General features: G+C 37.5%; 2 protein-coding genes and 2 pseudogenes across 5 annotated transcripts; 2 read left to right on the plus strand and 2 right to left on the minus strand.

Moving 5' to 3' along the window:
- The first annotated feature begins 19,268 nt into the window (after positions 1–19,268).
- On the plus strand, positions 19,269–206,934 carry BCKDHB (branched chain keto acid dehydrogenase E1 subunit beta). 4 transcript variants are annotated; one of them, XM_028509091.2, is made up of 11 exons: positions 19,270–19,509; positions 29,318–29,395; positions 30,828–30,896; positions 62,748–62,881; positions 63,119–63,274; positions 65,658–65,766; positions 93,160–93,257; positions 95,190–95,300; positions 155,654–155,740; positions 204,956–205,104; positions 206,644–206,934. In XM_028509091.2, exons 1-10 carry the CDS (start codon positions 19,317–19,319, stop codon positions 205,094–205,096), a joined length of 1,176 nt encoding a protein of 391 aa, XP_028364892.1. In that variant the 5' UTR covers positions 19,270–19,316; the 3' UTR covers positions 205,097–205,104; positions 206,644–206,934. The 4 variants fall into 4 exon arrangements, with proteins under 4 accessions (XP_035880283.1, XP_035880282.1, XP_028364892.1 ...); XM_036024388.1 differs by lacking the exon at positions 155,654–155,740; XM_036024390.1 differs by lacking the exons at positions 155,654–155,740; positions 204,956–205,104; positions 206,644–206,934 and adding an exon at positions 111,532–111,552 and having other exon boundaries at positions 19,269–19,509.
- LOC114494182 lies at positions 54,947–56,003 on the minus strand (annotated as a pseudogene).
- Positions 198,468–200,038, minus strand: LOC118500256 (annotated as a pseudogene).
- Positions 206,935–215,593: 8,659 nt separating the features above from the next.
- Positions 215,594–230,364, plus strand: LOC114494619. The gene is made up of 3 exons (XM_036022598.1): positions 215,594–215,659; positions 218,688–218,857; positions 229,475–230,364. The coding sequence occupies exons 1-3, from the start codon at positions 215,594–215,596 to the stop codon at positions 229,851–229,853; spliced, it is 615 nt and encodes a 204-aa protein (XP_035878491.1). The 3' UTR covers positions 229,854–230,364.
- The last annotated feature ends 57,994 nt before the right edge of the window (positions 230,365–288,358 follow it).

Raw genomic sequence — 288,358 nt, forward strand, 5'->3', positions numbered from 1 at the left:
CCTCAAGTGCACCCCATTCCCTATGGACTCTATAATCAATTACTGTGCTCCTTTTTCACCTCTCTCTACAGATGGCAAAAAAGTATTTATTCTCATTCCCTTTCTCTACTACTCCAAGCCTTATTAAGCCATCATAGATTTTTTCCCATGGGAAAAAAAATTGTTCTGTGATCTAACCATTTTAAGCAAATAGCTTCAGCAATTTCTAATCCCACACAAGTTTAAAAATAACACGCACACACATATTATTTATTTATTTTTAGAGAGAGAGGAAGGGAGGGAGAAAGAGAGGGAGAGAAACACCAATGCGTGGTTGCCTCTCACATGCCCGCAACTGGGGACCTGGCCCACAACCCAGGCATGTGCCCTGACGAGGAATCAAACTAGTGACCCTTCAGTTCGCAGTTCGCAGGCCTGCTCTCAATTCACAGGCCTGCTCTCAATTCACTCAGCCACACCAGCCAAGTCTTTCAAGTAACATATTTTCTAAAGAAACAGGGCAATCCACATTTTTTCCCCTCTGTGTGGTTTTTCACTTTTACTCTGCGCTTGAAATCTCACCGTGGTGTTTCAGGCCTGGTATTGCAATACCAGGGCCTGTCTGAAGCTCAATGGAAAGCTCTGCTGAGTGAAAATGAAGCTCTTACCACACTGCCACTTATTTCTTTCTCATGAAAACGCTTTCTGGGTGACCTGGGACTAAGTTTCATCCCTCCTGAAGTTTTATGATCAGGAGTAGACAAGAAGTGAGCAGAACTCACACCTATTCCAAAATTGGATCATAGGGATAATTTGGGCACCCAGGTGAAGTCCTTAGAAGCATAATCTACCCATGAAAACCATGTTCCTCTAGGATGATTTCTACCGTGCGAATTGCCCTAGCCCTCACTGTGCTAACACTGGTGAGAGGTAAGCTTCAGCACCCCCTCCACTCAGGTGAGGGAACCAATGCTTCGGGATAAATGACTTGCCCAGGCTACACAGCCAGAAAGCCACGGCTGTGGCTTACATTTAGTTCATTTTTAAAAAATCAAAGATTATAGTTAGTATGCTAGGAGCCCTGTTGTAAATACCAACCCAGGCCCCAGATCTTCACAATTTCAATTGAATGATCAAGTCTTTTCAATCATCCCCCCCTATTTTCTAATTTTCTTTTCACACAAATCAACACACACACACACACACACACACACACACGTGCACACACACACACACACACACACACTTCAAGCATTTGGGAAATGTTTGGTTTCTTGAGTCTCTTCTTACACATTTCATAACTCCCATTCTAGTCTCACTCATCTAAAGGTATCTTTGGGACAAAAATGTCCTGCCATATGGCTGAGGGTTGAGGCTTTGCTGGAGAGGAGCAGAGATACCCTTTTCACCCAGGAGTAGGCATTTTTGTTTGGAGAACTGGCAGCTGATGGCCTCACATCCTGTGCCAGCTGATCCCACTTATAAGCCCTGGAAGCTGCCAGGGACACTGAACCGTCAGGACCTCTGCTTTGCCGGATTTGAGGGCATCTTCAGGATTTGCCAGGGTTACTATGTGGCATTTCAAACATTTCCTTGGCAAGGTTTATTTTTTCTGTTAATTTAAGTGTTTTAAAAATCAGGGAAGGAATTGCCAGTGTGATAATGGCAATACATTTATGTAAGAAAATATGAATGTTTTCAAAATGTACAAAATGAATGAAGCAAATGGGTCGAATCTAGATAATTGTTGAATCTGGGTCATGGATAAATGAGTGTTCATTGGATCATTAGCTCCAGTACTTTTGTGTGTATTCTTAAAATTTTTCATAATAAAAATTTGTAAGATAACAAAAAGGGGTCTCTCTCTCTTTATTTCTTTCAAGAATCAAAAGACACTTTTAGTGAAGAAGGGCAAACAGGGGTTTTCAGTGGAGGGACTGCCAGAGAGACCTCATAGGAGCCCAAAGGCATCCATTGGCTTTAACAAGAGTGTGGTCACTAGGACCCTGGGGGAGCAATGGAGGGGTGGTAGGCAACAGGTGTGGTTGGCTGGGGTGCAGCAGTTGGTGGGGGCATATCTGGGTACAGCGGGTAGGTGAGGGCATCTGCGCAAAGGGAGATATTCTCTGATGGCTGGTCCCTGGACTGAGCAGAGGCAATAAATGAGTAGAAGTGCTTGAGATTACACAGCAAGGAACCAGAAATGGAATCCTCAGAGATTTACAAAAATATGTGGTTGCCCCATACAGGGTCCGAATTTGTCCCTCATTCAAACTGATATTTACTCTACATGTTTTAAGGCGAGGTCCAGGGCTGTGTGGGGAAAGAGCTAAGGAAGGAGCTTTAGGGGGCATGGCCCGGCCTCTCCTCTAGGTCCTAAGCAGTTTAGCTCTGGCCCCAAATGTGCACTCCACACACATAGGGAAGGCAGAGGCCAGCAGCAAACTGCGCAACCACCGCAAAAGGCGATTGAGGAACTAATCAGCTCTTGTCCTCAAACATGCCCCTTGGAGTTTCACTCTAGAACGCAAGCAGATTAGCAGTGCATTCCTCCCAGACACACACCTTCACTCCCTAAAAGGAGCACAGCAGAAAGGGGTGATTCTTGAAGAAGGTGTGTAGAGAAGACAAAATATGATCTCCTGGGCTCCCCAGGTTTACCTGCTGAGCAGGGTTGTTTTATGCTGAAGACAATGGAACACATTGTTCACCCGTGTGAACTGGGTAGGTTATCTAAATTCTCTGAGCCTCAGGTTTAATTCATTTAATGGAAGTGACTTGTTATTAAGTCACTTCTATTTTTATGAAGTGGCCAAAATCTCATGAAATCCAACAGACAATGAGAAGGAATACAATTCCCAAAAGAAAGGAACTCCCAGGTCTCTATTCTATTGCTTAGAACAGAAATTTCATTATATCTTAAGCATTAGATAAAAGCTGATTTTTAGGTAAAAAATAAAAAATATAACACTTTGGTATTTATTATAACCAATGTGATAAATAATGACATCATATGTAATATAATATATAAGATAGCATAATAATAAACTATAGTATTATAAATAATAAGTGTTATTTTCATAGATTATTATAATTATTAATTATAAATAAACAGATATAATAAATATTGGTACCCCACTACCATGATACTATTGCTATCTCTGTGTATAATTAAAGAAACAGCAGTAGGCCACATGACCATCGACCTTCTATCAGCAGTTGTATTAGAACAGGCTGGGCCATGCTGTGGTGACAAAGCTTATTTGCTTAATCAAGCTGTCCTCCATGTCTTTTGTGTCACAAGGTCTTGTGAAATGGACATCTAAACACATAGATGTCAGCTTGTCGCACAAGGAGAAGAGAAACCCAAAGGGTCATTTGGCCCAGAGATAGGATGTATCCCTTCTGCACATGACTCCATTCTCTGCAACTAGTTACAAGGCTTCAGTTAGCTGCAAGAAGAGTGGGACTCAGGCATCAGCGAGCAGAACATTTCTCTGACACAGGTGGATATGTGACAAATATAGATCTAACTTACATCTGAATGGGAGGTCACTTCTGGCTGGGAAGATTTAAAAAGGCTTGGAAAAGACGTGTTGTTTTTGCTGGCTCTTCTGAGTGGAAGGTCTCTGGAGAAGCGGTGTTGGGAGTGGGGAGGTCTCCTGTAGACAGAGGAACAGCATGGAAATAAAGTAGTAGATGTTTTAGAGATCTATTTTTCTAGAAAGAACAGGCCCTCTAGGAAGTTCTGGGACCAAAATCTGGAAATCATTAGTCAATTGAGTAGAGCCAAATACACATACCATGCCAAGGGGTTTATTGTACAGATACATTTACTGAAAGTGTTTGGAGCTAGAATTGATATTATGGAGTAGGAAAGGACAGCCAAACCACACCATGCTATACAGATAAGGGTTCCCCAGAGCCAGGAAAGTGACCTGCTCAGGGTCATATCTCTAATTAGTAAATGAACTGGGATTAAAATCCATGTTTCCTGATTTCAAATTCAGATTTTGTGTAGTTACCCCATGGTTATGACATGATTTTCAAAAATTAATCTGGAAGAGGTACACAGAATGAATAAGATGGGGGGAAGGCCAGAAATGGGAAGACCAATTTAAAGAATAATACAATTTTTTCTGAATAAGGGAGAAAGGACTCTGAACTAGGCCAGTTATCAAGAGGTGTGGAGGAACATGTGATTGGAGTTAGTGAGAGGAGTAACTTCCCACTGGAGTCGGAGAAGACTTTCTCATTCCTTTATGACTTCATACAGTGGGACTTCAGCTCAGTCCCTACCTCTGGTGAGGCTGTGAAGAGGAAATGAGCACATATGGCTCGATCCTACATGCTCTCCCCTTATTTACCATCTCTGCCACACATTGGGGCTGGGAGGGAATGAGGTATCAAGCTCAGCCTTTGACTGGTGGGTAGGTTTAATTCTGTGTTGGGTGGGACAGTGTTAGCATGCTTACATGACCATGGATTCCAGTCACATGTTCAAACTCAGTGTTATCTGTAAGAAAGCTGTTCCTTTAGTGACCATTGTCTGTTTAGTGTATTTTATTTCTTAATTGGTTCTAAATTCAGGAAAACAAAGGATAGTTAGCTATTATCCCTCTTAAACTGACACCGAAAGAAGAGAGAATCATAATTTTGGAATGGAAAAGACCTCAGAAGTTTTCCAGGTCAATAGTTTCTATTTATAAGAAAAGGAACTGACTTCTAGAAAGGCTGGCATACCCAGTGTCACAGCTGCAGTGCAGTGTTCAGAGAGCTTTCTCCTACTTGACTGTGGAAGGATGGAGACGGGAGCATAGCAAACTAGAAACACACAAGAGGCCAGCAGCACGGAGGGGAAGGTGAAGATATAGGCCAGAGTTACAGATTTGTTTAAGACATTTTTTTTCCTGTGGAAACTATGTTTTTGGTAAGCAAGTCTCTCACTACTTTAGTTATGCCTTACACCTTCAGTGAATGTGGAAATGTTCCTCTCCTCTACATTGTGTAAACATGTGCCTAGAATATATGAATAAATACAGAAGACATAAGAACACATATGGTATGTATAGAAAATATGAGGGAATATTTACAGTTTGGTGTTCTACATTAAAATCTTAATCCAATTGGAATTTTGATATATTTAAATTTTCAACTTAAGTTTAATTAAATTAAAATGTTAACCTAAATTTTCACGTCAAAATATCTTTTGTGCCCTGGCTGGCGTAGCTCAGTGGATTGAGCATGGGCTGCGAACCAGGCATCGCAGGTTTGATTCCCAGCCAGGGCACATGCCTGGGTTGCAGGCCACGGCCCCCAGCAACCGCACATTGATGTTTCTGTCTGTTTCTCTCTCTTTCTCCCTCCCTTCCCTCTCTAAAAATAAATAAATAAAATCTTTAAAAAAAATCTTTTGTTAGAAAGCCTATCTTTTCCTGACTGATTTGAAATACGGTATGTATCAAGCATCACCCTTTATATATGCCTGGGGCTATTTCCAAATTTTCCCTTCTGTCCATTGATCTGTCCTGACTCTGCCTTTGCCAGCCCCACCCTGTTGCATGTAGTGTCAAGCTTCACATGACAGTCATCACGGACAGCATGGGAAAGGGTCAGGCACTGGGTTTGAGCTTAGGGTTTGAATCCAGGCTATCTCCCTTGAGGATGCATGTCCATAAGGAAGTGAATTAACCCTCTGAGCCTCAGTTTATTTATTAGAGTGATGAGAATCATCCCTAACTAACAGAACTGCTCTGCAGACTAGGAAAAACACCACAAAGTATGTAGCACTTTGGTGCATGGTAGAGCCTCGGGGAGGAGGGTTGCAATGACCATCAAGTGATAGTACAAGGAGTGAGATCTGTGAGAAGCAGAAGGAGAAGCCAAAGGACAGGGCTTTGGAAGATATGTCCATTTAGAAGTGTGGAGGGAGGAAGAGGAACCTCTGAAGGTAATAACAAAGTGGTAGGGGACAGGGAAGTGTCAGACTAAAGGAGGAGACCATGGTTAGTCAATAATGTCAAATGTTTTGCATCAGTACGGAAAGGTGAGTGCTGAGAAGCTAGGGGTTAGCAAGTCTCTTTTGCTGTACTTCTTTTAGGATGACAGTTTTAGGGATATGTTTGGGCAGAAACTACATATATTTGAGGAAGAGTGTCATCATGGTTAGTTCTCTGTGCTTGTTATTCCTGTTTCTTTTCATGGAAACTGCGTGACATCTTCATTTGCTGTGACTGCTTGTGAAAAGCCAAGGTCAATTCAAGGTCAGAAGTTTTCAATTTGAGAGTCTTCCTGTCTTCTTTAACTGGAGTAGGCTGGTGTGCTTCAATTTAAATAAACTGCTTTATGACATCTGTTTTAAAAAGTGATATCATTGCAAATATCCATATGAAAGCGTAAAATTATTTTAAAAGTTAATCCTACTGATCTAGCTCAAGCACTTCTTAAGAGCTAGATTTTCTGCCACCTCACAACTTTTACCAGAATGAGTTTCTTTGTTTACTTACCTCTGTTGAGCACTATGTTGAACACTGAAGAAAAAGAGACCCTTTCTACAACAACTCCACCAGCCAACCTTCTAAAGGCAGCTGACACTGCAGAGTCTTTGGAAAGTAACTGACCAGCCCCTGGCACATTCTCATCATTGCACGTGCAGTTTTACTTGTAAGTTAACTGCACTGAGGGGGCAATGAGGCTGGAGAATGTTTTGCCATGGCCAAGAATGTCCTTTGTGGAATAAGAGTTTAGACAAAGCCAAAAATCTGTTGAGATGTACAGTTGAGACACAGTCTTCAAGAGTGTCTTTGGGATCACATGTGAAGAATTTTTCCAAGACAAAGAGACCCTATAAAGGGTCATCTACTAAAGAAACAGTTAAGGATCCCATGTCTTTCACTCAGGACCTGTGTGCCCATTTTCCCTTGACAGTCGAGCATATTTAAAGTGGTTTCTTCAAACTCGAGGTTTAACTAGTTAAACAGGGTGGCAAGACCCAGGTTCTCATTTGACTGGCTTCCTGAATGCCACCAGAGTTTACAGAACATAGTCTGAAGATCACTACACTTGATAATGTCTTTTTTCTCTATTATTTATGGTTCTCTTAAGCAAAAGAGTTCCCTCCTTTGAGTTTTTTAGAGCTTGAGAGAATTGTGAAAATGGAAATTAAACCAATGGAAAGTTCTCGCTCTCTATTCAAGGCCCTGTTTCAGTGCCACTATCTCCATATAGCTTCCTTGACCATTGGCTAAAATAAATGTCCAATATTTAATTTTCAACCTTTACGCCACAGTCACTTAGTGAGCCTGTTAAAAGGCAATGTGAATTCTCAGGTCCTATCTCAGGAGGAACTCCTAACATGGTAGGTCTGGAGGAGAACCTGTTCACTTGCATTCTAGCTAATAATTATACAGTAAGTAGTCAGGGACCACACTAAGAAACACTGCTGTATTTTTTGAGTACTGTTTCTTTCTAGTTTTATTACATACTACGTGGGTTGCATAATAGTCTCTGGAATGGCTTGTCTGTATCTGTCCTAGCTTACACATGTTTCCAGCGTAGGGACATTTCTGTGCACCAAGGGTTCTTAAATTGCAAAGGAGGACTCTATTGATTGGTGAACCAAATATGAAGAAGGAAGTAGCAGTGGTTATCCTTCTCCCTGTTCTCCCATGTCAGGGACCCAGGACAGGACCTTCTCAAGGTCCAGGAATGCTTCTCCCTCAGGCTGACAGACACCGGTGATGACTTTGGAGCCACACAGCTGGGTCATGCCATCATCTGAACAAGACCCAGCCACAGTGCCAGGGGAATGGTGCACGGTCTTGAGGTTGGGTGAGCCATTCCAGACATTATTCTGCAACATGATTTATTTACTTCAGAGATTAAGACTTTTGACGGGATGAATTGTGTCTGGATTATATATTAGTCCCCACACAGTATTCAATAAATATTTGTTAAATGAAAGAGAAACTAAATAAACATTACTTTGGTCTGAAACCAATTCCAAAATGAATGTGGAGGGAATGACTTTGATGAAATGACTTATGTGCTGTGCCCTTTTATTTGTAAGTAGAATATTGTGATGCCTGTCTAGTATATATTAATATTTTAAGCCATAAAGTATGTTAAGACTCTTGGATATGAGCATTATGCAAACATTTTGCATTAATGCACTGTCACTTAAAAATTCTTTACAGTATGCCTATTAAATTAAATACTGTATATTCACATGCAAGCTTATAAAGCATTATAGGCTTGCAGGTTGCTTCTTACTTTTTTAAAAAGTTACTTTAGCTATTGCTCAATTCATACTTCTATAGAGGAATTAAGGTCTATAGCAGGCCACATAACAGCATTTTTAAAGGTATTTCTGCTGAGCCTTGGTTTGAAACCCACTTTCACCCTAATCTTTTGTTTTCTCATCTGGAAACTACAGTTAATGCTGACTTCCTAAGAGAGATGAGGATAAAAATAAAAGGATAAAATAAAGTAAGGCCAGCAATGTTTGCGGTTTGGTCTATTATTACTTTAAGGAGCAAAAGCGGATACACTGAAATGCTGAAATAAAACTGCAACCAAAAGATGAACTAATAAAGTCATTTTGAAGTTTGCTGCTTGCTTCCAAAATTTGAATCTCAGCCTTTCATGAACATATGCAGTATGCAAGTCATTGTACAGTTGTATTCTGAAGGGCATTACAAAGTGGCAATAATTTTTATTGTCTCATGCCACCTGGTGTCCTGATCAAGTTACTACAATCCATAATTGTAAATTGTTAAAAAAAAATCAGATCTTATATTTATCATTTTTTCTGCACCAGACACTGTATTAAACCTCTCATATATGCTAATTAGATAATTAGTTAATTAATTAAATATTTATTGAGCAACTCTTGTATACCAGTAACTTTTATGTATTATGTGATTTTATCATTGTGACATCCCTCCAGGTAAGTTTTCGTGTTCTCCCCAGGAGACTCAGGGACATTGAGTGATACACCGAAGGTCATACATACAGCCAGAGGTGGGAGATCTGGTATTTGAATCAATATCTCCCACTGCTTCCATTGTGTATAATAGCTAATCTACTCTAATTTTTTTATGTAGCCATTTTTCTTTTACAGAATGATGATGAAGGTGCTTCCAACATAACTGTGTCAATAAACCTTTCTCACTATCTCCTTAGACTTACTATCACATGCTTTATCAGAGCAGTGAGGTTCTTGGGCGGCGGGATCCACTTTCACCCTGATCCTTCGTACTCCTGCTGTCCATACACTTTACATCTAAATGTGTCATATACCCCATAACACAATGCTATAACTTTTACTTTAAACAATGATTTGCCTTTTGATAAAATTAAGAAATGAAAAGGATAATGGCTTTTGTATTTACTCACCTACTTACCATTTTTTGATCCTCTTCATTGCTTTTATCTGCATTTTTTCTTTTATTTATGATTCTAGTAATTTGACTTTTTTCTCTTTTTCTCTTAGTCAATGTAGCTAAAGCTTCATCAATTTTCTGGATCTTTAAAAAGAATCAGCTTAGGTTTATTAATATTTTCTATTGTTTCTTATATTCTCTTTTCCATTAATTTTCATTCCATCTTTATTATCCTTCTTTCTGCTTGCATTAGGTTCAGTTCACTCTCTTTTCTCCACTGTTTTAAAGTGGGAAATTGGGTAGTTAATTAGTCCTTTCTTGCTTTTTTTTCAATTGAAGCATTTAGAGATATAAATTTTGTTATAAGCACTGCTATAGCTATATCCCATACATTTTGATATATATTTTCATTTTCATTCATCTCAAAGTATTTCCTAATTTCTCTTTTAATTTTTTTGACCCATGATTATTTGGGGCATGTTACATTTAATTTCACATACTTTCGAGTGTCCCAGTTTGGGGGGGTATTGATTTCTATTCCTATTCCATTGTAGTCAGAGGACATACTTTGTATTATTTCTGTTCTTTTGTATGTATTGAGGTACATGTTATGGCCTAACACATGGCATATCCTAGAGAACATTCCAGGTGATCCCGAGAAGAATATATCACCTGTTGTGTTGGTGGGTAGAGAGGTCATAGATGTCTGTTAGGTTAGTTGGTTTATGGTATGTTCAAGTTGTGTTTCCTTGCTAATCTTCTGGCTAGTTGTTCCATCCATTATTGAAAGTGGAGTATTGAAGTCTTCAATTGTTACTGCTGAATTGTTTATTTCTCTCCTCTCTTCTGTCAGATTTTGCTTTGTATGTTTTAGTGTTCTGTTGTTAGGTTACATCTATCTCCCTGATGGACTGACCCTTTAATCATTATAAAATGTCCCTATTTATCAACTATTTTTATTTTAAAGTCTATTTTATGTGGCATTAATATAGCCACTTCACCTTTCTTATGGTGGCTGTTTGCATGTTATATCTTTTTGTATCCTTTTACTTTTATATCTTTGAGTCTAATGTGTGTCCCCTGTAGATAACATTTATTTGGGCCCTGTTTTTCCCCCAGTCTGAGAGTCTCTGCCTTTTTCTGCCTCTGTTGAAATGATTACAGTTTTTATTGTTCCATCTGTTGATATAGTGAATTGCACTGATTCATTGTTAAATGTTAAACCAAACTTGCATTTCTATGTGTAAATTCATATGGTCATGATGTACTATCTTTGAAATATATCATTTTATTATCTTTTCTAGAATTTTATTGAGTATTTTTACATCTGTGTTCATGAAGAATATTTGTTTATAATTTTCCTTTCTTATAAGGCCTTTATCTGATTTTAATATGAGGGTAATGTTGTCATCATAGAATGAATTGCAAAGTATTACCTTCTCTCTCTATATATTTTTAATAGAATTGGCAATATTTATTCCTTATATATTTGGCAGAGTTCACCAGCAAAGCTATCTGAGCTTGGAATTTTCTCTATGGGAACATTTTAAAGTATCAATTTAATTTCTTTAATAGATATAGGATTATTCAGATTAACACTTATTGGAAAGTGTTTTCCAAGCTCCCTCACCTCTGTGCACCTAATGCCAAGTTTGCTTATCCTGCACTTACACATAAGTTTGTACTTTGTAGACTTTTGTGTGTCATAAGTATTCTGTACATATAACTTATATTTAAATTAATTGTATTTGATTTAATTAATTGTATTTAATTTGCTTTCCCTTTTGCTCTACTTTTTAAAAGATTTTATTTATTTATTTTTAGAGAGAGTGGAAGGGAAGGAGAAAGAGTGAGAGAAACATCGATGTGTGGTGGCCTCTCGCTCGCTCCCTACTGGGGCCTGGCCCACAACTCAGGCGTGTACCCTAACTGGGAATCAAATCAGTGACCCTTTGATTCACAGGCTGACACTCAATCCACTGAACCACACCAGCCAGGGCTTACTTTATTTTTTAAGGAAAGATGTAGGAGATTCAGATATATGAGGCCACTATCATCCTGCCAAAATGCAGGAACATATTAGTCTCCCAGTGACAATGTTTCAGTCTATATTGAAGAATCCAGAGGAAGGCCTTTCATGGTGAAATTTTCATGACTGGAGGGACCAGACATGTACCTCCCAGGCAGGGTGACACTATGGTCATTGGGTTTTCTTTTGGCTTCCAAGCACCAGTTCCCCCTTTGGTTGGCTGCTGCTTCGTGACTTATGTTTGGGTAATCTTCTCTTTCACTTTGTATATAGTTGCAGTTTATAAGACACCCCTTTGTTTCTCAGTCAAGGGATAACAATGAACTGACCTGGGCTAACAAGAGCCTCTCCCCCAGGAACTGAGTCATGAACAGAATCACTCAAAGACAGATAAAATTATTGGAGTCAACGTATTCCAGGGGTTTTACTATCCATGTAAGTCATGAAATTTCCTTCTCTACACTCTGGGGCTGTCCTGGTTTCTGTTGTTTCTGTGCTGTTTGTCCCTCATTTTTGTGGGCTTTCCCATGTCTTCTAAAGTAATTATAGATGTTCTTAAATTAGCCAGAGGCGATTTCGGTAGCTTGTACCAAATAGCCCTAACTGATAAAAATGTGAGTGTGGTAAGGTGGTGGCTGTCCTTCTCTAGGCAGAGAACACAGTGTGTAAAAAGACTGCAGGCTGTTTATAGGGTTTGTACATATGACATATAGACCCTTTTATCAAAGACACTAGTTGGGGGGAGCTAATTAAAAATGCAGATGCTCTACCCTGGGCCTAATGAATAAGAATTTCTCAGGAATCTGGGAATCTGAAATTTGAGCAAATTTCTCAGGGATTATTCTACAAAATGCATTTGAGAAACGCAGTATAAGGGCATAGGTTTTTAGATTTGAAAAATATGAATTGGAATAATTTAAGATGTTTAAACTGAGGTTAGTCATTTAATTTCTCTGAGCCTGTTTTCTCATCTATTCAATGATGATATTAAGACCTTGTTCATCAAGCTGTCTTGAAATATTGAAATATGTATATAAAGAATTTTCATGTTGCTTTAATACAGAACAGTTTAATCATGTGTGCATATCTAGACTTCAGAATCTAATATGTCTAAGGTAAAATGTCTGAGTAGTCAAAACTGTGATTGAAAATAATTTAATACACAATAATAACATGTGACCACATTAATGTTGTGGATAAACACACTGTCTTTCAGTAAGCATACAAATGGGAATTTTCCCAAGTTAGAAAAGTTGAACATCATGCAACATAGTCGGCTTGCGCTTAGAAGTCATGTCTTATGAAAAATGAAAAATTTACATTTTCATTGTTTCTCACTTATGCTGTATATCAAACAAGGCCAGCTAGGGGGTAGTGTCACTCCAGGAATGGGCTGATGACTGCTCACAACTAAAATGTTGCTAGCTGATGAAGCAGAGGAAGAATACATAAAGAACTGGCCATCAGTTCTTAAATTCTACCACCCAGTAGTAGCTGTCTACACTTGGGCTACAATTCATTGGCGAAGCAAGTCACATTGCCATACTTAATCGCAGATGGCTGGGGATAAGCAGTCTGCCTGAGTTCTGAGAAAAAGAGGGAATGGAAATACTTGTGAGTATTGCTAATATTTACCACATGGGGCCTGGGCATCAGTATATATTGAAAACTCCCTAGGTGATTCTAATGTGAGGTCAAGGCTGGATACCACTGGTCTAGGGCTTGTATTTTTTTCACAAAAGGGAGGGAAGCATCACCTGCTCTCCTGTAAGTTTCATTTTAATTTGTGTGGGTTAAATGTGTACATGGTGTGACGTGCGTGGACATTCATCTTATCTAAGCCTCAGGGTGGTTTACAGGGTGCAGAGAACAAATTTTCATGGATCACTGGTGATGACCACTGCTCACCTGCCCCTGCTTTCTTACCTCCTTTTCCACACTGCTCACCATCAAGCATTCCCAGTAGTCTCACAAAGTCTCTGATGCCATCAGGAGTGCCAGTTGTTCAAGGATTTGAGATGAGATTAATGGATAAAAGAGAAAAGAAGTGGAGATAAGTTAATACGTAAATCTCAAAAATTTCTCTTAATCTCAATACTCATGATTAGGTAAGCCATAACTTTAATTAGGCTGTTAGAAACCTGGCAATATTCACAAACTATCTTGGGAATTAAGAAAAAAATTTCTACTGACAGGCTGGCATGTATTTTTGTTTACAGATAAATGGATCTTTTTGAAACATATATACAAGGAGATATTAATATTTGGAGCAGTGTTCTGAGCCATCATTTTTGTCTAAATCCACCAGGCTATACACAAATGCCAGAAAATGTCACTTCGAAGTATGCTCTTTTTGTGGTGACTGCTCACAGGGTTTCTGTCCACCCGGATGGTTCAGGTTCCTAAAAGGCTATCATAGTATATCTCAAGCACATGAAAAAGATGACAAGCTACAGAGAAGTTGTCTGGATGCTTGGGAAACAGAGAAAGAGGGATAATTCACATGCTGAATGGTACAGGTGACTGATGTATGGGTTGGCTTAAAATAATATTCATTAAGACACAGTGTCTTGCTCATTCAAGGCTCTCAATACAAGGGTCAGATTCTTAAAGTTAGGGAGATCCTCAACAATTCCTAAATGAAGCATCAATCCTTTCAAGAAGCTTCTCCAATAGTGTTCATCCCTGTACTTGACTATCTCCAATAACAGAGAATTCATTATTTACCAAGACAATCCACTCAATAAGAAGTTCTTTCAATTGCATTGCAATTTGCTTCATCTGTTTCTTGTTCTTCCCTCTGGAATCAAAGAGCAATTTAATCATTTTATCACAAGAGAGCCTACCAAAATTTAATATATTACTTTAATATTACTTTAAATTGCCCTGGCTGGCGTAGCTCAGTGGATTGAGCGCAGGCTGTGAACCAAAGTGTCGCAGGTTCGATTCCCAGTCAGTGTACATGCCTGGGTTGCAGGCCATGACCCCCAGCAACTGCACATTAATGTCTCTCTCTCTCTCTCTTTCTCTCTCTCTCTCTCTCCCCCCTCCCTTCCCTCTCTAGAAATAAATAAATAAAATCTTAAAAAAATATTACTTTAAATTAATATATTATTTTAAATTAATATATTACTTAAAAAATCTTATATGGACCAAGAATCTTGTTTAACTCCTCCCAAAATCAAAGAATATCATATTGAACAAAACCTATGAAACAATATACAGAAACTCCTGAATAATGCAAGCATCTCTAGAAAGTTCATCAAAAGCATCCAGCTTCTGTTGTTTCACCAAGACTCTGGCTGTTATGGGTTAAATCATATTCATCCTTCAAAAGATATGGTAAATCTAACCCTCAGTAACTAACACCTGGTACCTCAAAATGTTACTTTATTTGGAAATAGAGTGGTACATGTAATTCAGTAAGTTAGGATGAGATCATACAGGAGCAGGGTGGGCTCCTAATTCAACAAGACTGGTGTCCTTATAAGAAGATAGCCATGTGAACATACCAGAAACAAGAAAGGAAGAAGAGTGAGGACATCATGTATGACAAAGCGAGAGACTGAGTTGAGGCTGCTGCAAGCCAAAGGTTGCCAACGAAACTCCAGAAGGTAGGAAGAGGCAGGGAAGGATTCCTCTACGGGTTTCAGAAGGAGCATGATTCTGCCAACACTTCCATCTTGGACTTCCAACCTCCACAGCTATGGGACAATGCACTTCTGTACCCAGTGGTACTTTGTTACAGCAACTCTAGGAAACTAATATACTGGCTTTGATTGTATTTTCAATATTTTGCATTGAATTTTTTTTGTCAGAGTTCCATGCAACTTGATTTTCAGGCATTTCTGGTTGTTTACTGACTTTAGATTGGTTGTTATCCACCTTTTGGTTGTAAGAGGAAGTGAAGGGTTTCTACCTATGTCTCTATCTTGGCCAAAACTCTCCCTGTCCTTGCATTTAATTTTGATTGGACTTTCTTTTGGGAAGATCCCCGCAGGATCATTCCATGTAGTAATTGGCAAAGCAAGGAAAATCATTAAATTTTCCCATTTAAATAATCCCCAGACCCAAAATGAAACCAATTTCAGAGTTCATAAATAATACACATGTTGTCAAACCTATGTTGTAGGGGATACATCTCCTAATCCACATATTTAAGTGTACAAATTTAACTTCCTTATTTTTCTATAACATGATTTTTAAATAGCAGTTTTACTGAGATATAATTTTTATGGCATTAAATTCACCCTTTTAGTGTTTTATAAGTGCTTTCACAAAATTGTGCAACCATCACCATTATTTAATTTTAAAACATTGTCTTCAATTCCTCAAAAATCTTCATACCTAATAACAGTCACTCCCCATTACGTCTTTACCCCAGCCCCTGGCAACCACTAATCAACTTTATGTTCCCATCAATTTGACTATTCTCTACATTTTGTATGAATGGAATTGTATAGTAAGTGACCTTTTGTGACTGGCTTCTTTCACTTGCCATAGTGCTTTCAAGTTTCATCCATGTAACATTACCCCATTTATTTTTATTGCTAAATAATATTTCATTGTGAGGTTGTACTATTTTTTTTTTAAGATTTTATTTATTTATTTTAGAGACAAGAGAAGAAAGGGAGAGACAGAGGGAGACAAACATGGATGTGAGAGAGAATATCAATTGTTGCCTCTTGCGTGCCCCCCAGCTGGGGAGGGGACCCACAACCCAGGTTATGTACCCTGATCAGGAATTGAACTGGAGACCTTTCACTTTGCAGGGGACAATGCCCAGCCAATTGAGCCACACCTGTCAGGATAGATATACTATATTTTGTTCACCCACATCAGTTGATGGACATTTGGATTGTTTCCACTTTTTGGCTACTGTGAGCAATGCTGCTATGAATATTTGTGTACAGGTTTTAGTGTGTACATAGCTTTTAACAGATATTTGTTTTGGGTGTATACTTAGGAGTGGAATTTCTGTGTCACATAATAAATCTGTTTAACATCTTAAAGGGTGATAAGCTATTTTCCACAGTAACTGCATCATTTTATATTCCTACCAGCAATGTGAAAGGGTTCCAACTGCTCCTTACCCTAACCAGCACTCACTATAGATGTCTTATTTTAGCCATCCTAGTGGATGTGAAAGTGGCATCTCACTGTGGTTTCGGTTTGCATTTCTCTGATGAATAATAATGTTGAACCCATGGGAATATTAACATGGAAACAAAAACATGGAAAGATTTCCATGCATTTATAGGCTATTTGTATATTTTCCTTGGAGAAATGTCTATTAAAAACAGATTTTATTTTTATGACAGTTTTAGGCTTACAGAAAAATTCAGCAGAAAGTCCAGAGAGTTCTTACATACCTCTTCTCCTCACACAAACACAGGCTGTCCCACTAACATCATTCTATCCCACAATGGTACTGTTGTAATGGCCAATGAACTCACACACATCATTAGCACCCAAAGTCCACAGTTCACTTTAGTTTACCTTGACGTTTTACAGACTATCGGTTTTGACAAATGTATAATCACATGTATGTCCCATTACTGTATCATGCAGAATAGCTTCCCTGCCCTTAAAATCCTTTGTGCTGTCTATTCATTCCCCCAAACTCCTGACAAATGCTCATATTTTTACATCTCCATAGTTTTTGCTTTTCCAGAATGTCATAGAGTTGGAATCATATAGTATACTCTTTTCAGGTTAGCTTCTTTTATTTAGTCATATGCATTTAAGATTCTCCATGTTTTTTCATGACTTGATAGCTTATTTATTTTTAGTGCTGAATAATATTCCATTGTCTGGATACACCACAATTTATTTATTCAATCACCTTCTGGTGGAGGATATCTTGGTTGCTTCCAAATTTTGGCAATTATGAATAGAGATGCAATAAACATTTGTGGGCAGGGTTTCTTTGTGAGCTTAGGTTTTCAACTCCTTTGGGTACATCATAAGGAACATGATTGTTGGATCATATAATAAGAGTTTGTTCAGTTTTGTAAGAAATTACCAAACTGTCTTCCAGAGCAGCTCTATGATTTTGCATTACCACCATCAGTGAATGGGAGCCTACATATTTTTAATTGGGTAATTTATGTTTTTATTAAGAGTTTTTAAAAAGTATATTTTGGATACAAGTCCCTTATCATTTTGACTGCTGGACCTCCTCAAGTTTCCTGGACCTTGATGCCATATCTGCACCTCTTCTGTTCCAAACATCATGCCATGGTCAAGAATTTGAGGACCCTGTAACACTCTTTTAGGTCTGCCTACAAAGAAAGACACCTGCAGTTCTTTGTGTTCTATGGCTCTACCTTTATGGAAAATGGGAAAAACTGGACCTTAAATTAGCATGCTCTTTGTAATCTTTTGTTCAAGTCATAAATTTTGTACCCTAAGTTATTCAGGTTCTTGAGGTTTAATAATCAGAAACCAGTCTTTAAAAGTTAGTCTTTTCTCCAATTATTGTCTCTGCCATTGGTTTTAAGGTCTATTTTAAAATTCAAAAGCAAGAATATGACTCCTTTGCTATTGCCTCCTTGATGCCTCTGGTTGAATTTGAATGGGAGCCGGTAACAGGATATGAGGATGAAACATTACAAGATATTATGTTGCTATATAAGAGAAGTGTTCAAAAGCTGACTCTGAACAGGTACAGAATGCACAGGCAGTGAAGCTCAGTGACAGGAAGTGAGCCAAGAGTCATTCTGAAAGATAATGTTTGCCTAGCTTTCTAAATTATACTTCCAAAATTACCACAAAAGTGACAGTAATTTCCCAACTAATCATCAATGAAATGCGGCCAGGGTGGGTCCCACTTTAATAGTACAGACATTTCCACAGTTACCAGATAGATGGCGTGGTGGGGACAGGGAATTTTTTTTAAAGCGATTTGCTGGGCAGACACTTCTATTGGTGCTTTCTTTTTTGTTCCTGACTGCATATAGTTGGCAGTTCAAACTTAACCAGCATATGAAGATCTTCAAAATTTTGGGCCTGTCCTTTCCCATCCTCCTGCTTTCATCTGATGAAGCTACTTTCACTCTTGTTTCTGTCATATTATACAATGACTTGTAAATTCATGGACAGAGAAAGTAACCTTTCAAATATTTGGATTTTTAAAAAAATTATAAAATTGATTATTTTAAATGCAAATTAATGACTCAAATTCTCCAGGTTTCTAGGCTAATTAGAATAAACCAGCCAGGTCATTTTCCCTACACCAGGGCAAAAATGCATCGACTATCTAATAAATGGATTTGTAAGATGAAATTTCAGTTTATCTGTTTCACTGTCATCTAGATAAAAAATTTAATACAAATATATACAGACTTATTAAACATTCAAGAAGGATTTAAATAAAGAGCTGGGGTTTCACGCAGTGACTGTTAGGTTTTCTGAAACTCAAAGCCAATAACCAGTGCCACTCAGTAATCTTTCCTCCCTTTACTTACAGGATATAGAGGTAAAGAATAGCAGAGGATACACAAGAGTAACATTTCAAAAGAAAGTATAAATGTTAAGATGAAAAAGCCAGCGAAACTGACAATGTAAATGATGCTGGGAAAGAACAAACCCAGGGATACTGAAGAACTTTGCAGAATTGCGACCGGGTCCCCGGACCGCTAAGCTGACTTGGGGAAGGATCCACCTCCATGGATGGATGTAAACTTCTGAGCACAATGCCTGCCCACCAGCACTGCCACCCCACCTCTTCCGCATGCGCAAGCCCAGCAAACGCTGCTAGGCTTTTCACCATGCCTGTCCCACCCCTGAATCCGGAGTTCCGAATGGTTCGATTCATGGATCCGCCCCTTAAGCCGAACCAATGTGGAAGCTGCCTTGGTGCTCCGCCCTTACTGCCGGCAGTGTGCAGCAGCGCAGCTAGCAAAACCTGGCGGCCAGTGGGGATGGCTGCTGAAGCTGCGGCTGCGGGCCGCCTGTGGCTCAGTGCGTGTAGAGCCGGGGGACACTGGCGTAGACTGTGTAGTGCGGGGCTGCTGCGAGGTTTCCTGCAGCCCGCCTCGGCCGTCGGGGATGCAGCCCGGAGGCGGCAGTTGGCTCATTTCACTTTCCAGCCGGACCCGGAGCACCAGGACTACGGTGAGCTAGGGGCTGCCCTGTGCGCTCCCGCTGCTACCCAGGCCCGTGGGCATCCTGCACAGTCCATGCCCGGCTCTCTAGAGCCTCTTCCTATTGTAGGGTCCGATTGTGGTTTCCTTCTGGCTCTGAATGGCCTCTCATTCGGGACTGTCCAGCTTTTGAGAGGCAGCCCTCTGCATCCTCGACCTGGAGGAGAGGACACACTGGAGGGCCCGAGGGTGGAGGTGTGGTGACGAGGAGACGCCTCCCTTTCTCCGGTGTCCATCCTTGATTCCCCAACTCTGGCCTTAGTTGTTGCCCCATTTTGCCTGGGACTAGGCCAATACCAATAGGCAGCGGTGTTTAAAAGAAAGATTTTTTTTTTCTTTTTACCTTTGGTAGATTAGAGAAAACGGAGGAAATAAGTAATTGAATTGATTTTCCCAAGGTCACAGAATAGGTTCTTCATGGACATGGGAGCGAATCCAGCCTTTCTACCTAAGCTTTCTGCTGGGCTAGGCTGCCACTCAGCCAAGAACGGGTAATCGACGTACCTGAAGGGAGGACGAAGTCATCTAGGGCTTCAATGGTAGCAAGGACACGGAGCACACCTCACAGTATGACAGTTGCATAACTTTTACGATTTTTTCTTCAAGTTTTATGTCATCTTTGAAAGTCCAGCGTCTGTCATTTGGCCATTGGAAACAAGAAAATGTTTTCCCTCGTCTAAAAACTTTTCTCCTGCTAGAGCTGAAGTGTGTTTTTATTTGTGAATAATTAATGAACTTTTATTGAGGGCTTGCCATGGGCAGGCACTGTGCTCAGTTGTTTACATCCATCATCTCATTTGATGCTTAGGACAGCCTTAAAGAGGTCAGTAGTGTTTTTATTCCCATTTTTCAGTTAGGTTAATTGAGGTCTTAAGCTAGTTTGTCCAAGGTTACACAGATAAGTTAGTGGTAGTGGTAGATAAGTTAGTGGTATTCTAAATAATGTGCTAAAATGCATGTAGAAATAATTTGCTATGAGGTCTCCCAGTTTTGTGGAACAGAGAATACCTTAAAGGTGAATAGCAGTGTTCTTACCAATAACATGAAGCTTGAATTTTGTCTTAAGAGCAAAGAAACTTTTGCGAAATACTTGGGAAATAGAGCATAGGTCTTCTTAATCCCCTTACATAATTGTGAAATTGTTAAAATTTGAGTAAAATGATAATCACTTTCTATAAATAGTCATAAAAATAATAAAAACATTATATAGGTAATTTGGATAATAGAAAAAATAAAAAAATCTTACCACTTATTACTGTAAATATTGCTAACATTTGGGGTGTATTTCTTCGAGTTTAGTGGAATTAAAGTATTCTAATAAAACTAGTGGAATTAAATTTTCCCATAATTGTATTTTGAATACAAATACAATCTACACTATTTAATCAAAAGCATATCCTTTATTGTTATATAGTTTATTTATTTATTTATTTGTTTTTAGAGAGGGAAGGGAAAGAGAGGGAGAGAGAAACATCAATGTGCAACTGGGGGCAGTGGCCTGCAACCCAGGCATGTGCCCTGACTGGGAATCGAACCTGCGACACTTTGGTTCGCAGCCTGCGCTCAATCCACTGAGCTACGCCAGCCAGGGCTATATAGGTTTTATAATCTCCTTTAGAAGATGCTTTCTGTGGAGTAGGAACACTATAATTCAATGATTAAAATCTTGACTCTAGAATCAGATTGTCCTAGGTTCTGTTTTAGCCCTGCTACCTCTAACTTTGGACTGATCACTTACCCTCTGTAAGCCTCAACTTTTTCATAAGTAAGGAGTTAATAATAATACCTACTTCAGAAGGTTGTTATAAGAACTAAATAAAGATAATAAGTATGGTATATACTTAACACAGCCTCTGACAACACCTACAATAAGTGGAAATTTTAAATAATTACGATTATGCTTTAGTTGTTACAGCTTTGTAGTGTTAAAAATAATGAAGATAGAAACACTTCATGTGTCTTTTATGTATCTAAGATTATTTGCTTAGGATAAAGTCCCAGGGATGATATTTCCAACTTGAAGAAATGAACACTTTAATGGATTTTAATACATAGTTTAGATTTCCATTTATACTCCCATCTGCATTTTTAAGAGTGTGAGTATTGGGTGTCATGCTAAAATCACAGGTGTACTCTATATCATGATTTATAATAAAAAATACATATTTAATCTTTGTTCCACTAATTGCACAGAGTTCGGAAAATCCTTGAAATTTCCTGTGACGGGAGCAATCAATGTGCCTTTTGTTATGTTAATATTGGCTTTTGGCAAGCTCCTAAGTCACTTAAAGATGGGGGCTGGCCTGGAGAAGAACAACCTTTGTGATTAGCCAGTTGGCACTTTCACTCCCACCCACCTGACCTCTGGGGAGGGAGTGGGGCTGAAGACGGAATGAATTGCCAGGGGCCCATGATTTAATCAGGCATGCCTGTGTAATGAAGTCTCCATAAAAACCCAAAGGACAGGGTTCAGACTGCCCCACTCACAAGTTAACATTGCCAAAGTTTGTCTTAATAAGCTTTCTTGTCCTCATCTGTACTACCCCAGATGTTGCTGGGGGGATTTCGTGAGATAACATGTAATTACTGGTGCCTGGTACCTGTTGTACTGGAGTCAATCTCCCTAATTAGGGGAATTGGAAGGTAACCAGCATAGGGTAGATGCTTCATAAATACTGGACATTTGATAGTAGTCACCTCACTGAATTCTCACAATAGCTCTGTACATTAGACATTTCTTTTATAGAGATGGTGAAGGAACTTTCCCCAAGTCATGCAGGATGTAATGGCTCACAGACTCAGGCCAGGCCTGCCTTGTGCCAGTGTGTTTACTCCCGCCATCGCCCTGTGTTGCCCCCCAGGAATAGCACATCTATCCACTCCTGTTGCCGCCCCTGATTTCAGACATTGTGTATATGTGTAGGTTTCTTTTACTTTTTCATTCTACACATTTTAATTTTCTCTGGGTACCAAACTCTGTGCTAGGTGCTTAGGGAGATGGAGATGGGCCTGTCTAGTGGAGGAGATAGACACAAAGTAGTAGGCAAATGCCTACTTAAATCAATCCCAGTTGCTATAAGTGAAATAAATGTTCAGGTGCTAGGAAAAAGAATAATACAGAGCTGGCTGGCTCCTAAGAAGAGGTAACATTTAACTAACCTCTAAGGGAAAGGAGTATTCAAGGAGTTGTGTGTGGGTTGCCAGACAGAGGGTCAATATGTGTAAAGGCCCTGAGGTGGCAAGGAACTTGGTTTAGTAGAATTGAGAAGAGACTCAAATGGTGGGCCTTGGGGACAGTAGTGCAAAATGGGACTATTGAGGTGGGCAGTGATGAGATCAGTCAGGGCCTTGTGAGTGTGGTGAGGAATGGAGTCTTTTTCAGGTACGGAGGCCTTGAAGGATTTTGAGCAGAGGGGTAATATGACATGCATTGCTTTTTAGGACTCTCACATAGCAAATTTTTGATGAATGATTTGGAAGGATGAAAAAGTGCAAGTTTAGAAGCAGTACTATGGACTGAATATCTGTGTCTTCCCAACCCCTGCACCCATTCTTATTTCGAAGCCTAATCCCTGATGTGATGGTATTTGGAGATCATGAGGGTGGAACCTGCATGAATGGGATTATAATGAGATTATAAGAATTCTCCCTTATAAGAAGAGAGGTTCTCTCTTTTTCTACCATGTGAGGAAATAGATCATGAGGGTGGAACCTGCATGAATGGGATTATAATGAGATTATAAGAATTCTCCCTTATAAGAAGAGAGGTTCTCTCTTTTTCTACCATGTGAGGAAATAGATCATGAGGGTGGAACCTGCATGAATGGGATTATAATGAGATTATAAGAATTCTCCCTTATAAGAAGAGAGGTTCTCTCTTTTTCTACCATGTGAGGAAATAGATCATGAGGGTGGAACCTGCATGAATGGGATTATAATGAGATTATAAGAATTCTCCCTTATAAGAAGAGAGGTTCTCTGTTTTTCTACCATGTGAGGAAATAGCAAGAAGATGGCCTTCTGCAAACCGGGAAGAGGACCTGCACCAGGAATTCACCTTGGTCTGGATTTCCCAACCTCCATAACTGAGAAATAAAATTCTGTTGTTTAAGCTACTCATTCTATGGTATTTTGTTATAACAGCTAGAGCTATCCAAGACATGCAGTTAGGAGGTAGGTTTCTGGAACAGGAAAGAGATGGTGGGTTCTGGAAATAGTGCCACATTTTAAGCTATGTTTTGGAAGTAGGATTGGTGGATTGGATGCCAGTAATGAATAAAAGGAAGACTTCAAGGATGCCTCCTTTGTTACTGGCTTGGGCAGCCAGATAGAGGATAGAGCTCTTTGCTAAAATGTGAAAGTAGCATCTTGGGCATAGACATCAAGAGTTCAGTTTCGTGCTTGTTGAGTAAAAGCCCAAGACAACCAAGTGCAGAACTGCTGACTGTTGGAGATGTTGATATAAGAACATCCAAACCTATAGATAATTTTTATAAAAATTGTTTTGATTCAAGCAGGATATAACTGGATGCAAGATCTCAGGAGACTGAGATAAATGCATTGGAGAATAACAGTTTGTATTTTCTGTTATGCATTTGGAATTAAAGAGGGAGCTGAAGAAGATTACATAAAGGTGGGAGAAAGCAGATTATGATGGGAATTATAGGATAGTTAAGATTAGGTGCTCTCTTGCATGCTTTAGAAGGAGGGGTCTAAAAGGGCCATTTCACAGGTGTGTGAACCTCTATGCACAGAAACAATGGAAAGGGCCTGCTTGAGGCAAAGATGAGCTTTTTCGGAAAGAATTTGTATGCTTGTGACTACCCACCATGACCTGCCCAGTTAGGAATTTATAATTAGATCATCCTGTGAGATTATGATAGGGGAACTCAAGAGTAAAAGATTTTAGCTTTAGCTGATAGGCATAAGTGATTAATGCATTTGGCAACCTATTATTCTAAGAAGTGGAATACAGGACTCACCTGTAACTTCAGGAGGTCCACAAGCAATTCAACCTTTGTGCCCCAGGGACCCTGCAAACAATGGAGATGGTAACTGAACCATTGTGTTCCAGTGAGGGAAGACTGAGACTCAGATAAAGAATTGTTGATCAGCAGATAAGGAAATACTAGGAAAATTGCTATAGGACTGCAACTCTTATCTGATGAACATTTTCCCAAACCCCTTACTTACCCTTTCTGTCTTCCTATAAAAAAGATTATCTTGAGATGAGATGTTAAGACAGTTTTTGAGGGTATATAACCTGCTATCATCTCAGATTTCGGGCATCTGAAAAAAGCACCCATAATGATGTAATCCTTGTCTCTGCTTATTGGTTTTGGTAGTGACAGGCAGCATGAATGCTGACTTTTCCAGTCTCCATTACTTTCCATAGAACCCATTTTATTTGTCCACAAATATAAAAGACAGGAGCTCAGATGAGAGGTCTGGATTATAGATACTCATTTGGGAGGCAGCAGCATGTGGGTAGGTTTAAAAGCCATTTTGAGATTGAGTGGAGAAGGAGCCAGAAAAAAGAAGGGAAGCATCATCTCTTGCCATATCATGACTAAGTTACCAGGTGCCCTGAGAGGGCGACCCTAGGGACCCTAGTTACAGTCCATTCAACTTTCAGAGTTTCTTAGGGCCTGTCTATTTGATTACTGCCCCCTTTCCCCAGTACCATTTACTTTCTCCCTTTCCCTGGATATGCAATAATACCAGCACCTTAAAAAGGCATTTGTGTTTACAGATCCTTCATTTATATTTTAATGTTAAATGTTCTGTCTCTGATGCTTGGATTTTCTCTGAAACTTGCTATAATGGAGTAGAGATTGCAGGACCACTTAATGGAGCTTAGAATGAGGTAGAGGTACATACCTGGCACATAGAAAGGAATTGCTGGAAAATAGGGCATCTGGAGAGGTGAAAGAAGTTTTCTTGTGGGAAAATAGGTAGTTTCCTAACCATCTTCTCATTTCACAATATAGTTACTGCCAGTTTAAGCCACTGAAATACTCATTCATTGTGCTTCCACAGGCATACACTGTATGTTTTAGGCACTGTGCTAAATGCTTTCTAAGGAATATGATGAGGCAATGCTATTATACGTAGGTCTACATCAAGGACTAGGCAGCTCAAAGGAGGTGCAGCGCTGAATGTGTTCGCAGAGCCTTTGTTTTTCTGAAAGTAGGCCCTAATTTTCAATATCATAGCTGTGTATTTTTATTTGTTTTGGGTGTAATTACAAATACACTTGCTGTTGACATGTCCTGCTATTGACCTTATTTATTTCTGTAGATTGCTCCTTGGGACCCATTTACCCCTTTTGTCTCAAGTGCTCTGGCTCTGTGGAAGGCTTCTCTCTCCCTTCAACACAACTGCCTACTGAAGAGTTATTCAAAATAACTGAATACTCCCTCAGACTGCTATTGCAATACTCCCCTCTCCCCCACCTCCCCTGCAGTGCAGTCTCTTTGAATTGTGACTTTGACAGATCATTTTTTTCTGTCCCATTCCTTTCTCTGTAAGTGATTGATTAGCAGTTTGCTTTGTGTATTTTTTATCTTTATTGAAATAGCCGCATGTATTTATTGGTTCAGTCATTCATTCAACAAATGTTTATTGAGTACCTACTATGTGCCAGACATTGTAAACACTGAGCATACAGCTGTTGTCAAAGACAGATGAGAATCCCTTCCCTCTCAGAGCTTATGTTCTGGTGTGTCCCTTCCATTCCATTCACATGCCACTTGCCTTTGCAGCAGTGATGACCTAGTAATTCGTGATGCTGTAAATAACTTTTTTAGTGGTGTTCATAGACCACCTTCCTTCTTTTTTCTTTTTACGGATCTTCGCAGTGGCGCAACTTTGGTTGGATATGCTATAGGTGTGCTTATCTTATGAGGGAACACAGGCAGATTTTACCAATGGTCTTTGGTATAAGCTACATAAGAGTAAGTACTTTAAGGAAATTAAATATTTATTTTATTTTTTAAATTTTAATTTTCCAGGAAATTAAATATTTAAAATGATCTTACCTGTGAATAACCTGTGGTTTCTTTCTGACCTGTCCATCAACATAGTACAACTTTAAAACAAATTGAAAGTAAATATTGCTCTACTAAAAGTGGTCATTTAAGACCATGTTGATGGTTGCCAGATGGGAGGGGGGCTGTAGGGGATGAGTGGAAAAGGTGAAGGAATTAAGAAATACAAATTGGTGGCTACAAAATAGTCACAGGAATGTAAACTACAGCATAGGGAATGTAGTTGATAATATTGTAGTAACTGTGCAGGGTATCAGGTGGATACTAGAACTGTTGGGGTGAGCACTTCTTATGTTATATAAATGTCTAATCACTGGGTTGTCCACATGAAACTAATATAATACTGTATGTCAACTGTAATTGAAAAATTAAAAATATTTAAAAATTTCAAAAAATTGTCATAAAACTTTTAAAAGCACCTGATAGAATAGCAGTTAATCCAAAACCCTAAAATTTTGAATTTATTTGAAAAAAAAGTACTCAGGAATGAAAGTTTATGTGCTTATATGGAAATAATACCTTTAAATACCCTTGTAAATTATTTTCATGCAAGATGAGTAAATTCTTTGTGGTTATCAAACAATACTTTCCAAACTTACTTTGCATGATTTTTTCATTATTAAAGTCTTTGCTTTCTTCTGACTGGAAATTTGCTGAGCAGCAATGTGATAAGATATCTTAGGAACATTCAATATTAATTCTAATGATCAGACTAAAATAAATACCAGCTTAGATGTTTAGGAATTTTTCATCTTCCTAGGTTCTTAGGTGTAAAAATCCTAATTGGTAAAAATCCTAATTGATAAAAATCTTACTTTGTGAAATGTGTGCAATAGGAGAGTGGGAATATCTTGGTGGTTGGTAAAAAAAAATTTACCCTAAACCATTATCATCTGATGCTGGGCACTAAAAAACACTCTAAAGAGTTTTTATAGGCTGGAGAAGGATTTAAGGAAGGTATCAATTAAATGATATAGCCTTAGCCTCAAGAAAAATAAATTATGACATGATCATGGACATGTGGTGTGATTGTGTTTCCTCTGACATAGTTGATGTAACAGTATTTTCTTGAGTGAATTCCTGTTATCGCTACCAGAAATAAGTCTAGAAACAGGCCTTTATTCTGGGCACACAGGGCAGCAGGCAGACCTGAAGGGCATTGCCAAGACTGGTAGTCTGGGTATTTAGCAGTGTTGAAGGGATTAGAGAAACATCTGAGGCCAGAGCAGACAGAGAAATAGTAGGCCATGTGTCAGTAGTTAATAAAGATTCAAGGTGTCACAGGTCAGAGACTGCTATGGAGTCTTGGGAAGAAGATGGGTTTCCAGGAAAAAAATGAGTGACTACTGTCTCATGGCCAGAGGGTTGAAGGCAATGAATGGCAGTAGCTGTTGTGTCCCACACTGGGAATTGGACCTTGGATTTTGGAATATACCAGGCTACCGAGGAACACAGAGGTTAGATGGGGTAGTGGTCAGGGTGAGTACAGGTGTTAGGTGATTTGATATTAGCATGTTTATGGGTTAAAGTGAGCACCAGTGCAGAGATTAGGCACTAAAACGAAGACTGGGCCTGTAGATCAGAGAGGATTCTGGCAGAAGCCTTTTTCTGCACTGAATATGGTTTTGGAGGAGTTGACCCAAAATTCTAGGATGACTGTGGGCACTGGGCAGCACCAAGACTTAAATCACACCTCTAAAGTCATAATGCTTCTGAATTTCAGCATTTGGAACTTAATCAACGAATGCTTTGTGCCCTTCAGAATAATGCCCAGGTGAAGATGAAGAACACAATGTCCAGATCTAATCATAAATAGTTAATATTTATTTTATTCAGCACTCACTATGTCCTGTATTGTTCCAAGTGCTTTACGTGTACTGATCCACGCAACCCATTTAGGGAGAAAGATATTGGCTTGCAGAGATTCTGACTTGAGCAATAAAATAATAGGGAGAAACAAGTCTGATGGGTTTAGGCATGAGATTGTAGTATTCTCCAAACATCAGCAATTCTGGGTACTTAAGTTCACTTGTTAGCTTTCCTCATTGTTTTATGGCCCGTGACCATTTGTTTCCACTGGCCTATGTAACACATGCCACTGGTCATATGCATTTCTTATGGCTAATGTTCCCAACCTCCCTCTAGGGCACCTTCCCACACCACTCTCGTTGGTTGGTAACCTTTCCTGACTTTGCGTAACTTTTGTTTATTTTCTACACATATTTGGTCACTTGATTATATGTCTTTTTTGTACTTCCTTTTTATACTTGTTTCTTAAATTGTTTAATGTTTGTAAATTTTGCCTCATCAACAACCCCCTTGAGGTTTGTGTTACTTTTGTGTCTTTTATAGAGCCATCAGCATTGTAAATAACCCAATAAATTCATGTAATGTGCTCTGTACCTTCCTTCCTACCTTGATTTTATTCAAGTTGTAAATAATGGTTAACAAATGCATTATTTATTTTTTAAAAATATTTTATTTATTTATTTTTTAGAGAGGGAAGGGAGGGAAACAGAGAAAGAGAGAGAAACATCAATGTGCGGTTGCTGGGGGTCATGGCCTGCAACCCAGGCATGTACCCTGACTGGGGATCGAACCTGCGACACTTTGGTTCGCAGCCCGCACTCAATCCACTGAGCTATGCCAGCCAGGGCCACAAATGCATTATTTTTATATGTTTTACTATGTATGAAATGTGGCTTAACAATTTTTTTTTTATTTTTACAGGGCAAACTCAGAAAATGAATCTTTTCCAGGCAGTAACAAGTGCCTTGGATAACTCATTGGCCAAAGATCCTACTGCAGGTAACTTCCCTTGGGCTTGATTGTGGAGGCTGTGGCTTCAGAATTAATGATTTGCTAGAAATATTTGTCTGGAGCTCAGTGGTTAATATTATAGCTACCTGAAATTTATAAAAGGCCTGACCAAATGATTATGGTTTAATAATCCAATTATGATCTTAATATACTTTTAATGTGCTCGTTACAAATTAGTTCTCAGGTGCATCTAACATCATCAAATTAACTTTCCCCATAGTATGTGAGGTACTGATATTATATTAATACCTTCTGGATTAAACCTATCATGTACTCTTGTTTCTCTAGCATATAAAAAACAAAATACCACTTCGTTCAGCTCTCTATAAAAATCAAGATTTGATTCTATGCTTTCCTATAGGATACATTGTCATTCAACTTGCAAGATTTTGGGGGCACTAACTTTATAAGTAATTTAACCTTTGTCTTATCAAGTTAAATGATTAATACAAGAAGAGTTGTCCTTCTGCTGTATTTTTAAAAATTTGATTGGGTGTACTTCATACCTTTGACTTCCTTCTACTTGAGAATCCCTAGTTTTAAGATCAAGTGAAAAACAGGTTGTTTTTTAGTAGGAAGTGAGAACTAGACTGTTGGACCTGCTTTGTTTTGAATGCTCTCTGAGAGTGATTGATCTGGATGAATAGAGAAGGGTAAGTTATTTTCCTGAGGTACACAAGGCTGGTTAGGTGCATTAACATGACTAGAATTTAGCACTGTGAATTCTCATTTTTTAATTTTATTTGCCTTTACTACAAGTTCCTCTCAATTTGCCCCTGTACTGTTCTTTTTCTTGCTTACTATGTCCTGCCATACTTGCCTCCTTTCTCTTTCACACAGTGCAAGTCACTTAACTATTTGCGACTGTTCTCTCCTTTTGGAATGCTTTGCTTTCAGCGCTTCTGAACACCGACTCTCACTGTATAATATACCATGTATGAAAAACCACTGGCCAGGGACTTGGGTGCCTGGAGTGTGAGTCATAGCTCTGCCTCCTGCTTTCTGACTTGACTTGTCAAGTTCCTTTACTACTTCTATGGCTTCAGTTTCTCCATGGTAAAACAACATGAGGTTTTAGATCAATGGTTCTTTCTTAACTGGAGCAATTTCAATCCCCCTTCCTCTTATGTGTAACAATGCCTAGAGACGCAACTGTGTGAGGGGCAACTGTCACCTGGCGAGTAGAGGTCAGAAATATGATGTGCTGCTGTATATCTACAGTGCACAGGACAGGCTGCTGCAACAAAGGAATCATCTAGTACAGAATGTCAATAATGTCAAAATTGAGAAACTTTGATTTGGCTATGGTCCATTTCTGTCTTATGTTTTAAAATGTAAACATTTACATTACTTATTTCTCATTGTTACTATGATTTAGGGATTATTAAATAAAATATGTTCTTTAAACATCATTTTTCAGTAATATTTGGTGAAGATGTTGCCTTTGGTGGAGTCTTTAGATGTACTGTTGGCTTGCGAGACAAGTATGGTAAGTTAATATCTTTATATATGAACAGTATTCCTGTATAATTTTTACTTAAAGATTTTGAGAATACAAAATATGCCTGTTAAATTGTTGCCATATCTGTATTGTATGAATGGGTTTCTTTTTATTGCCATAGCCACCCACGGAATCCTTTGGCCTAGATTTCTCCAAATGTGCTCTAACTGTGGCATCCCTTTGACCTAGTTCATATTATACACATTATAGATTCCAAAATAATGTTGATTAAATGTATTGTTTATAACGTCATGCATATGTCTAGGAATCTTTGATGTTATTGCTGCCTGCTCAATTTCAATTGCATTGCCTATAGTTTAAGATTTTGCCCCATTGGTCTTTCTTAAAAGATTTCATCTTTTTTTAATTTATTTTCTTTTTTATTTTTCTATAATTATGTATACATACAAGTTTTATACATCTTTTTATGTCTATATATTTTATTTATAGATGTGCTTATATACATGTGTTTTTTAAAAAATATTTGGCTCCTATTTTGTAACTCTTTTTTAAAAAATATATTTTATTGATTATGTTATTACAGTTGTCCCAAATATTCTCCCTTTGCCCCTCTTTGCATGGTACCCTCTTTCTCTCTAGCAATTTTCCCTACTTAGTTCATGTTCATGGTTCATGCATTTCAGTTCTTTGGCTACTCCACTTCTAACACTGTTTTTAACATCCCCCTGTCTATTTTGTACCTACCAATTTGTACTTCTTAATCCCTGCACCTACCCTCCTTCTTCCCTAACCCTCCAAATAATCTCCATTTCTTGATTCTGTTCCTGTTCTGCTTATTTGCTTTATTTAATTTTTAGATTCAGTTATTGATAGTTGTGTTAGTTGTCATTACACTGTTCATAGTTTTAATCTTTTTCTTATATAGTTCCCTTTAACATTTCATATAATAATGGCTTGGTGATAATGAACTCCTTTAGCTTGACCTTGTCTGGAAAGCACTTTATCTGCTCTTCCATTCTAAATGATAGCTTTGCTGGATAGAGTAATCTTGGTTTTAGGCTCTTGCTTTTTATCACTTTGAATACTTCTTGCCAATCCCTTCTTGCCTGCAAAGTTTCTTTTGAGAAATCAGCCAATAGTTTTATGGGAACTCCTTTGTAATTATCTGCTTTTCTCTTGCTGCTTTTAAGGTTCTCTTTTATTTTTAACCTTTGGCATTTTAATTATGGTGTGTCTTGGTGTGGTTCTATTTGTGTCCAATTTGTTTGGGACTCTCTGAGCTTCCTGAACTTGCATGTCTATTTTCTTCTGCAGATTGGGGAAGTTTTCCTTCATTATTTTTTCAGATAAGTTTTCAAATATTATTGCTTTTCCTCTCCTTTTTGCACCCCTATGATTTGGATGTTGGAACGTTTGCAGTTGTCCCAGAGGTTCCTAAACCTCTCCTCATTTTTTTGAATTCTTGTTTCTTCATTCTGTTCCAGTTGAATGTTTATTTCTTCTTTCTGTTCCAAATCGTTGATTTGAGTCCTGGTTTCTTTCCCTTTACTGTTGGTTCCCTATATCTTTTTTGTTTATTTCACTTTGTACAGCCTTCACTTCTTCCTTTATTTTGCGTCTTTACTCAATCATTTCTGTGAGCATCCTGTGTTTTGAATTCTGATTCAAAAGTGTTACCAGTGTTTTGAATTCTTCATCTGATAGGTTGGCTGTCTCCTCATCACTTAGTTCTTTTTCTGGAGTTTTGATCTGTTTTTTCATTTGGATTATATTTCTTTGTCTCAGAGCACCTGTTACTTTGTAAGGGGTGGAGCCTCAAGTATTCGCCAGGGCAGGGCAAGCTGGGTTGTAGTACTGTATGTGAGGGAGGGATCAGGGAGGGAACAATGCCATTTACTCAGCTCTCACTTTGTTGGGGGCCCTTTAAGAGAAGTCTCTTGAGAATCCTGCAGTTTCTTCTGCTGGCCCAATCTGCCCTGGTTTCTGCAGTGAGAAGTTATGGGAACTTATCTTCCTGGTGCTGGAAACCTGGGCAGGGTGGTCTGGTCTGTGGCTGGGATTGCTCCTTCCCGAGGCATCCCTCCCAGTTTTTATCCACCACAGGTGAGTGTGGGACCACCCGTTCTGTCACCTCTCCATGCCTCCACATCTCAGCCCCTCCTACCCATCTGGATGAATGTGACTTTTAATTCTTGGTTGTTGTACTTCCATACAGCTTGATTTTCTGATGAATCTGGGTGAAATTTGTAGTTTAGTTCTAATTTTTTTCTGTAGTTGTGCATGGAGGTGAGGTGTGTTTATCTATGCCTCCATCTTGGCAGGGAGTCTGATTTCATCTTTCATTACCTGCATTACTCAGGGTTCTTCAGAAAATAGAAGCATTATGATATATTTGTGTTTTTGTGTATATATGTACCTATATCTGTGTGTGTATATATATTTATATATCTGTATATCTATCTATATCTATGCCTATATATAGAGAAAGAATAATAGAGAGATTTATATTTTAAGGAATTGGCTCATACAGTTGTATGGGCTGACAAGGCCAAAACGTGTAGGGCAAGCCAGCAGCCTGGAAACACAGGTATGATTTTTATATTGCAGTCTTGAGGCTGAATTTCTTTTTATGTAGGACACCTTCATTTATCCTAAGGCCTTGAAGTGATTGTATTAGGCCCAGCCACATTATGTAGGGTAATCCTCTTTATTTAAGATGTACTGATTTAAATGTGATAAATCATATCTAAAAATACCTTCACAGCAATATTTAGACTGACATTTGATCATATAAGTGGGCACCATTGCCTAACAAAGTTGACACACAAAATGAACCATTACATTCTCTTTTTACATGTTTTATCCCAGCTAATGCATGTCCTTTGCCTGGTGTGTGATTGATTTCTCCTTTTTGCTTTCACTCATTTCATTTGACTCAAGACCATCAGAATGCATTGTGGCCCATCTCATTCTTCTCACTCCTGACTTTTTTATGTAAGGGATGTTGCCCCCCCTACTACTGTAAGGGATGCCTTAGGGAATTTTTACCCATTTTGTCTTCTCTCAGTTTTATCTAATCTGGCAATGCAGTTCAGTTTCTTGGGAGAACTTGATATCTATCTATCTTCTTATCTTTGACACTGCCCTGTAAAGCTCCTGTGTGCTACCAGAGTAAGGGGTGAGGGTCTTTAAGATATATTTTTCTAATTGTTGTTCCTTTTTTTTCCACTCTTTTCTGAATCTAAGGAACCATAGCATGTTCATTTCACTTACCAGAAACTCCCAGGTGGTTGTTCTCACTTCTTTTTAACGGCAGGCTGATTTCCAGGGTCCTGCCCCTCTGCTTTTGCCTAGTTTTCTATTTATAATAGCTGTTTAGAGTTTGAGACAGTTGGGTTAATCTCATCTACCTCAGGCTATCTCAATTAGTTCCAGCTAATGTAGACTCCTATAAACTTGAGATCTTAAAAAAATGTAAAAATGTTTATACATTTGATTTCAAAAGTAATGCATATGCATTGTAGAAAATTTGGAAAATACAGAATGGTATAATTATTCATACTCCAGAGATAATGAAACAGGGAAAAATGTCCCCATAGGCTCCACTGCCTGCCATAATGAAAGCCAAACTCATGAGACAGGTGCTGGTGAGAAGGAAAGTGGTTTATTTCAGATGCTGGCAACCTGAGCAGATGGCAGGTTCATACCTCAAAAACCATCTCGACATCTCTGGTTAAGCCAGCGATTCTTATTGGGAGTTGGTGGGAATTTTGGAGGGGAACTGCCGAGTAGGGGGCTGTGGATGTATGGTTTCTCTTGAGACAGGGAAGTGGGAGTGAGGGGAGGGGGCTGAAGTGGAGGTATAGAGTTCCCACTTAAGTCCATTCTTCTTGTTCTGATGTTATCTCGTGATGTGAGTTAGCCAGATGTCTCATTCATTGGGTCATTGTTGGTTTCAGTGCTCCTCTTTCCAGGAACAGGGGCAAATGGAAGCAAAATACAGAGTTGATTATATGTATACTTTGATTTGTTACAGAATGTATAACTTTGGTTATTAGATTAGTAATATTAAATCATGATTATAATAACCTAGAGAAAATCATTGTACATAGTTTGGTCTGTATATGTCTCAGCTGTATTTAAATATATTTGCATTTATTAACCAATATTTAAAACATAGAATTGCACTTTTTTTAAGGCTCTTCGTCTCTACTTACATTGCCCATCTATTCTTGCATGCTGTCTATTTTATGTATTAGAGCCTTTAGCATGTTAACCATAGTTGTCTTTAATTCTAACATCCTTACGTCTGGTTCTGATGGTTGCTCTGTCTCTTCAAATAGTGTTTTTTTGCCTTTTGGTATACCTTGTAATTTTTTCTTTATAGCAAGACATGAGGTGCTTGGTAAAAGGAACTGTTGTAAATAGGCCTTCAGGGATGTGGTGGCGAAGTGGGGCAGGGAGGGGAAACATTCTGTAGTCTTATGATTAGGTCTCAGTCTTTTGGTGAGCCTGTACGTCTGGATTGTGAACTTTGCAAGTGCTTCTTACTCCCCCGCCCCCCAGGTGAGATGGGATGGCGAGTGTGGGCTGGAGTTGGTTATTTCCCTTCCCCTAGGTCAGTTAGCTCTGATAATACTCAGCAGGGTAGGCTTTGGTTAACCAGGTTCACCTGATGGTGCACCTTAAGAAGGGACTGCTCTGGTATGTCTCAAAATAGTTACTTCTTGCTTCCCCTGCTGGAAGTGTGAGGAGATTTTTCTCTGATATATACTATGGGAACCTCGTTGATCTCCTGGAGGTAAACCTCACAAAGTTGAGGCCACCTCATTGACTGGGTCCCTTGGAGTTTTTAAATCTCAGACTTGCCCACACTGAGCCTCCAGCACTTCATCTGTTACACAGTTCAGGTTTTCCTACCCAGGCACTGGTTCCTGTGGTGGTTTCAACTCCTAATCTCTGCTCCTGTAAATTGAGATTCCCAATAGTTGTGTGTCTGCCTGTTTCTCCAGTCTTGGGGCAGAGGTTTGCTGTGTGTCCTCCCCTCTCATATGGGTCTAAGATGATTCTTAGTCTGTTTACCTTGTTGCTAGGATGAAGTGGCAACTTCTGAGCTTCTTACATGTGGAACTGAAAACCAGAAGTTGAATTATACTTTTGTAACTTGTGTGTGTTATGGGGCCTAGAATTGGCTCTGACTCTTGGCAGCCTTGTTATGAATGAGTGATGTCCACAATGCCCTGTTCTTAACAAGCCTGCTTAACTCTTGTCGATGCATGCCTATGGCTTCTTTTGTGGAGTCAGTCATCTTGTATTTGTCCTTCCTCTTTTCTTGTTGCCTCCTGCTTTTCCCAGCATTGTTGTCTTGTCTATATCTGGTGTAGCTATGTTGCTGAGCAACTTCTAGCCTTCATTATTCTGTCTTGCCTGGCCCAGTGTGTAGTAGCATGCCATATGCTTGTTTAAGCTGGAGAGTCTTCTGTTGGCTCTCTGCCCAGGTTCTCATCCTTGGTGCTCCTCTTCTTACTGTATCCATTCTGTCTGGGGTGTTTCATCCACATCACCTTCAGCTCATGTACTGGTAACTTCCAAATTTCTACCTCCAGTCTAGACCTGTGGCCTGAGCTTCAGATCTCTCTTTAATACTGTATATCACTGCACATCTTCACCTCAATGTTCCAGTCACTTCAAAGTCAGCATTTCCAAACTCATATTTTCAAATTCAGCAGAAGTCATTATATCCACCCAGCAAATCCATGCCTTCCATTACATTTTCTATGTTGGTGAATCTACCACCAACCTAAGCCAGAAACTGGGGAGATCCTAGTGTCTTCCTTTTGTTTCTCATTCCCAGTATTCAGTCAGTCCTACTTGTAATTTTATCTTCATAGTTTGTCTTTCATGTGGACTCTTTTTGCCATTCTCACTGCCATGGATTCTCACTTTAGATTCTTCACCTGTTGTGCTTGAACAGTTTCATCATTTTTTTTAGTAATTACCCTCCCTCCAGTTCATTCCTTATCTTCTTGCCAGTGTGAGCATTCGGAGGTACAGATTTCTTGGCAAGATGTGTGGAAGACTTTGAGATCTGCTTCCTACCTACCTACCCGACCTCATTCACTTTATTCTTCACTTATATTGACTTTCTGGACGTTTTCCTGAAGCCCTTGCTTTTTTCCCCACCTCTCGTCCTTTGTATATGCCATTTGAATCTCTCTCCCATCTGATTATTGGTAAACTCCTATTTCACCTTCACATGGTTCCTCTTCGTGAGGCTTCCTGATCCTCAAGAAGACCCAGGCACCACGTAATCACTGTTCAGAGTTTACATATTTTACATCTTGCAAAGTATATTTTAATTGTGCTTCCATCAAATCTGTACCAGACAACTTAAAGGCAACAGGTATTTACATCTTTGTATCCCTGAGTGTTAACATAGCATCAGTGAATAGCATGTGAATCAACCCTCCGCTCTCTCCCCAAGGCAGGGGCCTACGACCTTAGAAAGGGGATTTGCTTATCTCCCTTCAATAATTTTTGGTTGGTCTGATTTTCTTTCTTAAAAAGTAGGTAAAAAAGGGAGAAGCTAAATCTCTCTTGACAAAGTCTACTGTTTGTAGAGGGCTATTGCAGATCGATGTTTATATGACAGGGGGCTGAGAAACAACTCTTTGAGCTTTATTGTCAGCACTGCCATGAATTTTTACAAGAGCTTTAGGACTATGAATTCAAATTTTGAATAATTCTAGGTTGATCAGTAGGAACAATTAAATCACCACCACTGTCTTTAATGGGGAGAGGGTAAGATTGAGTTTTCAGAAGTGAAGAATGAAGAAAATGGTGATGAGAAATATATTATCAAAAAAGGACTTTTGCGCATTTAAAAAATAGCACTTGCCTTTTAAAAATCTCTGCCCTTTTGAATATAAGCTGGGACTTTTTAGGTGTATTTAGCTTAGCCTAGTGTTTTTTCAAAGTTAAAAATATTAATTAAAAGACTATGTTGATATAGTTGAATACATTGTATGAAATGACATAGTAAAGACAGCCTTTTGTGAGCGAGCTCTCTGGGCAAGGCTGTGTTGAGTGGGAAGGGTTCACAGTCGGTCAGTAGGTGGCAGCCTACCCTTTGAAATGAGACTGACCCTGTTGGCATTTCACCACTGTTCTGACTGCAGAGGAGCGTTTTCAACTCCATCAGAAGGATAATTTGAAGACTTGGAGGTTACTGGCATAAAACTGTAAAGCTGAATATTAATTTATGTAAAAAAGAGGGAGTTGTATAATTAGGGACAATGCTATTTAAAAAAGGGAGATAGAATTATATTGTATTCCAGGTAGTCCAGATGAATGTGGGTTTAGCACCACTAAACTGCTTTTTTCCTTTCTATATTTTTTTTTATCTTTTTTTTTAAAAAATATTTTCTATTTATTTATATTTAGAGGGGGAAAGGAGAGAGATAGAGAGAGAGAGAAACATCAATGTGCAGTTGCTGGGGGCCGTGGCCTGCAACCCAGGCATGTACCCTGGCTGGGAATCGAACCTGGGACACTTTGGTTCCCAGCCCGCACTCCGTCCACTGAGCTACGCCAGCCAGGGCTCCTTCCTGTATTTTGATAGAACAAAATAATAGGAGTGCTTTGAAAATTGAATAGTATAACTTCCCAACACATTGAATACCAGATTGTAGTTTTAAACTTTTTAAGCAAGGAGATTCCTTGATCAGGAGCAACAATTGGAATTTGGGAAATTCTAGGGAAGCAGTGGGTGGGAGAGGGTAATTAAAGGTAGTTGATTTTTACAGTGTGTGTGATTTTTATGTCGAATACCACAGATTCTGTCATTTACATTTTGAGACAGATTTCACTGTATACAAAATCTGCCCTCCTTATTGTCATCCTCAGTGTGATACACTGTGCCTGTGTTGTAATCAAATAAGACTTTGGCATTTCAGGTTCAGGGTCTGTTTTTATTTAACACTGTTGTGTATTCATATGAATATTGTTGGGCTGCGGTTCCTAAGGCTATATTTTGGTCTACTTTTTGGAGGAGACTTAGGTGAGAAAAGGAACAGCAGAGGACTTACTGATTTAGTTTACAGGCCTAAACATCCGCCTTTTCACAGGACTTGATGTTTTTCCATTACTGTATTCATTCCTCTACACCACAGCTGCGGCCTGTCGTAGCAACTTGGGAAAATGAATATAACTACTTCTTATGTAAACATCATAGAAATTGTATAACCAGATACTGTAATACACTGAATTCAGGAAGGGAAACTAGGACAGTTATGTGGCGATGGTGAGTCTTCATAGTATGCCAGTATTTGGGAGTCAACTCTGGGCCTTGGTGTCCTCATCAGTGAAGTGAAGGGAGAGGACCAGGTGGTCCTTGTAGATACATGTCTTGGTAATCTTTGTGGTTTTATTTCAAAAGTGAAACACATTTGCTTTATACTTTGATTTCCTTTACATTTAGAAGCTTTGTAATTATAACAGCTGTTGAATTATCTTAGAACCCTGGGGTTGCCCTGGCTGGGTAGCTCAGTTGGTTAGAGTGTCATCCTGATCCGGCAAGGTTGTGGGTTCAATCCCCCTGTCAAGGCACATACATGAAGAAACCAATGAATGTATAAATAAGTGCAACAACAAATTGATGTTTCGCCCTTTCTCTCAAATCAATAAAAATAAATAAAAAGAACCCTGGGCAAACTTAAGCACTTAATTTGCTCTTAAGACATCCCTTTTCCAGTATAATTTTGTAGTTGTGGAGACTGTGATCAAAATCGTTTGACAAGTCTCATGCTCTTATATGAATTACAAAATAACACAAACAGAAAGTGACCTTTTATTATACACTTCTGCTGCAAAGAATGGGTTGTTTGGGTGATAATCATACTCTTGGGTTTAGTGTGAGGGTTCTTTGAAGAGTGGCACTCTGTGAGATGGGGTTTGGCCTCTGAGCAATTGAAACTAATTTCCCTGAAGAAAGAAACTTAAATAATGATGGTTCTTCAGGGAAATAGAATATGTAGTTTATTCCCCCTATTGAAGTGTATGCATTTATGACCTCAGAGAATGTTGAAAACTAGTTACAGGTGGTAAGATGTCTGACTGTTCCCTAGGTTGGGAATGAAAACAAGTATCAATAAGATGGTGTTAACTGTTTTTTATAATATACCTATTAAAATATTTTTAAGTATATTTTATGGATTATATTATTACAGTTGCCCCAATATTTTCCCCTTTTCCCTCCTCTGCCTGGTACTCCCCTTACCTCCAGCAGTTACCCTTCCTTACTTCATGTCCATGGGTCATGCATATAAGTTCTTTGGCTTCTCTATTTTCTGTATTCGTAATATCCCCCTGTGTATTTTGTACCTACTAATTATGCTTTTTAATCCATGCACCTTTTCCTTATTCTCCCCCTTCCGCCTCCCAACTGATAACCCTTCAAATGATCTCCATACCTATGATTCTGTTCCTGTTCTGGTTGTTTGCTTAGGGTTTTTTTGTTGTTATTGTTATTGTTTTTAATTCAGTTGTTGATAGTTATGAGTTTGTTGCCTTTTTAATATTCATAGTTCTGGTTTTTTTCTTTTTTAAAAATTTTAATTGTTTAAGTACAGTTTTCTGCCTTTTACTCCCATCCCAGCCCACCCCCACCCCCCAGGCCTCTGATCTTTTTTTTTCTTAAATAGGTCCTTTTAACATTTCATGTAATAATGGCTTAGTGATGATGAGCTCCTTTAGCTTGACCTTGTCTGAGAAGCACTTTATCTGCCCTTCCATTCTAAATGATAGCTTTGTTGGATAGAGCAATCTAGGTTGAAGGTGCTTGCTTTTCATCACTTTGAATATTTCTTGTCAGACTCTTCTAGCCTGCAAAGTTTCTTTTGAGAAGTCAGCTGACAGTCTTATGGGAACTCCTTTGTAGGCAACTCTCTGCTTTTCTCTTCCTGCTTTTAAGGTTCTCTCTTTATCCTTAACCTTTGGCATTTTAATTATGATGTGTCCAGTTGTGATCTTCTTTGGGTCTAACTTGTATGGGACTCTTTGTGCTTCCTGGACTTATATGTCTGTTTTCCTTCATCAAATTAGGGAAGTTTTCTTTCATTATTTTTTCAGGTAAGTTTCCATTTCTTGCTCTTCCTTTTCTGCTTCCAGTATCCCTATGATTGGATGTTGGCACGTTTGGAGATGTCCTTGAGTCTTCTTATACTTACTCATTATTTTGAGTTCTTGTCTCTTCTTCTCCTCTTCTGGTTGAATGTTTATTTCTTCCTTATGTTCCAAATTACTAATTTGAATCTTGACTCCTTCCCTTCACTGTAGGGAAGGAGTAGATGTTTCTTTATTTCACTTAGTGTAGCCTTCATTTCTCCCTTTATGTTGTTGCCGTACTCAATGCGCTCTTTGAGCATCCTGATAACTAGTGTTTTGAACTCTGCGTCTGATAGGTTGGCTATCTCTGTTTTGTTTATTTCTTTTTCTGGGGTTTTGATCTGTTCTTTCATTTGGGTCATATTTCTTTATTTCCCTAATTTGGCAGCTTCCCTGTGTTTGTTTTTGTGTATTAGGTATAGCTGCTTTGATTCTCTGTAAAAGGCACCTGTAAATTCTGTGGGTTGGAGCCTTAGGTAATGACCAGGGTAGGGCAACCTGCTTCACTGGTTTGTAGATCTGTGTGGGGGAAGGTCTTGGAGAGGGGACTGTGCCACTGTCTGGCTTTTGGGGTTTTCTGTCACTTGCCCCATTTCTAGTCACTTTACCCGCTTCCCTTATGTGACTGGCACCCTTCCAGCTGTTGCCCTAGTGTTGAAGCCCAGAGTGGGTGGGTTTGCATATGTTTTAAGACCATGAGGGCCCTTTAGTGGAGCTTCCTGAAAATCCTGCAGTTCCTTCCACTGCCCCAACCCCCACTGATTTTTATAGCCAGAAATTATGGATATTTATCTTACTGGTGCTAGAACCCTGGGCTGTGCATAGTGGCCTGGGATCACTTGCTCCCAAAGTGTCTCTCCCAGTTTTTATCCACTACATGTGGGACTGCTCATGCTCAGTCCACCGCCACTGGCATTCCAAGCCACACGGCATCTCCTTGACTCTTTCCCCATCTCCGTGTCTCCCCAACTGCCACCCATCTGGATGAATGTGGCTTCTTTAAATCCTTAGTTGTCAGACTTTCATACGGTTCAGTTTTCTGACAGTTCTGGGTGTTATTTGCTTCAAGATTTAGTTGTAATTATTTTGTGATTGTGAAGGAGGCAAAGCATGTCTGCCTGCACCTCTATCTTGACAAGAAGTCCTCCTATTTTTAAAGGATTGCTAGTCACTTTAGGTGTTTTTCACTTTCCCAGAAGTCAGGCACTTTAATTTGCTCCTGATATTACAAGGCCCCTTTGTTTTCTAAAAGTACACATGTGGTTGAATTAGTTAAGGAACAGGTTTAATGTGTCCTTTTTTAAGCCCTTCTTTTTAATTCAGTTGAAGGAGTTACCTGAGAAAAAGCAATAGAAACATTGACATGTACTTCATTTACTGTAGTTTCCCTTATATATTACATTGATGTTCTTTTGTAAATTTTCATTAAAAAAAGATTTTAGGCTCTATTATAGTTAGAATTGGCACAAGTCATTACTATTTCAACTTCTCTAAACATTAAAATGACTGTCATCACAGTTGGTGGGTTGATCAGTAGCTTAACAAATAACATTTAAGAAAATAAGACATTTAATATATTTTGTAGAATATCAGAAATGGGGAGGAATTGAGGATATACTTGAATTTCTGGAGCACTGAAATCACCCCCAGCTCTCAACTGGGAGTCATTTTACTCTGCTGGGAACATGTGGCCATTTCTGGAGTCACTTTTGGTTGTCATAGCTGGGGGTTGCCCCTTCACATATAGTGGATGCAGGTCAGGGATACTTACCTATGATGCATTGGACAGCCCTCTCCCACCAAACAAATAATTAGTATCTGGCCCAAAATGTCAATAACATCAGCGTTGAAAAACCCTGCTCTAGTCTCTCTTCTGATGCAGAAACTGAAGTTTTGAGAGGTTGAATGTTAGCCTTTTGCCCACTGGCAAGTGGGTGAGCCAGATACGGAGCTCAAGCTTTCTGAAACACAGTTTTAAGCTTTTTGAACTACGTTATTTGCCTTCTCATATTTAAATGAACAACTCATTTATATAAAAACATGAGATATACAGTATAAGGAATATGTAAGGACTTTTAATAAACAAAGCTCAAGGGTTTTGAATATTCATGGATCAAGAGGCTAGTCATCAGTAACCCATATTAAAGTTGTAAAAAATTCTCTTTTTGTGACTCTTGTGAACAAATTTTTTGGTTAGTGCATTAGATTGTTTGGGGGTAGCAGCTGCTGCTTTAACAATATTTTTTTCCTTAGTTGATTAAACAATAAATGTTAGAGCTGTCAGCGGTTGTGTCTCTGACATTTTAAGCATCAGTATAATGCTCTTAAGCCAGTTTTTCTCAACCTTGTTTGACAATGGCAGGCTTGTTGAATTATTAAATGTGTACAGCAGGGCTTAGGAGAAAGGCAAGGACTACAATAGACCAGGAAAAATGGGAGTGTAGGTCATTATTGTCAGAAAGCGTAAAACTGACTTATTTATCTTTTTAAATATCACAAAGAATTAGAAAAATTATATTTTATTAAGAAAAATATAGAGAGAGTGAAAGATCTTTTGTTTTACATTTTCACTGTCAAATGTGACACGCATCATATGTCCATTTAATAGCAGGTATGGCATTGCTAAGTTAGCTTCCCAAATCTGGTTCTGAGTCTCACGAAAATTTTCTTCCCAACTGTTACTTTTAATAGAGAGAAGAACATACTTTTTTCTTCAGTATTTAGTATTTCTTGAATTAGAGTGCCTTAGATATATTTAATTGTTTTATTTTGGAGCTCATTTTATAATTTTTACACATGGAAGCCAGAAACCAATGACTTCTTTCTTTCTTTTTTTTCTTTTTTACTTTTTCTGTATTCAAAATTGCTTATTTAATTCAAATATAATTTTGAATTATGAGACTTTTCTTTTTAGATCCCAGAAATGATCAGGGCTGAAAGGGGATCAGTATAACAAGTTTTATATAGACAGTTCAGATTGCTCAGTATCTGAATCCCTGTATTTTCCCATCCTGTTTCGTTCATCTTTAAGGAACATCACAAAGGCCATTAAATTACAATATAGGATGCTCTTCTTTCAAGAAGTTGTGCCTGATGGCCATGCAGCTGTCTAGTAGCTTTATATTGACATTGTGCTCAGTATTGAGCTGATGTTGTCATTTACCTGAAGTGACATACCTGTCCCAGGAGGTTTGAGTCAAAATGTGTAGGTTATAATAAGCTAGACATTCTGCACTTTAATTCTAACTTGGAATTCCACCGCGTAGCACCTTCAATAGCAATAAAGTCACATAATAATTGAATTCACCAGGAAAAAATGACTTTTCAGTCAAACGGGGAGTAGCCAGTAGAGACAGCCCTGCATGGAAGACAGCATTAATGTCATTTGCCAGGTGTTTATTGAGCGAGACCTATGTAAAGTCTCAGAAGATTGGAGCACAGTGCTCTTATTTTCTGTTCCCGTTCAGCATAGATGAGATTTCTCACTTGCTTTGATTGGCAGAGGGGATGGGGGTTGAGTTAGGTAAAGGTTGGCAAATGTCATGTGCTAAGGAATCACTTGGGAAGCTTGTTGGACAAAAAGTTTTCAGTTTCCTAGTGAGTAGCTACACCCAAAGGCAGCTCTAGCAATGAAGTGCTGGACCTCTGGTGGCATCCTGCCATCCCTCTCCCCACTGAGGTCCTCTGGCCATCAGCTAGAAATGGTGACATCTGGCCAACCTTAAATTAGCCAAAACATTCTTTTTCTGTAGTTTTGGCTCCCGAACACTCAAGCATCACTGGTAATAAAGGATTTCTCTTCATCTCAGTTTCTGGGCAGGCAGTTCATTTAACCCTCATCTTTTTCCTCTGCTGGTGTCTGCCAGCTTGGAGTCCAGCACAAACAAAGACATTTACTTCTAAGCCAAAAGGAAACACACACAAACACAGTATTACAATCTTAATTCATAGATTCTATAGATGCCAAATTTGAGCATTTCATTCTTAAAAAAGTGGATGTTCCTCAAAACTCGAAAGGAAACTTATATCACTTTAGGAACATGTTCATTCTTAAAGGAAGAAAGGAACATACTAAATGGCTTACACCCATGATCTCTATTCAAACCTACATTAAACAGTGATAGGATAGACACTAAAAAGTTCCACAGTATTTTAATATTCCTCAATACAATAGGGCATTTGCCTGGAGAAGCCACCTTACCTTTTGTCAAGTAAAGATTCCGTGGAGTTTATGCCCAGGACCATTTAGCTTTCACTTACTCTAGTGTGTGTGTGTGTGTGTGTGTGTGTGTGTGTGGTTATAACTGTACTCATAATGTTTAACTCTAGATAAAAAGAGAAGTTAGATATCATATTAGATATGTCATACAATTATTGCACGAACTGTGTTTTTTTGAATGGCTTCATTCACCCCACAGTCTGCTGAAAATGAGTCAGGAGGGGAACCAGGATCTGTTGTGTGCCTCTAACCTACCCAGTCCCTCCTGCTTTCTCTGAGATACTTGTAAGTGGAATTTGAGCAAAATAGTCTTAATGAAGCATTACCCCCACCCCTGCCCCCAGTCAGTTCTTGCCAAATTACCTTTATTCACCCTCATATCTAGTGCACACAGTTTCCTCAGGCTTGGGGCAGAGACAGTTCATTGCTTGGCTTTAGCACCTGTTTCACCTAAAAATTTCAGTGAAGTAAAATTTCAATAAAATGGGTTTTATTTAGGCTAAGTGATCCTTGGCTGTCAATATTCATTTCACTCAGGGGGCAACTGACTCGTTCCTGCACTATTCTTCATTGTTTAGGTTTCCTTGTAGCTGTGCAGAGCTCCTGCTGTCGCTTACTGCTACCATGTATCCCATTTCCCTCAGAGTAACCTCTGCGTCCAAGGAGTTCCAGGACCAGAAGACACACATTGTTCTTCTTAAGGGTTTAGATAGGCTCAAGACTCTCATGGGAGAAGAGCCTAACATCAGGATTTCCTTGCCTAGTTTTATTTTCACAGGTACCCTTCTGGTACTATTTTCTATTTGTGGTCTCTAGTGGGGTCTTCATTCAACAGCTTCAGGCTTTCTTCCCTAATTTCTGGTTGACTGCTAAAAGATTAAGCCCAACTATTACCATATGATGTATTTCTCTCTTCCAGACCACATGGTGTCTGTTTTCCCCTTGTGGGTCCCTTTTGTGGAGGCTTTAGCAACTTGACACTGTTTCTCCTTGCCTGTCCTCTTCTTGCCATCACTGTGCATGCAGCCATAAGGGTTCATCCTGTAGAGAACAGATGCCCCCCACCCTCCAAAAAAAGAAAAAAAAAGAAGCCTCTGATGATAGTGTAGCAACATAATGATCTATGGACCCTGACCCTGCCTCTGCTAACTGACATTGTGGTACCTGGCACGCAAAAAGACTATTTTTCATCCATCCCCCCAAACCACCTCGTGCATACATAATATTTAAATAAAAGTGGGCTAGCTATGAAAATGTAAGATTAAGAGAAGCCATCTGGCTTTAGTTTCCAGCTAGAATGCTTCTCCTAAGCTCTTCCGACATAGATATTCTGGAGTTTCTGCTGCCTGGCAACTCCATCAGTTTCTCTTTGGGTCATTTTTATAGTTTCTGCGGAAATGGAGGGTTGCCACTCAAAATAGCATGTGATATGACTGTTAGGCCAACTGTTGCATGTAATGAAGGGGTATGAAGGCAGCAATGGGCTCAAGTGCACTCAGTAGAGAAAGGCTGGCATTGACCAGTGGACACAGGAAGTAGGTGATTAATACTGAAGTGTCATCTGACAGGCAGAAAAAAACATCCCTGAACTTTGTGTTGGGCTAAGGCACTTCTTTAGTATGTCCTGGGATTGCTCAGGTCATTTTGCAGGCTACAGAGACCAATTTATTAGGCCTGGGTGCTTGCTGGAGTTACTATTTGAGGAAGATACAGATGCTTTTGTGTGTGTGTACATATGTGGGATAAAATAGTGTTTGAAATAGGCCCCCAGACAGTGACACCAGGATTCGCTTTGTGGCACTGCTTTTCACCCTTGCCCATATGTTGCAATACTGATTTGTAGGTCACCCCTAAGAGGTTCTGAGTTACTGGTCTGGTGTGGGGCCAGGGTGTAGAAGCTTTAAAAGGTTCCCAGGTGATTTAAATATGCAGCCAAATTTGAAACCTGCTCTAGAAGGTACCAAAGCTTGTAAGGAAATCACAATACACTTGATAGGTCAAAGCATAATTACATGGGAAGTTAAATAACAATGTAAGAATGAAATAACAATATAAAACTATATAAGAAGTGCCCATAACTTTGCTTCTTTTATTTAGGCTAGAATTTAAATGGCAGAGAGTGAACTAAATTGTGCACTGTGAGTTTTGATATCTGAGACTTGCGGAAAAAGAGTTGAACATAGGCATCTACTTTTCTCCAAAGACTCCCCTGAAATGTAAAGGGATTTTCTTTTGTAAAGGCCTAAATCCACAAGGATGGGGAGAATGTGCCTGGAGACAACATGAACAAAATGATGGAAAGCTGGGAGGCAAAGGACTTTTAATAGGCCTGGAAAAAGAGAATCCAGAATGGGCAGTGGGGCAGCCAAGAACCTGCCTAGTTACGTCACAGAATTATCCAAAGGTTCAGGAGTTGGCAACACCACGTCTCTCTGGGAATAGGGGTGAAGAGTGTTGAGTCTCTAGAATGAGGAGAATTGGTTGAAAGTCTTTTTGCCCTCAGATCTACAACTTTTTTATATCATCTGGCTGAATCCTGGAGGTTAATTCTTCATGGAGAGAGCATATGTTAATTATCTAGAGGTTAGGGGGCTGAACATATAGCCTTTATTCTGTGAGGATATATGCTCAGCTAAATTTTGGGGTTCTGTTACTGTACAGGAGAGAATGAATAATGGGAGATAATTAGCAGTCAGTACTATGTTTACATATACAGGTATTTACTACCTGTGTTATTATAGTAATATGAGTAACAACAATGATGGTAATGATAATAGTAGCAGCGAACTTTATAGTGCTTTCTACACGCCTAACACTCTTCTAGGAACTTTACATATATTAACTCCCCTAATTTTATTCCATGTTGCAGAGGTAGAGAATGAGGTACAGAGGAGATAAGTAACATCCTCAAGGTTTTACACCAGAACCAGGCCTAAGATCTCATCTTTCTGTGATTAAACCTGACATTGTTTCAGAAGAAGCTGATTTCTAATTAAAGTTGTTTAATATGTTGGTTTTGTGTTCTCTTTGGGAAAAAATGATTATACTGATATATGTGCTTGATAAATGTAAGGAATTATTACTAGTTTTATAAAACTATTTTGTTGTACAAGTTCAAGTAACAGAATATAAATAATGTAACATTTAAAGTGTATTAATATCTTTTTTTAATGGATTCATATACTATTTTGAATACTGTTGTAGAAGGTGGTGAATGACAATTAAATTGGTCATTTAGAATATAACTGACCACAACATGTGAGAATGAAGACAGGGAGACCAGGATCTAGACGACTGTTGAGTCCAGAGGTTCTTAAACTTTAACACCCATCAGAATCACCTGGAAGGCTTGACCAATTAGAGATTACTGAGCTATACTCCCAGAGTTTCTGATTCAGTAGGTCTGAAGGGGGGCCCAAGAATTTTTACTTCTAACAACTTTTCAGGTGGGGTTGCTGCTGGTTGTGCAAGGACCAGAGTTTCAGAACCTCTGCACCTATCTGAAAGGTCATGAGAAGCCAAACTATGGCCATGGAGGAAAGATGGAGTTGGGAAGGGGTCAATAGAAGCCAGTCAGGGAGAACTGATAGGCCTTGTGATTCTTTGGAAGTTGAGGCAAATGGAGAGAAAAGGATCTAGGGCAATTGTCAGGAGTTAAATATTGAGTGAAAGACAAAAGTTTCTGCTAGGTATGCAATTAGGAGGCCACTGGTGACTTGTTGACAGAAATAAAAGCACTTTTAATACAAGGTGAGGTCAGAAGTAGATTAGATGACTAAAATTTTGAGGGAATGTGATTACCCTGTAATAACGTATAGAATATAGATGTCTTTAATTTTGAAACACTAGATTTTACTCTGTACCATTGCTTATTTTAGCTGGCTACCTGGGTTGGACCAGACTAAAGGGTTCCATCATATTATGCATCATGATACTTTCTGGCTTTCCCCTGACCAATTGTTAAAAAATGGATCTGGCATTTAAAAAAGTGTCTATATCCAGTTTATTTCAAGTGAAACTCATCCACATGCATGTAGAAATTGTTTCCTTGCATTTTATAATGCATGGTGGCTTTTAAGCTCTGTCTGCCTCTTGGGTCTTGCATATGGATGCTCGAGACTACTCAGATTTAAAACTTCAGAGTTGTCACGTTCTGTTGGAAGTACCTGGTGTTTTTTCTCACTGCTGTCACTGTCATAGTTCATGCTCTCAATACTTTTGACCTGAAAGATTATAATATTTGTGATAAGAGTGTTTTTTCTTACTTCCTACTCTAGCTAACATTGTATACATCTGTGAAATTAATGTTCCTGGAGTACAGCTCCAATCACAATACTTAACTTGGCTAAAACCTTACCTGTGTTTAATAGTAAACTCCAGTTTTCTTAACTTAGCATTTAAGATCTTATGTGAACTGACTTTCACTTTTCTCTGTTACTTTTTTACCCCATGTTCCTTGCTGCATCCATAATACTCACCAGTTGCACCAGAGCTTCCCTGGTCTTCTGATTTTCTTATAGCTTCTGCCCTTCGGAAAGTCCTCCCTCTTCTTCAGATCTGACTCATATTTCCACACCCAGCACATCTTCCTCACAGGCTTTGTTACGTAGAAGTAAACCTCTCAGTTGTTCCTGTTTGTGTCCATCCAGCACTGCACCTATAACTCATTATACTTATTTTGTTCCATATTTTATTTACATATAAAATTCACCTTTATATCTTCCAAGATGCCGATAATAATCCCACACACAGAGATTGGTTTAGTGAATGGAAGAATGGGAACTTGTCATGATTTAGTGCAAATAAAGTGATGGTTCATTTAACTGACACTGATAACTATTGCTTATCAGAGGATGACTTCTAATGGAATTTTCTACCACTGCTGTGAGTGAAGGTTTAAGTATAGTCTATCAACTTCATCATATCTCTTTTGATTGTTCAGAAATATTTTTATTTTAACTTCTTTGTATTTGATTGTGTCCTAGGTATTTCAGTGAGCTGAAGACTATGCTTATTATGAGATGTCACTGTTATGCTGTTTATGGCAAGCTTGTTAAGCATCGCTTGCATGACATGTGTGTGTATAAGTACCCATATACACACAGACATGAATTCATGCATATTTTACCTGAGATTAATATGGTGGACAACTGTGTTTTCCACACAGTGGTTATTAATATAGGTGGATGAATGGATTCATTAGTCAGAATAATGATCTACACCAGTTATTTTCTGCCTATTGATAAATTCCATTGATGTATTTTCTGATTCTGCTTTTAGTTACTCATTAGAGTGTGAACTGGAAAAGTAATTAGACTGTAGAAGTGATATGTCAGATTCGTTGGTTATAACTGATTTTAGAGGAACAAACATATAACTCTAGCATAAGAAATTATAATGCTATAAGTTATAAAAACTATAAAACATTTTAGATTTAGAATAGAATAATATAATTGAATTTTCAAAACTAACTTGTTTTCTTTTTGGCTGACCATCAGTCCTTTGGGGATTTTAGACTGTCACTTTTGGGACTATATTAAGGATCATAGTTATGGTATTTGTGTTTAGCTCTCCCTATAATGCACATTGAATTTGTTCATATATCAGTGATACAATTATTTAACTTTTAACCCTCACTCAAGGATATGTTTATTAATTTTAGAGAGAGAGGAAGGAGAGAGAATGAGAGAGAGAAAGAGAGAGACAGAGACAGAGACAAACATAAACATCTATTTTGTCTTTCATGATTGAACCTACAATCTAGGTATGTGCCCTGACTGGGAATTGAACCTGAAACCTTTTGGTTCATGGGATGATGCTCCAACCAACTGAGCTACTCAGCCGCAGCTTCTCAGAGTTATTTTAAAAAGAGCAGATATAGCCCTGGCTGGCGTAGCACAGTGGATTGAGCGCGGGCTGTGAACCAAAGCATTGCAGGTTCGATTCCCAGTCAGGGCACATGCCTGGGTTGCAGGCCACGGCCCCCAGCAACTGCACATTGATGTTTCTCTCTCTCTTTCTTTCTCCCACCCTTCCCTCTCTAAAGATAAATAAATGAAATCTTTAAAAAAAAAGAGCTGGTATAGTTAGTGAATGTTTATTTATTTTTTTTGGTTAAAACTGTGTTTTCATTCTTTTGAGTTTTATTAATAGATCTTCAATTTAGACTTAGAATTGGTTTAATGTCAACTTTCTCCTGTTTACAAAGGGGAAAGCTCATTTATTTTTCATGCTTCTTTGTCATGTTGTTCCCTTTGCTTCTGAGAAAAGGGCACTGACCCATTTAGATAGGGAAGTTCAGGCTATTTATAAAGCTAGGCAGGTTAATTTAAATTGACAGCTTGGTGATGTCGTCCTTGGTGAGTGACGCACACGGGTTTGGATGGTGCTGGCATGCTGTTTTCACTTACTGTCAGGAATCAGCTGGAGGAATCTGTGTGCTTCTGGCTTTGGTGTTGACGTAGGTACTGGCTACAGATATGTTTTAGGAAACGTCTCATTTCCATATAAATGAAGAAAGATTTTTTTTAAATTTATATGGCCTGCCCTTAAATTCCAGCTGGTATCATGAGGCTGATGAAAATGTTTCTTTTGACTTTCTGGAAAAACAGCTTTGATTGTGTTCAAGCAAAGTGAAATCATTACAGGTTTATTCAGAAATACTTTTTGTACTTTTTTAAAAATAGTTTTTAAATATCTATGTATACATTTATTTAAAAATTGTGTTTTTGCTTTAAACTCCAACTTTAATCTCTTAATAAGTTTAATAGATAGCTTCACTGAAGAAATTTGTGCAGTCACATCAGTAACCTTGTCAACTTGATTTTAATGAAAGAAGAGTCTAAGAATTCATCTTCCACGACAAACTGTGGTTCTCCTTTTAAAAGATATACTAAATATCAGTTTGATTAAAATGGGCTTTTGTGATTTTTTCAAATTTGTGAGTGTCACTAGACAAATAGCATGTGATCTCACTTATATGTGGAATCTAATGAATAAAACTGATGAGCAAAAATAGAAACAGGCATGGACACATGGAGCAGACTGACAGCTCTCAGAGGGGTGGGAAAGGGGGGCCCGAGGAAAGAAAGTGAAGGGATGAGCTGAAGAACACATATGTATAACCCATAGACAGATGGTGTGGGGACAGCCAGAGAAAAGGGGGCGTTGGGGGCTAGGTGGAGGCAGATGGGGGTAGGGGAGATGGGGACATCTGTAATAGTGTTGACAATAAAATAAAGGACAGAAAGGAAAAACAAAGAGTCTAACTTAAATGTAAATTGTTGTATGGTGTATATTACCTAGAAGCCAAACATTCAGATTATATTTGTTTAAATTCTATTTCTTTCCAGATAAAGTGATTTCATAAATGGGAATTTTATCTTCTTAAATCACATCGATCATGCTCAGAAATAAAATTTGACACAAGTGTCAAAACATCAGTGGTTGATTTATTACTAGCTTTTATATCATTTCTGGACCCATAACCTTCAACAAAGCCAGAGCTGGGTAATTCTTGAGGATGTGTGGGCTTGGGAATGCTGAATTGGTTCTGTACTGGCAGGGTCATGCAATTGCCTTTGTGGATCATCATGCCGTAAGGGCTTTACTCACGTGTATGGCAAACAGCACACTGCCATGGTTCAGGGACCAGGCATCGGTTTGCTCAGGTACCCTTGCAGTTGGGGGGAGTAGTGTAGAGCCACTGCTTCCAAGTGATGCCTGCTTGAATAGAACTGTGATCTATTAGGATCAGTTGGCCCTCCTTTCCAAGGAGTGTATTGGAAAGCTTTGGGCTCTCTCAGGTTCAGTTTTTGGCCTCTACAGTCTTCAGTAGATGCATAGCTGTTGCAGTGGCATTTATTACTTAGTCCAGGGGTTGTTTGGTGATTAACTCTTTCTTCTTCCTCCTGGGATATCTCCTGTGGGTTCAAAGTGGCTGGGCCTCCAGTTTATAGCTGCACCCGGCTCAGTGGTAAACCCCAGGAGGACCTTTGTGTAAAAGTGCATGCTAGCCTCCTGCTCTGCCTCTTCATAGTCTTGCTAACGGAACAAGATTTGGGTTCATAGTTTAGCACTGCTTGTTACAACTCCACTGCCATGACTGACTTGCTTTGTTTGCTACCCCACTTTTCATCCCAGATGGAGACAGAACTTATGGAGGAGTGTCAAAGTGGCATTGGCATTTTCTAGCTGGGGTAGATTGAGGGTGGGCAGGAGCAGTGCCGCATGGCTTCTCCAGCTGATGGGAGTCTTGAAGACCAGATGTGGGCCTCAGTACCCCTCAGTGCCAACCATTGGGGTTCTCTGCTTTCTGTGCCTTTCAGCTAACAACTGCTCAGTGTTATTGTGATAATTCTCTACATTCTATCATGCTTTATAGTTACAAATGGCTTATACATTCCTTACGTTATTTGACCCACTCAGATCAACCCTTGTTCGTAGGCAGGTTACTTATTTTTATCCTAATTTTATGAATGCAAAACTGAAGCATGATCCAAGACCACACAGCTGAAGTGGAGGAACTACATTTAAATGCAGGTGTTCTGACTCCAGAGCCCATACCTTTAGCCATAATGCTAACTTGCACACATACACCAGACTTCCTGCCTCTCCATCCCACAACTGTTTCTATTCCCTTTATGCTGCAGCTTCCGTGGTTTATTTCCCAGCTCTGAATTTGCACTTTATTACTTGCCTCTGTGCCGTTGGTCACAGTATTACCACTTCCACCTGTGCCTTTCAAAATTCTCATTCTTCTTTTCAAAATTAAGTTTTTGGGGTGACAGTTTATAAGATTATATAGGTTTCAAGTGCACAATTCTATGGTACATCATCTGTTTATTGTACTGTGTGCCCACCACCCAAAGTCAAATCTTCTGTCGCCATATATTTGACACCCTCACAGCCTTTACTACCTTTTATCCCCCTTCCCTCTAGTGACCACCATACTGTTGTCTGTGTCTATGAGTTTTTATTTTTCTTGTTCATTCATTTGTTCTCAGTTTTATAGCCCATTTGAGTGAAATCAAATGGTTCTTAATTTTTTCTGTCTTATTTCACTTAGCATGATATTCTTAAGATCCATCCAGTTGTCTTTCTGGGTATTTACCTGAGAAATTTGAAAACATTTATTTGCAAAGGTATATGCACTCCTATGTTCATTGCAGCATTATTCACAGTGGTCAAGACATGGAAACAACTGAAGTGTCAAAGTTCTGCCCATTTTTTAGTGCTCAATTCCAGGGCCTTCTCATCCATGAAACTTCGCTCCAAGTATGAAAGAATCTCCTCTTCTCTAATAGCCTTTTATTTTTACATCATTTCTTTTTTTTCTGTCCTTTTTTTATTGCAGTATTTTATGTGAAGTTACACTAAAACTAACCAGTTGCTTTTATTATGTGACTGTCAAGTATCAACTCTACTGCATCCAATAAAGAACCAATGATTACTTCTAAAACATTAAGATAGTCATTTGTAAAACAGTATCAGTTGAGACTTCCATGCATTTATGACTACTTAGAAACAAATACCAATCTTAAAAAACACAATTCCAGAATAAGTACAGTTACACTGAGTACAGATAAGAAAGCATAGGGAGTTCATTGGCTTTGTTGTACCAGATGGATGAAAAGTAAAATCGATTTTATAATGTCTCTCCCTGTGAATAAATAAATAAACCCCAATCTTTTTCCTATATGTATGCTTAGATTCCCTGTACAAATACCAGAATGTTCCATTCCATTCACTTCAATAGAATGAACTCTTTAGAGAAAGACTGATAATCAACCCCTAGATTTTATGATTATTTTTTACTTCTACTGATTTTCCGACCTATTTAACATAAGCAAGAATATCTTTTCAGTCAGCAGAGCAACTGAGGACTCAAGTGAAGTCTCAGAAAAAACCCGAGGTCTGGAAGAACCACAGCAGGTTACACGTATCCCATGTTGCTCTTGGTTTCCCATTTGTTCTTTGCTTCAAACCCCCCATGCAAGTTTCTTCTTTTTCTGAGCAACCTGTGAATTTTCAAGTTCCTTTTTGGCTTTTACAAAGTTATGGCGGACAATTGCTTTGGCAATTTTTACACCAAGCTTTTGGTGTAAAGCTTCTGGTGTAGCCAGCTGGTTGCTGAGTTCCTCGGCCTTCTCGATATTCTGCTCTTCCATAGCCTGGTCGATGCTCTTTTCAAGGCCTGACTTCTTCAATATTTTTCTTTTTCACAGGAGGTTCAAACCTGTCATTGATACCAAAATACTGAGTAAGTTCCTTCCACTGTGCTTGAGGACTGTTCATTATGAGATTCTTCTTCATTCTTCAATTTACTTTTTCTGGAGTATTTTCTCTTTTTCCTTCTGAACTTTGAAGTTGAAATTTTCTGTTCAGAGTGTTTTTATGCCATTCTTGAAATTTATTCCACACATGTAAAGGGAATTCCAGGAGGACACTCTTCATACGCATTTGCATTTGCCTCTGTGTCAGTTTTTGGTCCACCTATAGGGAAATCTGAGATCTCTGTTTCTGTAATGGTCCTATGTTCTTTATCTTCCTGTAAGTTAAATCCAGAGTTCTCTAAAGTGTCTTCATCTTCAGAACTCAACTCAACTTTCATTTAGGCCAGGAGGTAGCAGCCCACTCCACATCTTTTCTTGAGGGCCAAGACTGCAAGAGGGTGGCTCTGGAAAGGTACACCTTTTCCTGCTTGGTTGTGCAACCTGGAACTCTGCAGGCTGCCTTGCAGCAGCATCACACCCCAGTCCCCAAATGGGCGCAGCACTAGGTGGCCAGGGTTCTGGTACAGGAAATCTAGCTGGTCAGGAGCCAGCCACCCGGCAGCCATCTTAAGACCTATATCACTTTCTTATATCATAGTTATTTATATTTGACTCATCTCCTTTTTACATAAGTTGTTTGAATGTTAAAATGTTATAAGTAATTTAAATGGTATCTCACCTTTATATCATTTGTAGCATCCATCTACAGTGCCTTGTCCCATGGTCAAATACATGTTGTGTGACTGTTTATTCTATTGGTTTAAAACAATATCAAGTTATATTTTCATAGGTCAGAATTAAAGCCTCTGATGGTGTCAAAAGAATATGGGAAGGTTCAATGTCATCCTTTGCCACATCCATCTCATACATCCAATCTCAACCTGAAGCATCCCTAGCTCTGACCTCCATGTAGAACCTCTCCAGCTCACTGCTTCCAGTACTTCCATCCCAACAATCTTTTGAACCTTACTGATTCTTAAAATCCATGATTGCCACAGCCCTGTTACTGTCTCATACTCCCCTGATGGCTCTTCTTCCCTTTATACCCAGTTTTTACTTGCTTGGCAAAATCCAGTTCTAGTTAAATCTGTCCTCTGTCTAAATCAACAGCAACACTGTTAGAATAACACACGTCATGACCTTGCCAAGTGCTCTCACTTTACTCTAGGACTGGTGCTCACAGGGCCTGCTCATGCTGTCTGCCATGCCATCCTGCTACATGTTCCCGGGCCACTCACTCTTTCATTCTTTCTTTTCTTTCAACACTGCCTTCTCTGTTTACTCTTGCTGATAATCTAGTTTCATATTTATTAAGAAGATAGATACAACTAATAGAGAACTTTGACAAGCTTTTACCACCACACATACCCATGTTCCAGCATCCGTGCTCACGTTCTTCCCTCCTGTTTTGAATGAATGTAAGGTTCCTGTCAGCCTCTCCACATAGACTCCTTCCCTCTTTGTCACCTTTTTAAAGACATGGTTCTAGTTATTCTTTTCTCCCGATTTCATTAATTTTCTCAAAGTCATCAATTTCCCCTTCTCTACAGATCATTCCTATTGGCCTGCATAAATATTGTTATTTCTTTCATCATTTAAAAAAATTCATCTGTTGGCTCCATATTCAGCTAGTTATTGCTCCTTTTTTTTCTCTCCTTTATAGCAAAATTTCTATAGATAATTGTCATTACTCATGATCTTTGATTTCTCTTCTCTTATTCCTTTTTGAATTTTTTTGTTTTCTTCTTCCTACTTTGTAGACACTTATGTTAAGGTCACCAGTTGAAACATTTCAGCCCTCATCTCACTTCTGTTGATAGCATACAGCACAAGTTAATTACACTCTCTCTAAAAACACTTTCCTCATTTGGTTCTAGGCCAGCATATTCTCCTGGTTTTCTTGCAAACTCTTTTGTGGTTTTTTTTCTTCTTCTCAACTTTGCTGATATATTTCTCACCTCTTGTCATTGTAACATTGGATTTTTTTCCTCTATGTACTCATTTAAATTTACTTGGTAACTTCATTTAGTCCCATGTGTGGTTTTGTTTTTTTATTCTCACCTGAGGACATTTTTTTCATTGCTTTTTGAGAGAGGAAAGGGGTGTAGAGAGAGAGAGAAAGACATGGATGTTGCGTGGGACACCGGCCAGCAGTGACCACGGAATGCTGTGGATGGCTCGCCGAAAAACATGCAAGAAAAAAAAAACATGCACGGAGACAAACTAGTTTCTGTGGGGAAGTAGGGACGAAATGGCCACCCCCCCTAGTGGGGAGCATGCCGATTTACCATCCATACCTGCTTTTATTGGACTCATTTTGCATAATAATTCAGGTAAATATAGTACTCTTTAGGGGGAAGTAAGGAACTATAGAAAACAAGGAACTCTGCTGGTCTATTGAGTCGGGGTCAAAGAGCTGTAAGACTTTGAGGAACAAACTAACTTCCTCCTTGGACCCCTCTCATTCAACTGAGCATTCTAAACAAAGAAGGTTTCACAGTAATTTACATGTTCTTTCTTAGGCCTGATCACCCAGGGAATCTGCCCCTTTTCAGCACAGAGCTGCACCACCCTGTCATTGTTTCAGGCTTAGCACGGGAACTAAGGCAATAAGGAGATTTTCTCCCAGATGAGAACTCAGGCTATGTCAAAGCCGAGGAGCGAGGGTCCATCACCCCCTTTTGCTGCAGCCCCCCAAATCCTTCTTTTGGGGGGCCTTCCAAAGTGATCGTGCCTGTCTTAGGTCGTTCCCCCCTTGGGGAATCTTACCCATCTTTGGCTAACCGACCAAGCTTTTTGGGGTTCAGTTATGAATAAAGCAGCAGAAGCAGCATTCCTGCCAGGGAGATAAGCTTTTGTCTCCTTGCTGGCTTGCGGTTCCAAGGGCATTCCCTTAGCCTTAGCCTAGGTGGGGGTTTCAGCTTCTGATACCAGTCAGGGCGGTTTCCAACACATGGATTTGAGAGAGAAACATTGACCAGTTGCTCTCTCATATGCTCCCTGACCAGGGATCAAACCCACAATCCAGGTGTATGACCCAACTGGGAATCCAGCCTGCAACCTTTCAGAGCACGTGATGATGCGTTACCCAACTGAGCCACAGTGGCCAGGGCTCCAGTCCTGTGTTTTTTCATGTCATCTTTATGCTTAAGACTTTCCTATATCCAACAGTTAAATAATACCTTTATCTTAATGTCTGAATGCATCTCAAACTTACTATCTCTAAAACTGAACTCTTGGTATCTCAACATGCTTCTTGATGATTTTCCCTGTTTTAGTTAATGGCAACTCTCTCCTTCAAGTTGCTCAAGGAAAAAGCCTTTGAATCATCTTTAGCATTCTCTGACTCATACTGCACATTCATTTCATCAGCAAATCCTTTTGGTTCTATCTTTAGTCTGTATCGAAAGTCTTACACCTTTTTTGCAATTATGTTTTGTCATCTCTTACTGGGATCATCGTAATATCCTGTAATCAATCTTGCTGTGTCTGCCCTTGCCTATTTATAGGCTATTCATCAAGTACCAGCTAGAGGGATCCTGTTGAAATGCAGTTTTAGAGAATGGCATGATGTTGCTCATTGACTTCCTGTCAACTCACCTACTTTACTCATTTTCACAGTAAAAGTCAGAGCACTTACGGTGACCTGCAAGGTCCTATCTGATTTGTTCTGTCTTCCCATCCCATTCTCTTAATTCTTCAACTTCATATCCTTTCACTGTTTCTCTTTCTCTAAATCAAACATCCTGAACTTTTTGCCTTTCCCCTGCTTTGCTAACCATGTTCATACCCCCAGGATCTTTGTACTATCTGGTCCTTCTGCCTGGCACATATTTCCCTGGATGTATGCATGATAACTTCCTCAGTTCCTTTAACTCTTCCTTTAAATGTCACCCCTTAGTGGTGCTTTCCCCATCTTCCTGTTTAAGGTCACAGTAGTCCCACCTGCTTCCCACCTGCTCCCTCAGTTACCTACTCCATGCTTTACTATTCTCCATAGCACTTGTCATCACTTAGCATGCTATGTATCTTATTTTGTTTTTGTCTTTTTTTCTGACTGAAATGTAAGTTCCATAGGATAGAATTTTTTTTCTCCTGTATCCTCTGCATCTAGAATTAGTGTCTATACAATATTAAGTATGTAGCATCCAGCACACGCGAGAACCAATATCGGAGATTTTCAGGGATTCAAAGATGTTATTTTATTGGCCAAGTTTAACCTGCGCAGGGGTGAACTCTCAAAGTGTCCAGCGACACAGTGCCCACAAGGAGCTGCAAACGAGAGCCACCGCGAGCACGTACAACTACTTTCTTATATATGGCCGGGCAAGCAAGCGGTATACAGAAGCAGACGTGGCAGTTAGCAATTCGCTTACAGAGACCGCGCGCGGGAATTTCAAACCAAGCATTTTTGCATAAGGCGGGAAGGCAGGCTGTTTGTTCATTAACCTAGCAATCTCCTGGCTCTAGCTAGCTAGTTTTCTATTTTCTCATTAAAAACTACAAAGCACTGCTTATCTAGCCTACTCAGGGGAGAGTGCCTGCTAGACACAGGATGTTTGCTTAACTGCCCTGTGTCTCCCTTATCATTTCCTTTTAGCTACAATGTGGTTCTTCTCTATTAGAGGAAATTTAGTTCTTAATTTCCTTATTCCCAACAAAGTACTTTGTAAATTGTTTGAATAGGTATGAATTTTTAGCCTTTCCAGTATCATGATTCTTCTGTTACAGATAGAAATTGAGCCTTAAAGAGTTTAGTGATTTGTGGAGATGATGCCTAAACCCACAGGCAACTACTTTATGTATTATTAATTTATCCATTGGGATACTGTGTGTACAAACTTGACATCAGGTTAATTGCATTGTAACAGGAAGTCATCAGTATTGTAGATTTTATGTGTGCTCTTACCCTCAATCATTACCTGTTTGGGAAAAAATGGAAGCAGATTTTTAACATTTAATTCATGTTGAAGCAGTTACTTTGCTTGATCACAGAGACATGAAGAGAGTTAAACTATTTTCTCAAACGAAGCATGTTTTGGAGTAAGAATTCTGCCTTCTAGAAACAAAAAAGGCTGTATTTACTGAGATAAAAAATAACTGAATCCAGGGAACTAGAAGCAGCAAGGAATAAATAAGAACACTGTTTCTCTGGCTCAGGTGATTCAGGTATTCCATGTGGATCCCACAGGTGGCAGCTGGAATCTGTTTTCATTTTCTACCAGTGAATTGTTCTTAATTCAACAGAATCATACATTTTCAGAAATTATGAAGCAACTCACAGTCAAATAGGGAACTGATGAGGGATAGAGGTCACAATCAGAAGGTAGTCACAGATCGTGATGAGTATGAATCATGCTTTAAGTTTTTGCAGCTGCTTTTAGACTACAGACTGTAGGATGTGTCTAGCTGGCATTTCCTAGCACCTGCCCTATTTGTGGTTCATATTCAAAAGGACTGATTGAGCTGAAAGTAAATTCTACATATCAAATCCCTGGATCATAGAACTGAAATATGAATCCCACACCTGTCCCCAAATTCTGGTCAGCTGGCCAGACTATGGTCATTGCTTGTATCAGTCCATCCATGTGCCTGAAATGAGAACTTTTCATGAAATGCTGACATTGTTTGGGAGGTGGTAAAATTTCAGATGAGAATTTAGTTATGTGCTGATAACATCTTACCTTGTGGTTTCAATGGAAAGCCTAAGTTGTTTTTTTATCAAGCTCCTTTAACTGAAAGAACCTCAAACTCCAAATTCTGTCTCCCTTCTAGTGGGCAGAGCTAAAATCTATGCCCAGCTCTTTGCGCTTCTGGATGTTACCTGCTGGGCTTCTGGAGGCTCCTGCAGGCACAGGGGTCAACTGAGAATCTGAGCAGAGTTAATGCACAGATTTGGGGGCACTCCTGTGTAGTGCCTTCTTTTAGGAAGTTAGTTTCTCAATTTCCAGCCACTGATAGCTCCAGACTCCATTCTTTCTGACACTTCAGGCCAATAAGACCATGTCTGTGTATCTGAATTCTAGCTGTCTCGTGTCACGGAGACTGGGGACTCCCCTTAGGGAGTATGTCTTGTAAATGTTATACTCACCCATTGCCATTCATTTCTTCCAAGGGTCCAACCTCTTTCAGTTTAGGCCTATTTTGGCCTCTCCAAAGCCTTTAAGTAGTTTTTTTGTTATATTTTGTTCAGATTTATAATCATTAGATGTGGGAGGGTTACTCTGCCATTACTGAAATCTGAACCTCAATAAGTTGGGGTACATAGAGTTTTCATTATCATTCAGGTCAAAATACTTTCTAATTTTCATTGTAATTTCTTGGACTCATGAGTTATTTAGACATAGATTTAAATTTTTTTCAACATAAGGATCTTCTAATTATCTTTTTATTAATTTTTACCATGGTCAGAGAATATACTCTGTATGATTTTATTTCTTAGAAATTTGTTGAGATTAGGTTTATAACCCAGTCTGTTGTCAATTAATACCAGTGTTCTTTGTTTACCTATAAAAGATTTGTATTCCTAGCTGTTAGGTATAGTGCCCTGTATCTTTCAGTTAAATCATATTTGTTAATGGTGTTCAAATCTTACTTAGTTTTCACTTTTTTATTTTGGTAAGCTTTATCTGTCAGTTACTAATATTGGTACATTAAGATTTCCCACTGTATTGGGAATTTATCCAGTTCTTCTTTTAATTCTAATATTTCTTTCTATTTATTTGGAGCCCATGTTGTTACATGGGTTTAAACTTAGAATTTTGTCTTCCTTGTGAATTGAACCTTTAAAGAATGAATTTTCACTTTTTATCTCTGCTAATGCCTTTTCCTTTAAAGTCTTCTTTGTCTGCTACTAATTTAGTGACAGCTTTCTTCGCATTGGTTTTTCATTGTATTTTTTCCTTCTTTTTACTTATGACTTTCTGATTTCTTTATTGTTTATTTTCTTTGAAGTAGTTGGGTTTTGCCTTTTTTTTCATACCAGTGTGACAATCTGTCTTTTAATTGTAACATTTAGATTACTTACAGTTAATATAATTACTGTTTGCATTTAAACCAGCCATCATAGTAGTTATTTACCGTTTCCTTTGCCTATTTCATGCTTTCCCCCCTCCATCTCACCATTACTAACTCATTGACTTTTCAGGGGTATTGTGCATTACATTACTCTGATTTGTCATTGTAAGATGATTTTCTTTTCTTTTCTTTGTTCTTTTTTAGGAAAAGATAGAGTTTTTAATACCCCATTGTGCGAACAAGGAATTGTTGGATTTGGGATTGGAATTGCAGTCACCGGTGCTACTGCCATTGCAGAAATTCAGTTTGCAGATTATATTTTCCCTGCTTTTGATCAGGTAAGAAGATTGCAATTTACTATAACTGATCATTTCTAAGGTTAAGTCCATGGAGTACTGAAGTTTTGTCTCCAGTCTTCTACCCACTATCTTAGCAACTTTTTGTTATCTTTCAGCAGGTGCATTACAAGTTTTGTTGTTTTAGGCATGTATTTAAAGATCGAATAACATGTTTCAAGAAAATGGATGAGAATAAAGTTCTTATTGTGATATGCTCCTTCTCTTTTCCCTCCTCAGATTGTTAATGAAGCTGCCAAGTATCGATACCGCTCTGGGGATCTTTTTAATTGTGGAAGCCTCACCATCCGTTCCCCCTGGGGCTGTGTCGGCCATGGGGCTCTCTATCATTCTCAGAGTCCTGAAGCTTTTTTTGCCCACTGTCCAGGAATCAAGGTATCCGCATTTATGTACTTTATTTGATCTCCATTTGATGTTTCCATTTTGGTTCATTCTACAGTATTAATATTAACTAATAAGCTTATCTAGAGGAAAGCAAACAAGATTTTTGGAATTTATGTAAACAATTCTTTTTAAGAGAGCTTAGTATTTTTTTAGATACACTAATCCATTGCTCAGGTCTATAGAATATTGATTTTATTTATTTATTTTTATTTAATTTTTTTTAGATTTTTTATTTATTTATTTTTAGAGAAGGAAGGGAGGGAGGAAGACAGAGAGAGAGAAACATCAATGTGCGGTTGCTGGGGGCCCTGGCCTGCAACCCAGGCATGTGCCCTGACTGGGAATCGAACCTACGACACTTTGGTTCACAGCCCGCGCTCAATCCACTGAGCTACGCCAGCCAGGGCTTAGAATATTGATTTTAAAGTAGCACCTGGCTTGACCCTGATACTGATTTCAGGCTTCAAAGAATAAGACTGAGAACATAGTTGGTTTATCTTTCCCTTCTTTCAAAGCTCTAGGTTCACTTAATGGATTCTGGGATAAATTAATAAATCTACTGTTTAATTCATAGTCAGAGGAATAAGACTTTTGCTTTTAGTCTATTTCTTTTTAAGTAGACTAAAAGAAGCCTTTGTTAGCTAGGAGTGCTTTTCAATCCAGGTAAGGTAATATTTGCTCAACCAATTAATTTTGAAGTATCTTTCTTTCATAGCCTTGCACAATATTCTTAGGTTTCTATAACAGCTTAAATCTTTTAATAAAAAACATGTTGCATATTTTAAGTCTAAATTTTTTACATTATTTCCTTTTTCAGTTCTATTTACTGAAGAGCTTTCAAGGGAATCATTATAAAAACACATAAATATGTTCACCCAGGGCTGTGTGTCTGTTTTTTGATAACATAAACTGGTTGTGGATATGTTTATGTTTTATTTTTTATTTATTTATTTTTTCCTACTAAAGCAAAGTCATAAAGTTTTCTCAGTTGAATACAAATTGCATAATTTTTCAATGTAAGCTGGAAATTGTAAGTTGGAACAGAAGCCACATTTGAGGTGACAGTTTTATTTGTGCTTGAGTTGAACATCGATTCCCATTTATTGTTTATGATGTCGCCCAGTATTTTTAAGAACAGATCTTTTCTCCCAATCTCCTACCTTCTCTATTCCTCCCTTTTTTTTCTTTTTTTAATCCTAAATGAAAATATACATGTAATACGAAATGCTAAATACATGAGGGAAGCAGATGAAGAAAAGTAAGCAGTGTGTTCAACAGTCTATTTACAGAAAATGAAATAGTGAGATTTGAGCTGCTGTTTTATTTTTTAAATAAAAATCCTAGACATGGTATGAAAATGATTTTGAAAGCCAAATATAGCTTGATTCAAGCAACCTCATTTGAGCTTTTGTGACAAATTCAGTTTTATTTTAATGGTAATTCTCCTGTGTAATTCTTGTCTTTATGCAGTTATTTAACAATAACTAAAAATTAGACACAAGTTTGTACAATAATTCGAGGCAAAATGGTGTAGAAGTTAAGAGCTTGAGCTGTGGTGTCATTCAGAACTGGGCAAGAATCCCTGGTCTAGCAAGTGATATAACCTTGGACAAGTTATTTGATCTCTCTTTAAGCTTTAGTCTGCAGTTCTAAATTGGGAAAATAATAGTAGCTACCTTGTGGGGTTGCTATGAACAGTAGATGAATTAGTCCACATAGAGTTCTTGGTCCAGTTAACACATGTGCTACCTGCTGTCATTTTTTTCTTCCTCATTATCAACCTCATTCTCAGGAAGGTCCTGGAGTCCTTTCCTGTCAACACGAAGCATGCAGTACCTACACTTTTCTTTTAGATTTGTAATAACTAGACATTATAGTACCCAGGTGATAAAGTTCAGTGGATTACTTCTTCAAATAGGAAATCATGTTGTTCATGGAAAGGAGATTTTGATGTTTGAAATTGGAGAAAAGAGTTGTATGCCCTTTGAAATTAGCAGTAGAGTGTTAGTGGAAAATATTTCTTTATAGATAAATACAGAAAGATATTGACAACTTGTTTTGATGAATGCTCTTTGCAGAATCCTATATTTTACACACACACACACACACACACACACACACACACAACTTTAGCTCCTTAAGAGAAGAACAGTTTTAGTCATCACAGTGTGATAGGCATCTAATAAATGTTGAACAGTCGAATTTTTTGGGACAGAACGTAAATTTTTATAAAAAATGGTAATTGGGCTAAAAATGCCAGATTTCTATTTTTAATTAGTAAAAATTGGTTATTTAAATATCAGCCCTCCTTATAAGTGAGTTTACTGGGATACAGTTTTACTAAAATTGTCTTTAAAAAAATCTGTTTTTGCAGGTGGTTGTGCCCAGAAGCCCTTTCCAGGCCAAAGGACTTCTTTTGTCATGCATAGAGGATAAAAATCCTTGTATATTTTTTGAGCCTAAAATACTTTACAGGGCAGCAGGTAAAGGTTTTCTTTATTTTATATTTGTGAATATCTTCATATTTTTGTTTTTTACACTTCAAAAATTTATTTTTTTCCTGTAAGTTTGGTTTGACCTTGTAGAAAAAATTCTGATTTTTTTTCCATATTTAGTTTGTTCTAAGGTGTATACTTTATGTGTAGGGAAAACCTACCTAGCCATTTATATTTTGATTGTGGAAAAAACATGCATGTTTTGAGAACATGGGGACTATGGTCATCTACATAGAGCTTAGTAAATGTGGGTTGAATGAAAAAGTGAATGAGCTCTTTGTGCTAAATAGCATCGGATGCCCTTATAGCTAATGTGTCTGTTTAGGTCTTAATTTAAATTAACACACTTATGACAGTGAAGGAGGGACTATTAATGCTGTGGCATCAGGTCTACATTGGAATGATTGCGTATGGAAACTGTGGTGTTCAGTCATGCTCCTTTTAGCTTAAAAATCATGATTCTATCAATACTCATCTGTGACTGCTTATTTATCTGCTGTGATCAAAATTTTTAGATCAAATGATTTGTTCTGTTGAAAGTATATTTTGAATTCAGGAAACATTGCTTTGTCAAATGATTTTTTGAATACATAAGCTTAAAAACATTTTAAAAAATTCTTGTTTATTCCATTGCAGTTATCCCAGTTTTTTCCCCTTTTCCCTCTGCCCAGCCCCCTATTCCCCTCAACCCCTGCTCCCACAGTATACCCCACACCATTGTCCATGTGCATGGGTCATTCATGTGTGGTCTTTGACTAATCCCTATCCCTTCCTTCTTCTGTTCCTCCCCTCTCCCCTTTCCTCTGGCACTGTCAATCTGGTCCCTGTTTCCATGTCTCTGGTTCTGTTTTGCTTGTTTTTTTTTTTTATTTTGTATTAGATTCCTCTCATAGGTGAGATCATATGGTAGTTGTCTTTCACCACCTGGCTTATTTCACTTAGTGTAATACTCATCAGTTCCATCCATGATGTCACAGAAGGTAGGAATGCATTCTTTCTTTCTGCTGCGTGTAGTATTCCATTGTGTAAATGTACCACAGTTTTTTAATCTACTCATCTACTGATGGGCACTTAGGCTGTTTCCAGCACTTGGCTATTGTAAATTGTGCTGCTATGAACACAGAGGTACATACATTCATTTGAATTGGTGATTTGGGATTCTTAGGGTATATTCCCAGCAGCAGAATTGCTGGGTCAAAAGGCAGTTCCATTTTTAGTTTTTGAGGAAATTCCATACTGTTTTACACAGTGGCAGCACTAGTCTTCATTCCCACCAATAGCACTTGTTTGTTGATTTATTAATCATGGCCATTCTGACCTGTGTGGGGTGATATCTCATTATGGTAATAATTTGCATCTCTGATGGCTAGTGATGTTGAGCATTTTTTCATGTGTATGAGCCATCTGTATGTCCTCCTCAGATAAGTGTATATTCAGGTGCTTTGCCCATTTTTTATTAGATTGTTTGTTCTTCTGGTGTTGAATCAGATGAGTTCTTTATGTATTTTGCAGGTGAAACCCTTGTCTGATGTATCATTTGCAAATATGTTCTTCCATACAGTCAGTTTCCTTTTCATTTTAATGATGGTTCTTTAGCTGTGCAGAAGCTTTTTAGTTTGATGTAGTTGCATTTGTTTAATTTTTCCTTTATTTCCCTTGTCCTTGAACATATAAAAAATATTGCAACACAGGATATCTGAAATTGTACTGTTTCGGTTTCCCTCTAGGACTTTTATGGTGTCACAATTTATATTTGACTTTTATCCATTTTGAGTTTATTCTGGTGTATGGTGTTAGTTGGTGGTCTAGCTTTGTTTTTTTGGCATGTGCCAGTTCAGTTCTTCGAACACCATTTGTTGAAGAGGCTATTTTTACTCCATTGTATGCTCATGCCTCCTTTGTCAAATATTCATTAACCATGTGTTTATTTCCGGGTTCTCTATTCTGTTCCATTGATCTACGCTTCTGTTCTTTTGCCAGTACCAGACTGTTTTGATTATAGTGACTTTGTAGTATAGTTTGATATTAGTTACTGTGATCCCTCTAACTTTGTTCTTCTTTCTCAAGATTGCTGATGCTTATTGTGGTCTTTTTTGGTTCCATATAAATTTTTGAAATACTTGTTTTAGATCTGTGAAATATGCCATTGGTATTTTAATAGGAATTGTGTTGAATCTGTAGATTGCTTTGGGTAGTATGGACATTTTAGTAATGTTAATTCTTCCAATCCATGAACATGGTATATGCTTCCATTTATTTGTGTCTTCCTTGATTTCTTTCTTCAGTCTTCTATAGTTCTCTGAGTACAGGTCTTTAACTTCCTTGGTTAAGTTTATTTCTTAGGTACTTTATTTTTCTTGTTTCTACAATAACTGGGATTTTTTTCTCTAGTTTCTCTTTCTGATATTTCACTGTTGGTGTACAAAAATGCCCTTGATTTCTGAGTATTGACTTTGTATCCTGCTATTTTGTCAAATTCACTTATTAGGTCAGGTAGTGTTTGGTGGAGACTGTAGGGTTTTCTATGTACAGTATCATGCCGTGTGCAAATAATAACTGTTTTACTTTCTCCTTTCCAATCTGGATGCCTTTTGTTTCTTTTTCTTGTCTGATCACTGTGGCTAGTACTTGTAGCACTGTGTTGAGTAAGAGTGGTGAAAGCAGACACCCTTGTCTTGTCCCTGATCTTAAGGAGAAAGCGTTTAGTTTTAACCTGTTGAGTATGATGTTGGCATTCATTTCTCACATACGATCTTTATTATGTTGAGGTATGGTCACTCTGTTCCTACACTGCTGAATGTTTTTATCATATATGGGTGCTGGATTTTATCAGATGCTATCTCAGCATCTATTGATGTGATCATGTGATTTTTGTTTTTCATTTTGTTTATATGGAATATTATGTTTATTGATTTGTGAATATTAGTACCATCCTTGCATCCCTGGGATGAATCCCACTTGATCATGGTGTATGATCTCTTTAATGTATTGCTGGATCCAAATTGCCATTATTTTGTTGAGGATTTTAGCACCTATGTTCTTCAGAGATATTGGCCTGTAGTTTTCTTTCTTTGTTGTCTTTATATGGTTTTAGAATTAGGATAATATTGGCCTCATAAAAAGAGTGTGGGAGTCTTCCCTCTTCTTGAACTTTTTTGGAATATTTTGGGAAGGATAGGAGTCAGTTCTTTAAATGTTTGGTAAAACTCACCTGGGAAGCCATTGGTCCAGGGATTTTGTGTGATGGAGTTTTGTGATTATTGGTTCAGTTTCACTAGTTGTTATTGGTCTATTCAGGCTTTCTGCTGCTCTCTGACTCAGTTTTGGATGATTGTATTTCTAGAAATTTGTCCATTTTGTCCAGGTTGTCTAGTTTCTTGGCATATAGCTGTTTATAATAATTTCTTACAATCCTTTATATTTCTGTGGTATTGGTTGTAACTTCTCATTGTTTGTTCCTGATTTCATTTACTTGGATCCTCTCTGTTTATTTCTTGATCAGTCTGGTAAAAGGTTTGTCAATTTTGTTTATCTTTTCAAGAACTAACTCCTGGATTCATTGATCCTTTGAACTTTTTTTTTAGTTTCTGTGTTATTTATTTCGCTTTGATCTTGATTATTTCCTTCCTTCTACTCGCTTTAGGCTTTGTTTGTTGCTATTCCTCTAGTTCTTATAGATGTAGGGTTAGGTTGTGATTTTGAGATTTTTCTGTCTTCTTTAGGTAGGCCTATACTGCTATGAACTCCCTTCTCAGGACTGCCTTCGCTGTGTCCCAAGGGTTTTGGGCTGATGTGTGTTCATTTTTTGTTTGTTTGTGTCCAGATACTTTTTGATTTCTTCCTTGATCTCATTGTTTACCCATTCATTATTTAATATCCTGTTATACAGTCTCCATGTATTTGAATAGTTTTGAGTTTTTTCTTTGAGATTGGTTTCTAGTTTCAAACCTTTGTGATTAGAGAAGATGCTTGATATGAGTTGAATTTTCTTGAATTTGTGACGCTTATTTTGTGTCTTACTATGTGGTCTATCTTTGAAAATGGTCCATGTGCATTTGAGAAAAATGTGTCTTTTGCTTTTGTGGGGTGAAATGTTCTGTAAATGTCAAATAAATCCATTTGATATAGAGTTCCATTCAGTGCCACAGTATTCTTGTTGATTCTCTGTTTGGAAGATCTATCCATTGTTGATAGTGGGGTGTTAAAATCCTCTACAATGACTGTATTGTTGTCAATTTCAGTTTTAAAGTCCTCCAATATTTTCTTTATATATTTAGGTACATGTATATTGGGTGCATATATGTTTACAAAAGTTATATTCTCTTATTGGAATACTTCCTTAAGTATTATCTAGTGACTTTCTTTGTCTCTTCTCATGGCCTTTATTTTGAAGTCTATTTTGTCTGATGTAAGTATTGCTTCCCCAGCTTTTTTCCTATGGCCTTTTGCATGGAATATTATTTTCCATCCCTTCACTTTCAGCCTGTGTGAATCTTGTTCTGCAGTGGGTCTCTTGCAGACAGCATATATGTGGGTCATGTTTTCTTATCTATTCAGCTACCCTATGTCTTTTGATTAGAGCACTGAGTCCATTTACTTTAAGATAATTATTGATAGGTATTGTTGCCATTTTTTCCCTTTGTACCAGTGTTCTCTCTCTCTCTCTCTCTCTCCCTCTCCCTCTTTCTTTTTCTTCTTCTTCTTCTTCTCCTTCTTCTTCAGGCAGTCCCTTTACCAACTCTTGCATTGCTGGCTTGGTGGAGATGTATTCTTTTAGCCTCCTTTTGTTTGGGAAACTCTTTAGTTCTCCTTCCATTTTACATGAGAGCCATGCTGGAGGGAGTAGTCTTGGTTGCAGGTCCTTGCTTTTCATTACTTGGAATATTTTGTGCCAGTGCCTTTTTGACTTCTCTTGTTGCTGTTGAGAAATCAGCTGATAGCCTTATGTGAGCTCCCTTGTATGTTACTAGCTGTTTCTCCCTTGTTGCCTTTAAGATTCTCTCTTTATCTTTAATTTTTGCCATTTTGATTGTAACGTGTCTTGGAGTGGGCCTCTTTGGGTTTATCTTGATTGGGACCGTGTGTGATTCCTGAACTTGTGAGACATTTCCCCTCACCAAGTTAGGGAAGTTTTCTGTCATTATGTTTGCAACAGATATCCTAGCCCTTGCTCCTCCTCTTCTCTTGGTATTTCTGTGGTGAGAATATTGTTACATTTCATGTTGTCCCCAAGCTCCCTTCAACTATCCTCATTCTTTTTGAGTCTTTCCTCATTTTGCTCTCTGTGTTTTTTTCTACCTTGTCTTCCCACATGCTGCTTCAATCCTTTGCTTTGTCTAGCCTACTTTTAATTCTTTCTTGTGTGTTCTTCACTTCAGATAGTGCATTCTTCATTTCCAGCTGGCTCTTATTCAAGGTTTCTATGTCTTTTTTCATTCTGATATAGGTCCCACTAGGTTCCTTACAGTTCTAAGTTCCTTGAGCATTGGTATAACCATTTGTTTGAACTCTTGTGTCTGATAAATTGCTTGCCTTCATTTTACTTAGCTCTTTTTCTGGAAGATTCTTATGTTTCTTTTGTTTGGGGCTTGTTTCTTTGTCTCCTCATTTTAGTTGTCACTTTGTGTTTGTTTCTGTGTATTAGATTGATTTGCTTTGACTCTCTGTCTTGTAGAGTGTCCTTGCATATTAGGAATCCTGTGGGACCCAGTGGTGCAGACTCCTTTATCTCCTGATCTGGATGCTCTAGGAATGTCCTCTGTGTGGGTTATATGGACTCTCTTGTTGTATTTTAGTCCTGATAATTATTGTCCTGTTTGTTGATGGGAACTCCTTTTCTTCTGATTGGCTAAGAAGCTCAACCCCCACGATATATACTACATGTTGAATGCTGTTGTATAGGTGTTTGCAGAACAAAGCAAAACAGTAACCAACAACATCAAAACAAACCCATCTGACCACCACAGGAATATGAACCACAAAAAAGCAAAGAACAATAACAGTGGTAAGTGCAATGCAATAATAGAGAAAGAGGAAAAGGAAAAAGAACATGAGACAACCAAAGGAAAGAAAAGTGATTTGTGAGGAGAAAGGGGAAGAGAGGTACTACTTATAATGAATTGAAAGAGAGAAACAAGGCAAAGGAACACAGAGAAGGTAACAAAAATAATAAATGGAGAGAACAAAGGGAACAGTGGAGTATCAAATATAAAAATAGAGTAAGAGATATGGAAGAAATTGGAGCACCAAAAATAAAAGAAAAAATAGATAAAAAGATCAATTAAAAAGGCCATGAGAGAGAAAAAATAGCTAAGATAATGAATAAAGGACCAAGTGGATTTGTGTCAGCTCAGTTTAGATCTTGCTTTCTGGTTTCTCCCTTTGGATACTACTTGATGTCTGAGTCTGGTGAAAACCAGTGTCAGGTGCTGTCCACGTCTGGCCCTTGGCTGCCTTTTCAAAGCCAGAGGCGATCCACAGTTCATGGCAAATTCCTCCAGACTTGGCTGCTCCCAGAATGAGCCAAGATGCTCTGCACAGCTGGGCTTTTCAGCACTGGGTCCAGAGGTGTGTCGGTAAATGTCCCAAGTTACCACAGGATCTGCCTCTGCCTGTCTCTGCTGCTGGCCTGCTGCAATTTTAGACGAGTCTCAGATCCAACTGTTTCTGGAAGGGCTTCTGGCAGAAATGGGGCTGTGATTGATTCCTGGCTCTCCTGTGGCAGGAGCCTTTCAGACTTCATGGAAAATGGTGGGTGTGTTCCCCTTCCCCCAAGCCACTAGCCTGAGTCTATTTGGGGTTATTTCCCTATACTCAGCAGGGCAGGGCCCCTAGTTAGGCTTCCAGAGCCCAGATTTTGAGTTTGTTGGACACTGGGAGGATATTTCTGTGGCTCTCCTGTGAGTGGGATTCACTGATGTTTCCTGGGATAGTGTGTGGACTGGCTGTGCCCTACCTAAGCTCTGACAGCCCCTGAGTCTGTTTATGTTGCTATCTCCTCAGCAAGCATAAAGATGTAGGATGGGATAAAAGAAAGAAAGAAAAAAAGCCCCCAAAATGAACACTAAGGCAGAGCAAAACTGAAAAAAGAACAAAAAAGTTGTTGAGTGTAGCAAATGGGGTTTCAATGTTTGTGGCAAAGACAATTCCAGAGGGTGGGGAGGGTGATATCCCACTGGGTAAGGTGATTGATTTTACCCTGGGAGGGGTTAGCTCTTCTCTAAAAGATGGCTGCTGTGGAGCCCAGGTATATTCAGGCCCTGAAAATCCCACAGCTGCTCCTGCAAAACTCTCCTCATTGCCTCCCATTTGTGACTCTCCTTGTGTGACTCCATTGCCACTACTCTCCTCTTAAGAGGGCTTCTAGGTGTGAGTTGGGTCCCTAGTTGGGACACATGCAAGAGGTCACCTATGCACACTTATCTCTCATGCCTCCTCTCCCAAATCAATAGATTATATCTCGTATGCATCATCTTCTTTCAAGTCTCATGTCATCCTGATTGGGTAAGGGAGTGAAGTAAAGAGTCCAGCATCAAAACTATAACACAGGTCGGTGGCGAGGCCTTCTTGCCACTCCCTCCAGTGAGTCTCAGATTTGACCTTCTGACCCCGTCCTCCCACTGTGGTCCCTGTACCCAGTGCCACCCTGGACACCTCTCTAGCCCTAGCGTTCCTGGCTCCTCTGCCAGACCACATCCTTCTCAGTCAGACTCTGTCCCATTTACAGTTCCAGAGGTGCCAGGGGCCATGGAGGTGACAGCTCCCTCCCTGGCAAGTACCACAGTCCCCTGATCCTGGCTCCTGACAGTGGTGTGGTGTGCAGCCCTGCCCAGGGCAGAGGGCACAGAGACAAGTCCAGGCACTGAGGTGTAGCCACTTCAGTGGCTTCTTCCGAGGGAGGATATTGTAATTTTCTCAAATGGAGTCCTGTTCTAAATCTGTACAGCCAGATGCTCTGGGCTGGGTGATGGTAGTGGCTCCACCGGGAGCACCTGGGCCATCTGCCCCAGAGTGCCCTCCCAGGTGGGCAGGCACTTGTATACTTGCACACATATCCACACACTCATCTGCACACACACTCATACCCTCTCTCACACTTAGCTGAGTTTTCTAGTTGATTGCTCTGTGGTTTAGCTACAAGGCTGGTCAGGGGCTTGGAGCAAGTGGACGGAGCTTCTAGCTACTCTGCAGCCACTTGGGAGCCCAATAAGTAAAATCTGACTCTTCAAGGCTTTACATTGGGCCAAGTGGTGGTCCAGCTGTAGAACACAATTCACAGTTATGCGTTAGGCCTGCAGCAGCCTCCCTCCTGCCTGTGCCTGTATGTGCCAAAACATTGTTTTACTGCAATGTGATGTACATACAATAAAATGCATAGGTATTAAGAATTCAATTTGATAGGTTTTTAAAGTTCCATATATCCATGTAAGCACTGCAAAACAAGACATGGAACATTTTCGTCACTCCAGGAATGGTGAATCTATTCACCTTCCCTGCCAATTCATTCTCCCTATCCTTAACTAAGCCACTTTCAGATGCTATTACCATAGATTAGTTGCACATCTTGGGGCTTCATGTAAATGGAATCAAACAGTACTGTACGAGAGTGGACCCCCAAAACTGGAATTATCTTCTTGAGTGCTGGTCCTTATAGTACAGGCTTCCCTGCTCTTCCCTGCTAGGTGGGTGTCTGGGGGGCGCTTCACTCGCAGAGCTGCCTGCACGCCCCACCCCCAACGTGGATGAGAAGAAGTCTACTAAGACATGATCTGCTTGGGGAGGAAAGGTGGCCAGTCTCTCAAAGGAGAAGGACTAGGAGCCTTTTCCTCAGCGGGCTTTTATTGGGTTTAATTTGCATGGGAATACAGGGTGTATACCTAAAGTTCATCAATCATTGTCAGGCCAAAATGATCAAACAATAGATAACATTCAAAGAACTATGAGGGCTTGTTCTAAGTCAGGATCAGATAGCTAAAGGGCCATAAAGCTTTGGGGAAACAAACTCATTGTGTGCTTGGACACTCATCATTTAAATTGAGGGTATTCTTCAGCAAAGCAGGTTTCCCAGGATCTTATGCATTCTTTCTTAGGCCTGATTGCCCCAGGGAACCTGCCCTTTCCAGCACAGGGCCACACACATTTTCAGCATTGTTTCAGGCTTAAGTAGGGCAGGGGAAGTAAGGCAGCCAAGAAATTAGGACACTTCTTGCAGACTGAATGAGAACTCAGACTATGTCAAAGCCAAGGGATTTGGGTCCATCACCCCCTTTTTCTGTAGCCCCCCAAGTTCTTCCCTGAGGGCCTCTTTGCAAACACACCTGTCTTAGGTCATCCCTCCCTTGAGGAAACTTACCTGTCATTGACTAATCAGTCATCTGCCCAGGGCCAAGCAGGGTGAAGTAATAGGGGGCAGAGGCGGCACCCCTACAAGGAAGATAAGCTTTGTCTCCTTAATGGCTTATGGTCCCAAGGTCTTTTTACTCAGCCTTATCCACAGGGGATTACAGCTTCTAAACCAGGCAGGGCAGTTCCCAACAGGTGAGTGTTCTAGGAACCCATCTGTATCAGTGTACAAGCTAGTGTTACTGTGACAGGCTGTGTTCAGCTTCAGTGAATTTTTTTTTGAAGACTCAGTGTGTTTGCCTATTTCATGATGGGTGATTTACAAGTGTACCTGCCCATAGCACACTGAGTACTCAGGAGTTTTTTACCAAAATTGGCATGACCCAGTGCCCCACCATCCCCATTCACCTGATCTCACCGTGAGAGACTTTTTTTTTCTTTCCCCCAATGGAAAAAAATCCTCAAAGGGAAACATTTTGCTGATGTGGGAGAGGTGAAATGAAACACAGCAGAAGCACTAAAAGCCATCAAAATCAAGTTCAAAATTGTTTTGGGCAATGGAAAAAATGTCTCAATAGGTTTATTGTGTCAAATGGAGAGTATTTTAAAGGGTGAATAGTTTAAACATGTAAGAATAAACACACAATTCTTTATAAATGAATTCTGGTTTTGTTTGGGTCCCTACTCATGTATATTCTTTTGGCTTCTTTTGCTCAACCTAATGTTTTTGGGATTCATTCATATTGGTGCTTATACCAGTGATTTCTTCCTTTTTCATTGCAGAGTAGCATTCCATTGTATGAATAGATCACAGTTTGTGAGTTTTTGCCTGTTTTTGGAAGGTTGCTAGGGACATTCTTATACATGTTTTTATTTATTTTGGGTAATAAGCATCCAGGAATGTAATTGGTATGTCACAAAGAGATAGATTTAGCTTTAAAGAACTTGTTGAAGAGAGTTTTTCAAAATGATTGTGCCATTTTTATACTTCCATTAGACACTTATCGGACTTTTAGTTGCTCTTAAATTAAACATATTTTAAATTGAATCTCTGTGTTTTTTAGGAACTCTGTTGTGACCTATATCCTAATACAGGATAAATAATTAATGTAAGAATTTAAAATCTTAAGGTGAATAGGGTGGCATATAAGATCTGTCTGGAAAAAGTCTAACCATTGTTAATATAACAAGAACAGTTTGCGCTACATAGATGTAACCTGGCAGCCAAGGAGAGTGGACTGGAATGCACATGCATGAACAATGATGACTTCACTGTACTAGTCAGTGAGGGTGGTAGAGGCTGCTGAGTGAGCATGAGTACTGTGTGGCCATTGCATTCAAAATGACTGAGTGAGTAGAACAACAAATCTGTATCAAATTTTGTGTTCGAACATTCCTCTATGGAAACTATTTGGATATTCAGAGGGTCGTAGCTATGGAGAACTAGTGATTGGCAGCTTCATCATGACAATGTGCCTGCTCTTGTATCACATCTCATGCAGTTTTTTGATTTGACAACTTCTGGCTTTTCCCAAAACTAAAATCACCTTTGAAAGGGAAGAGATTTCAGACTGTTGATGAAGTTCAGGAAAATATGATGGAGCCGCTAATGGTGACTGGGAAAACTGTGTGAGATCTCAAGGTGCCTACTTTGAAGGGGACTGAGGTGTCACTGTCCAGTGTACAGTGTCTTTATTTTTTCATATTACGTGGCTGGGTACCTTCTGGACAGACCTCGTATCCTGAGTAGCTATTTAATTTCTAATAATTTGGATACCCTTATAGGTGTTATATTTATAAATTCAACCAGCTGTTATAGCTAATCAGTAAATGCAGTTTTTTCCCCAGTATTTAATAAATGGAGACTGCATAAGAAACATTTGGATAAGTAATGTTCACTATGTTGAAATTTTGAAATCAAGATTGGTAAGGGAAAGGTTTAATGTTACGGGATTCTAGCTAAGCAAATGAGCTTGAGAAATTTATTGTAGGCTTGGCCCTGCAGGAGGTTTTGAAGTCTCTAATGAGGATCATGGTTCAGAAATTTTTTAGAAGTTTCCTCATGATTGATTATGTGCTATTTCAAGGACTCTTAACTCTGAATGTTTGCTTGACTCCCAGTGGGTAAAAGACCACAAACACACTAGTTTTTTGACCGATAGAGAGCTTCTCTGCAGAGGACAGGGAAAAAAAGTTAGCCACCAAAGTCTTGATATGAATATTCTCTAGGTGGTTATCAAAATTGGTCCCAGGGACAGCAGTATAAAATTCCTGAGAGCTTATTAGAAATGCAAATTGTCTGTGTTCCTTCAAGACCTACTGAGTTAGAACCCCATGGGAGCAAGGCCCAGCTGTCTTTCTCAGTAGCCCTCCTGGTAATTCTGATTCATGCTAAAGTATGAGAACCACTGCTTAATAAGGTCAGTTCTGAAGCAATAACTGAAGTTGCTTATCTCTGTTTATTTTTATTGGCTCTGATATAGAATTCAGCATGCTTTTTTTTTAAGATTTTATTTATTTAGTTTTAGACAGAGGGGAAGGGAGGGAGAAAGAGAGGGAGAGAAACATCAATGTGTGGTTGCCTCTCACACACCCCCTACTGGGGACCTGGCCTGTAACCCAGGCATTGGGAATTGAACTGGCAACCCTTTTGTTCTCAGGCTGGTGTTTAATCCACTGAGCCACATCAGCCAGGGCAGAATTCAGTATGCTTTTAATCCATGGTTTTCTTTGACTTGGCTTCTTATTTGAATCAGTGTCTTGCAGCTGACCATATTCTGGCTCCTGCTCTTTTTTTGGAGGGGGATGGAGGGGAGCTCTGAATGTTTTGACACTGATTCTTCAGTAGTTGGCTGCATACAGCCCACTGTTCTCTGGCTCTGTCTGGTTAATCTCCCAGATCTGCTTCACACTGGTGACGTAAAGGCCCAACTTCCACTTTTTCAGAATGACATATTGAATTTAAAAAAATGAAGCATTTTGGTTCTGTTATCTGAGGTCCTTGTAGAAGACATATCTGTGTTGACAATCAGTGGAACAATAAAAGAAGGCACTTTAATTTCAAAGATCAGAGTAGCCTGATGATTTCCAAGTTGTGGCAATAAAAAGACTTTTGGTATCTATAAATAATTATTTAACTGACTTTTTTTCTTACATTATTCTTGAATTTCCAGTATACATTCAGGAATAGTTAAAACAGAGTGAACTAAAAATATGGACTCGTACATTTAGAGTTTTTAAAAAGAGTTCATATTGTGGAGGTTCATAGATATTGTGGAGGTTCATACATATAGATATATATTATATTATAAATACTAGGCTGACCATTCCTTGTAAAAATAATTGGAAGTTGTGTTCATTACATAGCTCACCAGTAATACTAACTAAATGGAAAATAGTCAAGTATAGGCACGAAAACTTCTGAGTAGTCTAAGGCCACGTTTATAAAATATGTGCATTAAAGCTCTTATATTTTATTTATAGAGTGATATTGTAAATATGCAGATATATTCATGAGTTAGATAATTGCAAACCAGTTAGATATATTTTTCAGGCTTACCTCATAATAAGACCGTAAATAAGATGTCAATTTATTTTTCTCACATAAATATCCAGACTGTTAGTCCAGGGCTGGTGTGGTGGCCCCTCAGTTGTGAGAGTGCCAGGGCTCTTCTGTCTGGTTTCTCTGTTTGGTTTAATGTGTGGCTTTCAGACCGTGGTCCCAGATGGCCTCTCTGCTTCCAACATCACATAAACATTTTAGCCACCAGTAACGGTAGAGGGGGAAAGGGCACAGGAACTCTTCTTCTCTTTAAAGAATTGCTTGGGAATTATACCTACTGGATCTACTCATATCCTATTGGTCAGAACTTAATCACAGGGCCACTGAGAAAAGTAGTTTTTAGCTTTGTGCCCAACTGAAAATTTCATTATTACACAATCATGTATAAATTTTATTATTACAGCTGCCTGCACGGTCTCCAAAAGTAATAAACTTTAAGAAGGGAATAGAATTGTTAGAAATATTATTTACTCTTGACCCATAATCCACTTCTAAGAATGTTTCAGAGACATACTGAAAAAGGGTCTTAAAAAATGTTACTGTTCATTGAAGCACCATTTTGTCCATCTCTAGGGTATGTTGGTTGGTTGCATAAACTAAGCTACATCCCTTTTATGGATTACACTGCAGTTCTTTAAACATGTGAGACAGATCCCTAGTTACTGCTTCATCATTCAGGGTGTGATCAAAGATGCAAGCCACTAGGAAATGTAATAAAGAATATATTATAGGCATTATGCCTATAATGTATACAATTAGAGAAGCTAAACAGTCTACAGAAAGTTTTTGTTCTGTGTTTGGTGCTGCATCCTGGAGTCTGTAGAGCAAGCAGACTGTCCGGAAGGGAAGATGGACATGAAATAGGAGAGACCAAGGACATACTAAAACCTGCTAGGGTGGATCTGAAAACAAAGGACAGTTTGGGACTTTTGTCTGTCTTCTCACTGCCTCCAAATTTTAGTGTGATGAAAAGATAAGTCCCTGAGACTCAGCTAGTAGGCTTTAACAGCCTAAGAAATGGCGAAGGCCCAAATTAGCAGAGGGGGATGGGTTAGAAATTTCTGAGATTATATGAAATATTATATTTGCTGTCTAAATGAATTTAAAGTAAGGAAAGAAGAGGGAGGTGTCAAGACTAAGTATAGAATAAGATTTTGTTGTCTGGTAGTAATGGAAGAATGATAGATGAGATACCCTAAAACAAATGGTGTGTGTGTATATATTTTAACTGTATAATGATCTGGCATGCAGGTTAGGGGTCTGGAGTCCTGAAATGTGAAGCTCAGAACCCTCAGAGGCAAGTGAATGTCAGAGTCTCTCGGTAGGTTTTTGCCAGATCTTGGGGACATTGAGATTCTGCTTTGATGACATCCTGGGATATTGGGGACAGGGGATAAAGTCCAGGGCTCACTTTAGGTAGAGAATCTACTTACTTAAAGCTGGGACTTCATGGATCACATTCACAGTTTGAGATGTAGAGGCAGCAGGAAGGAGAATTTCCTGTCTTGACTCTATGCTAGTGGAGAGAAAGGAAAAGTCTCCTCTGAGATTTTTATCACAGGATGACCCTTATGCAAGGTTATGATTTAAATATGTGCTAGTAGTGTGGTCTGAACATTTTTAGGTAGATAATTTAATTTCAAATGCTTCTGGGCTGGTGGCATGCTTAGAGGACTCTCAGAGGAAACAGATTCTCTCTGGAGTCACTTCTGCTCAGGTCTCAGAATAGTACCACGGATAGAAGTCCGAAAAAAGAGATAGTCTTTCTGCCCAGGAACAAGAAAAGGCAGATGTAGACCCATTAAGACTTCAGATTTTAGAACTATCATATACAGAATACAAAAAAGTAGGTTTATATTTAAAAAAAGATAAATTGAGAATTCAAGCAGGAGAACAGCAAAGTTGAAGAACAGAATGGAATGTCTGTAAAAGAAAACTATAGGTGAAAGGAAAAAAATCTGATAGTTAACCAGAAATTATAAACAGATAAAGGGAGAATTGGTAAGCTGGAAGAGAGGGCCAAAGAAATTACAACTGTAGTCTAGGAAAATAAACAGAAGGAAAATATGAAAGAGATGTTGAGTACGGAGGGGAAATGAATAAATATATTTAAGAAACAGAGGCGAGTTCATTAATAGAATCTTGCTGACAGAACAGTAATTCCCTGGCATATTTTTTCCACTCTGCTCTATTGAAACTAAATTGATGCAGTAGGAAATATTTTAGGGAGCATCATCTGTCACTCATTAACTATTACCTGATTTTCCCTCCTTCAGAATCGTTAAGGTAAGACGTAATTTTTCCCAAATCTAGAGTAGATTCTATATGTAATTCCTGAAACAAAGTGTTTAAAAGATACTAGGTAAAGAGTTCTTTAGGAAGCTGAAGTATAAGGCATCTGTAAAAGTTAACTTGCTAACTCAAAGAATTTCCCTTTAATGTATAATTTATATCTATATAACTTATATCACTAAATCCTATATAGTTATTTAAGGCTTTAGCCTTGTAGTTGTAGTGCACATCTCTTTCTTTCTCATTTGTTTATCTTTTAGCATCTATTAGTCCATTATTTTCCTTATAGAACATATTCTTCCCTTGGCCAGTGTTCTCCCTGACTCCATGTGTTTTTTAAGGGGCTGCCAGTCATCCTATCTGACCTCTGTGATCTCAGGTGAGGGGCATGTGACTTGAGCCCAGCTGTATGACTTATTTTCCAGGATTTTATATGTGGACATATTGCTATATTTTCTATGTGTGGCTTGCCTGGAGTCAAGTCCCCTGTTACTTAGTGAATGAGAGTTTCTAGTAGAAGATTGTGAGGCTAAGGAGCTATGTTCACTGGAGATGGGAGGGAAGAAGAGAAATAGAAATCAAAAGTGAAAATCCTCACCATTTTTGCCCTGACCAGTGTGGCTCAGTTGGTTGGGCGTTGTCCTGCAGGGCAAAGAGTTGCTGGTTGGATGGATTCCTGGGGCCAAGTGAGTGTGTGCCGGGCTGCTGGTTTGGTCAGGGCGCTTAGGAGAGGCGACCAGTCACTCTTACTCACATCGGTGTTTCTCTCTGCCTCTTTCTCTCTCCCTTCCCCTCTCTAAAAATAAATAAATTTTAAAAATCTTTAAAAAATTCCCACCATTTCATTAAGTTAGTTCTTAAAGTTCCTTGAGCTACTCATTCCTTGAATCCTTCCTTCGGTAAATGGAAGGATCTGTGAGAAAGAAACTTAATCACGTTTTAGGTTCAACTTCCTTTGAGTTCTATTCCCCTGTAGACTTTACTAATATAATGGGTAATCTTCACTGGTACAATACATCATTTTGGGTGGAGAAAAGAGGCTTCTCTTTCAAGATGAAAATGTCCTCAGTTTGATTAGCACAATAAACTGTAGCTTTTCATGTACATGCTATAAATGTGCTAATGGCTGCAGTAGGAACCCCTCCTGTGTATCCATGATTTGACTTATAATAGTAATCATATGGTTGTGGAGGGGTTGCAATAATCTATGTGAGTACCTGCCTCATCTTGAAGCACTTTCTGAACCCTTATGTGATAGACACAGTGATATGTTGTATAGACATATGGACTCTTTCATTTAGTCTTCATAACAAACTTATCAGAAAAATTCCGTCACTGTCGTCTGAGGAACTTAAGCAATAGGGAAGTTAAGCAACTTGCTTAAAGCCAGTTTTCAAACCCAGGTATTGGGCTTTATGGTGCAGATGGTTCCATTTTATCTTCACAAAACCCTATGAGCTGGCAGTATCCTGAAACTGAAGTTTAGAGGGTTTTAAAAAATTGCTTACAGAGGAATAGATGATAGAGTTAGGTTTGAAGGCTGCTCTCTCTAACATTACCTTAGTTTGTACCCCATTCAAATATTATGGGAGGGTGTATGAAACAAATTTTTCCAGTGTTTTAGTTTCATGCCAACACATATGCTGTCTATTTTATTCTCCCACAATTAAAATGATCTACTTTTTAATTGAATGGAAATATATGACATTAATAGCTCTTCACTACGGCACTATGTCCCTTATATTACAGTGTATAGTCCGGAGTTTGATTAGCCTGCATTAATTTCTCTATTTGCATAGGATTAATTCACTTCTTTTTTTTTTTACTTTGAGTTTCTTTTATTGCTTTTAAAATTATTTTTATTGTATTTTTTCCTTTACACTTTATCCCCCTTACACCCATTTCCACCTCCACCCCCTACTTCTCGCCCCCTCAGTCACCACACTGTTGTCCATGTCCATGAATCTTTTTTCTTATTTGCTCTATCCCTTCTTCCCTTTACCTGTCACAAGTCCAGTGTGGTCACTGATGGCGTTTGGGAACATCTGCTCCATGATGCTATAAGGGACCTACATAACCAGTCCCCAACTAGAGACAAAAGTAACTGAGAAATGTAGTCTTCCTACATCCTAGGGAGAGGGGGTGAAACTCTTTGGTGAATGCACATAATTATCCCTGTTACAGCTGTTCTCCATCTCTCTAATCACCTCAGTTTTTGGACCTGATCTCCATATATTGTTCTATATTGAAACATCTGTGCTGTGGTGGCTATCCACATGTCTGGTCTACAACACACAGAAAAAACTTATTTTAGTTCAGCCAATAAGTTTTTAAACTATAAACATGAAAGTAAAACTAGGTAATATATCCTTAATGCAGCAGTTTTCTTGAATCTCCTTTCTCCAAATAAGTAGAATACATTATATATGTGACTGTATAATAAATGTAAAATTTATCTTCTAAATTTAGAAGGAAGGTAATATTTTTGGAATTTATAATTATGACATTTAAATACAAGTAAACTTAAAGATGGCAGAAGGCTCTTTAGTAAAGTTAGATAAGGAAGAGAAAACCTAGGCAGTCTCAAAACGTACAAAATAGTTACGATTTAAAAAAATTGAGTTAGACATTATCAAATATAGGCATCTCGTGGGGAAGCTATTCTTATATGTCTTGAACTTTCCCATTTTATTTAATTGAATGATTGGTTTTCATCTGTGGTTATTGTAGTTAGAAAAACTGTAAGACTAAAAGCCTTGTGCTGCTTGTTTCCAGGATTCAAATGATCCTTTTGGGCAAAAATAGGTCATAATGGTACTGAGGACATTTTTTCAAAGCAAATACACTAATGTTGTATAAATTCATACATTAGGAGAAAAGAAAATTGTTTTAAGTAGCTTTTGAATGGTAGAAGGCTTTGAAGATATGTTCACAAATTTGTTATGCTGACTTCCCAAAGCAGGTTATTTTTATGCAGGCTAATACATTTAATATAAGCTACACTCACTGACAAGAATTCTTTGATCCAGTAATGAGAGATAATTTAATTCATTTGTTAGATTTTTTTAATTAGTTTTTAAATTTAAATGACATGTACAGATTTTAAACAGACAAATAATATACCCTGTAACAAAAACAGCAGCTCTTTACCTCAACTTTCAGCAAGCCTGTGCTTCTCTCCTCACTTCAACTCTTTCAGTAGTTTCTTCTGGTAACTTATTACCACATTTGTAGATAGTATGCTTAAACTGCTTTTTAACCATTTAAGCATTATTTCATTTTTTAATTTATTTTTTAAAAGTCAAGGTTTTTTTTTAAAGATTTTATTTATTTTTAGAGAGAGGGGAGGGGAGGAAGAAAGGGGGGAGTGAAACATCAATGTGTTGTTGCCTCTCATGTGCCCCCTACTGGGGACCTGGCCTGCAACCCCTGCATGTGCCCTGACTAGAAATCGAACTGGCAACACTTTGGTTTGCAGGCCTGTGCTTAATCCACTGAGCTATACCAGCCAGGGCTAAGCATTATTTTATCTTTCTAGAATTTATTTATTTTATCCTACCTTTTACCCAGCAGCTGCCATCCCTGCCTCACGTGACATATAGAAATTTTCTCTAATATCTTTGTAGAGTTAGAGTGTAATTTTTAGTCAAATCATTATTTAGTGTTTATGTTGCTATTGCAATATCAGTATGATTTACAACTAAGCCAAAAATAAGTAAGTAAATGAAGCATTCTTTCATTTCCTCTTTGGTATGCAAGTATTTTCTCTGAATACAATTTTTTTTCTGTTTTTATTTGCTTAATTTCTCATGTTTCTATTGCCAACATGGTTACTCATTTCCTTAATATGAACTATTTTCATTATGTTTGGACACAGTAGGTGGCCAGTCAGTGGTTTTCCCTGTAGGCATCCCTTCTGCCCTCAGTCTAATGAAGTGGTTAAGAGCGTGGATTCTAGAACTGGACTGCCTGAGCTTGAAGTACTGCTCTACAAGTTACTAGCTGGGAGACTTTGGCAAACAACGTGTTTCTGTGTTTCAGTTCTCTAGCCTATACAAGGAGGGCAATGACAATACCTAGCTCATCAAGTTGATTTAAAGATGAAATGGATGAATGAATAGATTTAAAGGAACTGAGTCTACAACCTGGCACAGAGAAATTTCTTAGTTCTGGTAGTTGACATGGTTGTTTTTTCCAGGAATAAGTTTGTTGTATCAGTAGTGTTTGATATGTAATTACAACAAATGTACTCACACATCAGTTATTTTATCCATGTATGTAAGGGCAATGACAGGGTTTGCTAAATATGAACTTGGATCCTTAACCAAAAAGTAGTTCCATTGCACTATTAACTTTTTTCAATTAAAAAGATATATGCCTGATAATAAGGTATTTTAATATTTTGGGGTAAACATTGTTATAATTAGAAGGTAACAACGCCTTACATTGTTTTCTTAAAAACACTTATTTTTTCTTATTATGAAAGTCATATTCTATCAGCAAGCTATTGCTGTTTAACAAGCTATCCATAAAACTTACTGATTTAAAACAGCAACTTTCTTACGTAGCTCATGTGCAGTTCAGCAGTTTAGACTTAGCTCAATGGGGCAGTTCAGGTTTCATCTCAGTTCCCTCATAGAGACATTGTCAATTGCAGGTAAGGTGTGGGTTGGATTTGTTGACTCACATATCTGGGGACTGTGACTGGTAAAGCTCTGGTTTACTTGTCTCTAATCCTCCAGCAGGCTAGCTTGGTCTTGTTCACATGGTAGAAGCAGAGGTTTCAAGGGGTCAAGTGGCAGCATGCAAGATTCCTGAAACATAGCCTAGAAACCAGCACACATCACTTCTGTTAATAGCATATTGGCCAAAGCAAGTCACAAGGTCAGCCCAAGTTCAAGGGGTGGGCAAATAGACTCTATTACTTCATGGAAACAGCTGAAAATTCACATTGCAAAGGGAGCATATACAAGGAGGGTTAAAGGAATGTGGCTATTTTTCAGTCTTTATAGATGTTTTTTGAAACTCTGAAAAGTGCAAAAGAGAAGATAAAAAGAGCTCATAAATCTGTCCCCCAACTACTGTTGATGTTTTTGTTGTATATACTGTCAGAACTTTCATCTATATTTTAATACCTATATTAATACTGTCAATTTATTCTCATTTATTTGATTACCTTTTACAAACCTTTTACAGTTCATGGTGTTTAATTTCATATATGTTCTTTATGAATTTTTTATGTAAACATCTATCTTAACATTATGGAGCAGCATTTATTCTAGATCTGAAACAAGTGGGGAATTCAGTTAGTAGCTTGTGATCCTATTTTGTGATGAGAAGGCCTGATCTAGTATGAGTATCAAGAAGAACCAAGAGGTTTTCCATCAACTTGACGTGCAGAATTACTTTTAAATTTATGTATCTTCTGCAATTGACCTGATAAACTGAAATATTTGTGGAATATGACACAGTGGAGTTCTTTTGTGCTGTGATATATTCTTTATAGTATTCACATGCACTTTCAGACTAATTTTGGCCATTAGATAGACGTTATTTTTGATCCTTGTCCTAATTTAACTGCATACTTTGTCAATGACTAAGCTTACAGTATATGAAAAAGTGATTTATTTTTGTTTTTAATAAAATTTAATATCATGGGTTATATGCACTTTGTAAAAAGTTCAAGTATCATAGAACTATAAGATGAAAAGTGGAAGTTTTTTTCTGTATTTAATTCCTTTCCTCAGACTGTTTTCTTTGTATTTGCATTGATAAACATATGCTTATAAACTGAGTTATATAAAATCATGCTTAAACATTGTTTTGTAACTTGCTTTTCTTACCAGTTTATTTTGGTCATATTTCAATGTCAGGTCACAAAGATTTAGTTGATTTTTAGCTCATAACATTTTGAGAGTGTGCCATAATTTATCCTTTTACCTATTACAGAATTTTGAGTTGCTTCTAAATTCTGCCTGTACTAAACTATGTTGAAGTAAACATCCCTGTTTTTTCTTTTATATTTATATATATATAAATCAATATTTGGGCATGAGGAAGGAAAAAGTTATAAGCCTCTTTATTACAGTAAAACTATAAAGCCTATATTTCTTAATTCCGTTCTTGTTTATTATTGTTTTGATTAAGCCCAGCACAATAAGTGATTGACGAAGCCAGACACTGCAAGTCTCTAAATGGCAGTTAGTGAAAAACTGGAGGGATAGGGTATTACCGATGCAGTTACTATAAAGAGACAAAACTCAGGTAACTTATTTATAGCCTGCAAGCTAAAAATGAAAGCTGGAAATATTTTTAAGATAGTTCACTTGAGAAAGCCTTGTATTTTATTCTATCAGAATTTTGCTTGTTCCTGTATTTTTCAAACTTCTTTTTTCTGTATTTGTTATAAAGTTCTTTGCTATTATGTTTAATAGAAGTCTATCTTGAAACAACCAGATCTCAACAATTTAATCTTACCTTCTGGGAAATGTCACCACTATATCTATGCCCATGCCCTGGTTATCACTGAGAGCAGCATTTTACCTGTTTGTTTAAACATAAATGTATATACACATACACACAAACATAGTTTTTAAAGTTGTTTTTCTATTTTTGCATCTTCACTATAATGATTCTCCATTTCCAAGATCATGGTTCTCTCCCTTTATTCAAACTTCTTTTATGTACATGAATAAGTTGTGTAGGTTTTTGCATTAGATTTGACACATTTGTTGTTAAGGTTGTTACTAGATGTTTCATGGTTCGTTTGCTTTTTTTGCTATATGGATAGGATTTTTTTATTACATTTTTAATTGGTTATTGTATAGAGAAAAACTTTTGATTTTGTATATTATTATTGCATTCAGAGACCTTATACAATTCTCTAATAATATTTCAGTTAATTATCTTAGCTGTTTTAAGGTAAAAAATCTTACCCTCTTAGGATAGTTATACCTCTTTTTATGTTTTTCCCAAGAATTGATGAGACATTTTGACTTTTTCCTTTGTTAGGATTGTTTCATCTTTTCTTAACTTGGATCCTGGTTGATAGTCTTTATCAGGTTAAGAAAATTACTCTTAATTTTTAACCTAGTCAGAGGCCCCTTCCTCCCACTTCTCCTAAGGTGTTGAGTTTTATCAAATTGTTTTTAGGTGTCTGGTAAAGATGATTGTATGATTTTTCTTCTTTGATCTCTTGATTAGGTGAAGTTCATGAACACATTTCATAGTATTGTGATGAATAATTCTTTTATTCCTGAGATAAATTCTACTTGAGCATGATGTATTATTCTTTCAGCATATTGTTGGATTCAATTAGAAGATTTTCAAAAAGACCTTTACATTCATAAATATAATTGAACTATAGTTATATCTTTTCATATGTATGAACATACACATATATATTTAAATATAAAATTGGTCTATAGTTTATCTTTCCTTCCCCATCCTGGTCTGGTTTCAGGAGTTATGCAGTCTTTTAGAATGAACTGGGCTCATTTCTTTTTCTATGCTCTAGACCTGATTAGGTAGCTAGGGATTATCTGTTGTATAACATTTAATATAATTTGCTTATAAAATTGCCTGGTTCTGGTGCCTTTTGGGAAACATCTTTGACTTTCTTTTTAATGATTTTTGGGCATTGATCTACTACCCATTCTTGAGTAGGTCTTGGTCACTTATGTCTTTGTATGAATATTTTCTTAGGATTTTCAAATTAGTAGTATAACATTTTCTCTATAGTACTGTATAATTATGTTTATGTATAGGAAATATTTAGTTAATGCTTCATAAATAGTAAGTGATGAATAACTGTAAGTAGTATATTAAAATATATTTCTGTTATTTAAGAATCTCCAGTGATTTGTTTTAATAGTCACACCCTTTCACATGAATCTTTATTCAGAATGTCAGGCCGTGAGCCCAACTCAGAAGCAGTGTCCTAATCTGGGGGAGAGGGAGGCGCTGGGGTTCTGTTGTACTCTAGCAGTGGAGGTCAGCCATCATCCAGCCAGTTCCAGGAGCAGCTGGCAAAAATGCTTGTCAGAAGAGGGAGGGATTTATTGTTCTTGCTATCTATTATTAATTGGTTGGGCAATTTAGATTTAGCAAGAAGAGGAGGAGGAAAAGTTGCTGGTTTATGGTAATTTGAGGGCTACTATGGGACATTTTTAGTTTATCAGGGAGTCTTACAAAGATTATTTAAGATTTACAACATATCCCAGCATTTTCAAATGTACATTGTATCTTGTTGAGTCAAGACAATGATTGTCTACTTTTTGATTACAGGCAATTCCTAATGTTTTTCTTAAAATGGGTACAAAGTTAGATGTCTGAAAGTCAAAGATTGACTTGTATTTAGTAAACAGAGTTCTATATCTACACATATAAGAAATAAAAATTCTAATTAAACCTCACCTTTAGACATAGCTGTCAATGACATAGTTATTGACTTTATATGTGCATGTATAGTTGATTAGATATAGATATAGATATATAGTAGTCCTTCCCTATCCATGTGGCATATGTTCCCAGACCCCCGTGGATACCTGAAACCACAGATAGTATGGAACCCTACATACAGTACTACATTTTTCCCATCTGTGCATAGAAGACTTTTCACTTAAAGGGAGTAAGTGGCTTACTCTTTGACATATCTGAATTACTGGCCTCACTAGTGTTGTTCTTTGGGGCCATTACTAATTTAAACAAAAGCTTAAAATAAAATTTCAGAGACATCAGAGAACTAGTCTCTTAACAATGAGGTTCCAAATGGTTGTGATGGATAGAAGGGTGGTGAAAGTGGAGAATCACAATAATTGTACAGTCTTTGGAAGGAGTCAGAAGTAGGCTATTTCTAAGTATGGTGCTAACTTGAGAGCTCAGCACCAGTATTTTAAAAGGTGGGGAATCACTGATATGCTTGGTGACAAAGAAAATAGTATTCTAAGAATTGTAAGTCAAAAGGTGAGGGAGAAGAATTAGATTCTGAATGTCAAAGAGTTTTAGGAATAGTTTAACTGCCTTTTTTGCTTATATTTCGGTCTTATGTATGTATAAGGGTGTCACAATAAAACCCATGTCTGACTATTCAAAAGATTTTTCTTTCAATAAGAATAATTCTAAACAACATGGCAGCATTTTCATTCTTTTTTTTTTAAAGATTTTATTTATTTATTTTTAGAGAGGGAAGGGAGGGAGAAAGAGAGAGAGAGAAACATCAATGTGCGGTTGCTGGGGGTCATGGCCTCCAACCCAGGCATGTACCCTGACTGGGAATCGAACCTGCAACACTTTGGTTCGCAGCCCGCACTCAATCCACTGAGCTACGCCAGCCAGGAGCATTTTCATTCTTAGTGGCTCACAAAATAATGGCATATCCTCCAACTGATAGTGAACGTTAATGTACTCCTTTTTCATTTCAACACAATTCTTTTTGTTAGGTGGTTTTTCCTTTAAAATTCTCCATGTGCTGATAGAGAATGGCTTTAAAATAGTGGCCTTTAATTCAGTATTGAATTATTTTCTTTCCTACTTTGCCAGTTTACCTTGTTAGAGTCTATTTATGTGAATGAAGTTCACCCATATATAGCTTCTTATTGTAGAAAATACACTGAAAAATAGTTACTAAATTCTAATATATTAAACATGAAAGATGGACAATTGGCTAGTAAGATTGTTGAGCAGAGGACTTTTGCCAGATTATTAAATTCTGTACACTACAGTGTACAAGAAAAAACTACTAAGGGTAATTACAAAGAGTGAACAAAATATATTATAAATATGGTTAAATTTTAGTATACATTTTAAGGATAGTGATGCATATTATGCAATAATATCAGTGTCAAGTCTTTTTTATTACATTAAATAACAGAAATATGTGAAGCTAATTTTGAAGTTGTGTAAGGAATACAACGGCTACTTTGTTGTGGATTTGCTTTTATGATACACACTTGCAAACTATTTTGAAAGGAAATCTAAGTTGTCTCATAATTCAAAGGAAGTAGAAATGTGGAGTTTTCAAATTAATGTACTAATTATCAAAGAAAAAGAATTCAAATGTGTGAATCAAAATGGGTCCAAGACTTTTCTGTTTTAAGTCAGCATTGCTGTTCAGTTGAGAATATTAGTGGGTTTTTTAAAAAAAAAACTTTCAGTGATATTTTTAGTGATAAGTTGACCTTCTGAAACTAATACCAATGATTTTGAGATTTCAAATGTTTTTATATTTTTTATTTAAAAGTATCTCAGTGTGAGAAATCTCGTGGTTACATGCAAGATATTTGCTGCTTTTGACTTGATGTATTTCTGTTTAGACAATTTGACTGGTTATTAGTTTTTATTTAGTGCTCAAGAATCTCTAACAAAAAGCTGATGGGCATGAACATATATTGAATTCATTTTCCTCACATCTTCATGTATTTGTATAATCAGACTGTCTTAAATTCACCCAGGTAGAGGAGGCCCCAAATAACAACATGAAATATAGCTGCACTTCTTTTACAGTCGGATAGCTTTAGTAATCCTCATTTTCTTTATTTGTACTGATAGTTCAACAAGTAGAGCTTGTTTTACAAGGCAGTGTCAATCTATAGTGCCTCTGCTGTGCCTTGAGTTAAGCTCAGTTTTCGTAATTTGGTGTATTGCCCCTTCATGTCACACCTTATTCTTCCAGACTCTGTGGGATGGGAGACTTGCTGAGGTGGATCAGCCTCCATTTAAAAAATTTTAAATTAAAATAATTTGTGAAAGTTTTTATTTTGAAATACGCTCAGACAAAATAGTACATGCTCAGGTTATCAAAATACTACAAAGAATTCTTATGTACCCCTCTCCCCTCAGCTTCCCCAGATGTTAACTTCACATGTAACATGGCCATAATGATTGAAAACAGGATATTAACAGTGATATAATACTGTTAACTCTTCCAGACACCTAATTCAAATTTCATTAGTCATCTACTAACGTCCTTTTCTGGGTCAGGATCTGATGCAGAATCTTACTGTTTTCTCTCCTTAGTCTCCTTTGTTTTGGGACAGATAGTTCCTATCTTTTTGTCTGTCATGATCTCCACATATGGTCCACTCTTATGTGGGACTTCCCTCAGTTTGTCTGGTGTTTCTTTATGATCAAGTTCAGGTTATATGTTCCTGAATACTACAGCAGTGATGCTGTATCCTTAGTGCATCATATAACATGATGTGCAGTGTTTTTCCCAGCTTACTTGTTTAGGCATTTCTGTTATTCATATATGGTACTTCACTGCTAAGAATGCCAACTTGTTGTCTTTGTGCATCTAATTATATTCATTCTTTAAAATCTACCTTTTTTGTGGTTTTCTCTATTTGTTCCAGTTCATCTGCTTTCTCACTTCTCTGTAATCCTTTTGCCCTAATTCTCAGTAAAACTGAGATGCTTATGGCATGAAGGCTTAGGCTGTCATACGGTCGTGACCCTCAACCACTGTCAATCCCAGGAGACGTCTAGGGTTACTGTCCTTTGTGATATTGAGACAATATACCAGTCTATACTATCCACATATGCTCCCGATAATCACCATGAGTTAAATAGTATCAAAATTTCGCACTTAATTATTCTCATTTATTGAAAGTTATTTTTATCTTCTAATTAGATGGTAATATAACAACTATTAATATTATATTAATATAATATAACAACTATTATAATGACAACTATTATAATGATATATTATAGACAAATAAATGTAATATTATTAACAGTATGTATATATGATTTTTCTAATGTACAGTGTTTAATCTTTAAGTTATCAATAATTAAGGTGAAGAGGTAAGGGGAAGATTGAATACAGCTTTATTTTAGGAATAACTTAAAAGTAATTACAATAAGAAATTGCACTAAATTTTCTTGTATGTATACTTTTTAACATCGGCATTAAAAGTAATTGTTGATATAGAAGTAAAAATTATCAAAAATTATGATTAATAACCTCAAATCTGAAAGGATCATTCAGAAAAATGAAAACTGTAATACAGAGATGTAAGTTTTATACAGCAAATGGTAGTAGGAGTCAGAATAACTGTTCAGAATAACTGTTCCTAGAATGAAAACTTCCTTTTATAGTCTTAATGACTATATCATTGAATTTTATGCACAGATGCCACACGAGAGAAAATAATTAACTTTTATTTTCCCCCTTTTATGTTCAGTGGAACAGGTTCCTGTAGAACCGTACAACATCCCCCTGTCCCAGGCCGAGATCATACAGGAAGGGAGTGATGTTACTCTAGTTGCCTGGGGCACGCAGGTCAGTAACATTTATACCAACTGATAAGGTTGATGTGCTTGGAAGCTCTTACTTTTAATCCTGATACCATGAAGAATTAAAAATGATGCTTTCCTTATGTCAAGTTTATCTTGTTTGGTGCTTCATCTATATCTGGTACTAATATTTGATTGAAGGCCAGGTGCTTATTCAGTCATTAAAATATATATGCATATGGTGAAGCCATTAAAAATATACTGAGTTTACAAAAATGTATTCCTTAAAAATACTTTTTCTTTTGAAGAGTATTTTGCCTATCCACTACTTGTTGCACTTCACTTAGTATTTTCTTTTTCACCTCATCTGCTGCCTTCTCTCACGATTACTTTGCTGACCATGTGGACCCATCCAGTGGCCCAGATGCAGGAATCCCTGCCTTTCTCTCTTCCAGTAGACCTCACTACTGTCTACCTCCACTTTCCCTGTTGCTTGTCATCACATTGTTCTATCTCCAAGCATTTAAGCTCAGAACTCTTTCTGTGGCCATACTTTCTCTTATACTTCTTCATCACATTTTAAAGAAGTGCTAAGTTTTTCTTTTTTCTGTGTAAAGGAAATACTTGTTTACTTTAGAAAATTTAATATGAGTATAAAGAAGATAATGCAAATCATTTGTAATATCACAACCTTCATTTTTTTTCTCCACTTGATTTTTTGATTTGGAAAGCTACAGAATTTATGGTTTCTCATCTCTGGTAGGAAATCTTTTTATCCACATCCCTGTCACTCTCAGCATATATTCTTGCCTTTCTTTTTAATAATGAAGTTAGAGTGTATTAGATTGTTACTCCTGTGACTTATTTTCCCTTTACACCTATCACTTCTTTCAGTCCATTCCTGTTTTCCTTGTCTTCAAAGGAGTTGTGTCTGGTTGTCATAACTACCTCTCCAAAATTGTTTCAGATTATAGTCTATTTATTTTCTTCAGGACTGGGATACAGCAATTGGTCCCTCTCCTGCATATTCAGTTTCTTCTTTCCATGTCCCTTTTATTAAAAAGGTGTGTATCTCTTCACTATCTAAAAGTACAGTTTTCTACTCTACTTTTCTTTTAAATACCAGTGTATTTCCTTTTTTTTCCTTTTAATTCTAACCTTGAGCCATTTCTACCACCAACAGTTAATTCCTTAACTTCCTTATGGACTTGTATTTTACGAATTCTGTTCCCACTAATTCACTATGTCTGCTAACAGCATTAACCTTCAAAATGTTAAATCCAACTCTATCCCTGGTATATGACACTGGCTACTCTATGAAATCCTTTCTTCTTTAGCTTCTGGAATACACAGTCTTCTGACTTCCTTCCTCTTTCTTTTTCCCCCTCTTTTCTGTTGTTAGTGAATTCCTCTTCACCTTTTTCCCCTTAAATGTTGGTCATGTACAGGGTTCCACCATTTCTGCTCTTGACTGTTTCCTGTAAATGCTTTCTCTAGAAACCCCACCGACTCCTGTGACTTTACCTCGGTGCTGATATCCTTGGAATCAGTATCTCCAGCAATGACTGCTCTCAGTTTCTTTAAGAGCCTTTTTTCAGTTGTTTTCTAGATATCTACTTTTGATTATTTTGGTGGGTTATGGGATTCAATATGTCTAAAACAGATTTATGCTCTATAAAGATCAATTCCTCTGACTTTCAATACTCTGTTGTACAGTTCTACAATACTTCATCTGTATATTACATTGTATGTTCACCACCCCAAGTCAAGTCTCCTTTCATTACCCTTCGTCCCTTCTTTACCCTCCTCTACCTCCTCCTATTTTGTATATAATTTTATTAACCAATGTCACCCCAATAAATTCAATAAAAGATAAATTTAAAAATATACTACCTCTATGAATGATGCTAGAATTCAACTAATGTTTTAGGCCTGAATTTCTGTGGTTATTCTCTACATATTTTTCTCCTCATTTTAGGTTCACGTGATCCGAGAGGTGGCTTCCATGGCTCAAGAAAAGCTTGGAGTATCTTGTGAAGTCATTGATCTGCGGACTATACTACCCTGGGATGTGGATACAGTTTGCAAGGTATGAATATAATGTTGATAGATGTCATTAACTTAAAATCTTAGGCAAAGTTTGTTGGATATTTGTAAAGAATGGTTTTGAAATTTTGAGCTTTGTGAGGATTTTCAATTGATTTAAAATTTTAAACACATGTCAACATGTGTTATAAGGCTGTGGTAATTATAACATTATATTTGTATAAAGATAGACAAATAGACCATGAAAAAAATGTATGCTATATAATAAGCTAAATGCTTAAGGAAAGAAATCACTTAGCTTTTTTCCTCCCATAGTTCTCTAAGTTGAGAATATTACAAATGTATCTTTCCTTTGGCCAGCTTGGGCTGAATTGTATGAGTAATGGAGTAGTGCAAATGAACACAGGGGTGTCATCGGTGTTTTAAACTTATGATTCATTATGGTTTAATAAGCTAGGTTTAATATAGTCAAAAATGGTTTGGCTAAATTTTCTTTTGTTTCTTCTACAAAAGAAATGGAGATGGATTAATTAAAAAACAAACTCTTAGTCTTAATACTATGGATCACAGTTTGAATTTTATGTTGTGGGATTCTGGCAGCTCTGATTTATAGTTGTTTATCTAAGCTTCCTCTTGAACTTTGGCCTGATTAGATTGATCTTATTGCTACTATTAATATGATTCATATAATTCACTCTCAAGGATATAGTTTAGTTCTTATTTACTGGGCTGTCACCAAAATCATCTACTTCCATACTGGATTATAAGTAAGTTTAAGCTTTTTTCTTTTTCTTTTTTTTTTGTGATGGCTTTATCTGCTAAAGTTTAGATAACATTGCTTGTGTTATTTTGTTTTTTTTCTTGATTTATTCCTGTAGCAAGTGAGTCCTGAGACCTCGTGTTATTTTATATTTACAATTTTTAAGAAATTTGGCATTCTTGTAGCTTTTCGGCTATTTCTTAGGTTAATTTCATAAAATAATCTGCAGTTACTACTGCTATAAAAGTGTAGCATATAGTGTTTTTAGGTGAAGATTGTGATGCATGTAAAAGAACTTTATGCAGAAAAATAAAAATATTACTCATAGGGAATAAAGAAGATCCAAGCCAATTGAGGCACATACCATGTTAATGATTATAAGGCCAAGAATAGCCAAAGCAATTTTGAAGAATAAAGCTGGAGGACTTAATTATCAAGTATCAACATGTGTTATAAGGCTGTGGTAATTATAACATTATATTTGTATAAAGATAGACAAATAGACCAATGGAACAGAATAAAGAGTCCAGAAACAGACTTGGGTTGTCTGATTCAGGACAAAGGTGAAAACTGCATTCAGAGAGGAGGAGGTGGTCTTTTTAGTAAATGATGCTGGTTTAGCTGGGTAACATGAAAAATATCACACAAATGTCAACTCCAGTTAGAATTCCAGTTCTAATTGTCAAAGAAAAAAATGACGAAGCTCTTGGGTGGAGGCATAAGTGAATACTTCTGTGATCTTGTACAGGCAAAGATTTCTTAAAACAAAACAGAATACTAACATTTTTAAAAGGATGATAGAATTTAGTTTTATTAAAATTTTAAAAACTGATTCATCAAGAAGCCCCAATAAGAGAGTAAATAGACAACTCACAGATTTGGGGAAACCCATCAACATTATATTCAGTACTCTTACAATTAAAAGTAAAAAGCACATCCCAATAGAATTATGGGCAAAGTCTTGAAAAGGCACTTCACAAAGGAGGATACCTAAATGGTCAATGATAATAGTATGAAAAAAATGTTCAGTTTTTTTTTAGTCATCCGGATACTCAAATTAAAACTACAGTATGATATCACTAAAGACATCATTCTAGCTAAAATGAAAAATACTCAAATACCAAGTATTGCTGAGGATGTGGATCCCATCCATCTCCCATATGCTACTCTTGGTAATATAAATGGGTACAACCATTTAAAAATTGTTTGACATTATTTACCTGCATCCTATAACTCAGCAGTTCCACTCCTGTGTATATACCCAACAGAAATGTATGATACGAAAAGTAAGTTTGAGAATGTTTCTAGGAGCACTATTTCTGAGAGCGTCACACTATAAACTACCTGAATACGCATCACCCAGAGAATGGAAAACTAAGTAATTAGAATGTGGCTTGGCAATGAGAGTGAACCAACAATTTAATGTAACAATGTGTTTTCATCTCACAAACACATTGTGAGATGACTTTAAAAAGCCAGATTCAAATGAATACATAGTATATGATTCACTTTACCATATTTTGCCATGTATAATGCTTTCCTGTGTATAATGTGCACCCATGGTTTTTTGTGAGCATTATACATGGGATTATTAGGCCTACTATGCCCATGGTATGTAATCATTATACCCATGTATAATGCGCACTCTTATTTTTCTCTCAAAAATTTGGGCAAAAAAGTGCACATTATACATGGCTAATACAGTATATAAAGTTAAAAAATAGAGGAAACTAACCTGTGGTGTCAGGTGTCAGGTCAGTGATTAATACTAACATGGTCGTTAGTAGTTGAAAAGTATGTGAAGAAGGAGATGGATTGCTGGAAAGAGTTCCTTGTTCTGAGTGCTGGTTACATAGGTTCAGTTTTTGAACATTGAGCAGAATATTCATTTTGTGCTTTTGTGTGTGTATTGTTATACTTGAACAGAAAGTTAAAAAAAAGAAAAGAACCAAGGTCCTGTTGATTCATTTCCTTGGATTCTTGTTATAGTGTGCCTTTTTATAGGTTCTGGGAGAGCCTTTGTGTGCTCTGACCTGGAGGAGTTTCTTTTGTCATTCAGCTCTATCCACTCCCCTTGTTCCATTTTTCATAACCCAGCTCAGCTGTCACACTGATGCAAAATAGGATCTCATAAGTGGAGCTCATTCCAGAGTCTTCCTAGGAGTAAGAACGGTGGTTACAAGTTGTGGGCTTAAATGAGCTTTCCTGCTGAGACACAGACCACAATCAAAATGAGTTATCGAAGTGGTAGGGAGATTTAGGCTGTCTAGCTTGAAAAGATTTTGTTTTTTTTTCAGTGAGTAGAAATCTAGAAAAGCTGCCTGTGGCATATAAGAACTTGATTTTGACAGGGGAATGACAGGCTTTGAAGGAAACTCGGGATTTCAAGAATTATGTTGCCATCTAACTTAGAGTCAACTACATAAAACAGTGCAAAAAAAGGAAAAACGACAGTTTACAAGGTGATTTTCATATGTTTATAGAAAAAAATTGACAGTTTTTTTTCCATCCCCACCCAAGGACATGGGTATTGATTTTAGAGAGAGGGGAAGGGAGTTGGGGAGAGAGGGAGAGAAGCATCAGTGTGAGAAACACCGACCTTTGCCTCCAATCTTACAACCTAGGCACATGCCCTGACCTGGAATCAAATTTGCGACTTTTTGGTTTGTGGGATGATGCTCCAACTAACTGAGCTACACTAGCTAGGGCAATTTTGACATGCTTATACTTTAATTAAAGATTAAATTATGTTAATTATTGAAATAAATAAGACTGCCTTTACACCTTGGTGTCTTTTTGATTCCTCTCTTTCTCTCATGCTCTGCCTTCCTGCATTCAATTCTAAAACAGATCTTGCTGACTTTGCCTACAGTATGTCTGGAATCAGCCCACCTATACTGCTGTTACCTTTGATCCTGGTCCAGACTGCTAGCCTTTCTCACCGGGGTCTTGGCCAGAGCCTGTGAACCACTGTCTGTGCTTCTAACCTTTCTTTGCCATATGCAGAGTGGATCTTTGGAATGTGATTCACTTCATATCTCTTTTAGTCTTAAAAGGCTCACTGATTTCTCATTAAGGTCAGTAGGAAAGTCAAATTCCTACAGAGATTCACCCAACCTCACCATATTTGACACCCTTCAGGAAGTGCTCTTGGTTGACTCTGTTAGGTCACTACTCAAATGCCATTTTGTCATTAAGGCCTTCCCTGACCAGCTTATTTAATATTGAATCCCATTCCTCCTATGAAGAGCCACTTGTATTTCTTTTTCTCTGGAGAAAGTAACATGATCTAACTGAGTATGTTGTTTTATTATTTATATTGTTGCTCTTTCTTACCTATTAGAGGATAAGTTCCATGAGGGCAGGGATTTTCATCTGTTGGTGCACTACTGAATTCTCATTACCTGAAACAGTGCCTAGGATAGGCTTGGTGTTCGATAAATACTTGCTAAAAATTATTATGAATATCAGCAAGAGAAAAGTTTGATAATATGTTATAAAAACTTATGATATTGAAATGCTTGGATGCTTTTTATTATTCTTGGTGCTTATACAAAGGCTTAGAAAGTAACTCTAGTATGTTGTTGTATGAATAAATCCACTAATTCTAAGTTGAAACATGCAAAAGTCTTTTTAGTTTGACACTGTGTTTTTATTTTGTTAAGTTGTTCATTATTTATAATGGTATGTAAAAATTCATTTGAATTTCTCATTAGGGTAGGGTCAATTTATCTATTCTAAAAAGCAAAATGAAATTGACTACAGTAAACTTCAGCTCTCTATAATTTTTGAGAAATGAGTTCCTAGGATAATTCCATTTTCTGCATAGATGAGACTTACTATTTTGTATATAGGTTTAAATACTTTTTAACCTTCTGGGTGCCAATATTCCCAGAACCTTTTGTGTATAATTTTATCTTTTAAAAATAATCCAAATGAATATGGATTGTTATACTGTATTAAGACATACATCTTTTGAGGTATAGAGCTTTTTACTTCATTGGTACATTTCTGTGCATAATTTTTGTGGTTTTAAGCCTTTTAAAATTTAAATGTTACCTTACATTTTGCTGTCAATTACTGCTAGCTGTTCATGGAATCCAGATGACCTCATTTTATAACTGAGACTTGTACATTGACCAAGGAGGGCCTGCAGTGTTTTCTTATGAATCCAGAACAAATCCTTTACCCTTCAAACCTTATGACAACAATTTTGGCTTTTCAGAACCTTTCTCTTGTCATTTTCTTCTCTGCAGGGCTGGTGAGTTGTTGTCATGGAGTTTAGAACTGAAAAGGGTCAGCCTAGGCCTGTTCCCTTTGACCTTCTTGCTGTTCCCTTTGACCTTGCTCTTCCCAGGAGTGACCTGTGACTTTTTTATCCATAGCAGTTATTACGTGGCGCTTCTGATCATCAGGATCTTTATCTGTTACAGCGCACTGGGTACAAGATATTGTCTCAAAATCTCTTCCCTGCAAGTAATCTACATTTTTTGAGGTACTTGGGAGGCAGTTTATTTTTTAAAAAACTAACAAATCTAGGGAATGACATAGAAAGGATCTTCTCTCTACTTCCTCCACTTCTCTCTCCACCTTGTCTTCTTGCTTCCCCTCTCCTTCCTCTTTTAAACTTAAGTTACATAGCAAAAGATGTTGTGCTCATAGATGCAAGTGGTTGAGCTTTGGCTGCATGTTAAGGTATCTATTGTTACAGAGTATTTGGGAGGTAGGCTATCATTGGAGCCGGGAAAGGCCTCAGCAGTAGGACAGTGTGGAACAAGGTTGAGTATTTCATCCCTGGCATGAGGGAGTGACGGTGGTTGGGACTGAGGGGTCAGTGTTTCTAGGTTTAATATCCTTCTACCCTTGTATCCCAGTTGTTTCCATTCTTGCTTCTAAAGACTTTATTGGGGCCTTGGATAAGGTAAGGCAGTTTCTAAGGCTGGCAGGGTTGGGTGGGTGTTGGGTGGGTGTTGGGTGGTTCTGGAAGCAGGAGAGGTCGTACAATAACTAAGGAAAGGGATATTGTAGGAGTGGAACTGGAAAGGAGTTACACCTCAGTCATCTGAATGTGGGTAATCATTTATATATAAAGAACCAAGTTTGCTTAGTCTTGGATTTGAAAATGGTGTTAGTGTTAAATGTTTATGAATAGTGCAAACATGTTTAGAAGACCCGTAATACCACTGACGATAAACATAAAAACCCATGTGTTGTATTTTATGCCTTTAGTTTGTAGTCTGTAAGCTTGTTTTAATTTTCATAGGGTATTTGTTTAGACTACCATAGATTTCATTTTCTATTAAGATTGCTAACACTAGCAAGGTAATGTTAGGGTCTGTATTTTTTTTAATCCTCACCTGAAGATATGTTTATTGATTTTTGAGAGAGAGGAAGGGAGAGAGAGAAAGAGAGAAACACCGATTGTCTGACACATAACCTAGGTATGTGCCCTGATTGGGGGTCGAACATGCAACCTTTCGGTGCACAGGATGACACTCCAACCAACTAAACCACCTGGCCAGGACTAGGGTCTTTATTTTATTAAGTGTCTCTAAATCGGTTTTATGGGGAAATTGTAGAAGTTACCTTTAGAGAACCCATAATGGTTTAATACTACCAGGTATATACATTACTGAGTTGATTTCTTGGACTTACTTAAATAATTCAGTCATATATAATAGTAGCTATTTTGCCTGAGGCTTTTAATTGGTGAGGGAGAGGGGAGAGAATGGGTAAATGAATATGAACAAGAGCTTTACCAGAGGGTGGGGGTTGATGGTAGGAAGGGAAGCTAGTAACTACCAATAACCACTAGAGGCCTCTCTTAAGCCAAGTTTCATGGTTAATATCACCAGGATTTTATAGTGGGGTCTGGCTGTGTCATTTTAAATTAAGCGTATTTTATGCTATAGTTCTGAATAGGTAGCATGGAAATACTTTTATTCTGTGGCATGTATTTTAATGTAACCCAAATGTTTTCTTTAAAATATATATCAGAACAAATGATTATTTTTGGACTGAAAACAAATGAGAAATCTCTGCTTTGTGTTCTTCTCCTTCTGTAAATAATCTTTTAGTAAAAATGTAATCCAGGAATATGGACAGATGAAAATTATCTCTTTGACAATACAAGGATATTTAGTTTTAAAATCATTACTGGTTTGACATGTGTTAAATCACTGAGAGTAGTTTATATTTTTCTAGTGGTAAACAATAAGGTATTTTTAATTGTATGTTAAAAATTGTGTATTTCATTCGTAATTATAATAAGCTTCTAATATCCAAAATCTGTTAAATAAATGAGTCAAAATTCTTTTTAGACTTAATATTATCTGGGTAAAATGAATTTTTTTCTTTGGAGAGTGAAAATAAGTGTTATTTTCAGTTGGGATCCTTCTGGATGCAGGTGTACTTTGCAGAGACAGCAGGAATGATGGGCAAGTTTGTCCCGTCTGATAAGAGTTTTCTGTTCTAAACTAGGAAAGCTGACAGGCACTAGCTCCCCCCTTTGCCAAGTCATTGCTCGCATAGGGTTTTGTTTTTCATGACCACAACTAGTTGGTTAGTTGTACTAACTGGAACAAGTTTTAGATTCTTGGTTGCTGTATTTGGGATGTGACTACAACATTTATTGTCCTGCGTGGTGACCCTTAGCCAATTCTCTGAATTCCATGAGGGCAGGAAGCTTTGTATATTTTTATTGCTGTGTCCTTGAAGATGTCGAATATGTAGAAGAACTCATAAATATTTGTTGAATGATCTTATTGAATTTCAAGAATAATATGTAATAATAATTTGGTTTTTCAGTGAAAGAAATTAAAGGAGAAACTGCCCATTCCTGTAGGAAAAAAAAATACACTGAGCTGAGTGTGTCAGTCCTGCCACTTGATATATTTTTAGGTACGTTTTAAAGAAGGTTCAAGTAATGGGTTCTAATCAAATTTTGTGTAGTATGTTTTATATAACAAAGCATAGCTTAGTGTCTGGTAAATAGTAAATAAAAACATGTATAAGGACATGTTTTACACATGTCTCCTTTAGAATTCACAGCTGTTCTTTTAATTAGGCATCCGTGTCGTTATTTGTAGGTGAGAAAACTGAGGTTTGGAGAAGGTAGAGGAGCTTGCTCCAGGAAACACAGCTCACAGAGCTGCTTTCACCGCGATCACTGGACTTCAGAACCTTTGCTTTTTTATTTTATTGCTTTTGTTGAGAAGCATGCAGCTTCTCAGGCAGAGTTTGAGCACAATTTGTGAAGAATTTTCAGATGTCATTTAATAAACTGTCATTTGTAATGTGATTTGAATGTAACTTGAAAGTGTAAAAGATATTGGCAATAGACATGTATTTATGGGGAGGGTTAGTACCTTTTCATTCATGTCCATTTTTTGTACGGCTTTTTGTCACGACTGTGTGTTCTGGTTTAGTCCTTTCAGTTGCCTTGTAGGCTAAGAATTATTACTCCCATTTTAGAAATGAGAAAACTAAGTCTCAGAAAGATTAGTAACTTCCCTAAGTCTCTTAGCTAATAAGTGGCAGAACTGCAGTTCAGTCTCGGGTCTTAAATTTTTGAACCCTGGTATTTTCATGGTACAATAGGGCCTCATGTTAGAATAGTTGCTTTACAGTTAACTAACTTCATGCTTCAATAATTATCATGAGTTTTACAAATGATATGCTTCTAAATTTGAGCTTGCAACATATTTTATTAACATTTCAGAAATTTTCTTTCACATTTGCCCACCTATATAACACTTAAAAAATATATAATATTCCTAAATAGTATATACATTTTGTAAATCATACTGCCATATTTTATTTCATTTGGATTTTTTTTTCCTTCTACATGGAACTGGAGAAAGCAAGATTAAATTATATAATTGTTTTTCTGTTTCTAATCCTTTTTGATGTACCCCCTTATACACTTAAATTATTTGAGTTTCACTCAATATTTTAATTTTGTTCAAACTATTTTCTTTTGCTATTAGGAACAGCAGTGAGAAGAAATAAATTACCTCATTTCATAGTGAAAAAAGATCACAGGTACATTGTGCTCTTAATTTAACATTTTAAGTGTAAAGTAAGAAATCTAAATTTGTTGACTTTGTTTCTCACTTTGATGGTCATTTAACTTACTTTCCTATTAAACTGGTACTTAACACTTATAAAATTGTAGCATTTATGCTATAATCCGTAATATTTTCTTGCCTTTTATAACAGTGGTTTTATAGTATCTAGCTATTATAATTTCACTTAAAAATTTATGGAAACTGTGGTCTACAAAGGTTTTTTAAAAATGAAATTAGGAAGTATGTCATTTTACTTCTCTAATTTGTTTATTCCAAAATTTCAGCCATTCTTATTATTACAGATAACCAGTCCTTCCAAACACATACACTCCCTGTCATTTCTGTTGCTTTTTCTTCCATGAATTTGATTTTCTCTCTACTTGTTTATCTTTTCTTTTACATGTTTAATTAAGCTATATAGTTTCTTACATAGTTCTACATCTTGTTTATTTTTCAATATTTTATGTATTTTTGGTGATATTGGGAGTGGCGTCATTATTGTTATAATGACCCCCCCCCCCCACTGCCCTACCAATCCTTTTTTTTCTATGTGTGGCAGTAGAAGAGATTTTAAACATTAGAGTAATACACTAAGATGTCAACAATATATATAGTTTAGCAGAGTTTATAATGCAAAAGAACCATTTTTCATCTCTACCCCTAGTCTCAGTCCCTAAACACTGCCACTTTTAACCATTTCTCTACTTTGTTCTTCTGATGGCTCTTTCCACACCTCTAAGTCAAAACTTGGTACAGGTGTTTTGGCTATTGTACAATTTCTGCATAGTCCTGGATACTACATAAATACTCACTAAAACTAACAGGATTTGTGGATTTATGGAAAAAATAGGTTGGGCAGACTGTTTCAAACCTGTACAACTTTATAAGGGTTTGCAATTAGAGTCAGGAAGGATTCAACCTGCTTGAGTTATGTGGTTAAGGGCAAAATGCATAAAAGTTGGGAGAACCATGTAATAAACATTTCTAAAATGGAGCAGATGGGCCAGCCTGGGCCAAAAGGAATAGTGTGTGGCACTGAATTTCTCTGAGGCTCTCAGCCCTGCAGTTATGTCTTGCCTTTTACTGTTTCTTAGTGACAGAGCATTAATGCACTGGGGCAAATCGCACATATACCAACATGACTTGGTCAGTTGCTGCTGCCTCTGGCTTTAAAACACATATCACAAAAAATGGACTCCCCTTGCCCAGTCCATTCACTTATGTGATTCAGTGCTGAATTAGGTTTGACAAAGCCTAGGTCACATTTTTATTTTAGTCATTATAGAGACTAGAAAACATAGTTTTTTACATTCTACCTTGAGAAAGTGGGATTAATAATTAGGAAGCAATCAAAAGGTGGAGACTGTATTAAAAAGCTTGGGGTTATTTGGGAATAAGAGGACATACATGCACATACGTGATAAATGTGTATCAGTGTGCATATACATTTATCAGATATAAATAGTATTTATTCCCACTTTGACAATGAAGTTTCAGTGTGCTTGTATAACCTGTTAGCTTCACCTCGTCACTCATTTTCCCAATTTTGAGTTATTTTATTTTCTCTGCGACTGTCTTTTGATTTTCAGTTATTCAGATCTCTATTATCTTGCTCTATTAACTTTTCTGTGTGTCTAAACTTTTCACTGTGTATGAAGGTGACGTTAATGCCTTCTGCTCCTATGTTCACTCCCTTTTTTTCCCCTTCCTATTCCCATTTTCTATGGTATTTATTTTCAGAATGCCAAGACTGATTTCATATAATGTTGTTCTATAACCACAATTAAATCCTATAGCCTTTTGTCATTAATGGATTCTAAAAGTTGAAAACCAGTAACACTCTTTTTTAAAAGTATTTTATTTATTTACTTTTAGAGAGAGGGGAAAGGAGAGAGAAATAGAAGGAAAGAAACATCAGTGTGTGATTGCCTCTCACACGTACCCAACTGGGGACCTGGCCTGCAACCCAGGCCTGTGCCCTGAGTGGGAATGGAACCAGCGACTCTTTGGTTCACAGGCAGGCACTCAATCCACTGAGGCACCTCAGCCAGGGCAACAGTTTTGATATTATGATAAAATAAATATTTTTCACCACTGAGATGACCAGGGGGTAAGATTTTATTTATTTTTTACTTCAGCCAAGTGTCTCTGCCCATAGGCCCCTTAGAGGAGATCTTCTTGGCATCCAGATTAAATGGTTTGCCTTTCCTTACAGTGGATCAATTTCATAAAATCTTGCCACATTTTAGATGCTTCATATTTGGGCCATGGCATTCTTTTAGATGCTTTTGGATTTTTTAGAGTTTCTAGTAACCTTTTCTCTTAGAAAAAAGCGTAACAGTCTTTAGCATATCTTTAAGCTTAGTACTGTTACCGGGAATCCACTTTTCTTTTTGTGCCTCCAGGAGCCCTCTGACTTCCTGTTCCACTTTTGACTGCCAGTCTCTAAATCTGCTGCACCACAGTCTTCAAGGATGTTTCTCTGTTTCTTAAAGACATTTTCTGGGTCCTATGACTGTCTCTTTTATGGTTTTCTCCCTTATTTCAATGAAGGATGTACATAACTTCTTTAAGCGAAAGGTGTATAGATGAGGGAGGCTCACAACACTTGTATTTGGAAAATAGTGTATTTATTTTTCACTTACACTTGATTGAAATTTGGCTAGATATGGAATTCTAGGTTCACAGCAACTTTCACTTAGGACTTAGAAGATATAATGCTTCATTATTTACATGTGTTATGTTGGGATACAAACATTTGATATCACTGTGATTCTCATTCTTTTGTAAGTGATCTCTGCTTTTCTGGAAACTTTTATGATTCTTTTGGTCCTTTTATGCTGCAGTGCCATAGGTATGAGTCTAAATGCAAGTCTGTTTTACTCTTGCTTGTGTCTATGACTTTGCTCTGGGAACTTATTAGTGAATTAAATATATAGTAATTCTATACTTTCTCTTTGGATATTATTTCAAAAACTCATGCTAGTTGGATAATAGACCTTCTAGGTCGATTCTCTGTGTTTCACATCTGTTTTTGGTGCTAGTTGTTGTCAGTTGCATTCTTGCAATATTTGGGACCTTTACTTTATAATTTAATTCTTGTTTTGAATATTATACTTTCATCAATCAAAATTTTTTTCTTATGCTCAGTTCTTTTTGTAGCATGCTGTTTTTTTAATGCTGTGTCTTCTTCAATTGTCCTGAATATACTAATATGATATAAATTATATTATAAAATAAAACAGTAATTTTAAAAAGTTTTATAAATTATCTTGTTCCTTCAGTAGTTTGTTTCTTTTGTAATACTTTTCGTTGATTATTCTGGATTGCTGACTGGTGCAGTTTTTCCGTAAAGTTTCCTTCCACAGTAGGCATCTCCTCGATGGGAAAATTGAGTGGATCTGTGCACAAAGGTGAGACTTTGCTTTTTGATGAGTGAATGAGAGATCTATCCTTAGGCGGGTGGGGCTGCCTCTAGATGTGCAGATGAACTAGGCTCCCCTCTTTGATATCAATTCTCACAGTATAGGCCTATCTTTGCAGGCAATTTGAATGGTTTTATCAGCAACTAGCTCCTTTGCTTGATTGTCTCTGAGGTCAGGGTTAGATAGATATGTTTCATTGGCAAAAATGGGGCAATTAGGACAGCTGCTTTATTTAATTTCCCTGTTTTCATTCCCAATCCTTTTACCCATTTCCCACACCTGCTGATCTGGGGTCTCTGGAGAGATTAGCTTCCTCTTCCCCTGTGCATCAGATTTGTTTCCTCGTCCCCCTATGCACACCCCTCCCATCCTTAGTGCCTGGGCTTTAGCTTCCTTTGCTCTGTCTGCATTTTTATTACACATCCATACGAGACTTGTCTTAGTCTCCATTGTGTAATGCTCACTACCTTTCCCCGGTTTTGTTGTTTTGGCTGTTTTTTCCTTTTCTATTATTCATTTCCTGTCTTGGGAAAACAGGGAGGCAAAAGCGTATATGTTTAGTGCATCATCTTGAGTTGGAAATCTTCTCTATTACATATTTTAATCTTTTAACATGAAGCATTTGTATGTTTCCATCTGTATATTGTCATTTCACCAGAATTGTATTTATTTCAATAGTTTCTTAGTTGATGTTCTCAGATTTCTAGGTTGGTAATCTTATTATGCATATAAGACTAATTTTGTCTCTTTTATTCTATGTATTGTTTTTTCATATGGCGAAAACCACTGAACAATGTTAAATGACAGTGATGGCAATAGACATTGAATGTGATATTTCTTAAACCCAATCTTGAACTGACTGGATTGTTAAGTAGAAAGTATATTATATGGATTTCTGGATTATTGAGAAAGATATCAGAAATTTCCAGCACAAGTATAATTTTTGAGTGAATGGATTTGGCTTTTACAGCCTGAATATCTGTTATATTTCTTATGCCAATAACCACAATTCAGAATTGGGGATAGGAAAGAAGGAAAAATTAGCTTTGTAAAATAATAAATCCTCTCAAGAGAGTTTATCAAATTTTAGATGACAATGTTGGTAAATCATTATTGGGCATCAAAATTAATGTTACTTTATGAAAGTAAATCAAGAAAAAGAAGTCACTTAACTGATGGTTAATGGCTCTTCTACCCCAGAGCCAGTAAAATACCTAGTAAAACAGCCATCATGGGAGAGGTACCTGCACGTGATGAGTAAAGCCCACCTGACTGACAGCTAAGGAACAGGTCATTGCAGGAACAAAAAGATCTGGTTATTGGTTTCACATAGAAGAAGTTAAATTCTTGATTTATTTTTATTTTTTAAAGGTACTTTAAGAATTACCTTGTAGCTATTAAAACAGATTCATGATGTGGAACTCTTGAGTATAGTATTTGGAAATGCTTTGTGGAAGTTGCAGGGAAGTGATTTTATGTCACACTACAAAGGTTGTGTATCAGTTTTACCTATAAAGGGACTTTAAATCAGTTGGAACTATCACAAAGTGGAATAAGTTGCCTCTTGTGTCCTGAGACCCTTATTAACAGGAGAAACTTAATTATCTGGCAGAGATGCTAAGAGGATTGGGGAGGAGAGCCTATACAGTCTCTTCTACATCAAAGAGTGTGTGAAAGTTGGAATGTAATAAGTAGTATGTCTCTAAATTAAGTAATGTAATAAAATAATATGGATATTATAAGAAGTTATTAATTTACCATATATATATATTTTTCTTTTATTGATTCTAGAGAGAGGAGAAGGGAGGGAGAAAGAGAGGAAGACAAACATGGACAAAACCAAGGGGACATGGGAGAAGGGGAGGGAGGTAGCGATGGCTGGGGTGGTGGGGAGTGGTGGTGGGGGAAATGGAGATAACTATACTTGAACAATAAAAAATAAAAATTAAAATTAAATTAAATAAAGAATATTTAAAAACATCACAGTAGTTGATGATCATTTAATATAGAAACAAGATGGACATCTACCTTGATCCTGTAGTATTATAATTGATGCTCCAAATTCTATCTGTCATCATGAATAGATTAATTTTCATTTTATATACTGGGTTTGAAAGACAGTATTATTGCTTAAAGGTATGAGGGGTTGAACTCTCAAATATGTTGAATAACTCAGCCCCTACAGTGCTAAATAAATGAGTTCTCACTGAGTTTCCTTCTAAAAGCTGCAGGGTACTGGTGCTTTGCTTCTAATCATTAATTTCCCTTTAGTTATATTCACATTACTAATAATGTTATGAAGCATTTTTAGGTTAGAGCATTTTTTTCTATTTCTGATTTCTCATGTCACATCTGGAAACAAATAAAATGACCCTTTTTTCTTGGCTTTTATAGTTCTTTTAATTATGGAGCCGATACTATTTTGTTTTAACTCCCTCTGACGATTTCCAAACTTTAACTGGATTGGTGGGGAGGAAAAAAGGGAAGAGATTAATCTTCCATTTTTGTAGATTGAGGCATAACAGATACCATATGTAGTAACAGTACTAGAAGTGCCTGTGCTGGGGCTCAGAACCATAAATCTTGGTGTGAATCACTTGAGACATATTTCTTATGTCTCTTTGTGTGGTTACACTCCTCCAGGGGAGGTGGGGCTGGTGATGCCAAAGAGTACAGTGGGTGTCGACTAATCTGTTAAGTAGCCTTTTGTCTGAAAGTCTAGTTTCTCATTAGTAATTCTTTTGAAAAAAATATTTATCCTATTACAGTTGTCCAAATTTTCCCTCCTTTGCGTCCTCCACCCAGCCCGCCTTGCCCCCACTCCCTTAGTCCATCCCCATACCGTTGTCCATGCCCATGGGCCCTTCATTATATGTTCTTTGACTAATCCCTTCACCTTCTTTCAATCAGTCCCCACCTTCTCCCTCCCCTCGTAAAGCTGTCAGTCTGTTCCATGTCCTGACCAAAAGGGAAATGGTGGGGAATACAGAATTTTGTTTTTAATTAGTCTCTCTAGGGATGAGAGGCTTATTTTTGAAGAACGGAATTTTAAGGAAGCTTGACAAACTCACTTCCCATGTGACTGAAAAATTTGGCCATCTCACAACTAGGAATTAGAGCCAGATTTTCCAGTGGCTAAGCTGCTCTTGGGAGTTAGACTCATGGGTAACCTGCACCCCTGCTTTCAGGTTACAGTGGTTCTCTTAGGGTGCTGCTGGTGGGACTTTTATACTCTTTCTTCCCTAATGGCTCCAAAGGCTTTCAAGCAGTTTATTGTCCCATTGTGTGCATTACAGAAACCTTCACTGCTACTCCATTTCATACTTATGCATTTTAATCAGACCAGCCGACCATCTACCTTGAGCATAGGGTGGCTTAATGCTTTATCATCTCTCTAAGAGTGATATTTCCCTCTTTTTTTATACTACTATACTATTATACTGCTACCTTTTACCATAGTTTTACAACTTGAGAAGATGAAATTGGTTTTTGCTCAAGATCCTATAAGGAAATAGAGAAGTAACCAAAAGTAAATAGCCTCCAGAAGACACGGAGGTCAGCTTGCTGTGCACTGCATTGTGACACCCTGACAGACGGTCATCGAGCTCCTGTTAAGATTCTTTCTGGGAAATGGGGCATCGATCCAGTTTGCATGTTGTGCAGTTCTAGTTGTTAGAAAGTTTTTAGCTGAAGTTTGCTTTTCTGTAACTTCCACCTTTTGATTCTTATTCTTTTTTTTTAGAAGAACATGCTTGTAACTGCTTCTACATAAATTGTCTTTAAATGTTTGTATACCTTCCAAGCTTCCTTGTAATCTTCTCCCGTAGGCCAAATATTCCATTCATCCTTTTCAACTGTTACTTAAATCTTCTGGTTTCCAAATTTCTCATCACACTAACTATAATTCTCTGGACATACTGTCAATGGTCAATGACCCTTTTTAACTTCAAATGACTTAAAATGATACCTGAGATATTGTCAGTCTAGCCGAATGCTCACTAGGACTTGTTTTCTCCTCAGGCCTAACCTCTTTCATGACCTAGAGAAGATCTGTGCTATTTATACTTCAGTTCTGGAAAACCTGAAAAGGTCGTGAGTTCCATGTCATTGGATATGTTCAGCAGATGCACCCGTGCCGGAGATGTTTTAGATAAAAACAAATAGAAAGCATGTTGGGTATGTGGTGTCCTTACAAAAATAAATTTAAATGGCTGTTTTATAAAAGCACCTTTATGAAATAACCAATTATAAAGTGTAGGGAAAATTAGAGTACATAATATTGGGAATAATACTTGAGTGAATATTCTTCTCTTTGAAGGACACTTTGATAATTTTGTCCTTTTTGGCCAATCACGGAATAAACTAGTGAAGATATTTTGCGTCTGTGAAAGAGTGCATCTTTGGTCAAAAACTTTTAGTTCATAGAAATTTCATCGACATTTTCCGTTCATGTCAACATGTGGCACTTTAGTTTTCTCCATATTTGCCCACATTGTTTACTTATTCTTTATAGAGTCAACACTTGGGACAATGCAACTAGGTTGTCACAAACTTTTGATAAAACCTTAGTATTGTTACTAGCATTGTTTTATCCATTACCAGCTACTTAACTATATCCCTCACTTGGATAATGTTAACTGGGCTTTGTTAGATTAATGCAGCCTTTTATCAATGACATTTTTGTAAATGGAGTATTGTTTCCTCTTAATCCAAAAATTAAGTTATTGAGATATATATTGACCTTACTATAAATTTGGGCTGTGTAGCTGATCAATTTTGCTAAATTATGGCAGTGACAGTTTTTGTGGAGTCTATTTTAGGACAAGTAATTCTTTAGTGACTATGATAACATTCCACTATATAGTCTTGTCTATTTTTTTCCATGATGTAATTTTTAAAATGTGTAGCTGTTGTGAGATATTTAGTCCAATAATAGGTTGCATATAAAGATATTTAACGAGAGGCTTCTTGTGTTACAAGGAAAGGATGTTAAAAACCAAAATCTCTCAAGTAAATTGTGGTCTGTAACAGTTCCACCCTTGGGGAAGGGAGGCTTGTTGAAACTTCCATGACTATTAATCTTGAGAAAGAACATGTATCATCTTGTTGGACCAAAGCCTCTAGCCATCTTATCAAGCCAGGGCTACAAATGTAGGATTAATTTGCATCCCTTTTTTGGCCCATTAATGAGAATGAAAATGGTAGGTGTACATGGATGATATGTTGGGTCTTTGACAGGTAAGTGTAGGGTGTGATTCATGAATATTTTCCTTTTCTTGATTTTACCAATTGTCTCCCCACATTCGCTCACCACAACTATATAGTAAGAAGTCACATTTGCTTGGCTCACTTAACTTGTTTTGGAGAATGGTTGAGAAAAGCTTCCAGCTGGAGCTCTCAGTTTTTCTGTAGCAGGCGCCTGCCTTTAGCCTTTTGTAAGGATAACCGGATACATTCCTTTCTTATTTTTGCTAGGAGGAAATGTACTATTCTGGCTTACGTAGCCCCGGGCTGTGAGGCCACTGCCTGGTTAGTGTGCAGAGCTCAGTGGCATGGAGAGGGTGGGATCTCAGGCCCTGTTTCCACTGGTTGCTGGACGAAAGCTTAAAACAATTAAAGGAAAGCTAGCAAGAGTTACTTGAGTGAATTAACACCTATCTGGATACTTTAGTTACTATAGATAGGGTGACTTTTCAGATTACTAGAATATATTAAACAAAATGCCCCAAATAGGTTCAATATGTATTCCAGATTGTCTATGTTAAATAAAAGATTAAGTCTAGTGTAATTTGTATAAATAATTTCAATTTACTGAGGAAATGCATTGTAGTTTTTTACGTTGTCCATGTAGATTGTATTACAGCATTAAAGCACTTCACAGGACACTGCAGGGTTCAGTCATTTGAACCCTTAAATTCCCTTCAGGGAGTATCATTGTGAACATTCATGTGGACCTTTAAAAACCACCTAGTTAACCAATATTTTAAATGGCATCAGGATTATTTCATGTCTTTAGTGTTCTCACTTTTTAAATTTTTTTTTATTGTTGATAGTATTACAGATGTCTCCATTCCTCCCTCCTTTGCCCACCTCCACCCATCCCCCACACCTCCCTTCCCTTCGGTTATTATCACACTGTCGCCTGTGTCTGTGGGTTGTGCATATATGTTCTTTGGCTGATCCCTTCACCTTCTTTCATTCCCTCCTCCCCTCTGACAGCTGTCAGTGTGTTCCATGTATCCATGCCTCTGTTTTATTTTCTTTGTTGGTTTTCATTCACTAGATTCCACATATTACGTGAGATCCTATCCATAATTTAATTTTGCTGATGTTTTTTAAAAACAGTAGATGAAATAAGCTCATCCTGAAAAGGTAATTTGGCTTCCAGTTTGCATAAATGTAATTTCAGTTTTTGTATCTTAGGAAGTGTATTTTGATTGTGCATTTAAAATCCTATTAGCTCATTAACACTCCCCTTCTCATGTTCAGTGCCCTATAAACTTACAGACTTCAGTGACCCGAGCTGTAATCTGTGGTTAAAATGCAACCTTCTTGTAGGTGTGTGACCATAAAACTCCTTGAAGTAAATCTTCAGTTTATGAACCTAAAAGTGTTGTAGGTGAGGTAACAGAATAACTTATGATTTGAGAATGTTTTCAAAACTGTAAATCACTCCACTAATGGTAGAACTGTTATCTAATAAGAGTAAGTCTGTGACTCATTGTAGTTTCCCTCACTTTTTATTCTCATGAGCAGTTGAAGTAACCCACTGTGGGGGGTGGAAATATTCTTTCTTCTGATTGTGGGATGACACAGTGGTTGCTTTTTCCAACCACCATATGTGGTGATTCTGCTCTTTGGAATGACATGGGGGTACTCTCTGAACAAACAGTAACAGCCTTCCAAATAACATATAATAAATCAAGTATGTAAGACATTTCCCCTCACCAGATGTAGAGGGATAAATTTAAAGTGACCTCCTGCAGGAAAATTTGGGAAATGCCTAGGTAGATAAGAAAATAGTCACATTCCTAGAAATAAGCAAACTCCTTTCTCATTTTTAGATGAGAATATATGATTTAAATATACATTTATGTTTAGTTTTCATGATTTCTGGGATTACTTAGAAAATACATTGATTGATAAAACCTAAGAACTTTAGTGAACTATTAGTCTGCCTGAGCTGTTATAGGGTCTTTGTTTCCAATATTCAAAAACATTTAAGCAGGTAGTGCATTCTGATGTTGTTCATTTTTGCGAATGTTTAGTAACTGATCAAACTTTGTAAATTAAATTGTATTTTACATACCATAGAATGAAAATCCAGTTCCTAAGGAAATTCTGGAAAGGTGGCATCTGAACCTGGGCCTCTGAGACCCCTTTCAACCACCTAAAACAGCCTCTTCAGAATTTCCAGAAGAAGGAACTTGGGAGTAAAGCAGGGAACAGCTAGAGGACTTGCCCTGAAATGGCACTTTCTTTGCACACCAGTGTTTGTTTGGATGGGCCTGAATGGAGGGCTCTGCATCTGTCACGGTCAGCCCGTGGTGCCTGCGCTGCTCTACCAGTCAGGCCCAAGCCAGAACAGGCATGTGTGCTGAGGTTCAGAGCGTTCTCCTGATTCAGGTAGTGACCAGCCTGGGCTCTCAGAGACTTAGTTCACAACTTTGCTAGATTTAGTTTTATCCCATCTGGGAGCATGACATGTCTTCCTGTTTTGTTTTGTTTTTTTTCGTTTTTCTGACTGTTAGTAAATTGGAGGAGTTTGATGAAAAAAGACATTCTTAAAAAGAGAAACCAAATAGCCAGTGGCTGTTGTATAAGATGCTTAGCATCATAGAAGCTGTATTCTTCTTCCATAAAATGGTAATTATAGTGTCCACCTCATAGTATAGTTGGCAGGATTAAATCAGATAATACAAATAAGGTATTAAAGTGCTTGGCACACAGTTATGTGCTTATTAAATGTTGGTTTATTACTCTGTAGAAATAAAAGCATGAGTAGGCAAGGACTGCTGTGAAAGGACGGTTATTACAGTTTTGTTTGTAGTTGAGAATAACTGGAAACAAACTGAATGATGCATAAATAGGAAATAATTAAATAAATTATTGTATCATTGCTATGGAATGTTATGCATTTGTTAAAAATAACTAGTTTAAATTATATCCATCGGTTTAGAAATTGGTTTATGACATTGTTCAAGAGAAAAGCAGATTATAGAATTATATAGAAAGTATGGTTTCAGCTTTATAGAATGATAGGGCAAAAGTCCTTTAAAATTTTTTTGATACTGAAGTATTGAATTTATGCATTTAAAAATCACCATTTTGACACACAGTGTTCTAAACATACACTATGTATGTCACTGTCTTTTTCTAATACACCTTTCAGTATCGATCTCTTGCTGTCTTTTTAACTCAGGGTCTTTTTAGCATAAATTTTTGTTCTGGTTAGAATACCAGAATGTCTTCAGAAAATTAAAGAGTAGATGTGTTTGTCATTGATTGTAGCTTTTGTGATCCTTCCTGCTTTTTTTTAAAGTGTTTACTTTTTAGAGCAGTTTTAGGTTTACCAAAAATTGAGAGGAACATGCAGAGATTTCTCATATACTCTGTGCCCCGAAACATGCACAGGCTCCCCATTATTGACATTCTTCTTCTGAAAGGTACTTTTCTTTTTAAAATCAAGGAAGAACTAAATTGATACATCGCAATCACAAAAAGTCTATAGTTTACCTTGGTACTCACTCTTGGTATTGTATATTCTATGGATTTGGGCAAATATACAATGATATATATCCATCATTATAGCATTGTATAGAGCAAAGACTTTCAACCTTTTGCATCTCATGGCACATGTAAACTAATTATTAAAATCTGCAGCACATCAAAAAATATACTTTTTGCCAATGTAACAAAAATAATAAGTATGATTTTGATTCATTCACACCAGACAGCTGTTGTTGTGTTGGCTGTTATCATTTTTTAATTTGACAATAAGGGAAAAGAGGTCAGTGCCCCTGACTAAATAGTTAGGCACTGCAAGTTTTAAAAATTCTTATGGTGTATCCGTGTGCTGTCACACATGGGTTGGAAAATGCTGACATATCTTCACTACCCTAAAAGTCCTCTGTGCTGTTTGTTCATTTCTCCTCCTCACTCCCACAACCATTGGCAAACACTGAACTTTTTACTTTTTTACTGTCTCTGTAGTTTTGCCTTTTCCAGAATGTCATATAGTTGGAATCATATAGTATGTAAACTTTCTAGATTGGCTGCTTTCACTTAATAATATGCATTATTATTATATGCATATGCATATAATAATATGCATGGCTTGATGGTTCTTTTTTTTGTTTTTTTAGTGCCAAATGTTCCTTCGTCTGGGTGCACCACAGTTTATTTATTCATTTACCTACTGAAGGACGTCTTGGTTGCTTCCAAGTTTTGGAATTATGAATAAAGCTGCGATGAACATCTAGGTGCAGGTTTTTGTATGGGCATAAGTTTTTAGTTCCTTTGGGTAAATTCCAAGGAGCATAAATGTTGCATTTTATGATAAGAGTAGTTTCGTAAGAGACTGCCATCTTCCGAAATGGCTGCACTGTTTTGCATTCCTGTGAGCAATGAATGAGACAGTTCTGTTGCTCCAAGTGTTCATGTTCACCAACATTTAGTGTTGTCGCTTTCTGGAGTTTGGCCATTCTAATGGGTGTGTAGTAGTATCTTACTGTTTTAATTTGTATTTCTCTCATGACATGTTGTGGAACATCTTTTTATGTGCTTATTTTCCATTTGCATGTCTTTTTTGAAGATCTTTGATCCATTTTTAATTGGATTATTTGTTTTCTTATTGTTGAGTTTTAAGAGTTCTTTGTATATATTAAATAACAGTTCTTTATCAGATATATCTTTTGCAAATATTTTTTTCATTTGCAGCTTTTCTTCTCATTATCTTGATACCCTTTTGCAGAGCAGAAGTTTTTAATATTAATGAAGTCCACCTTATCGATTATTTCTTCCATGGATAGTGTCTTTGGTGTTATATCTACAAGGCCCCTAACGTCTTCCTCCATCCCCACCCCCAAGACCCCTAGCAGCTGGTTTGGAACTTGTGTGGACCAGAGGAATCTGACAGCTTGATTGGAATGAAGTGTCCTGAATGTCTGGGCTGCGTGTTGACACGCTGTGACTTCTGCCTAGTGCTCTGAATGTCAAAGTGCAGAAATTCAGTGAAGTGTGGGTAAAATGTTTTTTGTACAGGCCTGTTTTCTTCTTTGCTCTTAGGCGATAACCTCTTTCCCATTGTGTCTTGTTTTTTCTCACTCTTTGTATCTGTTTCTAAGTAGAAAGAGAGATCTGGAGTTGGCATTGTGTACAAATTGAGATTCCCATAGATCTGATAGGGGAGGACTTTTGTAAGAGCATTGTTGTGAGTGCACTTTAGAATGTGGGCATTACGATATCTGTTGGGTAGAAAATACTCTTTCCTTCTATTATAATCAGCGGTGTTCTGTATAACTGAGAGTCCTAAAGAGTAGAAAGAAGATGGCACTATATGTAAACATTCTATGCTCTTTATTAGGTTTATAATCATATAAGATATTACAGTTTAATACATCACATGAATTACTCATTCGTTTAGTTAACACATATTTATTGTGGACCTGCTATGTTTTAGGCTCCTGGCATTGGGGATACAGTGGTAATAAACCCAATGACTGCCTTCATAGAGACTACAGACTAATGAGAGACTGAGAGAGAGTCATTAATTGAAGCAAACAAAATATAGGAAGGTAAATTGATAATGGGGACAAAACTATTGAGCTATTTTCAAGGTCACTTAAGGAATCTTAAAAACTTTCAGAGTAATGCAGTATAAACACTAATTTAGTTCAACTAAATTTTTGAATTTCAAATCAGTGACATGATACTTTTTGTGGAATCCATACCTGAGGAAGGAAAATAAAATATTTTCTAGTATCCAGTTCATTGCTTATAATATACCCAAATATTGGAATACTAAACTAGAAATAAATATAACCAGAATCATAACTATTACTGCATGTCAAAAGAATATTTTTAGTCATAGTTACTACAGTACTAATACACTATTAACATGTGGAGTGAAGGTTATTTATACCCTTGCATCAACCAGATATTTTACACATCACAATGGTGATTACTTGTATTGAACTGTCAACAGAGAGAGAAAAATAGACATTCATTATAACTAACAAACAAATTGCAATTTTATGCAGTAGATCTGTTGAATAGATCTAGATAGTACTTATTTATCAGGATTTTCCCAAAGGTCTATTCTTTCATCAAAGAATTTACTATGGGGCTCCTATAAACAGGGGAATTCCTTTTTTTCTGTTGTGATATATACTAACTACTGTTTTCGACTTAATCATTGTTTCCATTTTTGTAAATATTTGCTCTTATGTCTTTGTATAAGCAAGACCAAAATGCCCTAATTCCAGTAACAAATAAAAATTCGATTCCATTTTGTTTTCAAAGGTTCTGATATTTACTGTAATCCATTAAAACGGTTTGTGATGTTTATCAATCTAGCTGTATCCAGGGCAATGACCTTTTCTAAATCAATTTAATATGACTTTTACAAAATGGAATTCTGTAATTATACAGTGAAACCTACCTGGTGTCATTAACTGGGAATCCAAATTAGTGACTTTTATCCAAACATTTACATGCTTTTATATCTTCGAGGGTGCCATTATTGTTCTTACCTGACTCTGGATTATTTGCCTTTGGATTGGTAGTTTTCAGTGATTTCAGAACGTAGTTCTTATTACTGTGTACCCTAGTCATCTTAATTAGGCTTTCTTAGGTCAGAGGGATTATTTAGAATGTATTTACATAAATGTCATATTTGTTTGTGGTTCGTAATCTTTTTCTTTTACCCACTTTGCTTGTCAAATGTCCAGTGAAATGGAGTATTGCTGTCCAGTCTCAATTTGTTAGACCTCCTTTTTCATGATCCTCTCTATGTTCATCTGGTGTTAGAGGCCTTTGAAAGGGGTTATACCTTTTATTTCCTGAATAAGGAACCAAAGGTATTGGAGTTGAATAACTCAACTCCAATTAGTCAAGCAAAACATACATAACAATTGTATGCAGTGGTCCCCAACCTTTTTGGCATCAGGGATCAGTTTCGTGGAAGACAATTTTTCCATGGACCGGGTTGGGGGTTGCTTTGGGGGTGATGCAGGTGCATTACATTCAAGCTCACCTCCTGCTGTGAGGCCCGGGTCCTAACAGGCACAGACCAGTGCTGGTCTGTGTCCCACAGGTAGGTTGGTCGGGGACTCCTGGTATAGAGGACATAGTGTCAGTCACCACAACCTTGAGATTTTCAATTATTCCATGAAGAAACCAAGGAAATACTTTTAAATGAACACTGTGGTTATTTAGCTGGATATTTGTAGATGGGGACTTGGCTTTTTGCTGGCTATGATCAGAAACAAACAGCCTCGGCTAGAGAGGTAGGAGTTTCCATTTGTATGTAAACTTAGAGCTAGGGTGCTACTATTGAATCGATTAATAACTTGATAATAAATGATATTTTAAATAAACATTGTTGTTCAGTTTTCAAAGCCAATCGTAGCAACAGCATTAACAATAGCTAGTACTTAGCATTGTCTAATCACATTAGCCTTCTCCTCTTCATCCATACAACTTTAAGAGATAGTTGCTTTATCATTTTCATTTTACTTTTGCAGAAGCAACTGTTTGGACAAGTGTGGTTAATCACTGGAAATATAAAAGCCAGTTCCTAGAATAATGTCTTCTGCAAAGTGGACGAGATTATTTTTGAATTAGTGTCTGAACTGGTATTTGAATCTAGGTTAATCTGATACCAAGCCTGTGTTCTTGATCTTTATATTTTCTCTCAGTTGATCATATTTATTCAGCCCAAAGCCAATGGCAGTTAGTAGGTCCTATAACAATAACTATGTGGAATAAAATCGGGTCCTACCAATTTTCCTTGCAGTTACTTGCAGAGTGAATAGAATCACTTACAGTCACATCACCCTTGTTCTGGAACAATCTCAATGTTGTCATCTCTGAGTTGTATATAGCATCAGAATGCAACAGAACAAATTTATCTGATTGCTTAATGGAGGAGTGAAACTGTTGGGGATTGATGATCCTGTGAGCACTGGCATTGGGAACCAGTGATCAGCCATGCCATGTAGATGGAAAGGGTACTGTTTAGCTGTGGAACCTGGGTGTCAACGCCAAAATGAGAGTAAGATCTGGCTGTGCTGGTCAGCCAGACAGCTAACCCGTACTCTATGTGGAATGGCTGGTTTTGCAGCTGTTCAAGTTCATATGTGAATCGTAAAACTGATTTATTAATATTAGTTTATTAAAAAATATTCAAAACAGCGTACTCTAGCCATTAGATGTTCTGTTGTTTTTTTAAGTAATAATCAGGCTGTGAAATATTGCCTTATATCTTTTTTTTAAAAGATTTTATTTATTTATTTTTAGAGAGGGAATGGAGGGAGAAAGAGAGAGAGAGAAACATCAATATGCGGTTGCTGGGGGTCATGGCCTGCAACCCAGGCATGTACCCTGACTGGGAATCGAACCTGCGACATTTTGGTTCACAGTCCGCGCTCAATCCACTGAGCTATGCCAGCCAGGGCCTTATATCTTTAATGTTGTGTTCCCACAGCACTTGATACCTACAGCTAATGCATTATCTGTATTATGGCAATTTGTTTACATGCATATTTCCAGCTTAGCCATGGACTGTTTGAAAGAGAAGTTGTTTTATACAATTTTGGGTGACAGACTTTAGGTGATCAATGAGTGTTGAACTGATCTGAAGTATAAAATCAAAATCCACTTAAATTTAATTCAAACTATAGGTCTCAGTTAAGCTGGAAAAATAATTTCATCTGTGAATATAAATGTAATTTTAGGTCTCCTGGTCTTATAATTTCCATATATAGTCCAAGGCAGTGTGTTATTTATATAGAAAAAAGTTAAAGCCCTCACTCCATGGCTTTTTCAAAATTTTCATTTATTAACTCATTTATTCCTTACTACATAGCATTAGGGAGCTACTGTGGAAATACCGAGGTGTAGAGAGATTAGATAACTGGGCCCAACTCACATCAAAAATTGAGCGAGGTTTTGAACCCAGTTAGTCCAGCTTGAGTCTGGGCTGGAAACAAGAATGTTACTGAAGATCATCAAGTACAATATTTGGCTGATTAAGTAACTGAACTAGGTGACCAGGTATAAAGTTCCTTCTGAACTTGCACTGCAATTCAGTGATTCTGACAACTTGGGACAGAAGAGATTCTGTTAAATTTACCCTTATTACAAACCACATCACCTAGGAAAGATCTATGTAGGTAATTTCTAGTGAAACTTATGCTCATTCATCTCAGTAGTTATAGAAAATAATGCCCGTCACAAAGTTATTCATAATATCAAGCTCATGGAAAATCATTCATGAAATTTAGTGATAATCATTGCTCACATTTCCTTTGTGGTTTTTATGTGTCAGGCATTTTGTTAGCACCCTTATATGTGTCGATTTATTTACGCTTCACAGTGACCCTGTAGCTCAAGTACTATTACAGGTTATTATAGGTAATTCTTGCTTTTCCAAAGTTCACATTATGCCACTTCCCTTTTACAAAATTAGTACCTAATTTTGCTAATTGAAATAATTCTGAAGAGGCTTTTTCAATTTTACAAAAAGTGAAAAGCAAAATTAGCATTCAGAGTTTGTTTTGCAGTTTGTTACAGAGGCAGCATGCACTCTGAGCTGCAAAAGTGCAGCACCAAGCTCCTTCCCCTGGGCCACACTCAGCATTAAGTCACCATAAATTTGAACTTTGTGAGCATCTGTGCTTTATCTCGATTTATTTTGTACAGCTGTTAGCAGGATGTGTACAAAGGTATCAGAAAAGCCTAAGAGAGCTTATAAAGGTATTACACTTAGCTTAAAACTAAATGCAATTAAGGATATTAGGTATGATTTGGTAGGTTTTATTTTGGGTTTGGGAATATGGAAATTTTTCTCATAAATTAATGGTAATTGCCTCTTCACTTTACACCATTTCAGCTTGCAAAAAGATTTCATAGGAACACCCTCCTTTTGAATGTGGGGGAAACCTCTGTTGTCTGTCCTCATTTTATGGATGAGAGTTTAAATAGTTTGCCTACATTCATAGAAGCCAGTAAATTGGCATGGCCAGGACTTGAACTTAGGGCTTTAATACTCTAAAACTTGTATGTTTAACTACAACACAACCTTTTAACTTTGAGCCTAGATCAGAATTTGAAAATCAAGATAATTAGCTTAAGTTCTCAGAATATGTTGTCTGTTATTGTTTACCCAAGAGAAAAGCTTTGGGTCATCTCCATTGATTGGAGGGGACTGCTATAAGGAAAGGAAGGAGGAAAATAGAAAGAAGAATGGGGGAAAAGGAAGGAAATTATTTGGTAGAAACCATTTTATGTCTAGGTGAAGTATATTATAAAAGTTAAATGCATTTTTTTAAAGTTCTGTTGTGGCTAGTATGATTTTATAAAACACTCTTTTTTATAAATAAGAAATGCCTGTTGAGATTATCTCCAAATTATTCAGTAAACAACAGGTAATTATTGACACCACCTTTGAGAAAGAAAACTGGTTCTGCTGTGCTGAATATATAGCCTTAGATGTTGGTGTCAGCATGTGGAGGCAGTGCACATCTCAGAACTTCAGTATGGGGCGGGGGGGGGCGGGGTTAGGGGGTGGGGAAGAATGTTCCAAAAGGGAAAAGTCGATGCAGGCGCCAGAAGGCCAAAGTGTGCCTAGTGTCGGTAGGAAACACCGAGGGCATTCCTGGGGCTGGAGCACTGATAGTGACAGCAAGTGTTTCAGAGGTGTGGTGGCGGAAGAGGTTGGAGAGTGGAGTGTTAGTGCTTTGGCTTCTACTCTGAGTGAAAAGCAGGCTCTTGTTGAGTAAAATGATGTAACATATTGGAAAAGGCTTGATCATGTTGCTTTGTTGGAATACACTGAACAGAGTCAGGGAAACCAATTAGGAGACTATTGTAGCAATTTGGAAGAGAGAAGATGGTGGCTTGGACCACAGTGGATAACAATAGAGGTGGTGAGACAAGTGGTCAGATTCTGGGTGGGTTTTTTTTTTCTTAGGCAGAGGCAATAGAATTTACTGACAGATTGGGTGTAGGGAATGGGAAAGAGAAATCAAGGACAACTCAAATTTTTTGACCAGAGTTATTGGAGGGTGCAGTTGCTGCAGACCGAAATGAGAGTACTGCAAGGGTATGCTTTGTGGAGGGAAGATTAGGAACTGAGTTTTACTGTTGTATTTTATGTGTCTTATATGAGTCTGAAGTTTGGGAAAAAGTTCTGAGCTGGGAATTGCATTTGAGATGAGAGTTGTCAGCATATAGATAGTATAACCCATGAGACTGGATAAGATGACCAAGGGATTGAGTGTAAATAGCAAATAGGTTGAGAGAGGCAATCTTGAGGCCCTCCAACCTTTAGGGATCAGGCAGAAGGAAAGGCACCAGCAGAGCAGACTGAGGAGTGATTTGTGAGGTAAGATACACAAGGCAATGTGAAATCCTGAGAGCCAAATGAAGGAGAGGGTGTGGTCAGCTGTGCCGAATGATGCGGATAGGATCTGTGGATGAGTACTGAGAACTGAGCAATTGGTTTATCAACACAGAGGTCATTGGTGAGTTTGAGAAAAATTTTAATGAAATGTTAGGGAGAAAACCCGACTGAGGTGTGTTTAAGGGAAATAAAAGGAAAGGAGTTGAACATTGCTAATTTAGAAAATTGTCAGGGAGATTTTTGGCATAGGGGAAGTGAAGGCAAATGGTATCGGATGGTGGAAGTAAGCTCATGAGAATGTTGCTTTCTTTGTTTTAAAGAGGTGGGATAAATAAGAGCATCATGACAGTGGTTAGTAAAAGCACAACTTTGAGTAATATGCTCACATATGAGTACATTTGCTAATTTATTCTAACTACCGGTGTTCCAGTGTATGAATATCTCAAAATTGGTTTATTTGTTCTCTCATTAATGGACATTAAGTCATCTTCTAGTTTTCTCTACTATCTACAGTGTTTCAGGGAATATTTTTGTTTGTATTTCTTTATGCATACACACACTGTTTTTTATAGGTACTGGAAATGAATCTTCTTGGTCATATTTTATCTGTATTTTCAACTTTAATAGATATTTTGAAATTGTTCTACAATGTGGTGGTGGCATTTACACACTCACCAGCAGCATGTGATGTGTCCTGTTGTGATGGAACAGAAATGGTTTCATATTGGGTTCAAATTGGCATTTCTATAATTACTAATGAGGTTGAACACCTTTTAATAAATGGGTTGGCCATTCTGGATCTTCTCCTGTAAGTTCGCTCCCATTTTTCTATTGGAGAAAAATAAAATTTTTAAAATTAATTCGTGGAGTTCTTTATATTTATTGCTAAGAAGTCTTTATGAGTTACTTATATTCCAAGTATCCTTTCTCAGTGTGTGGCTTGGATTTTTAATTTTTTAATGGTATCTTTTAATGAATGAAAGTTTTAAATTTTGTTGTAGTCAGATTTATTCAACTTTTATTTGTAGTTTCTGATTCTTGTCTCACATCCTTCTTTATCACAAATTTAAAGATATTCTTTTACATTTCTTTGAAGAATTTTAAAGTTTTACCTTAGGTTTCTAGTCACATCTAATCTTTTCAGTGGGCTTTACAGTAGGAACCCTGTTTCCTTTTGACCCTGAACTACTTTTTGAATAGTCTGTTTTTCTTCCCATGGGTTTGTGATACATCTTCTGTCAGTATCTAATTTTTCTTTGTTTATTGATTTGAGAGAGAAAGAGAGGAAGGGAAAGCAGATGGGGGGGAAAGAGACAGATGGACAGACAGACAGCCTGACTGATTTGTTGTTTCACTTATTTATGCATTCACTGGCTGACTCTTTCTATGTGCCCTGGCTGAGACTGAAGCTGCGACCTTGAGGCATCGGGATGACCTCCATCCAGCTGAGCTGCCTGGCCAGGGCTGTCAGTATCTAATTTTTCATGTATGCATGGGTTTGTTTATGGGCTCTCTATTTTGTTTCTTCGCATCTCTTTAAAGTATTTCACTAATATTTCACTGTCTTAACAATATAGCCTTATAATAAATCTAGATATCTGGGAGGACAAATTTCCCCAGCTTGCTCTTCTTTGCACATTTTTTTGGCTATTTTCATTCTTATATTTTCTGTAGGAATTTAAAGATTAAATTGTCAAGTTACACACACACACACACAACCTGTTGACATTTTGATGGCATTTAAATTGCATTTAATTTGTAGATAACTTGGGGAATATGGCATCTTGGCAATATTGATTCTTTCTTTCTATGAATATGTTTTATTTCTTCTTTTATTTAAGCCTTCCTGTGTTCTCTTATAATCTTTTGGGTGTTTCCCCACAAACTCTCCTTGCTTATATTTGATTAGATATATTCATAATACCTTAGAGATTTAGTTACTGTGATGAAAGGATCTATATTTTTCTATTATATTTTCTTCTCTTATAATGGGTTCAGAGGAACATCATTGAATACTGAGCTATATTGAGGTTGAAGGGCTTAGTAATAGAAAGGGCAAATTTGAGGAGGCAGGGGCTCTAAAATGGAGAGACCATACTAAGGGACTGAACTAAGTAGCATCAGTGAGAATGGAGAAGAGAACCTGGTTTTATGCTTGTCTGAGGCAGGTCCCAAAATTTGGTGACTGAGGGAAGTGAAGGAGTAAAGTGAAATGAAGTGAAGGAAAAAAGGCTGGGTAACACAGTGATGATTAGATGATGATCCTGTTAAATGAGATGGGGTGCATAAGAGCAAGCATTCAAGAAGTATAGTTGGAGGTTTATTTGAGGACTACATTTTATTCAAGCAACTTTGATTGTGGGAACTAGAATTCCTGAGAGCTAACTCTGTAGAGGTCCGGATAACATCCTGTGGATCAAATGGGAGTCTGGGGGGAGTCCAGCCAGGTCTCTGGGCTCTTTGTTAGGCTGGTTCTGATTCTTGCTGTTGTTTGTTTGATTCTTCATTTTCTACTTAACAGTTTCTTAATCACCTTGGTTTCTGTTTCAACTGTAGTACCTGCTATGAACTGGTAGTTTTCCCATACATCTTATTTTAACTTGCAAATTACGATGTTGATCCCATAATCTTCCAAATCACTTTCATAGATTACGGGTTGATGGCCAGCCTACAAATTGGCTTTTTTTTTTTTTTTGGTCAAATGCTTACTGTTGATTCAGTTCTCTGCAGAATGACTATATATCACAGTTTGCCCAGCATAATTGTTATTCCAGAATAATTATAATACCCCCTTTCTTCTCAAAACTGTCTTAGTTTGGACAGTACAGTACTTGGTTTCACTGTTCATTAGTCACCCGGGGCTACAAAACATGACTACTTATTCCGAAAGCAGAGATTATAGGAGTGTGGTGATAATTAGTGACTAGACTAGGGGTAACTAATACCCCTAATAGGTATAAGGTGTAATAGTGGAAGACCTGAAGAATCTGTGTGATGTCCAGAGATATCTGAGAGATAGTCCACTGGTAATGGGATCTTATACTAAATGGAAGAGAACACATAAAGTATGCCATTGGGGTAGGTGTCCAGAAACCCACGTCAAACAGGAAGAAAGGTAGATCTGTAGTCTGAGTAGTCAGCTAGGGCTCAGAGAAGAGAATGGTTTGGCAGGCGGTAGAGATTGGCATCTCTTAATCAGGGGCTAAGGGAAAAGAACTCAGGAAACATCAGGGCTCCAATGCCAAAAATTCCAGTCACAGACTAAGTGGGTAAGGTCTAGTCACTAAAAGACTGGATAGGAGGATAGAATATAGCTACAAAGAGATGAAGCAAAAGGGAGCATGACCTAGCCCTGAGACCCCACTAGAAGTACAGGGATATTACAATGATCCTGAGCCTGCTCATTACCAGGCAGAAGTTATTACTTGTCTTCAGCATAAACATGAAGGCTGGAATGTCAGTAGCTATAATCCCAAAGCAGGACTGTCCCACTTGGGGAGAGGTGAGGAATTGAGAGCCTGTGGTTCATGACAAACTTTGCTTATTGATGAGGTGATAGAAGCGGAATCTGTATATATCTGATACGGGAAGATTCAGGATGCAGAGAAAGAACATTTTTAACTTACACCTGGATGAAACCTGTGTAAACTAAGCATTGTTTATCAACAGCTTGCAATTAGTGAGACAAGTCCTCAAGTGTTCATATTTTTAAAAATCTTACTTTAAATGGATCTCAATGTAAGTGTAGGAAATTAGAAATAAGAAGCATATCTTTATACTTGCTTATTTTGATAAATTTATACAAGAATGAATGAACAACTCACTTTTTCCAGTATACTGTGGCAGTGAGAAGTTATAAGATCTAAATATAAGCAAAGCATTCATGAAAAAATAACAGTATTTTCTGATGCCTGGTTCTATCAAGCTGAGTCTATAAAATGACAGAAGCTACTGGGTTTTTATGTCAGCAAAACTGTAATTGAGAAACACATGTGACATGCTGGTATTCAGGGAAGGCTGAGGAGTTTGATGACAGATGAAAGTAAAGGCTGGAGAGATGTCGAGAAGGAAGGACAGAGTTTTGAGGTTATTTGGTGCATATGTGATATGTCTTGAACCATGAAATAGCATAACTAAAGGTATGTGTTATGTATGGTAGAAGTAATGAGTAGGCAATGAGTGGTTTCAAAAACATGTTTGAAAATTAAGCTCCCTTTTGAGGTACTATCCCATAGAGATTCTAAAAGGGGCTGTTCATAAATCAAATCCTGAAGGGCTCCAACATAATTATTAAAAAATAGTTCCGTTAAAATCACCATTGAAAACATTAGACATAAATCTTTTTGTTTTGTTATTATCTAAATAGAGAACAGATTTCTCTTTGTTCTGAGGGATAAACGGGTAACAGGCGTTTTATTTGTGTGGTTGTTACTTTATGTGTTGCATCGACTATAATAGTAACAGATAGTGTCTTTTAACAGTTCATGGAAAGAATTAGTTTCTTCTCTACCAAAAGGCTAGCCTTGTGGAAGCTGACAAAAGTGATTATATTATTATGATTTTTGGCTCAAGAAAATAATGATATCTTGGAAAAAGTGAAGGAGTATGGCAGTGGAAGAAAGACATCTGTGATACAACAAACAAATTACTTAAACAATAGATACAGTGTTTCTTTAATTGGATTCTCATGAACTATTGGTTTAAAATGTGCTGACCAAAGGCAGTATCTGGAAGAAAGGAACTTTGAATTTCTGAATCATAATTTTTCCAGCTTGGGTTCAGTTTAATTTAACAAATTTTTATTGAGCATCTACTCTGGGCTCAAGCAGCCCGTGTTTAATTCTCAGTTCTATTATTCTAGGTTTCTGTGCATCCGTTTTTCTCATTTCTGAAATGGACATGATAATACTAGTCCTTATTCTCTGGGATTGTTTTGAGGATGAATTGAATTTTAATGTACGTAAAGTACTTAGAACTGTGCTTGCCATTTTAACACAAATGGCCAAGAAGTTAGAATCCAGAAGTTTAAGGATGCTCACACTGTCTTGGTGGGAGAGGCAGGTGAGCAACCCAACAATTTCATATTTTCTGATGATGCCAAGAAAATATTTATCAAAAGGTTGCTGTGGGGACAAAGTGGTGGAACAAATAACAATTTTAGGGGGATAATTCAAGAGTGGTTTTCTGTAGGGAAGGAGAATATGTTCCTCCAAAGATCCCAATAAGCAAAATGTAGATGAAGCCAGAGGCTGGGACACACTCATTTGTAGCATTTTGAGCATCCTTTCTTGCTGAGCCTACACTGCGTGTGGTCAGCACTTGAACACTTGGTAAAAACATGATGCAGATCATTTTAAGTTCTGGCTCTCTTTTTATTTGTACTATCAATTACAGAGTCTAGTTGACTCTAATAGAATTGGAATAGTTGGAATGGCAAATGACTTTTCTGTAGTGTAGAGTTCTTCATACTGCTGGACAAAATACTGATTTCTGGGTTGGGTTAGAAGAATGCCATGAAGAATGAGCGGCAGTTTCATGTCACGGCCCTTCTCTTCTACTCTTTGTCAGTTTAATGAGTTAAGAACAGAGGTGTGTGTATCTTATCAAGAATAAAAGAGAGAAAGGAAGACATTTTAAGGCCAAGATATGGCAATCATGCTTTATGATAATCTTGATATTAAAATAATTTGTGATTCTCTAACCTTTGGAAACTGTAAACTGTTAAGCCATATACAATCACTACATCTGTAGATGTGCAGAAATGTGACTTCTTTGTAACTGAATTTAGCTATGGAAACGGCTTTTTTGCTGGTAGTGAGGAAACATGCAATATTGCTTTTTCAAATTAACATCTCTTTAGCATATGGGGGTAAATATTTAGTCAAATGCAAAATGGAATGCAGTCTTTAAAATTCATCTGCTTAGGGCTGTTGTTCCCATCCCATGATTCAGTCCCCATCCCTGCCCTCACCCGCACCACAGCAGACTTCAGATGGAGTCTGAGTGTAGGGGAGGCATTGGCAGTAGGAAGATGTCTGTATAATCTGTTGTACCCTGGGCCTCTGTGGTTTTTTTCACGTGTCTTATGCTGCTTGGGCTTTGGCCTTTGTCTTCATGTTATCCCCTATTGCTGTACTAAAGGCTGGGGCATCTTATTGTGATTTTTTGTGGAAGGGGGTTAAGATAAAATTTTGACTGCTTGCTGATCCATCAGCTGGCCCCATAGTTCTCCATGCTCACTGTCCTCACTGGCTGCCTGCACTGTTGCAAGAAAAGCTTTATAAGACCTCCCCTGAATGGGCCATGGGATATTTTTAGATCTCTTTGACAGCCCAGTGAAGCCAGGAGCACAGGGAAGCTTGGAGATCTCAATCCTGTTCTGCCCTGGCAAAGTTTGCCATCATTGCTGCTCTCTGGCATCTACCCAGCACTAACTTGAAGGACCTATCAGAATGGTTTTCCCAGAGGGTTTAGGTAGAAAGCTGGGCACGAACCCCTACTATTTGTAGATACCCTCAGTCCATCTAAACTTGTTACCAGCTTACTATCCCATCTCCTGTTCATCCCCTCCAGACATACTTGCATATATACACCTTTAAAGACCCAGGCCAGTATCTAAAACTTTAGTTAGACAGTTTGATCCTTACCTCTTTCTACTAGCCAACCAAACTTCTGCCTCTTTTTCTAGGGCCAGGAAAACTGTTCTAATATCCTCTTGTGCTATTACCATAATCTGAAAAACTTGCACATAAACCCTCGATTCTAAATGTTCCAAACCAGATGCTTTTGGAACATCAAAACATACCATCTCTCTCTCAAACTCTTTCAGTAGAGACTGTGGGTTTCAAGACAATTGCTCTTGCTGATCTCATTTAAGAAATTCTATTTGGAAAGTTAGAACTGAACAACAAAGTCTTTGTTCTTGGCTCTATCTGCCTGTCTGCCAAAGCAGAAGCTGCCTCAGTAGGAATGAAAAACAAATCAGATAATACTTCAGAAATACTATTCTTAAATCTTATTGTGTAGACCTGAGTTACACCACAGGAGAGGAGTACTCAATCATTTACAGCCCTCCCTGTGATAAGGAGTCGGGCTGATATCCATGCGTATTTATAAACAGAATTGTTAGTTTCTCAAGGATGTGTTCCAGGTGAGCTGATGTTAGCTGTAGAGGGGAAACTGTTTGTCAGTGTTTAAATTCTGACTCCTCTTTCATTCACTTGGATATCCTTACAACTTATTTAAACCTTCCAGAATCTTATTTCTCAGACAGGGTGACTCACTTACAACAATAAAGCACTGTCTGTACTTCTGGAAGCTCTGTGGAACGATGTCAGCAGCGGACCAGATTCTATTGTTGGACACATGAGATGAGTAGAAGTGGTTCTTGAAGTGATCCTGTTCAGTTCCTGAAGTAGCAGCTCCTTGGGTAATCACCATTGGCGGTGATTACTAACATCACCATTGCTCATGGCGGTGTTAGTAGGAGGTCTGTGGGGCGATGAGGACCTCTTGAGCCCTGGCTGTGTCAGGGTGGTTTTGATGCTTTCTGCTACTTAACATTCAGAATGATCCACAGCTCTTTCTAAATTGCTTTTAAAAACCCAGTGTATTGTCAATGGGAGTTCCAAGTATCACTGCCCAGTTATTTTAAGACCTAGTTGCCTCAAAGTTTTTCAAAGAGTAAAATGACATGAAATATGTGAACGTTGTGACTTCAACTTTATGCAAGTATTAGGTTGTTATTAATTTTTACTCACTCTCCTATTATACTCTATTTTTCCATCGTATACTTTTTTCTTTCTTTTCAATGCTTTAGGATGGTCTTGCCTGTAAAGGTTGATTTTTAAAGAAAGGAGTCTTTTCTCAGAGTCTGCACCCTAGCTCATCAGTGTCATCTGTAATCTCAGCCCCTTTCGCTGTGTAAATCATGCCCTGGGGCTTTGGTTCTTTTGGGGCCTGTGACTGTTTTATTTGAACATGGCATGCATTTCCAAAGGTGCTACTTTGTAATACTGAACAACATTCTCTGTTGCATGTTTTTTTTTAACTCTTGTCTTTGGGCTTATTACTTAAAAGTTGGTTTGGAAAAAATTCATATTCAACATTTGGATCAAGTGCCAATTATGTGCAGGATACAGTGATAGTACTGGGGAGAAGGATGAGCCCAGGGTTCCCAGGCTTCCCATTTGAGTATCAGTCAATGGTGGTGCTTTCGCCAAAGCTGGGAGTACAAGTGGCAGAGTGGAGAAGGAGGGGAGATTGGGACAGAGGTTGGGGGGAGGGGTGGTGAGAAATTCCTGTTAGGTTTGGATATGGGGAAAGCCTGAGATAGCCAAGGTACAATACCTGGGAGAGACTGTGATCCCAAGTGGCAGATCTGGGAGTAATTAGCATAAAGACTGTGATTGAAAGAATGGGATGAATGAAAGAAAATAGAGATAAATTCCCTATTGGGAAATGGGGTTATTCTTCTGTAGGTATCCTGGTCAGGGAGGACTCCTCAAATAGCTATAGTGATGTTGAGTTATTTAAGTGCTGAATGTCCTTGATAGGCTTTCTGGAAAGTACAGTTTTAACCATCAGTGGTGCTCTTAAACTAGAGTGTCTCAACTTTGGCACCGTTTGCATTTTATTTTGGATAATTCTTTGTTGTGGGAACTGTCCTGTGCATTATAGGTTGTTTAGCATTACCTCTGGTCTCTACCAGATGGTAATAGCATTCCATTCCCTATCCTTCCACCCTTAGCTGTGACAACCAAAACTGTAGACATTGCTGAATGTCACATGGGCTACATAATGCCACCAGAACAAGTTCTCTGTTTAGGTAAAGCATTTTGGGGGACGCTGTCTTAGCTTTTTTGTTCCAGAATAGCCAAATAGCAAATACATTTGCTTCTGCAATTTACTCATCCTGAAAGATTAAGTAATTTTATAGTTTAAAATCTACTGCACGTAAAAACACGGGTAGCTGCTAATTTCAAATCTAATCTTGTTTTCTCTGTGTGTGTCATATGTAAACAAAAGGGTGTTGTACTCCAAGTAGTGAAAGGGCTTGTGGCAGCCATTTCACAGGAACTGCTGTCAGCTCCTTATGTGTCAAACATTTTAAGGCAAAATATCCAAAAGAATTACCTGAGAATACTCTTAGGGATGGAGGTAAGAGGGTAGAGTTCAAGTTAATCAAACATGAGCCTTGTTATAGCAATTTGATTGTAAAAAATTAAACACAAGAACTAGTACTTAATCTTTTATTGTTGTTTAATTACAGTTGTCCCCATTACTCTCCCCTGCCCTGCCCCCCCCCCCACATTCAGTTCTCCACCCCCCACTTTGTCCCTATCTATGGGTCCTTTCTAATTGTTTCTTGACTTGACCTTTTTCTTTCTTCCCCCGTTATCCATCCCCCCTCCCCCCGTCACTGTCAGCTTGTTTGTTATTTCCATGTCTCTGTTTCTGCTTTGCTCACTTGTTTTGTTTTGTTGATTAGGTTCCCCTCATATGGTATTTGTCTTTCACTGCCTGGTTTATTTCACTTAGCACGATGCTCTCCAGTTCAATCCACGCTGTCCGGAAAGGTAGGAGTTCCTTCTTTCTTTCTGGTGCAAGTTCTAGCCACAGTAAATCAGACAAGAAAAAGAAACAAAAGGCATCCAAATTGGAAAGGAGGAAGTAAAACTGGCATTGTTTGTAGGTGACATGACAGTGTACATAGAAAACCCTATAGGCTCCACCAAAAAACTACTCAATCTAATGAATGAATTTGGTAAAGTAGTGGGATACAAAGTCAACATTCAGAAATCAAAGGCATTTTTGTACAACAACAATGAAATACCAGAAAGAGAAATTAGGAAGAAAATCCCATTTACCATAGCAACAAGAAAATAAAGTACCTAGGAAAAAAACCTAACAAAGGAGTTAAAAGACCTGTACTCAGAAAACTACAGAACACTGAAGAACAAGATTAAGGAAGACATAAATAAATGGAAGCATATACTGTGTTCATAGATTGGAAGAATTAACATCATTAAAAAGTCTGTACTACCCAAAGCAATTTATAGATTCAATGCAATCCCTATTAAAATACCCATGACATATTTCACAGATATAGAACAAATATTTAAAAAATTTATATGGAACCAGAAAAGACCATGAATTGCCTCAGCAATTTTGAGAAAGAAGAACAGAGTAGGAGGGATCACAGTACCTGGTATCAAACTATATTATAAGGCCACAATCATCAAAACAGTCTGGTACTGACATAAGAACAGACACATAGGTCAATGAAACAGAATAGAGAGCCCAGAAATAAACCCATGTCTCTGTAGTCCATTAATATTCAACAAAGGGGGCAGGAGCATAAAATGGAGTAAAAATAGCCTCTTCAACAAATGGTGTTGGAAGATCTGGACAGGCACATGCAAAAAAATGAAACTAGACCACCAACTTACACCATACACAAAAATAAATTGAAGGTAGATAAAAGACTTAAATATTAAGTCTTGACACCATAAAAGGTCCTAGAGGAGAATGGGAAATTTCAGATAATGCACACAGCAATATTTTCACAGATATGTGCCCTAGAGCAATGAACATAAAGGAAAGAATAAACAAATGGGACTACATCAAATTAAAAAGCTTCTACACAGCTAAAAAAAAATCAGCAAAATGAAAAGGGAACCAACCGTATAGGAAAATGTATTTGCAAATGATACCTTGGATAAGGGTTTGATGTCCAAAATATATAAATAACTCACACAACTTACAGCTCCACGCTGGGAAGACACAATCCAATTAAAAGATGGACAAAGGACCTGAATAGACACTCTCCATGTAGGATATACAGAGGGCCCATAGGCATATGAAAGGGTGCTCAACATCACTAGCCATCAGAGAGATGCAAATTAAAACCACAGTGAGATATCACTTCACTCCAATCAGAGCGGCCACCATAGAGAAATCAACAAAGAACAATTGCTGGCAAGGATATGGAGAAGAGGGAACCCTAGTGCACTGTTGGTGGGAATGCAGACTGGTGCAGCCACTGTGGAAAACAGTGTGGAATTTCTTTGAAAAACTGAAAATTGAACTGCCTTTTGACCCAGCAATTCTACTGCTTGAGATTATACCCCAAAACCCTGAAACACCAATCCAAAAGAACCTACCCACCCCAGTGTTCATAGCAGCACAATTTACAATAGCCAAGTTCTGCATAGCAGCACAATTTACAATAGTCAAGTTCTGCAAACAGCCCAAGTGCCCATCAGTAAATGAGTGGACCAAAAAACTATGGTACATTTACATAATGGAATAGTAATTAATATTTTTAAATTGACATTTCTTTATAGTTATCATGAAAAAGAATGTAAGGAAGCTACTTAATAAATTACCTACTATGGTAACTGAATTAACTGACAGATTGAAACACTCCTTTTTAGAATTACTCAAGTTTACAGAGACATTTATAAGGTACATTAGTTGCAGGCACTTGCCTGTATGTGTTGTTCTGACATGATGCTATTAGTTATGCCTTTAGAGTGTAAATTCTGTGGGTGCTGGATTTTGTGCTTTTTTTCTTTCACTTCACATCTCACACCTCCATGTTACAATTCATAGTGTAGAGAGTGGCTCAGGGAGGAACTTAAGAGAGGATTTAACATCTTGGGTTTTTTTTTTTTTTTTGGCTCCGATTCTGACCACTGGTCCCCTTCCTCACAGCCTAGTATTCTTGATACTCCATTTGGAGAGACCACTGAGGCTAGAAGTTTATTTAGATCATGGTGGCGTCATCTCTCACAGGTCTTCCAAGCATTTCTTTATAAGCTCTCATACAATCGTGGCTATGGCACGTTCTAATAGGCCTCATACAATTGTGGTTAATGATTTCCAGCCCCAGTTTAATCTTGTTCTACTAATAGAGGAAAGACCAAAAAAAAAAAAAAATGGGATTCTAGTCTACGCAACATGTATTCAGCCCTTACTCAGAGGCCCATAGGTACCTTCCTAAAATCTGATCACCACCTTTGTTTAAAAGAAGTGGGAGGAAAGGAAGGGCCAAGATACCAGGGTTTGGAGGTCTTTATACTGCTTTTTATCCTAAAGACAGGAAGAATGGTATCTGGACAGCTAAGAAAGGTGAGGATCTTTTCTGTATATGACTACTGCTAGCTGTCATTTGACTGGAATGACTAAGAACACTTTGGAACTATATTTTATCATTTGAAGCAGAAAGGGGTTTGGGTTTATCTAGATTTATACAGTACAGGGAAGATGGAGTGAATGTGGTATGAGAGTAACTGTGAGGCTCATCCCACACGAGAGTCCACATGGTGCAGTAGAGAGTGTGCTTACCCAAAGGGAATTACCGGTGGGTGCCCTGTGTGTGCTCGGGCTACTTAACTTCCCTGTTCCTGACTCCTCGTTGATAATGCCCACTCAGAGGTGTGAGGATTTAAAGTCATCATTGTATAAAGCATTAATAGTTGTAGCAGCATTTTTTGTTTGTTTGATTTAAATGGTGAGTGTGTAGGTTATTTGCTCAGGAATTATGTGATAGCTATTTAAGAATTGTTTTCCAACAGTTGAAGATTACGTGTCTTGTTTTGGCTTCACCAGTAGCTAGGTAGTCTCCTTGGTTAAGTCATTTAACTTTGGGGACTCTGGATTCCCTTGTATTTATCCAAAACACTTGAAATTGATGATCTTTCATTTTCTAAGCTCTGAAATTTTATTTTATTTTTCTATTTTAAAACCTAGCTCTCCTTTTGTTAAAAATATATCAACCGATTTGAGTTTTACTCATCTGCTAGATTTAAATACCTTGGCAACTCTGAATTCTTTTACAGATAATCCTGTCATTTTTCAGTTGAGTATGTGCAAATAGAACAAATAGCTTAATTCATATTTTACAACTTAATTGTGTATTAATGACTCCTGTTCAAGGTTAAGAAATAATATAAACTCATTTAAAATGTTTCCAGAACACCCAGCCTGTCACAGGGATATATGTAGGACAAAGGCAAAATTCTATTACGATGTAATTTGTAACCAAATGCTCATAATTTCCCATCCATCTGTCGCTATAGGGGGGCTGATCATGTGTCCTTCCTGTGTTTAGATTTTTTTTCCCTTCTGCCATATGTTTATTGTATAAAGCAAGGAGATTATGTACAATTAAGAGGCTCTCACTCTAGGCCTCAGTTTTGAAACATCACTCACATTCTCTGTTCTCAGGAAAACTACTGTCAGTGTCTGAAAGAATCATCATTTTCCTTTCTTTGTTTCTGTTAGTTTATAGTATTTGCAGCAACCAACATCAACAGATGGTTGATTCTCTCATGTAGAATTTTTTAAAGTAATGACAGGGAGTTACTAAGCCTCGGATCTAATGCACAAAAAATACTTTCAATATAAGCTGTGTACAGAATTTTGATTGAGTTATTAACTTACTGGATTCTGCTGTTAAATAAAAATGAGTGAAAATATAACAAGTATTTAAAAGCTAATATGTAAAGGCGATATGAATTGACACAAAACTAAAACTCAATATTATGCTGTAATGATAGATTTATAATAGAATGTTTGTCATGGTGCTAGGCACTATGTTAAAAAACTTGATGTGCGTTATTTCATTTAAATACCCCAACAATACTCCTAGGCAGGTGTTACCATTCCATCCATTTTGTAGGCAAAGAAACTGAGTCTCAGGGTAAGAAACTTGCTCAAGTTCCTATAACTAGGGAGCAGCAGAGCTAGAAGTTAATCTAAACTGCCCAAATCCAAAGACCAAAATAAAATTTCCAAAATTTTCTTCTGTATAACATTGGGCCTTATTTCTGTTTAGGTTAAGTGACGTGGCAAACTGAGGAGCTTAATTTTCCACTTCCTGGCATCTCGATTGTAAAACCATATTTTGACAAGGTTATTGGTTGCAAGTTATTTCAACAAATTTTCTGAACTTAAATTTTCTGAATAGAAAACAGAATTTTAAAATTACTTTTAAAAGCATCAGGTGAATTGAAGTCAGACTTTTGTACTTTGCATAAAACTAGGGCAATATACATCTACCATCTTAGATAGTTACTTATCTATGGAAATATAATGTTTAATATTTAAAACAATCCCGATCTGCCCTGGCTGGTGTAGCTCAGTGGATTGAGCACGGGCTGCGAACCAAGGTGTCGCAGGTACGATTGCCAGTCAGGGTACATGCCTGGGTTGCAGGCCATGACCCCCAGCAACCGCACATTGATGTTTCTCTCTCTCTTTCTCCCTCCCCTTCCCTCTCTAAAAATAAATAAATAAAATCTTTAAAAAAAAGAGCCAGTTTTGATTAAATAATCCCAATCTAATTTATTAACATTGAAATTTTTACAAAGAATGATTAAAAAGAGTAATAGATACTAAAAGTAACATACTAAGCTTTAAAATATATAATTGGACAGTGAAAACCTACTATCACACAGTTTAAAGTTAAGTGTCATTGTTTGTAGTCCCCTCACAGTGTGGGCTCATAGTTCCTGGTCCTTCTGGTCATCCACTGTGTGGGTTTTCCCTGACCAAGCAGTTCTCCATGACAGCAATTGGGTGTCCTACATTTTTTTTTAGATTGATTTTTTAAATTTTAATTGTTGTTCAAGGACAGTTTTCTACCTTTTACCCCATCCTGGCCCACCCCCCAGCTCTCCCTATCTCCCTCCTATTTCCACCCCCCTTCCCTTGTTACTATCCATGTGTCCTTTATACTTGTTCCTGCAAACCCTTCCCCTTTTCCCCTGAAATTCCTTCCCCTCTCCCCTCCGGTCGTTGTCAGCCTGTTCTCTATTTTGTGTCTTTGGTTATATTTTGCTTGTTTGCTTGTTTTGTTGATTGGGTTCCTGTTAAAGGTGAGATCATATAGTATTTGTCTTTCACCACCTGGCTTATTTTGCTTAGCATAATGCTTTCTAGTTCCATCCATGCTGTCGCAAAGAGTAGGCCTAAAATTTGACTTAATTCTGACACTGTCTACTTGGAGCAGTGTCAGTCAGATTTCATAGGATGAAGGCTCCCACTCAACTTGAGATGCAAATAGCAAGTGGTAGGCTCCCAGGTTACCCACAACTTTGGTCTGACTTGGCTATGAAGAGGAGGTTCCCATGATTCCCTCCTTAGATTTGATTATGGTACTTTGCTGTAGCAGCTCACAGATCTGTGGGAAACACTTTTTATTTGGAAGGAAAATAGTCTCATGATAGTTTTTCCTAGGTCCCACTGAATAGCATTTTCTCTGTTGGTGAAATCAGGTAGCTCCTTACGTTAGGTATCAGTCATACTTTCTAAGTGAAACATACTGATTTTGACATTTTCTGTTGGCTTAGCTTTTCAGACAGGAGATACAATTGTTAATAATTAACCATAAGCCCTGGCTGGTGTGGCTCAGTGGATTGAGTGCTGGCCTGAATTGAGTGCTGGCCTGCAAACTGAAGGGTCGCAGGTTCAATCCCCAGTCAGGGCACATGCCTGGGTTGTGGGCCAGGGCCCCATTTGGGGCTGTTAACCTATCCATGTTTCTCTCCCTTTCTTCCTCCCTCTCCCTCTCTCTAAAAGGAAATAAATAACATTTTTTTGAAAAAAAAGTATTTAACCATGATAAATGTAGTTGTCTCATAGTACTTTTTTTTTGACAGTGATGTGGTTCAAAACAGACTCCTAATTGATAGATAATTACTAGGTAACAAGAGAGGATATTTTCAAATCTGTATACTTACGGTGGATGATTTTACTCTAAAATCTAGTAGTTTCCTGATTCAATTTTAGTTTCCATAGTTGTTTATGAATGTGTTTACCTACATTATTAAGAATAAATTTCACACCGAGAAAATTAAATACTGTATGATCTCACTTATATATCTCATAAATACTTATGATCTCACTTTACATTCCATTTATGTATGGAATGTAAAAAAAAAACCCAGATTCATAGAAACAGAGAACAAATTGGTGGCTTCTAGGAGCAGGCAGCCAGTGTAGGAGGTGGGAAAATAGTGAAGGCGGTCAGATGGTACAAAATTCCACCTACAAGTTCTGGGGATATACTGTGCAGTGTGACCGTAGTTAACAGTACTATATTGTATGCTCGAAAGTTGCTAGAAGAGTATATCTCAGAAGTTCTCAACACACACACATACACACAAATGTAACCATGTAAGGTGATGGATGTATTAACTAACCTTAGAGTGGTAATCACTTTGCAATATATATATCAAATCATTACACTACACACCTTAAACTTACATAGTGTTACATGTCAATTACATCTCAATAAAGCTGGGGGAAAAGAATAAATTGCCTCATTAGTGATATAGTTTCTTCAATGTTATTTGTGAAACTTTTTTTAAAAAGGAAAATAATAATTTTTAGCCCTTCAGCAAATGAGTTTATTGAGCATCTACTATGTCCTGAGGCACCCAAAACCAAAGTGCCTCCTGTCATGGGGGGCTTATTTTTACAATGTGCTGAATGACTGCTTTTGGTTTACAATCCTAGTTTCTCTTGTCTTTAATATCTCTTTCCTTTTGCCTACACATACTGCATACCTGTCCCCAAAATACACATATATACATATGCACACACATTATGTATGATGTACACATAAATGTATGTATGTATAGATGTATTATATATATAACATAATAGTATAAATATCTCGTGTGGGGTAAATTATATAAATATTTTTGTTTATGATGAAACCTATAAATCAGGGGATTAATTATATATATAACAATAATTCACAGTTTAAGAATTTGAATTCTGCCTTTAAGTATTCCTTATTATATATCCAAATTTTCTACTTAATTTCCTGGCTTTATAATATATCTGTCTTCCACATTAATTTGTTAATAGACTTTTTCCTTTCCCTTGTTTGACTGAAACAAAGCAAAGCAGTGATTGATGATGTACCACTTCTGCCTAAACGTCCAGAGAAGCATTCAAGGATCAGTGACAGGTTCTGTTTTCACCAGCTCCTGGTCAGTTCTTCATAGTAGAGGTGCCTAAGGAGAAAAGGTCACCAAACTGAGCTAAGGGTGCCTCTTTCCAGGGGCTTTTGGAGCTTAAAGGAACTTTAACACTTGTTTAAGCTCTCAGAGAAAACCAGTAGAACTCTGATTACAAATAGAGCACATGGAATGGGTTAAGATATTCCCGTCATTGTTTATTTAGAATGCCAGAGAAAATTTTCAACAAAACTTCATCTTTCCTTAAAAGTGTCAGATTATGTAGACATCTGTCCATCACTAGCGTGAGGTTCGGTGTAATAAAGTTCTAAAGCAGCAAACAGTGATTGCTGATGCTTCCTTTCCCACACTTTGTGCACATTGATGACTTGTTCTTCCTTTCCCTTGGGCGGGGTTGATGCATTGGCACAGGCTGCCTAGTTGGCTCTGAGCCTTACCCGACCACCCAGAGGGTGAGGATCTGCCTTTCCTAGCCCACGGTTCCTGGCTTGGGGTTATCACCTAAGCAGTGATCCTGATGAGAAGAGACAGTGTGGCATTGTGTGAACACTTCTCCACACTGATGAGGGTTAACAGGAAGAGCAGCAGTTTAGTGGCACTAGTGCGTTCTGTCACTGAAGTGCAGCTTAGCACATAGAGGCTTAAAGCATATTCTTCTCCTTCATGATATAACCCTTTGGGTTGTAATTTTCTTCCAAACTCTTCCCCATAACTTTCTCCCAACTGCAGTTAATTGGAGTGGATGATTCTATGTCTCTTAAGCATGGTCTACTTTATTTGCATGTATTTTTTCTCAACATAAGGCCACTGCTGAAAGATGTCCTAGGGTGGTAACGGTCAGGGCATTAGGAATGGAGAATGCCTTGTATTACAAGCACCAAGATTTATTTATTTTTTTTTGAGTTTGCTAATATTTTTTTAAAAGATATTTTATTTTTAAAGATATTTTAAATAAAAATATTTTATTTTTCAGTTATACTTTACATTAAGTATTATTCAGTTTAATTTCCATCATTGAATTTTCCAGTCCTTTTTCTGTATGAGTCCTGAAATAAACCCAATTATTTTCATGGTGCCGCCTTATTCTCTTCCTCTGCTCAAAGATGTTCGCCATGGTGTCTGTGCTTCCTCTTCACATCTGTTCCTTGTGATTAAGACAGCAACACTGACTTTGGACATCACTGGCACTGCTGTGGGCCTGGCCCAGCTCCCAGTGCTGATGGCCAAAACTAGCAATTCGCATTTCCAAAAATTGGTAGTGATGGGTGTATATGTGTGTGGGGGGATTAAGAAAAAATAATTCTATAGCTTCCCTGTAATGTAAAAGAATTCTAGACAATTACATTTCTGGTAGAATTATTAAAACTTTTATCGACAAACATGCACCTCATCTGTTGTAGATATTCTCGCTACCATATTTCTCCTGAAAGGACTAAGGCTAATTGGCAAGCTGATTGTCACTTTCACTGGCATGTAAGCACATTGCAGGCCTCCTGGTGGAAGGACAGTGTGAATGCTTCAGGAGTGCAGTGTTGTTACCCAGTGCCTTTTGAATGAGAGTTTTAGAGGTGTAGGCTACTTTTCTTCCTGTACATTTAACATTTCAAATGCTGTAATCTCCACTTATGATGTCATTTTGGAACATACAGCAGGACTACTGAAAAGTTAAAGCTATCTTGGATAGCTTATTGTTTTTTCTGGGTTTTAGAAACACATGGTGAAGAAATGGCTCAAATGTCTTTCTTTTGAAACACTGGGACTGCTCTGCTAAATGTGCTGTTCAACGAAATGGATATTTATATTGGTAAATATCCACAAAATGTTTGGGAAGGCCAGAATGGAAAGCTGCCTAAATCAGTGCATAATTATGTGGGTAAAGATAACATGGCAGAAAGTACATCTTGACATTTGAAAAAAAAAGTATTGTTTCACCAGAAAGATGTTTCCTTAAAGTATAGGTTGCAAAGTTTTGGGCAGAATCCAGCCTGGGGACATATTTTGCTTGGCTTTCATAATACTTAAAAAAAAGTTTGACCACCTACGTCAGGGACTGTGTTCTCTGGTTGTCCACATTCCCCACCACTTGCTTTGCCTCAGTTACTCACATTACTGTGAGGTGCTGAGACATTTGTTTTGTGTACCCTGTTAAAGGAAAGCTGTTTGTAGGCAGTTTCTGATTTCTGTGCCTTACTTGTCCTTTAAGCTGCTGTCAGGCTGAGAAGAGGAACCTCTTTCCTTCCTTCTTTTCTTTCTTCTTGTTTGCAGTTCTGATTTGGACAATATGAAGTCCCTGGTACCCTTCAGAAAAGGAAAATCGAAGGAGAAGGGGAGGGAGGCCTGTCCATGTGTCTCCATGGGTGGTCCTCCAGTGTCTGAGGGGGTGAGGGAGCCTAGGGAGGGTCCTTGCTGCTGTGCTGTGTCCAGGGACTGAGGAGAAAAGATGCCTTGTTATTCACCTTGCCTTCCTGTCTGCTTGCTTCTCACTTCTGTATATTTCTGACACTTGCAGCAGAGGCCAATGTATCCCTACTCATTCATTCAGGATATGGTTTTGACGGATGCTGAATGGAAAGCAGTACACTGGGCTAGTGGAGGGCAGAAGGGGAGGATGACCAGATACACAGATTATCACCATTGTGGGTTTCAGTTTTACTGTGTGATTTTAGTTCCAATGTGAGACTTGCAGGTCTCGTCTGTATCCTTTTTCACCCACCCTTGTGGTCTCTTTAGTGTTTTTATTCCTATCTCTTGGAGCTTACCATATTTTGCCATGTATAATGTGCACTTTTTTTGCCCACATTTTTGAGGAAAAAATAAGGATGCACATTATACATGGGTATAAAGATTCCACAATTTCCTGTATAATGCACACAAAACGTGGGTGCACATTGTATGCTTCAGCACATTATACATGGCAAAATACTGTAGCTCTTATATCCTGTTAAGAATGCACAGTAGTTACTTAAATACTTTCATCTGGATCTTGAGTAGATTATTTTCAGAGGCAAACTTTTCCTCTGAAGGATCAAAATAATTTTAAGTATTTTTTTTCAATAGGTTCTATGGTTTATTCCATGTTTTGCTTCCTTTACTCAGTTTTGAACACAGTGGTGTCATTTTGTCCTTCTTGGCTCCTTTGTCAATAACCAGGGTATAGGGGTTCATTGTGATTCTGCTCTCTATTTGTTTATGGGGGCAGTCCTTTTCTCAAGTTTCCAAGCTGAAGGGTGAGCTGGGCAGCTCCCAGCCTGGTCCTCCATGACAGGAGCTCTTGCCGGGACAGCATCTCCTCCACTGCCAGTTTTCCACCTGCCGCTCTGACACTCAGAACTAGGGATCGCAGCCTCCAAGCACTGTTGAAGCTAGGGAGATTAAAGAAAATGATGGAAGCCTTGGTTTTAGATAGTATGCAATGTGTCGTGGGTGAGAAAGGCATTTACATGCAATATTTTTAAAGTGCTTTGCCCTTTTAAATAGAATTTTCCCATGAGCCAAGCATGGTATTTAAGTCTTTAGTGTGAGGGCCTGGTTCTAAAATGTGTTTCCTAATTAAAAAAAATTTTTTTTGACTCAGTATACACACAATAATTTTAAACCAGAGGTCCAGAATTTTGCATCTTTTCAATCCTTCTTGAAAATAAATTTTGGAACAGAGGTTGCTCATTCTAGGAATTGGAGCATTTTATAGCTTTTGATAAAGGTATTCCCAGAATATTTCTCAAAAGATTTATGTCAGTTTACTTTGCATAGGCAATGTAAGGAAACTTTTACTGTACTCTTGCCAAAACTTAAATTTAAATTATTTTGTGACTTTAATGGGTGAGGTGCCATTTCATTCTAATTTTTTACTTATTTTTAAAATTATTAGATTGGTTAGTAATATCTTCTCATTTATAGTAATCATTTTATTCATGATAGATATAGCAAAATGACCACATTCTCAGGATAATGTAAGTCAACAAGCACAGAATCTTGGATCACTTATCAAAAAAAGCATTTTGTATCATTTACAATCTAAGGTACGTGTTATAGGTGTCTCACTTTTTGTGGTATAATGGCCACAGTCATCGTACTCTTTTTGTTAGTCCTTGTCAATAAAAAAGTTGCAGAATAGAGAACTGTAAATCTGACAGGGGTAGATTATTCCTATCTTTGTGGTTTATAAGGAAAGAAAATTTCAGAGGTTTTCTCTGACAAAAAAGGAGGGGCTTAACACTAAACATAAGTTGATTTTTGAATATTGAGATATATTTCTGCTCAAGTAATATTATTGTATCTTATCACTAATATTCCATTAGCAATGAATATTGATAGTGTAATTCTTGACCTTGAGATTTCTGTGCTTCTGCCCCTCACTGTCTCAGTAAAATAATCAATGAATGTTTTGTAGACAAATTTGTTTCTACTAAAGGAATTCTTTTCCTGGAACTATCTATCACATAAGTAATTTCTCCTCATCATCTTGGTTTTAATGGGAGAAAGAAATTTACATTCTTTCTCTTTTGCTATCTTAGTAACATATACTCAAAAACATATGTCTAACATTTGCCAAAACATCCTTTGAGTTTTACTATACCACTTTTTTGATTCATACCCAAAAAATACATAAAAGATTTAAGCTTTGCTTATGTTTTATGAACTACACATGATTTTTTTGTTTCATAATGGACTAAAAATCCATTTGCTCCAATAGAGTTGGACCAGGTTTTAGAAAATAAAAGCCTTTATCCATGGTGATGCAGCAGTGCGGCAGTGTTTATGCCTTTGATCATTCCTCAGAGAGGTATTACCTTGGTAGACAACCAGCTGGCTTCAGGGAAAATTGTACCCTTGATATGTGCTTAAAACAGCAGTGTAAAATGTAACTGCTGACAATCTTGGTTTTGGTAAAAGTTACTTTCTTATTACACGGTATGCTGGAAGCACACAGGGGATGATGTCAGTTTCTACCCTTTAGAACTCTTATGATGGCCAGACATAGTATTTCCCTCTGTTGTCAACACTTGAGAGAAATTTGCCAAGTGGAACCTTGGTTTAGAAAAGGAAGGAGTATTAGTAATTGTTTAAGAAATTTTTTTCAATGTTATTATAGAAAAGACCTCAGGAATTAAAATTTAAAATTCTAAAAAAACTTTGTTTTTAACAACTATAACTTGATTTTTAATTCCAATATTCTGCTTTACCAATGTTTTAATTGCCTTTCTTTTTAAATATGCTTTGCCCTAGGGCATGCTGAAACGCATGTTACAAGCCTTTAAGGACCTTGGTTAACTCATCTTTGTTTCGCCAATATTGGCACATGTGAGTGGCTCAAGAAATTGGCTTTAATACGAACCAGTGAACTTTGGAACTTATACAACATTAAAAGTTAATTGGGAAATAGCATGTGATACTCAAATATGATAGTGAAGGTGATTTTCTGGTTTGTACCAATGTTCCAAACCTTTTTTGTTGGCATTATTCTATGCCAATTGCTGGGAAGCGTGTGGAACAAAGATACGAGGCGTGGAAGGTTCTGCAGCATGTAGCTAGGGCAGTGGAGCATGGCTGCTGTTACAGTTTATAGGTTATCTTTGTGATTCCAGATAGCAGATTTACCATTGAAGTTTTCTCAGGAGAGGAGTGCTGTCTTAGATAATCTGTTTGGCGAAGGATCTCTGTGACTAGTGATCTTTTGAAGAAATGTCCTTGTGTCTGTTTTGGAATGGGAGATGGTGAGGGAATAAGATGTGAAGCTTTTTCAGGAATGAGGACGCAGTGAACGATTGAGTTTGATTATATCATTTCCCAAATGGAATATCATATCTGAAAAGATGTTATTTTAAGTCTTCAAGGAGATCAGTTTAAGAAATTAGATGTGTTAAGCATTCTTAAAACACTATATGTATCAACAACAAAATTCAAAGAGCCTGATTAAAAAATTGAAAAGAAAAAGATTAAAAATGATTAGTGATTACACATCAGTTACCATTAGGGAAATGCAAATCAAAACCAGAAGATACTACCCCACACCCATTAGGTTCTGTACTATCAAGAAAACAAGAAATAATACATTTTGCTGAGGATGTAGAAAAATTGGAACCCTGTGCATTGGTAGTGGGGATATAAAATGGTGCAGCTGCTGTGAAAATGGTACAGCTATTTCTCAAAAATTTAAACAAAGTAGTACCATGTGATCAGCAATTCCACTTCTGGACATATACCCAGAAGAAGTAAAAGCAGAGACTTGAGGAGATATTTTATATACCCACATTCATAGGAGCATTATTCACAGTAACTGAAAGGTAAAAGTAATCCTCGTGTCCAGGAGATAAATGGATAAACAGAAGGTTGTATACACATACAATGGAGTGTTGTTCAGCTTTTAGGAGGGACATTTTGGCAAATTCTACAACAAGAATGACCCTTGAAGGCATTATGCTAAGTGAAATAAGTCAGTCACAAAAAGACAAATGCTGATGATGCCACTTGTATGAGGTACCTAGAGTAGTCAAATATAGAGAGACAGAGAGTAGAATGATGGTTGCCAGGAGCTGGGGCAAGTTCTTGTTTAATTCGCACAGCAGGGGTGTCAAACTCATTTTCCCCGGGGGCCACGTCAGCCTAGGAGTTGCTTTCAAAGGGCTGAATTTTAAGCCTGAATGTAATTTTAGGACTGTATAAATGTAACTAGTCCTTAACTAGGCAAGGAGCTTGGCACTGCCACTGGGTAGAAACAAGGTGCCGAGCCGGAAAAAACAAGGTGGAGGGCCTTGTGTTTGCCACCTGTGGTGTACAGAGTTTCAGTTAGGGAAGATGAACAAGTTCTGGAGATGGATGGCGGGGATGGCTGTACAATGGTGTGAATGTGTTTAATGACACAGAAGTGCACCCTTAAAATGGTTAAAATGTTAAAAATGCAAATAATACTATCTATATGGAATTTTCAGTGAGTTCATAATTTTCATAACCTAGAGGCTAAACTAGGCAAATGAGTTATTTGTGAATTATCAACCCCTTCTCCACTGCATGCAATATGAATATAGCACCATGGTAACAAAACCATATTATTGAATAAAGGTAAGGTGCTTGAATTAACTAATAATAAATGTAGTGGGATGCCACTGTCATTGATCTTTACTGTTGGGTTGCATTCTAAACTTGCCAAGTAGTGTGTAGTATCTATTGTACTCCCACTTTCTCGCTTATTAGAAGAATATAAGCATATATACAGTAAGGTTTTAGTTAGTAGTACCTCTGAATGCTTCCTGCCATAGCAAACTCTGAAGACAAAGCCCGAAAGAGCTCAGGATGGAAATAAGAATAGATGTAGAAGATACAATAAATGCCCTGATTATGTTTCAGAAGTACAGCTCAATTTTATAATAGTAGTCCTTGCTAATGATTTCTTTAAAATTCTGTAATATGGAGGTCAACAATATTTATACTCAAATGACATACTATAATTTCTCCTTTTCATAAAAAGAAACTGACAGAGTTGAAGCAGATATTAAGTACCAGTTTATGGAAACATGTTAAGTCCTGCTGAAAAATGATAGGGTGGCAATAAGAATGAAAATACACAGACAACTTGAAAAGTGGCTATTTCAATCTTTGAAAAATAGTGTTGGCAGACAAAACAAATTATATTGACTCCTAGAAGTAGTTAGGCTTTGCAATGATATTTAAAGTAATGGGGTTCCCTGACTGGTGTGGCTCATTTGGTTGGACTTTGGTCTGCAAACAGAAAGGTTGCCAGTTCGATTCCCAGTCAGGGCACATGCCCGGGTTGTGTGTTCAGTTCCCAGTCAGGATGTGTGCAAGAGGCATCTGATCAATATTATTCCTCTCTTTTTCCTTTCCCTTCTCCCTAGAATCAGTAAACAAAAAAACACAATCCTTTGAAAATATTCACAAAAAACTAATGGGGGAGGTGGGAAAATACTTCTAAGACACATTTATTTATATACTTACCCATGTTTAACTACATATCTAATAAATGTCCATCAGTCCAGTACAATACCCTTTCATCATGAGATGTGACCTTTTGTCAGTAGGAAAGGAAACTTTATGTTCAGTATGAAGGAAAGGGTACATTGTGTATGTGTGTGTATTCCAGTCATGCACTTAAAAATGTATATAAAAATAGAAGCATGTTTTATACTTCTAACCCCTTATTCTACAAACAATCTGGAGTAGGAAATATAGGTAGAAAAAGTTGGCCCAGGTAGCCCTCTATCAGAATGAGAACAATGATTAGAGCTTAGTTTTTAGGACTTCCCTTTTAATGTCGTTCGTAGCGTGATCAGTCCCTCTGAAGAGCTTGAAGACCTCAGAAAATTGGAGTCTTGTCAACGATTCATTTAAATCATAAAAAATACTATAAAGAACATTTAATGAGCACACACAACCATATATTAGTTGTTATGGTTAGCTACAGAACACTTGATACTTTCTGAATTTTGTGCTCATGAGTGATTTAGAGTCTGCTGGAGGACATAGTGTAGACATACTTGCACACGCCCTATGAAAAAGAATACCCACCAAAACAAAGACATGGAAGATACTTTGTCCCAAAATAATAAAGTGCATATCTGTTATATGCTATATTCTGCAGTGAGTACAAATATAAATAACACAGAGTTTCTATCTTCAAATTTGTGATTTTGAGTGTGTTTGCAAGGAATAAAAAGACAGATGTCCACAGGGCTGTCCTATGACATAAATTAGTAGGGTTCCTAACTAGAGGTACAGCAATGAGTGTTGCCTTGACCCTAGTACTTGACTCTTGACATTGTACCCTGGTTTAGGTTTCATAGAATATCTTTGCATTGTCAGCTACTTCAAATTCTGTTAGGAAATGGTTGCTAGAATATAGAATGTGAAAAGGAAAAAAGGAAAAAGTTATCATGGGGTTTAAATTAGGGAAAGCCTACTTGGGGGAACTGTGGAGAAGGGGCTGTGTGAGGTGGGTCTTAGGGAGGGTTAGAATGCCTGCCAGTTTGGGGGAGGAAGTCAGAGACGGGAGAGCAAGGGTTGCATTCACAGAGTAGTCTGGCACGACTGGAGCCTAGAGGGGCCATGAGGAAGGAGTCAAGCTGGAAAGGTAAGACTGATGGACAGAAACACATTTATCTGATGTTTGCAGGTAGCATTCAGAAAGATGTCCACTTCTAATTTTTGCCAAAGTGGTTTTTCATAGGCTATTCAGTGTTTCAGCTCTGATTACACAAATAATTCAGGCAAAAATGAATCAGTGAGGAAGTCTGAAAGTTTCACGAATGGGTGAATAAATGGGTGATAAAACTCTGAGGATTTAGGTTTTCTCAGTTTACACCACTTTCCTACAATACCAAAAGTAATTGTAACTTCACTGCTAATATCCTTGCCAAGATGGACTTTTCTGAACTTTCTCTGGAGTTCGTGATTGTTATTTTTGTTTTAGCATTGGCACCTCTCCAGTAGAATATCAGCTCATGGTCTGATTGAGTGTGAAGATTGATGATTAACCATAGTTACTAGGCGTATATTAATACATTTGTTAGCCTGGGATTAATTTTGAGGTTTTTTGGTTAATTTTTCTAATGCATTTGGTTACTAAACAAGAAAACATTTCAAAAACCTAATTCATTTTCAATAATATTTGAAGCTAATTAAAATTATATCTTTAATTATAAGTTGTATAAATAAATATTAATGTTTTTGATTAATGAAACATAAGCATATGATTTTACTATTACTTCTGCTCATATGTATTTATAAGCAGATTTGCTTTCAAAGGAAACAAAGAGTCAGTTTTGATGTTTCTCTTGTTTTTCATTAGCTTCATATTTAGACAGAAAACATTCGAAGAGGTATAAATTGCCTATCTGAAGTGTTAGTCAGTTTTCCTGTTTACAGCAGTCAGAAAAGGTGACTGAACTTGGTGTTGGTCAGGCTAAAATGCTCTATAGGAAAAAAAAATCTTGCTATATATTTTGAGTAAACAATAAATACGACATATCAATATATTTGTCACTGTTACACTTTCAGGCATATGCAAGCTTAATGGTCTGGCTGTCTGAACCATGTTCTCCTTGAATGACAGTTTAACAATTTTCCTGGTTGGATTGTGTTAAAATCTTTAAAGGCTACATTCATTAAAACATGTGTTCAATGTTTGGACAGCCAAAATCTGTGCAATAATTTTAATGGAGTATAACTTAGCAATTCTCCTGTTACCACAGATATCTTATTGTTAAAGCTACATTAAAATATCCTCAATTTGGAGACTATTATTTCATATTTAAATTGTTATGGGCTGTGCTGAAGTATACTTTTGCACTATTTGAAAAATAGATTTTGCCAAGAAAGCAATAATTTTGTAAGTTTAATAAGCACATGCTTAATATAGTTAAATTATTTTAATAGATTTTTAACTAATTAAATTTCTTGAGTGTCTACCATATTCTGAACATTGTGCTAGATATTCTGCCTAGATAACTTGAAATTATAGCCATTAGTAGTGGCATCAGGGTAGGAGACAGACAATGGGAAACAGTCATGAAGTGGCCCAACCAGAATCAAGGCACCTTCGGGGTTCTGTCAGAACAGGACTATCATGTCGCTTCTACCGTTGGCAATGTTGTACTCTTTGGACTATTCAGATTTTGATAGCTCCTCTTATAATAGTATTCTGTTGTTGTGCCGGAGAAGGGGGCAGCTAACTAAAACAGTGAAAAAGACTGAGATTTCTTAGGAGAAATTCATGGCAGACCAATGCAACTTAGCAGCCTACTGGCTGTTTCACTCCTTGCCTTTTAGAATTGTTTTTTAAGTTTTCTTGACACATCTTATTGAGACCCTGTAGGGAAAAAAGCCCTCTTGTTTTATGGTAGAGGACACAGAGAACATTTATTGACAGTCCAATCTTAACCCGTACAGTCTTCCCTGGTACCTTTGTCCCCTCTAACTTACTGGTGCTCTTTCTGCCTGAGGCCAGGTTCCTTGGAGCGGGCTTTAGTGACAATAAGTTGAAGAAGCAGATACTGGAAAATCCAGCCTTTTGTGATTTTTGCTAGCTTTGATAAGTTCAACTTTTACATTGACAAGTTATTTCAACCTTTCCAATTGTTTCAATTGGTGAGATACATTTATCTCAGAAGAAAACTTGAAACTTTAAAATTGACTTTATTATAAAAGAGAAAATCACTTGTAAAGTATTATTTGTATTTATAGTTATTTATTTTAAAAAACTTAATAGCTATCTCCATTGAAAGGCACAATATTCATTTTTACTAACTATGCCAAAGTGCAGTTTGGCTAGAAAAATTTCCCAGCAGTTACATATCATTGTCCCTCCATGTAAAAGGTAATTTTTGAACATAAAAATGCCTTTGCAGTTGACAAATGTGTATAATCAAAATATCTAATTAAACCACAAAAATAGTAACATTCTCCTCAATTTTGTATATTTGTCTAATCTAACTATAATAATAACAGTGTTACTAATTTCCAAAGTGGTATAGAAAAGAGGCTATCTTCAGGAATTTTAGTAAATTAAAATTGTGAAGAATAAAAAGCATATACCAAATTGAATTTATATTATACCTTACAGAATCATTGAACTGTATTTATAGATTCAATCTTTTAATGATATATGCTAATTATCTTTGAGAGTGTGACTTTGAAATGTCAGTGTTATTTCTAAATTTTATCAATTTTCAGAATTTTTATGTAATTTTATTTTATATATTTTAATACTTTTCAGATATCAGAGTTGATTTTAAGAAACAAAAATGAAACGCAGGTACTTTCTAAACTAACTGCAGTAATCGCTGTAAAGTGCTGAGCCCACAGCCTCACACAAAGGGACTCCCCTGGCAGTCGCCCGTTTGTGACTGTGATCAGTACTTCCGAGTCTCCTTGCCACACCCTCTCTCACTGGTGTGTGTACCACGGCCATTTCCATAAACTCACAGCAGCGCTACATTTCATTGTGCCTGCCCTGCAGCTCTTGCTGTTTGAGAAATTTCGGGAATTTTTTCTGTAACTCTAAGATCTTATCTCCTGTTCAAGAACACATAAGTTTACATAACACACATGCAGATGTGTTGAAGACTTCACCTTCTGTGATACCAATAGCTTATTTCCCACTTTCTCTAGTATCCAAGAGCTTGTGGATCAAGAGATGAGTGGGATATGATCCTGACCTGCAGCAGATCATGCAGAGACTGTCATGAGAAGGCTGCCGGTTCCATGTGTCTTTAGTGTGCCTGTTTGCTGCTAGAGTTTGGGTTCCCTAAACTCATCCTAAAATACCATGAAAAACAGCATGTGTTTCTTAAAGGAAATTATGACTTCAACATAATATGTATTTGCCTTTGACATTAATTCAAATGTTTTCCTTTTAATTCTTATTTATTGTATACTTATTGAGAATACTTCCAATAATATAAAAATATTTTATATAAAGGAATAAACAGAAGTCCCTTTCCTACAATTCCTTTATTGTCATTCCTCATGAGAAATAAGTTTTGGTATTTTGAAATGAATCCTTCCAGACTATTTACTCATGTCAGCGTGTTCTCTCTCTCTCTCTCCCCCTCTCTCTCTATATATACATATATAAAATCAATAATTCAGTTTATTAGTTTAATTAGTAATGTTTTGTTATGCTATTTGCAACACTTTAGAAATAGTTTAAAAACTAATTTCTGTTTTAAAAGTGTTTAGTTAAGATGCTAGCTATGTTTGTCGGTGCCCTTACTGCTGTGGTGGTTGCTTTTCACAAAAATGAGATTATTTTTCTGCAATTTGCTTATTTTATTAAACATATGTGCATTATTTCATGTGCTCAGTCTTCTTAGTCTTTTTCATGGCTGTGTAATACTTGACTGTTGATACATGTTGGTTTATTTAGTCTTTCTCCTTTGTAAAGAAAGACACTCCAGGTCTCTGGATTTCATCTACGTACACATCATGCTGCATGAACTCCAAGGCTGGAAGCTTTTGTCCTGGGTACAGCTGTGCTTCCTCGTTACACTCTGTAGGCTATAGGAAGCCTATACTGTCTGCCTAGGTTGCTTATTGGCCTTAAGGGATCATTCTAAAGGCTGTCATATGATCTTGATTGGCTGCAGCTCAGAGTATCAATTCTGTTGTGTGCAGTCTTAAGGCAACAGTAGCACTTTTATAGAGGTTTCATTTGTACCTCTTAAAAATACAAGGTGCACTGTCCAACTGAGACGGATTTTAGTTGTCATCTTTACACATTGTCACATTGGTAGAAGTCTGGGTTTTCAAGCTGTAAGGAAGATCTGATTGTCAAATCTGTCTTTTTTTTTAACTAGTAATTTTTTAAAAATCAGGGCATTTTTAGAGAATTCTTTGAGACTACATTTGTGTGTGATTGCAGAATATTTTTGTCTCTTTATGTTTTTAACCAGGTGCATAGAAATTTAATTTGTGACTCTCATAAATGGAGTAATTAGTCACTATCATAAAAATCCAAACACCAGTATTTCAAGGTTTGCATATTATTTGGGGGTGGGTATGGTGTTCGTAAAATTTTATGTTTTTCAGTCACTATTTACTTAGTAGCTACAGTAACTTATTTTTGTCATGGCTACTAGCTATATCTTAGAGTTTAACATGTGCTGGTTTAAAACTGCTGCATACTTTAAAATTCTAGACTCTAATTGCCTAGAATGAAGGGAAAATTAATTTATACACATATTTTGCTTGGAAGATTTTATTTCATATTCAGAAGTAGTACTGTAGAATTTAAGGAAGGTGATAAATTATTGGAAATGTAGAGGAGGATATACCACTTCTCTTTGGTAATATTGTAATTATTGAGCATATTTTAAGTAATAACTGATAATAACTTGCTGTTGATTTTAATATTTGTTACCTTCCAACAGAACGGGCATCCTGTGATACCATTGCTATACTCCCTGATTTATTATTGTACAGAGTATATTACGCACAGTGTGCACAACCACACTGAGCTGGTATTGAGAACACATCTTTATGATTTGTGACGTTTTCAGTGTTAAAATAGAGTTGAGATTCTGAACCAGATTTTAATGCACATGGACAAGGAGGGTTGTAAACCTTGTACTTTTACAATGATTTCTTCCTCCCAGGGCTCTTCAAATATCTGGTAGCATGAGTTACCTCAGCTGCAGCATTCATGTGCTATTTTTATATTTTCCTTCTCCCCAAAACAATATTTCCTAAGACTTTATGGTTATATGCAAATATATAATATTTTATAATGAAATGCATTTTTGGTGACATACATAGAATTACAAATCTTATTTTTATTTTGTACTTGTATTATAAACTATATTGAAAAAAATTTTAATGTGCAAAAGTCAAATGACTGTCTGGTTGAAAGAGTTGTGTTGTAACTTACTTGTCCTAACAATGCACCACTATTTTTTTATTGTTTATTGAATTTAAATAATTTATTTTTATTCCTTAATCAAAACTACCATTATATACTTGAAATGATGTATTCTTTTCAATATTAGGTTTTCCTTGTCTTTTTCAGTCTGTAATCAAAACAGGACGACTGTTAATCAGTCACGAGGCTCCCTTGACGGGTGGCTTTGCGTCGGAGATCAGCTCTACGGTGCAGGTAGAGTAACTTTTTGGCATTGGTTTTAACATTTATGTAACTGCATGTGTATATTCCAAGAAAAAATTACTTGTCACAATATATAAAAGAATGCACTTTTTGGAAATGCATATTTTTCATTTGACTCTACTGTCTTTTAGTTAATGGTCTAAGTACATCATCTAGAAAAGAAACTTTAATGTAATAAAAGCTGAAAATTCCATTATAAGAAGAAAATTTGAAAGTTTAATAAACTAAGGTCAGTTATATTTACTAACAGGAAAACCCTTTTAAATTTCAATGTAATATTTCTTGATAAAGCTTAAATTTACTATGAAATACATTATAAAATTGATCTTAGATTCTCCTGCCCTCACCTAACAAAAAATGAATCTGTCAAAATTTAGTAATGTGAATTCAATAAATAATTTCAAAATCAATAATTCTTTATTAGTTTAATTAGTAATGTTTTGTTATGCTTTGCAACACTTTAGAAATAGTTTAAAAACTATTTCTGTTTTAAAAGTGTTTATTTAAGATGCTGCATATCAGGAAAAATTTTAATACACCTCCTTATAGAGAATTTTTACTTAAAACTTTTATTCACATTTGTATCACACATTTGAATAGGATGATTTACTGGTAAATGATTTTCATTATCCCTAACTCTTAAAAAACTTACATAACTATTTTGAATGTGAAGTATATGCATTTTAAACCTAAAAAGCTTTGCAGTTTGCAGGCACTTTGGTTTTCTTTATGGGTATTATTAAAACACATATAAATTGAGAATTAAGAATGCATATGGTTTAAAAACCCGATTCTGATATATTAGAAATGGTTTTTATTTTTAAATTTTAAGTAGTAAACAGTGATTTCTACCAATAACATATCTGTAAGTTCTAATTGAAACCACTAAATAATTTTAAATTACATGAAGCAAATTTAAACATGTTTTTAAAGCTAGGTCAAAAAATCCAGAAGTAGATTCAGAAATAAAATGTATTATTATTTTTACATGTTATTTATAGATCTGTTGTTTTCTTATTTATTATATAAATTAAAATTTGAATCATACTGTTTATTATATAACATGACTACCCAGTATTTATTATGCATTTTATTCATTGAGCAGTATAATGAATAAATATACTAACTCTGTATAAAAATGTATGTTGCAGAAATAAATTATTTCAATACCAAGATGCTATTTCAAGTTAGAGGGAAAACTGGAAAAAGAAACTGGGGTGTTATGACTCTTGGTTAATATGTGGTCCACTAAGCCCTTTGAAGTGACAATGTCTGGCTAATAGAAAGAACCTTCATTTGACAGCCTTGTTTTGTTTTTTTCTGTTGAATGCCACCTTATTCTTATCTCAAAGATATATTTGCATTTAAATATAAAGGAAAAACAGGTAGAACATATATAATTCCTTTTGTGAAGTTAGCTTTCTCTAAATGTGCCTTTTAAATTTGATTTTCATAAAATATTAGTGAGCTGCAATAGAATGTAACATATTTTTAAACTGGAAAGGAATTAGAAAGATTGTCAAATCTAGTGTCTCCTGGTTGTGAATAATATGTGGATTTGTGTTAACAAAAAAATACTTCCTGGGCCCCAAGAATATATGTATGAATTCCAATTCGAGGAACAACATATTGCATGTTAAACACGGTCAGCATAAAAAGCTAACGTCAGCAAGATCCTAAACACTTGTATCAAGTCAGAACCTGAAGTGTGTGATACTAGTAGGTGCTAAAAGTTGTGAAGGAGATTATCCAGAATATAGTTGTATTTATGTCATAACATGAAGACACCAAAACAAAACAAGACACTGTGTAATACTCTCACACTCCTGAGAATATGCCCAGAGATCCTGAGACGTCTGCCATCTGAGAAATCCTGACCACCTAAGCCAACCATATTCCTTTTTTCAGTTAAGCGTTTATCGCTCAGAGTGCTTGTGACTTACCCAGTTTAAAAAGGACAGTGGAAGCTCTGGGGCTGGGACAGGAATATTGAGTAAATATTGTATATGTGCATGTGCAGTTTCTGTTAAAAGCCCCCATGCCCTCCCAGCCTCCAAGGGGAAGGTAGCAGTTTTAGATTCATTAAAAAATGTTCTCTGTTTTCCCTGTTAAAATTATTCAACTAATTAACCAGAAAACTAATTAAAGCAATAATGTAAAATTTGTAGAGGGATCTGCATTTGGTATTTGGGGAATAAGAATTTGACTTATTAATGTGAGTGAATTTGAAAATGTTTGCAGTTTTGCTAAACTCAAATTTTATTTGCACAAATGAAAGTGTGAAAAATGAATTTTAATATAATCAATGTAGTATCCCCAAAAGTTTGCCTGCTGGCTTTTATGTATTGATAAGGGAGAAAATAAAAGAAAGTTAGATACCTTGAGAGATTTTTCTTCTTTTTTTTGGAAATAATTATTGCATATAATTTAGAGTATTCTGAATAACAAATCTACTTTTCAATAATTGTTTCTTGCACACATTCAACTAAATGCAAGGTGGTACTATAATGAGCAATTTCTTCACAAAGGTCTCTTTCCCAATTAAAATTGAAGCTTGTATCAAATTACCAGTGTCTTGGGTTGTTTAAACTGAGATCACTTCAGTGGGAGGTGCAGCTGCTTTCACTGTTTAGAATAAGCCATATTTCTATATTTCTTTTTGTTGTGTATACTTAGTAAGGTTAAAAATGATAAAACGGGGTTAAGATGTTTTCTTTGGGATGACAGAGAATAGGTACACAGAGAACTTTTGATTGTTGTCTAGGCAAAGAAGTTTGAGATTATGGATAAAATAATGTATAAACTTGAGAACTATTGATTAAAAGAATGAATTATTATTCTTATTGTGTCAGTGAATTTAAATTTTATGTGAAAGTGAGTACACACCAGATCTCCACAAATACTGTTTTGTGGAAGATATTTAGTAACTTTAAAAGCTCAAGGCTAATCTTACAAAGTTGCTCTTAAAAATTATTTTAATGATTGTTATTTTATTATCAATTAAAATATTTAAAATATTGACAAATATTATTTTATTATATTTTACTCAATATACTGATTATTAGGAATAAAACTACTGTTTTTAAATACATTCATATCTGAGAGCATGATTTTCTGTTTTTCTCAAATTCTGCATATCCATATTAAAAATGAAAAATTGTAAAGAATACAGCACTATAAAGAATATTGGTTTAAAGTTATAGTTGGTATTTTTAGGTAGAAAAATTATGTCATGCTCTATAAAATTGGATATCAAATAAAGAAACTTTTTTGCTAGGCGTAGGAAAATTTGTTGGTATTACTATTAAGATTATTTTTAGTTATAGAGATAAAATATGGAAAGAATGAACAGAAGATATATTTTTATTTTATTTACATAGTTTCCCACTTACTGCAGGTGGCACTTCTATTATACAAGGAGTTCAGCATCTGCATCTTAAGTTCATTCATGTCTGTTGCCTCTTTTTCATAGTCATTTATTTTATTATTTAAAAAATTTTTATTGTTAACAGTCTAAGTTTGAAGTAATGTTAAACTCTTAAGAATGATTAAGAGATTACTTTATGTTGAATATAGAAATTTTTTACTTATATTTGTTCATAGTTTCTTGATAAAATATATGCTTACAAAAAATCAAAACCAGTACATTGAATTGAAGAACTGCTTTGCATTTCTGTTGGATTTGATCTGAAAGTTAACTGGGAAGCACAAGCTGAGGTCTGGTGTATTTGGCTCCCCTCAGGGGAAGATTTCTTGGTCGGTCATCCAAAGCTTCACTGTCTTTTCCCATCTAATTTTACATTCCCATCTGTTCTCATTTTGGGGTGAGGGAACTTTTTCCTTCTTTCATTTGACACACACACACACACCAGAACTTGGAGATGTGCTTCTTTGAGGGAGTTATGCATCCCATTGTGCAGCCTGATTTGTGGAAAAGTGCAAAGACAAGGGTTTAGGTAATTCATTGACCTCACTGCATAGTTTGAGCAAAGATTTCATTGTTTCAGAAAATTACATGAATTAATTTTATGTGATGTTGTATTCCTCAGCTCTATGTGACCACAGCTGTAAAAAAAAAAAAATCCTTATTGTTTAAGAAAAAGGTGTTAACCTCATCTATTTTAATATTCTTCCAAATGAATTTATATGTTCTAGACTGCAATATTCAAAATAGGCATTATTTATTTAAATATTGAGACCAAGTAATTTGTGGTATTTTAACAACTTTAAGCTTTAAATAGCATACTTTTTTTAAGCCTTGTAGAAACCAACCTTTTTTAAAAATTAATTTCTAACACATTCTCATAATAAATAAACCTTTAATCTGATAGGCTGTGATAATAAAAAAATGTTTTTTCTGGATTCAATGCTTAATAAGTGTGCCAAAAATTTTAGGGATTGGATTGGCTCAAAGGTTTGAATTTTTTTAACACATGGAAGCAATAAGTCTGTAATAAAGAGTCCAGTTGGAGAGGATGGTAAGTTTCCATACCATTGTTCCATCCTTTCTGTGCGGTCTTTTTTCCTAGAATAAGAATGCAGAAATTGTACATACCGACATATAAGGTAATCATATTCTAATAGTCTGTGAAGATTTTTATGGGGTTTATACAAATCATTGTATTAAAATTTTTCATAGTTTCAAGTAAAGGGGTTTTGATTTTCTTATAGTTTCATGTTAGAAAGTATTCTACAGAAAGATTCTATCTAGTGAATTAACATTACTAGCAAATTTATAAGCAATCTTAAAAGAATTAATCTGAAGAAGAGGGAAGGTCCTAAGGTCCTAAGTTTTTATCATTGTGGAAATATATTTAATCAAAATTACTATGTTGATAAAGTAAGAGTCATCAGAGAAAACTATCAGAGTAGTAATTTGATGAGTAGTTCACTGCAATTTTGTAATCTTAATTTTTTTTTAATTAGTAATGCAAAATGTTTGCCGATGGCAACACATATCATAATCAGGAGAAGTGCACTTCTATACTAAAATTTATTTAGATGGAGCCAAAGCATCAGAAAAGCAGTTTAACCCAGAGTGTTCAGATATAGGATGGCCTTTAAAATAGCATTTTGCCTTAAAGCCTCTTGAATGTTGATTACACAAATAGATTTTGTAGCCATAGATCGATCTGAACCAAAGACTGAATTGTTCAGGGATACAATGTGGATGGGGACACTAACATCACAGTAGTTCAACCCATGTTACACTCTTTTGGCCTCCCCCTTGCCCTGACCACACCATGTCTCTGATGACGGCTCTTTCTCTTTTGCTCATTAGTGTAAGTGTGGCCAAGTTTCTCCCGTCAGCCCTCTAATTCTCCTAGGTTTTTTTTTTTTTCCCCTTGGGTGAACTCAAACCATTTGCATGGCTATTCTTGAAACTTTTAAATGAAAATTTTGAAAATTTGTTCTTGAGTGTTAGACTCAAAATGCTAACTTCACACTCAGTTTGGTAGTGATAGGAAATTTGTATGATAAAATAGTTTATATGGAAGGATTTTAACATGAAAGCAAGAAAAGGTAAACTCAGCACATGGCTGACTATCTGCTAGTTTCTAGAAATCAGCTTATATCACAATGAGCTCTATTTCTCCTCAACTTTTCCTGGACATTTTAAACATCTTCTTCAGCCTATCACATCTTATCACATTACTGTTCATTATTTTCTTAAAACACACATCAAATTTTGTTCATTCTCTGTTTGAAAACCTTCAATAGATCTTCTTCGGCTATAGAAATAGATCTTTATGTCACCATTCAGGATCCTCATCTCTCCGAACCAATGTTTCTAGGGTTATTTCTCACATTTTTTAATGACTCCAGTGTGCTGATCACACAATTCTTTCAACCAACCTTTACTGAGTGTTCTGTGTACAGCCTTAACTTGGACATTCCATTCAAGAAAGAGAGTCCTTGTTTTAGGCACACTTAACAGTTTAGTTGAAGAAATAGTTGCTAAACAGATAATGGTCCTATGCTAGGAGAGAGAAATATCCAGAAGACTATGGAACTATAAAATACTTAGTCATCTAACCCAGATATGACAGCCAAATTAACTCTTGGAGTATTAAGTGTGATCCTATGAGTGAAGGTGGGTGGGGATTCCAGACAGGAGACATAATATAAATAAGAAGGCAAGAGAAATATTTGATATTCTAGGAGTTAAAGAGATTTTGGTACAATTGAACAGTAACATGCGAAGCATGTTGCACAAGGTAAGGTTCAATAAGCAGGCAGGAATTAAATCTTAAGAATCTTATATGTAATACTGAAGAATTGTTTTTGCATAGAGGAAGTAGACATGATAGAGTAGAGTCTGCTCACATAGAAATAAATCTAGTTCTTCCATATAATGTATTTAAAATACACTTTATAAAGTTCCTGGCAAATAGGAAGTAGTAGAAACTAAAAAACCAATATACATCATTTAAGGCAAAATGGTGTAATTAAAGGATTTTAAGCAGGAGAATAACGTTAAAAATTTACAATTTAGAAAAACTCTGGCACTATGTTGAGGGTGCATTGGGAGGGGTGAGGCAGGAAGTCCTAGAGATTAATTAAGAAGCCGAGCCATTTAGGTGAGAGATTCAAGGGTCTTCTAAACAGAGGACATGGGAGTGGGATGGGAGGGAAAGATGGATTTTAGAGTAGGAGGGAGACTCTGAAAGACTTATGACTGATTAGGGAGCAACAGGATAGGGACTGAAGTGGGTGACAGGCAGGCAGGAATGCAGAATAAGGCTTAGCTTGGTTTCTAGGTTGGGTGATTTTTGAATGGAGGTGTGGTTACTTCACTGAGCTGGGGAATATCATTGGGAAACAGATTTAAGCACATCTTTAAGGGAAGATTATGAATTCATTTTAGACTTGTAGGATTTGAAATGGGGATGAAAATGGGTCTCCGAAGCCCAGGAGGGAACCTAAGGTGTAGGAAAAGATTAAGGAATCATCATGAGGTGATGGCTGAAGCCTTGGGGATGGGTATGACCACACAGGAAAGGGATAGTCTTTACAAGGGAAGTTTCTGAAGATGTCTCTAGTTGTACCAACATTTAAAAGGAAGACTGAAAGAAGAGTGAGATGGAGTGGCTAGAGAGAAGGAAAGGAGGAAGAGAGAGCCGTCCCAGAAGACATTCAGGGGGAGTTTTATGGTAGAGTCTGTGGGCAACAATATTAAATTCTTTCAGACTTTGTCAGGTAAGAGTGACAGTTGTACCTTGAACAGGAAGACATTGGTGACTTCTATGAAAGCAGAGGAGTAGCTGGGTTGGGACCCATGTTGTGTTTGGGCTGGTGAGTGAATGGTGATTTGAAATGAGGAGTATAGAAACTACTGTTTCAACAAACATGACCTTTTTTTTCATTGTTAATCAGGTACAGTTGTCTTCATTCCCCCCACCCCCTGCCAGTTTCCCCAACCCACCCTTGATCCTGCCCCCTTTGGCTTTGTCCATGTGTCCTTTATACAACATGTTCCTTGACAACTCTTCAACAAAATGACTTTTAAAGTAAGGAGAATAATAAAGTAATTAGAAATGGGTTCAGTCTCTTAATGCTATTTGCTCAACATGGAAGACCGTTTTCTCAATTTGAACCCCTCCCTGGCAGCCTCCTTAATTTCTCCCTCTCCCAGCCTCATCCTCTCCCTTCTACGTCCACTTTCTAGCAGTTGGGTTTTAAATACCTCTCATATCTGTCCTTTGCTTTCCATTCCCCTGATAAATTCTAAATGAACTAAAAAAAGAAAGAAAAAGTAAAGAAAGCTCAACCACAAAACCTAAAAGAAAAATGTAGGAAATAACTGATACTGAGATAGTAAGAAATTTTTGAGCAAAAAATAAAAGCAGTAGGATCAGTCATATTTTCACAGATTAATATATTTGCATTAATGAAAATTTTTGAGTGACAAAAAACCAAGCACAACTGACAGATTGACAGTTGGGGAAGTTGGAACACAGGACAGCAGGTTAATATGTGTACTGTATTAAACATTCTTAAATATCAACAAGCAAATTACTAGCTCCTTTGTTTAAAAGGTCAGAATCAGATTATTTTTAGAATATTAATGGTCAGTAAACATGAAACCATATACCATTTATTAAGGCTAAAAATACAAATTTCAAAAATGAGTTATCAGTATCATTTGTTACCCATAAGAACAGCGTTGCTTAAAAATTAATTACGCAATATTTAGCATTGAGATGATGCCAGGCGAACGCAGATATTGATTTCTTTTTCCTGGAACTCAGTTAGGGAATGTGGGGTAAGACTTCCCTGCTCAGGAATTCTAGCAGTCGTCACTTCGGTGTTGCACACAGAAGTGCATGAGAGCATTTTCCTCTGTGTTGTTCATCTGATAGGAAAATGTTTGAAACCGTGTTAATGACAACAGGAGCATAGTTGGATAAATTGTGAATGTGTAGATTTGTTAGAATCATTAAAAGAATAGTCAGCAACACCCTATTTGTATGCACCCATATAATATTATATGAAAAACTCACTGCACCCATATAATATTATATGAAAAACTCACTCTGCTAACACCTACAGGTGTTTTTCTTGCCCAATTTTGTGAAGAGAGAAAAACCATATATATTTTTCTATGCCTAGGAAAAAATAAGACTTCTATTAAATATTTTCCTTCAAATTTTTTCTTTATTTTCTGTGTACATATAACTTAACAATAATTAAAGGCTTTATAATAATTAGATGCTCTCCCACATGGCATGATGAGTCCTATAGTTCTCCCTAAATTGTTTTAAATATGAAAGCCTATTTTTCTCATTATGGTTGATTTTTACAATTTCATATTTTGTTTTGACACAGTTTCTTAATCATGTACATTTGAGTTTTAGAAATTGTCACTCACAGTGATACAAATTACTCAGATTTGTGATGAGAGATAGTTTTAAAACCAGTGAAACTGAATTGCATAAACTTAGTTATGCCGCAGGACAGTGCTGTCCCTCACAGGTATGGTGTATTTGGTTCATCGCTCTCATTGTGAAAGTGAAAGCAGCCTTATACTGGGATATTCAGAGTACTTGGTTTTCCTCTGTTAATTGGTCATCGATAGTGAGACTAACAGTGCTAGCATGTAAGGATACAACCATCGGATCCCCTGCTGATTTTCCCTTCCTTCTTTTGATATTAGCTTTATGGTGGATGGCCATCATTCTTTCTGAAATCTCCCTGGACATAATCCAGTCAGAAAGAAAGCTGTCCTTATTTCATCCCTCTGGATAATGATGAAGTACCCCAGTTTCTCTCACCCAATCCTTCATATTTTTCTAGTCAGGTGTAGTTGCCTTTGAATTGACTGGTGCTTTCATATTAACCTCCCTCTTTTTTTCTCCCTTTCTTTGTAACCTCTGGTTAGCATTTTGTTGTATCCCTCTGGTGGCATCCCAAGACCATTCCTGTCCATCTCACTTAAGAATGACTGATCTGCCAGTTGGATGGGGAAAATTAACTCTGCAAGAAAGTTTGAAAGGGAATGTGCTCAGCTGGAAAGAGTATGTGGATTCTTCAGTAAACTCAGTTTTGAAATAGCACCTCCTCAGAAAGGCCCTCCTGAATGCCCCATCTGCAGTAGCTCTTCAGCCCCAGAGTCTTCCTCCCTCCCATGATTCTGTTGAACTGTTCTCATAGCTCTTGAAATGTCTTGTTTATTTAGTGTCCTTCCCCAGTCGAAGGCAAGCTTCATGAGCTTGGGGACCTTTTCTGGCTTGTTCATGCCCGCAGTCCTGGGGCCCAGAACCATGCCTGGCACTAAGCGGGAAGTGAATGATGTAAATTTACATTGCCCTCCTCCACCCTGCCAGCTGCCAAGCATCACTGTTGTTAGGCATTTCTTGGAAGGAGAGTGATGTTCTTGCTGGTTTATGTTGTATATAGATATTTCTAGTCATAAAGACTGACAGGTTGAATTGCTGCCCTTTATACACCACCACTCCAATTTGACCAAAAACCAAAAAGATTTATCTTTGTAAAGTTACTGATATTATATGCTGTTATCCTTCACATATTTACTTTGTATCACTTTGACAGCATTACTTCTTTTGAATAATCAGGTGGTAAAAATCTGAGGCTAAAGCAGACGCTGACAGTTACATAGTTACCAATGTAGCTTCATAGAATAAATAAACTATTACGTGAGTACAGTGGATTCTCTGAAGGAAAATATTACTTTCTTTAAAATGTTAATGATTTCTATAATTTGATACCTTTCAATTGTATTTTAGTACCTGAAGAGTTGTGGTTTCCTCTTAGAGCAGTAATTCTTGAACATCTGGTTGTATTCTCAAAGAAAATTAGTATAATTGGTTTAACATGTTTCATTTCCTTGTTTGGTGTGAAATATTTCAAAATATTTTTAAAAATATACAACCTGTCTTAAAAGTTTTCAAACTGTAATAAGATTATTTAAAATTTTGCAAGTGAGAGAGCCTGTATCCATGACCTGTACAACCCTCTTGGCCGCATTGTCCGACATCTTAGCCAAATACGGAGAAGCATATTAAATTTGTAAAGAAATGTTAGGCATGTATTGTAAATGTTGTATTCACAATCAATAAGGGACTGGGTTGGCCTTCAGGAGACAGTTAAATTTCACAGCTAGTTTGTCATGCATTTTGGTGGGCCTTAAAGTTGTTGAGAGCACATTTTTTTGATAATTTAGTGTGATTAACTTTATAGCTCAAATTAGTTTATGTTTTGTTAAGGGATTATCGTCTCTTTTTTCGAATGAGTTCACAGCTCACCAAAACATCCTTGAGTTTAAAACAGACATTAAAATAGAGATTAACTACTGCTAATGAATTTTCTGCTCCATTTGAATCTAAACATTTGTGAAAATTAAGACATTACAATCAGCAGTTACTGCAAAAAAAGCAGTTGAAAATGAAAGCTATAAGCAGCAATCATCTAGTTTATAATAGCTTTGGATTTTTAAATGTATCAATTTGGTTTCAATATTAATGAAAGTGTTCAAGATGTTGGTTTAGTTTGCAGAAATGACAGAAAATTTGCATTTGATTAGGGAAGTGTTGAATATTTGATTTTTCTTCCAAGTTAATATTAAAAAAGGTACTTTAAATTCTTGATCCATTTGAAGATAAACTTTTGTTTCAGTCCTTGAGAGGATCATATAATATTTATTAGTCCTTGGTACCATCTGTTGCTGATGGTACCAAGAATCTGTTTGTTTTTATCAAAACTATTAGGTGAAAAGTATAATTCATGACTATTCTTTTAAGAATATCTAAATATTTATGTTTAAGAAGTACCTTGAGATGACCAACATTTCAAAATCCACATTTATATCACCCACAGTCATAGTTGTATCATTGTTTAAAACAATGATCCTGATTATTTCCTATCTATTGAAAAAATTAGTTTGCCCTTTTCATAGCTACATTTCTGCATTCCTTTCCTGGGTTGTTTTTAAATTCCTATCTTAGAATACGGAAAGTATAAAATACTCACTATGCCTGTATCCTTTGGTGCTCACTGAACCAGTTAGACAAAAATCTGTTTTCCTTGAGATGATTTACATCATTAAATTCTCTAGCACCATTTTTTCCTTTATTCCACTACTCTTTTAAAATACCAAAGCTGGCTCTATATTAGCAGTTAACTTGGAACTTACTCTTACCTTTATAGCTTGTTATTGAAGAATCTTCTCCCTCTGCACCCTGATAATAAATTTGTGCATTATTTTCTTAACCATGAACTTTTCTGGGCATAGATTTCTATCTGAGTGTGCATTGCTGATCGAATTGAATGTATTTTATGAATAGTATTCCAACATGACACAGTCTTAGAGTTTATTAAAACCAGCTTTGCTGTAGCAGTTCCAAAAACATAGTTCAGGTACAGTAAAATAATGAAGTGTACTATATACAACTGTTGATATTTTAATATGATGGAATATTTTATTATGTATGCAACTATCATTTTGCCTAATAAATGCATATTCATTTTAATAAAACTCATGTATTTTATAAAACTAGGACCCTGACTACCCTGTGTTTGCATGGAATCATGAGTAGCATAGGTGAAGCTAAGTCCTCATATTAGGGAGCATGCTACCTGGATACCTTCTTAGCTTCAGAGAACCACAGTATTTTTTTTTCCTCCTTACTCACTTTCCTCCCTCTCTTTCTTTCTTTTTGCCTTTCTTGGCAGTTTTCTCTGTGCTACCCTAAGCAAACATGTGGATCTTTGCAATAAAACTATAATTCTTCTCTCACCTTGGACAAACTAAGCACTATTCTAGTACTTTGTGTTTATGAAAGCCTTCTTCATTCTATTAGGCAAGAATTAGAAGTGTCCTGTAATACTAGAAAAAGGTAAAGGAATGATGTTGGATGCAAGCAAATATTTTCTTTTTCACCTGGTTGATCACAAAAGTTATAGAATTAATAGCATTTGAAAAGCATTTTTAACATGGGTCATTTTCAGTATGAAGTGTAAAGAATTTTCCCTCTAAAGAATATATGAATTAACTTTTTTACTGATGGTTTTCTAAAATGGTATAATGGGATAAGGTGTTATATATGAAACTTCTACGTTGTTAATGTCTTCCAACAATATCATAGCTTACCATAGTTCTAATACTGCTGTTAGGGGTAATTTGCTAAAGTTGAAATGAGGGGCATTATTATGACACATTCTTCTCCAAATCTGAAATGAAGACAGAAACAACTGGGAGGGGCCGAAAAACATTTTTAAATGATTTCCCCTAAGAGTAAGCCCATTTTTCATTTTTTTCTTCAGAACAAATGTCCTAAAAAAATTCCATTTTGAAATGCTGGTTATGCTATTTGAAAAATTTGCTTCTTTGTTACTTAAAATTGAACAAAATATTATTTGTTCATCATTGAAGAAGCATTTAGCTAATAGTCTGAAACAGAGTTATCTGTACCATCCTCATTGTGTTACCTCTATTAAAAAGATGAAGAACCAAAACGTGGCTCACTTGCTACCAGCTAATGAATTTGTTTTTCATGGAGATACAACCTCTAAAGTAATGTTTTCTGACAGGATACAGTTTCACATTATACAAATAGAAGTGCTTCCCGTGACATATTGAGAAGGGTAGGTGGGGCCTATCAGGTGAATACCAGTTTGTTTGTTGAAAGTCTTTTTGCTTACAACTGTGAAGCTAACAGTCTCTTTTCTGTCTATAATATTTTAAAACTGTTAACTATTTTGTAGATAAAAATATAAAGTCCATATTATTTTATTTTGCTTTTTGCTGCCATAGAGGTGTAGAGTATGGTCACCTATAATAATCTTATCTTTTTATGCTATGCAAATCAAGCATTTTAAGTGTGGTTTCATATTTGCATTGGTTTTTATGAAGTTTTTGGTCATCTGTATGTTAAATAGAGCTGACGTCTATATTAGAGTTCATTTATCTAGAGAAGAAATATTTGGATACGTATAGTAAATGACCACAAAGTTGAAGCTTCCATGTCAGACTAAGGAGAGGTGATCTGTTAGGGAGTAGGAAGTTAGGTCCACTTGTGTTTGTCCAATTGTTAAAAAAAAACTATTCCCATTTTGACCAATTTCCATTACTTACTGCCTGAATAGAAAGCTTGTCATACAGACAGAGAGGACTTATTTTTGCGAGCAAATCCTACAATTTTTCTTTTGAGTTTTGTAAGTGGTCCCTTGTGACTGCCAAAACCTTATTACACACCTTTTTATTTTGCAAAATTGTTTAGTTCTGTTATCATGATATAATCATCATGAAACATGTTGAGGACTAGATGTTTGAAATGCTGACTTTTCTAGTAAAGCCTTACATTGCCAAGTAGGTGAAAGAAGCATTTTCTCACACAGCACTATGCGTATCTGTTACATGTCAAGGTAAACCTATTTGAATTTTCTAGCTAATCAGACCTTGAAAACAACAGCCAGTTCTATCATTAATTGTGCTTTTATATTTGTTTAGCTTTAAACTATATTGTAGATGTGTTGTTTTCAGTTACAGTGTAAAAGGATAATGGAAAATATATAAAGTTGTGCTGAAACAAAATCCTGAAAAAAGTGAAATGAGCTCTGCCGTGAAACCACTTTGCAATGGAACAAAGCAGCCTGGTTGGGGGGTTGGGGAAACATCTGTTGGGTGGCAGCCCTACTTATGTTTGAGATTCACAGATTATCAGTGTTAGTGTAAATGGGATGGTGATGCTTGAAAAAGGGCAGCATTTCTAGTACGCACGGCAAGGGACGTAGATAGGAGTTTATTTTACTAAAACTAGGAAGTAACAATCATACAGGAAAAAGTCTTCATGTGATATTACCAAAACTCAAAGGGTAATTCTTTGTATCTTATGGCTTCAGTTAGTGAGATTTACATACCCCTATGTCAAGATCCATGTTGAGGTAATGCTACTGTAATAAATCTAACAGACAGATGGAGAAAAGAAAGTATTTTCAAAACTAGCTAAGTCCAATTATGAGTTATAACTGAGTAAGTCTGGTAAAAATAGATGATACAGAGACAAAAGAAACTAAAAATTAGGGCAGAACATAGGCAGTTTTTAAAAATCCTAGAGAATGTCTAACCCAACTTCCTACTTCCTGTGCTCTGATCTCGTGCATACCCATGAGTGTGCCCGCACGAACCTACCCGTGGAACGGGCACCGGCTTTTGCAGAAGAAGCAGCAAGGCCTAGAACAAGTTAAAAAAAGACTCTACAGACAGTCAACGCTGCCTGTAACAAGATCTCTTTTGCAAAAAACTAGTCCACAATAAAGTGAGAACTCTAAGAGTGCTGTCTCCCTACCTTCCTCCCCCACTTCTCCTTTCTTATTTAATAGAAGTGGAAACTCTTCAAATATTAACATCCTTCCTTGGGAAGGTCAGTCCTCTTGTAAGTTTGTTCATCTTCTTTTATTCATATTTTATATATTTTTCTCTTATCAATTGATGATGTTAATTGGCTTTTCTATGAATTCTTTTTGTTAATAAGTCAACCTGCTGTCCATTAGTCCTTTTTGTTTAGGAAATTGCACCAATTCATAAGGTGGTGCTAGAGACCAGTTTTTTCATTATTATACAGAGTTTTAGCTTCTTAGAGCTGTGTCTCTATTTTGCCTCTGTTTTTATTACACAAATAACAGAGCCACTTAGGTGGGTCTCCGAGAAAATATCATCAATAGAATCATCCTTAAAGGAGTGTTCCAAGAATGTTCCAAGGTTTTCAGTAATTTTTTAAAAACCTTATACATTTTTAGGTTTTAAAAATGTAGCTAAGTAATCAAGAAATTCAATTAGAGGTAATATGGGCCATTTAAGTGTAAACTAGGCATGTAATTTGAAAGAGATACATTTTTTTCTAAAGGGTTTTTTTCTCTTAACTCATTTTGTAACCATTTGTTACTGATTTGTTGGTATTCTGTTTAAGGACACTGAGGAATATAAAAGTGAAAATATGATCTAGGACATAGGGCCAACATTTTTTTATTAGTATTATGCCAGTCATTGTTCTGAGGTCTTTACCTGGGTTATTTAATGTACATATTTACATGCTTAAATAAATATTTACTATTAACACAGAACTGTTGACAAAGAATGATACTATAAAATAGGAACCACTGGCTTCTTTGTTTTGTAGATGAAGGAACTGAGGCACAGAAAATTTAGCATCTTGATCAAGATCTCAAGTTAGTAGGTAGCAGCTTCCTAAATATTCTCACAAATATTTAATAGAAGTGTCTTTAATTTTTACTAGAGATACTTTATCTGTGTTTTTAATATTTTATTTATTTTTAGAGAGAGGGGAAGGGAGGGAGAAAGAAGGGAAGAGAAACATCAATGTGTGGTTGCCTCTCGAGCGCCTCCCACTGGGCCGGCAACCCAGGTGCTTAGTCCACTGAGCCACACCAGCAGAGGTGTTTTCTTCATCAGAGACAAATTTTAGGAAAATTTAGTCTGGGATCAGATGGCATTATTTGTAACATCGTAGTGGTGATATGTTGTCTTTATTTTTTAACAAATAGAAGAAATTTTCTATATAATTTTAAAAGGTATATAATGCAAATTTTTAAATACCAAGTTTACATCACTCGTAGGAGATATTTGGCAAGCAAGTTCTTAGTTTACAGTTCCTCAACAAGTATAGATAACTAATTGTAAGATGATGTGTCTGCATGTTGTGAGCTTTGAGTGTGAACATTTTGATCTTTAATTTAATGTTCAGCTTGTAATGCCATTTCCCAGCATTGGTTATTAACCATATTTTATAAGTTGAACAGATCCTCTCTTTAAAAAAAAAAACCAGAAATATAACTGAAGGAATCTTTTCTATATTTAATATCCTTTAAAAGTTTTATTTTACTATGCTCTAGAAGAACAAAAAAAAGCAGAAATTTAAAAATCGGCATTAAATATAAGATGTGAAATATATAGCAAGTTAATTGTATACTACTTCTTTTTTAAAAATTGTTTTTATATTATCAGCAAATGTGAACAAGGGCTACCAGACCAATAAGATTCATTATGATGATATAAATACTTCAGAAAGGAATATAGATTTTAGTTTACTTTAGTTGACTCAGTTAAAAATACTCAGTTACAAATAACAACATTTAGAAAGCACAACTGTCTGCTCTGTGCCAAGTAGTTTCTAGTCATTAACTGGTTTCTCTGGACTCTTTATGTGCCTGGTTTTTAGTTTTAGTAGTGATTATTTTATTTGGATTAATTGTTGAATAGACTTAATGTAATCATAAAGCCTTTAGGAAAATTGCATCTGACTTTATTTGGGGCATTGTAGTGTTTGGGGAGTTGCTAATTTGCAGGCCTAGAAACTGGGTATTGTTTGCTGCTTAGGCAGAGTTTACAACATGAACTCTTGGGAAAGGACCCTGTTACATCCTAAAGCTATAAATTTCCCTCTAGGCATAGAAGAGGGTAATAAGTTCCTTACTTCAGGTCTGTTAAACTCTCAGCTTTATTTTTAGCTTCCCATTGCTCTAATTTTCTTGTTATTGTACCATCTTTATATTTTCTATTAACTGTGCTAATTTAATTTAAGTGGAGAGAAGAAAATATGGAAATGGTGGTTTTTAAGTTAGGTTGTTTGCCTTGGCTGATCTTTGAGAGAAGTTGGCTAACCCCATTTTCAGCCTGCACCATCATGATGAAGGTTGTAGAAACATCTAAAATGTCAAAGTGAGAAAATTGGACGTGACCCCCTAACAGCTCAAGAAAGACTGGATGAAGTCTACCACCATCTGTGAATGCTTTTGAGATTCAGTCATATATTTTTCTTTACTCTTCTTCCTCATGCCTCCCAATTCCAGATCTCTCTCTCTCTTTCTGAACAATGCTTTTCTTACTTACAGCCTTCTAGACATTTACTTTTCTGCCATATGCCTTTAAAATGTAATCATTTTATAGGCCATTGTTAAGTACCATCCTGGGGGCTTTTAGCTGTTTGGTAGAAGTTTGGGAGCACAGCGTAACCAGTGACTGGGTTATCTTGGTCTTAACATGAGCAGATGTCGCTTCTTAAAGAAAGCTGTTGTTGTTTGAAAATGTTAATGAGTACTTTTTAGAAAATACAAGTTTTATATTTCAAGTCACTTATGGTGTTTTAGAAAACATAGCAAGCAGTGATTTTTTCTCCCAAGATTCCAAATGTCTGTAAGGTAATAGACCAATTCTCTAGTGTGAAACTTTGGCCAGGTAGTTATTAGTTGGAGGTATCATGAAGTGATGCTGTGTCAAATACTTAACCCATGCGTTCCTCAGGTCAAGGTCTATTTACTGTGCTCTACCTCTCTTCAGAAATTTGAAGGAGGAAATGACTTGTCATTAAAGCAGATCAGGTACACACATTATGGATTTCTAATTTTATTGCTGATTGACATGTACAAGAACCTAATGCTCCATTTCACTTAAGACTAAGGCATAATCATACTTAGCAGCATTGTTTAGGCAATTTGATTAACATCTTCATTAAGTTGGAATAATAATTTTATGGGAGAAAGGAAAAAATGGAACCAAACTGGAGATTATGTTATATGAACATAAAGGAATATTACAAAGTTTAGAAAATAGTCTAAAACTTTCTAAAGACAAGGATAAGTATAGTAATAATAAGTGATTAATTCAAAACAGTTACCATCCTGATAAGACAATTATTTCCCCCCACCCCAGTTCATAGGCTGGTGCTCCATCCACTGAGCCACACCAGCCAGGGCTAAATTACATTTTTAATTTAATTTTATTATTCTTTACATTGTTTTTCAAGTACAGTTTTCTGCCTTTCCCCCCTCCCTCTCCCCACTACCCAGCCCTCCCCACCTTTCTTCCCCATTTCCACCCCCCACTTGTTGTTGTCCATATGTCATTTACAATTGCTCCTGCAAACCCTTCACCCTTCTCTTCCTTTATCCCCTCCCCTCTCCCTTCTGATCACTGTCAGCCTATTCTCAATTTCAATGTCTTTGGCTATACTTTGCTTGCTTGCTTTTATTTTGTTGATTAGGTTCCTGTTAATGGTGAGATCATATGGTATTTGTCTTTCATCACCTGGCTTATTTCATTTAGCAAAATTTTCTAAAGACAAGCATAAGTATAGTAATAATAAGGATTAATTCAAAATAGTTACCACCCTGATAAGATCAAATACTTTGAGTTGTATTTGTGACTTGTCAAGAGTCTAAGCAAATGAACATAGCAGCATTGCCCTGGTATTTTCATAGGTTCTTCATTTGTAAGGAGCTTTTGGCAGGGCTAGGTTTTCACTGCTGTTAATTAATTGTGTAGTTCTGACTTTCCTAGAACAATAAAAATCACCAAAGTTAACCAAAGAAGAAAATGAAAATGAAAATCTTATAAAAGAAATTAAACCAGTAACTTATCTTTTCTTAAAGAAGTATCAGGCCCAGTTTATTTTATAGCTAAGTTTTTCTGGAGTTCACTGTTTTACACACAGCCTCTTATATAAGACAGAAGAAAGAAGCTGGCCCATCTTGTTTTATGAAGTTAGTATAAGTTCAGAACCAGACAAGGACAATTCAAAAACAAAAAACTGTAGGCCAATCTTGACTCATAAGCTTAGGTGCAAAGTTTATATAGCAAACTGAATCAAAAACATTCAAGACCAAGTCAAATTTATTTTGGGAATGGTAGTTTAACAATAGACAGTCTATTCATGAAGTTTATTACATTACCTGAATAAAGGAAGAAAAACTATGTAACCATTTCAGTGGATACAGGAAGAATATTCAATAACTTTTGGTACTTAGTTATCATTAAAAGAAAAAAAATTCTTAGCGAATTAGTAATTTTGTTTACCTGATAATGGTTATCTACCAAAAAGCTACAACAAACATTACATTTAATAGTAAATGTTGGAAGCATTACTTTTAAAATCAGAAACCAAGAAACCTACTGTGAATAATTATATTTATTGCTGCACTACTCGTCTAGCACAATAAGACAATATATGTGGGAACGATCTTTAAAAATCATCTGAGACCTTTATGAAAAAAGTATCAAACTTAAAATTATTAAAAAAACAAATTTTAAATTATTAAAAAACACCTATGTTCATAGATAGGGAGATTTACGACAATAGTAAGTTGTTGTCTAACTGGTCCATAGATTCAGTCCAACTATAAACAAAGTCCAAGCAGGTTTTTGTCTTGGAATTTGACAAACTGAATCTAAAATGTTATGGAAGAATAAGAGCCCAAAATAAGTGAAGCAGGAAGAGCTGGGTGAGGGGCAGTGTGTTCCACGCTGATGCAGCAGGTACAGCCCATGCGTAGAGAGGATTCTGGTATCAGTTGTCTCTATGTCCATCACAGAGCGCTCAGATTCACAGCAGTGACAGTTGCTGCCCTGCCACTCACGCACCCACAGAGCTGAGGGACCAGATCAAGTCGGTTCAACCCAATCTGTCCTCCTAGTATAGTGCTCTTGTCTTACAGAACCGCTTTCAAGGGTTAAATGAGAAGAAATCACTAACACAGGGAAGGCTTTGACCAGCAGTGGCTAAAAGAAGGCACTCAAGAGGCAATCTGCCTGGATTTGAATTTCAGCTGCACCTCTTATCTGCTGTGATCCCACATAGTTATTTAATCATCCTTTGCTTCAGTTTTCTTATCTGGAAAATGGGGTAAATACCACATTCTGCAAAATGTTATTGTGAAGATTAAATGAATTAGTACATGTAAGTAAAACTAGGACACACAGTACTCAGGGAATATTAGCTGTTATTGCTTTTATTCCTTTATACTGTTATTCTTTTTCTAAAAATGCTTTTATCCTTGTATCATCTTTTGGTACATCCAAAAGATGCATCCTTGATACATCCTTGTATCACCAATACTTTGTATTGGGCTTAATTCAATGTTAAATTGCTGGTATCAATATGTATATATTTATCACCTCAGGTGATAAAAATCAACAAATAGCAGGTTTAGCTAACAAATGAATACTGCACCTATTGTATTATAGGCTTGGGTTTCAAGAACTGTCAGGTTAAAGGTCTCATTTTAGTGGGAGGGGACAGTTGTCAGTGGACAATGTGATAGGTGAGACACCAGTACAAAGGGAATATGTGCATAATACAATATCAATGTAGAGAAAGGTGCCTGAATGATATGAAGAAAATTGATCTGGAAGTCTCATGAAGAATGTAGGATTTTCTCTGAGATCTGAAGAATGAGTAACCGTGTCTTCAGCATGTAAGCAGATATGCCAGCCAGGGCTCATATGACTGGAATGCCATTCATAGGAAGAAGCTATTCAATAATGTTTACAAGGTTGTGGCAACAGGGTATGTGGTGATGGAAAGACACCCTCAGACACAGATAAAGATTTTAGTTTCATTAATGGAAATGATACAGAAACTTATGAAAGCAGATAAATCTGGTGATGACACAGCCTGCCCTCACATGGAAGTGTAGCTCTGCATTTTCCCATGGAGTCATCCAGCTGTGTCTTGGTGCCAGGCATGAGCACGCCCTTTGTCCTGACCCCAGCTTCCTTCTGGGAGCTGGCTCCACGCTTGCTGGAAATTCTCCTGGAGATGGCTCCAAGTCTACCTGCTAATCAAGAGTGAATGGCTGGTACAGGTAAACCGCAACACAGTTCTGATGATGTTTACCGTGACACTGAGTGAGGTGGAGTTCGGTTTCCAGAAATATTCCTCATCAGGCCAAGCTCCAGCCCATCTGAAATCTGTTCATGAAAGAACTTCTCTATCCTTGATGCAAAACCTTGGTCTAAAAGCCTCATCTATCATTTAAGTTATATAACTAGCAGCCTATTCTGAGATTCACTTCTCAGTCCTTCAACTTGTCTTCACCGCCAGCTTTTCTTTCCCAAGAGGCATAATGGCCTCAGAGAAAGAGGCTTTATTTAATTAGACAGACTAGGGTTAGATTCTATAATGTAATAGCTTTGTTTACTTAGGAAAGTTATTTTCATTATAAATCTCAATTTCCTTATCTGTAAAATGGGAATGGCCAATTTACCATACAGGATTACATGAGATAATATGTGTAAGATGCCTAGCTTATTGCCAAATGCATAACAGGAGTACAGCAAACTGTTTATTTTTTCTGTATTCTAAAATTGGATTATATCAATATTAAATGTTCCCACCCCCTTTCTGTAGTGTCCTGAGCTAATGATTTTCTGTTACTTTTTTTCCACACACATCACAGAAGGAGCATGCCTCTTTTAAATTTTCAGTAAATTTCAACTTGTGTCCATATATGTCTACTAATGACTACAAAAAAATACCTGTGAATGAAAAATATCAATATCATACTTGAAAGGGTAACAGAACTACAAAATATATAACTGAGAAAATTTATAAATTATTTCTGTTCACATAAGGCATATTTTATTTTAATGCAGAACATGATATAAATGTCCACGCTGACATTTGTTAGTTTTCATTGTCTCATTCTTATAGCAGAATGTGAAGCACACACTTTAAAATGGAGTAGAATTTTTAAAAATTAGGATATAGACCCATTTAAAGAGAAAATTTACTGAAATAAAAAATGCTTCATTTGAATAGAATTGGATCCAGACATATTTTAGAATACAGAACACTATAAATGTGACTCAAAAAAAACCCCTAAAAATAATAGAAACTTCCTGAAGTAAAATCACAAACTACCTTACACCTCATTCAAATTAGCCTAGCAAAAATTTTTGAATGCCAAATACAGCAAAGGTCTCTATAGTTTCAACTAAAGGATGGTCCCTGGCCCCCAAAAGCTTACAGTCTAATAAGAAATATAATAAATATACAAATTAATTAAAATATAAGATAGAAAAAGATGAGGGAAATTAGAAAAATAAAAGGTTACACTAAAACTGTAAGGTACATAAAGCAGTGGTTTTTTTCTTACTGTATTTGCCCCTGTGTACCTTAGTGTCTATGTGTATCATTTTATTTTCACACGTTTATAAGTATGCTTTGTGTGCATTTTTCTTTCCTGCTTTTTTCATTTAGCATTAAATTATGAGCATTATATCACCCTATGTTCAAAAATATTGTTGTGTGGCCATCATTTGCCAGTAATTTAAACATTCTTCTGTTGTTGGCCATTTAGTTTGTATGCTCACCACTTCAAGCCTCAGCAGAAATGACAGAAAAATATCCTAATAGTGATTTTTAACATTCAATGTATTTAAATGTATTTTACTATATACATCAAAGTTAGTACCAGATCATTATATTGTACCATTTAACCTTATACATATGTTAGAGTACTACTGTATTCAAATTAAATGAAGAAAGGTAAATTTTATTTTCTAATTCAGCTTGCCATTTATATGTGTGTGTATATATGCTAACAATTTTATAATTTTACCCAAATTAATACAATTTATGGTTTACCAGCTATTGTTTTAGTATTATTTTATTATTTTTTAAAATATTTCTTTTGGTCTACTATTAAAATATAGATTATTGACAGTAAATTTGATTATGAAGAATGTATTTTTTTCTCTTTAACATCATTAACTTTATTAAAATATATACTTTGAAATATTTACTTGTTCTATAACATTGACTTAGTTGTTTTAGTTAGAAAGTAGTAGTATCCTGTATTTTTGGCCTTTTTGTTTTGTTTTTTAATCTATAATATGTAGCCTATAGTATTTTACTAGGATGTTATGGAGAGCAAATTCTTTAAAAATATGTGAAGGTCCTACCACAGTGTCTGACAGAAAGTAGGTGCACAGTAATGACAGTGTCATCCTCTCTTTTTTTCTTTGCACAAGTTAGAGCATAAACCGGTCTGCAGAAGATTCTATAAGGAAAAGTGAAATGAAAGATGAAAGTTATCTGTCAGAGATATCGCTCACATCAGGCAAGTTGTTGGACTAGGATGACTTCTAAGGTTTTATTCGTGTTCTGTAATTTCAAGATTTTGAAAGAGTAAAAATAACTGGCAGGCTTGGTTAGCCAGTACAGTCTCAAGTTTAGGATAATTTAGTTTGACATTTAAATTATAAAACAGATGTTAAAACATTTACAAACCTCAGTGAGCTATTTTATAATTGGGTCAACCATTTTAAGAACTTAAACTATATTTGGTTGTTGTAGATTTTCTTTGAATCATAATGATTTAATTTGTATATAAATAATTTCAGTTATGTATCATTGTGACAAAATATTCAGTCTAACACAAACTTTTTGTTTTATTTTGCATCTGTCTTTTTCTGTATTACATGGTCATTATTCTAATTCTTTACAAGGATAAAAGTATACTCCTTTTTAGCAGAACTTTCCTTCCCAACAACTAGGTTTATATTTTATGACTATATAATGAGTAACAGCATAAGCAAATGTGTTTATCATGTCCATTCTTCCTTTAATTTAACTTCATTCTTAATTAATGGAGAAAATTATGAAATCAAGATACCTCCCACAATGAGTTCTTAAAAGATAGTGCTTCATAGCACCAACTTTTGTCTTATGATTTCTGCTTTCTTTGCCTAGAAGTACTGGCAGAAGTGAGAGGAAAGTGATCTTATTGGTGCCAGCCCCTCAGTGGCTAGCTATTGTTTCCTTGCAGCCTACCTGAGGACTTTGTCACAGAGTGCTTAGTGTACTGCCTCCCTGTCTCAGGTACAGACTACTCTTGACCTTGGCTTGCAATGAAGGGCAGACACCATTTAGGAGCACCAAACAGTATGTCTTTTATTCTGTTTGCTTTTAGATGTTCCAGGTTTGCTCTTCCCAGAAGAGAATCTTGGGGTGAGGTTTAGAATTAGAACAGCAAAGATAACAAGATTTACCATATCAACCTTTACATTAGGCATTCTCTCCTAGGTTTACTCTAATTCTTTAAAAAAAAATTTCCCTTTCATTCTGTTCAGCCTCCCTTGAGCTGTCAGGGTCAGATAATGATCTTCCTCTCTGGCTGGGCTTCTCTCTCTCTCTCTCTCTCTCTCTCTCTCTCTCTCTCTCTCTCTCTCTCACACACACACACACACACACACACACACACCCATTCCGTTTTTACCCCCTCCACTCACAGGCGGCAGGATTGACCTAGAATTCGAAGTTCCCTATATAAATTTTCTATTGCTGCCATAACAAATTACCACAAACTTAGTGACTTAATACAGCACAGATGTATTATTTTATAGTTCTGTAGGTCTGGAGTCTGGCACATGTCTCACTGGTCTAAAACCAAGGTTTCCTCGGGGCCGCATTCCTCTCTGGATGACTCTAGGGGATCTTCCTAGCCTTTTCTAGCTCCTAGAGGCAGCTTACATTTCTGGGTTCATGGCACTCCCTCTATCTCAGGGGTGTCAAACTCATTTTCATTGGGGGCCACATGAGCCTCAAGGTTGCCTTCAAAGGGCTGAAATACTTTTAGGACTGTATAAATGAAACTACTCCTTAACTGTTAAGGAATTGAAATTACATTCAGCTCTTTGAAGGCAACCTTGAAGCCGATGTGGCCCCTGGTGAAGATGAGTTTGAGGCCCTCACTGTATCCTCAAAGCCAGCATTACTGCTTCTTTTTGCCTCCATCCACAGTCACATCTCCCTTTCACTGACCACAGGTTTCTAAATTCAAGTGGACATGTAATTAGATTGGGCCCACCTGGATGATCCTGGGTAGTTTTCTCATATTAAGGTCCTTAATCTTAAGCACACCTGCCAAGTTCCTTTTGCCATGAAGGGTAATAAATTTACTCTTGCTGGGAACTAGGACATGGGCATATTTCAGGGCAATTATTCTTCCTACCACAATCTCCTCTTTTTTGAGTGGAGATTTTTTCTATTACTCTGAGAACTTGAGGGAGACCACCCATCCCTCTACCATGTCACGGTGGGCCCAGGCTATGGTGATTTGTAAAGCACAAAGCCCAGTGCATCTGGCTCCAGACCAGGGCTTCTCAACCTGTTTCCCTTCCATTTAATAGACTGAATTTTTGGCCATTTCTTCCTCTGCTTTCCTCCAGCAACTCTACGACTTGTTTTGAGATGCTTGATACACTGAGTCCTTTATCCTTCAGCCAGTGTTTCTCCTGCAGCTTTCCTCAACTCCCCATGTACTTTGTAGAAATGGACGTCTAGTCCCAACATTTGTGGGTGTCTGAGCAGTGATCCACCACTCCATCAATCCCTACTCCTTCCCATTGCAGCTTTTCTCCATAAAGAGCAGTTAAAGGCTCCTAAAACTAGACAAGAAAGTTAATTAGTTAACCATTTAATTGTACACAGTGCAAAGATAATCAGATAAAAAGATGTGGCCCTTGTTCTCAAGAAGCTAATAGTCTAATGAGGAGTCAAACATGCAGTACAATCATTGCTGTGTGCAGGACAGATGTGTCTAGATTTGTATGTTTGTGTACGTGTGTGTGTGTGTGTCATCATGGGAGCACAGGAATGGTAGGCCCTCTGGGCTCCCCAGGGGATTCAGAGGATGTTGTCCAGAGGCAGTTGGGCTGGGCAGCAGATTGCAAGAGCATGCTAACCAGAGGACTCTTCTGCTTTTACTCAGTCTATGGAAAGAGCTGTGCTTGTGGAATTTTTTTTTTATGTGGAAAAGAATTACATGTCACAGTACGCATTTTTCTTCTCTTTCTCACTCCTTACTTTTAAAAAGAAACCAATAAGAGTCACAGTACTGGCTGACGCCTTACCAACAGCGTGACCTTCCTCACATTTCTTATCTCTCAGTTCTCAGTTTTTCCATCAGTGGTACCCAACTCTCTGACTATTGTTCTGTTAGAATGTGTTAATAATGCTACACTGTCAGAATGGTATCCAGCATTCAGAAAACATTTAATAATATTGTAATGTATCACTGTCAACATTTATCATCATGATCTGTCTTGAATTACTCATTACTTTTATGCCATCATTATATGCAGCAAATACCTTGAGTCAGGCTGGCTTTTTTCTTATTTATGGTTCTGGAGTTGCCTCTAGTTGTCAAAGGAACCTTGCAGTCTTCTAGTTGTATTGCATCAGTGGATGTGTAGTGAAGCCACGAGGATACACCTTCTCTATCTAGTTCCTTGCATCTAGATCTTTCCTCCATCTCTATAGTTCTGTCATTTCAAGGATGTTTATATATATGGAGTCATACAGAATGTTACTTTTTGAGATTTTTCTCACCAACCATAATGCCCTTCCACTCTCTCCAGGTTGTATAAATGTCAATAGTTTATTCCTTTTTATGGCTAATTAGTTATTTGTGGTTAGTGTGCATATACTACAATTTTATAGCCATTCTCCCATTGAAGGACATTTGATTTGTTTTCAGTTTTTGCTATTGTGTAAAAGCTGTTATATTTCTGCACACATTTTTATGTGGATATAAGTTTTCATTTCTGTGGGATAAATGCCCAAGTGTGAAATTGCTGGGTCATATGGTACGTTCATCTTTGGTTTTATAAGAAACTGCTAAACTGTTTTCCAGAGTGGCTATACCATTTCACACACCCTCCATCGATTTACACAAGATTTCCACACACTCCTGAGTTTGGCATTGTCACTGCCATTGTTTTATGTTCCACTAGGTTTGTAGCGATATCTCATTGTGGTTTGCTTTTTCCTTTTCCTGTTAGCTGATGGTGTTAAACCTCATTTCACATTGTTTTGCCATCTCTTTCCTCTTTGGTGAAATGTCTGTTTCAGTCTTTTGCCTATTTTCTAAATTAGATCATTTCTTTTTTTAACTGTTGAGTTTTGAGGATTGTTTACATATGTTGTGATATATAGTGACCTGTCAGATATGTAGTTTACAAATATTGCTTCTAGTCTGTCCAGTGCCACCTTAACTAAATCTTACACCTTACTGTTTCCTAGAGGTTCTGACTTTCCCTTGAGAAGATGGTTTTTACCTTTTAACCCCAGGTGTCAAATGTTTTGGGTTATTACAAAAGAAACAACATTTTCCCACCATCACTTACTATTAAAGAGATTCTGACACTTCCCTAATAGGGATATCTTTTATCGCTATTTTGTTTAGAGTGATGAGTTTCTTCACCAATATAGCCAGCTCTTACATAATTTTTTTCAACTGTCAAAATGTTCTCTGTATCTGTGAGTCTGTTTCTGTTCTTCTTCATTTGTTTTTTTAGATTCATTTGTTGATAGAAATGTATTTATTGACATTTTATTGTTCATTTTTTAAAATTTTTACTTCTTTTCCTAAACAAGACTCTAACATTTCACGTAATACTGTTTTGGTGGTGATGAATTCTTTTAGCTCTTTCTTTTCTGGGAAGATCTTTATCTGCCCTTTGATTCTAAATGATAGCTTTGCTGGGTAGAATAATCTTCTTGGTGTAGGTCCTTGCTTTTCATCACTTCGAATATTCTGTGCCATTCCTTTCTGGCCTGCAAAGTTTCTGTTGAGAAATCAGCTGACAGCCTTATAGGAACTCCCTTTTGGGTAACTAACTGGTTTTCTCTTGCTGCTTTTAAGATTCTTTTTCTTTAACCATTTGCATTTTAATTATGATGTATCTGGGTGTGGGCCTCTTTGGGTTCATCTTATTTGAAACTCTCTGTGCTTCCTGGACTTGTATGTCTATTTTCTTTACCATGTTAGGGAAATTTCATAATTATTTTTTCAAATAGGTTTTCAATTTCTTGCTGTCTTCTTCTGGCACCCTTATATGTGAATGTTCACATGCTTGAAATTGTCCCAGAGGCTTCTTATGCTACTTTTATTTTTCTTAATTCTTTTTTCTTTTTGCTCTTCTGAATAGGTGTTTTTTGCTTCCTAATATTTCAACTATATTCTCAGCTTTATCAGCTCTACTGTTGATTCCCTTTAAATTATTCTTCATTTCAGTTAGTATATCCTACATTTCTGAGTGGTTCCTTTTTATAGTTTCTATGTCCTTTTCATGTTGTTGAGGTTCTCCCTAAGTTCACTGAGCATCCTGATAACCATTCTTTTGAACTCTGCATATAGTTGATGCTTGTCTCCATTTGTGTTCAGTTTTTTTTCTGGGGTTTTGTTCTGTTCTTTCATTTGGGCCATGTTTCTTTGTTTCCTCATTTTGGCAGCCTCCTTGTGTTTGTTTTATGTATTAAATAGAGGTGCTACTTTTCCTGGGTTTGGTAGAGTGGCTTTATGTAGTAGGTGACATGTAGGGTCCAGTGGCACAGCCTCCCCAGTTACCTTAGCTGGACATTCCATGTGCACCCTGCCACCTGCACCCTCTGCTCCATATGGGCTGTGTACACCCTTTCTATTGTAGTTGAGCCTTGATTACTGTTGGCATCAATGGAAGGTATTACCCCCAAGCTGATTGGCTGTAAGGAATGGCTGCAATCCTACCATGGAGGATCAGCTGTGCTGAGGCCTACGCCACAGAGCAGGACTTTACTTCAGCAGGGCTCTGTTGCTACTGAGTCCACCCCTTGAGTATATTGCTTGTGGAAGTGATGGGTGGTGCTTTTATGTAGTCTGAAGCTGTCTACTAGGTGCACTGGCTCTGGGGCCTTCTGGGAGGTGCAGGTCAAGGTCAGCTGCAGCCTGTGTTCTGCCCTGGGCCACCCGGCATGAGCTACAGAGACATCTGCAGATGGCTGCTACTTGTACTGGGCTTGGAGGTGACCAGGAGAGGCCAAACTGTGAACTAAGGCTGCTGCTAGTATCAGTCCTGGGGCCACTTAGCTAGAGGTATGTGGCATGTTGAAGCCAGATGCTACTTGTATGAGAGATTTTAGGAAAGTCTGAAGCATGACCCAAGACAGACCATTCATATGGAGAAGCCACAGGAAACACCCAAAATTTGGTGGGGCAGAGTCTCAGAATCACCAGGGTGTGGCAAACAGTGTGAACCAGGTGGATGGAGATACAGATATGGTGCCTGCCTGCCAGCTCTATAAGGGGCCCTCAGAAGAGGAACAATGGCTTCTGCCAGTGCAGTTGTGTGGCTGAATGCTGCCCCTTAGCTCTTGTACTGATGCCAGACAATTCAGTTTTTCCCTGTATGTCCCTGTTGCCTTTTGAGCTGCTGCTCCAGCGATGGAGCTCAGAGGGAGTTAGTCCCTCAGTGAGTAAGTCTGTGTGTGTGCCCCTTTAAGAGGAACTGCCTGGAACTCCTGACCCCTCTTCTCCCTCAGCCTCAATCCCTGCTGTTTTTTACAGCCAGAAACTATGGAAACTTCTCTGCCCACCCCTGAAACTCTGGATTCTGGGACCTGGTGTGGGGCTGGGACCTCTTGCTCCTCCAGGGAAACCTCCAGAGCCAAGATATCCCTCCCAATTTTTATCCACCTCACGTGGATGTGGGACCAGCCAGTTAAGCATCTTTGCCTCCTCTACCAATATCGATGTGGCTTCTTCTTGAAATCCCTAATTGTAGAACTTCCCTTCAGCTAGATTTCAGGTGGTTTTGAATGATGCTTTTCTGTAATTTAGTTATAATTTTGATGTGGTTGTGGGAAGATGTGAGTAGCACATTTACCTACACCATCTTAATCTCATTATAGTGATGTTAGCCCCCTTCATTATTTAGTCAGAATTAACCTTAAACAAAAAGCATTTTATAACTTCTTAAGATCCTTAGGTTTCTTTCCTTTTCCTTTCTTTTCATTTCCTTTTTCTTCTCTTCTCTTCTCTTCTCTTCTCTTCTCTTCTCTTCTCTTCTCTTCTCTTCTCTCTCTTCTCTTTTCCTTTCTTTCTCCCCCCGCCCTTTCCTCTCTCTCTCTCTTTTTGGTTATTATGAGTTTATTTTGTTTTGGTTCTGTGTCCATCTGTGTTTTGTCATTTTTTTTGCCATTTGTGTGTCAAAATGGTCAGCTGACAACCTCCTGAGTTTTAGCTTTGTCAGGAATTCAGGGCTGAAATTCTTTTTGTTCAAAATCTCCTGGCTTGTGTTATCTGTACTGAAGAGCTAATGACTCTCAAGCCCTTGCCTTCCTCTCAGCTTGAAAGATATTAAGATAAGTGAAAACAGGAATTTTTCAGGTCAACTTCAGACTTACTGCTGTGTGCCAGACATTGTACGCTAGGATGACTTCTTCTATAGGGAGTCAGGAAGGGCATTTACCCTTTCATCAACTGGAGTTCGATTTCCTTAATTACCATGCTGATCAGTGCCTGCTGGTAGTGTGGATGATTGAAAAGAAGAGCTAGAGCCACCCTGTCGTGTCACTTACCTAGCTGATAGGAGACTCAGGACGAGGACCAAATGCTCTACTTGCTAGTACAGTATGAGTCTGAAACCCAAAGGAATTGATCTGTTTTGTCATTCATTTCACAAAGGAAACATTTTTTGACAACATGAAAAGATAGTGAGTTAGAATTTACTTAAACTTTCTAAGAAATTAGTCTGTATGTAGAGATTCCAATTAATAATTCCAAATAACAGAACTTTTAAATAATCTGAATTTTTATAAATCAGAATTAAAATAAATGCTAAGCAGATACAAATATGCTCTTCTAAACTTTGTATAGTTGGGTCCATAGAACATTTTCCAGTTATATTTTGCTTTTACTTATAGATTACCACACCATCACCCCATGTTGCTGGGCAGGAAAATTATTAGGGGACTAGCTCAGAGTTTGTGATACTGTAATCAGCCTTGGTGATTGACAACAAAGAGAGGACATGAATGAGCAGGGAGGGTTTTCTCTATAGCCCCTAAGACTATGAAAACCTGTTTCTGTGTGCAGTGAATTTCTACCCCTTACTAAAGGAACAATAGGTACTATTTTTAAAAATATGATCTTTGTGCATGTTGCTAGGTTACTCAATTTTGAGCCTTTTTCTTTATAATACATAATTATAAGAAACCACTGAGAGGATGCAGAGATAAGAAATAAGAAGATGAAATATATAGTAGTATGAGTATATGGGAAATTGATATTATCATTAAGATACTGGATATGGTAATAAATAGACTGATTACTAGAAAATATATTTGAATACTAGCCAAGAAAGGATTCTATTTAGCCACAAATTATAGTAAAATGCTTCTAATTTCAAACTTTCTATTTTTTCCAACTTCCTCAAAAGTATTATTTAAATGATTTTTTATCATTTTTTATTGTTACTGTATTACGGTTGTCCCAATTTTTTTCCCCTTTGCCATCCTCCACCCATCCCACCCCCTGCTCTTGCAGTCAGTTCTCATGCTGTTGTCCATGTCTGAAAGTCATTCATACATGTTCTTTGACTAGTCCCTCCTCTTATTTCCACCATGTCCCCCTCCCACCTCCCTTCTGGTCACTGTAGATCTGTTCCATGTTTCCATGCCTGTGGTTCAATTTTGTTCTTTAGTTTATTTTGTTCAACATCCCGCTTATATGTGAAATCATATGGTATTTTGTCTTTCACCAACTGGCTTGTTTCACATAGCATAATATTCTCCAGCTCCATCCACACTGTCACAAAAGGTAGGGTTTCTTTCTTTCTTTCTTTCTGCTGCATAGTATTCCATTGTGTAATGGAATATACCACAGTTTTTCTGATCCACTCATTTACTGTTGGACACTTAGGATATTTCTAGCATTTGGCTATTGTATATAGCCCTGCTATTAACATAGGGGTACATATGTTCTTTTGAATTGGCATTTTGGTCTTCTTAGGGTATATTCTCAGCAGTGGAATTGCTGGGTCAAAAGGCAGTTCCATTTTTAGTTTTTTGAAGAAATTCCATACTGTTTTCTGCAGTGGCTGAACCAGTCTGCATTCCCACCAACAATGCATTAGGGTTCCCTCTTCACATCTTTGCCAGTACTTGTTGTTTGTTGATTTTTTAATGATTGCCATTCTGATTGGTGTGAGATGATATCTAATTGTGGTTTGAATTACATTTCTCTGATGGCTAGTGATGATGATCATCTTTTCATATGTGTATGGGCCTCCTGTATGTCCTGCATGGAGAAGTGTCTATCCAGGTCCTTTGCTCACTTTTTAATTGGATTTTTTGTCTTCCTGCTGTTGAGTTGTGTGCGTTCTTTGTATATATTGAAGATTACATTGTCCAACGTATCATTGGCAAATATGTTCTCCCATGTGGTTGGTTCCCTTTTCATTTTGATGATGGTTTCTTTAGCCATGCAGAGCTTTTTAGTTTGATGTAATCCTATTTGTTAATTTTTTCCTTTATTTCCCTTGCCCTAGGAGATATATCAGCAAATGTATTGCTACGTAGAATATCTGAAGTTTTACTGCCTATGTTGTATGCTAGTATTTTTGTGGTATAATGACTTGTATTCAAGTCTTTTATCCATTTTGAGTTTATTCTGGTGTATGGTGTAAGTTAGTGGTCTAGTTTCATTTTTTTTTTGCATGTATCTGTCCAGTTCTCCCGACACCATTTGTTGAAGAAGGCTATATTTGCTCCATTGTATGCTCCTGCCCCCTTGGTCAAATATTAATTGAACATAGGGACATGGGTTTATTTCTGGGCTCATTATTCTTTTCCATTGATCTATGTGTCTGTTCTTATGCCAGTACCAGACTGTTTTGATTACAGCGGCCTTATAGTACAGTTTAATATCAGATTGTGATTCCTCCTACTTTGTCCTTCTTTCTTGTAATGAGAAAAAGAATGAGAGCTGACTAAAGGAAGAAAGAATGATTTTGAGAGGACAGAATGAAGAGAAATAGGAAGAGTAAGGAATAGGAATAAGTCGTACTTTGGGGGGAAATAAGATTTACAACAAAAATAAGAAAGGGCAGGAAAAAGGCAAAATAGAGTAAGAGAAGGTAAGAGTAAAATGTGAGATATGAAATCAGAATAAACTAAAAATAATGTAAAAATCTAAATAAAATGAATCAGAAATAAAAGACAAAGAATAGTGAATTGGTTGGAATACAATTGATGCAAAAGAAGAAGTCTTAAAAAAGCTGTGTGAAAGAACAAACATAACACAAATTCTGAAGAGGAATGAGGTGCAACTTGTCTCAGCAGGGTTTGGCGTGTTTGCCTTTTGTCTTCTCTTTCTGGATCCACCTCTGGTTTTTTCTCAGCTCAGAGTCCTGGGGTGGGTCATCCAAGTTCCAGCAGAACTACCTCTACCACCTTCACCTGCCTCTCAAGGTGGCTTCTATTGTGATCGGGGAGGTGGGACCCCTGTGTCTCTCTTGGGCACTGTGCAGTCTTCTGGGAAATTCATGGGTGTGTTCCCCCTGCCTCTGTACCACCCGTCTTGGTTTGTCCCAGCTTATTTCCAATAATGTATGGTTTCTGCTGAATTAGCTGTCCATTTCAAGGATTGGGCCAATCTGTGTAAGAGGGTCAGCTGTTTTCTGCTTGGTGGTGCTGGCAGCTATGTGTGTGAGCCAAGGCAGGGCCCTGATTCCCCTTTGCTACACTGATTTCTGATCTCCCTGCCTTGCTGGCCTCAGTGGAATAGGGCCATAGGAACCAGTGCATTTTGTCTCCCTGAGATAAGTCCAAAATGGGCCCTTTAAGTGTTTCTTTTTCTGTCTTTCTCCTGCAGGTATGCACCCTGCAGGATGTTCTTGAGCCTCTCATGCTTGCAATCCTGAAGGATGTGGGGGAAGGATGTGTCCTTCCCTTCCTGGAGGTTCAGTCTTCTCAGGGAAGGTGACTCTGTCTGGCTATGAATAATTTCCGGTGCTCCCCTTCCACCTGTCCAGTTCCCAGACCACTGCCATTGTAGCAGATGCAGTCTCTACTCTGCACAGTCTCTGGCCTGCAGCTGCACCAGGCTGGGGCTGAGAAATCCCCTTGCTGTGCACCTTTCTGATCTCTGCTCACCTTCACTCAGTGGGAGCAAACCATACCTTCAGTCCTTTCCCATTGCTGGCAGAGCAACTTTACATGGGGTCCCTGCCCAGAACACCTCAGCTTCCATTTTAGAAAATTCAGGCACTCCCACTGTAGCACTGAGTCACTGTCTAGCTTTGCATACACACTGTTTCTCCAAAAAGCCAAAAGTGTCTCACAGTCAAGGCTTGCTGCAGCCTGTCTACGTCCGACCCAGATGCAGGTAGAATCCCTGTCTCTCTGACACTCTCCAGGTGAGTGTTTGCCACTGCAGCTATGGGTGTGCTGTTGCTATGTGTGTTGTGTGGCCTGGAGCTCCCCAACTTGTGTATCCAGGTCACTCCAAGCTCAGTTCTGGGGCTCTCTGCCCTGGGAGAGGAGGGAGCAGCAGAGCTGAGATGTCTAACCAGGTTCTTCAAGGCCTCAGGCACCACACCCAGGGTACTTCCCCTTCAAGCTATAAAATCTCCTTACCTCCTCTTGTGTACTCCTTGGCTTCCAAACTTCATACCAGCTAAGATCCCATTGAATGATTAGTTTATTTTTCAGAAGATCAACCAGGTATACGAATTAGGGACAAGAGGAAGCAGATTCTGCTTCAACCTACTTGGCCACCATCTTTTCTCTCAAAATGTTTTACACTAAATGAAGCGATAATTTCTCCTAAATAACACAAAAAAGTGATCCTCTCATGTTGTGTACTTTGACTAACTACCCTCATCCCTGTATTGTTTCATGTCTCACTGAGATTCTCAGCAACCCTGGTATTTGTCTCTAGTGATATATCTGATTTCCTGTAAATGAACCTGAAGTTCACCTTGAAAATCTTGTAACTCTCCATAGCTACTCTTGTATGTGCTCTGTAACATGTAGATATATAAAATATGAAAACCATCTGTCACTGTTGGGGCTGGTGTGCTGGCCGCCTGGCCACCTGGTTGTCCCCTCCATCCCCCCGCCCCCCGTCGCTCTGTTGTTGCTCCTTTGTTGGGTGCTCTCACCCTAGCCTGTGCTCAGGTCCCCAGAGCTTCCTCTCCACCTCTGGACCACACCAGGCTCGTTGCTGTCTCTGTACCTTTGTGCTTATTTTGTCACCTGGCAAAGCCATTCAAGAAAGCCCTTCCCCAAGCACTCTGTACAACGGAGTCCCTGTTTTGTTTACTGCAGACCTCTGTGGACATCCTGTCTAGGACTTCCTCATACGTATTCCCCCACTAGAATATAAAGTTCTGTGAAAGTAGGGGCACCATGGGGTCTGAAATAGGTGAATTGAAAAATGATTGAATAAATGAATACTTAAAAAATCAACATCAATGTCCTGAAGACTTCCTGGAAAGGGGCATTTGAGCTGAATTTGAAAAGTGGACTATGTGCAGGTAGCAGGGGATAGAAAAGTTAGAGTTTTAGAAGAGAGTGGTTTATGTTATAAAACAGCAAGCTTTGCGATGGAGATAGGCCTGTGCATGTCTGTCCTGGGTTGTGAGGGGATTAAGGGTAAATGAAGAATAAGTTTTGGGGAACCAGGGAAAACTTCTAACCAGGGGAGGGGCAGGATCATAATAGCAACAACAGTGTGGAGGCGGCTGGATGAGTAAGACCATGCGTAGTAATTGCTGAGGAGTAAATGCCTCCACAACCCATCTCTGTCCTGCTGATTTTTTGCCTCATCAGTGACTAAGGTGATTAATGTCCTGGCGTGAACTGGAACATAAGTCAAACCTGGAGTTGTTTGGTTAGCAATCATTTATTAATGCCTACTCTGTAGCAGGCATTGCACCTCTAATACAGTGGGTTGTGAAGCCAGTGTATGTGACTCTGCAATGTTGGTTTGGCACACCTAAATTAAGATGCAGCTTTAAAGATTTACCTACTGATACTTAAGCCAGTGAAGACAAAGGTGGTAAATACCTTCCTGAATAGGAAGGAGGTATATTTAATTTAGTAAATGTAATCAATTTATTTATTATGCTGCACAGTAATATTTAGATATCTTGAAACAACCACAGGTAAGAAATATAACCATTGAAAATGTGCAAGAAACTCCAAAAGCTGTGTGGAAGCATATGTTGTTTCTTGTTGTCAGTTTTGCTTCTTAAATTTGTCATTTTCTCTCTAGAGATAGTTTTCTTCTGTCTGGACCTCCGCACAAAATGCACTCCAGCCATTAACATTCTTGGATTACTACATCACACACTTTACCTCATTTTGAAACTAGACTATACAATGACTGATTTCACTAATTTTGCATTTATTATAAAGCTGAATTCTAGTGAAATAATTCAGTTACCAAAGATACTGTTAATTTTGCGCAAAAAGTGATACATTGTAATCTTGAAACTACTTCCTATTGTTACTGCCACAGAAAAGGAATCCTCTTTTTTCCCCCAGACTATTAGTGTTCAGAGCTGCTGCTTATTGATAGGGAAAGAATAGTTGCCATAGCAATCTAGCAGCCTCTGAGGGAATGCAGTCATGGCCTTCAGCATCCGGCAACCCACCCCGTTTTGGAGAGCACCCCTGAAAAGAATTCCCTTCCATAGATATTAAATTACTGAGATAAAATAGTTTTAATTTCTGTAGCCCAGATTTGTCCATAGGTTTGTTTGCACACTTACCTTCTGTAATGAAAAGAGAAGCATTTATAATAAACATATATGTGGTTATCTTTGGGGATGAGGTTAAATACAAGTATATTTCATGCTCAGTATTTCATAAACATGCTCTCAAACACACAAACAGCCTTTACTGTTTTTATGTGAGTTACAGAGCTTAAAAACCAATTTAACAAGATGCTGATCTAATGTATTTATTAATATTTGGGGTTTTCAGAGTTTCAGCAAGTGTTGTAAAGTAGAGGAAAATCATAGCATTATAGAAATCTGCACAAGCTGAGCTGAGCAAAACAAATGACTTAATACTCACGTATAGTAATCGTTTTACAGTAACATCAACCTGCCATCCGTAGTTCTAAATCCAAAATTGCTCACAGGACAGCTTGCCATGTGAACACTGTCTTTACAGGACCGAGACTGCACATTTGCTCTGCAGCTGTGCGGAACAGTTATCAGTTTGGCGCACAGCAGGATTGTTTTGGAGGGACGATAGACACTTCAAATCCCCTTTGGCAATTCTGAAGTAACGGAAGTACCTGCTGCCGAAGTGAATCATATGTACTTAATTCGATTTGCTACATAATTAGTATTTGAAGAAACCAAAGGAAAATTCTTGTGGGTTGGTGATTTGTTATATCAAATATATGCATGCACATTCAGGGAAATGGGGATTGAAACTGATGCGATTCTACTGCATACATCATAATCCGGATGTATTACATACATATATAATTTTTTAATCAGGCTTTTAAAAGTGATACTTTCCCAGGGATGACTGAAATGCTTGTCTAGACAGCTGGGACCTGTCCACTTCCATGCTTGGGGATGGGCCCTTCTGCAGATAGCCATGTCCACTTGATGGCACTTATATGTGTATAAACAGCTCCCCACCTATAATGCAGAGCCCACAGCTATTCAGTGAACACCTAGGTCAGCTGCAGAGAGTGTGCCAGTGACCACTAATAGAAACTGACAAATACAGTCTGAGACAGGGAAATCCGTGCCGCACTTAAATTTAAATTTTAAGATTAATTTAACTGCAAGTCTTATCTATTGTTTTTAATTTCACAAAAAGAATTTAACTTCTATTTTTAAAAGATATTTCTTGAAATACTTCAGAGATTTTCTTGTATAGTTTTAGAGTTCTTCAAAATGAGTTAACTGTGAGAAGAGGATTAAATTTCATATTCTAATTTAAGTCTAGGATAAAACTTGTAACCTATGTTTATTTAAAATATTTTTCTAATCAGTGAAAAAGCTGTCACATTCTTATCAAATTACTTAGTACCTCAATCCATCTAGATTTTATTATAGATAAGGAAATAAATTAAAGGAAACATTTAATTTCCTGATGGAACACTTTAATGATTTTTTAAATGTAAACTTACAGCCTACCATAGTTCAACATCCAGTTCTTCCTAAGTGTTCACAGCCTTGGAACTGAAGGAGGCGGCTCACATCCTGCACTCTATCTAGGTGCCAGTAATTACATAGAAAAACGGTACCCACGTCCCCCCTTCCCCTCATTTGCACATCTTCTCTCCAGCAAGTATCTAAAGGGGACAAATATAAATCCAAGCCTAACTTACTATAACTCTAATTTAAAATTTATTCTCTTCCCTCCCCACAGCAAAAGAGGTACTATACTGCTAAGTATTTTTGTTTTTTGTTTTTGCCCCTGCCCCTTCTAGAAACCTGCAAAACAGAGAGCTACATGGCTCTTGTGAAATAAGAGAAAGAATTCTAGAAATATATTTAAAGCTATGTTACTTTGACCTAAGTTCTAGTTCATTCCTTCTGAAAAAATGAAGATAATAACTCATATTTTTATATGATTGTTCTAAGGCAAGGGTTAGCAAGCTCTGGCCTGTGGGCCAGATTAAGCCCACCCCTCATTCTTGTACAGTGTGCAGGCTCTTTCTAGTCTAGCCTACAGGACACACAATGTAACCAGAATTTGTAAAGCTTTTCATTAAAAAAAAAAAACTTCACTGGAATGGATGAAAACAAACAGTTCCATCAGTTTTTCTTTCACCGGTATAATGAGCACTAGATATAAATATTAAATATTTCCTTATATCTAAGCAAGATGCTTTGGCCCACTATTTAACCTTAAATCTTTCTCAGTAACACTCAAGATTAACCAGGAGAGCTGGTTCACATACCAACAAAACTGTGAGCGCCTGTGTGATCTTAGTCCCTCCTTAAACTTGGGCGGCCCCAGCTCCTCCCTTATGTCATCACAGAAGTCACTGAAAGGATTAAGTGAGGCTATACAAATACTTACCCTTGTTTATTACTAAATAAGAACATCTCTTTGGTTACTATTTAGTGAACGTCTGGCTTTTCTGTTGCTTGTATGCCTGTACTTACTCCTTTCTCTGAACAGATAGGTATGTGGACAAATACATTTCTTTTCCCGTAGGCTGCTGTGTTGTTTCTTGGGACAGTGGACGGAATGTGTTGATTAAACACAGGATTGTTTGTTGGTGTCCATGTGTGTTTATGTACATCACTAAGTGTGATATATGACGTACTGGGAAACTTCTAGGGCCTCTTTCAGAGAGTCATTGCTTTTCATGTTAGCCTCTGATTCCTAATTGTGGGACTGGATTGAATTGATATAGTTCAGCCTCAAGTAAGTAGATAAAAAATAGTAAGTTAATATTCTGGTCCATCTAAATAAATTATGTGAACATTGACATTTTTATGAACTGTATACATTTAATCTAAATTTATTAATAACAGTATCATTGGAGAATGCTAATATTATATTTTTACACTAAAGTATAAAAGTATCCAGAGCTAAATCGCAGTTTCTAACCACCCCCTCACTAGAGTATCTATGGTTTTTATCAGGCTTATTAGAAGTTTGTTTATGGAGCATGCAATACGTGCAAACTTGGGTTCGGTTCCTCTTATCTGCATACAATTTACCCAATGTTGGGAGCAAAAAAAGAGGGATATATATATATATATATATAGCTATATCTCCCTCTAATTCTGAAATATCCATTCTTGAATTTATGAAAATATATATATGCAAATGCATAGACATTCAACCTGGAGAATTTCCATGTAAGAAATATTAAGCACCTTCACAGGTAGAAACATAGTATGTAAATACAGTGAAGAGGAAAATATATTTGGGATTCTGCATTTTATTATAATTTGATGCAGATAGTTATTACAATTGCTAGATTTAATGAATAGGTCAAATTCATTATGTTAGCTAAAGTCACTCTCATCTAAATAGTGAGAGCATCATTTATAAGCCTCCTCTTACTCTGGTCAGAGATTTCCACCATTACTGAGGTCAGAAACGTGTTTGCTTTGTTAATTTGTTTAATTACCAAACTTTGGAAGTGCAGCTACCACAGGAGTCCAGTGAATGAGTGTTTGACCACATCTCCCTGATTGTTGGTGACAGCCTACAATGTTATTTCTCTAGTAAAATCGCAGTGATCCAGTGACCAGCATTACACTGCTGAAAAATAAGTTGGCATGACTTACTCATTCAGCAAAACCAAGCTTAAAGGCTGTGTTGCTATGACACCCCATGCTAACTTTTTTAAAAATGTGTTTAATTTCAGTAAAAACATTGACACATCTATTTTGGCATTATGTCAATAAAGTTGATTTTTTCCCTTTTCCTTGCTTTATTTAACAAGTTCTTTCAGCATTTTTTAAACATAAACTAAAAGACAAACTAGAAATCAAAAACATTTTTAAACAGAAGGAAAAAGCAATAAAAACCTCTCTATATTGCAGCAAAAGCATATCATTTGTAAAATAGAAAATATTTTAGCCATTATTTTTTAAATCCAGCTTCTCAAACTTTTTAGAAAGATGGTGCCAGATAGGGAGAAATCACTCTAGTTTAGTAGTTTCATTTTGTAATTGGTTTTGAAACTTAAAAACAGGTCATGAGAAATCCTAATAATTTTTTTCGTGCAGGTTCAGTCCCCCAAATTCTAAGATAATACCAGTACATTTTCTTTGTCACAAGACAAAGGAATTGTCAGGTTGCTTTAGATAGGGTTCATTTCTGCCTTCCAAGCACCATTAAATGGTGTTATAATGCTATTTGAAGAATTTTGTGGGGGGGTGGGGGGAGAACAAGCAGAAAAAGTGAATGCTTTGTAGGATCATCAAATGTTGCTCTGCCAGATTATTTTAAATCTCCTGGTGCCAAGCCAAGAAAAAAATCCTACCTTACAGAGAGTGATTTGTTCCTGCGATGACTCAGGACTGCAAGCCGCTTATATTTATCATTACGTGTCCACATTCTAAAGAAATTTCACTTTCAAACTTTGCTGCCATTCGTGCTTTCTTATATAGGAAGAATTTTGAACTATAAATTTTAAGCTTTGGGGTCTGTGGAAATTTGAGAACACTGCCTTTTTTTCTACTGTTGAATATAAATTGTTTTAACAAAAGCAATGGAGCCACAGTACATTTTGAATGTCAAAATTTGCACATCATATATCTCAAAAGAATTTAAACTTTAGAATTTGAACTTTTAAAACGTCAGAACATCGTTGGAGACTGATTGCAGCACATAAACAGAATATGTTGTAGGAAGATTTAATGAAGAAGTTGATTTTTTTTGCCATTTTTTCTTACAGTGCTTTTAGGTGAAAACAGTGAGGCAGCTGCGGGTCCTAGCTCAAGGCTGGATCTAGGGGAAAGTCTGAAAGCAGAACCAAACCTTGACAGGTTTTACCGGGAAAACCAGAGTGGTGTGGATGGAGTGCTAGTGATTTGAAATAGGATTATAAATTTCAGGACTGAATTGTTACTTGCTTTCATTTATTTCTGATTTTAAATATAGTGAAATTTATAAAATTATCATTTTGAGAAGAAAGCAATTTATATTATAAATTATTGATGTTAATGTTAAATTTTGATATTGAAATTTGTTCTTTAAACAGTTAATGTATCGAGATTCATAGATTAAGCTTACATTAACATGCTTATATTCTGGCATGACTGTTGAATCTGAATGATGAATGTATATTTTAACATCATTGTATATATATTTTAACATTTATGTATATTTTAACATTCTTCAACTTTGTCTAAGTAGCTAGACTGTATCCAGGAAAACTGTTTAGATCAAAAATAATATTTCTAACTTCAGAAAATAAGCTTCTATTTTAAAAATGAATTGGAATTTAAATGAAAATCCTAATTTAGAATTCAGTTTCATTCTTTAAGTAGCTGGAAAAAATCTTAAAAAACAAAAATTAAAACGAATTTCCAGCAATTTGCATTAAAAAGGAAAAAATGGAATTTTTTATAAAGTCAACAGACATTGAACACATCCAATGAAGTTAAGTAATAAAAATCTCAGCTTTTAATTTAGTCAAGATTAGGATTTTACATGGAAGTTTTGCTGAAGTAGTTGGGCCTGAGTAAAATGTTTCAGTTGTTATACAACTCTGGGTAAAATTATATTATTCGTACATGTATACTGCTTTATTTAGTTATGTAGTTTCAGCTGTGTTTTAAAAGTGAGAAACTGCATAGCAACAAGTTTTTGTTGAATATATCTCATGTGAGTGGTACTAGAAAAATAAAATGAACATAGCTCTAATGTTTAAGGGAACGTTCTGTTAGTTTGGGGATAGATTAGGGACTCAGCTGTCTGAAGAATTAATAATTTCATAGACCTATGTTGTATAGAAAATTAGTACAGACTAATATATATTTTAAGTTCCATTTCAAAAATATGATGCATGATATATAAACCATTTGCTTATATGAAAAATATTATAATTAATAAAATTGTATTTATTTAATTCAGTAATGAAGTTAATTTGGAGTTGCTGATACAGTGCCTTTACCAGGTTTTTTCCCTTCCTCATTAAACTTTGTTTTAGTGGGTCACAAAATTCTGTGACAAATTTTTGGTTGTTTATATAAAAAGTATAGACTTTAAAAACTAGTAACTTAAAAACTGCCACACACAAAAACTATAAAACATTTTCCTTTGCTTCTGAAGGTTTTATGATGTATTATAATTATTAAATACCTGTCTTTTACTATTAAACTTAAATAGCCAATCGAGATAAACAGTTCTGAGACTGTTCCACCACTGATTGCCACTGAGGTGGCAGGTATCGGGCATAATACTCATTTAGCCTTCCGAGCTTTCTGGGCAGACTTGGTGACTTTGGCAGCTCCAGGTGCTTTCTTGTCCACTGCTTTGATGACACCCATAGCAACTGTCTGTCTCATGACACAAACAGCAAAGTGGCCCAGAGGAGGATAGTCAGAGAAGCTCTCAACAGACGTGGGCTTCCAGGAACCATATTGACAATGGCAGCATCACCAGATTTCAAAAGCTTTGGGCCATCTTCCAGCTTGTTCCCAGAACAACAATCGATCTTCTTCAGCTCAGCAAACTTGCAAGCAAGTATGAGCTGTGTGACAGTACAGGACAGGTGCACATCCAGCACTGATTTGGCCTGATGGATCAGGACAATCACCTGAACTGTGAAGCCAGCTGCTTCCACTGGTGGGTCACTTTTGCTGTCACCAGCCACACTGCCATGATGAACATCTTTGACAGATATGTTCTTGACATTGAAGTCTGCATTGTTCCCAGGAAGAGCTTCACACAAAGCTTCATGGTGCATTTCAACAGAGTTAACTTCAGTTGTAACGTTGACTAGAGCAAAGGTGACCACCAGCCCAGGTTTAAGAATGCCAGTGTCTACTCGGCCCACAGGGACAGGACCAATACCACCAATTTTGTAGACATCCTGGAGGGGCAGGCGCAGGTGCTTGTCAGTTAGATGAGTTGGTGGCAGGATGCAATCCAGAGTTTCAAGCGTTGTGGTTCTACTGTCAATTCCATGGCTAACTTTCCATCCCTTAGCTCTTGGCTCCAGCGTGTTGTCACCATTCCGACCAGAAATTGGCACAAATGCCTCTGTGTCAGGGTTGTAGCCAATTTTCATAATGTAGGTGCTGAATTCTTTACCAATATCCTCGTATCTCTTCCGGCTGTAGGGCGGTTCAGTGGAATCCATTCTGTTAACACCAACAATCAGCTGTTTCAGACTCAGTGTATCAGCCAGAAGGGCATGTTGGGGGGGTCTGCTCATTCTTGGAGATACCTGCTTCAAACTCACCAACACCAGCAGCAAAGATCAGGACAGCACAGTCAGCCAGAGATGTCCCTGTAATCATGTTTTTGATAAAGTTTCTGTTTCCTGGAGCACCAATGATGGTCACACAATACTTGCTGGTCTCAAATTTCCCCAGGGAAATACCAATGATGATAGGCTCATGGTCAGCTTTCAGTTTATCCAAGAACCAAGCATACTTGAAGCATCCCCATCTCAGCAGCATCCTTCTCGAATTTTTCAGTGGTTGTTTTGTTGATCCCAGCACACTTGTAGATCAGATGGCCAGTAGTGGCAAACTTGCCAGAATCTGTGTTACTGCAGACGACAATGTTGATGTGAGTCGTTTCCTTTCCTATTTTGACTTTGATCCAGTGGTAGTTTTCATGACACCTGTGTTCTGGTGGCAAGCCCCTGCAAAAAAGCTACAGGTTTCTTGAGTATGATTTAGGATACCAGAATCTTTTTTTTTTCTCATCAGCTAAAACTCATGTTTTGTCTATGGGCAAGTTTTCAGGGTAGATTTAAAGCCAATTTAAAACAAATATTGTCTGATAATATTTGGAAGCTGGGGGAGGTCTAACCTTACATAAATAACTAGGACTAATCAACTTATAATCAAAAATAAGTTTCTAAGCTCATGGACTTTAAAGCTATCAGAAATACATCACTGTAGTATATTAATTTAGTTTTCTCATATTTTTAGCATTTAACTCTTGCATTGGTCATTATGACACCTAGACAACTATTGTGATTGCATTTAGAAGCAAAGTCTCCATTGTTGTTTATTAATAATAATAGACAAGAACCCAGTGGTATTGGGAATTTAGGTTTAAAACTTTTTAAAAATTTAGGTTTAAGTATGTTCACAAATCATCTGAAGTTCTTTCTTAATGTTTTCTCTTAGAGCAGAAATAACTTCATGATCTGTATGTCTTGTTCAATGCTCATTACATTTGTAGCTTATTGAACTTTCCCACACCGCTCCCCTTGGAAACAAAGATAAATTCTCATAGTTTAAATGTTGTTATGATGGCATAATAACAATTATATGATATAACCTGCTTTATGTTTGAAAAGTAACTTAAAATCAGTTTTTTGAGTTACTACTTTGAAAGTAAGTTGTAGACTGATGTTTCTTGTGGTTCCAGGGAGGAATGTATAGTCCTGATTTATCAGATAATTCTATAGGGAATGATGTCTATTTTCACTTGTGATGCGTTTCTCATTACCGTGTCCTGTTTTCTGACTTTCCATTAAATGTTTAGAGAAATTAGTTCAGTAGTTTTTCAGGAAAATGAAATGAATTTCATCAGTCAATGTCAGTTGTAAAAAAATAGGAACATGTATAAAATACCTAAATTTTTCTTATCTCACTTTAAACTTCATAATTTTCCAACTCAAGATGATCTATAGGTATTTTTGCACAGTGGGCTATAGTTAACTAACTTCCTGTCACAGAAAACTGGAATAAAAATTATGTCAAAATTGTTCTTAGAAAGAAATCTGAGCCTTGAATTGCCTTGCATTAAAAAAAGCCAAATAAATCAAATAATGTTGTATGGTCTTTATTTTTGACTCTGTGTTTTGAGGTGTGTATGCCTTGATTACATTAATTTATCTGCTTTTAATGGTAACCATTTGGTAGCTGACTGAGAGTCTCTTTTGTATAGTAGCACTACTTGGAAAATATGTTCATTTTGGAGGAAATTTTAAACCATTTCCCTAGCCCTTGACTATAGCCTCAGGAACTGGTAATTAGTGCCTAGGTCCCTGCTCCCCAGCAGGGGGCAGCACTGGGCTTGTCTTTCCTTGTAGCTTGACTGTGGTCTCCACCCTCCTTTCTCATAAAGCACTTAAACTCAGTTTGGTAGTTCCTTTTTTTTTTTTTTTTTTAAGGCTTAGAAAGTGTCAAGTAAATAGTAGCTATGCAGGTTCTGTGCTATAAGGAACATTACTTCTCACTGTTGACTCTTCTATGTTACCAGAATCTTGTCTTCAGTGATGATTTGGTTTATCATTGCAAATATTTACCTTGTGTTTATTCTAACTTGGAAAATCTTAAGAGGAAAACAAAAACCTCACACATACTGAGCACTGTGATGTGTCAGACATGAAACTAGGTACTTCTCATATGTTACTCCACAGTCTAGGAAAACAGCTAGGCAAGGCAACAATAGTGTTACAAAACAATAGGAAGATACCACAGCAGAATTATAAATACTTTTATAATTCTTTAATACTTTTACTTTTGCTACTGAGCAACCAGAGGCTAGGAGTGGTTAAATCACAGTAAAGCATAGGTTCCCTTCAGACAGAATTCCAAATTCCATGCTGCATCAATTATGTTATCAGCCCTGCCATAAAACAACGAAAAGATTTGTTGACAGTGACCGAAGTTGCAGTGTGGAACGCCTGAGGCTCATTTCAGTGATGTAACTTCTGTGACATGGTGACAGGAGAATTTGTGGTTAATGCACTTAAAACTTGATCGGGAAAGGGGTTAAGTGATATTTAAATACACACACTTATATAACCTATATTATATTCACCAAAACATAGCAAAACATATGCAAACATATGATCCATTCTTAGGATAAAGTATTATTGATAAGTTTTTAAAAATCAACATATGCAAAACATATTGCAAGTATAGTTGATTTTTTAAAACTTATCAATAATACTTTATCCTAAGAATGGATCATATTTCATTTTTACTTACCTTCTCTTACCTGCTAGAAAATTTTCAGGATCTCTGTTCTCTGCAGTTTCAACAGGATACTAAAAAATTTGTTTTGTTTTGTTATAGAAAGCAGGCAAATAAAGAACTCATTTTGCTGGGGTCTATGATTTTTATGACTTGAAATTGGTATTCCGCATTGTCTGCTTCGTTTTCTGCTTGTAATATGCATAGCAAGCCAGATGGCTAATATATAAACAATTTGGGATATGCTGATTTGAATCATTTGGTATAGCCTAGGAGGTGCCTAATCCCAAGACCATCTGTTTATTGCTCTGGGTGTTACCTTCATGCTGAAATGTGTTTTCCGTTTCTTCATGTCTTAGCCTCTACCTTTCATATAAATGCAGAAGAGGCTTCTTAGACCAAACTTAACCCATTGTGCCTCTCGAGGTTCTATTGTAAAATTTAATCACAGCCTGCCTTCCACTTTATTGTTCTTATTTATTCCTATTTTTTTCTTGTTATTGCTGTTTTCAACAGCAGTGCTTCAAAATTGCTGAAGAGTGACTAAAAACATGAGCTTTGTTGGAATCTTACTTGACTATGTTTGTACCTATTTGACCTTGGCCAAGTTTCTTCACCTTAGTTTCTTCATCTGTGAAATGGAAAATGATACCTCCCTCAGGCATTTGTAAAAGGATTAAATCTGATAAAATAGAACTCATTTAGCACCATGCCTCCTGTATAATAGTGACATACTGGTTGCTGCTCTTATTAACACATTTTAAAGAGAAAGTTCTCATAGTTACAAAAAGACATGGTCAGATGTAAATGCAAATGCCATATATAGAATTTCATGCAAGGATCTTTTGGAAGGAATGTGTTTTTCTTCAAATACCTGATTATTTATACGAAAGCACAGACCACCAGAAAAGGAATGTAGGAAATACTACATACCTGGTTTAAGGTTCACTTTCTGTCCTTTTAACTGGATTCAGGGTGAAACTTTGGACCACAAATAGCTGGAGAAAAGTTCCTCTTGGCACCTGCCTGGGCTCTCTCCTGTTGCCCTGGACTACCTGTTACACTGAGGTCTGCTTTGGAACACCACCATCACGCCTGCCATTGTTTTCCTGGCAAGCTCTCCAGGGAGAGAAACCAGCAACTGAGGCTTCCCCTTTTAGCCCCTGTGGTGGATATTACCTGTAATCTCCACAATTCCCCAAGGGCTAGGTAGCTATTTCTTCCTAATTTTCCATGGATTACTATTTCTGAATCAAAAGTCATCAAACATAGTTTTTAAAATATGAGTGTGCTTGGGAATACAAAGAAGGATGTGATTAATGGAAAAGAAGATGATTAATCTGGATTGTTTTGAACCTTTAGGCACATGGTGTCTATAGTTATTGTGTCATAATGTGGTATATAATGAAGAGAGAGATGCTTCGTGGAGGATTAATTACCTACATTGATCTACACAAATCTGCCAATGAGACTCAAATATTTTTCTAAGACTGTGTGAGTGTATTTCTGTGTGTGTACAGCTTCTGTATGAAGAAGAAAACTAATGCAGAACGAAGATGCCTTGTTTTGATGGTTGCCCAGAGAAATAATAATCACAGACAGATCATTCATATGTGAACCAGTTCTGTGGGAAGTAACTCTGCTTAACCCGAACATCTTATTTCCAATTGCTTTAAAGAAGTTTTAACACAAACTCACAAAAGGAAGAATTTAAATCTCTTAAATACACTGTAGTAAACAAAGTGTTAAAATTTCAAACTGCTTCATTTAGTCAGCGGATAGCCTTACAAAATTGAATCATAGTCGTCCATATCCTTGAATTATCTTCCATGATTTTTATAATACATTTTATATGCTTATGTATAGTGTGTTAATTCCACAGAATTTACAGGAATTGTTTTCAAATTAAGTAAGTGCTACATATAAAATAACAAGTTTGTGTTTGTTAATTCTATAAAATAGTAACTATTATTTACATGAGAAGAAAATTCTTCATTCTTTCTCTTTATTTTAGTGCCATTTAATTACAAAAATAATACTGTGTCATACAAACTCCAACAATATGTATAAAGTACAAAGTGGAGTCTTTTCTTATCTCCTGCCATTCCCAGTATGGTTATTGCATATAAACTTTGAAGAATTCAGGAAACAAGAGAAAACATATCATCACTAATTTCAAGCTGCAGAATTTACTGTGAACATCTTGTTATGATTTTGTTACGCCTTACATTTGTGTTTGTGAAACAGCTTGTTTGGTATAATCCGGTTTGGCCTAAACAGTGGACATGTATATAGGCCTAATATACATATATGGAGACGCAGACATGTTTTAGGTAAAACTGGATCATGCCAAACATGCTGTTTGTCACCTGCTTTTTTTAACCTGCTTGCTTCATGTTATAATAGACTTATTTTCATGCCCTTGGATGGAATTGTAGTTTAAGTTGAAATGTTTCATCTCTGAAAAGCGATTTCTTCTTAAAGTTAACCATCTGTGTTCTTATCTGTAGGAAGAATGCTTCCTGAACCTGGAGGCTCCTATATCAAGAGTGTGTGGGTATGATACCCCATTTCCTCACATTTTTGAGCCATTCTACATCCCAGACAAATGGAAGTGCTATGATGCCCTTCGAAAGATGATCAACTATTGACCACAAAGGTAAGTCTGCCCTGCATTTTGAGAAAGCTAGTGTGTGTCCCTGATAATAATGTTCTGGTACCCAAGGAACAGCGGTCTTCAGTGTAGTGTATTTTGGTAAATGGCAACTTCCAGATGAAAATGGGTATTTCAGGAAAAAAACCTGAAATTTATAGTAAATTCGCATTTAATAGAAACACAGTAAGCATATGTATTATCTGGTGTCTGTAAAATAGGTGCATTCATTTGTTAACATTGAATAATCATTAGATCAGGATGTTCTTTGCTGTGGTTTAATTGTAAATACACCCTACCTCATTGTTCCAGCTCTTACTTGTATTTCTGTGTATTTTTATCAGCTATTTAAAATCTTCACAAATAGGGGTCATTTCATTTATTTAAAAATGGTTCTTCAATTTAGTCTCCAGTGATTTTGACAACGATTCATACATAGTATTCTGAAATTTGCCTTTATGTTATCTGAAAAAATAGATTTGTTGAACCGGAAACCTATTCATTATGTATAAAGGAAATTTTTACTTAGAAAAACCGAAAATATCCAGCACCACCACCACTTCAAGAATCTTTTTGGCAAGTGAATGTTTTTAAATTGTGGGTAATAAATGGCATGTATTCGTTACAGTTTTCTAAATCGTGCTCACATGCCTCTTCTGCAGGGTCAGTCTAGCGACAGCAGGCTCCCCTAGACACTGCTGAGTCAGTCAGGTTTGAAGGTGTGACACTACAGAAGTTGCTGTCACTGACATACTTATTTTGTCTTTTGCATTTTTGAGGTGATTTAAAATACATAGATAGGAGTTAAATGCCATGTAATAATACAGCCCATACTTTTTAAAGGTAAAAAATACCATATTTGAATGTGGGAGGTGGGGATTGGGTAGGGCAGAGAGAGTAATGGAGAGGAAATTGGGACAACTGTAACTGAACAACAATAAAAAATTTAAAAAGAAACACTATATTCCTTTATTCTGTGACTGGGTAGTAAAGCTAGCTCACCTAAACCCAGAGAGAACCTATAAATTTGTGCAGAGAAAATAATGCTCCCTCCTGCCCCTCTGATCTCCTCCCCACATATTGTGTAGTTCTGTTCTGAGAATACTGTTAAGACCAGTACCCACACATCCCTGGTATTCTGTCTGACACACAGAGGTAGATGCTTTATTTCTGATGTCCTCTTAATTTCTGTGAAAGCCACCAGCTTCTACAGTAAAGTCACACTCAAGACTGGTTAGGGAATTTCCTCATTTTGTTGTCTGTCTTCTTCCCTTCCATGGTCCATCATAATGGAGAGTTAAGGTAATAACATGCAGCTATATGGCTTGTTGCTAGTTTGAAAGTAGTATTTAGGTACTGGTTTTACCTTCAGATATCTATTTTTTTAAACAAAGGGAAAATTGAGCCTATTGTGAGAATATGATAAAAGATGCCTATACCAAAAGGTAAAATGATATTGAAGAATGTAGTCATACAATTAAGAAAAATCTATATTTAATTCACAGTGGCCAGAATGTCTATAATTATTGTTGATTTCTTTTACAGAAAACCTGGAAGATCATGACTAGATATGGAAGTATTTTTCTGAATTTTTTATATTGTCTCAGATTTATCTCTTCTTGAAAATTAGAGTTTTTATGAAATGAATCATGATGGATATTGGCTGAAAATTATAAATTAGTTATTGTATTAACACACATGAATTGATTTCCATTAGAGTGTTTCAGATTAACTTTTGAAAGTGTTCCATATGATGGTCTTATAAATTCCACTTAATTACATCTGTAAATATTGGGTGTGGGCAGTACTCAATAAAGCAAAGTCAGATTGTCCTCAGGTTGTTGTCTTTTTTTCATTAGTAAAAAGAATTTTTATTGCAGATGAAGGGAACCCAAATTCCACCACCCTGAAGCTGCTCTTTTGAGATACAGATTTTAAGCTGTTTATTAAGAAACAAGAATAAGGGGGGAGCTTTGACCCTCCCCAACCCCCTTCCTCTTGCGCAAGAGATTCAGACAGAGAAACCTGCTTTAGGAAGATCTTGGGGTGTTTGCCTTAACCTAACTTAAGTTAGTATGGTACACAAGAGCACTTCATGCAGATGCCTGTTACCCAGACACCCCTTTTGTCCCATTGTTGCCTAGCAGGGATTTTCCTGCCAGGCATGCTCCCCTCTTCCTTAGCCACCTGCAAATCACCCTTTCTCACTTCTGAAATCTAAGACCCCATCCCCCCTCCTTCTTTGTCCAAAACTTAGATACCCATGTTGTCTCACTGTCTTTGGAATTTTTGTGCTTATATGGATTCCTCATGTACATGTATTAAAACTTTGATTTTTCTCCTGTTAATCTGTTTCTGTTAATTTGATTATTAGCACAGCCAGAAGAACTTAGAAGGTGGAAAAATATTAATATTTTTTAGCCCCCTCACCCCAGACTAGTCGTCAACTTGTTCATTAGATCTAAGTAAAATGCAATGCTGAGAAATGCTGAATTTTCAACTTTATTGTATTTGGTTTTAGTTCTTTATGGCTGAGATGGTTGGTTGTATGTTGGTAAAACTTCTGGAATGTTTTTCCTCATTCTCCCCTCTTGCCTCAACCGGATGTACTGACGGACACACTCATTTTTTCCCAGAATGGGGTGGCAGGATCGAACTTGCTGCCTGTCTTCATGGAGAGCATGGACTTGTCTTTAGTTATAAAATTGCCAAGCTTTTGCTGTAGTTGTGTTTTTTTGCCATGATGTTACAAAGCAAATATTTTGTTCCTATGCTCTTTATATTATTATGTAGTTAAAAAGAAAAACATTAGCAGCAACAAAAGGCTCAAAACAGGAGGAAGCCTCCTTGTTGGGGAAGTTGCCAGGGCCTCTTGTTTCTTACTTTGCCTCTGCAGCCTTCAGCACAGCTGCAGACAGGCCCGCCCTGCCGAGGAGTCCCTGGGCAGAACCCGCAGCCCTGGCCCTGCCTGCGCGCCGGTGCTGTTACATCCGCCTCACTCCCATGGATCCAGAAGGGTTTCTGCTCAGGTCCAGCACGCCCCACCAGCCTCCACCCCTTAAAAAGCAGAGAAACAGGGTCCTAGAGTATTTTTCTTTCTCTGTAAATATTGTAAAAAGTGGCATTTTCTTAAGATTACAAATGTATGTTACATTAAAACTATATTGAAAAGTGTGTCCTATTTATTGTTATCAGATATTTGGAGGAGGAAACAGAAGGTAACACTTACAGATAGCCAGAAACGGGGAGGTAAAGGATAGGCACCTGATCACAGATTCTAGATAGCAGTAGGCTGAAATGAAGGACCAAAGCATTGGTTGGGAATGAAAATAGAGCCGCCCTGTCGTTTCGTTGGTTTAAAAATAGAAACACCTGTAATATAGGATGGGAAAGGATTATTTGTCAGCCAGAGTTTGGGAAGGATTTCAGGAATTCACTTGGCTTACAGTACAGGACTTTCTGAGTTTAATTCTCCAAAACTCAGTATGGACTTTGGCTTTGGACTTCGCTCACCACCAAAGGCTCCAGACATCCTTGCTGGGAACTGGGCGCTCACGTGGTCCGTCCAGCAGAGCCGGGAGTGTGCGGCAGTCAACCACATCTGGGCCTGCAGTGGGTTCTTTAGAACATGTTTGTTTTAGTTGAACATATTTTTTTTTAGTTGATCTTATTTATTATTTTAGTTGAAATTACTCATTTTAAGTTATATTGCCATTGGTAATTTTTAATACTGTTTTTTCTACTCATTTGGTATTGTAAAATTTTCTCATAGCTATTTTAATTTTATTTTAACTTTGTTTTTGAAATAGCAAGCATGAGGACAACTATGGGGATAATCTCTCTACACGGATTGCCGCAGTTCAAAAGCACTTTTCTCCCTCCAGTTAGCCCTGCTATCCCCATTAGCAAAAACCTCATTCCCTTCCAGAATAAGTGACTTACAGTTGATACTAAACTCAGTCTGTAGCACTAGATGTACATGTACACCTAAGTAACTGTCTTAAATACATTGATTTACTTGAAACAAGTGTATATGGTGGAAATAGAAAATAGTGATGAAAACACACATAAGAAATGTTAAATGAACGCCAAAGTCAAAATCCCCCACTACTCAGCCTCAGCATAAGTCTGCTCCCTTGTGACAACATGGATGTATAAGTGAATATAATCATCTATAAGTCAAATTGTATAACTGATAGATATTATCCAAGCTGACTAAACAGACCTGTATACATTAGAGAAAGAACGGAGGCAGAAGGCCCAGAAATGACCGCAATCCAATCTATTAGGTTTAAGTCACATAATCTACAAACTCTAGGTGAGAAATCCCATAGGCACCCCATTCAACTTAGTGAAATCCCTTTCCCATCAGCTTGCCTGTGGTGGACATCTGTGGTTTCTGGCTGCCTGGCATCCCTGCCCCCACCTTCTAGTAACAGCACTGCTGCTTGTTTAGAGAACCCCCTCGCCCCACCGCAGCATGTGGCTCTGCAGCGGCTGCCAATCCCAGTGCCGTCCAGCACCAGCCACGGGGATGGCCTGGGCCCAGGCCCTACTGGGGGCCTCAGAACAGAAGGTCACATTGCGGGTGCAGAAACAGAATGTAACCTCAGCCTTGTCAACCACACTAAATTCAAAAAAACTGGTTCTCTAATTTCTACCTGTTCAAAGTACACCTGAGAATACAACTGCTAGGTGTCAACCAGTCAGTCACACAACAGTAGCATTAGCAGAAACTCTTTGTGGTCAGGAACAGGACCCCAAAGCTGACATGTCAGAATTTCCAGAGAGACATGCGGTTTGGAGACTTGGATATGCTTCCTTAGGCCATCTAGTTTGGAAAGAAATAGAAAATATTCATGTATGGGCAAGATTTAGAAACCCTGATATATGATATCTTCCTGAATATGGTAATTAAAGATATTTGCCAGGAAAGTGAGAAATAAAATTAGAACAAGGATGAGGAAATCAGCTGGAATGGATCAGAGGTAAGAATGAAACAAAAAGGTACTTCTAAATAATTGTCTTAAGTACTTTTTTTTTGAAAACTAGTGTTCTACATTCGACAAAGGAATATATCACAGTTAAATTATTTGTATTGTAAATGTGTATTATTAAAATATAAGCACAAACTTATAAATACAGAAGATATGTACAGAACAGCTATACAAGGCTTTATCTGCTTTCAATTTGATAGACAAAGTAGACAATTATAAGTACTAGGATTAGGTCAATAGAAATGTATTTTAAATGTTGTGCTTCCACAAACAGAATAGTCACCTTTTAAAGTAAGTATAAGCAGTTTAAAAATTGATCGTATACTAAGGCACACAAAAAATAACAGTAAATCCCTCAAAGAGTATTAAAAGGCATCATGTTTTCTGACCACATCCCAAATTAATGACAAATATTCCAACTACTTAGAAACAAAAAAGCACCCAGCTTAGTAACTGTGGAACCAAGGAGGAAATGGAAAATAGTTACAAAATATTTAGAACATAAGATCACTGGTGCACTTCTGCCAGGGTTTTACTCAGAGGTAAATTCATAGACTTTGACTTTAAATCTTCTAAAAAGGAAAACATAAAACACAAGAATGTAAAGAGGAAGAAGCACGAGAAGAAAGAAAAAATAATAAAAATAGGAAGTTCCAAACGAGAAAAAACTAACATTGAAGTCATTTTTTTAATGAACTTGAAAATGTTCCTTTTATTTTATAGTGTCTGTGTCCTGTGAGGATGGAGCTATGTTTTTATGTAATCATGATACCAACAAATAAAGGCCACAGAATGGCTGTGCCTACATCGGCTCATACCATTAAATCCTTTGTGTGAGGGGAGGAAATTATTTAGCAAAACCTAATCATTTACCAGAAGTATTGATAAACAAAGGTCTTTGTTGTTAGGATAACTTATTCCATCATTTAAAGAAAATAATTATCAGGGTCTTATTTTGCTCAAAATTCTTTAGTTCTTTTGCTGAGGCTTACTTGGCTACTTCTCAGAGTTTTTAAAGATTTTATTTATTTTTAGAGAGAGGGAAAGGGAGGGAGATAGGGAAAGAAACATCAACGTGTGGATGCCTCTTGCACACCCCCTGCTGGGGACCTGGCCCACAACCCAGGCATGTGCCCCAACTGGGAATTGAACCAGCAACCCTTTTGTTCACAGGTTGGCATTCAATTCACTGAGCTACACCAGCCAGGGCTGAATTTTTTATTTACTATGAATTTTCATTAGATGTGGTGACTATAAAGAATTAGAATAATGACACCTACTTATTATTGTCCTGAAATTGTTTTTTTTTTTCATCCACAATGTTTTACTGATTCCAAAAATGCAGGGAGTTTTTGGTCTGTTTCTCTACTATTCTGCAAGAGCCTGGAATAGTGTCTGGTCCACAGAGGCTTTCTTTGTGTTGCTGAACAAAGGTGAAAGGAAGTGTAGGCCTATACTTAAATCAGACCCTATACCAGAAAAGCACTCAGGTAGAGCCCACTTTGTAGATATTTAAAGTGATATTTTGATAATAATTGATATCAAGAACAGGAAGCAGGCATTTGTGTAGGGCTAGACCCCAAGGGTTCCCAAGAGATGAGAATCATTTTTGTATGTTTTTTTGCCCGCTTCTTCAAATGGATTTCAAAACCATGTATTTTAAGTGGTTTTATGACAATATTATACATTAAAATGTCCATATATGTAAATGACAAACCAGACTAGACTGCTCATTCTAAACTGTTGAGGGTGATGCAGCTGTCAGTCATTTTTCTTTATTTCCTTAACCTCCATTCCTAGTCACCAGTGGAGAGTCAGCCCCTTCTGTGCCTGACTGGTTTTTCCTGACTGGTCAAATGCACAGACTCGGCCTGAGCCAGTGGTACAGCACCATCTCTTCGGCTACAGTGACTGGTCGATGGATGGAAGGTGACCAAAATTGGGTCACAGTCCTTCTTCAGGATTTTTAAAACAAATAGATCACTCCCCCCAGAAAAATGATCACGGAGGAGCTACAGCCATCTTCCCCTATGGAGGAATGCCATCTTTTTCTGAAAAAGATGAACCCGTGTCCCAAGAAAAGCTGAAGTGCAAGATGGCATCAGTCCTGGCCAGGTTCCAGGGTCAGGAGCCAGTCACCCAAAACCCGGCTCCACTGCTACGGGGGCAGCCCCACCCATTCCATTCTTCCTTCCATGCTGTGAAGAACTACCCCCGGATCCTTCCAATAAACTACCTTTTTCTTTGTTCAGTTGGATTTTGATTGCTTGTAACCCGAAGCCTCCTAATTCAATTATTCTAAATGCTTATGAATATATTCAGTTTGAAAGAAGAAAGCCCACATGTTTTTAATAAAATATACTTGGGGTAAACCCTTCACCTTTGAGACTATTGGGCTTGATTTTTTTCCCTTGTCTACGACATGCACATTCGCTGCAGATATGGCTGGGTTAACATCAAGTGTCTTAGCCATCAAAGAAATGAATTCAGACTTTCTGCCTGAAAGTTGAATGCTGGTAACCTTCTCCTAGGGCAGGAAAATGAGTAGTTCCACAGCATCTGTTTTGTAGAAACCTGCCTTTTTGGCTTATTATAAAGTTCTGTACCGAAGTCCTGAGACCTTACAACTGTTGTTAAACTTCCCTGTGTAGCTGCAGAACAGCCCTTGGGAGTTTTCTCTTTCAAAGAGGTTTAATATGCCTGTTGTCAGTCTAACAGCAAATTTTTCTTTGAAAATACTTTGTATGAATTCCCCACATTTACCCTCCTTCTGTTGAAGCATACCTTTACTTTCACCCTTATTTATCTTTGATGTGAACTCTTCCAAAGAGGTTAGAGAACAGTGTGATTGTTATCTCTCACATAACAAACATTGTGAAGTACATTTTATCTCTTGAAGGTTACCCTTACCCAAAGGAGAAATTTAAAGCTCCATTAATAGTAACAAGTAGTGTTTTCCGAAAAAAAGTTCCCAACTGCAGGTAGCCTCGCTGGATTTCTCCAATTATTTAGGGGACTTGCTGGAGCATCACTTCTCAACAGTCATTTGAATAGACGTGTGGAGTCCAGGGTACTCTGGCTCCAGCTGCAGCCCCCTGCAGAAAGGTCTGCTGCCAGCAGCTTTGGAAGGCACTGCAGGGCCGCTGCTGCCACTGGGGCCACCTGCAGCTGGCACTCACTGCCCTGAAGCCCTCAGAGCTCCCCACGGGGAGAGGGTGCAGGTGTGGAGGCTCGTCATGCTCTTTGTCATTAGGCCCCTGGACCAGTGAGAGTGTTCTATGTTCTCCCTGGGAGCTGGAAATCTTTATCTCCCATAGAGATCCATGGATCCCCAAATAGTGTGGCTGTGTGCCCTAGCACCTCCTGGGTATTTGGTGAAATAGGCCACGGTGAGAGACCAATTGTACTTAGAACTTCTGTCCCTGTTTGGGGCTCTAGCATTGTTTTTGGTCTAAGCCAGGCTCCATCATCTTTGGAGATAGCTACTCCCACAGGGCTCCTCTTTCTCAGTACATGCAGACCATTGGCTGACTCACCCATCAATCCTGCAAGCCCATCTAAATCTTAGAGCAAGCATACTTTAGCCCTAACTTGGTTTATTCTTCTAAGGAAAGGCCTCAAGGCTATCAGATTTTTTTTTGATAATATTTTGTGCTCAGTAACAATTTTCATATAGATTATAGGAAAATCACTTAGGAGAAAGTGGAACAGCCATGGTTTATAATTAATGGTACATCCATATGATTAGATATAATGTAGGATTTGCAAGTAATGATTGTGAAAATTATGTAGCAATATGGAATCATGCTCTTTATATACTTTTAAGCAGAAAAATCAGGATTCAAAATTATATATATATAGCTACAACTATTATTACTTATGATTTTTCTTGCATAAGACGAGACCATGACAGCAGTGTTAGAGTGAGGACCATGAAGTATATTATAATAAAGGAATTTATTTTTAGCATGCCCTTAAGGCAAAGTAATAAAGTACTGAATATATACTTAAATGTTAGGAAGTGTTAAGCATTACATAGCCTTCCCATTCTTTAAAACACAGCCCCTAAGCACCATTACTAAAGAATCTTTTTTTCTGTCTGCCAGAACCCCAGATAAAATACAATTTTTTTCTCCCTCCTAAACTCTTCCCCCATACCTTCTCTCCTGTTCCCTCTCTCTCTCTTTTTCATTCTCTCTCTCTCCATGAATGATTTGTTAGATAATCTCAGAAGGGATGATTAAAAAAATAATTCATCTTCTAGAGGACTATACCGATGCCTTTGTAAAAGTTTGACTCTTATTCTCTCTTTAATTTTTTTTATTTTACTGAGTTTATTAGGGTGACACTGGTTAATAAAATTATATAGGTTTCAGGTATACGATTCTATAGTACATCATCTGTATATTGTGTGTTCATCACCCCAAGCCAAGTCTCCCTCCATCACTGTTTATCCCCTCTTTACCTTCTTCTACCTTCCCCCACTCCCTTTCCCTTCCAGTAATCACCATCCTGTTGTCCGTGTCTGTGAGGGATTTTTTTTTCTTTGCTTAATCTCTTCACCTTTTTCACCCAGCCCCCAACCCCTTCCCCTCTGACAACTGCCAGTCTGTTCTATCTGTGGGTCTGTTTCTATTTTGTTAGTTTTGTTCATTATATTCCACATATAAATGAAATCATATGATGCTTTTTTTCTGACTGGCTTATTTCACTTAGCATAATACTTGCCATGTCCATCTAGGCTGTCACAAAAGGTAAGATCTTCCTCTCTTTCATAGCTGAGTAATATTCCACTGTATAAATGTACCACGGCTTTTTTATCAACTCATCTACTGATGGGCACTTCGGCTGCTCCCAAATCTGGACCATTGTAAATGCTACAGTGAACACAGGGATGCAGAGATTATTTCAAATTAGTGTTTCAGGTTTCTTTGGGTATATTCCCAGATGTGGCATTGCTGGGCCACAAGACAGTTTCATTTTTAGTTTTTGAGGTAACTCCATACTGGTGTCCATAGCTCTATTAAAACTTATACATTTATTAGGGTGACAGCAGAAAAAAAAGTGTCACATTTAAAGGTTTTAATTGAATAGAGTTTAATAAAGTGACAGTTTACGAAGATATGGGCAGATGTAAGGAGGTGAGAAGGAAGGGTGAAGCTCCTAGGAACCAGCAGCTGTAAGAATTCACTGCCACCCCTCATCTGAAGGGGCCCGGAGGGAGGTCTGGTCCCAGAGCCTGGTCAGAGCTATAGGCCTGGGGGAAGGACTGCTTGACAAGAGGTGAGGCCACAGAGAAAGAAAACAGCAGCTGAAACAGTACTAGGAGGTGCAGGGGTATATATCCTAATCTCTGTCTCTTCCTATCCCCCAGGGATGACCTGCCAGTGCTGCCCATTGACCCAACCCTATTTCAAGCCAATAGGCCAAGGTAGCCTGGTGATGCAGTCCTGGGAAGTCAGTCTTTTCAGAGACAGAGCAGGCAGAGAAGCGTGGAGATGGATTTAGAGGAGCAAACAGAGAATGACCTGAACATGGAGCTCTGTGTCATAGCAGACTGCCAGGTAGGCACTAGTTTAACTGCAAGCTTGCTAGTTTTTAAGCTGATGGAAAATGTAGCTACATTTTACTCATGCCACCTTTTCCTGTGCAGACATGAACTTCATTGCCTACTGTGTTCTGCTGGTGGAAATTGATGGCAGAGCATCTATACCCTGCACTTGCAAGGATCCTCTGCAAGCCCTCAGTCTTCCTGCAGAACTCTAGGCTGGCTGCACTCAGCCTGTGATGCAGCGGCCTTGCTGGAGCTCTTCTGTGCTGTTGGCCAACTTCCATGTGTTTTCTGGGTCTGTGCTTTTTTCTTTCTTTTTTCATTTTGTCAGAGCACATCCTTGAGTAGATTTCTTACGGTGTCTTCCTGGGATGCTTAATTTTCTGAGCTCTTTCATTTTCATTTCAGAAAATAGTCTTACGCTAACCTTTGACTAATAGTTTGGCTGAGTGTAAGATTTTAGGCTGAGAAATAGTTCTTTCTTGGGATAGTTAAGGCATTGCATAACTTTCTTTTCACATTGGTCTTTAATTATTTCTCTCAAAATTTGTCTCTTCATCAGACTTGTTGGGATATCTCCTTAACCTTATCTTCCAACTTTTTATGTGTTATTTTTATTTTGGCCATTTTTTAAATCTTTGTTCCTTTCTCACATCATCCTTTTCTTAATTTAAGGCTGCCATTATGCATATATGTATGCATGTATACATACACAATATGTACACACATGCAAGTAGGTGTGTATATTTTTTACAGCCCTCAGGATATATGTTAGAGGTATGGCTTTTTAATAAGTTTCAGTGTGCTTTCTGAATTATATTGTTTCCTCCCATTTCCATTCTTCTGTTTATTTTGGTTTTTCTCTTTTGTTTTATATAGGATGATTGCCAGTTGTTTTTGTATTTTTCCCTCAAGACTGAGGCATCAACAACTGATTGTAGATTGTGGTGTAAACATACAGTGGGATATTATTCAACCAGAAAGATGAAGTCCTGATGTATGTATGCTGGAACATGGTGAACCTCCAAAACGTTACGCTAATTAAGAGTAGCCAGATACAAAAGGTCACATATTATATGATTCCATTTATGTGAAGTATCCAGAATAGGGGAAACTATGCAGACAGAATGCAGATCAGTGGTTTCCAGGGGCTGGGGGGAGGGGCGAATGGGGAGAAAGCGCTTAATGGGTGAGGGGTTTCAATTCAGAGTGATGGAAATATTGTGGAACTAGACAGAGGTTGTGTTTGCACAACATTATGAAATGTACTAAATGCCACTGAATTGTTGACTTTAACATGGTTAATTTTATGTTATTGAATATCGCCTCAATAAACGATTGTTTTTAAGGCTGACGCGGCAAGCTGCGGCTGTGCCTGTGTGTCCGGTAAGGCAGGCGGAGGCTTTCATTTCTGAAGCAGCCGCCAGAGAGCTCCCACTGTGAGAGGCCCCAGTATCGTTAGCACAGAAAAGTGCTTCCTCGGGGGCTTTTTGCCAAGAAAAATGTTCTAATCTCCTACCTAAGGAAACCTTGTTTACTAAGTGCTGCTTGGATTCGGGGTCTGGATGTGACATTAAATTCCGTCTCCCACCTTGTGGATCATTTTATCCTTGTTCCGAGCCAGGTTTTTCTGATCCCAAAGGCTCTCCCTCTCAATTTCTCCAGGGGCCAAACCGCTGATCTCCAGCTGGACACCTTGTTCCCTCTGTGGGGATGAGGGAGGGGACCCCCAGTTTTCCTCCCCTTGCTCAGTCCTGCTGCGTGCCTCCTGGGAGACCTCCGAGAACCTCGGCGTGGCCAGTCCGCCAGCGACCCTCCGGTCCTGGGCGGGGGCTCCCTCTTCCGACCCAGCTACTCTGACTTCATTCTTCTGACAACGAGGTCATGTCCCCCATTCTATGTTCTTTGTTGTCAAGATTTATGCTTTAAAAACATTTTTAAAATTTATTTTAATGCCATCTTAGAAAGGAGAGGCGATAAAGCAGTTGTTCCGTAGGCTGGTTTAACAGGAGGCCTGCACACTTTATTTGGAAACTTATTGGGGGAAATATTACCTCAGAATGAAAAGAAAGCCACCCAGAAGTCAGTGCTAAAGTCAGCTGTGTTCTCACACAAGTTAACAAAATGCCGAAACGTTGCGTGTGCTCGATGTTTAGCTGTTACAATGGCGATGGGAGCAGGTGAGGCACGACAGGACACGGAGGGCCCCAGGTTTATTCAATGCCAGATCTGGGCCCAGAGAACAGCGCTCCACCTCCTCAGGCTTCAGGTGCAAATTACTGAAATTAAACTAATGTTTACCTGTCTTGTGTGATTGTTTTTGCAAAGTATCACTTTCACAACTCTCTTTGAAGTACGTGAAAATTAAGTCAGTCGCTGTCTCTGCAGCCCTGGAGCACCAGCCTGTGCCTGTATTACAGGCTTCCTCCAGGCCCTTGTCATTATTGCTCACGCCCTGACCCCCGGCAGGAAGGAGTCCTGCCTTGTTTCTTCACCATACACGAGGCGGCTCCACGGGAAGTGACATAATATATGGTGTTCCTGTTATAGGAATAGTGATTTAAATGGGAGAAAATAAGTTGATAAATGTAAAGTGGTCTTAGAATTCAATATCAACTGTGACTAAAACTGAGAGCCTTATGTTCACAGATTGCTATTTAGCAATACTAGTTTTTGTTCTAAGAAATCCACTGGTGCATGCATGTCCACTGCGTTGCAAGGACCAGAGATCTACTCTTATTTATGCTAGGTGGGATTAATTCTACTGAATCTAATTGCAAGAAGACCTCTAGGACTTAACAATATTTAGAAGATTATCATACACCTTTTTATTTTAATTTCCCTGCCCCTCTCCCTGTCTCTCCCCAGGACTCTTGGTATCTCCTTTGTGCCAAATGCCAGCTTCGTTTTTTATCTCTGCTGACCTTCTCAAGTCACTCATCACTATGCATTTGGCTGCCTTGAAATGGCAGCTTCTACCTGGCCCTCTCGCTTGGCTTTACATAATTAACAAACTCAGAATGTGTTCATTCTCATTCCAGGTTCCTGGAAGTGGGAATAATTGGCTCAGCTTGAGTCAGGTGTCCCCTCTGGCCCACAGCTGGTGTGCAGCTGCACTGTGTGAAGGGGGCTGGGAAAAGATGGCGCCTCCACTGGACAGGTCCCTCTCTCTGAAGCAGTTGGTTATTGTTATTATGTCGTCAGAAGTAAGGTGTTTTATCCACGACCTAGTAGGTGAACTGTGAATGGACCTGTTCTTTGGAGGCTTTTGTGTAGCAGCGGAGCACCTGGAGTCGGGGTAGGGTGGGGTTCCTGAAGGAAGTTGTTTCTGGTGCTGCTCTTACTGTGATCAAATAGGAGCACCCACCCCCACAAGAAATAGTACTTTTCTCCACTTCAGCCTAATTTCTGAACTGTTCATTCAGACACTGGCAGCTAATAAAGGAATTGGCATATAGTTTGGGCAAATGGATCCTCTGTAGCACCAAGGCTTGGAAGCCACAGATAGAGGGATTGGTAAGTTTCTATTTCTTTGATTCTTTAATTGCCATCTTTGCCCACAGAGGTCACACATTGTAGAGTGAAGGGGACTGGAGGAGAAGGCAGATTCAGAGAAATCTGGTGCGGCAGAGAGCTAGAGAACTGGTTCAAAGACTGAAGCTCACGTTTTGTATAGAAACCATGGTCCTGAGAGTTCCACACTTAAAGTGATCCTTTACTTAGCATGTCATTATATATGCTGAGTGTATGCTAGGCTGTCTCTGGGAAAATACTGGTTGGTTGCAAGGATAGTTATGGACTGGAACTGAGAGCCTGTCTGGGCTCTGAAGCAGTGCTGAGAAATCCACTTCTGTTTTCTCTTTAGGATGGTCAGCTCAATCTTGCTTCCTGTTCTCTTGGGGTAATTTCTTCTCTTACCTTCAATCCCCTAGATCAAGGGAATCTGATCATATTTTAACTCAAAGTATAAGTCTTCAGCCCCCAGTCCCTGATTCAACCAGTTTCCTATAGCCAAGATGGAACTGTTTTTTTGTTGTTTTTGTTGTTGGGTTTTTTTTGTTTTTTTGTTTTTTTTTTTAGTCTTAGCATTTACTTCCCTTCACCCCTTCCCCTTGGAACTGAGTGCCAGGAAACTCAACAGGAAACAGCACTGAGGGAGAAGATGCTGTAGAACTGTTTTTTCATGGGAGGGACACTGATGTTTACCTATGAAAGGGGCTGTGGAGATCAGGGTAAATAAAGGGCATGATGATGCCTAATGACTTCCCAGTGTAATCAGAGGTTGACATTATTTTTTAGTTCTCCAGCAAGCTACTCAGAGTGGCCACCCTGGTGCTAGTATAGTGCTGGGTCACTATTGTACCTTCTCAGGGATGACCAGGGATAAAGGCAATCCAGGACCATCATAGGACCTGCCAAGCTTTGTGCAGAAAAACAATTGTCTCTTGGAACACCCTCCAGAAGAGAGAGGTTTTAGTGGAGTCTCAAACCAAAAATGGGTATGTTGTTATACTGTGGAAGAGAGCAGAAAAGCCTTTGTAGGCGGGGGCACCTGTATGATTTGATGTGAAAGAAAGATCAAGTTGGCCTCACAGTTTTGCTTTGTTTTTTGGCCTCTCAGTAAAGGATTCTCAAAAAAAGAAGTGGCCCTAAAACCTTACAAATTGCAACCTGCTTGAATTTTAAACTTAATAAATGTTCTGTCAGTTCCCTGATTTGAAATAAAAGTTGCATTAACCAAGACGTGCCTTTAGATGTAAGTTTAAATAAAGCACCTCTAAAGAAGACGAAAATTCTATGTAATTTTACATAATTAAATGTAGCTATTTTGTCGTACTACAATTTTCCGCTTTGCTCCTTATGTCTACAATTTTGATGTTCGTCATGGATTTGGATGGTTTATTTCAGTGCAAGCTTGCCCACATTTGTAGGGTGCAAATGGTAATTACTCTACCCAAAACCAGACAAGATGCCCCAAGTTCTCAGTTTGATGACACTTGGGAAATTTTTAGCAAAGAAAATAGTGAATGCTCTTCAAATCCAGGCACAAACAGTGAAGGCAAAAGTAGTTTCAAAAGGCCACTTTTATTTCTGCCTCTGGCCTCCCTTTTCCACTTCTCTCCTTCTCATCGGTGAGAATTTGATTGAGCACATTGACATGAGCATTTCTAAAATGGCTGAGACCACCACATAATTCCAAGGACTAATATGTTTCTGATTACAAAAAAACTGTTTTTTCAAGAGCCTGTCTTTAGGAGGCATTTATTTTCTTGTCTCCTCAAATAAAAGATCACACAGAATGTCAACAGGTCTGAAGTCCTATGAGTCTATGCAATTTTTTCTTATTCCCTTTCCATCACACACAGAAATTAATATTTTGAATTTTCTCTGCTTTAAGTGTAGAAAATTACTCATGTACTAAATTTCTTGAAGTTAGAAGAGCTGACCTCATTTTTTAGCATTGTTGAACAAACTATTATTGTAAGCATAGTACAGGGCTGTTGGCCAAGGAGATTACAAAAGAAATGTAGGGTCAAGTTCATGCTCCCTGTAACATACAATTTGGTTAAGCAGAAGGAGTGTAACAATCTTTTAAAGTTTTCTTTTAAAATAGATAAACTTGACTCCCTAAAAGTCTGAGAAGGTCTACATAAAAGCATGGAGGAATTAAGAGTACAAAGAATATGTTAATACACAGCAGTTGTGCAGTGGCTTGTAGGTGACTAACGTTTGGGCAACCCTCAGCTTATTTATAGTCTTACAGCCTCAGAGTGAGCACTGGGCTACCACCAAGGACAACAGAATCCCTGTTATTTATGCCACTGAGTCACAGATATTTGAGGCAGTGAGGTAACAGTACCAAATAATTCACAAATACTTCCAACCAGCCCACAACATCTTCTCCCTCACAAAGTTCAGAATGACTAACAGTAGTCCTACAGTGATGTTCTGTAGTTTCTTCCTTTTTAAATTCATGTTTGTGTGTGAACCATGTGGATTTAGACAGTATTTATCATTTAGGTATTTGTGTTTTTCCTGTGAGTTCAAATATGCAATTACCCAACCTGAAATGAATAGGACCAGCCAAGGAAAGAAAGAACAGCTAGATGCACCGAGACACACCACAAATGATCTGGGTGCAGATAATTGGACTAGGCATTGCTGTCGAGTTTGAAGAGGGTATTTGACGGATGGTGGGAGGAAGGAGATCCGGGTCTGTTTCTGTTTTGATGTGGAGTGGGGAAGTTTGGAGCCATGAAGCAGTGATGGAGGACAGCCCAGCTCTCCAATTGTTCAAGGTAATTTTCAGACAAGTATTATCCTACAAGTAAAACGTATTTACCAATTTATTTCAGAGATTAGTCAAGTCTCTTTTCCATCATGTTTTCGTCAAGACTCTCTGTTACAGCCACTAACACCAAAGTGATTGAGCCAAACTCAGGCTCTCGGCTGAGATGAAAAGCCAAACTTGTTCACACTGTGAAGGCAGACTCCTGATAACAGGAACAAATGCTGGCAATTCAGAGAAAGATCGATTTGCTCCTACTTTGGCTTTCCATGTACAATAATAGAACATGTTGAAAGCAAATTTGGGGCCAGGAATTCGTTTAAGCAGGAGGCTAGAATATGTGACACTTTTGGAAATATTTGAAAAGCAAACAATCTCACTACAACTGGTCCTTTAGGCATAATCACTCAAAGTAGCCTTATGGTATATGCAGTTTGTGTTTTTATAAGTACGGGTGTGTTTCCATTTTCTGCAAGCCATTTTCAGTCTCTAGACCAATAACATAACCTTGAACCTGAAATAAAGCAGGAATTTCCCTGTTTGGCATTGAGCTGTACTCATTAGCTGTTAATGAGGCAGAAGTTGTAGAGCCAAGTCCCATGTGGGCCAGTTGGCTTCATATTGGGAGAAACATCTTTCAAAGGCGGAGATTGAATTCCCATCTCTAGGCAGCATCAGGAAGATGCCTATTGTGGGACCCAATTCAGTCCTGAGGAAAGAGTATAGATATTTAGCTAGCTGTAGCCTTTACCTATCACTGGGGGCGGGGGGCGGGGGCGGGTAAGTGCCAAATACAGCTTAATATCTAGAACAACTCTAGCATCTTGTTCATAGTCAGCACCCTTTTCCTTTAGTGATGGGAGGAAAAAAAATTTTATCCTCTCCCGAGGATGTACTTATTGATTTTAGAGAGACAGAATGGAAGAAAGAAAGAGAGGGAGAGAAATATCAATGTGAGACAGAAACATCGATTGGTTGCCTCTGTATGCACTCATCTCAGGGATCAAACCCACAACCCAGGCATGTCTCCTGACTGGGAATTGAACCCATGACCTTTCAATCTATAAAATGATGGTCCAACCAACTGAGCCACACTGGCCAGGGTGGAAATTTTTTTTTAAGAAAAAAAATAAAGTTACCTATATATGAACATATAATTTTGACTTACAACCTAAGTGTCCTATTGACCTAAAAGTATATTTTTTTCTGCACAGAATATTTTACACAATACTCTTAGTATTGTTCTTGGTTTTTGTGTATCTTAATTTTTAAGTATATTTTATTGATTATGCTATTACAAGCATAATTGAGTTGTCTCAATTATGCTTGTAATTGAGCAATTGAGCAAATTGAGTTGTCTCAATTTTCCCTCTTTGCCTCTCTCTGCCCAGTACCTCCTTCCCTCTAGCAATCCCCCCACCCTCTTAGTTTATGTACATGGGTCATGCATGTTTTTTGGCTTCTCCATTTCCTATACTGTTCATAACCTCCCCCTGTCTATTTTATGCCTACCAATTATTCTTCTTACTCTCTGTACCTTTTGTCTCCTTCTCCCCTTTCCCCCTCCCAGCTGATAACCGTCCATGTGATCCCTATATCTATGATTCTGTTCCTATTCTAGTTGTTTGTTTAGTTTGTTTTTGTTTTTTTAGGTCCAGTTGTTGATAGTTGTGAGTTTGTTGTCATTTTAATGTTTATTGCTTTAATCTTCTTTTTCTTAAAAAAGTCCCTTTAACATTTCATGTAATAATGGTTTAGTGATGATGAGTTCCTTTAGATTTACCTTGTCTGGGAAGCACTTTATCTGCCCTTCCATTCTAAATGATAGCTTTGCTGGATAGAGTAATCTAGGTTGTAGGTCCTTGTTTTTCATCACTTGGAATACTTCTTGCCAGTCCCTTCTTGCCTGCAAAGTTTCTTTTGAGAAATTAGCTGATAGTCTTATGGGAATGCCTTTGTAGGTAACTCTCTGCTTTTCTCTTGCTGCTTCTAAAATTCTCTTTATCTTTAACCTTTGGCATTTCAATTATGGTGCATCTTGTTTGGTCTTCTTTGGGTCCAACTTGTTTGGGACTCTGTGCTTCCTGGACTTGTATGTCTATTTCCTTCACCAAATTAGGAAAGTTTTCCTTGATTATTTTTTCAAATAAATTTTCAGTTTCTTTCTCTTCTCCTCTTGCTGGTTTTCCTATGATTCAGAAGTTGGCACTTTTGGAGACATCTCAGAGTCTTTTTATACTCTCCTTATTATTATTTTTTTGAATTCTTGTTTCTTCTTTCTGTTCTGGTTGAGTGTTTATCTCTTTCTTATGTTCTAAATTATTGATTTGAATCCTGGCTTCTTTCCCTTCACTGTTGGTTCCCTCTGGGTTTTTCTTTATTTCACTTAGTGTAGACTTCATTTCTTCCCTTATGCTTTTGCCATACTCAGTGATTTCTCTGAGCATTCTTACCACCAATGTTTTGAACTCTGCATCTGATAACTTGGCTATTTCTGTTTCCCTTAGTTTTTTTCCTGGGGTTTTATTCTGTTCTTTAACTTGGGCCATATTTCTTTGTCTCCCCAACTTGACACCCTCCCTGTGTTTGTTTCTATGTATTAGGTAGAGGTGCTTTGACTCCCTGTTTTAGCATGCCAGTTGAGTTGTAAGGGGCAGAGCCTTAGGTATTGCCAGGGCAGGGCAACCCACTTCACTGCTTTGTGGTGCTATGTGGGAGGAGGAGTCAGGGAGGGAACAATGTTGCTGGAGGCTTGCCCAGCACTCATCAGTTTCCAGTCCCCGTATGTAATTTTCAAATTCCCATATGCAATTGTGACCCTTCTAGCTCCTGCCCTGGTGATGATTCCCATAATGGGTGAGTTTACATACTTTTTAGGACCCTGTGGGCCCTTTAAAAGGACTCTCCTGAGAAACCAGCAGTTTCTTGCACCACTCCAGCCCTCACTGATTTTTACAGCTAGAAGTTGTGAAGCTTTATTTTCTTGGCCCTGGAACCCTGGCCCGCTCAGTCTGGCCTGGGACTGGGATCACTTGCTCCCAAGGGAGCCCTCCCAATTTTTATCCACCACATGTGAATGTGGGACCACCCATTTTGCCCCCATCACTGCTTCTTCATGCCACTCCATGTCCTCTCCACCTGGCTCCTCATCTCCACCCCTCTTATACATCTGGATGAATGTGGCTTCTTTAAATCCTTGGCTGTTGGACTTCCATGCAGTTCGACTTTCTAGCAGGTCTGGGTGTTTTTTGTTTTGGGGTTAGTTGTGATTATTGAGGTTGTGCAAGGAGGCCAAGTGTGTCTACCCACACCTCCATCTTGACCAGAAGTCTCTGTATATCTTATTATTAATATCTCCCACTTTCCCATTTCATAATAGATTGCCTAATCTATAAAGACTGGAAAGGAAAATATATAAGTCAGTTTATCTATCCTCCCATTTATCCATCTAGCCACCCCTTATCCACTTATTTGTTAGATTTCCAATACATTTCTGAAGTATAATTTATTCTTGCTGCAATAATGTTCTCTTTGCTGACTCCTTAATCTTTTGAAATCAAGCTTTCAGTCTAGCTAATCTCCCCATATCCCTCTCTCAAAGTTTACCATGTTAACACCCATGTTCAATGTCTATTCTAATTCCCAGTCTGGGGACAGGAGGGGAAAATGCAGATTTCAGAGGTGAGCCATCTCCCTGGAGCCCTGCCCTGTGCCAGCTGGAGGCACAGACATGGAAAGTCTTGTCTTCTCCGCACCTGTCAGCAGAGAGCCGCTTCCAGGCTGCATTTGAGCAAATAACCAAATGTTCTCTCTCCTAAACACTTCTTTGACTTTCCAACTTTGCTTATCCTGGCTCTACCACAACCTAATGATCCTCTCAGGTATGGACCAATGCAAAACAAAAATGAGGGTTCCCTTGTTCAAAACACATGCAAAAGTACCATTAAAGATGCTTACATAAATATTTTTCATTTCTCATGTAGTTTTTCTCTTCACTGTGTTGCTGATTATCTATTTGCTATTTTGTGTCATGCTAAGTACAGAAAAATTAAAAATTTAAATTACTAGTATGAATCTTACCATTTCTTTTTATATTATACAACTAATTTTAAGTGCAAATTTAAGAGCATTTAGTTCATATGTAGAATTACTAAAATGACATAATCAGTAGTTTGTGGCTCATATGCATATGTCTTTCATTCTTACCAGAATAGTGGGATTACTGCACAAAACAGACTTTTGAAATTAACTTGTTGATATGCGCACATCCTACCAACACTCTCTACCATGGTCCACAGATGAGTAAGGGAGGACTGAAAGGAAAAGGAACTGTGGGTTGCCTTTTTCTTATTTCCTTCTGTGTCATCATTTTCAGGATAAGTGGCTGGCCAATACGGGGAAGAAACTCAGAAAGGACACAAGAAGTTTGGTTTGTTCAGGTTTTTTTTTGGAGGGGGTCATTTTATGTTTCTTAGAATGCCATTTGATTTCTTTCAACACAGGAAATTCTGGTTGGAGCATAAATCATAGCCTTTCAGGACTTTAACACCTCCCCGGCTCCCCTGACTGAGATGAAGATGAAACATGCTCACCTGTACTCAGGCTGAGTCTTGCGGGACTCCCACACATCATGGGCATGGGAATTCCATGCTCAGGAGACACTGTGATTGCCATCTGTGAACAGGGAGGTGAGGCGTGCTGGGCATGTATATTGCACAGATGTCCTCTGCTCACATACATGGTCCATTGGCCCATCCAACTTTAATTACAAAACACAAGTTCAGAGATAAAATTAGTAAGAATTTTAGGCTGTAGTAAAAGAACATTTCATTAGGCTTGGAGACCTTCTGAGCATGGAGTCTTATGCAGCTGTAGAGATCACTCATCTATGAAGCTGGCCCTGGACTCTCTGTCTCTCTGTTTCAGCTAATCCACCTAATAAGTGTCTTATGTAGTTCTGTCATCATTTTCTTCTCTTTCTATATTACCTTTGCCTTACAGATTCACTTAACACCTGTTTCTAGCTCTCAGCTTTTCCCCAGGCTCCGAATATCCAAGTGCCTCCAGAATACATCTCAACATGTAACATAACTAAAATAAAATCCATCATTTTCATCCTAAGGCTCTTCTTACCTGCTCAATTACTGGAACCAAAATTCTCAGTCACTTGGTCTGCAGTCTGTATATGGCTGATAACATGATAGTTGCTCGTATATACCAGTTTATTGCTCATATTGAAAATGTGCTTCAAACTCTAAATTTGTAAGATTCAGTCTCAGTCATTTAGAAATTGGTTATTCTGGTTGCAGATGACCCATATCTTTATATCTTTCACTTTAAAAATTATTCTTACAATATATTTTCAAGGCAGTGTACATAAGCAAGGAATTAATATAAATTTTAACCACCCATATTTACTTAACACTAAGCAAAAATTTTTAGCAGGAAATACATTGATATTAATAGTTAAAATGGATACTGGCTTTGGAGTCAATTTCACATATGCTCACGCCATTGCCTTTCAATCACTCCCAAATTACCAGTTTTATTTCTCTTCTATTTCTAGATTTTTATATATGTACTTTCTAAAAACACTGCCAGTTGGCCTTAAACTTAGTCCTTTTCAGAGCCATATTGGCTACTGTCTTGTTATTTGAATTCTTTTTTGTTGAAAGAATTGTAATTGGATGGACTTTAATTATGGTGTCTTGATATTTCCAGTGCTTCCCACTTCTGGTTAGACCATAAATACAATCACAGTATTTTTGTTGTTGTTGTTTTTCTGGCACTTTCAGTTCAGACTATAACCCAGGAAAGGTTCAAGGGTACTAAAAACACCAGCAGCAACAACAAAAAAAGACAGAACTAATAAAGAAAGATGGGGGTTTGGATTATTTCAAACCTCATTATGGTATTTGGTTTATATTTAAGTGAGGTTCAAGTAAGTTTCTGTTTTTATGGGACTCTTCAAGCCAGTTTCTAGCCATCTTTGCTTTAGGTTTGGCTTGTGGAAAGACTAACCTGCCTTTCTGCCTCACTGGGGCTCATCCAGTCATTAACCGCCTGCAACACCGAGGTAGAATTTTTGCTTATTTCAGATGGTCCAGGAACTGGAAATAATGTGTTACTTGTATAATAAATCCAAAGAAATGCCAGAATAACATGTGGCTTCTCAAAATGGCCCACAGAGCTGTTAGGCATAAGAAATGGGAAGCCAATTTAGAATCCAGTATCAGCCTCTCCATCCAAATCTGCATTCTGGGAGAAATGAAAGTGCTAGTTATTTGTGAAAATTGAAAGTAAGATCTTAAAGAAGACTTACTTCTAGGCTGTTCTGAGGTATATTTTGTTTATGGTACATTATAGTAATACTCTAATTTGGAGGTAGCCTGAGCAATTTTAAACTATTCCCTTAAACAGTCTTAAGAGTTCCGTAACATTTCATTCTTCAACATCAGAGCCGGTAAAGCAAGACAGAAATCAATCAAAAACATTGATTGAATTTTGGATGCATCAAGCACTGTTATAAAACAGCAGTAAGATGAATAACTCCTACCTTTAAAAATGAACTTTTGAGGTAACTGTAACATAAGTATATGAACAATTCAGAAGCCAGTACAGTCTAGTATATAGTTCTCTGAAAGAAAATGGTCAGAAGAGAAACTAGATCCTATAGGGAGAAGAAAGTGAGACAAATTGTCCCTCTGGAAACTGGTGAGGACCGAAGAGGGCATCCTCAGGGGACTTGTGCAAAACAAAATACCTAAGGGGTTTTAGACATTGGCAGATTGCATTTCTTTAGCTGTAAAAGGACATGATATTTCCAAAGACTAAGCACTGTGGCCTATTAAAGAGTTGTGGTGTGATTTTGAAGGAATTCAAGAACTTGAAAGAGTAGCTTGTCTTGACAGAGTAAGAAATTATTTCTTAATGGGAGCGGGGTGGTGGAGGGAAATAAGAAAGTTCTATTCAGATCCTTTGTCCATTTTTCATTAGGTTGTCTTTTTAATATTGATTCAGAGGAGTTCTTTATATATTCTAGATCTATAGAATTCCTTTATCCGATATTTGATTTCCAAATCAGATTTTTCCCATTTTGTGGATTACCTTTTCACTTTTGTTGATTATGTACTACATAGCAGAACGGTTTTAATTTTCAAGTCTGATTTCTAATTTCTTTGGTTGCTCGTGCTTTTGGTGTCATATCTCATAACCACTTGACAAATTCAAAGTCACAAAGATTTACTTCTGTGTTTTCTTCTAAGAGTTTTACAGTTTTAGTTCTTATGTTTAAGTCTAACCCATTTTGAACTAATTTTTATATGGTGTAAAGTAAGAGTCCAGCTTCATTCTTTTACATGTGGTTATTCATTTGTCTCAGTGCCATTTATTGTGAAGACTTTTTTTTTTTTGCTATTGGATAGTCTTGACACCCTTGTCAAAAAAACAGTCGACCATAGATCATGAGTTTATTTCTGGACACTCAATTCTATTTCATTGGTCTCTATGCCTGTCTTTTTTTTTTTTAATTTATTTTAGCTTCTTCTACAGCTCCTGGTGCTGCTTGTGTGCTCCTTCAGTGCAGACCTGGTACCTCTTTTGTGAAGCGGCAGCTGAGGAGACTCCGGCACTCGCCATGGCCATCGAAAAGCCCAAGGAGTCGACTGAGAACAACGATCATATTAATTTGAAGGTGGCGGGGCAGGGTGGTTCTGTGGTGCAGTTTAAGATTAAGAGGCATACACCACTTAGTAAACTAAAGAAAGCCTATTATGAACGACAGGGTTTGTCAGTGAGGCAGATCAGATTCCGATTTGATGGGCAGCCAATCAATGAAACAGACACACCTGCACAGTTGGAAATGGAGGATGAAGATACAATTGATGTGTTCCAGCAGCTGATGGGAGGTGTCTACTGAAAAGGGAACCTGCTACTTTCCTTCAGAACTCTGTTCCTCCAGACCAAGAAGACATTCTTAATTAGAAAATTGCAATTTGGTTCCGCCACATCCTGACTACTACAGTATAGTTTTCTCTATTCTTTCATTTCCCTTTCCCTATTCCTTTATTGTACATAAAGTAACTGATGTATGTGCACAAGCATTTGCATTTTTTTAAACTAAATGGCCAACGGTATGTTTTGATTAACATCACATGGAGATGGGATTGGGGAAAAATACTGGTTCTGTGAAGATACCCCCTTTCTCCGTCAGTGGCATGCTCATTCAGCTCTTATCTCCATATTCCAGTAAGTTATTTTGCTCTTGCTTTTTAACAACAACAAAAAAAAGAACAACATAAAAATTCTTGCATACCTTGTTTGATTGGAGAATTTTAATATTTTTCATTTATCATTGTAAAACCAAGGACAATTTTATAACTTTTTTGTACGTAGCTGTTACATGTAGGGCAATCTGTCTTTAAGTAGGGATAAATTACTCTAAAAAAATGAATCCTAGGTAGTATTTCCTTCAAGTTAAGCATCTTGTTGTTTAAATAAACTTCTTGTTTAAAATGAAAAAAAAATTATTTTAATTGTTGTTGCAGTACAATTTTCTATCTTTTACTTTATGCCTGTCTTTATACCAGTACTACACTGTTTTGATTATTTATGCTTTGTAGTAAGTTTTGAAGTGGAAAAGTGTGATTCTTCCTACACTGTTCTTTTTCAAGATTGTTTTGGCTATTCAAGACACTTGGTAATACCTCTGAATGTTAGAATCAGTTTGCCCACTTCTACAAAGAAATCAACTGGGATTCTGATAGGGATTATAGGTCATTTTGGGGAGATTTGCTATCTTAACAACATGAACTCTTTAGATTCATGAACATGAGGTGTTTTTTCGTTTATTTAGACGTTTAATTTTTAAAATTTTTTTTTTAAATTTTAATCATTGTTCAAGTACAGTTTTCTCCCTTTTACTCCCAATCCAGCCCACCCACACAACCCTCCTCACTTCCCTCTCATTACCACCCTCCCCCTAGTTTTTGTCCATGCATCCTTTATATTTGTTCCTGTAAACCCTTCCCATTCTCCCCTGAAATTTCCTCTTCTCTCCCCTCTGGTCACTGTCAGCCTGTCCTCTATTTCAGTGTCTTTGGTTATATTTTGCTTGGTTGTTTGTTTTATTGTTTAGGTTCCTATTCAAGGTGAGATCATATGGTATTTGTCTTTCACTGCCTGGCTTATTTCGCTTAGCATAATGCTTTCCAGCTCCATAAATCCTGCTGCAAAGGGTAGGAGCTCCTTCTTTCTTTCTGCTGCATAGAATTCCATTGTGTAAATGTACCATACTTTTTTTTTCATTTTAATCATTGTTCAAGTACAGTTTTCTCCCCCCTACTCCCATTCCAGCCCACCCACCCAACCCTCCCCCCTTCCCCCCATTACCCCCCACCCCTAGTTTTTGTCCATGTGCCCTCCAAATTTGTTCCTGTAATCCCTACCCATTCCCCCCTGAAATTCCCTCTTCTCTCCCCTCTGGCCACTGTCAGACTATCCCCTAATTCAGTGTCTTTGGTTATATTTTGCTAGTTTTTTGTTTTGTTTTATTTTGTTTTGTTGTTTAGATTCCTGTTAAAGGTGATATCATGTGGTATTTGTCTTTCACTGCCTGGCTTGTTTCGTTTAGCATAATGCTTTCCAGCTCCATCCATGCTGTTGCAAAGGGTATGAGCTCCTTCTTTCTTTCTGCTGCATAGAATTCCATTGTGTAAATGTACCATAGTTTTTTGATCCATTCATTTACTGATGGGCATCTAGGTTGCTGCCAGCACCTAGCTATTGTAAATTGTGGTGCTGTGAACATCGGAGTGCAAAGGTTCTTTTGTACTGGTGTTTTAGTGTCCTTAGGATATAGTCCCAGCAGTGGAATTGCTGGGTCAAAAGACAGATCCATTTTTAGTTTTCTGAGGAAGTTCCATACTGCTTTCCATAGTGGTTGTACCAGTCTGCAGTCCCACCAACAGTGCACTAGGGTCCCCTTTTCTCCACAACCTCTCCAACACTTGTTGTTTGTTGCTTTGTTTAGGATGGCCATTCTGACTGGTGTGAAGTGGTATCTCATTGTGGTTTTAATTTGCATCTCTCTGATAGCTAGAAATATTGAACATCGTTTCATGTGTCTTTGGATCTTCTGTATGTCCTCCTTGGAGAAGTGTCTGTTCAAGTCCTTTGCCCATTTTTTAATTGGGTTACTTTTCTTAGAGTGGAGTCTTGTAAGTTCTTCATATATTTTGGAGATTAAACCCTTGTCTGAGATATCATTGGCAAATATGTTTTCCCATACAGTTGGTTCTCTTTTTATTTTGATACTGTTTTCTTTAGCCAAGCAGAAGCTTTTTATTTTGATGAGGTCCCATTTGTTTATTCTTTCCTTTATGTCCCTTGGTCTAGGGGACATGTCAGTAAAAAGTTTCTGCGTGAAATATCTGAGATTTTCCTACCTGCATTCTCCTCTAGGAATTTAATGGTGTCACGATTTATATTTAAGTTTTTTATCCACCTTGAATTTATTTTTGTAGAAGGTGTAAGTTGGTGTTCTAGTTTCATTTTTTTTTGCACATAGTTGTACAGTTCTCCCAACACCATTTGTTGAAGAGGCTATTTTTACTCCATTTTATGTTGCTGCCTCCTTTGTCAAATATTAATTGACCATAGAGACTTGGGTTTATTTCTGGGCTCTCTGTTCTGTTCCATTGATCCATGTGCCTGTTTTTATGCCACTACCAAGCTGTTTTGATTACAATGGCCTTGTAGTATAGTTTAGTGCCAGGTATTGTGATCCCTCCTACTTTACTCTTCTTTCTCAAAATTGCAGCAGCTATTCAGGGTCGTTTATGATTCTATATACATTTTTGAAGTGTTTGTTCTATGTCTGTGAAATAAGCCATTGGTACTGCATTGAATGTGTAAATTGCTTTGGGTAGTATGGACATTTTGATGATATTAATTCTTCCAATCCGTGAACATGGTATATGTTTCCATTTGTTTGTGTCTTCCTTGATTTCTTTCCTGAGTGTTATGTAGTTTTCTGAATATAGGTCTTTTACCTCTTTGGTTAGATTTATCCCTAGGTATTTTATTTTTCTTTTTGCTATTTCAAATGGGATTTTTTCCTTGATTTCTGCTTCTGCTGTTTCATTGTTGGTGTATAGAAATGCCTTTGATTTCTGGATATTGACTTTGTATCCTGCTGTTTGGCCAAATTAATTTATTAGGTCAAGCAGTTTTTTGATGGAGTCTATAGGATTTTCTATGTACACTATCATGTCATCTGCAAACAGTGACAGTTTTGTTTCCTCCTTTCCGATTTGGATGCCTTTTATTTCTTTTTCTTGTCTGATCGTTGTGGCTAAAACTTTCAGTACTATGTTGAATAGAAGTGGTGAAAGTGTACAGCCTTGTCTTGTTCTTGATCTTAGTGGAAAAGATTTAAATTTTTGCCCACTGAGTATGATGTTGGCTGTAGGTCTCTCATATATGGCCTTTATTTGTTGAGGAATGCTCCCTCTCTTCCCACTTTGCCGAGTGTTTTTATCATGAATGGGTGCTGTACCTTATCAAATGCTTTTTCTGCATCTATTGATATGATCATCTGGTTTTTGTCTTTGCTTTTGTTTATGTGATGTATTACATTTACTGATTTGTGAATATTGTACCATCCTTGCACCACTGGAATGAATCCCACTTGGTCATGGTGTATGGTCTTTTTCATGTATTGTTGGATGCAGTTTGCCGGTATTTTGTTGAGGATTTTAGTATCAATGTTCATCAGCGATATTGGCCTGAAGTTTTCTTTCTTTGTTGTGTCTTTATCTGGTTTTGGAATTAGGATGATGTTGGCCTCATAAAAAGAGTTTGGGAGTCTTCCATCTTTGTGGATTTTTTTGGAATAGTCTGTGAAGGATAGGGGTTAGCTCTTCCTTAAATGCTTTGTAGAATTCTCCAGTGAAACCATCTGGTCCAGGGCTTTTGTGTGTTGGGAGTTTTTTGATTACTGCTTCAATTTCTTTTGCTGTTATTGGTCTGTTCAGGCTTTCTGCTTCTTTTCCATTGAGGTTTGGAAGGTTATGTTTTTCTAGAAATTTGTCCATTTCACCTAGGTTTTCAAATTTCTTGGCATGCAGTTCTTTGTAGTAATTTCTTACAATCCTTTTTATTTCTGTGGTGTCTGTTATAATCTCTCCTCTTTCATTTCTGATTGTGTTTATTTGGGTTTTCTCTCTTTTTTTCTTGATGAGTCTGCTTAAAGGCTTGTCAATTTTGTTTATCTTTTCAAAGAACCAGCTCTTGGATTCATTGATCCTTAGAATTGTGCTTTTAGTCTCTATGTCATTTAATTCTGCTCTGATCCTTCCTTCTGCTTGCTCTGGGTTGTCTTTGTTGTTGTTCCTCGAGTTCTAGTAGACGTAGGGTTAGGTTGTTTGTTTGAAATGTTTCTAACTTTTTTAAGTGGGCCTGCATCACTATGAACTTCCCTCTCAGGACTGCCTTGGCTGTGTCCCATAAGTTTTGGGTTGTTGTGAGTTCATTTTCATTTGTTTCCAGAAACCTTTTGATTTCTTCCCTAATTTCATTCTTGACCCATTCATTGTTTAATAGCATGCTGTTTAATCTCCGTGATTTTGAGTGTTTGGGGTTTTTTTCCTTGGGGCTGGTTTCTAGCTTCAGTCCCTTGTGATACGAGAAAATGCTTGGTATGATTTCAATTTTCTTGAAATTGTTGAGGCTTGTTTTGTGTCCTGTCATGTGGTCAATCTTTGAAAATGTTCCGTGTACATTTGAAAAGAATGTGTATTTAGCTTCTTGGGGATGGAGGGCTCTGTATATATCAGTTAAGTCCATTTGATCAAGGGTATTGTTCAATGCGACAATATCTTTGCTGATATTTTGTTTGGAAGATCTGTCCATTTTTGATAGTGGGGTGTTAAAGTCCCCCACTATAATTGTGTTGTTGTCCATATCTTTCTTGAAGTCCTCTAAGATTTTCTTTATGTATTTGGGTGCTTCTATGTTGGGCGCATATATATTTATAATATTTATGTCTTATTGATGGATTCTTCCCTTGAGTATTATGAAGTGACCTTCTGGGTCTCTCTTTATGGCCCTTTTTTGGAAGTCTATTTTGTCTGAGATGAGTATTGCTACCCTGGCTTTTTTTCCCTGTCCATTTGCTTGGAAAATTTGTGTCCAGCCCTTCACTTTCAGCCTGTGCAGGTCTTTTATCCTGAGGTGGGTCTCTTGTAGGCAGCATATGTGTGGGTCATGTTTTCTTATCTGTTCAGCTATTCTATGTCTTTTGATTGGAGCATTTAATCCATTTACATTTAAGGTTATTATTGATAGGTACTTATTCATTGCCTTTTATTTATGTGTGTTCCCCCTCCCCCCCCCCCCCCCCCCCCGTTTTCCTTCCTTTCCTTAAAGCAGCCCCTTTAGCACCTCTTGCAGAGCTGGTTTGGTGGAGGTGTATTCTTTTAGACTTCTTTTGTCTGGGAAGCTTCTTATTTGGCCTTCTATCTTGATTGAGAGCCTTGCTGGGTAAAGTAGCCTTGGTTGCAGACCTCTGGTTCTCATTACTTGGAATATTTCTTGCCATTCTCTTCTGGCTTGGAGTGTTTCCACTGAGAAGTGGGAGCAGGTGGGGAGCAGCGACTATGCTCTTTCTGGTGCCCTGAGGCAGACCGGGAGCATCGGCCCTGGGGGCTGTAACCCACCTGGTCCCCATGCTGATCCCTAGGTCCCTGTTGTCTAGTTTTTCGATGTGCGCTATAATTTTTGATGTCCTGTTTTCATAAATGTCTCGATAACCTAGGCCCCTTGTTCTGTTCCTGCGCTGATCTGCTAGTTCATCTCCCCTGCACAGAGGAAGGGGATAACACTCCCTCCAACAAAGTCGCCATCTTAGGACCCTCTAGACCTTTAATTTTTTGATAATGTTTCATAATTTTTTGATATAGCTTCTTGATTATGCTATTATGGTTGCCCCATTTCCCCCCTTTATTCCCCTCCACCCTGCACACCCTCTCCCACCCACATTTCCCCCTTTTAGTTCATGTCCATGTGTCATACTTATAAGTTCTTTAGCTTCTACATTTCCCATACTATTCTTACCCTCCCCCTATCTATTTTCTACCTCTCATCTATGCTACTTATTCTCTGTACCTTTTTTCTCTCTCTTCTCCTTCCACTCCCCTGTTGCTAACCCTCCATGTGATCTCCATTTCTGTGGTTCTGTTCCTGTTCTAGTTGTTTGCTTATTTTGCTTTTGTTTTAGGTGTGGTTGTTAATAATTGTGAGTTTGCTGTCATTTTACTGTACATGTTTTTTATCTTCTTTTTCTTAGATAAGTCCCTTTAACATTTCATATAATAAGGGCTTGGGGTGATAAGGGCTTGGGGTGAACTCCTTTAACTTGACCTTATCTGAGAAGCACTTGATCTGTCCTTCCATTCTAAATGAAAGCTATGCTGGATAGAGCAATCTTGGATGTAGGTCCTTATCTTTTATGACTTGGAATACTTCTTTCCAGCCCCTTCTTGCCTGCAAGGTCTCTTTTGAGAAATCAACTGACAGCCTGATGGGAACTCCTTTGTAGGTGACTGTCTCCTTATCTCTTGCTGCTTCTAGGATTCTCTCCTTCATTTTAATCTTGGGTAATGTAATTATGATGTGCCTTGGTGTGTTCCTCCTTGGGTCCAACTTCTTTGGGACTCTTTGAGCTTCTTTGACTTCCTGGAAGTCTATTTCCTTTGCCAGATTGGGGAAGTTCTTTTTTATTATTTATTCAAATAACTTTTCCACTTGTCGTTCTTCCTTTTCTCTTTCTGGTACCCCTATAATTTGGATGTTGGAATGCTTAAAGATGTCCTGGAGGTTCCTAAGCCTCTCCTCATTTTTTTGAATTCTTGTTTCTTCCTTCTTTTCTGTTTGGTTGTTTCTTTCTTCCTTCTGGTCCACTCCATTGATTTGAGTCCCAGTTTCCTTCCTATCACTATTGGTTCCCTGTACATTTTCCTTTATTTCACTTAGTGTAATAAAGTGTAGCCTTCATTTGTTCATCTAATATGTGACCAAATTCAACTAATTCTGTGAGCTTCCTGATTACCAGTGTTTTGAACCATACATCTGATATGTTGGCTATCTCTTCATCACTTAATTGTATTATTTCTGGGGCTTTGATCTGTTCTTTTGTTTGGGCCATTTTTTTTTTATTTTGTCTTGATGCACCTGTTACATTGAGGGGCGGAGCCTGAGGTGTTCACCAGGGTGGGGCAACACACTGGGTTGTGACCCAGTATGTGGGGGAGGGGTCAGAGAGGGAACATTGGCACTTGCTCTGCTCTCTGCCAGGTTTCAGTCACTTCTCCCACTTTCCCCAAGCAAACTGGGCCCCTCTGGTGCTGATTTCCAGGTGGGTGGGTTTGTGTACATTCTAGGACCCTGTGGGTCCTAGAACTCTCCAACGAACTCTCCTGTGAGCCTGGGAGTCTCTCCTGATACCTCAGCCCCCACAGGTGTTTTCAATTCGTGTTTTGAGGCTTTATTTCCCTGAGCTGGAGCCCTGGGTTGCGTGGTCTGTCTTGCTCCTCAGTTTCGCCTGGTTTATCTGTGCATGAATGTGGGACTGCCCAGTCCACCAGCCTCCTTGTGTACCAAGCCCCTCCACAATCTGCTGCCTCACTGGGTCCACCCATTGCTGCCTTGTACACCTGGGGTCCACCAGCCACCGCTTCGCCAAGAGTCCTCTCCACCTGGCTACCTGAGCCTGCCCCTCCTACTGGTCTAGATGAATGTGTCTTCTTTAACTCCTTGGTTGTTGGACTTCCATACAGTTCAATTTTCTGTCAGTACTGGTTGTTTTTTTGTCTCTAAATTTTTGTTGTCCTTATTTTGGTTGTGTGAGGAGGCACAGTGTGTTTACCTATGCCTCCATCTTGACTAGAAGTCCTATGTTTTATTATTTTTGATGATGCCTTTATAAATGGAATTGTTTTTTTAATTTCATTGTTGGGTCATTCATTGTACAGAAAGACAACAGACTTTTGTCTATTGATCTTACATCCTGCAACCTAACACCAGACCCAGAATATGGATCATGCCAGGTATCAACACAGGGGTGGGCAAAAGTAGGTTTACAGTTGTGAGTATGTGAAACAGAGTTTATTCTTGTGTTATTATTTATTAATTATTGTATTATTTTTCTATACAAACAACTGTAAACCTACTTTTGCCCACCCTGTCCATTAGATCCCTACTTCCTTATGTTGAAATTAACTACATTTTGCTTTTTACCCATAAGCTGTGTAGTTACTAGCAGAAGAAAGTCTTATGCCTGATGTTCTTTCTCTCACCTTTTATTAATTAACAGTTACACAGTGTTTGTTGTTCATTTTCCTCTCAGCCCATTATATTGAAATATTAAACCTACTTGATGAGGTCAGCAGGTTTTTCTAGGAAAACCATTTTCCTTTATATTCATTGAGCTATATCTCATATTTAATTCTTTCAGTGGCATATTATCAACTTTGGTGTCTAACACATTTCACTAAATTATGATTCTGTAGTTATTTTTTAAACTAAAATAAGTAAATTCTGCATCATTTCTCAGTTAAGGGCATTTACAACCACCAGCAAAAAGGTTTATTCTTCATTTCACAGAGATGTAAAATAGTGAGTCCCATAATTCCCATAGCATCTATTTCATTAAGAACCCTGAAACCAATGTCTATGCTATTGGAAAAGGTGTTTCATAGTTTGCATGTTCAGCGCAATCCTCTGAGGCTTGGAGAAATTCCCAACACCTAATTAAGTAAGGTAAACAAGTCATGTGAAGGTTTTCTACATATCATTTGTTGTGTTTTTACTTAATGCAATATAATTATTGTAAATTAGAACTCATGCAGTAAAGAGCCCATTTAATGGCCAGTAGATTTATTTTGATGATAATGATGACATTTCAGGAAGAGGAAGCAAAATGTTTACCATAATTCTTGATGTATATTTAATAGTAATGGGCTCCAGATTATACAGTACATCTTTTTTTATCCCTTTTAGAGATCAAATCTGTTTAATAAGTTTTAGAAGACATAGAATTAGTTTCTAACACTCAGTGTTCTACAAATACCAAACCATAAATAATGACTTATCAATTTTGGTTCTAATAAAGTTGTGTAAGAAAGAAAGTTGTAAATAAGCTATTCAAGTAGCATTGAGATGGAAAATGACATTTAAAATCTCATCTAGAGTTTATAATTCTAATTGTATGGATCTTTATAAGACCCATTTCTGGATAATGAAATATGAGATGCAGAATTCTAGGCTCTTTTTTTTTTAAAGAGAATTTCCTCACTCCTCCTGAAGAACAATCCCCTTTCATCCTATGGCTTCTATGTTTGGAAAGGCTGAGCTTTCTTTTGACTATGAAATTCAACAGCCTAAGGCCAACTTAACACACTGGGAACAAAACAATGGAGAGATGAAAAGAATTTGGGTTCTTAAAATTGTGTTTGAGATACTGATTGTACCCAACTTAGAGTTTACTACATCTTTGACTTCTGGCTATGTAAGAAAAAAGTTTTCTATTGTTTAAACTAGTGGTATATAGGGTTTATTACTTAAAGAAAACAGAGAGTACCCTGAGAGTACCCTTGAAATACTCTAACAGATACTGACAAATTGCTTTATGATCTCACCAGCAGTAGATTGCTCATTTTATAACACTATTTTATAAATCTATACCAGGCTGACAGGCTAAAAATTACATCTTTTTACTTAGGCATATATTTGATTTAAAATGTGTTCAAGTATTTTCCACAAGTTCCTGTTAATTTTTTTCTTTAATGTATTGTTTTTTCTTTTTCTTCACCAAGTCTTCTAAAATAATGTTAGATATTTCTCTCACTGATTAATAAATTGTAAGAGTTCCTGGCATATAATAAGAATATTAGCAGATGACTATAATAGCATAAAATATAAAATAGAATAAAAAAGAATATTAGCACTGTATTCCATATTCTTTATAAACATTTTCCTTGTTCGCTTTCAATTTTCAATTAGGTTTTAGGTACATACAAAACTTCATCTTTTTACATAAGCAATTATATAAATTATATATAAATACTTTATTCTTCAAATGATTGTTCAAATGTCCTTATGCATATTACAATTAGTTAATTCACCAATAGCTTTCAAGTGTTTTATAGCTTCAAATGTTACATTGAAATATTCAACACTTAAAATTTATCCTTATGATGTGAGGTGAGGATCCTTTTTTAAAAAATAATCATCTTTTATTGTCTTTTAAAAAATTCTAATGATTTTTGGATGGTAGTACCATCACATGTTTCAAAATTCAAACAATATGAAATAATATGGGCTTAATGTAGAGACAATGATGTTTTCTTTATACATGTTATATCTTAAAATTATTTTTTTGTTTACTTAAGAATACAGATTTTGAACAATTATTTAGAAAATCATATTTCATCTGCCAATACCTTTACATCACAGTTTTCTCACTCATGAGCTTGTGATTTTACGCTCTTAGTCAGTTGAAAGATATTGGGAAATAATTTTTCCCCCAAGAAGTTTACACGAATGTTGTAGTAACTGAATGATGGCCCCAAAGTTCTGTCCACATCCCAATCCCCAGAACCTGTGATTATTAACTTATATGGCAAAAAGTGATAAAGTTGAGGATTTTGAGAAGACGAGGTTATCCTAGATTATCCAGGTGAACCCAGTGCCATCACGTGTATCCTTCTAAGGGAGGCAGAGGGAGTTTTGACATAAACATGAAAGAGAGATGAAGTGAAGAAGGAGGAAGCTGATTGCACTAATGGACTTGGCATATAAACCAAGCAACAAAGGGACTGCTGGAACCCATCAGAAGCTGCAAGAGGCAAAGAATTGATTCTTCTTTCGAGTCTATAGAGGGAGCACAGCTTAGCTCACACCCTGATTTTGGGATTTGACCTGCTGAACTGTGTGAAATACATTCGTGTTGTTCTAAGGCACAAATGTTTTGGAAATTTGTCACAGAAGTCCTAGGAAGCTAATAAGGTGGTATTTTATGAACACTGGTATAATAAATAAAAATGTCTTTCTCTGTCTGCAGTTAATGTATAAACTGCAAATTGACCACCTATTAAATTGGAGGACTATATAAATTTATGCCTTTTATATTTCCTGAATATTGCTTTATTGACTATTATCCTTGACCATTGTTCATTTTAAAGGAACATCCACTTTTTTCCTCATGGTGGTATCTGTTTTTGTTTGTACTTTTCTTAGATATTTTTTAAATGTGTGCCTCTTTTTATTGGTAGCTTTTTAGAATGGAGTAAGCTCTTCTAATATATATACATATGGAATTAGTTTTCCTAAAGTCAGAATATTCTTCTTTTAAGGCTCTGTACTAGTCTGTTCAGGTGGCTTACAAATGACAGAAATTTATTTTCACAGGTCTGGGGGCTGGAAAATCAAACTGAAGACACTAATGGATTAGTGTCTGTTGAGGAGGACCAGCTTTTTGATTCATGGACAGTCATCTTTTCGCTGTAACTTCTCACTGGAAAAGGCAGGGGAATTCTCTAGACCTTCTGTAAATGCACTGATCCCATTCTTGAGTGCTCCACCTCATGACCTAGTCACTTCGCAGAGCACCCCCACCTCTGCCCCAGACTGGTACATTAAGGTTAGGTTTCAACATACACATTTTGGGAAAGGTAAGCATTTAGTCCATTGCAGGCTCTGATTATTATTTTTATTTATTTGATTTTTCTTTATTAACACTTGTATCTTATATTGGCTGTCTTCTCTCACCTCAATCTTCATGATCCTTTCATCATTTTCATGCCATTGTCTCTTTCCTCCATCTTCTTGGATGGCTGTAATTTTTCCTGAATACTATTGTTTCCATTTTTTGCAACAGTTCTTACTTTACTTACAGTTTCCAGTGTTGATTTTTATTATTATATACGTAGCTCTGTTTCAGTTCATTCTAAATTTGTGTTGTGTTTTCTAGCTTGTTTTGTCCTTGTGATTTTTGGTTTCTTGCTTATGGAGGATTTATCTTCTTATCCTTAATTGAAGTTGTGGAGCATTTTTCTGAAAAGTTCTTTTGGATCCTGTAGTTGGACACTTGCAGAGATATACTCTTGCTCTGTAATTTTCTCATACAATTACATCCTACTTTCTTAGTAAATTACATTTAATACTCTAATTAAAATGATAGCCTGTAACCAGCCTATAACAAAGAACAACAATCCTGTGCCCCACCTTAGCTTAACCATGCCATTCTAATTCCCACCTTTCTCACTCTTTCTACTTGGTTTCTTCTAGTAATTAATTGCCTTCTTTGTCTAAACATATTTGGATTATAGTACAATCTCTTTATTTTATAGCCTTGGATTATTACTATACTATGGACTATGAGGATTGTATCTTTAATACTTTTCTCCCTCAATATTCCAACAGAATGTTTTCATAATTCTGCTATCAGTCAGTATTTAATGTTTAATATGATTATGACTCAGCATTTCCCTCTCATGATCCATGTAATGTAGCACAAATATAGTTCTTTTGCTGTCACATATTTTCTGCTCCTTTGACAGCATATAGAAGAGTGCTTTATCTTTCACTTTTTTTCTTCCCTTCCCCTCCCCCTTCTTCCCTCCTCCCCTCCTTCCTTTCTTCCTTCCTTTCTCTCTCTTTCTCTCACCCTCCCTCCCTCCTTTATTTCTCCTCTCTTCTCCTCTTCTCCCCTTTTCTCCTCTCCCTTCCCCTCTCCTCTCTTCCTCTCTTCTCTCCCCCTTCTCTCCTCTCTCTCCTTTCCCCTCCCCTTTTCCCTTCCCTCCCTCCCTTCCTTCTTCCCTTCCTTCTTTCCTTCCTTCCTTCCTCCCTTCCTTCCTTCCTTCCCTCCTTCCTTCTGTCTCCTTTTCTTTCCTTTCCTTCTATCCCTATGTTGTCTCTGCCTCCTCTCAGTTTCTTTATTTCTGTTTGTGTGTTTTGATGTCTATTTTGGATTCTCTTCCACCTCTGATGATCATAGGCCACTTAACACTGTTTATAGGCTTTTTGTGTGGTCTGGGAGAAGCTTCTCAAGTAATGGCTTCACTAAAGTTTGGTTGGACAGAGGTCCAGCCATTTTTTTATCCTCACCCAAGGACATTTTTTATTCCTTTTTGAGAGAGAGGGAGGGAGAGATTTTGACATGTAGCCAATAACCTAGTCTGAAAGAAAACTAACACTGTAGCCAGTAATTAAAATGTTTTTCTTACCAACAGATGATAAACAAAAATGTGGTATTTATATAACATAGAATATTATTCATCTTTAAAAAAGGAAGGGATTTCTGGCACATACTGCAACATAAATGAACTTGAAGACATTATGCTAAGTAAAACAAACCAATCATAAAAAGACAAGACATTATTTTGTTTACGTGAGATACTTATAGTAGTCAAATTCATGGAGACAGAAAGTAGAATAGTGTTTGCAAGGGGCTGAGAGCAGAGAAAAAATAGAGAGCTATTGTTTAGTAAATATAGAGTTTTAGTTTGGGAAGACAGAAAAAGTTCCGGAGATGGATTGTGGTAATAGGTGCATAGTAATGTAAATGTACTTAATACTTAAAAGGTACACTTAAAAAACTAAAGTGGCAAATTTTGTTATATAAATTTTACTGATTTAAAAATCTGCAGTTATACCCTAAGAATACTGAAATACCAATTCAAAAGAATCTATGGACCCCAGTGTTCATAGCAGCACAATTTACAATAGCCAAGTGTTAGAAGCAACCAAAGTGTTCATCAGTAAATGAGTGGATCAGAAAACCATGGTACATTTACACAATGGAATACCACACAGCATGCAGAAAGAAGGAGCTCCTACCCTTCATGACAGCATGTATGGAACTGGAGAGTATTATGCTAAGTGAAATAAGCCAGGCAGTGAAAGACAAATGCCATATGATCTCACCTATAAGTGGAACCTAAACAGCAAAACAAAGCAACAAAACATAGCCAGAGATATTGAAATAAAGAACAAACTGACAGTAGTCAGAGGGGAGGGGAAAGCAGATAATGGGGGAAAATAGGGTAAGAGTCATTAAGGAACATGTATGAAGGACACATGGACAAAGCCAAAGGGGATAGGATTGAAGGAAGGATGGGGCGGGAGGAGGGAGTGGTGAGTGGAAAATGGAGACAAACATACATCAAGAGCACTTAAAAACATAAAAATAAAATAAAATAAATAGAAAATAATTAAATTCTTTCCTTGTTCTACCCCTTGGGTATTTATGTCATTAGAATCAGACTTTGAGAGCCAGAAAAACCTTTGAGATGTGAGATCCTGAGAGACAGATTTACATAGAGCCAGCAAATAAGTGAGTAACAGGGATCTACAAGCTATAGATCCTGGTTGCATTGACCAGAACACCATATTTTAAGTACTGAGTGTTCTTTTTACTGTTTGTTGGCATGAAAACTCCGTTGTGACTTCTTCCTGTCTCCTTCTTGAGATAGGAGGTATTTTAATTTGGAAATGATATGGTTAACATTATTTCTGGTAAGTCCAATAAAGATTTTGGGCAATTGGAAGCCATTTGGATTTTTAGAAGTGGGTGTATTTGGGGGCATTTCTCAGGTTGTCAGTAGGGCTCAGGAGCTATGTCTGGGTTGGGTCCCTAACATGAAGAGCCAGTGGCTCTGGGGTACAGAGGGAAAAAGAGTTCGAGGAAAGCTAGTCATTGTCTTTCTGGCTTTGAAGTGTCTGCATGAGCCTGGATGGAGCCCCCTGTGGTGTTTTATGAGTAATTGTACTTATGCGAAGAAGAGGAAAGGCCAAAATTACAAATGACTGTCTGGAAAAGACTTTTCCCAGACTAAAGAAGTGGAACAACTCACTGATTGAGAATTTAATGAATTGCAGCTTGGAAGAAGCCAACAAGAATGAGTTTACATTTATTTGCCACACACAAAACATGCCCCAAATATACAGGGGAACATGACTAAGCCTGGTGTAAGGACTGAAGTGGGTTGTACATGCACCACAGAGTTGGAAAAAGAGACTGTCAGCATTCCTTAGGCTACACTGGAATTCAAGACCAAAATACTTAATTCCTCCAATGGTTGAGTATAAATTGTGCAACCACTGAGCTGCCAGAATTTCCTCTGGTTATGACTTGCTACAGATGCAACTGTCACATGTCACTTGGAACAGCTTGATCATGTCAAGTGAGAAAATACGGATTCAAAGAATTTGCTCTTTACAGCACTTTCATTATAAACTACTGTGCAGTCAGCGAAGGGATTACACCTGGAGTGTCTGAAAATAAAAGTCACTTCAAAAGCAGTATTAAGTGGAAGGACTTAAAATTGCACCTGTGAGGATAGGTTATTTTATTTCCAAGAAGGTTCCAACAACTATGGACACTTAGTTACAACATCAGAGACGACAATGAAACCTAAGAAAGCTAATCATTTTAAGATGATCTTCTCCAGAGGTCTTACACCTACCATCTCAGGTATTTATGTTGCAGTAAATTTTCTTAAATGTCCACAGTACTGTGTGTGGAAGGTGGAAAAGGGGATAGTGTTGTGAGTTGAAATCACTTTCTCTTGGTTTGAAAATCAAATGAAACAAATGTAACATCCAAATTATTTCCCAAGTAGATTTTCTGGAAAACAGGAGAAAAAAATTTTTAGTAACAAGGAGAAACAGTAACAAGCAGAAACAGTGTTGTCTGCTGGGGACTGAGCATTTTTCTACAATTAGTGATAAGGTTTGTGTATAAAGATAATTTGGTACTATATCCTATAATGTTTTGAATTCATTTTGCCCTCCTGGATAAGCCCAATCATTTCTAAAAACTAGTTTAGTTTCAATTATTTTCTCTTGTTTTTCTGCTTCTCTCTGACCTTACCTTTATTACTTGCTTCCTTCTGCTTAATTTGGATTTAATTTGCTATTCTACTTATTAAGAGGAAAGTTCAGATCATTGATTTGAACACTTATAATATAAAGCTATAAATTTTCCTCTAAGGATTGCTTTGGATGCCTCCTACCACTTGGTATGTTATATTTTAATTTTTGTTAAGTTCAAAATGTTTTTAAATTTTCTATGGGATGTCTTCTTTGACCCTTCAATTATTTAAAAGTATGTGTTTAAATTTATGAAAATTTGGGAATGTTTTCAAATATCTTTATGTCTTTAACATCCAGTTTAATTTCCTTGTGGTGAGAAAATATACTTTATAATCCTTTTTTTTAATTCATTGACATTTTTATGGTATGGAATATAGTCTATTTTTAAATATTTTGTATGCACCTGAAAAAAATGTGTATTCTGTAGTTGGGAGATTATCTTATGAATATCAGTTTGGTCAGTTTAGTTGATAGTGTTATTCAGGTTTTCTATATCATTGATTTTCTTCTAATTGTTCTTTGTTACTGCAAGAAAAATTTTGAAATTTATACCCATAATTTTGGATTATGTATTTCTTTTTTAAGTTTTATCAATGTTTGATTTATGTTTAAGTTTAAGAAATGTATGTAAAATTGCTCTGTCCTCTAGATGAATTGATCTCATATTGATTATAAAGTATTTCCCTTTATTCCTGGTAATATTATTTGTTCTGAAGTCTACTTTATCTGAAATTAATATAGACATTCCAACTTTATTATTCTTAGTGTTTGTATGATATATTTTATTCCATTCTCTTATTTTTAACTTATTTAAAGTGATCTGCTTCTAGACACAATAACATTGAGTGGTTCTTTTAAATTTAGTCTGACAGTCTCTGACTTTTAAAATGAGTGTTTAGCCATTTACACAGGACTTATATCTATGATCTTGATAATTTGTTTTCTATTTGTCTCTTCTGTTCTTTGATACTTACTCCTGTTTTCTGCCTTCATTTAAATGAAGTACTTGTATAGTTCCATTTAACTTCTTCATTGGTTTATTGTCTCTACCTCTTAGTTTTGTCTTTCATATGGTTCCTTTAAAGTTTAGAGTATATATCTTCCAATCACCACAGTCTACTTTCAAATAATAATGTTATACTACTTTACAGGTAGTATAAGAATCTTACCATAGTATACTTTCAGTTTTTCCTCCTGTCTTTTTGATATCCCACCTTTTTGATATTACAATGATCCATTTTATTTTATACCTGTTGATCATTTTAATTCTCCATGTTTTAAACCCTAAAATACATTATAATTTTTTATTTAAAAAATTGTTTTGGGACTTCCAGCCAAAATGGAGGCATAGGTGGATGCACCATACTTCTATGCACAACCAAGATTGGAACAACAACAATTTAGAGGCAGAATAATATCTAGAACTGACAGAAAATTTATCTGAATGGAAGTTGGACAGCCAAGAAGCTGAAATAGACCTGTTAATCCAGACCAGTAGGAGGAGCAGCAGCAAGCAGCCAGGCATGGGTCTTGGTGTGGAGAGCAGAGAGACTTGGGCACATAAGGCATCCAGGGGCGCATAAGGCATCTGGGGCACGCAAGGTTGCAGCGGGTGGACTCTGAGTATGCAAGTGGCAGCTGGCAGACCCAGTGAGACAGAGATTGTGGAGCAGGGCAGAGTGCGCAACCCAGGATCCCAGAGAAGGGACTGAGGTCCCATGGAGAACAGAGCTACCGCCATTGTTCCCTATCCACCCCGCCCCCACATACAACATCACAACCCAGCGACTGGGCTGACCTGCCCTGGTGAACACCTAAGGCTACACCCCTCATATGTAACAGGTGCAACCAGACCAAAAAAAAAAAAAGAGAGAGAGAGAGAGAGATGGCTCAAACAGAAGAACAAATCAATTGCCCAGAACTCATCCTTTTAAGTGACTAAGAGATAGCCAACCTATCAGATGCACAGTTCAAAACACTGGTGATCAGGAAGCTCACAGAATTGGTTGATTTTGGTCACAAATTAGATGAACAAATACAGGTTATCATAAAAGAAATGAAGGAAAATGCACAGGGAACCAATAGTGATGGGAAGGAAACTGGGACTCAAAACAATAGAGTGTACCAGAAAGAAGAAAGAAACAACCAAACAGAAAAGAATGAAGAAATAAGAATTCAAAAAAATGAGAAGAAGCTTAGGAACCTCCAGGACATCTTTAAACATTCCAACACCTGAATTATAGGGGTACCAGAAGGGGAAGAGAAAAAGCAACAGACTGAAAATGTATTTGAACAAATAATAAAGGAGAACTTCCCAAATCTAGCAAAGGAAATAGACTTCCAGGAAGTCCAGGAAGCTCAGAGAGACCCAAAGAAGTTGGACCCAAGAAGAAACACACCAAGGCACATCATAATTATATTAGCCAAGGTAAAATGAAGGAGAGAATTCTAGAAGCAGCAAGAGATAAGCAAATTTGACAGTCACCTACAAAGGAGTTCCCATCAGACTGTCAGCTGATTTCTCAAAAGAGACCTTGCAGGCAAGAAGGGGCTGGAAAGAAGTATTCCAAGTCATGAAAGACAAGGACCAATATCCCAGATTGCTCTATCCAGCAAAGCTTTCATTTAGAATGGAAGGACAGATCAAGTGCTTCTCAGATAAGGTCAAGTTAAAGGAGTTCATCATCACCAAGCCCTTATTTTATGAAATGTTAAAGGGACTTATCTAAGAAAAGAAGGTAAAAAAAAAACATATATAGTAAAAGGATAGCAAACTCACAATTATTAACAACCACACCTAAAGCAAAAACAAAAGAAACTAAGCAAACAATTAGAACAGGAACAGAACCACAGAAATGGAGATCACATGGAGGGTTAGCAACAGGGGAGTGGGAGGAGGAGAGAGGGGGAAAAGGTACAGAGAATAAGTAGCATAGACTGTAGGTTGAAAATAGACAGGGGGAGGGTATGAATAGTATGGGAAATGTAGAAGCTAAAGGACTTATAAGTATGACACATGGACATGAACTAAAGGGGGGGAATGTGGGTGGGAGAGGGTGTACAGGGTGAAGGGGAGTGAAGGGGGGAAATGGGACAACTGTAATAGCATAATCAATAAAATATATTAAAAATAATTATTTTAAAGAGATTTATAAATGAGAAAAAACAATTTTAAGAGGATTTTACATTTACCCACATTATATAATTTTCGGCATTCTTTATTCTCTCCTGTATGTAGATTTTAGTTTTCATCTATTATCATTTTTCCTTCTGCCCAAGCACTTTCTTTAATATTTGTTTTTGTGCATGTCTGAGGGCATTGAATGCATTCTCTCTCTTCTTTGGATTTGAAAAAAATCTTTATTATGCTTTCATTTGTGTAAGATATTTTTGCTAACTATAGAATTTTTCAGCTCTTCGAAGATGTAATACCATTGTGTTCTGGCTTGTGCATTTTTTAACAGAAAGTCTGTTGTCATTTATGTCTTTGTTCTTTTGTACATATGCCTTTTCTCCCCCATAGCTGATTTATTTTTCATCCTTGGTTTTCAGAATCTTGTATAATATGTGGTTTTCTTTTTCTTTCTTTTGTTTTGGATTCATTAAACTTCTTGGATATCTGGGTTAATAGGTTTTATCAAATTTGAAAACATTTTAGTCATTATTTCTTTAAATATTGCTTCCTTCTTCCTATGTTGCAATATCTGAGGTACCAGCCACACATATGCTGGACAACTTGGTATTATTTCACAGGTCACTGATTCTTTTGGGGGGTAGTCTTTTAGTCTTTTTTAGTCTTTTTCTTTTTGTGCTTCTATATAAATAGTTCATAGTCCTATGTTTTGGATTCACTGATCTTTTCTTCTGCCTTGTGTAATATATTGTTAATCACCACCAATGTAAATTTTTCTCAGTTTCAAATGCTGATTTTTTTAATCTCACAAACTCCCATTTGGATCTCTTTTATGTGTTTCATTTATTTCTTATCATTTTAATGTTTATCTCTACTTGTAAACCATGTGCAACCTATTTATAATATTTATAATAGCTATTTTAAAGTCTCTGTAATTTCTCACTTCTGTTAATATAGATTTGTTTTTTTGACTGAGTTTTTATTTGATTATGGAGTAAATATTTTCCTGAATATTTCATGGTGGTAATTTTTAATTGGATGTTTGATATTGTGATTATTTTTCTTTTTGGATCTTTTTTTTTTTTAAAGAATATTTGTTTGTTCTAGTGTGTATTTAAGTTTCTTGAAACGTATTAGACTCTTCCGAGGCTTTCCTAGGCCGGAGAAGCCTCTTTTCTTGAGCTACTTTAGCCCCACCACTAAGGCAATACCCCTCTGGCTACTCTACTCATTTCCCATGTTTTATGTAATCTCTGTACTTCAGCTGATGGGAAATTAAACTATCTTCAGCCCTACTGGAGCTTCACAACTTGTTCAGCCTGCTACTTTTCAGTGGTTCATTCCCTGGTTTTGGATAGGTTCTTTTGCAGTCACAGGTCTGTGCTCAGCCACAGACTCAAAGGATTTTTCTATAGATCTTGGGAGCTTTATTCTGTGCAGCTTTTTCCTCTCTAGCACTCGTTTCTACAAACTCTAGCCATCTTGGCCTTCTTGAACTCTAATCTCAAACTTGGGGTAGATTCCCAGGCTCTGTTTGGGTTCCCCATCCTGTACTTCAGCCTGGAAACTTCTTAGGCAGTAAGTTGGAACACTTGTACAGCTTTCCTCATGAGTTTCCTTTCTCCTAGGGGTCAGAGTCCTCTGCTGTTATCCAATATTTTAAAACCAGTGCTTCACATGTTAACTGTTGTGTGGCTAGCAACAGGATTCTCCAGCTGGGCACAGTCTGATCATACTAAAACTTGTCATGTCATTTCTCAACTTTTATTTCTCATTGGATACTTTTTTATAGTTAGGAACCAGTTGAAAGTAATGAGAAAGAATCAGGCCATGGTAACAAAGAATCCAGGCCTGATTCATAGCTTTACTGAAAATATACATTAATTTAATTATTCAATTTATTCATGACTTTGTTCTTTTGTTTTTATAATATTTATTGAATGTCTACTTTGTGCCAGGCACTGTGCTAAATTCCAGCTTTAGTTTGTCATCTATAAAATAGAGAGAAGTAACACCTACCTCATTGTGGTAGATTGTGAAAATGGTCACAAGTTCCTGCACATTGGTTTTGGGGATTTTTTCATGCTCTTGCAGTGTGAACTTGAAGTTTCTCCTATCATGAGGTGTACTCTTCTCCTTTACTCCCTACACCTGGGCTGACCTTGGGACTCACTTTGGTGCGTATACTGTGGTAGAAGTGATGTGTATGATTCTGAGCTTGGATCTTAAGAGACTTTGCAGGTTTCTACTTTCTTTCTTGAAACCTTGTGCCTGCCAAGTGAGAAGGCCTGAACTGGCATGCTGAAGAATGAGAGACTAAGTGGAAAGAAGCATCAGTTATCCCAGACCTGCTAGTCAAGGTCATTGTAAACCAGCCAGCCCCAACCTACCCACCCACCTTATCTTCTAGCCTCAGTTTATTGACCTAAGAGAGTCCAGCTAAGATCTCCTGAGCCTGGCTTAGACAAGAAGAAATGCATACTTGAGCCCAATCTATACTGCCAACCTGCAGAATTGAGAGTTAAATTAATGTCTGTTGCTTTAAGTTGCTACAACACCCCACTGTTTTAGGCAGTTTGCTATGCATAAAAAGCTAACAGATTAACTATATCAGACTATGGTAGCGATGACAAGGTAATATGCATAAAATTCCTACCACAGTGTCTGATGTGTAGTAGGCACTCATGAAGTGTTTTGAATTGCTATTTTTAATATCATTGTCATTATTTTAACATCATTAGCATGTCAGATTGGTGGATAGAATTTATTTGTGACCTCTAAATGCTTTCTTATTCTGAATTCTTTACATGTGTAGTTTCAGCTGTGCAGTTGAGATACACACACACATACACACACTCTTATATAACATACATACATAACCTCACATCTATACACATATATTAACAACTCTTAAACAAAAACTTATTGTTGTAGAAGCTGGTTAAGAAATAGGGTAGCATAATAATAATGTAACTATCATATAGTCTACATGTGAATAAAAATTTTGCTCAAAAGTTTTGAACATTAAAATACACTAAGTATCAAAACTATATTAGCCAAGTATGATTCAACTTTGGTCATGCAGAAGGCACTGAGTGCTCTTTTCTCATCCAGGATTATCACTATAAATATTAACTGTTATTGTGTGGTATCTATGAATATGTCAGTTGATATATTTTTTTTAAGTTTTTTTTAAGATTTTTATTTATATATTTTTAGGGAGGGAAGGAAGGGGGAGAGAGAGACAGAGAGAGAGAGAGAGTCATCAATGTGCGGTTGCTGGGGGTTATGGCCTGCAACTCAGGAATGTACCCTGGCTGGGAATCGAACCTGGGACACTTTGGTTCCCAGCCCACGCTCAATCCACTGAGCTATGCCAGCCAGGGCTTAGTTGATATTTTTGACTAGCCGAATGGAAGCTACACAGTTGTGCGCAGCTATTTTTGAGAAAATAAGTAAAGCTTTAAATTTCAGCTTAGAAGTCATTTTCTTAGGGATACTCTTCTGACATTGACAGCTCTGATAAAATTATATTTTCCAAATTATATGCTCTTTGTACAAACTATATTTGTTCTTTTATCAAGTAATTATTTATGTAACTGTTTAATATTAAACTCCTGTATTCCACAATTAACTTCATTTTAACGTTTCTTCTTGGCATTTAATGCAGTGCCTGGCAATTAGTAGATATTTGGTAAACATTGTTTGGATGTATGAGTAAGAGGCAAAATGTGTTAAGGATTGAGAAATGTCACTTAGATTTAATAGTAAAGGAGTCATTAACACAAATGTTGAGAGTAATTTTAATGAATTAATAGGAAAAGACATTAGACCCACAGGTGAGTGAATATTGCAAAAAGCGTGGAGAAAATAAAAAAGTAAACCAAGTCTAAGTTACTAAGTTTATTATAAAATGGCAAACTCCTTTTATGCTTGATTATTTTTTCTTTTAAATTAAAAATAAATAAATCTAAAGTGTCAGGTAAAATGATTACAATGTTATTTTTATTAATCTGCCATTCCCATGTCTCTGAGAATGAGCACACAGAGGACCTTTATTAGTGGCAGGTGCTTTGGTGATATTAACCTCTTTCAGTTTTGCTTGCACACTTGTTTCGAGTGCTCCAGAGCTTGACAGTTAAAAGGACACATACATAAAAGAAAAAGGCAATATGTTTAGTTTGTTTTCTATGGACTAATTGAAGATGATCCAGAAAAACTATCATTTGGATAATGGAATAACACTGCCTTAAAAATCAGGTGAAGACTTATCTTTCAGGACTCTGTATGCACATTTCCTTTACTTCACTCATGGCAGAAAGGACACATCTTCATGAGTTTGCCTTCTACTTTTGACAGTCATTTCATTATTGCAGTTGTCAGGTTTAATCCACATTAAAGTAAAGACAAGAACTGAATGACCTTTAGCTTCACTGCTGTCAGTATTTCAAAGGAAACAGGCCTTTCCTTTTCAGGGAAGGGTGTGTAGGGGGAACAGATGTCACCACAGGCTAATGTGCTGTCTTTCACCACCAGCCGTCTGGACTGCAGTTTGGCTCTGGCCACATGTGCATGAGGCTGGCCATCTCAACGTTGGCTCTGCTGGACCTGTCTCTCTACAAGAAAGCCATCAAACAATCCACTCCAAACCTTGTTATCAGTTGCTAAAGAAAGATTGAAGTTTTGATGGCAGGAAAATTGAAGCCAGGCCATTGAGCAGGCAGTTGGCCTGGGCACAGTTTTCTTTATATATATATTGTTTCCCATTAAGTAGCTAATGAATCTTTGGCCATGGGTGAATGGTATTCCAATGGAGGAAAATCCAAGGGAAAGGAAAATGTACCAAGTTAAAAACAGAAGTAAAATATGTTTAGGTCACAAGCCTGGGCATATGGAATATTTGTGATCATGAAAGAGACTTATCAGTGTGATCTGAATGGGACACAGGATGGAGGTGGGACCTTCTCCAGAAAAACAAATGACATTTCTTTGAAACATTAGAAATCTTATAGAATGCACATGCTAAAGACACTGTCCATCCATTTTCTTCCTTTGATTTTTTTCATACAACATTCACTTATTGTTTATGATGTGCTTAAAGAAGTCATATGGTAAAGTTAATGGTAAACTACCTGTTCTTCTGTTTTATGTCGAATACTTAGTCATTGTATCACCTTTTTTACTGTCTGTAGCTCATGTGAACATTCCACAGAATGCCTTGTTTATGAGGTCAGAATGAAGTAGGCTGCAAGCTGAAGACCTGAAGTTACCTTTATGGGTATTGGAGACCCCTTCTCCTCTAACAGCAAGCTGGCTGGTTCGGTAGAGAGTGACTGCGCATCAGAAGCTATGGTGACATCTCCGGCAGTAAATTTTGATCACAACATTCATCTTATATTGCTGTCATTACCATATTTCCAACATGCCCTTGCCACATGGACATTTTATTGCTCCCTTTGAGTTGCCAAAGTTCCTTGACTCCATCTCTCATTGCCAAAAAAGACATTAAACTCTTCAGCTGGTCTTATCATCTTCCAGAAAACAATAAAGGCCCTTTTGTGTGCCTTTAGTTAAATGTGTTCATTGTGCCAGCAAGACAGAAGTTAGGCGTGTTCTTCAGTGTGGGCTCAAGTCCAGCTAGAAGGGGTGCAGTTTCTGCCATTCTCTGTCTCAGGCACAGCATGCGAGTTGATTTTTCATTGTAGAGCATGCATTTGGTGAGTTTTATTCTGAATTCCAAATTCTTTTTAGGCTTATTTGTGTGTACTTTCAACATGTGATTGCAAATTAATTTTAGTCTAGCCTTTTGAGGAGTTGCCTATTGTTGAACAATCATGAGATAAAATTGCCACACACTGAAGAAAAAACATAAAATGTGGGGTATCCTGGGGACTTTGTTCTAAGTCATTGTAATTTTTATAGGACACTTCTGCACATAAGGAGAAATGACTAGATACTTTAGATGGCCTAGCCTGGACCAGGTAGGAGTAAACACTTTTAAAGGCTATCACTCGAGGAAAATTTCTATGCAATTTAAAGCACATGCATGTAAAGACATTGCCTTTTGACTATAGCAATTCTATCTGGATTTGACTTTAGAAAATGCTATCTCCTTAACTGAGTTTGGTGACTTGAATCATTACTATGATCTTTGGGAGTTTAGTAAGTGTGGCAAGACTGACAACTCTACCAAATCTGTCCCCCCTTCTGTCATGAAATTAGACCTGCGACTGAGTCCAAGCATATTGGGTCTCACTTGCAATTGCTCATGTGTCTGAGTCTAAAAATTAAAACTTGGGCAAAACTCCAGACTCTTGCTGGATATGGTAGAGATACAGATTTTTTTAAAAAAAATCCTCACCTGAGTATATTTTTATTAATTTTAAAGAGAAAGGAAGGAAGAGAGAGGAACATTGATGTGAGAAATATCAATTGGTTGCCTCCCATACGCACCCCAACCAGAGATCAAACCCGCAACTGAGGTATATGCCCTGACAGGGAATTGAACCCACAAAATTTTCATGTACAGGATGACGCTCCAACCAACTGAGCCACCCAGCTAGGGCAGAGATATAGCTTCTTTTGTGTTCTAGAGGATAGAAAAGCAATGAGGCGCAGGAAACAGTCTGAATGACTGACTATGTGGCAGATTTGTCCTATCCAGCTAAACCACTCGCTTCAGTTCTATTCCACAGGAAATTTCTATATTCTGTAAGCCACTGTATTTGCATCCTCTTTAAGAGAGGAACTCATCCTTTAACATAATTATAAGTTTATTTAACCAGAAAATGATGTGTGCTGGTTTTGTTAAAGATTATGTATGGTTTTCAAATTTAAGAAACAAATTTGGAGGATCCAAGATGGAGGTATAGGTGGTCACACTGTACCTCCTTGAGCAACCAAAACTAAGGACAACAAGAATTTACAAACAAAAAATAACCAGAACAGAGAGAAATGAACCCAACAGAAGTCTGAATACCATACATCCAGTCTGGTAAGGAGGGGTGGAGTTGGAGGCCTACGGAGAGGGGTAGAGGGGAACTGGCAGGAAAAATCGGTGGCTGGCAGATGTGCTCGTGCAGGGTGCAGACCGCAGCTGACAGACCAGCGGCAAACCCTGGGTGTGGGAGGCAAGGAGCCGACCCAGTGAGGTGCGCAAGGAAGCTGGCTGTCCATAGCCGCACATTCACATGTAGAACTTAGTGAAAACAGGCAGCGCGACACAGACCGTGCATCCCAGGGACCCAGCACCGGGAAACAAAGCCTGAAGGCACCAATTAAAAACACCTGTGGAAGTTGAGTCTGGGAGATTCTATCAGCTTCACAGGAGGCTCCTTGGAGAAACCCAGAGTCCGAGAGAGTGCACAAGCCCACCTGCCCAGGAGCCAGCACCAAAGGGGACCAATTTGCTTGTGGGAAGCGGCAAGGGGGACTGGAGTCCTGGGGGAGCAGAGCGGGCACCAATGTTCCCTCTTGGACCCCGCCCCCACATACAACATCACAAACCGGCGACTGAGGTGCCCTGCCCTGGTGAACACCTAAGGCTCTACCCCTCATATGTAACAGGCGTGACCAGCCAAAGGAAAAAAATAAAATAAAATAAAAAAGATGGCTCAAACACAATTAAAAGCCCCAGAGCCAATTTTTTTAAGCAACTGAGAAATAGCCAACCTATCAGATGCACAATTCAAAGCACTGGTGATCAGGATGCTCACAGAATTGGTGGACTTTGGTCATAAATTAGATGAAAAATGCAGATTACAATAAGTGAAATGAAGAAAAATGCACACGGAACCAACAGCGATGGAAAGAAAAATGGGTTTCAAATCAATGGAAGGGACCAGAAGGAAGAAAGGAACAACCAAACAGGAAAGAATGAAGACACAAGAATTCAAAAAAAGAGGAGAGGCTTAGGACCTCCAGGACACCTTTAAACGTTCCAATATCTGAATTGTAGGGGTACCAGAAGGGGAAGAGGAAACACAACAAGTGGAAAAGTTATTTAACCAAAAATAAAGGAGAACTTCCCCAATCTAGCAAGGGAAATAGACTTCCAGGAAGTCCAGGAAGCTCAGAGAGTCCCAAAGAAGTTGGACCCAAGGAGGAACATGTCAAGGCACATCATAATTACATTACCCAAGATTAAAATGAAGGAGAGAATTCTAGAAGCAGCAAGAGATAAGGGGACAGTCACCTACAAAGGAGTTCCCATCAGACTGTCAGCTGATTTCTCCAAAGAAACATTGCAGGCAAGAAGAGGCTGGAAAGAAGAATTCCAAGTCATGAAAGGCAAGGACCTACATCCAGGAAGACTCTATCCAGCAAAGCTTTCATTTAGAATGGAAGGGAAAATAAAATGCTTCTCAGATAAGTCCAAGTTAAAGGAGTTCATCATCACCAAACCCTTATTATATGAAATGTTAAAGGGACTTATCTAAGAAAAGATAAAAAATATGAACAGTAAAAAAAGACATCAAACTCACAGTTAGTAACAAGCACACCTAAAACAAAAGCAAACTAAGCAAACAAAGAGAACAGGAGCAGAACCACAGAAATGGGGATCACATGCAGGGTTAGCAACAGGGAAGTGGGAGGAGGAGAGAAGGGGAAAAGATATAGAGAATAAGTAGCATAGACAATAGGTAGAAAATAGGGGGAGGGCAGGAATGGTGTGGGAAATGTAGAAGTGAAAGAACTTATGACACATGGACATGAACTAAAAGGGGGAATGTGGGTGGGAGGGGGTGGGCAGGGTGGAGGGGAGTGAAGGAGGAAAATGGGACAACTGTAATAGCATAATCAATAAAATATATTAAAAAAAGAAATTTGAAAATGTTTCTTCTCTAATTGGATATACAAAGAACAATGTATATTTTTCATAAATTTATGTTTTCATACATATATAACAAAAATTTCTCTTTTATCCAGTGTTAATGAGGGTGTAAAGAATCTTAGACTTTTATACAAGAAGTGGAATGTAACTGTTATGACCTTTTGGAAGTTATTTGGTGGTGTCTGTTGAAAACAAAAACATGCATCACTTTGGGCTCCACCTCTAGAAATCTATCTTCTGGAAATAAGGAGGAATGATCACATGTTCTGACATGGAAATGTGACTAGGAGCTAGTAAGATGAGTGTGTAACAGGACAGTGTGCATATTACACACCATTTACCATATTTTGCCATGTATAATGCACACTTTTTTGCTTAAATCTTTGAGGGAAAAATAAGGATGCACATTACACATGGGTAGTACCTGAAATACCTTGCATCTGTTCTTGTGTTTTGTAATTATTTGTTACATAAGATTTATTGTACCATAATATATTAAAAAATAAATGCTAAAATTCCTTTGTAATACAAAAAAACCCAAGTATCTAAATATAAATAAATAAGAAATTGATATAAAAAATTAAAATGAAAGATTCTTTTCCTGAAAGTTTGAGCCAGAAACATGGGTGCACATTATACGCGGCAAAATATGGTAAGTAAAAATGCCTTTGTGTGCGTGTGCATGTGTGTTTCTGAGTGTGTGTGATCAGAGGAAATTGAGGCAGGGATGGTGCAATCTGACTTTGCGCTCCTTCCTTTTCTGCAGCATCCAGCATATAATAAAAGCCAGATGTTGACCCACATATAATGAGCTTTACCCTTGCTGTCATCCAAAGTGTAAAAGGCTGCACGCATATGAATAAATACATTTTTGAGTTGCACAGGAAAAGCATAGGAAGACAATGCATCCAGGTTCCTTCTGGCAAGGCAAAGGGGATTTGTGGCGTAGATTGGAATGCAAAGGGGAACTATCACTTTTCCATTCTATATTCCCCTCTATTTTTTTTACTTCTTAAATATGTCCCATGGCTCCTTGACTTTAATATAACATAATGTTAAAAACCACAAAGTATTTAAAGTGTTTGGTGAAAATGTATGCAGCACAGGAGCTTTTAGAAATGTCCGATGCTGATGCTGTGGTGGGATTTAATATCTTTAAGCCATGGGCTTCAAAGAAGTCAGTCGGTGGATGAGAAAGGCTCTGGGTCAGAAAGAAATTAAAATAAAAACGGAAAATATAACTTCTACTGGAGCTCTACAAGCAACTCTTGGCCTTTTCTGTGAGAACCCTGTAGCTTCCCTGTGGTGAATTCAGGGATAATGGCCGTGAGCTTCCAGGCCGAATGTGTAAGTGCAGCTGGGGGACAGTTGTGCCAAAGAGAGTGGAAGACAGCAACAGGCCAACAAGCAGGTGGGCCCTCTGAACGTGGCTTTGAACAGTGGGGCCCTTTGCAAGAGGGAGGTGGACACACATCCCCCAGTAGGCCTTCAGAGAACAGGTAATGCTTTGAAGCTTCCTTTTCAGAAACAGAAATTAAAGGGTAATGCCTTAGACTATTGTTTTAACTGATTAAGGGTTTTTCTAACTAAAATTGGAGGGGGAGGTGATTTTAAATATTTTATCCAGGACCAGCTATCGTGTGAACACTTGGATGAATCTTAACTTTTTGAGATAATAACAGTCAGAAGGTTAGAAATTCACTCAGTTGTATCAAATCAAATATTATTTTAAATACTCTTAACCCCTAAGTAAAATAAAACAATACCCAAATCTTCCTTTTCTCATCTAATGATATTATGAGTGGGTGGGTATGTTAAAATAATTCAACTCAGCTCAAATGAAGCTCACATCCAAAGGTTATTCCAGAGACTCCTGTGGAAAATGCAGGTGCTTGGCTTGAGTGCTTCCAGACTGTTCTGCCAAAGCGTTCAGTGGAGCAGTGACAACCAGCCTGCAGTTTGGACTGCCCTAGTGCTTAAAAGTAAAATGTCTGAGAAAAAGCAACCATGCTATCAGGCATCTATTCAACACACATTCATGGATCCCTACATGGATTTAGAAACAGAAAGTTAAATAAGCTGTAGACCTCCCTTAAAGGGGAAAAGTTTTAACTACATACGTATAATGTAAAAGTGCTATAAATAATACTAGAAAAATGCTTTGGGGTCCCAATAAAGGGCAGAAAACCGCCTCTAAGTTGTTAAAGGTTTTACAGAGGAGGTGACTTTAAAAGAGTCTTTAAGGATGCCTGGGATTATATTCAAACACGAAGGGGAGCAAAGGCAATAGCATGCCCTGAATACACAGCTGTAGGGGAGAGTGTGAAGTTCGCAACAGTAGCATTTTGAAAAACAAAATTGTTACAAAAACAAATAAAGTTAATATTCAACGTTAGACATTAAAAAAAAGGATATTTCCAACTGGCAGTAGGTTTGACAGAATAGGGAGTTTAAGAATTCTCTTTTCATTTAACAACAAGGTGGATACCATGTTTTTTCCCTGATTGTGTAGAAGAAATAACTCTGACCATCATTTAAGTTAGCCATGAGAATGAAGTTTGGAAGGTGAAAGATACGGCCTGGAGGAAGAAAAAAGGCCTGGAGAAAGAAAAAAGTATCTTAACTTTTTTGACTGCAGGAAGCACTTTGAGAGTGACAAGGCAGAGAACAAAGACAAAGGTTGGAAGACACGAGGGTTCCGCCACCACGCTCTATTATGGGCAGCAAGGGTTTGAAAAGGGACTTTGGGGAAGAATGTTCAGGAAATGGTGAGTGATGCAGCAAGTCTGGAGTGCGAGGTGTAAAAAAAGCTGAAGAACAAGCTTTGTTTGGAAAAATGGATTACTTAGAATTTCAGTGGTTGTGGTTGCACAGAATCAAGGAGACCCTAGGAGTGAAAATGATCTGTGGAATTAGTGGCATAAAAAGTTACGGTCAAAGAAATTAAACAGTGACTCATTCCTCCCAAATACAATGTAAATTAAAGGACCACTGTCTGTCTATATAGAAGAGGCAGTTCAGATGGATCATTAGCTCCACACTGCACGAGAAGTTGACTTTGTTGCTCAGCTTTGAAACTGTGTGTGTGCTCAGCCCCACAGCCTGGGCATTGTCTGATGTGGTGGGATAATTGGGCTCTCCACCACAGCCCTTCCTGAGAAGGTACAGAACACATTTACATGGTTTCTTGCGTTTGTAAAGCAGCACATTGGCCCAAGGACAACAGACCTACTCTGCTTAAAAGAACTGTGTGGGGCCAGCTGGGCACCACTCACCTGGGCCCTTGGAACGTGGGGCACCAATTCTGTACTGAGAGGCAGTCTGCCAGGTGTCAGTAAGACCAGCACCTCCCACCCCAGGAATGAGCAGGCCCAAGTGGAAGGGAGGGTTAGGGTGATGAATCTTGGAAACCTGGGCGAGGAGCATTGCAAGTGTTTAAAAATAAAAGCCAGGTTTGAGGGGGTTGTGTTTGGCTGTCCATTGAAGGTCCAAGTGACAGTCATCTTTCTGACCTATCTTTCCATGCCTTGATTTTCTCATCTGTCAAATAGGGGCAGAAATTCCTGCTCTATAACATACTATTATGGTGAGGATCAGTTGCATGAAACATATGAAACAAATAGATGGCATTTACCAAGCATCTTTAGTGCATGAGGAACTGGACAAGGTGCCTGTTTATTACCTCATTTAACTCTTGTAAGAACTCTCTATGCATTGTTGTCATCTTCTTACAGATGTGGAAACAAGCCTGATAAGGTTAAAATCACTGTTCATTCATTTGTGTGTTTGACACATTTGTACTGAACACCTAATATGTGCCAACATGGTACTAGATCCTGGGAGTACAGTAGTATATCAGCTACACGACATCCCTGTGCTGTTGGGGCTCAATCCACAGTAATGATTTCTCATCCTGATTGATATCCAGCTCCTCATCAATCTTTCACTAATGGTTTTACAACCTGCTGATAATCATTTCCTGAAATCAAGATTTCATTAAGGGTTGTAAAATTGTGACTGTATATTAATAAATAATCATTTATCCAGTATTTATTACCGGAAATTCTTCTGTAAAGAAGGTTTCTTCATCAACCAGCACTGTTTGTTTTACATGGGCATGAACTAAGGCGGGGGGCATGCAAGGCAGAGGGGGATAAAGGGAGAAAAAATTGGGACAAATGTAATAGTATGATCAATAAAATATACTTAAAAATGAAAAACAGTTTATATAGTTCATATTGAAATATTTAAACATTTCATTTTTTCCCTTAATTTCCAATAAGAAGTTCGTGCCAAAACTATCTCAATGGTGACTAATGAGTTTATTTTTGGCTTTCCTTTTTTGGAGTATTATAATGAACTCATGGATTTTAACATAATAATGCATTTCAAAGGTTTGCAGTCCATAGTCTTTCTGAGTTTAAGCTGGCCAACAAGAATCTGAGTTGGTTGTGGGGAAGAATTGCCTCCGACAGAAAGAGCTGAAAGGGGAGAGGGAGAACGTTGCTGGGAGGGAGTTTCATGTTGGCCCCAGTGAAGCAGTTCATCAAGGATGGATCTCCTTGATGCCAAAGGCCCTGGTCCTTCCATCACTACCAGCTCCTTTTGCGTGAAATGGAAAGTACTTTAAAAGTTAAGCATGTTACTCTTTAGTAACATCCTGCTTAGAATGTATATTAATCAGCTTTTGCCATGACAGCATACAATCCTCAAATCTCAGCAATTTAAATAACAAACATTTATTTCTTGCTCATAACAAGGTCTTTGCCTACAAATTGGCTATGGCTGGGGCATCTGCTCAGTCCTGCTCTGTGTTTTCTTCTGGAACCCCGGCTGTGGGAATAGGCACTATTTGGTACAGTCTGGTGCTAGAGGAGGAAGAGTGGGAAAGTTGGAGGAAAATGATCAAGTCTCTTAAATCTTCCAGCTGTGGTTTATACCACATCAGCTCACCTTTCATTGGTGGAAATATGTCATGTGGCCAAACCCCATTTCAACAGGGTAGGGATGTATATTTCTCCAACAGGAGGTAGTACATGCAAACCACATGACAAAGGCAGGAGATTAAAGCTTCCCTGTAGGGAAGAGGGTGGTGCAAATACTTGAGAAAAAGATTACATTTATCACAGATTGTCATCTGATAACCTTTGTAATAGGGCTAACAGCACAATGCAAACATATTTTTCCTAAATATTTTTTATTCATAGAGATATTCTTTAGTCCGTCATTCAAAATCTAATTACTTTTAATTTACCCACAATTCTAGGAAACAGAAGTAGAAAACTGCAGCTAGTTAGTGGTGGGCTTGGGGCACTCTGAAGACGAACAGTGACAAAAGGAACAAGGGACAGTGAACAGCAAAGGAAGTCATCAGAATAACTGAATTAAGTACAAGTGAAATCTTGAAACTAGAACTATTTGTTCAACTTAATACCAGTTTTGTACAACTCAATACCCCTTAGCATGTAACAAGCTATCTTTTTTACTTCCAGTGCTCTGTCTTCTTATTTTATCTCAATTACGGTGCCTTCCCCAGAAGACATACACACAAACATGCATCCATAGTCCTGATACATACCAATCCCATACATTTTGCTCCTGTTTGTAGAAAAATCATTATTATAATACACATGTATATCAGTTTGGATGGGCCAAGTTAGGCTTCTGTAACAACTCCCAAATTTTTGGTGGATGAAAATAACAGGTTTCTTTTTCATGCTTTTTCACTAAGGGGAAGAATTAGAAATCTTTAGTGAGTAGTGTCAATAAACCTCACAATGAGGTCCTATGTGTCTGCTGAAAACATGGAAAAACTTAGCTGAAGAAAGATGCACAGCCCTGAGGAAACGGGACACTGGGCTGGGGGTTTGGTGGGGCTTGACAGGGAAAAGGCAGTGGTATTGGGTGGTGCAGTGAGGAAGCCCAAGGACAGCCTCAGCCTGGGGGCAAGGGGAAGAGGAGGGAACAAGTCCCCAGAGTGTCATAGGTTTTAGTGCAGTCACATCTTTTCTAAATCTCTTCCTGTTCCTGCTTTACCTAGAGAGTTACATACTCTGATCTCCTTTCTCATCATTTCCATTCTCTTTCAATACTGTTTGGATTAATGGGCTCCACTCACTGCCCCACACCACTGCCTTGTTTTTCCACAAGCAAATATCTGAGACAGGCTCTATTTAGCATTTCATCTTTCCTTTCCGTGGAGCTCTGTGATGTGAATATCTGGGCTCCTCTTAACGAACATGAATTTATGTGGCATGGACTCCTAAAGGAATCTGCTTCATACACTCTCCCCAACCTGTTTCCCCTTAACTTTGGGAAGAGTAGCTTGAGATCAGAATTGGGTACAGGGGTGTCCTAGAGGCCAACATTATGAACACAGGAAGGGGAAAGAAGAGTTCTGCAAACAGATAGGAGAATTCTAGGAGCAGAGCCCCTGGTGACAAGCTCCTGGCTCCCAGAAACCTAGCCCAATGAAGAGACTGAAAGTATGCTCTCTCTCTTGAGAGCAAAACCTCACAGTCAGCTCTGGGCTTCCACAAAGTGTGTTTCTGGATCATTGTTCTTTCCAGCTGCAATTAGTCACACTTTTTCCCTTGGTGGCCTGAAAGAAGTATTGGCCACACACTACTGTGGTTCATGATCTTGCAGAGCTCGAGGGCCCTGCTGCTCACATGCACAACCCACTCCACTCTTGAGAATCTGCACTTTGTTTAATGAAGCAATGAGGTTGTGGGAATCTCAGGCATGAAAAATTTGAGGGATAACAGGCTGAGTGTTGGTAAGTCTCTTAAATAATAGAAGTCAGGACTGTAGACCTCACAGCCTCTGCTCATCCACAAAGACCTGATGGAGCTGAGTGGTGTTTGCAAGACACTGAATGCATAACTCTCTTTCCAGATGGGTCCTCAGGAGATTGCGACCCAGAAGACCCTTGGAGTGTGTATCTGTATTTGTCTGCAAGACCACACACCGCGTCAGCAGCCCCACTCTGCACGTCTCCAGCCTTGTCTAGCCAGGTCTTCCAAGGTTGACTCAAACCTTTCCATGCTGTATAGAAGCATTTCAAGTTCATTCTGCAATCTGGCCCTGGCTTGTCCTTCCTAATTTATGCTCAAGTTGTCCTCATCAATGACCCTCCACTGTGGTTTGAGCATTTCTGTTTTGCTTATACATTATCCCCTCAACTTCAATAGCCCATCCTGATCTTAATTGTTTTTAAATACTGAGCTCAGACCTCACTTCATCCATGAACCCTCCCTAATCACTCTTCAGGTTAGAAAGCATTCTGCCTCTTGTTTCATATATTACACATAGACCAGAATTCCTACCACCTCCACACCCACTTATCTCACGCACATAGAGCCATTTTGCATTTAACGTTGTCAATATATCTTGCACTCCTAAAAGTAATATCATTAAAGACCAGGTAGGAAGTAGGAGGGAAAGTGTAGAGATGCAAAGATAGCTTACATTGTTCTATGTATCTTGGTTTTCAGCTGGTGTTACTCCACCTACTGAAACATATAAAATTGTTTCACATCCTCTGGGAAGTTCAGGGCTTCCCCTATGATTTCTACCAATTTTGAGAGGTTTATAGCCTTTTTCTATAATCATTTCCTCTCATTTTCATTTCTTATTTGTCTGACTCTCCCACATTTCTTATCTCTTAAAAACTTTATCAGCTCTGCACCAGCCTAGACTTAGAAACTGCTCCTTTGCTTTGGTTTCCTTGACAGTGTCACTCATATAAAGCATGTATGGTAGCAGACTCTACTGAAATCACCAGAGTACCTGCATTCCATTTAGCACCATGTAAACGTAGCGTATTTCATATTGCTTTTCTTCAGCATCATTCCTTCAACTGGGGACTTTCTCATGAGCTAACGTTTCCCTGCAGGGCCTTCCCTATGCAATGGGATGGTCCCAACACACCTCTCCTCTCCACAGGTCTCCAGTGACACAGAAATACCCACCTCTCCAAATTCTCCTTACTCTTTTATGAAACTAATTTAGCTATCTTCTTATCAGCACATTTCTAACCACATGCTAGGCACCTCATCCATCACACCCAGAGCAAAGTAGCCGGGCAAGGTGGCAAGCTGAAGGGAAGACCATCAGCACTGGAGACCAGGCTCCTTACTCCCTCGGAGGCAAGAGCAGCCCAAGTTGTTATTTAAGCAGCAAGCTTTCTGTTCATTCTGATGTAATTATATCCAACTTCTTTGCTTTGTTTGGTATCTTTTTAGATCACCAAGCATAGTGCTTTTCATAAAGCAGGTATTTGACATCTACAGGTTGAATGGAAGAGTAACAGAGACAACAAATAACCAGAGGAGGTACTTCCCTGCCCAGGTAAAAGGCTGTGGCTCAGACAAGGTTTCAGTCTGTCTTGGCTGCCTCATCATGCCTTTTTTCTCAGCTTCCATATTACTGTCTACAGCATTCATTAACTGTTATTTTAATCTTTTCATTAAAAGATTTAATCTCTTAAAAGATTCTAAAATCTATTTTATATTTAAGATATAAAAGTCGATCTTATAATGGCTTAAGTCATGTCTACCAATCCACTTCTTCATTTCACTTCCACTTCTTCATCATCCATCAGAAAACAGAATTGTCTTTAAGATCTAAAGCAAACCAGCTAAGCACTTAAGTATAAAGATGGTATTTGGGTAGAAGGTCCTACCAAGTGTCTCTTAAATGTCGCCTCCTTAGTGGCCCCATATACTGTAAGACAGCATTTCTCCAAGTGGGTTTTTAGACCCTGTATAAAATCTCTTCAGTACTTGTTAAAATACAGAATCTTATTGAATCAGGATCTATGACGATTCTTAGTGCCTTAATAACAAGTTCCTTTGGTGATTCTTATGCTTAAAAGTGTAAAAACTGTAGTGTAAATGCATAATCTTCTCATCTATGTGTTGGGCAGAAAAGAATTCTTCCCTTCTTAGGCCATGTGCTTCCTCCATCGAGATCCACCTGCCTTCATGGGAGGAAAAGATGGGTTCAATTATGCTGTGTTGGCAGCAATACACTTTCCTGTTTCATTTTCATGTTGACCATGAGAAACGGTTTCAATTTTTCTTGAGAATATTTTAGACTTAATTCATCATAAACAGATTACCAGACACAACCTCTTATATTATAAACCCAATGCACTCCTCTTTCAAACAAGTAGCTAGAGAGCACATACAAAGCATACAGATGAATTTCGTGGCATTTTAAGCCACAAAAGAAAATGAGCCAGGAAGAAGTAACCTCAGCTAGACTGTGCTTTACAACCAGAGGTATATGAATATGGTACACCTGTGTGAATTTGGGACATGTGAGTAGGGCTTGCAATGACATTCTACCTTTTTGGAAGCAAGCTCCTAGACCCTCAGAACTGTGGGAAGTTAGTAATGGCACCTTTGGGAAAAATCCCACCCACCCAGTTACTCACAGCTACTGCCTGACTCTGGAGAACTCACCTCCTATGCAAATCCTGACCCCGTTGAGCATGTGAGCTCTGGCACAGTGTCCAGGCTGAATTGGCACACACTCCTTCCTGTCTGTTTGGGTGACTCACTGAGTGTTCAGTGCACATTTTCCCTTTCCTGGCTGCCAGCTGTAGCTATTGGCTCACTCACACTCTCTTTGGAACAACTCAGCACTCCTGTGCTAATGCAACCGTTTGAACTGATGTGCAAGTGTGTAGAGTCCTGCAGAAAAGCATAAAACTCTATTTACCACGAAGCTAAAGGCTGGGGTTCTGTCACGTCTATTGAAACATCAGACATGAATCCTTACCTTTTTCCTACCTGTTCCTATTTACTAGTCCTATTTGTGGCCCTCTGATGGCTTCCCAGTGTACAGAAACCTCGCAAACTGCAAAGACACAAAAGTGCCAGTGCTCAGGAAATCAAAGGTAAATGTATCCCTTTCATCTGAGTCTTAAGAGGAGAAATGAAGGGCTTGTATATCTGGACACATGAGCACTCTCCTCTCTCTCTGCTATGCTTGGCACTTGCGTGTAGTTTGGAGTGCATTATCTGGAACTTGTATATGGACATAGATCTGGTGTAAGTTAATGATCTTCCCTGGATCACACAGACCAAGAATCCAGTCTCCAGCCTCTTTGGTGACTGCCCAGAGCCTAGTGCAGGTTTAGTTGAGTGCAGCCGTAGGGGCTAGGCTTGCTGAAAGAATGAATGGGGCACATTCCCATGGAAAAGCCAAGTCTGTCGAAGGAAGGACTTTATTGCCAGTCACATTAATTTTTTCCACACACTTTCTACCCCATCAAAGGAAAGCACTTCTTATTCTTGGATAGGGGAAAGTATGTAATAAATCAGTTTGTAGTAACCTAATTTCACCTCATGGGTCAAGCAAATAGCCAGCATGAAGTTTTGAAGAAAAAGTATTTGTAGGCACCTGGGCACACAGCAGGGGCTGGGCATCTAAAATGGATTTGTGCATGTGAGTGAATGTCTACATTTTTCAGCTATTGTTTAGTGGATGGAAGAGGCAGCAGGGGCTCTGTAAATACAGGCAATGTGGACAGTGGTGCAGACCTTGGGCTCTGTGGTCAGAGATTGAATCATGGCTAGGCCACATATTAGCTGAGTGGGTGTGTGTGATATCACTTAACCTCTTTAAGCCTCAGGCGATTCATTGATCAAATGTGTGTGTGCAATTGTACTTCCCTCCTAGAGTTGTGGTTAGAATTAAATAAGATTATTAATATCAAGTACCTAACTGATATAATCAATAAAACCCCAATAAACAATAGCTGTTATTATTAATGGTGCTTGATTAAGTGCAGGCTTTGTGGGGTGGGACAGTGAAGGCTGATACTCATCTTTTGGTTTGTTCCTAATGTTGACCTAATTTCCTGAGTAGTTTGCTCTGAAAGAAAAGGAGAAAATTACTGAACTCTCATGAAAAACAAAGCTAAGCTAAATGCAAGTATTTGGTACACTCTTATTGGCCTATTACTGATGCTTTACCTCTTGGAAAGCTGGTAACATGAGGACTTTGGGGAAGACAGACTTGTTCCATCACTTTTATTTTCAAATATGTAACTAGTGTTCCTACTTTTTCAAAGGCTGATTTTCAAGTTTATGTAACTGCATGGAATTACTTGGTGATTTGAATGATTCCAATTCATTGTGACAACTTGGACCCATAAGCCTTTTCCCAAGCCATCCGAAATAGATCAAGATCATCTATTGTCAATAGAACTGGGATTTAAGTTTAAAAAAATTGGCAGAAGAAATATTTTTAATGTGCTCCCACAGCTTTTGCGGGCTGTTCCATACTGAGCTCTCCGAGAATAATGATTTTACCCCAGTGGCTTCTGTATTAGATGTAAGATATGCACTCACCCCTTAAACATTTTGTCTTCAAAATTAACTAAATGGTGGGGGGATATTTATAGCAAGATGCTTCAAACTTTTTAGAAAAAACATGGTTTACTTCTTTAATTGAGATATCACAAATAACAGTATGTATTATACAATCTAAATCAGTGATGGTATATTTTAACAAATAGTAAAATTGCACATAAAATCCTTTAAAAGCAAACTTGGAAATTTTCTTCCTTAAAAATGAATATTTCCGGAACAAATAAAATGCTACATAGAAGCACTTGCTTAGTTTATATTTCCCACAAACTCTATTTGACTTTCACTTCAAGGACACACAGCAGGAACGCTGTCTGGAATACTCCCTGCTAAACAGGGGATAAATTTATTACATCCCTGAGTACACACTGCCCAATTTCTGGCTCACTAACTGATAAAGGAAGAAAAACAAAAATACTCCAAAGTCTTTTTGTTTAGGACAAGTTCAGGTTTATCTTCAGTACATTGGGCCTGAAGGAACTTGGGGGTCTGTGGCTCAGTGGTATATTTCATCTGTAAAAACTAAGAAATATAAAGAACTGGTTGCTATTGTAAAAAGTGGTGTGCTCTAAGGCAGAGTGAATCAAAATCTGCTGAGAGAATACTTTTGGACTGGGCCTCATTTTCTTTAATTTTTTTAAACATTTTATTTCTTTTCAGAGAGAGGAGAAGGGAAAAAGAAAGAAAGGGAGAGAAACTTTGATGTGAGAGAGAAACATTGATCAGTTGCTTCTTGCATGTACCCCAAATGAGGACCAGCCCACTGCCCAGTCATGAACCCTGACTGGGAATTGAACCACTGACCTTTCACTTTGGGGGATGACACTCAACCAACTGAACCACACTGGTTAGGTTCAAGCCCCATTTTCTTGGCTTGAAATTAAACTGAGTCGGATGGACACTTTTCAGGTTTATCTTACTTAACTGCTGTGAACATTTGACATTGTTCATTGGACTACTCTCCATGAAACAGTCTTCCTTGGCTTCTGTGATCCTTCATTTTCAGAGAGAGTCTCTATTCTGCCTGGCAATGGCTCTTCTTTCTTGGTTGGTCCCTTAATAATTGGTCTTCCTGTGGTATTTGTTAGGACTGTGTTATATTCATAACACACACACACAGTCCCTAGTGATGTCATTCTTTTATGACATTACCTGCTACATGCCAGGTAGAGAACCACCAATCTCTATTTTCTAAAATTAAAATCTGTACTTCTGCCTCCTTACTAGAATTCTTTCACCTGAATGTTTTTCTAATGACCCAAACTTAACTTATTATCTGCCCTTCTTCTCCTACTCTTCCTTTCCTTTCCAATGTGGTGATAATGCTCATTGAAAAAGGAAGCACTGCCACCTCATTGCCTAATTTAAAAAAACTAGGTGTCATCTTTGATGCCTCTGTTCCCATTATTCCTCACATATAATCCATCTCTAAGACCTGGTGTATCTACAGTTACTCATCTCCCATGTTCATCTATTTCTGCCCATATTCACTAGTGCCTCAGTTCAGGTTCCCACCACTGATTCATTGATCACAGCCTTTGGCTCTTGATTTTTCCAGAGTCCTGCATTCATGCTCCAGAGTTCTTTAAAGTGTTACAAAGTAGACATTTGATCATTTGTTTCTCTGGAATAAAACCCTTCAACGTTACCATGGTCCTTATGATAAGGTTCAAATTTGTAAGCCTAGCAAAAAACTTGTAAGCCTATGCTCTGCCCCCCTCCCCCTTTTTTACCACTCTAGCTTCAGCTCTAGAGATTTCTCCTCTTATACAATACACTATAGCCATATTGAAGGTCTTTTTTAAAAATTTTAATTACAATTGATATTCAATATTATATTAGTTTCAGGTATACAGCATAGTGATTAGGCATTTATACAACTTATGAAGCTATCTCCCTGATAAGTCTAGTATCCACCTGGCACCATATGTAGTTATTAGAATATTATTGACTATATTCCCAATGCTGCACTTTACATCCCTGTGACCATTCTATAACTATCAATTTGCACCTCTTAAACCCCTCACCCTTTTCAGCCCTCTAACCTCCCTCCAATCTTAGCTGTATTGAAGTTCTCGAAGTTACTGAATGGGTTATTTTCTGTCTTTCTTCTGTTTTGCGCATATGTTTTTTTCCTCTGCCTGGAACAATTTTATTTTATTTGACTCACACCCACCCTTCTTTTCAGCTGCAAGGCCATTTCATCTAGAAAACCTTCCCTGATCCTATTTCTGATTCCAGATTTGAGTTACCTCTACAATGTTCTTCCTTCTGACCTCTACAATTCCTTGTGCATTTACATTTCATGACACACACACACAAATACTGTCATTGCCTACTTACTTATCTCTTTCCTCCAAGAGCTATTTGAGGTCAGGAGCTATATCTTTTTAACATTGTATTCCTAATGCCTTTGCCAGAACTTGGTACATAGTAAGCACTCAATAGATGTGTTTTAGAACTAACTACATAATTGTCAAATTATAAGTCAAGGAGAATGTGATTTGAAGACTTCACCTTATTTTTAGAGTGACCAAGCATCAGACAAGGCTCCCTGAGCAGCTCTCCATAGCTGGCGTGTCCTCCACTTGTGTTTTAGACATGAGAGCCCTGAAGAGATAAATAACAGCTGAACTAAAGCTGCAGCAGCCCCCAAATACACTCTGTAAGTCCATAAACAGAATTCCAGGGGTCTTTTCTTTGTCCTTCAAAGGGAGCAAAAGAGAGACCTTTCACCGTTCTTGAAGGCATTATGTGTCCCATGGTTTTTGAAGCCAGGGAAATATTTAACTTCACATTCACAGCTTTTGGGAATTTATGTAGCATCCAGAATTTTGAACCTGATGCTCCATGAGTTTGTGGGAATCAAATCAAGATTGTCAGGGGCTACAGACTGCCAAGAGGGCTTGATATTTCCATGAAGTTTTCTTCTTCCAAATGAACCTTGAGATTATTTGTCTATAGTTCTGCCAGGGGCCTCTCCAGACTGTGATTGTTGGGAACAAGTCACCATCAACATGTCCTGAGGTCTCCATCTTCCTGCCGTTGCATGCAAAAAAGAACTTATCAAACACGCAGCAGAGCCAAGCTTTCTGAATTCTACCAGACTTTTCAGAGGGCTCGGAATGACATGCACTCACAATTAAAACAAAAAAGAAGGATGAGTAAACAAGGAACTGAGAATCACATATTTTTGTAAATTAGATTTATCTGTAAGATTTAGATATGTGCAAACATATTTTGAATGATCTGGTATGAATTATGTTTTTTTTATTAAAAAACTATTCTGCTTTGTCCTTATGTGTGAAGTAAAAAGAGATTGCTTTGCTGGATATTTCTCTTTGGTAAGTATTGAATTTTGAGGGAATACTAGTCTTTGTAGCCAAATTGAAAAATTGCTCTGAATTTAAAGGATACTGCATCTGAATTCAAGCTGTGTTTGGGTTTGGCAACATATTTTTTTTTTTGGCAATGAAAAGGGTGTTTGATTCTTATGACTTGGTAGACCTCAAACAGGCTCGCACACAAGCTGTAGTCCTTGTGATGTAGATGTGGGGAAAAGTGATAGATGAGAGAAAAGTTTGCCTCAAGTGAAGCAAACAAATGAGGATTTTTAAAAAAAGACTTTATTTATTTATAGAGACAGGGGGACAGAGAGAGAAGAGGAAGAGAGACATAAATGTGAGAGAGAAAAGTTGATCTGTTGCCTCCTCTACACGGCCTGACAGAGGATGAACCCGCAATCCAGGCATGTGCCCTGACCAGGAGTGGAACTGGTGACAGTTCAGTTTGTGGGACGATGCCCAACCAACTGAGCCGCACCAGTTAGGGCAACACATGAGGATTTTAAAAGAGAGGAATTGTTTTAAGTCAAAAGCTTTGAGATATTGTTGCTGCTTGAACTTGTTGCTTTTTTATTTTCAGTATTTTTTAAAATTCAGAAATGTACTGGATTGTCTCAGCTCATGCTGTTTGTTTCAGATTCCCCTTCATAAATAGTAAAAGGACAATGGTTTGGCTATTTTCAAGGCTTAAAAGAAAAAGAACTACTAGCCATAAGTACCTGTTATGTTACACGCCTTAACATTGGACACAGCATCTCATTCATGTTCACATCTTCCCTATACAACAAGTACTATTTTCCCCACTTTACAGATGGGAACACTGAGGGTCAGAGAGGTCAAGTAATGTGCTCAAATACATGTAATTAGTAAGTCTCAGGACCTTATGGACTGTTGTTTTCTGTATCTGGAACACTCCTGCCAGTGCTTCCTTGGCCTCATTGCCTCCCCCAGAAATGTCTCACCTTCTCTCCCTTATCTGGATAATTCATGTGTCTTTTAAAGTTCAGCTCTTTCAGAAACCTTTTCAGGTTTCCTACCTACCACCCATCCCAGCTATAGTTAAGTGCCCCCCTGGGTTCTACCAATCTGTGAACCTGCCTCCACCCAACATTTATTATGAGTGTATCGAGTCTCTCTGTAGTCAGTCTCCTTATCGGGGTGTCAACTCCAGTTCACAGGTGGAACTATGTTGTCTGTCGTCTTCAGTGATTCACTTAGCCCTGAAACAATTTATAATGTGGAATCTAAAATCACATACATGCATAGCTCTCTTAAGATTTCTGCAAATAGTCACTTCATTGCCTTATCTTAAAAACAAACAAACAAAAAAAGACCCTCAATATCTAGCAAAAATCCTCTGTCCAGGGGAGCCCATTCACTGTAAGAGTGAAAAGAGGCTGCTTGCTCCTTGTTTCCCACTCTGCTTTCATACTATTCTTCCAAAATAATCACCAAAATTCACTTCAGAAGAAAGGCTACAATGTTTATTACACTGCTTCTCCACCTTTGCATTATGTCTGGGTTCTATATTTGGGGACAGAGAATATATAGGCTTCAGATAAGGATTTAAGCTAGTATTTTGCAGGGAGCTAAATCCTAGGACACTGGGAGTCAGATGATGGGCAGCAATGTAGGCAAGAATGGGAAGGTAGAGAAGGTGAAGCCTAGCCCTGGTTGGTGTAGCTTAGCCGACTGAGTGCAGGCCTGTGAACCGAAGGGTCACTGGCTCGATTCCCAGTCAGGGCACAGGGCACACGCCTGGGTTGTGGGCCAGGTCCCCAGTAGGGGGCATGCAAGAGACAACCACACATTGATGTTTTCCTCTCTTTCTCCTTCCCTTCCCCTCTCTCAAAAAATAAATACACAAAATCTTTTTTTAAAAAAACTATCCTGAAAAAAAAAAACAGGCAGAGCCTACTACTCCTGTTACTTCTTCACAATGAGCTATAAAGAGCCAATTCTGTTGTTTGGTAGGTGTCTACACTTGGCCACATTGGACATCTTTAGGCAGGCTGATTAGAAGGAGTAAGGGAGAGAAAATCGATCTGTCCAGTATTCTTTTCCTGCCCACCTTGGACCAAGATAGTGCTATGAGGAGTTAAGTACCTTGCATGCCAGTCAGGTCATCTGGCTGCTTTGGTAGCCCCTTGGGAACAGATGTAGTCCCTGTGGCAGCATTCCCCCAAATCCAAAAGAGATAGAAAGAGAAAGAAATTGCAGGCATGAGGTGATAATTTTGTAAGACTGATTGTGTGGATTACATGCCTTGCAATGCATACGATGCATTCATGATGGAGGTTGAGTCAATAGCTGAAGATCCCAGAACCCTTGAGGCTCAGAGACTCAGAAGAAGCACATAAGTCTCATACAGGTGCATTTCCATCTTGTGTGATCTCATTGTCTTCTGAAACTATGGCATAGCTGGTCCAAATGTCCAAATGTCTTCTATTGGACAATATATTGGTGACTCAAGCATAGCACAATAGGTCTAAAACTAACTTTAGTAATACTTTTCTAAGAAAACCTTCCCCTTTCCTGGTTTTCCTCATTTCTCTTCACTGATTCTTATAGACACAAAATTAAAAATTTCAAAGTTATCATCCTTCCTGTCTTGGCAGGTAAGGCTCATGATGTAAACATACCAGCAATTTCCCCGCAGTGACAAGGGCACTCTGGTCCAAATTACACATTAAGCACGTGTATGAATAAACTGAGTGAATGTCTTTGCTTTTAAATTTGACTTGTGCAGAAAATTCTGTATACAGATAGGAAAGGAGGAGAGGAAAGAGAGGAATCTATACACCAGGTACAGTTTTGCAATAAAACAGCCACATTGACCCAGCTGGAAGCGTTTGTGGGGAGACTGCTTCCTGCTGCCACATGCCACCACCAGCCACTCTGGTTGGAACCCTCGGCATATATGGATATGAATCAGGAGGGTTTGAAAAACAGAATACTAGATGTATTAATTTGTCATAATTACCTGTTTTTGATGGAAGAATCTCAGAGGTACTTAAGTTGATGGACTTTTAGCCAAGTGCCGAGTTCTTGCAAAATTTAAGTTCTTGCTAGGTAATGTATGCCTCTCCAATAAAGCAGAGAACAAATTCTAGGAGGAAGTTGAGTAAGTTTCTTACAAGGCTCACCTTCTCTTTCTCCTCTTAGCATATATTATTAATAAAGGAACTTTAGAAGACTGTAGGAGTAAATTGCGGCTATTTGGAATTTTATGAGAAAATGCATGTTAGGTTTGAGAATTTGGAAGTTTCAGACATGTTGTCAGAAATGCTGAGTGAAAGCTGTCACCTTAAACATAATACAAAGGGCTTTCCATTCCAACTGTCACACCTGTTAATCGGGGCCTGAGTCTGAGAGAGTCACCGGCCCATCATATTGTTATTGAATCTTTCCTCCACGGAAAAACTGTCTCTAGTGAAAAAGAAAATTAGACTCCAGAAGTGATATTTTGCCAGCAACATCTCTAATGGCCTTTTCATCTGCCTGATGAACTCATTGTAGCTATGGAAATTCTAATTTATTATCTTGGGTCAGTTTCAGAAATGTGCTTCGAATGAACTTATCAACTAATAAAGTAATAAATTATTTTTTGGCTATGTTTAAATATATGTTGCCCAAATTTTAAAGATCAGGGCATTTTTAGGGTCAAGTTGGCTTCATAATTTTTCTATGTCACATATTCACTTTCCATTAAAATCCTTTTTTTTTTCTATCAAAAAGGTGTTAGGCTTCTGATCTCTCATGGAAATTGTACTTCACATTTGTATTACCTCATCCAAACGTATGTTCCAGTGAACCTGTCATCAAGTGGACTTGATGCTTATGTGTTCCCTTTTGTAGCCAGATGCCTAACTGGTTACTTATACAGGCCTTGTCAGTGAAATTAGAGAGGCGGGGGGCATGGGGGAATGTGTAGCAATTACAAGCATTAGAAATGAGCCCAGAGGTTACTGAAGCAGCTGAGATTGTAGGGGAAGACAAGTTGTTTCTTCAGAATCAAAGTGAGCAGAACTGGAGTCAATTAATTTATCGAACACTTGGGTCACTTACAAGAACTCTGCAGTTACAAAGGTAACTGCCATTTTCTCTTAAGGAAAACATGTCCATGGTTTGTCCATTCAGTGAACACTTTCTAAGCAAGTTTCATCTACTGGGATAGGTTCTGGAAGTACAATGGTATTTAATACATGACACAAATCCTTGCAGCACTGAATACAAGCCCTGATATAAAGTAATAGGCTGTGAATAAGGAGCAGACAATGCATAGTGGGCACTCACAGGATGTGTTGGCTGCATGCATGTGGATGGAAGTTAGGACTTCATGCAAGAGGCAGCATTTGCTCTGGGCCTTGAAAGATGGGCAAGGTCGGAAATGTGGGGATACTGAGGAAGATCGTCCTCCATAGAGAGAACATCACAACTGACCACCCCACCAACTCTAATGTTCTCTAGTTGTATTACTCCAACCTCACAAGAGCCAAAGTGGCTCCTCAGAATGGTGGCAAATGAGTCAGTGGTGCAGGTTCTCCATCCAACAGTCAGAGGATTCTTGGGAAAGATGAGCCTCCAGCAGAGTCTGCGGTACTGTACTGGGTGTGTCTCATTAGGCCATGTTTCCTCCACAAAATTTCCTCAGACACACTGGCTAAATATTTTTGGACTTAGATTCTAGGTTCAGAGGCTTTTACAGATAATTGGATAGAATAAAAGGTACATTTTATTTTACACATTGATTAGGAAGCAAGTTCATCTCAGTTACCAGAAAGTTCTGAGAGAGAATCTGAAATGTCACACCTTGCTCAGTAGCTGACAATACTTTTACTTACATTTTCAATTTGCTTTCAAATCTGTTCATTTCAGTTGTCCTAATATGGTATCTACATACTTCAAACGACTAGGATACGTGATCTGAAATTGCCCTGATTTAAATGCATCATGTTCTACAGATTTAAATTTGCATCAACATTGCCTTTCTAACTAGACTGTCACCTCCTTGAGGTCAATATGATGTTGTCTTTTTTTTTAAATAAAATCTTACAGTTCTGTGTAGGTAAGGAGAGCATAAATGTTGCCTGAATTGACAACAGAGGTAGCACAGACCTAAAGTTTTTTCTTTAAGGGATCAAATTTCATGAGGTTCAGTGAATAAATGTTCCCCTATGGTTCAGGCCAAAGGGTTGGTTTGTATTTTTTTTTTCTTCTTTTCTGTTAGGCCTACAGGAATCAACCCAGGGGAATTTACAAACCGTTCTCAGTCTTGACCAATGACCAATGTCTCCTTTGAGGATCAAAATGAATTTGTTTACTTGAGACTTCATAGAAGTCAAGGATACATTAATCCTGCAATGAATGAATAATTTTTCCCTTCTTGTCCTTGGCCTCCATCAAAATTACCACCTCTTGTTGAATTTTGGAGGCTTATTGCTTTATTGTTTCTTATAAAGAATTTTAAATGTCACCATATATATAATATAATTGTAATCTTTATACTCTCTTCAAATATATCTTGAACATTTTTCTATATTAAATATTCTTCTACAGCACAATATGTAGTGTGTGTACCCTACAATATTTATATGTGTGTAAATATGTGTGTACAGCACGATATTTAATAACTATGTATGTTCCATTACATGACTGTATTATACATTTTAACACTCAAAATGAATACATTATAGTTGTAAAATATGCTTGCAATATACAAATTAATATTGATATGTATTGCTTACTTCACTCACTGATTCTCGCTGTTCTCACTAGAGTTAATCAGCATCTGTGTCTTAAATTCAATGGGTAGGCTTTTTTTCTATCCTCATGGAGGACATGCTTATTGATCTTAGGGAGAGAAGAAGGGAGGGAGAGAAAGAGGGAGAGGAACATTGATCAGTTGTCTCTTATAGAAACCCTGACCAGGGACTGAACTTGCAACCAGACACACACCCTGACTGGGGATTGAACCTGCAACCTCTCAGTTTCCAGGACAATGTGCCAACCAACTGAGCCACACTGGCCAGGGTTGGTTGGACATTTTATATACAGTTGCATCTGTATGTATTAATAAAGTTTATTTTAAAATATAAACATTGCATATTGAGTAGACTTAATTACATAGAAACATATTTCTAAAATATACATACAGGATACAAAAATAACAATACTATGAAACCTGCAGACACAAGCAGCCAGCTTCAGAAATAGAACATGTCTGATGCCTTAGAAACCACCTTCTAGTCTTTCCCAATTGCATTCCTCATCCTAGTTCCCAATGATTAGACCTGAAATTTTCTTTAATTCATTCACAAGCTTTGACTTATAATTTTAAAACATACATTTATACGCCTGAAAGTGTATTTTAAAGTTGTATATGGTTTCAAACACTATGGAGGTAGAGACGTGCTTTCCAAATGTTCTAAATTAGATCTTGCCTTTCACAAGCAACAGTACTTTCTACAGCAGCAAGCATGAGCCTTTCCCAGGTCTTCTTCAGGATTCTGATGTAGGTACCATCTCTTGTCCTTCAAATGGATATACTGTTCCATTTGAAAGTCAAGGTTGGTGCCATCTAAGGGAATTGCTGCTGCAAGGAATGTGAGCACAGTCTTCTTTCTAGGACGTCTATCTAGGACATCAAGTACTTCTGACATTGTGAAACTTTCCCTTAAATTATGACAGGAACCCAGGACAAGATGGTGTGGACCCCGCTTTGGGTGTTATGGAAGAGCAATACTTTTTTGTGTCTTTCTTTTTTTCATCAGTGCTGCCAGAAACTTAGTGGTTTTACTAGTTTTTTTGAAGAGTTGTCTTCTGACTTGATTGAATTTTTACATTTTGTATATATTTGTTAATCCATTAACTTCTATATGTATCTTTATTTTTTCCTTCGTTATGTTTTCTTTTGGAGGGGGAGGGAGTTCTGTTTTTATTCTAACACCTTAAGGTGAATGCGTAGTGGGTTAAGCATGAGCAAATAGGCTAAATAACACAAGGCACTTTTGTCTTGGCCATTGCAGTGTCAAGAAAGTCCTGCCTTCTCCCTCATCTTTTTTTGGCCATTAAATGCAGAGGATGCAGCAGGCTCAACAGGCTTCCAGTTGGCTCTAGGAGATGACAATGCCACAAAACAGATTGACTCATAACCCTTGAATCCTTGGTGATTGAGACATTAGGAGAAACACACTTCTATTGTGTTAAGTCACTGAGGCTTCAAGGTTGACCTGTTTGGGTGCTGCGATGTAGTGTGGCCTGATGAGTCTGGTGTCATTCCAGTCTTCTGTGTCTGCACTGACATGTTGTCATTTAATCCAGCAACTATGGAAAAAAAGTGTTAAAATATTCTAATCTGGTAGTTGATTCTGTTAATTTCTGCTTGTATTTCTATTTTTCTTTTTATGTTTTATATTTCTGTTGTCTTTTTATATTATTAGGTACATACAAGTTCAGAATAGTTTTATTTTCCTGCTAAATTTAATCTTCTATCATTATAGATTGACTTTTTACTTCCAATAATGCTCCTTGCGTTAAAGTTTATATTGTTTGATTTAAATATAATTATTCCCACTTCATTTGTTTAGTACTGGTCATATCTTTTTCTGTGCTTTAACTTTTATCTACTCCATGTCTGTATCTTTTAGGAGTGTCTCTTCAGCATATTGATGCATTAAAAAAAACCTAGTCAACTTTTTTGTAATATGTTTACTATGGTTTTAGATAAATTTGTATTTATTTATAGTACCTTAATTTTTCTTTTAATATATTTCTCTTATTTGGAGTTTTTATTTTATTTTTTCTTTCCTGAGATTTTACTAAATTCTTTACTGGTTTTAAAAATAGACTATCAATACATGTTTCTTCTCAGTCAAATTTCTTTCAATTTAAGAATATTACTTTATTAAATTAACTAATAAAAATTATTAAATAAATAATTAAAAGAATGTTACCCAGTCAAATTTTTTAAATTAAAGAATATTACCTATAATATGCCCTTTAGAATTTTCTTTAAGGAAGTTCTCTTAGAAGTAAATGCTTTTAGGTTTTGCTTGTTTATAATGCTTTTAAAAATAATTAATTGTTTTAAAAGTATCCTTTTATTGGGTACACAATTTAAGATTGAAGCTTCTGTTTGTAAATATTATGGATTAGATTGTAACAGACCAACATTTTCTCTGAGAAAAATAGAAGAGCTGGGTAAATATGAAACACCTGTTTGAAAGCTTTGGCAAAGTACTGAGGCAGCCATAATATGTGTGGTCAAGATTCTGAACAGAATGGAATTGAAAAAAAGGTGAGCCAAACATTACTCACTGCTTTCCTTCCTAATGCATTTGTTGCCAAGCTGAGATGTCAATCAGAGATTTTATCTCTGGGGATAGAAAAATTGCATAACAAGGTATTTGTGAAAAGAATAGTAAGGAAATGTTATCAAGAAGCTAATAGGGGAAGGGAAATGGAACCTACTTTACTAATCCAAAGAGGCAAGAAAGAAAGAAAAGAGGAACACAAAACAGGTGGAAAGATGGAAGAAAATATCATGCTGGGTTTAAAATAAAATATGTCAGCATTTACATTAACTATTCCGATTAATGGATAAATAATAGTATACAGGAGTATATAAATACAAAACTCAACTCTTTGCTGTTTTAAAAAGATATGCCTTAAATATGAGAATAGAAAGGTTGATGGTGAAAGAATGAAAGTAATATAACATAAACATTAATGATTCTAAGTTGATATTTATTTCCTGTGTGACTAAACTATGCTTTTGAGAAATTAGTTGTCAATGTAATTGTCATTCATTTGAGTATAATTTGTATTTCATCTCAGGTTGATTTTAAGATGTTTCTCTTTGGTACACAGTTTGGCTGTGGTGTGCTTAGATGTGGTTTTCATTTTATTTATCTTGAGATTTTTTAGCTTTCCAGTAGCCATTAACTAATTATTAGCTGTGCAAATTTCTTATGCATTATCCCTTCAAATGCTTCTTCTGTTTAATTTTCCATCTCCTTTTCCTGTAATGTTTAAATAGATATTGGACCTTCTTGCCTTACTGTCCATATCTCTTAGCCACTTTGTCACATTTTTCATTTGGCTATTTATATGTCCTGAATTCTAGAAAATTTCACATAAACACTCTAGTTAATAATTCATTTTTTGATATGTCTAATGTGTTCTATGGGTTCTTATATGTTATAGGTTTTATTTCTAAACAAGTTTTATGTTTTTATATTTCAAGATACACTCTTGCATTTTTAAAGAAGCTTTTGTGCTGTTGTTATATATTAAATTCCACACTTTATTTCTTTAAACATATTACACATATTTGTTATAGTTTGAAATTGATAATTCTAGTACCTGAGGTCTTTATGGGTCACAGCAATCTTGTATTAGGTTAAATTGTGTCCTACTAACAGCCCGCCCCCCCCCAAAAAATCATGTGCTCTCTAGAACCTCAGAATGTGATTTTATTTGGAAAAAAGGTCTTTGCAGATGTAATTATTTAAGAAGAGGTCAAACAGGAGTAGTGTGGTTCCTAAATACAACGTGATCGGTGTCTTGATAAGAAGAGACATGGAAACATATGCCAAGAGAGATGTGGAGAGACACGTGTGGAGAGTGCTGTGTGAAGAGTCAGAGATTAGAGTGATGCATCTACAAGCCAAGAAATGCCAAGGATTTCTAGCAACCACCAGAAGCCAGGAGATAGTCAAGGAACAGGTCCTCCCCAAGAGTCCCCAGAGAGACCTGGTCCTGCTGACACCTTGATTCTGACTTGTAGCCTTCAAAACTGTAAAAGGTTGAATTTTTGTTATTTCCTGCCACCAACTCTGTGCTACTTTGTTACAACAGCCCTAGCATACTGATATAAACCTCATTTATAAAATGGATAATACAAACTCACTCAAGGATACAATGTGGGGATTGAATGAGATCGTGTATGAAAAGTACTTTGCCCTGTCTGGTCCAAAATAAGTGCTCAGTAAATGCCATCTTTTTGGATTGATTTCTAAACACCTCATCTCTGTGACAGAGTTGGATCACTTTTTAAAGATACACATATACATAAATATACATATATACAACACACACATATGATATCTGCATATTCACATCATATGATGCCACATACAACTGATTCCAAGTCTCTTCACTTAGGTCTCATCTAGATCTTTCCATATGATCCCAGCTATGAACACCTTAAGGGTTTCTCCTATTTTTAAAAATGGCATATACCTAAGTTTCTCAATTTCAAACCAGATTTCATGCAATGGAACCTTAACTTTTTCCCTCTAAATAAGAGAAAGCGCATTCTTTGCAAATAAATATCCAGAAATAGTGAATTGTGTTAGAAGGGAAAAATTTCATCAATAGTTAGTACCTTGTTGGTTATTTTTCATTAGTCAGAAAAATCTTTCATAAACCTATTTTTCAGAATAAAAAAAAGTAATGACGGCTCCAGTGGTTTACATAGTGGTGGTGCTCACTATAGGATAAGCCAAAAAGCAACAATCTCTCTTTATAGTAGGAGTTTAACCAGTAGTGTAGCTTAGCTAGCTGAACCAAAACTTCAAAGTGAGAGGTGGAATACTGTGAGAAACATTAAATTTAATCTTCTGAGTCTCAACCTATTAAAGTTCCTGAAAATCAGAATGTAAGTGTGCTTTAAAATAAATTCTATTATGATTTATTTGTACTGAATGGTGTTAGTTTAGAAAGTGGCTTTCTTTTTTCCAGTTGTCTCCTTGTGAATTTTAGTCATTAAAGCAATGACAAAAAAATCTTATTTTGTCATGGGAGATAATCATACACACCCCACCACTTTAATATGTTTTGATACTCTGAGGGTAATACTAGGTGTAGTATATAAATAAAAAGCAAAGCCCTAGATTTGACAATAGTGTCTCAATTCAAAGATAGAGTGGTTAACCCTAGACTGACATCAGCTAGGGAAACTAAAATGGTCTTTTCAGCTATGTATTCTATATCAAGAGATTTTTTTTCCTTTCCTTTAAGGGCTCAATTCATGATGGGATTATACAGTATAGCTATGCATCATTGTTCAATTTACAGTGATACCACTTCAGGAAATGAAGTTAATTAAGAAAAAAATGCCCCAATCATATTTAAAGTACCAGACTCATATTCATAAGGATTCTTTTAAAAGATAGTGGGATAAATAACTCATTAATTATAGATGTAAGACTGCTAGAAATTCATACATTCATTTGTTCAGTCATTCATACATTTATTCAAAAATATTTAATATGTGTGTTATTCAAAAATATTTTGTGCTAAAAATAGAAACTATAGTTTCTATAGGTATAGGAATATAGGTTGGAGGAAAGATAATACAGGAATTAAGTAAAATATAGAGTATAGTAGATAGTGATGAGGAATTTGGAGGAAAATAAATTTGAGGGTGAAGGAATATGTTGCAATTTTTAAAAAGGTGGCCAGGGAAGGCTGGGAAGGTGCCAGCTAAGCTAATAACTGAAGGAAGGGAAGACACATTAAAGTGAAGTTGTTGAGGAGGAATTAACATTCGAAAATCTGAATTACAAGGGAGATGACAAAGCTTACATAAACATATTTAGAGAAATTTTTAGGGTAACCTCTCTTTTTAAGAATTTCATATTGATTTTCAAGAGATACCAAAACTTTAGACCAACAATAAAAAAATTTTAGTTTATTCTGAAACACTCAGCCAGCATCTATTTGTTTTAGAACTGGTTCGAATAATTTAGCCCAAGGCTTTGATCACAGGACATTTAGATAGATTAGGGTAAGTGTGCCCTCAGCCACCAAGTGTATGATTGGTTTGTGGCTTGAGGTGTACTCTACATTTCAAAGTCTTGGAAACAAGACTGTGTAGTGCTCTGGTCCACTCAAAACAACAGGAACCATAAACAAGGCACTTTTTTTGTATCTGCTATTTCTGAATCTCCATTCTCAAAATAAAAGAATTAGATTAATGGCTTTTAAAAGACACTTTTTTTTTCTCAAGATCACTGTTGCTATTGAGAGCCTTTTGTGGTTCCATATAAATTTTTGAAATATTTGTTCTAGTTCTGTGAAAACAGTCATTGGTATCCTGATAAGAATTGTGTTGAATCTATAGATTGTTTGGGTAGCATGGACATTTTAATGATTTTAATTCTTCCTATCCATGAACACAGTGTGTACTTCCATTTATTTATATATTCTTCAATTTCTTTCTTCAGTGTCTTATAATTTCCTGAGTACAGGTCTTTTACATCTTTGGTTAGATTTATTCCTTTGCATTTTATTCTATTTGGAGTAATTGTGAATGGGATTGTTTTCTCAATTTCCCTTTCTGATCATTCATAATTGGCTTATAAAAATGCAGCTGATTTCTGGATATTAATTTTGTATCCTGCTATTTTACTGAATTCGTTTATCAGTTCTAGTAGTTTCTTGGTGGAGTCTTTGGGGTTTACTATGTACAGTATCATGTCTTCTGCAAATAAAGACAGTTTTACTTCTTCCTTTCCAATTTGGATGCTTTTCATTTCTTCTTCTTGTCTGATAGCTATGACTAGCACTTCTAGTACTATGTTGAATAAGAGAGGTAAAAGCAGATATCTCTCTCTTTTTCCCCGATCTTAAGAGGAACTCTTGTAGTTTTTGACTGTTGAGTATGATGTTCGCTGTAGGCTTATTGTATGTGGCCTTTATTATGTTTAGGTATATTCTTTCTATTCCCACTTTGCTGAGAGTTTTTATCATAAATGGGTGCTGGATTTTATCAAAGCTTTTTCTGCATCTATTGATATGATCATATGGCTTTTAGCCTTCATTTTGTTTATGTGATGAATCACATTTATTGATTTGCAAATGTTGTACTAACCTTGCATTCCTGGAATAAATCCCACTTGATCATGGTGTATGATCTTTTCAATGCATTGCTATATTTAGTTCTCTAATATTTTGTGAAGGATTTTAGCTCATCTATGAGCTAGGGATATTGGCCTATAATTTTCTTTCTTTGTAGTGTCTTTATCTGGTTTTGGAATTAGGATAGTGTTGGCCTTGTAAAATAAGCTTGGGAGTTTTCCCTCCTCTTGAACTTTTAAAAATAGTTTAAGAATGAGAGGTCTTAGTTATTCTCAAAATGTTTGGTAAAATTCACCTGTGAAGCCATTTGGTCCAGGGCTGTTGTTTGTTGGGGGTTTTTTGATCACTGCTTCAATTTCTCTAGGTGTCTGTTTATTCAGGTTCTCTGATTCTTCCTGATTTAGTTTCGGAAGATTGTATGTTTCTAGGAATTTATCCATTTTGTCTAGGTTGTCCAGTTTGTAGGCACATAGTTGTTCATAATATATTCTTACAATCCTTTGTGTTTCTTGGGTGCCAATTGTTATTTCTCCTCTATCATTTCTAATTTTATTTATTTGGATCTTCTTTCTTTTTTCTTGGTTAAAAGTTTTCAAGGTGGAGGAATCATACTACGTAATATCAAATTATGCTGTAAAGCTATAGTGATCAAAGCAGACAAACAGATCAATGGAACAGAACAGAGAATTCAGAAACAAACCCACACCTCTATAGACAATGAATATTCAACAGAGGAAGCAAGCACATACAATGAGCTAAAGATATTTTATTCAATAAATGGTTAGGAAAATTGGACAGATAATGTGCAGAAAAAGGAAAGTAGATGATCTTCTTATACTACACAAAGAATAAATTCATAATGGATTGAACACTTAAATGTTAGACTTGAAACCATAAAAATCCTAGAAGAAAATATAGGCAGTAAAATCTCAGACATTGCTCATAGCAATATTTTATCTGATAAATCTCCTCAGACAAGGGAAACTACAGAAAAAATAAACAAATAGGACTACATCAAATTACACAATTTTTGCACAGCAAAAGGAAACATCAACAAAATTAAAAAAACATGGAATAGAAAAACATATTCACCAATATAGCTGATAAGGGGTTAACATCTAACATGTATAAAGAACTTATAAAACTCAATGCCAAAAACAAAACAAGACAAAACAAAAAAACAAATCAATTACAAAATGGGCAAAGGACCTGAATGGGCAAAAGACAGTTCTCCAAAGAGGACATATAGGTGGCCCATAGACATATGAAAAGATGCTCAAAGTCACAAATCATCAGAGAAATGCAAATTAAAACCACAATGAGATATCACTTCACACTTATCAGATGGCTATTATCAATAAATCAACAAACAACAAGTGCTGATGAGGATGTAGAGAAAGGGGAACCCTTTTTCTCTTTTGGTGGGAATGCAGTGGTGCAGCCACTGAGGAAAGCAGTATAAAGATACCTCAAAAAATTAAAAATAGAACTGTCTTATGACCCACTGATTCCACTTCTGAGACTTTATCCAAAGAAATCCAAAACACTAATTTGAATGAATGTTAGCATCCCTATGTTCACAGCAGCATTGTTTACAATCACCAAGATTTGGAAGCAGCCCAAATGTCCATCAGTAGATGAGTGGATAAAACAACTACGGGACATTTACACAATGGATTACTACCTGGCTATAAAAAAGAAGAAAATTTTACCCTTTGTGACAGAATGGATGGACCTAGAGAGCATCATGTTAAGTGAAACAAACCAACTAATGAAAGAAAAATACCATATGAATTCACTCATATGTGGAATCTAATGAACAGACCGAACTAACAAGCAAAATAGAGACAGACTCAGAAAGCAGGCTGACAGCTCTGGAGCAGGGAGTCAGTTACGTGGAGGAGGGATTGAGCAAAAAGGAACAAGGATTCATGGACATGGGCAACTGTGTGGTGATTATGGGGGCAGGAGGGTATAAGGTAATGAAAAAAAACAATAAAAATAAGTAAAAAGACACTTTTGGTTCTCATATTCATTGATTACCTATTGCTTTGATTTCTATGTGGAGCATTTTAAATTGGGAACATATTGCCTAAATCAGCAGATTTTCCATAAAAAATTTTCTTTGCTCTTGTTAGTAATGATTCTTCTTCATGTATTTTATTCAAAAGACTTCTCTTATTGAGAAAACTTATTTACAAATTTGACACTGAACTGGGGGAAAAGGGGCTTCTGTATGAAAGGGCTTGATCATCATTATTTTATAAGATGCTTCTCAGATTTTCTGTTCTATTCCCCATGACATTTAAAGCCAAATTAATAAAAACCTAACTTATAAGAGTTTTATGACGCTAAAAAAAAAAAGAGTAAGGATCGATACCTTTGAAATCAGTGTGTGGTTAATTTTGGTAAACAAGATATGTATAGCTTGTCCAGGGCAGACAGAGCATCGAAGTCTTTTTGTTTACCCTGGAGAAGTGTAAATAGTAAAGGCAGGCCATAGGCCACGGGCCACAGGTCACATGCCTGAGTGATCTTTGGAGCCAAGTTAGCTTTGGCCATGAGCTTGGAAGAAAATGTTCTTCTTTTGAAATATTGGCTGTTTTTCCTCTTTCATGCTTTATTTTTTTCCTTCTACTTCTAACTGAATTGGAACTTTTACTATAGTTTCCTTCAACCTTACAATTTCTTCAAAACATTTGACTACTAACATCTCAAATAACAGTGAGATTCTTAACAGTTAACTTCCTACTGGCTTTCACAAAGGTGATTTCTCCAAAGTTACTGGAATTGCTTCACTTTCAGCAGAAATCTCTCTTTTCAGTTGTATTTACATAACATAAAAATTTGCTCCCTTATGCAGAAATGTTTTCAAATGGACTAGTTTTTATTTCTGTTCCTAAAATACTTATTTTAAAAATTTATCAT

This window comes from Phyllostomus discolor, chromosome 4 (genome assembly GCF_004126475.2).
Source record: "Phyllostomus discolor isolate MPI-MPIP mPhyDis1 chromosome 4, mPhyDis1.pri.v3, whole genome shotgun sequence".
Lineage (NCBI taxonomy): Eukaryota > Metazoa > Chordata > Mammalia > Chiroptera > Phyllostomidae > Phyllostomus > Phyllostomus discolor.

Bases quoted from the DNA above. Each gene is read 5' to 3' on its own strand.
- BCKDHB (XM_028509091.2), top strand. From the start codon at position 19,317: ATGGCTGCTGAAGCTGCGGCTGCGGGCCGCCTGTGGCTCAGTGCGTGT. The intron at 30,897-62,747 runs GTAAGTTAATAT...GTTCTTTTTTAG, and splicing joins TGGCTTGCGAGACAAGTATG to GAAAAGATAGAGTTTTTAAT. The intron at 95,301-155,653 runs GTATGAATATAA...TGTCTTTTTCAG, and splicing joins ATGTGGATACAGTTTGCAAG to TCTGTAATCAAAACAGGACG.
- LOC114494619 (XM_036022598.1), top strand. From the start codon at position 215,594: ATGGATTTAGAGGAGCAAACAGAGAATGACCTGAACATGGAGCTCTGT. The intron at 215,660-218,687 runs GTAGGCACTAGT...TTCTCATTCCAG, and splicing joins GTGTCATAGCAGACTGCCAG to GTTCCTGGAAGTGGGAATAA. The intron at 218,858-229,474 runs GTGTTTTATCCA...AATTTATTTTAG, and splicing joins ATTATGTCGTCAGAAGTAAG to CTTCTTCTACAGCTCCTGGT.